Here is a 288,358-nt window from a genome sequence, read left to right on the forward strand (position 1 = left end):
AATTAAATTGTTTATAACAATTTTTTGACCACTCGGATCGAAATCCACCCTCGAAATTCGTAATCAGCAGCCAAAACCAAAAATCCATAAGAATCCCTTGAGTTTGTCCATCATAATTGAAAAGGACACGGTGACCTCTATTTGGCGCCTAGACTAAATATAGAGACATAAAAATAAAAGACTGTATTTACAGCCAGAATCGTAGTTTTCTTTAACAATGCGGTATGAATGGCCTTAACTTCACACTCATTGCCCATAGATGTCACTACCATGATTCTGTCAATCAATTCCCCAAAATAAATATTTTTTCAACAAAAAATGTCAATAAACGAGAAATAATCACAAATATCAAAATATGCTAACAAAATACAGAAATACTTAACAAATTTATCATGGATACCCCAAATGAACTCCTGATGCAAGCAGTATATAAAAATGACTTAGGTTTAATAAATCGCTGTTTATCAAAAGGTAAAATGTAGCTTATGAATAAATACTTTTTAAAAACAATTTGATCTTTTAGGCGTTAGCATTAATAGCATTAACAAAATATGCTCCAATGGAATGACACCTCTGGGAGCAGCTGCACAAACTGGAAACTTATCAATTTTAAAAGCTTTATTAGAACACCACAAGTCTTCATACAATTTAGATTTTAGGAATGAAAATTTTTGTAAGCCTCAATATCTGCAGCTAGACACTAGTGAACAAAAACGGTTCAAAAATATCGGATACTTTGTAGTATGTAAAGACATGGAAGAGAACGAATTTGGAGATGGACCTACACCAGATGGAATGGAGGCTCTTGAATGGGACATGGAAGTCAATGAAACAGATTTTTCTACTGGTAACTAGTTTTTTAATTTGCTGTTCCCTTCTTCATCGGCTTTTTCATATTATGAGTATGCAGTTTTCGTCCTCCATAGTATTCTCCCTGTCACCTTCTCTGCGGTCTACATCTTCATGGTATTTCCTATGTAAATTTTCCATCACAAAGCAGGTCTTCCTTTCTGTCTTCTTGGACCCAGCAGTGCTAGGGATGCACTGCAGGCGGGCGCCCGTGTTTGGGGGGTGCCAAAATGAGCTCTTTTCTGCTGGTGTTAAATAAAATAATAATTTAAAAACATCGAAGGGCGCCTATGCTAGTTTTGCAGGCGGACGCCTTATACCCTAGTACTGAGACTGCTTTGTACATGCCTGTACCACTGCAGGGCTCTGTTTTCCAAATTTTTTGTAATTGAGCATTCTACTTCCATACTGTTCCCTATTTCCTCTGTTCTTATTCTATGCTCTCTGGTGATTTGTAGGCATCTTTTCATAAAATCCAATTATACTGTTGTTGTCATTGGTCATATTTCCGCTCCATATAGTGTAACATTCAGCACTAAGCTCTGAAAGATCCTTTTTTTGTTTTCTTTGGTTAGAGAGTTGTTCTGTATCACTCCATGAAGTGCTATAGTGGCTTGTTTTCCCCATGTTATTTTTATTTCTATATCTTTCATATAGTACCATCTTGGCTTATCATTGACCCTACATATTTAAAAGTCTTACAACTTCTAGTAGTCTCTTCTAAACTTAAGTTCAAATCGGCAACCTCGGATTAAATACATAAGTATTCAGTCTTACACTTACTTATCTTGAGTCTCATTGCACTTCCTTTAATTTCCTTATCATATATTCCATGTCCTTCCTATCTTGTGAAAAAGAGGTGAATGTTATTTATTCTCTTATGGTACTGGTATGCCACTTGTTCCACATTTTGTATACCAGCTTTTCAAATCCTGATCAATGTATATGTTAAAAAGAATAGGTGATATGGGCCATTCCACGAACATACGCCTGTTTTGGATGGCTTCGACAACGAATATTTTACTGTGAAACATAAGAAGAACGAAAGTAAATGGCGCTAATAATTATTCCAATAAACAACAATGTAATTTGTAATTTACTTTCGTTCTTCTTATTTTGCACAGTAAAATATTCGTTGTCGAAGTAATCCAAAACAGGCGTATGTTCTTGGAATAGGGTATAGAGCACATCCGTGTTTGGGGTTTTTTTGTTATGATGATTGTTTTTGTTATTTCATTGCCTATATTTATTTGCACCTGTGTTTCTTTCTACAGTCTTTGTGTTATATTCACCCATTTTTCTCTAAGATGCATTATTCTCATTGCCTCCTATAATTGTTTTCTAGGCACGCTATCGTATGATTGCTGTTAGTCGATAAAGGTCATATGTTTTTGACGAACCTAGGACAAATAATCCCTGTACAAATGAGGCCATGAGAGCCAGAGTGGTCTAACTGATTTTAACATTACTTTACATAATAAAAAAAATGATCAAAAGCTAACAATGTCACACTGTTTTAGTAGTTTTATGTTGACCAAGATTCATTATTGGTCAACATACAATTACTTAAACAAGCGAACATTGATAGCTTCTCATTATTTTCTTTGATAATGTAAGGCAATTTTAAAATCAGTTAGGTCACTCTGGCTCTCATCGCCTCAAATAATAATCCTGGACAAAAAATCCTCACAAATAATCCCCAGACAAAAAATCCCCACAAAAAATTCCAGTCAAATAATCCACACAAATTTTTTTGGACAAACTATCCCCACAAAAAATTCCGGACAAAATATCCCCACAAAAAATTCTGGACAAAAAATATTTGCCAAGAAATATTTGCTGCTCAATAGTTCTTAAAAGTTTTCCTGTAAATACAATCGACACAAATGTTTTCAGCCCCAGTGCATGAGAGTATAGCAATCGCCATGAAACCACTTCATCACGAAAATAATGATTAGTGATTATTAAGATTAAACATGAATTGTAATGTTGATTACCAAATTTTTAATTCCAATTTCAACTGATCTTCCCCAGTACAGTGACATGCAGAAAACTTCAAATTTTGCATGACAAAAGAGTGTGAGTTATTTCAAAAATTGTAAAAAATATGGGGAATGTGCTAAGGCTGTGGGAATCATGTTATTATTCGATTAAATCTTTTTCTCACTATTCTTTGAATAACTCTGTTCAAAATCTTGCATATTCGTTATTATAACTGCTGGTCCTGAAAAGGATAATTTTGATTGTAATGCAAAAAAACATGTTCCTTTTTTGTAAATTTTATTTCAAAAATATTTAGTCATCTGTTTCAATTCCATGCAAGCAAAATTTCAATAACCTTCTTCAACAAAAGCTTTCATCAAAAGCTATGTCAAAAACCTATGGTCTGCGTTTTCATAACAAAGCTAAACATTCGTAATATCTCAAAAATTTTTCATGGATGCATGCAGATCCTCAATTAAGCTTTTCAAAACCCGGATATTGAATAGTAATGCCAATAAATTTGTTCCCAAAAACGTCAAAAAAGGTAAAAAAATCCAAAATAATATAATATAAGTATATAATTTTCCTCACAATGTGTGGTTCTGGCATTAAAATTGAAAATTGGGTTTTTTATCCAGAAAAATTTGTGGGGATTTTTTTTTTCCGGAATTTTTTGTGGGGATATTTTGTCCAAAAATATTTGTGGGGATTATTTGACGGGAATTTTTTGTGAAGATTTTTTGTCCAGGGATTATTTGTGGAGATTTTTTGTGGGGATTTTTTGTCCCCTATTATTCGTCCAGGGATGATTTGTCCATACACTTGTTTGACATAATATGGCTTATTTTATATAATTTGCTGTTGCCAAGATGTTAAATATAGTGCGATTTTAGATGACAACGGCCTAGAAGACAGTGACTTGAACATGTACAAATGGTATGCGAATATACTTACACGTACCTCTATTCTTTTGGAGTCTCCAGAGCGTGATATTTCTCGTTTAGATCGCCATGGACAAAGTGTTCTACATTATGCCATCAATACAGGAAGTGTGGAAATGGTAGAATATCTGATGACAGCAGTTGGCAAAGATTTGAGGTATAAACAGTTATTTACTTTATTACATTTATATCAAAGTTATAAAACAGTCTTCTTCCTCTTTATAAGCAATTTTGCTTGTTCATTGGCAGATTGATACCTCTGTGGAGGGTTGTCGTTGTCACTCCTTCTTAGATGTAGTCGTCCGATACTTCTTCTGGTGATTGGTGATTTATCTCCTTGTACTATAATTAGGACACCCTATATAAAATATGTTTTAAGTTTTAAATAACTTTATCAAAATATAATAATAGGGTATTAGTACGATACGAAGACACTGACATTTGACAGTGAATTAGAAACGTGATTTATTAATATTATGTCGGGTATAAATGCAGTGTAGGTGAATTTAGTATTAGAGTTATTATTAGATACTTGAGTTGTACAAATATATTGGTATAGGTAATGTGATGTTATTGTAGACAACTTATAGTTGAATCACCGTTTATTCGATTTAAATACAATGTTAGCTGAACAACAGAGTTTTAATTAATTGGGACCTAAAGGCATTATGGACAACTTATTTATGACATCATTCTATTTTCACAACACGGTTCTCCCTCATTCTGCCAAGTGGTTATTCCATTCTTTTTCTATTCAGTGTCCATTCATTTATACAATGTACGTTACATTTTCTTCTAATGGTTTCACTCGTTTCCTGATCTCTCAAGTATTTCCTGTAGTTCTTCTCAGTTCTCTCAATTCTGCCGTTTCCAGTAGTCTTTGTGTTGTGGCTGTGTTGGGTCTTGCTTATAATGCATATATCTTTATTGGTCTTACAGTGGCTTTATAAATTCTTGACTTCAGTCTTCCAGACATCTTCATCAGTTTTTATCATTCCAAATTCCAGACTTCATTAAGGCATCCTGCCAGTCTAATTGCTTTTTGTACTTGATCTCTCACTTCATTGTCAAAGTCTCCATAGCCCGACTGTCTAATTCCAAGTTATTTTATTTCCATTACTTGTGCAATACTGATGCCATCAATTTCTATTTTACATCTGATTGGTTCTTTGCTGATTACTACTGTTTTAGTTTTCTGATAAGATTTTCATATTAAATTCTTTTGCTCTTATGTTAAATCTGTGGACTAGTCTTTGCAGACTCTCTTGATCTTCGGCTATCAATATTGCATAATCTATGTAACAGAGTATTTTTACTGTTTACCATTCTGTATCGTCTTTCTTTGCTGTCACTTTTGATAATTTCATTCATGATTAAATTGAGCATAGTCAATGAGTTTTATTCTGCTGACTATGTCTATAGGTTTTGTAATTTTTAACTGCATCAAAGGGAGCATTTTGTTTATTTCTCTATTATACAAAAGATGCATTACATCTTTGAGTCTTAATCTGTCAAATGCGTTCTTCAAGTAAATCGCACACAGAAATACTGGTCTATTGTACATTTTGTCTTACAGTCCAAGTAATGAAGCTTAAAACAGGACAAAACCTCGCAATTTTTTACAGAATGGATCGAATTGCTTGAAAATTTGAGAATAAGTAATGGATAGTCCAAGGATCAAAATTTATATCATGTCAAAAGGCGCTTTTACTATGGGGGTGGTTGCCACCCCATGTCGGGGGTGGAAATTTTTATTATATTTTGACCGCAAAAGTTAGTAAAAACATTAATTATAAGCAAAAAACGTTCTATACATTTTTTTGATAAAATTAATAGTTTTCGATTTATTCGCTATCGAAAGTGTTAGTTTTATATCGAAAAAATCAATGTTTTTAATGAGTTTTCTGCTAATAACTCAAAAAGTTTTCGTTTTATCAAAACAACTTTACCTAACAAAAATTTACCTTTTGAAAAAATAAACAAAACCGTTTTTTTTAATTTTCTTTAAGACCAATAGTAATCGAGCTATACTTTATTAAATGTTGGCTCTTCTTCGTCAAATGCTAAATATTGTAGTTTCAAAGTCAAAGGACGGGAAAACTATGCATTTTTCGAGGATAACTTGTTGAAACTAATTTAAAGTATTTAAAAATATATATCTCCAGAAATAGAAAAAATCTCCAGCTAAAAAAATTAACTAACTTATAATGAAAAGAATGTCAGTCCCTATTTTTTTCAGCAAAAAAGTGATCATAAACAACCCCCTAATCACCACCCTAATTAAAATTTGTCATTTACCTGATTTGGTTTTCTTGATTTATGTATTGTTAATAGGTTCTATAAGTTCTAGAAAATGAAGTTAAAAGCGAATAACGAGTTTTTGAAGTTTGGTAAAAAATGCCATTTTCTTCAGAATAGAAAGATTAGCATCAGAGATAAGAACAAATATTTAAATATGAAATTGTAGCTTATTTAATTCCCAAGAACTTGGTTTGTAAAAATTTTTTTACGGCAAAAATGGAGTGAGCTATTGACAATTAAAACTTGTAATATCATGCAAAAACCACCTTTACCAACCCTTTCAATGCCACCTCTTTTTGTGACTGAGAATTTTAAAAAGATTTAACATTAATAGCCTTATAGATCTTGTAAAAACCTACAAAATTCCTTTTTAACGAACTTTCTCAGATAAAAAATAAAAAAGTTACCGTTAAAAAATCAATATTTTTTTTGAAAAAAAAAGCAGAAATCCAATTGGAAGCATAATAATGTAAGTTATCGGTGTTTTTAGTCATCGGCCTTATTTATTCTTCTTTATTTATGTATTATTAATAGATTCTAGAAGTTTGACTGGCTTTGAATGATTAGTTTTTAAAAAACTGAAGTTTAAAGCGAATAACGAATGTTTGCAATTTGGTAAAAAATGCCTTTTCTTCAGAATAGAAAGATTAGCATCAGAGATACGAACAAATGTTTAAATATGAAATTGTAGGTAATTTAATTCCCAAGAACTTGGTTTGATAAAATTTGTTCTACGGCAAAAATTGAGTGAATCGTAAATGAGTATATCATCGAAAAACATTGATTTTTTAGATATAAAGCTAACACTTTCGATAGCGAATAAATCAAAAACTATTAATTTTATCAAAAAAATGTATAGAACATTTTTTGCTTAGAATGAATGTTTTTCTTAACTTTTGCGGTCAAAATATAATAAAAAATTTACACCCCCGAGATGGGGTGGTAACCACCCCCATGGTAAAAAGCGCCTGTCGGCATTATATAGATTTTGATCCTTGGACTATCCACTACTTATTCTCAGATTTTCAAGCAAATCCATCCATTCTGTAAAAATTTCGAGGTGAAAAGCTTTGGTTCCTGGACTATTAGGTACGGCTAGTTCCTATTTTTGTAAATAGCTTTTTTGGTATCTTCTATGCTTTGGCCGCACTAGTTGATCACCCTGATGTTGCTATAACATAAGTGAATTCCATAGTCTGGTAGCATGTCAGCCAATTATTAAAATATCTTTTAAAATCTTGTTTTAGTGTTAATCAGAGTGATGCCTGCTACTTTAGCCCTCTTCACATGGCAGCTGCAAATGGGGACATAGAAATGGTAAAATGGTTGTTAAAAAGAGGGGCCAATGTTAATGCAGCTGGAGGAAGACATAGACAGAATGCCTTGTATGTTGCTGCTAGGGGATCATTCTTAGGTGTTATGAAAATTTTGGTGGAAGCAGGTAAAGTACATAACTATACGGGGTTTGAAAGTTCAAGACATGAATGGCCAAATACATCCGTTGTATATCTTTTTTTTCACTCTTTTGCTTCTAGCTCTAGCTTCAAATTACAATTTTTTTTTTTTGATTGCTCGATCTAGAATAAGATTTTCAGGTGCTGATGTGAATGCTGTAGACGTAGAGGAGCATTCTGTGTTGACATGTGCGGTCCGTCAAGGTTACGAAGAAAATGTAAGATTTCTTGTCAAAAAGGGTGCAAGGGTTAACCATGAAGAGCCTGGAGGAGTAACGGCTCTGCGTTTGGCTGTGTGGGCAAATAATTGTCCAGTGGTAAGAGTTTTGTTTAAATATATAATTTGCTTTATATACAGTATCAGTGACGGATCTAGAAATGTGCCTTGGGGAGAACTTCCTATGAAACACCAACCAAAATACATACAAAAGATAAACCCAAACTACATAAAAGAAATAAATAATAACCTAGAAGCATTAAATTCCCTTAATTTTCCTAACTAGCGGATTTATTGGGTTGATTGTCTGTGTAAACTGTAGATTTCATCAATTTTGGACCTTCTTAGGAGAGGGAAATTTTCCCTATTCCCTTCGCCCCTAGATCCGCCTCTGTACAATATCGGTAAGAATGTAGGTATGTGCTTTCAACACTAGGAACTGAGAGAAACATTTAAAACGGTATAGGTATTTAAAAAGACCGAGCCACCAAACCAATTCGTTTTATAAGTATATTTCTGTAAAAACATTAGAATGAGGTTCGACAAGATGAATGAGGTTCTTTAAAAAGGCTTCATTCAACAGAAAGTCATATTTTGTTATCAGAGAAAAATCATTATTTCTAGAAAGAATTAGGGTGCCTCCATGAGCTGAACTTGGGCGATCATACCTAGCAATTGTGGTATATTTTTCTACAAAAAAAGGCTCGTTGACTTCAAGCCAGTGCTCTGTAACCGCAACTATCGGGGGAAATCCTAATTCCTCTAGAAACAAAAATAATTCGTCAGTTTTATTTCTTATAGAACGAATATTAATCAGAACCATACTAAAGTTGTCATCACCAAATTCGAGGTTTCTAGTTCCTCAGAACACGTCGTATTGTTTAAAAATTTCGTCTTGGAGAGCTGGTGGAATAATAATTTCGGTGACATTCCCTTGATTTTTGTAGATGTATGATTCTTTCTGAACTTAGAAAAGACCTAAAAGCAGCAAGGGCTTCCACCTCAGCTGGACCAACTCCACAGGCATCATTAAATTCTAGAAGAATTTTTCGCAGTTCTTCAGTTTTGGTAGGTAGTCCTTCGGAAGCCAAAAATAGTTTTACACTGGTGTTGGTATATCCATCATAAAATACTGAGGTCATGTAGAAAAGCAAGATGTGCTTAATTGCTTTTAAGATATCCGGTTCCCTTAATCTTGCTAGAAGATATCGACTGTTTGAGTTATTGGTTAATGTAACTCTTGGTGGTGTGAAAGGATACAAATTTAAGGATGGTTCCAAAGTATCTTTCTTAATGAAAATTTGGGAACGAAACGGATCTTTAGATTTGCAAATTGTGATGGCCTGCTTGTCAGTAAGTATATTTGTATTTTCAACTTCATTTTTGTTTTTGCTTGGAATGGTAATTGGATTTTCCAAGCTAACTGGGCTTCTGATGTGCTTCGGTTAAATATTTGCCTCAGATCAAGTTGTTGGTTTGGAGCAAATTTCCTTATTAAATAATAAGTCATAATTAGATGTTTTAGACTTAATACCTATTTAATTATTATTCCACTAGCTCTCCAAGACGAAATTTTTAAACAATACGACGTGTTCTGAAGAACTAGAAACCTCGAATAATTTTAGTGATGACAACTTTAGTATGGTTCTGATTAATATTCGTTCTATAAGAAATAAAACTGACGAATTATTTTTGTTTCTAGAGAAATTGGGATTTCCCCAGATAGTTGCGGTTACAGAACACTGGCTTGAAGTCAACGAGCCTTTTTTTGTAGAAAAATATACTACAATTGCTAGGTACGATCGTCCAAGTTCAGCTCATGGAGGCAACCTAATTCTTTCTAGAAATAATGATTTTTCTCTGATAACAAAATATGACTTTCTGTTGAATGAAGCCTTTTTTACAGAACCTCATGCATCTTGTCGAACCTCATCCTAATTAGTTATCTGATCTTTTAAACTAAAGAGTTTCTTCATGACACTTTTTCGGGAATCTTCTTTAAGGATTTTTCCGAAATTTGGTGTTTTCGCTGAAACTATGCTGAAAAATACGGAAAGATATTCTAGTAATATTTCTTCGAACACCAACGACCTGTAATATTTCTTCTCTTTTAGGTAAAAATTTTGTTGGAAAGTGGTGCCAGAGTTATACATTCCCATCACTTGGTCCATGTCGGCGTTTCAAATAGCAATTTAGAAATAATAAAGCTGTTGGTAGAATCTGGTGCGATGGTGAACTCAAGAGATGACCAAGGATTGACGCCTCTCATGTTGGCTTGTTCGAGAAAAAATGTTGCGATTGCCAAGTAAGTTATAATAAAGGAAAGTCCCGTTAAAATAGACAAAATGGTCTCACTTCCAAAATTCTTTTTTTAAATTTCGTTACGTTCTATGTAATTAGAAAATAACACTCAGAGCAATTTTAGACCACATCAAATAAACAATTGAAAAAAATGTTTAAATACATTAGATGGTTTATTTAACAATTTATTTCTTTAAATAATGCATATTCGTAATGTACGCAAAAAGTACATGCAAATTAAAAAAGAAACGTCGAAATCCATAAAAAAGAACCAGAGATACAGTTAACGGCTCCTTCCCACTCTATTGCTCTTGCGAGTTTCAAAACCGGCCGATTTTGAGGACCATATTTTGAAGCTCTGTAGACGATTCCGTCGAAAGACAATCTTTTTCGAATTTGGCATACTGAAACTTCAGAGTATATTCTTTCAAACGACGCTAATTATATCTCTTAAGGGGAAAGGCGCAAAATGTCGCCTGTCAAAATTTTCAATGTGTTTTAAATGTATTAATTTTTTTCGAATCCTGAGAAAATTAATAAATATTTTTGAAAAGTTTAAACGCAGAATGAAAGATTATATTATTACTGAGGGCCGAAAGTCCCTGAAAACTTCTATAATGTTTATTTTAATAAGTTACAGTGGTGAAAATAAAAGAGAAAATTTAGTGTGATTTCTAATTGCAAATATTTCATTCAAAAGAAACTTCTCATTTAATCTTTTATTCTGCATTTAAATTTTTCAAAAATACTTATTACACTCACCGGCACAAAAAACGGGCACCCTAAAAAATGGGCCATTTTTAATGACTTGTATTTCCTAAACCTGATATCCGATTTAAGTAATTTTTGAAGTTATACTTCTTTACCGGCGATATGAGGGTGAATTTTTATATGTTAAAACCTATGATCCCGGCGCATGCGCATTATAACTTTGTTCTGATTGGATGTTCAAATGACATGTCAAAAATTATTCAATATGGCGGCTGTGGCACAGCTGTAGTTAGATTATTTATGGTTGTTGCGTTTTAAAATTTGTGTGAAAAGAAACAACAAACAAAGGTTAGTTAATAGTTATACTGCCTTTTTAAATAGTTTTCATATACCTATATTTTTGGACTTTTGGACTATTTTGGACAAGGAAAACTCATTCTAATTTGGTAAGTAGTTTTTATTATAATCATATTGTAATTATACATTTGGATTAGGTTGAAATACAGTAGAGCGTCGATTATCCGAACTAATTGGGGGACATAGGTGTTCGGAAAACCGATTTGTTCGGATAATCGAACTACAATATATTGATACATATTTATAGTCATACATATTTATCCACAAGTGAATAAAAGCCATATTTATATACCTACATATTTATTTATATCTTGATAATGACAACTGGCAACTAAACAAAAAAGTGCAGTCTTTGCAACAACAGAATTATTTTTGAATACAATATTGAAGAAAATTGAAGATATTTTAAGCGTCAATTACTAACGCTTGCTCGGATAATCGACGCTCTACTGTACATTTATTTTCTCAAGAATGGGGATTTTAGAGAGAAATCCCAAATTAGGTCCGATTTTTATTTTTAAATTATGATTTTTTTGGCGTAGATTTATTTATCTAGTAGGTATGTAATGCTTTGATTTACATACTTAATTTGATTACCAACAAAAGTTCTACCAATCTTCATCTAATATATTGTTTTCTTACTGTTTTGTTATATTTTAATATTTTCTTCCACAAAATTTAAACTACATAATTTAATTTTATTCAAAACAACTGTCAAACAGTAAAACGTTCAGTTACCCTATTTTTCCACATGACAAATAATGTGGAATTGGACGAGTGAGTCTAGGCTTCGATTACGAATCAAAGCGCACAGAAATTCACGGGTTCGATTCCCGATGCAAGTTTTTATTTTTTATTTTTTTATGCATTTTATGATTGTAAGTATATTTGTTATATAATTTTTTTTTCAGAAAATGCGTATTTAAAATTTTTGCCAACAATTATTATCGTTCAGAAATCATTTTTCTTTGTGGCATTTTTCAATGTGTTTGTGTGCGTTATATTCTTTTATTTTTTAAAATTTTTGGTATTGTCTTAAAAATCACATAATATGTAGTAGAAGTAGGTATAACTTCTTACGTGCGTACAAAGTACACACACATTCATTTTTTTTAATATGTTATAGCCTTATTCTTTAACAATATCGCTGTAGTAATATTGTTGCTAGACAGGTACATTGTCATTGTATACAGGGTGTACGAATCAAACTGTGTTTTTTTCTCAAACTTTGGAACACCCTGTGGAATGTTCCAGCTTCTATAAAATACTGAAATTAAAACCCAACTATAGCCACAGGTTTTCTTAACATTCTGATTTTTGATTCATTCACTTATGTTGGATAATAAAAAAGTTAGGCTCTTTAACAACTACCCATGTTTTTCGTCAATACAGGGTGTTTTTAAATAAGTACGGCAAACTTTAAGGGGTAATTCTGCATGATAAAATAATGACAGTCTGCTTTATAAACGTATGCCCGCAAATGCTTCGTTTCCGAGATAGGAGGTGTTGAAATTGTTCTTACAAACTGACGATTTATTTATTGCTCTAAAACGGTTTGTGATATGCAAATGAAATTTGGTAGATTTTAAGAGGTAGTTATTGCGCATTTTTTGGCATACAATTAAGAATTTTATATTCACCATTGACATGCATACGGGTATAAACATTTTAGATATATCCCGTATGCACGCCAATGGTGAATGTAAAATTCTTAATTGTATTCCAAAAAATGCGCAATAACTACCTCTTAAAATCTACCAAATTTCATTTGCATGTCACAAACCGTTTTAGAGCAATAAATAAATCGTTAGTTTGTAAGAACAATTTCAACACCCCCTATATCGGAAACGAAGCATTTGCGGGCATACGTTTATAAAGCAAACTGTCATTATTTTATCATGCAGAATTACCCATTAAAGTTTGCCGTACTTATTTAAAAACACCCTGTATTGACGAGAAACATGGGTAGTTGTTAAAGTGCCTAACTTTTTTATTATTTAACATAAGCGAATGAATCAAAAAACAGAATGTTAAAAAAACCTGAGACTATAGTCGGGTTTTAATTTCAGTATTTTATAAAAGCTAGAACATTCCACAGGGTGTTCCAAAATTTGAGAAAAAAAAAACACAGTTTGATTCGTACACCCTGTATCTGTATACAATGACAATGTACCTGTCTAGCAACAATATTATTACAGCGATATTGATAAAGAATAAGGCTATACCATATTAAAAAAATTACTTAAATGGGATATCAGGATTAGGAAATATAAGTCATTAAAAATGACCCATTTTTTGGGGTGCCCGTTTTTTGTGCAGGTGAGTGTAGTTTTCTCAGGATTCGAAAAAATGAATACATTTAAAACACATTGAACATTTTGACAGGCGACGTTTTGCGCCTTTCCCCTTAATTGTTATAAACAAAGCTGCTGTGAATTAAAAAATTAACTTCGTCCTAAATTGTCCTAGAACAACTTTTTTCTTTTAAAATTTGTGAAATAATTGAAGCTTTCCAAATATGAAAAAATAATTTTCCTGTAGGCAATGGTTAGAAAGTTATTTTAATTGTTTATAAGCAAAAATCTACATGTTTTTTCAAAATGATTTTGCAATATTTAAAATTGATTTTCTCTATTTTTGTTTAATAATATTGATAGAATAAATCTTTTTGTTACATAAGCTACCCATATAATTACTGTAGGGGAGACCGGGGCTGGTTGACGCATTTTTTACATTTTTGTACCTAGATGCTAAATTAAAAGTTTTAGTAAAACTTTTTGCTCAATGTATGAAAATTTAACTTTTGCGCAAGAGATGTTGTAAAAATAAACATCTTACAGACAATACTATATGTTCAATTTGAGAAAGAAAATTGTATGTCACTGTGCGCCAACCAGCCCTGTCACGGGGTTGGTTGACGCAACAAATGGGGTTGGTTGACGCCCATATTATAAAGAAACAAAACAACGAAATAATAAACACAAACCTTATTATTAATGAAAAACACTGGTGTATTTAAAGTTCTAGAATCTAAATTTAACTCAAATAATAAATTAGGTATAAAACCAAGAGCATAAAATATTTTCTTTTTTTTTTACTTTTAAGTGCAACCAAATTTTGAATAAAATAAAAGTGATAAATCGTTTTTTAGTTACTAAAAAAGATTTAAATAAAAAGTATATGACCAAATACATATTCTGTAAGTAAACTAAATTTCAGATAGGTAGTCGCTTTTACAATTTATGCAAATAAAAAAATTTCAGGATCACTAGCACAAGTTTCGTGTGTCCACTTTTTGCAACTACTACATTGTATCCACTTTTTTTATGAGGCGCTATTTTCATACGTGTCTAAACAAAAGAAACAGAAGCATTCTTCACCCTCCGAGTCGATGTCCTTAACAACTTTCCCTCTTTTTTCGTTTCTTTGATGCAGCTTTCTTATCTGGGGAAATGCTTCCTTTAAGATTTTTACTATTATTTTACACTTCTTCGAGCTTTTTTTATTGGAGTGTAGGTTAAAATTACTGCCTCACGCTTCCTTCTTTTATATTTTGTATCCTGATTTCTAGTCGCTGCTTTTGGTAGTGGTTTCAAAAGGAACGGACACTCTGCTCTTTTTGATTTTGCATTGATTTTTGTTGTAAGATTACTTTTAGAATCCTTTGAGCACAACTTCGATCCTTCATCAGGTTTGCTCAAAGATCTTTCAATATGTTTGTGATCATCAAGTGCCTTCAAACACTCTGGTTGCAGCTGTTCGTTGGATTGGTGTGACACTTTTGTGGGATCTTCAAAACTTGAAGGTTCGCTCTTTGGCAGTCCCTGTTATGGATTTTCCATATATTTTTATCTCACTAACTGCTCTTAACATAATATCTGGTGTAGTTTTACCTTTTTCGGACTTCCTTTTAAAAGAACGCATTTCCTAAAGCAAAATTTCAAATCAGTAAAACTATATTTATGCTCGGGGAAGGTTGACGCATGCGTCAACCAGCCCCTAATCGAATGCGTCAACCAGCCCCAGAGAACAATTTTGGATAATTATGGTAATCGACTCTATATTAATTAGTTTTTGGAAAATATAATGATTGTATCTTATAGTAGTACTTCCAAGCTTCAATAAAAACAAAGACCGAAGTATTATCTTTAAAAATGGGATTTCTAGAACAAAAAATGTATGATAATAAAAATTTACTCATCATTGTAAAAAAACTACAAAACGCTCTGTACACCCTATTAGTTTTCGCGCCAAACTGAAACTACCTTCCGAGAGTGCGCTGTGTGGGGAGCCTTGGAACTTGTGTAAACGCACGATTGCCAAGTTTCTTAGTTTTAAGAAAATTGCACTGCGTCAACCAACCCGGTGCGTCAACCAGCCCCGGTCTCCCCTAATCTTATTTTCTGACTTATTTTGTTGCAAAAAAATTAAATTAGGATAAACAAATAAAATAACTCAAAAATGAATAACCATTTTCAATTTTAGATTGAAAACTTAGTCTTTTAAATAAAATAACCTTTAAACCATTTTTGACCCATTGCTTTGAAATTTTTAGCACCAATACCCTCCGTTTTATATGAAGGTTCTAGATAGGTTCATTTTTAAAGTTAACATTTTTATAAAAACCAAAATTTTGATTTATTTTGCAATTTTTTAAGCAATAAATAAGGATATAAACATTTAAAGAAACGCTATTTTGAACGTTTTTTATGGCTTATAAGCTTCTTACTCCCAAATTTGTTTAAAATGTTTCGCTTTTTGCTGATAAACGGAAAAGGTGAAAATTGGCCATTTTTCGATTTTAATTTCTTAATAACGTCCAAAAAATCGACTGCAGGAATCATATGATAAGAATGTTTCATGTTATAGAGGTCCATACTACTCAAAACAACTGTCTTTTGCCTAAAGTGTCACAAACTGGGTACTTTTTTTTGCTAATTTCCTTGAAATATAAGAGGTTAAATAAAGCCTAAAACAAGGATCTCTCCTCCCCTCATTTTCAGTTTTTTATATCTCACATATCTTACCAAAGTAATTTAACTTTGTCATGAGTTAATCTCTCCTCATAGTGAAATGAAAGTCGACTCGATTCAAGTTCTCTGTTTAACCCAGAGATGACAATATCAAAATGCACCGCTAGGAAAATATTCCAATATGCGGTTCAGAGAACCTGTATGAAACGAGTCTTTGTACTTTAATACAGAGTATGGCATTAGTAAAATTAGAAAATCTACGGTTTCGTTTAGATTTAAATCTGTCTCCTGCCATCCCCCGATAGCGCTATTTCAAGGTCTACCTGTTGTCAAGGAGGCTCCTTGAGACAGATTTAAATCAAAACGAAACCGTAGATTTTCTAATTTTACTAATGCCATACCAAATAGACTTTGGGAATCTCTAATAGAGAACAATTTACACCCACAGTACATTAATGCGGTGAAAAGTTTTTACCAAGGAAACAGTAGTTATATAAAAACGAGATATGGACACTCAGAATACTTTCAGGTTAACAAGGGTCTAAGACAGGGATGCTGCCTGTCCCCTACCCTCTTCAAAATTTATATAAACACGGCTCTGAAGAAATGGTTCAGAAAATGTAAGAAAATGGGAGTACAAATACACTGCGCGTCATAGAAAACGGGCACCCTAAAAAATGGGTCTTTTTTGATGTCGCGTATCTCCTTAACCTGTTGTCCGATTTAAGTGATTTTTTGAATATGTTATAGCCTTATTCTTTGTCAATATCACTGTAATAATATTTTTGCTTAACAGGCAAATTTTCATTGTATACAGGGTGTACGAATCAAACTGTGTTTTTTTCTCAAAGTTCGCAACACCCTGTGGAATATTTTAGCCCTTATAAAATACTGAAATTAAATCCCGACTATAGCCTCAGGTTTTCTGAACATTCTCTTTTTTGATTCATTCTGTTATGTTGGATAATGCAAAAGTTATGTACTTTAACAACTAGTCATGTTCTTCATCAGTATAGGATGTTTGTAAATAAGTGCGACAAACTTTAAGGGGCAATTCTGCATGAAAAATAATGATCGTTTGCTTTATAAACTTATGTCCGCAAATGCTTCGATTACGGGATACGGGATGTTGAATTTTTTTTTTACAAACTGACGATTTATTTTATTGCCGTAAAACCGGTTGAGACATGCAAAGGAAATTTGGCAGGTTCTAAGAGATAGTTATTGCGAATTTTTTGACTTGCAATCAAGAATTTTATATTCACTATTGGCGTTGCATATCTCAACCGGTTTTAAAGCAATAAATAAATCGTCAGTTTGTAAGAAAAAATTCAACATCCCAAAGCAAACTGTCATTATTTTTTAATGCAGAATTACCCCTTAAAGTTTGTCGCACTTGTCTAGAAACACCCTGTACTGAAAAAGAACATGGCTAATTGTTAAAGTACCTAACTTTTGTATTATCCAACATAAGCGAATGAATCAAAAAACAGAACGTTGAGAAAACCTGAGGCTATTTATATATAGTTAGCTTATATATAGTTGGGTTTTAATTTCAGTATTTTATAAATGCTAGGATATTCCACAGGTTGTTGCGAACTTTGAGAAAAAAACACAGTTTGATTCGTACACCCGGTATACAATGAAAATTTACCTGTTTAGCAAAAATATTATTACAGTGATATTGACAAAGAATAAGGCTATAACATATTCAAAAAATCACTTAAATCGGACAACAGATTTAGGAGATACGCAACCTCAAAAATTACCCATTTTTTAGGGTGCCCGTTTTCTATGACGCGCAGTTTAGAAGAGGGTAATCTGACTACTTTGTTATTTGCTGACGATCAGGTGGTTCTAGCGGAGGATGCACAGGACGCTGCTTATATGGTTCGAAAACTGATAGAGGAGTAGGAAGATTGGGGTCTGGAAATAAATACAGACAAAACAGAATATATATGACAATAGGCTGCACAGGCGAAGACCTAGACTTAGAAGGAAAAATAATAAAAAACACTAAAGAATATAAATACCTGGGAGTTACATTGACGGAAGATGGAAACGACGAAACAGACATACAACAAAAATTAGGTAGGGGAAGAGCCATCACAAGTCAGACAAACTCATTACTATGGAGTAACGATATACGAGAAAGTACAAAAAAAAAACAACTGTATAAAACATTTATTGAAAGTACAGTTACATATGGCTCAGAAATCTGGACAATAAATAAGAAAATGCAGAACCGAATAAATGCAGTAAAGAACAATTTTTGGCGAAGATGCTGTAGATCAGTGGTGCTCAGACTTATACTGCGTGGGATCTACCACAGAAACTTCAACTGTCCAGCGATCGACTGCTAATAAAAAAATTTTAAAAATAAAAAACTTTATTGCACATTTCTATTTGATAAAAAGTTGTAACTACAGAAAGATGTTAAAGTCATGTTTTTCATCCATTTTTCATCATTTCATGTGCCAATTTAATTTGGATGTTGTTGCATGGCGCTGCATATCCTCCACAAGTTTTTCATTATGATGGTACCTAATTACCAAGGGCCAAAGAAAACCATGATGAGAGATGTTCGTCAGTTAGCCGATTATGATACTTTGATTTCACTACCTACATTTGGGAAAATTCAGACTCACACAAGTACGTTGATCCAAAGAATGCTGTGGCTACAGAGCTACTTGCCTCAAAGACGGATATTTGTCAGACAATATGAAAGACCAAAATGTCGTATCTGTCGCTTTGGATTTAATCCGAGATTATTTTCAGTACCTCATTTTGGACGGAAATGATCTCCATATTGAAAGTAATGGATATTTTAGTGGCCATTTTTCCACGTCTTCACAAGAAAATGGATTAGACATGAATGTAACAATATCTATCAGTTTTTTAAAATAAGCCAAGCGTCTTTCAAACTCGCTATGAACTGCTTGTAGCTCTGTCTCGTAATAAACATAATTCAAATGAGCGGTTACCCCTTTTTTTATGGAAAATCATTTCTGTTCATTTGATTAAATCAATAATTTCAAGTTGTTGACAAAAGAATTCACTGCGATAATTGTTTTATTTTTTCCCTGCAGTTCCAAATTAAGGAGGTTCAAATGATTTGCTAAATTTGATACGAAAGCCAGATCACTGAGCCATTTTTTCGTTTTGAGTAGATTAAGTAGATGAGTGTCGTCTCCTCGTTCTTCTAGAAAAGAAATTATTTTGGGAAGTAACTAATGGAACCTACCTAAAAATTTTGCACGGCTCAACTACCTCACATCTGTATGTCGAAATAAATCAGTGTGTTCCGCAGAGTCACTTTAAAAAGACGTCGTTGTAACCTTCGCACTCTGAGTAAATTCCCAATTTTTGTTGTCATATTTATTACTTATGACATCGTCGACCATATTTAAAATTTTGGAACAGAAAACTTACTGGTGAATTATGCAATGAAATGAAAAAAAACGACGAAAAGTCGTCGTTAGCTCGACATAATGCAACACATTCATTCTTAACGCCACTCATGGATGATGCACTATCTATTGTAATTGCATTATGTATTGTAATACACACTAGTTTGTAAATCGGTAGCTCGTATTGTTTTACAAAATTTATAAAAACGTATATATCTTCTCCGCGAGTTTTTTCTTTCACATGCATCATTGTTAACAATAATTCTTCTTTAACCAACATATCAGAAAATACCATCTGAATGAAAATACACAACTGGGCGGTATCAGTTATATCGGTTGACTCGTCAAAATGTAAAGGAAAGTCTATACACTTAATAATATCACTTTTAACTTTGCTTTCCAAATCTTGCCCACGATTTCGATACGTCTTTCGATAAATGTTTGGCGATTTCGATAACTGTTGGACGTGACAATCGGACTTCTTTGATAGCAGATATAATATCTGTTTTATTTTCGAAGTCTCCAAATAATACATTCGCAGCTTCAATGAATGTTTCTCTCATTACTTCTCCGCTTTTAAACGGTTTTTGTCCCCGTCTTTTCAATTTGTATTTTTTCCGTGAATCGCGATCGACTTCAAAAACTTTGGTGATCGACTGGTCGATCGCGATCGACCATTTGAGCACCGCTGCTGTAGATTAACATTACACGATCATGTAAGAACAGATAGAATAAAAGAAATGATGAAGGTGGAGACAACATTAATGGATACGATAGAGAGAAAAAAACTATCCTGGTACGGACACATGAGAAGAATGGGAGAAGAAGAAAAGGGATCAATATAGCCATGAACAGAAGAAATATAGAAATAGATTCGTGGCAAAACAGAAAACAATAGCGTTCGAATTGCGATAAACGGCCTATGATGCTGTAAAACAGTCGCTATATATATACTAATGCCATACTCTGTATTAGAGTACAAAGACTCGTTTCATACAGGTTCTCTGAACCGCAAATTTGAATATTTTCCTAGCGGTGCCTTTTGATATTGTCATATCTGGGTTAAACAGAGAACTTGAATCGAGTCGACTTTCATTTCACTTATTCCCCATTAGAGGGCGTTCTAACCATACTACGGTATAAACAGTTTTATTTTGTACCGAGAACTATGGATGTTTTGGTGTAAATTTGTCTTCTGCAGAGCGTCCTTGAAAACAGGTAGACCTAGAAATAATACTATCGGGGGATGGCAGGAGACAGATTTAAATCAAAACGAACCCGTAGATTTTCCTCTTATACCAATCACAGATGTCTGTAGATGAAATATACGCATTTTTAGGTATCTACTATCCCGTGGTGCGGACGTAAACGCCTCTAGTCACATAGACGGCAGAACAGCGCTACATGTATGCGTCCAGGACGTCCGAGAAGCCAAAAGTGTCTATCAACTGGTGGATCTGCTGGTGAGTCACGGGGCTGACATGAACGCGCCCAGTTATCAAGGCAACGTGCTGTTTTATTCCATCATTTTGGAAAATCGAATAGCCGCCGCCGCCTTGGTGCAACAGGGAGCAGATGTGAACCTCAGGGACGAACGAGCTTATGTTGATAATTTGAGTTTGGCGAAGAGACATGGAGATTTGGAACTAGTCAAATTATTGGTACGTATCTCTGGAATTTGAAATCAAACATTTTTTTAACATCCGATTTATTTTTTTTTGTTTTGTTTTCTGGCCTTGATTTAGAAACTTTAGCCACGTAATTACATATAAAATTAGTATTCATTCATACAAAATTGTACAGTATACCCTTATAAATAAAGAATAATAAAAAATCAAGCTTACAAATAAAAATTTCTACTTACTATGTTATTAAATAAAACTATGCTAATTATTTTTTTCCCATTTGTTTAGAATCTGTAATACTGATTACAATAAGTAAATTGTTTAATTTAAATTATAGGAGACTTGCAGGAGACTGTCCAGTGACAATAAGCTATTACATCATAATTTTAGTAACAAAATTATTTGTGACTCTCTAATAAATGTGTAAAATAAATTAAAATTTTTTTTTTAATTAAAATATTGTTGGTAGATCGCTAAGAGTGTGGCGATCTGTTTGCCTGCGGTCTCATAAGGTTCTTCGCTAGCCTGTTGGGGTGGTTTTACAGTCGTATATCGTATTTTTGGGAGTAAGTCAATTTCTTCTTTGACAGTCTTGATTAGAATATCACGATTAATGTACCTATTCATTTGGCATTTAACACGGTGCATTTGTGATAATGCGGAAGGTCTTCGATTTGAATCTCTCCAGGATGTCGATATTGGATCTCGATGCAGATCCCCACAGTTGGATCCCATAGCTCCATATCGGCTTTATCACTGACTTGTCTACTAGAAATTTATTGTACAATCACAGTTGTGATCTTTTTCCTATCAGCCAGTACATTTTACTGAGTTTCAGTCACCACTGTTTTCTTTTCGTGAATATGTGTTTTTTCCATATTAATCTGCGGTGCAATTGCATACCTAGGTATTTTACATCATCCATTTATTATAGTATGTACTTGATTTAATGAGACAATTGGGCATATACCTTTTCTATTAGTGAACGTTATATGTACTGACTTGCTTTCGTTTACTTTAATTCGCCATGTTTGTAACCAAATCTTTATTTTATCGAGGTTTGTCTGGAGCAGTTGCGAGGCGATGTACGGGTTTGAGTGAGCCGCAAGGATTGGCTGTGTCGTCTGCATATGTGGCTGTGATGATGTTTTGACTTGTAGGAAGATCTGCTGTAGAGAACTGGTTCAAGGACACTCCAGAGGTACCCTGAGGTACTCCATCTTTGATGGGATATAAGTTAGTGCACTGATCTTTTACTTTTATAAGGAAATGGCGGTCGGAAAGATAGGACTTGAGGATTAGAAAGTATGTATTTTTGTATTATATGGTATACAGCCAACTACAGGAAAACTTTTTCATTGTGGATTTTTTATTAGAAAGTAGTTGAGAGGAAGGACTTGTCTTATTTTGTATAGCAGGCTAGACTTTATCAAAAGGCTGCAGAACAGTATTTCTTCTCTTCTAAGGCTTTGCTTATAATAATAATAATAATATAATAATCTGAACATCGAGGCCATGGGCGACAACGATATGTATAAATATCTTGGAGTAAAACAGGCGCGGAAAATTGACCATAAGCAAATGAAAACTGAGATAACTACTGAGTTTATAAGAAGGGTAAAACAGCTGCTTCGTTCACAGCTTAACAGTAAAAATTTGTTTAAGGCACTAAACACCTACGCTTGTTCCGCGCTTAGCTATTCATTTGGTATTGTTAAGTGGACAAAAACGGATATAGAAAATCTTCAGCGAAAAGTACGAACACACCTCACAAAGGCACAAAAACACCACCCTAAAAGTGCAGTAGAACGAACAACATTACCCCGGTATTTAGGAGGAAGAGGACTTATGGATATAGGTGAGCAATTAGATAAACAAATTGCTAATTTAAGAACTTATTTTCAGATGCAGGCTGAGACATCTACTCTACACCGCGCAATTTGCGCAGTAGATGACACAACACCGATCAAACTGAGGGAACCAGAAATGCGCATAAACCACCTTACTAAGGACGAAAAACTGCGCACCTGGATGGGTAAACCTCTGCACGGGCGACATCCCAATGAGGTCAGCCAAGACTATGTCGACAATACAGCGTCGAACTATTGGTTGACATCAGGAAAGATGTTCCCTGAAACGGAGGGTTCATTACTGGCCATTCAGGATCAGGTTATACCAACCAGAAATTACCTGAAATATATCGTCAAAGACCCTCAGGTTCAAAACGACAGATGCCGATATGGATGTCAAGCCCAAGAAACCATCCAACATATTACAGGGGGCTGCCAGGCATTTGCTGCAACTGAATACAAGGAACGGCATGACGCAGTGGGAAAAATCCTTCATCAAGAGATAGCTAACAAGCTGGGACTTCTCCAAACGGACCATCTCCCATATTATCAATACGTTCCTGAGAGTATGCTTGAGGATGGCAACTACAAGCTATACTGGGACCGCAGTGTGCTCACAGACCAAACAGTGGCACATAATAGACCAGATCTCGTACTAGTTAATAAATTAACAAGACAAACAACACTAATTGATGTGGCGATACCTAACAACAATAATCTACGTAGTAAATTTACTGAAAAGATCGCCAAGTATAGAGATCTGGAAATTCAAATACGGAGACAATGGAGAATGCAAAGTACCCAGACGATACCTATTGTTATGTCTACTACTGGAGTCATTCCGAAGACCCTCCTCGAAAGCATAAAAAAGCTGGGTCTCAATGAACATATTTATAAGACCATGCAGAAAGCTGTACTACTTGCGACGGCCAGAAGTGTAAGAAAATTTTTGGGAGATACACCTGCATTCCAAGTCATCTAGGGCTCGATAACACGGAAAGAGCCCCACCAGAGCTCAATCCTTTTGATACCGTAGGTATCTGGGATGAGTCAATTTTCCCCTCAGCGGGAGTGTGAGCCGTATGGCTAAATAATAATAATAATAATAATAGAGTTTATTTGTGCAACCTAGTACATAATAAATAAACCCAGTTTCTCACTGAAGTTGTTAGTCACATGGACTACAACTTGTGCGTGAGGGTTAAATTTAGATTATAAAACAACATGAATTTATCTTAAAATTTACAAAAAGGATCGAATATAATCTTGTTCATTCTTGTTCATTCATCTGTCTTTAAATTTGGGTTCCTATTTTCACTAATTCAGTTAACGTTAAATTTAACTTATGGAATTGCAAACTCGATGAATTTGTTCAGTGGTAGTATGTTGTTGTGTAAATCCAAACTGGTGGTTGGGTATTAGCTGATGTTTCACGAGGATTGGATGTAATCTGTCTAGTAGTAGTTTTTCAAAAACCTTTAGCATCACTGAAAGTAGACTGATAGGTGTCTATAGGATTTAACTTCTTTTACAGGCTTGCCTGGTTTAGGTATTGAGATGATTTGTGCCACTTTCCACCAAAGGGGATACTAACCAGTTCTTAAGATTGCGTTAAAAATATGTGTCAAATATTGCACTCACAGAACTGCTGCCGGTCCCAAGCCCGGATAAAGGAGGAGGGGTCTACAGCCAGGTTAGCACCCTACTGATAGACGTTAAAACCATAGCTCATAGAAACAGGATTATGCCTCGGAACAGGAATGATTTCATTACGACGACCAACGCGAGAAAAAGGACAACGAATTTATGGAAAAAGAAAAATATACTTCGCATCGGTACTTGGAATGTAAAGTCTCTAAACACAAGAGAGCAGGAAATCACAAAAGAGCTTGTAGAAAAAAATATACACATATGTGCACTACAAGAGACAAAGAAAAAAGGAAAGGGTCAAATTATGCTGGATGACTATCTGATGATTTACAGTGGTGTTGCAAAGGATACAAGAGCCAAGGAAGGAGTCGCACTGCTAGTTCACAGAAAATTTGTACACCAAGTACAAGAGTGCCGATATATCTCCGAAAGAATAGTTAGTGTAAAAGTCAAACTGGATGTCAAGCCTCTGAACGTGATCTATGCACCTGATCTATGCACCTGAGAACAACAGGGATGCCACCATGGACGTATAAACACAGATGGACTCAGTTATTTACATAAAATTGTGAAGCCAAAATTATTTGAATAGGTCACAATCTAAGCACCTTCACATGTTGTCACGTATTTTTATTAAAATTTCTTATTCGCGTATCGCTGAAAATGTTACTCTTTTATGTCGTGTCTACATCTATCAGATGCTATCAAACTAAAATAATAATTTTTCAGTTAAACTAATTTACATATGAATTGTAATTAAAATATCAAGTGTTCATATCATTGAATAATAAATATCAACCAATTATTGTATTGTAATTATTGTATACGTAGAAGCACTGAAACTATTAATAAATGGCAACGGTGTTTACATTTCTGTCTACAAACGTCCATGTCAAATATTCCATGTTTGTTTACTTTTTAAGCTAATTGAGGAAGAGTTGTTTTTCGCTATTTTGGCTATATTTTGAGCGATATTTTGTGAAAAGTGAAATAAACATACATAATAATGGTGCTACAGTGTTGCATTTGCAAAAAAACTAAACATTTATATCCGGATCTTTCATTTCATTTTGTAAGTACTGGTTATTTACATTATAGAAGGATGAGGAAGTCTGTTTACATTTTGAAATATGTCTTTCATAGGCGTACCATTGGGTCCTTCATATTAATGTATTGAACAAGATATTAGTTCATTAAATTGTATAGATATTTTTAAATTGTAAGTAGACATCATCTGATTAAAAAAGATCTGTTTAGTAGCTTTTTAATTTGATATTTCTCATGAATTCAAATAAATTAGTGAAATTAATAAAAAATTATTTATTTTTCTATGTAGGTTTCCAAATAATATTGACGATCGAACTATTTGGGTAGCAAATTTAGGAGAAAACATAAAGATTTCAAAATATTCCCTAAATATTTATACAAAAAACCATTATCCCCTAAAACAAAAGAACAGTTTTTCAGCTATTTACATGTTCTTAAAGAATATATAATCAATCTATCCTATGGGTTAGTTAATATTTTAGAAACTAGAAGAAAAACTGGATTTCTAGGTTTTGTTGTCTGTAAAGAGAGTCTGAAAGGTCTATATGATACTTATTTGGTGAAAAATAATAATTTACAATATAATCTAACGTATAAAATTTCTCAGGACCATCAAGAATTATTTTTTGCTGCTGTGAGGAGTCGTGGAGGATTCAACAATAACCCTACCGCAAGACAATTCGAAGGAGCATATAAAAGATTAATAGTTCAGTCTGAAATAAATGCTGGGAATACAGGTAACATCATCAACTTTGATGCAACCTCAATACTGTTTTGTGGTAGTGGACAAAAATTGGAAGATGATATTAACAACCTAAATTTTCTAAATTCCTCAAATTGGTGTTTGTGGATGATATTGTCTCTTATATTTTAGGTTTTGTTTCAAGGGGTTTGAGTAATATCATAACATGTGCTAGATGTAAACAATTATTATTTGATGCAAATGATGAAACTTACTCTAAACTTCAACAGAGAAAACAGTATAAAAACCTTTCAAAAGCATCTTTTTTGGTTATTAAAGCTTGTAAGGAAGCTGAAAAATATTTCAGATTTTTCAATAAAACATTAAATATCTACAACAGACGAGCTAAAACCCTTATGAATATTTTGATTAAGAGGAAACAGTATAGACAAGGCGGAAACGGCGGGTTCGTTGGGAAAAATATTCCCATGAGATATTTTTGCATAATCACATTCGTGAGACATCCCAGAATAAGGTTCAAGAAGTCGCCCACGAGAAAAGTGGGCCAATTTTTTTTTAACAATTTTTTTTTAATCAAATTGCAAAAATCAGTATTTTTGGCGCGGACTATTTTTTTTTAGATTTTTTGGACCATTCTGGACAAAAAAGGTCTCTTACAATTTTTCTCTAAAGTTGATCTTTTTCGAGTTATAAGCAAGTTAAAATTTGAAAAACGCGAAAATGGCCATTTTTAAGACTTAATAACTCGGTCAAAAATTATTATTTTGAAAGTCAGAAAGTGACTAAATCAAAGCTTAAAGTCGCCGTTACATGATCCTGAAGAAATCTGTGTCATTAATTTACTACTAAGCTGTTATTTTTAATTAATAACAATAAGTGGTTATATCGTCTTGACGCTGCTGTAAATGTGAATGCGAGTAAGATGCACAATTGGACTGCTGGAATGGCTTCTCTCTCGCACTCAGCATTTACAGCCCCGCACACGTGCATTGCGCTTATTATTATTACTTAAAAATAACAGCTTAGTGATAAAATAATGACAAAAATTTCTTCAGGATCTTGTAGGGGGGGCTTTAAACTTTAATTTAGTTATATATTGACTTTCATAATAATAACTGTTAACCGAGTTATTAAGCCTTGAAAATCGCCATTTTTCGTTTTTTTTTTCAATTTTAAATTGTTTATAAGTCGAAAACGATCAACTTTAGAGAAAAATTATAAGAGACCTTTTTTGTCCAGGATGGTCCAAAAAATTAAAGAAAAAATTGTTCGGGCTAAAAATATTGATTCTTGCAATTTGATTAAAAAAAAATGTTAAAAAAAAATTGGCCCACTTTTCACGTGGGCGACTTCTTGAACCTTATTCTGGGATGTCTCACGAATGTGATTATGCAAAAAAATTTCATGGGAATATTTTTCCCTTCGAACCCGCCGTTTTCGCCTTGTCTAGTAGCGATCAACAGGTAGCAAAAACGCGTTCCAAGATTGCGGCTGTAATTTTAAATATTTTTTCGAGATATTTGGCACACGTATTCGTAATATAATAAATAATGGCGGTACAGAGCCCAATTTGAAAAATATATTAATATGTGGAAATTACTCTGTAATTAAACACAATATTAATAAAACGAGCCTGTACCGCCATTAAAAAGAACAAAAAAATACACTTTCTTCAAATAAACTTTTTTATCCGATGCCTAGATTTTGTGTCATTTTGGAACTACTAATGAAATAAAAAATTTTTTGTTATTTCTAGCGATATTTTGCATATAATTTAAAATAAGATATTATTTATTTAAACTTAAAGTATTTTACACATTTTCTTGTCATTGTTTTTTTTTGTATAATAAACGTTACTTACAAGGAATTACTTTTAATTTGATTTTGTAAAAGCTTCTAGTTAATATATTTTCCTGTTCGAGTCAAAAAATACGATAAATTTTACTTGAATTTGTAATTTAAAATCGCGGTTTCGAAAGCGGTAGTCCGAAAGTCAGACTACCGACGTCATCAATTGCGACGTTGCCTTTTTCTCTTCATGGCTTGTAAAGTAAAGGTGGCTATGGCTGTGCTAAAAGAGCCACTTTCACGCACGCATTTCGTTTCCGAAATATATATATTTTGAATAGATTATAATACATGCAATAAACTAATATTTAGATATTATTTACTAATTTATTTCAAATTTATCTTATTGTGTTCATGTTTTAATGAAATTAGCGCGATAATTCGATGAAATAAAATTATTTTGACATAATATTTAAAAGTCAGATCAGTAGACAATTACAATGGTTTTGAATCGTCGTCAGGGAAACCAATATCGTCGTCGTGGTAACCCATTATATCGAAAGGTTTGTTTTGACAACCTTGTCAAAGAATTAATTTGTGTATTTTCACTTCTAAATAAAAATTGATATAACTCTATTTTTTGTGGCTTTTTTCCAAACGTACGGCTCTAGAAAAAATATTGTTCCTAACTCATGCGGAAAGTGTCTTCCCCGCACTCGACTGCTTGCCCGAACTCCGCTATCGCGTCGTTCGGGTCAACGGCAGTCTCGTGCGTGAAAGTATCACTTTCCGCACTAGTTAGGAAAATAACTATTGTAGCAGAAATCCTTACTTTGTCAAAATTAAAAAAATATGTTTTAGTACATTATTAATAAATATAGGTATGTACTTTAATTTGACCAATGTATGTTTTTTAATTGATTTGTTTTATCGTAGTATTATTTGATACCTATTAAAAAATTAACTTGAGCTTGATTGACTATATTGACATTATATTAATTTTAATATCAAATAAAATTTTATTTTATTTTTTCTATAAAAACGTAATTGTTTTTATATATTTATATATTTATTTTATATATACGCTGTTTTTTTTTAATTAAATTCTTTGAACGTATTTTTATAAATTATTACTACTTCCAATTATTATAAACGCCTGAATTATTATCCCCACGAGTAAAAATTCAAGCACGCTTATGCTCATTGAGGAAGCGTCACATTCTATCGATACCCGTTTTACTCCCCTTTACCCTCTGGCCCAGGAGTAACGAAGCTTCAAAACAGTGTGTATTCAAGGTATGGTATTGCTGAGTCCATCTGTGTTTATACGTCCATGGATGCCACCATAAGAGAAAACTTCTATGAACACCTTCAGACTGTAATAAACGAGATCCCAAATGATGAATATATAATCATTATGGGTGACTTTAATGCCCGTGTTGGCAATGACACAGTTCCGGGAATAAAACAACGATATAATGAAAATATCAGAAATGAAAACGGAGACCTTCTGACGGACCTCTGCAGCATAAATGAAATACGAATTAACAATACATTTTTCCCTCACAAAGAACAATACAAATACACTTTTGAAAACACTAGAGGACAAAGATCTATGATAGACTATATTCTGTCGAATAGAGAGTTACACCCGTCTCTAATCTTGGATGTAAGAGCACTAACATCAGCAGAAATAGGAAGCGATCATAAATTGGTATTGTGCAAAATCATAATGAAAACACATCTATGTGATAACAAAACAGCAGAATACACCACCAAGATTAAAGTCGAAAGCTTACAGGACGACTCCACCAGATACCTATTCCAAAAAAGACTAACGGAAAAAAGCAGCAACATGTATATCACAGAAAGTGACGGAGTCGAAGAAAGCTGGGCAAAAATTAAGTCTAATATCTTAGCCTCAGCCAAGGAAGTTCTTGGTGAAAGAAACATTAATAAAAATAAATCGCTTCCAAGACGAAGAACTCCATGGTTTTGTACAGAAGTGAAGGAAAAATGTAAAGAGAAGAAAAAAGCGTACCTAAAATACATGTCAACTAAAACACAAGAGGCATACGATAATTATAAGACCATAAGAAACGAAACACATTCAGTAGTAAGAAGAATAAAAAACGATCACTGGGAACGTTTTTCGAAAGAAATGGAACATGATTTTTATGGTCTCCAAAAGGAAATATGGCGCTTTATAAGAGGTCAAAGAATGGAGGTAAAGGAACTAATAGAACCAAAACACATAGAAAAGGATACATGGATTGACTATCTAAAAAAGCTTTATGCAGAGGAAGAACAAATAATGCTAGAACCGGAAACACCAGAAATTACCACAGATGAAGATGTTAATATAAGTGCACAGGAAGTACGAAAAACACTCGAAAAGCTGAAGAACAGAAAAGCTGCAGGTAAGGATGGAATACCAAACGAACTACTGAAATATTGTGGAGCAGCAATGACAGAACAATTAACAACATTAATTAACAAAATCATAAAACACGGTAAAATACCGGAAGAATGGAGAACGAGCGAACTAATCCTACTATTCAGAAAAGGAGATAAAAAGCAGCCAGAGAACTACAGAGGTATCAACTTGTTAAATACTACCCTAAAACTTACAACTAAAATCTTACAAGACGTAATGAATCAGAGGATAAGTTTAGCAGATGAACAACAGGGTTTTTGTACTGGAAGATCGTGTACAGATGCAATATTCGTCATAAAGCAAATTACTGAGAAATCACTAGAGTATAATAGACCAGCATTTCTATGTCTGATTGACTTAAAGAAAGCATTTGACAGAGTAAGACTCAGGGATGTAATCCACCTTCTGTATAATAGAGAAATCCCTCTAGATATCATAAAAACTATTGAGAACATCTACCAAAATAACAAGATGGAAGTCAGAATAGATGGACAACTTACAGAACCTGTAGATATAGGCAGCGGAATAAGACAGGGAGACTCATTGAGTCCTCTGCTTTTCAATTTAATCATGGATGAAATCATCAAAAACGTCAACAAAGGAAGAGGATATAGAATGGGAAACAAAGAAGTAAAAATACTCTGCTACGCAGACGACGCAATATTGATAGCCCAAGATGAAGATAGTCTGCAAAGATTAGTCCACAGATTTAACATAAGAGCAAAAGAATTCAATATGACAATTTCATCTCAAAAAACTAAAACTTTAGTAATCAGTAAAGAACCAATCAGATGCAAAATAGAAATTGATGGTATCAGTATTGAACAAGTAATGGAAGTAAAATACCTTGGAATTACATTGTCAAGTTACGGAGACCTAGACAAAGAAGTGAGAAATCAAGTACAAAAAGCAAATAGATTGGCAGGATGCCTTAATAACACTATATGGCGAAACCGACATATTAACACTGAGATGAAGTCAAGAATTTATAAAGCCAGTGTAAGACCAATAATGACATATGCATCAGAAACAAGACCCGATACAGCCACAACACAAAGACTACTGGAAACGGCAGAGATGAGAGTACTGAGAAGAATTACATGAAATACACTGAGAGATCGAAAGAGGAACGAAGATATTAGAAGACAATGTAACGTACAGTGTATAAACGAATAGACACTAAATAGAAAAAAAGAATGGAACAACCATATAACCAGAATGGGGGAGACACGTGTGGTCAAAATAGCACGAGATAAATCACCAATCGGCAGAAGAAGTATCGGCCGACCGCGCAAAAGATGGAGCGACAACCTTCCATAGAGGTATCAATCCGCCAATGAACAAGCAGAATTGCTTATAAAGGGGAAGAAGAAGAAGAAATATTGCACTCCTTTCTTAGGACGTACTTTTAGCATTCTTGGGGACTTTTCTGATTCAAATCTGTTTTTGCATGCCGCAAAAGACGGACGTCTGACCTTAAGATGATTCGCCAACGCACTATAGGTGCACTATTACCCCAGGATGTGGGTGAAAAAACGTGATATAATTCAGGAATTTTTGAAACCTATCAGGTGTTGTAAAGGACGATGCCAGGAATAACTTCTACTAAAATGTGACCAAAAATATTGTGAGCTTTTTTTTAATTGCGATTTTCATTTGTTAAATTTGCAATTTTTAAAGATTTTTAATTTTGCAGCTTAGGATATTGATTTTAGAGAAAAACTTTTTGATAGAAAGTTGTAGTAAATTAAAAAACCTACAATTTGAGCTACGGTAAGTTTAATTTCGTTTATAGTGGAGTCAATGAAGGTTTTCACCTCCAATTTCGTTGAACCTCCATCGATTTTCATGAAAATTGGTAAGTATGTAGAGGATACCTCAAGAAACAAAGGTGACATGGTTCCAACTTGCGCTTTTATCCTGGGGGGAGATGCCACCCCTTCTCGGGGGTGGAAATTATTTTATTAAAAATAATACCACTAATCGATAGAGGGACAAATTATAAGTAAAATTTGTTATATAAAGTTATTCCAATAAATCAATAGTTTTTGAGTTATTAAAGATCAAAAGTTTTGATTTTTCCTGAAAAAAATCCATGTTTTAAAGCAGTTTTTCATAAATAACTCAAAAACCATAAGTTTCTTCAAAAAAGTTGTTATTACCAAACTCGAATATAATATAAAAATAAATAAGCTCCTTATTCGAAAAATCCTTTATTACATATACAAAGTGAGTTATATGCAATTGAATATATATATTTTTTCCGCGAGTACTCAAATCTTAGTATTCAAGCTTAAATAACAGGAAAACAATGCACTTTATTAAATATAGATACTGAACATTTTAATAAAGTACTTAAAGGAAACTATCAAAAAGCTATATAAGAAGTCGATAGCATCAAAATTAAGCAAGTTATGATGGAAATAAGAGGACCCTTTCAGATTTTTTAGGGAAGAATGAAAAATGAAACATACGTCATTTCCACAAAAATTAAAATTTATAGTAACCCATTTAAAACTTTATTTATTTTAGCATGAGTAATAACTTCAACAATTTTGACCGGTTTAGAATGCATATTTAAAAAAAAATACGATTAAAAAAAAGAATTTTTCAAATTTTCGTGAATTTCATTTTCTTTTGATAATAACTCCAAAAATACTCGATATACTTAAAAAATGGTTCAGAACAAAATTTTAGTTTTAACTTTATTTAAGCTTTTTATTTTTTTAATATTTTTTTACGACAAAAAATAACCGAGATAGAAACATTTAAACCTAAATTTTACTGCGAGAACCATGTAACCGGGGCCCTTTCACCTTGTATTTAAAAAAAAATAAAGGATTTAGAAAATTATGTTTAATACAGTGTTATAAACCTTTTACTTAGCTTTGTAATGGTTTTTGGATAAATCTCATATTTCAAAAATTAACTTAGTTATTTTAAAAAAACCAATAACATTTTCTTTGAAAAAATTTTATAGCGGAGATTTTGTATATATACAGGTTGTGGGAAGTCCAATTAGTCGTTTGTTGTAGGAGATACGAAAAAAGTTTATTTAGGTGAGATTGGTGCATAGATAATATCAGAATTTAAATACATTTCCAAATATACAGGGCCACCCATATTGACAGGGTGAAACAAAATTATCTTTTGTTTAATGGAACACCCTGTATATTTTTATATTTTTGGATTCTCCTCTATGTTTTATTTCTTAAAATATCAGGTTTTGTGATGTTATACGAAGTAGTTTAAAAGATAATTACGTTTTTTTTCAAATTTCATAGCAATATTCACCCCCTGTATAATTGTAGCGATTTGACATCAGAAAATCAATTTATGTTCAAGTGATTTGTAATATAGTCTATTATTGTTAAAAATTATTAATCTAGCAAAACGTTTAATTTTAGCTAATACAGGGTTGGTCGAAACTGAATGAGTGTTTTCTCAAAGTTTGAGAGTATGAGTTTTCTCAAACAGAGAAGCCTGTAATGCCTGTAATGAGCATTGTAATGAAATGCTATTGTATGGCACTTTATTATTTCCCACCCTGCCAGTGAGAACTGAATTTATTTTTGAAATCCCTAACTTTATGTCTTTAATTATTTTAAATATTGTAAACGATTAAAAAACAATCAAATTAAATTGAAATGAATAACCACTGTATATCTTCCTCATTTACTTCATATTTAACGTAGCCTGTACCATAACATTGCACAGATTATTATGCCTGTATAACAACGATATACCATGAATGTGAATTCATACTTGAGAAATGTCCTATATCCAGTCTCACACAAAAAGGGATTCCTCATACATAATATACATGCAGACAAAATCAGCCAAAGTGATCTGCGATATCTAATGAAAGGTATGTTCCGTTTGTTTATAGAATTATACTTAATTAGATTTGCTTTAATTACTAAAATAAATAAATTTTCAATTATATTTTATGTATTTGTGGAAAAGGAAACCTAGCATTAGCGGCCACATTTCTATAACGGCCAATTGTTTTCTATTTTTAGTGGCCGTTATTGACAGGTTTTACTGTACCAGTAATATTTTATTAAATTATGAAACATTATTTAAATAAAAAATTTATAAACTTGATAAAAGAAAGTTTGCTTAGAATTTACTCCTCTATCTAATTATGGGGTTATTTTTAATAAAATAGTGTTCACCCATGAGAAGGGATAACGTCCACCCCCAGGATAAAAGCGCAAGTTGGTACCACATCATTTTTGTTTCTTGAGGTATTCTCTAACTACTTACCAATTTTCATGAAAATTGATGGAGGTTCAACGAAATCAGGGGTGAAAACCTTCAGTGACTGCCTTTTTGGAAATATAAAAGAATATTTTTTTTCGTGATTGTCGATTTGCTAATTTTCTGATTTTTGGTTGCTATAAGGTTTGAAAAATTAATAAAAATTAAAAATCATGCATATAAATGTAAAAAAATATTTATTTTACTTAATTAAACGAGATTGCTTGAGCCAGAATGCTGAAATCTGCATTTTTATCATTAAAAAAAAGGTGGATTTCACCCCTAAAATGCAGAAAGCACAACTTGGTGCCATATCACTTTTGTTTTTTGAGGTATCCTCTAACTACTCAACAATTTTCATAAAAATCGATGAAGGTTCAAAGAAATCGTGGGTGAAAACATTCAGTGACTACACTTTCAGAAATATAGAAGAATAAGGTTTTCGTGATTTTCGACTTGTTAATTTTCGGATTTTTGGTTGCTATAATGTTTGAAAAATAAAAAAAAAATGTAATTCATGCACATAAATATAAAAAAAAATATTTATTTTTCTTAATTAAACGAGATTACTTGCGCCAAAATGCGGAAATCTGCATTTTTTACAATTTAAAAAGTAGGGGTGTATTGCACCCCCAAAATGCAAAAGCGCAAGTTTATGCTATATAACTTTTATTGCTTGAGGTATTCTCTAACTACTTACCGATTTTCATGAAAATCGATGAAGGTTCAACGAAATAGGAAGTGAAAACTTACAGTGACTGCACTTTCAGAAATCTAAAAAATAATTTTTAAAAAAGTGGTGTATTTCACCCCTAAAATGCAAAAAGCGCAAGTTGGCATTATGTCACCTTTGTTCCTTGAGGTATCCTTTAACCAGTTACCAATTTTTATGAAAATCGATGGAGGTTCAACGAAATCTGAGGTAATAACTCATATCCACCTTCATTGACTTCACTATTATTGGTTATTGCAAAACAGCATGCGAAAGGTCCAAAATGGCCGTTTTTTACAATTGTGTTATTTATTGTACAAATTTATTTTTTTTTATTTTTTTTTTAAGTTTTAAAATGAAGATCTTTCAATTCCAAACATAAAAAAAAATTGCAAGACCGAATTAACGAATTTGTTGCTTAGATATTATAAATTGTTTATCCCAAGAGGTCAAATGTCGAAGGCTATAACTTTTTGAAGAAAAATCGTAGAGAGTTGTTGTAACATCCAATCTCCTTCTAAAGAGTTATATTTTCATATTCTGACGTAAATAAATGCGTAAATCATTTTTAAACCTCTAATTTTTGGGTTTGAAAATAAGGGGTCAAATTTCGTTATAAACATTTAGAGCTGAAGCGGCCCAGTACATCCTATGAGTTTTTAACTTACAGATTATTGTTGCTGAAGAGGAAACGAAGATTTATAAAAAAATAAAAAAATTCTACCGATTTAGTACAGATTTAGTGTGCAAGTACAGATTGCCATGATGGTCGCCAACATCCAAAACGGATAGTCACTACAAGAAGAAAAAGTTTTATATTGTATAATAAGAAGTAACATTATTATTATTATATTTATATAACAATGAAAAAATTAAAAATATAGTTATATATTTCATATATTATGTATCATTTTTGTAATATTATTTCTTCAGAAATGAGATTTCACATATAAAAGTTTATCAAGAAAAACAAATACAGTGGTAAATAGACTGTACATTATAATGGTAATATTATTAAATTGTTTTCTGTCAAAATTTAATACAAGTTACGTAAAAATTTTCCGAGCGCGCGGATTTGAAGCGAGCCGGGCGATTTGCAAAATTCGGACGCTCGCAAAAGCACCGATTTTAAAAATAATTTTTAATAATTAAATGTAACTATATTTTATAATTATTTTTAATTTAAGATAATATAAGTCTTTCTTTAGTCAATGACTGTAAAATAATTTAATAATTGTTATAAATAAAGGCACTACGATTTAAGAAAAAAGAAACAATTATCTCGGCTTCAGTTGGTTGTAGAAAATTTTTATTTTTTTATAAATCTTCGTTTCGTCTTCAGCAACAATAATCTGTAAGTTAGAAACTCAGGATATACAGGGCCGCTTCAGCTCTAAATGTTTATAACGAATATTGCCCCCTTATTTTCAAGCCCAACATTTAGCTCGGCTTCAGTTGGTCGTAGAAATTTTTTATTTTTTTATAAATCTTCGTTTCGTTTTTAGCAACAATAATCTGTAAGTTAAAAACTTATAGGATGTACAGGGCCGCTTCAGCTCTAAATGTTTATAACGAAATTTGCCCCCTTATTTTCAAACCAAAAAATTAGAAGTTTAAAAATGTTTTACGCATTTATTTACATCAGAATATGAAAACATAACTCTTTAGAAGGAGATTGGATGTTTCACCAACTCTCTACGATTTTTTTTCAAAAAGTTATAGCCTTCGACATTTGACCTCTTGGGATAAACAATTTATAATATCTAAGCAACAAATTCGTTAATCCGGCCTTACAATTTTTTTTTATGTTTGGAATTGAAAGATCTTCATTTTAAAGCTTTAAAAAATAAAAAAAATTATTTGTACAATAAATAACGCAATTGTAAAAAACGGCCGTTTTGGACCTTTCGCAGGCTGTGTTGCAATAACCAATAACCGAAATTAAACTTACCATAGCTCAAATTGTAGGTTTTTTAATTTACTACAACTTTCTATTAAAAAGTTTTTCCCTAGAATCAATATTCTTAGCTGCGAAATTAAAAATCTTTAAAAATTGCTAATTTAACAAATGAAAATCGCAATAACAAAAAAAGCTCACAATATTTTTGGTCACATTTTAGTAGAACATTTTTGGTCACATTAGAAGTTATTCCTGGCATCGTCCTTTACAACACCTGATAGGTTTCAACAATTCCTGAATTATATCCTGAAATCGACCTATTTTTCACCCACAGCCTGGAGTATATATTTTATAGCTCTATCGATGCAATTTAAAAAAATACAGATTTTTTTTTAAAATCACTGAAAAGGGGGGGCCATGAGTTGCAATTGTGACGTCGACATAAGCAGTGGCGTACTGAGCATGGTTCCGCGGAACCAGAGCCCAGGCCCCGCAGGGGCTCCTCTAACGCGATTTTTGCTTCTTTTGTTTCTTATTTGTTCGGGCATTTTGAACTACACAAGTAGACCCTGCGAAATGTAATTGGTTAATAAATTTTAATTTTTGTGTAGGTAGTTATAAATAAAAACAAAAAATATCTATTCATAAAAAAATTTGAAAACCAAATTTATTAAGAAACACAGAGATTGTTAAGAAGAGAGAGAGTAGCACCCTCATAACACTGCATAAATGTAGACAATTATAGTGGTAAGCATAATAAGGATAAAATATAGACACTAATTTATTTTTAAGAAAATGTCGTTTAATTTTTAATTGATATCAACTTCACCGATCCAAGGTTTATTTTTATATTTTTTATTTAAGGGTTTTATCTCCCTAGAGATTTGTATGTAATTATCTAACTTATTAATATATGTATCATATCCAATTTGAGAATCTATTTTGTTAATATAAATTTCACTCCAATGTTCATTTTTTAAAAGCTGTAGTAGTTTTCCGATATTGGTTTTTAATTTATTATGACTGGAGATTTAGATGTCTCATGTCAGTATGAAAAACGATTGGATTAATATTAATTTACTGCTTTAATAGTCCATTAACTCACGGTAAAATATTGCAAAACCTTCAAATCAAAAAAAGTTAAAGAACTGCTTGAATAGACATGAAATTTGGCATACACATAAGTAGCTAATATGTCAAAGAAAAAAGTGATATTGTGCCGATGTGTGATTTTGCTCAGGGGGTGGCTTTCGCCCCTTCTCGGGGTGAAAAAATATACGTTCAAAATAAGTCCTGAATTGGATGAACTAACTAATTCTAATCAACTTTTTTTCTATACTGTTTTTTTAACTAATGCAATACTTTTCGAGTTATTTGCGAGTGAAAATGTTTTTTTTACAAAAAAACAACATTTTCAGGCGCTTTTTCGCAAATAACTAAAAAAGTAACTGCTTGATTAAAAAAATACTACTAGCAAAAATATAGCATATAGCTTATCAAAAAGTGAAAAAAATGGAGTATATAGGTACATATAAAGGCTGTAGAACCGTATATAGAAGCAGGGTTGTAGCTAATAAAAAGTAAGTTCTTACTCGTCAATTTCCAAATCGAATATTTCAACGAGAAATAACCAAAAAATCAAGCAATTTTCGCGGGAAGGCTGATTTCAACTTTTTTTAACTTATTTAAAAAAAAAGCTTTATTTTTCTTTTTTCAAAATTTCTAACATGAAAAGTAAGTAAGTTACGATCAAACTAATGTTGGTCCCTTTTTTTTAGTAACAAATATCGTGAAAATCACCCTCAATTTAGGATGCGAAATGAAATTAATCGTTACTGCTTCACAAATTACTTTACTTATGTATTTTTAAGATTTGTAAGATTCATTGGTTCATAGTGCTTATTATTGAAAAGGCTGTAGTTAAATGGGCTAAACGAATCTCTAATCAGGAGTGTACACAAATGTTGAATACCCATACCTTAACAAATTTTTGTGTTCAGGAAAACAAAAAGTCCAAAATATTTACAATAGCAAAACTCATATTTTTTACTACTTGAGATTTTTGATAGCTACCAATAATTTTTAAGTTATTTAAAAAAAATTCATAATTAAAAAAACAATTTTTACTCAACCAATTTTTTTCAAAAATGAGAACTTTGGACCAATACCTAAAACTTACAGATCATATAAATAATACATGGGTAAGACAAGTAACTTGTGAAGCGGTAACGATTAGTTTCATTTGAGATGCTAATTGTGTGGTGATTTTAAAAAAAAATTTACCAAGAAAAGGGACCAACTTTGTTTTGAGCGTACCTTGTTTACTTTTGATGCTAGAAACTTAAAAAAAAAAACAGAAATTCAGCTTTTTTACACACTAAAATGTGTGATAAGTTAAAATATTCGATTTGGAATTTGACGAATAAGAACCTACTTTTCATTACCTACGACTCTGCTCCTACTGGGTCTACAGAGGACTTTTTGAGATATTTCCGAAAAATCGTCTAGAAACGTAGTTTTTTTTGTTAAATAATGAACATATGTATTCACTCGCAAATAACTCAAAAAGTATTGACTTAGTGAAACCAGTCTATGGAACTAAATTTGCTTAGAATTAATTAGTTTATCCAATTCGGGACTTATCTTGAACGTGTGTTTTTTCATTCCTGAGAAGGGGTGAAACTCACTCCCTGACAAAATCACACATCAGCACCATATCACTTTTTTCTTTGACATGTTAGCTATGTTTATACCAAATTTCACATCAATCCAAACGGTTCTTTAAAATCTGGAGTAAAAACCCAGGCAACCAAATAACGTTTACAAAACGTTGAAAAGACGTCATAATTATCACCAAACCACCACGTTTTTTCGACGTCGAAAGTCACGTGAATCTGTCCCACCATAATTGACGTCATTTTTATCATGTTTTAAATACGTGATTTCTAAAACGTAGTTTTTATGTCGTTTTTTAGATTATTTTTCATTTTATGGTTTTAAAGATACACAATAATTATTCGTATGGGCATTGTTGGTACTGCAATTTTTCATTTAACCGTTTTAAATTTAGCTTATAGGCTAAAAGTAAAACCAAATGGAAGACTCTCTAAAATGTATAGAATTACAGTACCCTCAATGCAACATACCTATATAGAATTTTCACTTTTTATATATACCTACTTACTGTGTCAAAATTGAAACAACATATAAACTAATAAATAATTTATTAACAAATAAACACCAAAACAAATTAAAACATAACCTCAAACCGTTTTCAAGAAGAATTATTGCATTAAACCTTAGATTAATGAAAACACCGAGATGTAACATGGTTCATTGCGCAGTGTGCCAAATTCTTCTTTATCCCTACCTACGCTATTCCACCAATTGGAGTGGACATTAGCATCGTATCGTGACGAGAACCGCCGATAATGTTCGAAGCTCATATTTTGTTTCGTGCCGTTGAAGGTTAACGCAAGCAATTAAATTGTGAATATCAAAATAGTTTCTGTTTTTTTTGTGATTTTAGTGTCAAAATGAGTCGATGTATTGTAAAACAATGTGTATACAACAAAACTAAAGTATGCCGACGTGATAAAAGAAGTATTCATTTGTTTACGTAAGTATTGAACAGTATTTAAATTCAAATGCCGCGCCGGTTTGTTTACATTCGACACCAGGGCCAGGGTGGTATTAGGCCCGATTGTTTGTAATTGTAAAAAGTACCGAGTTACTTATTTTAGCATTGTATTGCTTTGTTTATTTTTTTATATATGTATATGCTCAAGATGTCGAAGTCTGTTAGTTGTTTATTCTAAATATATATTAATGCAATGTAATATAACTTAAAAAAATATTAAAAAAATTTAGACACCATATTTCATCAAACTTCTCACATAATCATTATACTGGGTGATAAAGTAAATAAAGCATGTAAACATAAGTTAGTCATTATTACTGATTAATACAGTTACTTTTGATACATTACTTTAATTTGATGGTGTATAATCAAGAGTGTGTGATATTATGGATATGTAGATTATGGAGTTGGATTGTCATTCAATTGCCAAGGAAGCAATAGTATTTATGTTAGTATGTATTAATAGCTCTTGGAAACTTCCCGTAGGGTATTTCTTAATTGATTCATTAACTGGCAAACAAAAACAAAATTTAATATTACAATGCTTAAATTTGGTAAATCAATCTGGTGTAGAAGTGATATCTGATATAAGTAACTTTTGATGGTGCATAAAATAATGTGACAATGGTAAAGGAGTTAGGGTGTAGTTTTCAATTAAATTCATTAAAATCTACATTTACTTTACAAAATTCAAATAAAGAAATTGCAGTTCTGTTCGACCCGTGTCATATGATAAAATTATTAAGAAACACACTAGGAGATAAACTAATTTTAGTTGATGATAATGGTGAAACTGTAGAGTGGAAATATATTAAGGGATTAAATAAACTCCAAGCGGAAGAGGGGGTTCATTTACGAAATAAACTTAAAAAATCTCATATTAATTATAAAAAACAAAAAATGAAAGTAAGGTTGGCAACACAATTATTTAGTAACTCTGTGGCACATGCTATTGAATATTCAACACAAGTTTTACAGTTACAACAATTTAGTAACTCTGCTGCTACGGTCAATTTTATTCGTATCTTAAATAATTTGTTTGATGTTTTTAATTCTAGAAATATGTCACAAAAAGATTATAAAAAGCCTTTAAATACAGAGAATTATATCAAAATAATGACTTTTTAACCGAAACTGCTGAATATTTAAAATCATTAACTTTAGTTAACGGGGTAAAGCTTTGCGAAAGCAAGAGAAAAATGGGAGTTTTGGGATTTCTATTTTGTATTAATAGTCTTCAACATTTGTACAAACAATTAGTGGAAACAAATTTATTAGTGTATATTCCAACCTATAAATTAAGTCAAGATCAGAACTTTTTTTTGGGTTAATTAGATCAATGGGGGGTTATAACAATAATCCAACTGCTAAACAGTTTAAGGCAGCTTATAAAAAAATGTTAAAACATTTAGAACTAAGGGATAGTTTTAGGGGAAATTGTATTCCTTTAGAACTGATTACAGTTATGGCTCCTGAAAAAATAATTAATAAGTCTTGTGGCAGAGAACGAATTGCTGAAGACGAATGTGTTGATGAAAACGATGACATATCCAATACGAATTTTATATCACTTCAATTAAGGAACTTATCATTTACACATTACAAGAGAGAAGTTATTATATACATTTCAGGATATGTCGTTTATAAAATATCGAAAATTTTGAAATGTGAAGACTGTGTAAACGCATTTATAGGAGACCGAGCAGACTTGTTGACATCATTCATCAACCAAAGAGATACATTAAATTTAACTTATCCATCCAACGATGTTATTATTATTTGCTCTACTGCCGAAAAAGTGCTACAGTCCCACATAAACATTAATAAAAATATTAATGTTAATATTGTTAATGTCCAAATATTAAAAGAATTAACAGAACAATTATTATTTAAGAACTTAAACAACCATTTCAAACATTATTCCTTTTTAGAGTCACATTATTCCAATTTATTAAAATTAATAATTTTCACCTACATTAACGTCCGAATTCATCATTATAATAAAACAATTATAGATACTAGTAAAAGTAAAAGAATTTTTCATAATAAAATGACATATTCTCTGGACAATGAAAATATTTTTTAGTTTTTGATCATTGATTATTTTTATTGTAAAACTTTATGTTGTTTTTTGTGATTAGTCAATACGATTAGTGTAATTAGTTAAGTAAGTGTATATTAATTTGTGTTATATTCGGAACTAATTCAATAAATATTATTAATTATTCTGAATCCAACTCTGTTTCGTTTATGTAGAAGCTCCCCACTCCTGCAATTCTGTTTAGAAACAAGGCAACATTCGCGCAGCTATCCAAATAGGTTCATGTTACATCTCGGGCTTCTTAAATCTATGCATTAAACTAACTCACTTGAGAAAAACGAATGAAAATCTCTTAATTAACACGTTTCTTCAACTAAATATCTAAATGAAAAGTCTTATTTTACCACACAAAGCACGTAAACAATAAATGAAAAACTTCTTATGGAAATTGTTTGGAGTCATAAGCATTAAGTCTTTAAGCTCCTCCCAATTTTGTGACGTCAGACTTAGGCTGTCTGAAATAAAAACGTGTTTTTAGACGTATTTTAACGCCATTAATCTTACGTATTTAAAACAGAGACATGTTAAGGGTAGACCTGGCTAGTCATATGCCACTCAATGCATCGAGGTGTAACGCCGACATAGGATTGAGTGGTCTAGCCATCTTTGTCTGTCACATGCGCGGGATCGCTTGGTTAAAAGAGATAGATAGACCACCGATCGACTGTTTCCATGCTGTTTTCGCGTTACGCTTTTTTGGTGAGTATGCCGTGTCTACGCTTACTATGTCAATGATTTAAAATCACCTACAAAAGACGTTTATACGACGTAATCTTCAAACACGTGTATATATTCAACCAAAAACTGACGTTTTCTCGACGTTCTTGACGTCACTTGGTTGACTGGGAACCGTGAGTAAAAGGAACTATAAATTAGCTTGAGTTTTTATAAAAAAAATGTATGATACGTTTTATGATATATGGTGATTTATATTCAATGTTTATTAAAAACTTTTGATATACAATGTGTGGTTTTATTGGGCAGGCGGGCTCGCATCCCAACTGGAACCAGGGTCCGCTGATCTATTAGTACGCCACTGGACATAAGGGCCTCGACTCTAAACGACGCTTTACTACGTAGGATAGGGAGGGTATTAAAAAACCCAAATTTCTTACGACGTATGTTGTTTATGGATGTTTCCTTGTTATTATGACAATATTAACAATTTCTTCTTTTTTTTTTAGGTGTACGGAGGATTTAAATTGTCCGATATGGCCTGGGATCCGCGTGCGTTGCGGACGAAATCCCCCGACTCTGCCTGTGATTTTCTTATTAGCGTTAAAACGAACCCTTTGAATTTAAGAGAGATGTGTCGAATAGCGATTAGAAAACAAATCGGGGCCAAAGGACTGAGATCTAAAATTTTAGCACTGCCTTTACCTACGATGTTACAGAGGTATCTAACGTTAGAAATATTATAAGATTATAACGATCTCATCAGTGTAATTTCGATGTAACTCTAGTCATTAATGTATTTATTGTTTGTTTACTTTTTACTTTCAGTATTTATTCTAATATAGACTGTATGAAACCAAAGATTGTTTTATTTTAGTTTTTTTCCAAGCTAGTTTTTACCTGTGGCGTACTCATGGACGATTCTATATAGGTACTCCATACTCCAAACAATTTAAAAATGAACTTTTCTCGCCTTTTGTTCGGCAAACTTATTTATTAAAGCATCTATAGCTGAAGATGATTTAAATTTCTCCAGATTTTCAGTTTTTATAGACTGTAATGACAAGTCTGGCAGTCGTTCCTATTCCATAGAAGTCCTGAGTTTTTAATCGATTTCTATTTTGAAAAACTTGTTTCAGCTCCGGCAGTAGGTGGTTACCGGAAGGGATAAAACAGAAAACATGCTGGTATTACCTCATTACTTTCGAAAAATTGGATGCAGGGTTATTATATTTATACAAACTGGAACATGAAGTAAAAACCACTTCTATGTAAAAGGTATATTTACTAAAAATTTTTAGAATCCCAATGGATTCAATAAAATGAGTTCATCAGAACGTTTTCAAACCTATCGGTCCATCATCAGTGATTTGAATACTTGCAAAATAGCCCCAGAACCAAACAATGGTTGTGATTATAAATAAATCTACATTATGTTGAAATAAATTTAAAATGGCTAAACGCCGATGTTAAAGGATTAAACCTCTGGGAACATGGTGAAACTCTACCCGAGGACCCAATCAACCATCTTCGGTCAACGATGACTACTAAGACTTAATGTAGATTATATATAATGTAGATACTACATAATGTAGATTTATTTATAATCACAACCATTGTTTGGTTCTGGGGCTATTTTGCAAGTATTCAAATCACTGATGATGGACCGATAGGTTTGAAAACGTTCTGATGAACTCATTTTATTGAATCCATTGGGATTCTAAAAATTTTTAGTAAATATACCTTTTACATAGAAGTGGTTTTTACTTCATGTTCCAGTTTGTTTAACTATAAGGTATACAGCCAATCCAGGGAACTACCCCTTTTTTAGTTTATTATATTTATATTATAGGTTGTTTATATTATACTAATAATTCTGTAAGTTCTTTAATATATTGAATTTTATGAACTTCAGTTTGCAAGCAGATTTTTAAAGCAAGTAACTCTTCATAAAGATCAAATGAAATGTCTTTATCGTATAATTTAGCAATCAGTCTTTGGACTTGCTTTTTTATAATTTCTTTTGGAAAAGATAAAAGTTTTTCGGGTTGTAATACTTCAAATGTATTACTTAAGAGAAAACAGTAGCGATCAACAGGTAGCGAAAACGCGTTCCAAGATTGCGGCTGTAATTTTTAATATTTTTTCGAGATATTTGGCACACATATTCGTAATATAATAGAGAATGGCGGTACAGAGCCCAATTTGAAAAATATATTAATATGTGGAAATTACTCTGTAATTAAATACAATATTAAAAAAACGAGCCTGTACCGCCATTAAGAAGAACAAAAAAATACACTTTCTTCAAATAAACTTTTTTATCCGATGCCTAGATTTTGTGTCATTTTGGAACTACTAAAATTTTTTATTTCATTAGTAGTTCCAAAATGACACAAAATCTAGGCATCGGATAAAAAAGTTTATTTGAAGAAAGTGTATTTTTTTGTTCTTCTTAATGGCGGTACAGGCTCGTTTTTTTAATATTATATTTAATTACAAAGTAATTTCCACATATTAATATATTTTTCAAATTGGGGTCTGTACCGCCATTCTTTATTATATTACGAATACGTGTGCCAAATATCTCGAAAAAATATTCAAAATTACAGCCGCAATCTTGGAACGCGTTTTGGCTACCTGTTGATCGCTACTGTATCACCTTAAGTCACAGAGATTAGATTTTGAAATCTTTGTTTGGTTAGAAGAAATCAATATATTTAAACAACAATAATATATTTAACCCTGAAGTACGTCTCCGGGTCTGAAATCCTGTCATCTTCTGATAACTCATCAAAAAAATCGCTTTGCTACTTTTCGTCTTTTATTTTTAAAAATAGTTGTTACCCTCCCCTTTTTTACTAGGTTTTTGAGACTCGTTTATCACATCATAAAATTAATTTTAATTTCTTCTTTCCTGCAGCCTATTTAAAAGATTACTTAGTAGCATACCAGCTTACTGTACAATATTATTTTCTTGCTATAGATGTAGAGCTTTAGAAACAGAGTTGATTATTTCAAAAAATGATGAAAAATAGACGACAATTTTCCAAAACTAATTATATTTCTATTTTTATCACGTTCGTCTTTTGTAGTAGAAATTAAATTTATTTTATACAAAGTTTTTATTTTAAATAAATATTTTTTTATAGCCGATAAAGCATCGTACATTCAACACCATCTAGTAGGACATACTTTCTTGAGAGCAACTTTATATATTTTATACATACACTACATTTAGATAAATCAATTCCAGTGTTTTCACAAATTTCAGTGTGATTCTAATTGAGACAGTCACCAGATGTCACCACTATTTCTATCAGAGTCGCAACGCCACGCGTAACTACGATAATTCCAAAATGCATAGACACCAAGAAAGATACGATCCTATTCATAACACCCCAACTCGCATAAAGAAAAATAAATGTATGTATGGAAGAATATATTTCTTCTCTTCTTTTAGTGCCTATTCGTTTCGAATATTGGCGATAATTCTGGCTATAATTATTTTATTAACTGATGCTTTAAATAGATTAGTTGTTGTTGTGGAGAACCATTTCATCACGTTCTTTAATCATGATATTCCTCTTCTCCCAATTCCTCGCTTTCCGAATACTTTACCTTGAAGGATTACCTTCAGTAATCTGTATTTAGTGCCGTTTCTCATTATGTGTCCGAGATATTCTAACTTTCTCCTTCTAATGGTATACATCACTTCTCTTTCTTTGCCCACTCTTCGTAATACGGTCTCGTTGGTTATCTTGTCCGTCCATGATATCCTTAGGATTCGCATGTATAGCCACATCTCGAAGGCTTTTCAAGTTTTTTCTCCATTGCTTCAGTGAGTGTCCAGGATTCAACTACGTTATACAATATTGGGAAGATATAACATCGTAGGAGCCTTATTTTTATCTCCAGATTAAGGTTGTGGCTTTTAAAGAGTTTGGCAATGTTATTGAATGCACTCCTAGCCTTCTCTATTCTACATTTTATTTCTTGTGAGTGATCCCATTGTTCGTTTACTATTGTTCCAAGATAGTTATACTGTTTTACTCGGACCACTGGTGTATTATTGATAAGTAGTTGGGCGTCTTTAATTTTATTTTTGCTGATGATCATAAATTTAGTTTTTGATATACCTATTTACTTGAAGTTCAAATCTTTCACTTACTTCATTTACTTTGTTTATTAGTTGCTGTAAACTGTTCAAAGTGTCTGCAAAAATAACGGTATCGTCTGCATAGCGGATGTTCTTTAGGCGTTCTCCATTTAGAAGTATTCCATGTTTGCAATTTTCCAAGGCTTCACTAAACATTTCCTCTGAATATAGGTTAAATAATATAGGTGAAAGTATACAACCTTGTCTAACGCCTCGTAGAATCTGGATCGCTTCCGTTGGTTCACCTCCAAGATTCGTTCTTATTGTGGCTGATTGGTTCCAGTATAAATTTTGTATTGTACGTCGGTCTTTATCATCCATTTGGGCTTTTATTAGAAAATCCATCATTTTTCGGTGTTGAACTGTATCAAATGCTTTTTGGTAGTTCACAAAGCAGGTGTAAATATCGCAAGTCATATCTCTGCATCTTCGAAATAAAACCTGTAGACTAAACAGTGCATCTCTTGTACCTACGCCTTTCATGAATCCAAACTGTGTCTTGTATTCTCTCTTCGCATAGCTTGTATATTCTACGATGTATAATTTAAAAAAAAATGTTTTAATGTATGGCTCGTTAGACTTATTAGCCTATATTCTCCGCACTTTTTCGCTCCCTGTTTCTTTGGTAAGGTAATAAATTCTGAAACTAGCCAATCTTTTGGGATATTGCCTGTGTCATAGATATTATTGAAGATTTTACATAGTATTCTTAAAGATTCATCATCAAAAAGTTTAAGAAATTCAGATTGTACTCCGTCTGGTCCTGGAGCTCTACCTTCTTTTAGTGATATTATGGCTGCTCTTATTTCTGCCACTATAGTTTATTTTTTAACCAAGAGGAGTAAACTAAAACGACAGATTCACACCCAAGAAAGTCACTAGAATAGTAACCAAATACATCTTCTTTTTTGGTTGATCTAGTCGGCCCTCAACGGTAATCCATAAATATTATATTAAATTAACACGTCGCTAAAGAGTTCCAATAACAACTGCTTTTTATATAAAATCAGACTAACAATCTAAACATTAAAGGAATAACACAGAAAACATAAAAATCACCTATATAACTTAATTAACCTATGAAATGTCACTAGTGTCAAAATTTGATAAATATCATTAGTGTCAAAATTTTATAAGAGTGGAGTAAACTTGCCTGCGGTTGGACCAATTACAAACAAGAAATATAGCGCGGTAAATTTGAATCACTCCTCTTGGTTAAAAAACAAACTATAGTATATGTGGTCCTGTTTCCGTAGGTATTGGGGACTGGTTCTCCCTCTCATCAAAAAATAAATTTCGTATGTAATTTTTCCAGGTATTATTGATACTCTTTGTCCACGATTATCTCTCCATTGTCATTAACAAGTTTACTTATTCTTCTGTTTTTACATTTGGCTGTAATTTCTCTTGCCTTCTTATGCATGTTGAAGTCGTCGTATTATTTTGCAGAATTTCGATTTCTTGGTATTTTTTCTCCAGTTCTTTCTGTTTGATTTCTCTGATCTTTCTCTGTATCTCTCGCTGTAATGTACATGGAGTTATCGTTCTTATTTTTCCTTCTTTCTTCCATTAGTTGCAGAGTCTCTGTCGTCATCCATGTCTTATTCTTACCTTCTTCGTTCTTCATAAAATTGTCTTTAATGTCGTCTATCGTTTTATTAAGGGATTCTATCTTATCTTCTGTGCTTTCCGTTGTATTATTGATTTCTTTGAATTTTCTATTTAATGTTTTGCTGACTATTTCTTTTACTTCGCTACATTTCAGTTTTCTCATGTCATGTTTTTTTACAGTTTTTCTCATGTCATGTCCACTAAAGGATTGTGGTCAGATTGAATATCAGCGCCTGGATAGGTTTTAACACTGTTGAAACTACTTCGATATCTTTTGTTAACAAGTATATAGTCTATTTGATTTCTTATAATAATAACGTCTTCTCCGTTGTCTCTAGGTGATTTCCACATATACAGGCATCTAGGTGGTAGTTGATAAAATGTGTTTAGCACGATTAAGTCATGCTCAGCTGCAAAGATACTCATTGTTTCTCCGCGTTGATTTCTCTCTCCTAATCCATGTGCACCAATACGTTGACCTTTTTTTCCGTTACCTATTTTCGCATTGAAATCTCCCATGACCATAAGGAGTTCGTGTCTCGGTATATCTCTTATAAGGTTGGCTTATTTGTTTGTAGAATTCTGATATTTCTCCATCACTGTGGTCTGCTGTGTCTGTGTGACGTATTTATTTATGTAACAGGAGGATTCTATCGTTCACTGGTATGAAGTTGTTGACATATTTGGCTATACTTTTATGTATGGTAATTCCAACTCCATTTTCAGATCCTGAATAGTATACTCTGTAGTCTTCTATGTCACAATAACTTGAGTCAGGCCACCTCATTTCGCTTGTGCCCATTATTTTCTTGCGTTCCATTTCTTTTGATTGCGCATTGGATTTTTCCCGATTGAGCCATTGTCCTAACGTTCCAAGTGGATATCTTCTTCAGACAATTCGTGTGAATTTTTTTTAAAGGTGTGTTATTGGGTATTTCACAGGGATTTTGCTATTAACGATCTGGGAGGCCCTGTGGTAATGGGAATGACCTCTCTTGCCGGATTTTGGTCTCCGATGTCCATGATCAGTAAGCGAATTTGTATTGAGTTGTACAGCCATTATGATTGTACTAGAGATATCCATATGGATCTTTAATATAGTGGTTTCTCGTTGCCTTCTATATTCTTATGCCGTTGACCAAACCATTGATTCTTCCGCCTTTGGGGCCGGTTTCTCAGCCCCAGGACAAAAGAGTGCCCTACCACCTAATGACCTTTCGGCATTTCCTAATCTCTCCAGAGCTTTTAATATATGTAGAAATTGAATTAATGATGTCATGCTACTATACATAGGTAATATAATTTCTATCTAAAATCTTTGTATCTAAAATACACACTGATTATATTGTAACATTTACTTAGAAAGTTGCAAATTTACAGTAGATACTTAAAATTACAAAACTAAATTTTTATCTTCTAAGATTATGTAATAACTTTATTTAATTGTAGTTTCTATTTACAAAAAATTAATCTATTGATATAATCATAATATAAAATATTTATCTACAATATGCTATCAAAAATAAAGCGTAACATAATTTGGAAATTATAGTTCCTTTTGCATTGTCCATGTAAATAAACCTTCTTCTTTAATAGTAGACGTAAGCCTATATCCCAGTTTACCCAATGCAGCTATGATTGGCAGGGGACCTCCTGGTATTTTGCTCCAACTTCCTCCTTGTCGAAAATAATAACCTTTATCTTCGTGTGTATAAAATTGATTCATCAAAACTGTTTTATCTTCCTCATTTAAGCATATAACATAACCATATGATCCATCTATTGTTCCTTCAACAACCGCAAATTCATAAGTTCTTGTAGCCATGACTACGTTAGTGTGTCAATTTATCTATATTAAAATCTCTTCAAAATTTAAGAGCTTAACTGATTTGCGCTGTGCCACGCTCTACACTAAAAATTGAATATCGTTGAATCGAATTTTAACGATTTGGATGCAAACTACTGCCACAGTATAAGCTAATATTGCTTTTATCGATTGCAATATTGCCGGAGTTTCAATATTTCAGGTAGACTAACAATTTTTATTGAGAATTTGAAATAAAAAATATGAAAAAAAAAAAATTTTTAAGAAACGCTTTTTGGTTACGTGACTAAAATTAAAAATATAAAAAAAGAATGTGTGTGTACTTTGTACGCACGTAAGAAGATATTCTTCTATTATATAATAGGTAATTTAAACGAAGTAAATATACTTAAAAGGTTATTTGTACTTATTTCGTTTAAAAATCAAACTAACTTTCTTATCTACCACTTTCAAAAAAGAAGAATATCTTCAAAAACTATATAATAATATACTTACAATCATAAAATCTATAAAAAAAAATAAAAAAAATAATAACTTGCTTGGGGCTTGAACCCACTTCACGTCTACCGCGCCGTACGAAAGTTGACGCCACTTCAAACTGCACCAAACTCTCGTATACGTCATGTGGGAATATACACAAACTAAACGTTTACACCATAAATTTATATGAATTTAATCAAATTATTAGTTTGATTTTTGTCGAAATAAAGTACAACAAAATATAGAGTAAGAAAACGATATATGAGATGAAGATTTGTAGAAAGTTTGTTCGTAATCAGATTATGTAAATTAAAGCATTGCCTACTAATAGGTAACTACATTATTTTGTTTACATTTTCCAAATAGATAGGTATTGAAACTATTAGATATTTCCAACTGAAACATTTAGAATTACGTACCTGCGGCTTTTCAAAACTATTTAAAAAGTCACTATAATTATAAATTTGATTTTATTTCTGTCCACACATCAATAAAAACTAATATTATACAATATTTTTGTTTACCGATAACCTCCATATTGAACAAAATTATTGACAGATCATTTCAAAATTTCAACACCCAATCAGAGCCCGTATAACAACTAATACCATACTGTCGGTGTGCGCATGCGCGCGGATCAATCAAATTTTACCCTCAATCGATTCGCCGCTAAAGAAGAATATCTTCAAAAAATCAACTAGAGCAAAAAATAAAAAAATTGAAAAAATTTAACACATTCGTCTAACATAATGTGTTTTGCTCTTATAGTTGATTTTTATATTTTTAATTTTAGTCACTCGTAACCAAAGAAAAGCGTTTCTTAAAAAAAATTTTTTCATATTCTTTTATCGCCAACCGTCACTAAAGTCATTCATTATTGTACTCATTTGCCCTCATTTGCGGCAGTAAAGTAGCACTTTATTGTACTGAAAGAAGAATTTTACTTTACCTGCCGCGATTAATCAAATTAAGAGAGATTGAATGTATAAGTGGTCGATGGCAGTAATCGAATGGCGAGTATTTGAGTGGAGTTAAAATTTAATTTAATTATTAAAAATATTGTACGCAATTTGCTATATTATCAATTAAATTTATGTCAAAAAGTGAAATTCTGTAGTATTTTGTAATTATATTCATATAAAATAAATTAAAACTTTACCGATTTAGTAATTATTCAATATTGATAACTATATCGATTAAAAATCGAAAGCGGCCATCTTGCAAGTTATCTGTCATCACTGCCATGAAATTATTTATTATGACGTCTAAAATTTTGAAAGTTCTTAAAATGTAAATTGCAAGTAAATGTTACAACCAATATCAAATTATGTTGGCAAATATTATTTTATATCAATAAAAAATATTTTAGCCGATTGTCAAATATACCAGCAAACGAGAAGTAAACTCAACCTTCCCAGGGACATATCAGAGCTTCTTTAGAGACAATACAAATATCAACAATATATCATAACACAGTTTTTAACGGAATTATGAATAAAAGAAATTTAATTGTATCACAAATTTTTCAGGTATACTTTTTGTTAGTACATTATGTATTTACTATTTATTATTATGTATTTATTATGTATTACTATTTATTATGTATTTATTATAATCTCTTTTTATTTTTAATATCTTTTTATATACTTGGTTGGTGTCACTGACTCCGCAAATTTTGTAATCCATTTTAAAAATAGTTCTAGGCTACCTAGACACCTGAAATTTTCAGGATAGCTTAGAAATAGCTAACAATGCAATATTTAACTGCTATTATACAGGGTAATTAATTATTAGTGGGGTGAAGCTCCGTAGATCCGTTATAGTAATAGATAGCGATAATACTTAATAACAAAAATTGTAGCGAACTTTGAGCTTCACATTACAAAATTAGCTAGAATGTTACTGATTAGAGTGTTCGATAAAATAGTGGCAGACCAAACTTATGTTTTTTTTTAAATAGAACACCCTGTATTTTATTTTATATTCGAAATCCTCATAACTTTTCGATTACAAAAATATAAAGGTTTGGTATGTTATACGGGGTATTTATAAAGTTATAACCAATTTTATATGAAAATCGTAACAAGTTTAACTACCTGTATAAATAAAAGCAAGCACAAGGTCAATGGTTTATTGACGTCATATTTTTTTATTTATTGTCAAAATTTTCGTAAATGTTTGTTTTGCTAATTTTGTTTATATTGAATACAGGGTGAGACAAAACGCAAGTACATTATTTTCTCAGTAATTTTAAATAGAATACCCTGTATTTTATATCATTATCGAAAAGTACCATTACCATACTATAATTTTTGTATAACATTCCCTATGTGTACATTTATTAGTTTTCGAGATATTTTCATTTTTCAGAGCAAAATTATTAATAATTACGGGTCTAAATCTTTCCAAATTTTAAGTAAGCCATGACTGAATAATTGTCTAAAACTTACAATTTACGATTATTGATTATCAATATGTAATCAAAGTTGGCTACAATTTTTGTTATTAACTTTTATTACTATCTATTACTTATAATGGATCTACAAAGCTTTACTGACCAATCACGCTGTATGGATAAATCATTTTTTTTTAATTTCAAACTATTTTAAAAATGTGACTACTGCAATGATATTTTAAAGTACGTTAATAAATCGATATCTACAAATTGATGGTGCTTAAGTGGCATTAGACTGCAGATCGAGAGGTCCCCAGTTGGAACCCGGCTGTTGCGTATCTTTTGTTACTTGTTTTAATAAATAATTAAAATTTTATATACCTACTTAAAATTATATATACCGTTTTAAACAACAGTGGTATTTGGTATTTTAAAAAATACTATTTTATACTAGTGTAATTTTTGGAATTATAATTAAAAATAACAGTTAATACATCTACTAAAAATTTATATTTTATATGTTAATCATTATTTTCAAATATGTTGTGCCCTACATAAATATGTACATGTACAATAACAAAACCGTGATATTATAAAAAGTACTTTTTCTACTCTATGTCATATTATGTATAAGTTTTTAGTTTGTGAAAATTGTCATTATAGATAGCAGTTTTTTAAATGGGATTTACTTTTTCGCACTGTTTTTAACTTTCGCGTTGTCATGGTCGCAATCCTTATCTTTCTCGTTGTCATGGTAATGACAGTATGACCAATGAATTACAACAAAAGTTTTGACAGTTTTGTGGTTTGAAAGTAGTTAGAATTTTTAAATGTCAAAGTTCTAAAAATTGTAGAATAGAAATGAATTCCAGTGACGAAGAGTTACAGTTTTTATATTTGTTTATCGTAGATAAAATATTGTATGAAACTGTACGTGAAGTACTTTTTGCGAACTTACGCGATTTATAGCACTCACTCCGTTGTCGCTCGTACTCTAAATATCGCGTGCGTTCGCAAAAAGCAAACTTAACGAACTGTTTCATAAAATAACTATTTTTATTAGAGTATAATTTTTGGAATTTTAAGCATTTTATCGTTAAATCGTTTATCGTTAAATAATTTTATATTCTTTCCTGTAAATAATAAAAAGGTTTTATTATAAAAAAGTTCTTTTTATAAAAGTGTAATTATTAATATGTATTTTCTATTGTTGTCGTTTATAATCCCAGTGGTTCGGACGACATTAAATTAAAAAAGTATATGTTGGCGATAAAATTTTGTATGCACCACGTCAGTAAAGACTCCTTATCGAACTCATCTGTTACTCGCCTCGCTTGCTACGCTCTCTCTTCTCGTAATATCAGACTCGTTCGATAAAGAGTCACTTTACTGGCTTGGTACATAAATAACTATTATTTTTTACTTTTTAGTCTTGCACTGTTCAAACATTAAAATATATCGTCACGTTTATTAAAATATGTATAAAACATATATTATGTACAAACATGAAAAGTAGTCGGAATCGGCAAAAAATTTGAAACTTTATTGTTTATTTATGAAGCATAACGTAAACAATTAACGTAAAAAGTGAAATTATGTATGGTTCATATAATTAGCTACAATCTGTAAAAGTTTCAAGTTTCTTCATTGTAAAAAACAAGAGAATTTAAGCATTTTCTATTAAAATCGTGTTTTTTTTTCATTTAAACAATTGAGGCTCTTAGAACACAAGGGGTGTAAGTGCAATTTTTAGGAAATTGGGTTAAATACAAAAATTGACTCCGAAACACATAGAAAACATGGTGACTTCAAACTTTCTACATAAACTAACAATAAAATGATCAAAAATGACATATTGAAAACATGCTAAGTAGTACCGTTGATTGATGTATGTATTGGAGGGTTGATACACCTCCAATACATCAACGGTAGTACCTACCTAATTTTTTTAAGTTTGTCTAGAACTTTGAACAAAGTTTTCTCAAAACTTGACACTTACACCCCTTGTGTTCTAGGGGCCTCAATTAATAAACAAAAAAAATTTATTGACTATTCGTTTTATGTTCCCGCGAATGCATATGTCTGCAAACTTTTAGTCATTTGCATTGAAGAAAAGGCAGTCAAATTAACGTCCAAAGATTTGACCCAAACGATTGAACTAAAGAAAAGCGTTTAATTAATTAATACGCCAAAACGAATTCTAATGTTAATTGTAGCACAAAACGTCTCTATCGGTGATTTTTCTAAGACCACGATAAAAACACGAATTTTTTGAATTCGAGTTTTGGTTGAAGTTTTGTTTCGTATCGTATAGAAATTTGACACGAATAAGCGCCGATTTTTATATAAACAAAAATAAAATGATATTTAAAATACCATTTTATATCCTACCAGATTAAAAACAATGGAAAACCTTCTCTGGTTACACCATCCGAGGCTTCTAAAAATTGAAGCCATGCGGATTCTGAGACTATAGAAAGATGAGGGAATTTTATTGTTTATAATCCACGTCCCGTCTGCTCAGGCGGTCAATTTCCAGCGAGAATGGTTCCCTTAGTACTCCAAATAGAGTAAAAATATAAATTAAAAATGAATAAACATTTTCAATTTCGTTGCAACCCGAAACCGCAGTCGCATTATATTTCTAGTTCAATCAGAGAGTACAGCAAGAATCTCCACCGGTTTCGGGACTTCTTAGCCCCTCATCAGGAGATACATATGCTCTTCTCTCTGAATGAACTAGAACTAGGATAATACTTCTCGCGACTGCGTTTTCGAGTTGCAACGAAATTGAAATTGTTTATTCATTTTCAATTTATATTTTTACTCTATTAAGGGCCGGTTGTTCGAACGCTAATCAACATTGATCACTATCAAATATTTAATTACTGTCACAACTGTCAATGTCAACTTTGGTTGGGTTGCTGAAAACATAGTTAATTATAATTATGAGATTAGTTAGTCAATTAACATAACAATTATTAACATAATTGATTAACTAATTTCATAATAGGGAACTTGCACTACAAAATTTTTTTGCATAAAATTGTTAATTTATGTTTAAAAATGTTATATTCAAAATATTACGTCTTAACAATGAATAGTGTACGTACAACATCTGATCAAAGTTCCGCGCCTAAAATTTCCGTTTCAAACAACTTCAAAAGCGCGAGCTTGGGTCTGACGTCACAGGCCACATTTTTCGTTTTCGCCCGTTTGCTTTGAATGCAGTTTGCCATTGCCAGTTGTGCGTGTCGAATAACTGTGACGTTTGCTCGGTATTTATGTTATTGTATTTAGTGTAGTTTAGTGTATTTAGTGTGTAATATACTTTATCAAAATGGAAAACAAATCTGCGCAATATAAGTACTGTATAGTACCTAGATGCACCTGGATGCATCAAAAAGTTCTTTTTTTATGAAATTACTTTTGTCGTTTCTTGTGTTGAAAAAAGAAACAAGTAACTTAAAAATAAACAAAACTTAGTAATAAAAGTAAGAGTAACTAAAAAGTATTGGTGCTACTATAGTATGCGGTCTACAGTCATGTTTCTACTATAGCTTGCGGTCTACCGAGGGATGCTGTGTGAGTACATATAAGCTGAGATGATAAAGATATTGTAAAATTACAATAATGATTCTTCTTATTTATGCGTATTATTAACTTTGTACAGAAGGGTTTTGTTGGCTATCGGTACGTCTGCTAATCACCATAATCTTTTCTCAGAAGGCTTTGAACACAATAATGAAAGGCTCCAGTAGGTACTAATAAACATTACAATCAAATATAATAAACTTCATAAAAATTTAGTTTCTTTATTATTATGCAAATTACACCGTAATCTTTTCCAGGATATACGAAATCCTTCGATTAGAGTTAGGTAGATGAAACCCACGGGGAAAACCGTTTACTATAATACATATAATGGTACCAATTTCAGTTTGAAACTAAGCTGATTGGGGAACTACTTACAATATATAAGATGAACATAAATAATACGTAGGAATTTTCAATTAAAGACGATTAAAATGAACTGTTGTACTTTCTAATCGCTTTCTTTTGAAAACCCCTCGTGAGTAATAATACTTATACGTTATAAACACATTAGAGTACATAAACTGATTGTAGAACTATGCAAGAATACAAATAATAGCTGGTAATATCCATTTAAATACGATTAAAATGTAATACACCCGTAATACCTAATCGTAGACGTAGATGACTGTGGCCTCTGACGTCAGACCAATAGAAGGACGTTCAAGAGCCTCCTAAGATATTTGAATTTTATAGCATTTTCAAAGCGCCGTAATTAGCGTACGGGTTAAAAATATTTGTTTTTTTCGCATGCAAGCGTTTTAAGATCATGTTACCTTATGTTTTTTAATATTATTTTAATATTTAAAAATTTATGAAAGTTCCCTATTGTCATCAATAATTATGTTTTCGGCAACCCAACCAAAGTTGACAATGACAGTTGTGACAGTAATTAAGTATTTGATAGTGATCAATGTTGATTAGCGTTCGAACAACCGGCCCTGAGTACTAAGGGAACCATTCTCGCTGGAAATTGACCGCCTGAGCAGATGGGACGTGAATTATAAATAGTAAAATTCCCTCATCTTCCTATAGTCTCAGAATCCGCATGGCTTGCATTTTTAGAAGCCTCGGATGGTGTTACCAGAGAAGGTTTTCCATTATTGTTTTTAATCTGGTAGGATATAAAATGGTATTTTAAATATCATTTTATGTGCTATTACATTAAAAAACTAAACTCTTGCTAGCGGATGTCGCTAGGACATTGGACATTCATGCCATTTTGTTCGTTTCAAACCTACTTTACGCCTTTCTAATGCCTTCAGTTGAAAGTGTTTTCAATTGGTTAGGTTAAGTTTCCAAATGTTCTTGGAACCTTTGGCCTAAGAGGCAGATGTCATCAGATGAGAGAACATAGTCTACAGCAGGGGTCACCAATTAGCGGACCGCGGTCCGCATCCGGACCGTGAGCTACTTTTGTGCGGACCGTCATTAAATTCAGAATATATCGTTTGGCAATTTTGAAAATGTTGGGCCATAAAATTGTATATTATGTTTGACTCAACTTATGTGTGCGAAGCCGCTTTATCAAGAATGAACTTTATTAAAAATCGGTACAGATCTCTGCTAACAGATAAATATCTCAACTTCCCAATGAGAATCAGTTGCACCAAACTCACTCCAAACTTCAGACAGGTTGTACATAATAAAAAATGTCATTTTTCTCACTGGTGATTTAATTTTATAAAGAATGATAAATTCTCTGATTCGGTTTTTTTGCGGATTCCTGTTCAAAAATGTCCCCTTAAACAAATCAGAAGGGGCCCGGGATGCCGGGCAAAACAATCTTTTTATACAAATTCAAAATTACCTTTTAGCCCCGAAAATTGTATTTAAAAAAAAAAAGGTCTCGTGTAATTTTTTTCAAAAGTTGATGGTTTTCGAGTTATAAGCGATTTAAAATCTGAAAAATGTGAAAATACCTACACATTGTTGAGGTTTGAAAACTCATATGTAAATTATTAGTTTTCAGGTTGCCAAGTGCCTAAATTTAAGTTTATAAATTCAATTTCAAGATTCTAACGAGTAATCGGGACTTACTTTAGTATAGACCGCTGTTTTTTAATTGTTAATTATGCGAGTCCACTCGACTTTTAAGTCGCCACCATCGCAATTTATGGTACGTCTCTGTCACACTTATTATACATATTATACGTACTTATGCAAAAAATGCCCAACAAATACAGTAGAACCCCGATTATCCGTGTGCGGATTATCCGGGCTGCGGATTATCCGTGCTATGATTTTCTATTACTCAAATTGCATTTTTGAGGTTTTGTCAAAGTAGCGTCACCGTAAATCACTCGACTTTAAACCCTATATGCCGAGAAGGAGACTCATAATGAAAGATTTATTTTTTCTGTTATCTTTTTATGGTAGGTACATATTATGTATGTATATACGTACATATGTATTATATATGAGAAATAAATGTTTGGATTATCCGTGCCAACGTCCGGTCCCGAGGAGCACGGATAATCGGGGTTCTACTGTTCTACGCTTCAATTACTATTTAATTGCTAATTTTTAATATTAACTTTCCTTTCTAAACGAAATAATATGGATCATTTAAAATTCACATGTGTTTCATTTATTAAAATTTTATAATTTATTATTAACATATTTTTTCTGAATGATTTATTTATTTATTTAATTAATTATTGCCAATGTGCTAATTAAATACGCCAATAAAAACAAACGATCGAAATTGAAATAAACCCCGATAACTCATCAGAATCTTGAAATTGAATGTTTAACCTTCAATTAAAGCACTTGACAACCGCAAAAATAATAATGTACACATGAATTTCCAAGCTTCGAAAATGCTTATTTTCGCATTTTTCAGTTTATAAATCGCTTAAAACTTGACATCTATCAAGTTTTGAGAAAAATTACAGAACATGTTTTTTGTTCAAGCTGACCCAAAAATGCCAAAAACATATTTTCGGGAGCAAAAAAGGTGATGTTTTGGATTTATTAAAAAACTAGGAATTTCTGCCTAAAAATTTCGCACTGCATCCTTCTGATTCGTTTACCGAATTGGAGCAACCAGACAGGTAGTGTTAACTCCGGACCCCGGAAGTGTCATAGGTTTTCGAAACGGACCCTCAGGAAATATAATTGGTGAACCCTGGTCTACAGCTATGTTAAAAAGAAACGGAGAAAGCACGCATCCCTGTCTGACTCCAGTAAGTACCTATTTTAAATTCGCCACTGTTGATTCCATTGGCTGTCACGCTACATTTCGCCCCAGTGTACAGCAACCTAATGGAAATTATATTTTGCGGGATGATTTTTGGCTCTAAAATTTTCCTTATAGCAGCACGAGATAAGCTGTCAAAGGCACGCTCGAAATCAACAAAAACCATGTATAAGCGTGCATACAGTGTTGATGTGGTCTATGCAGGTGAATTCTGGTCTAATGTAAAGCTTGCTTGATTAGCTGGAAATTAAAATTTTTACACTTTCAGTGGGATGGTCGTGAAAATTTTATTTATGTCGGTAAGCAAGGTTATTCCTCTTCAATTTTTGTAGTGTGAGGCTGCTCTTTTTTGGAAGCTTGATAATGTTACCTTGTTTCTATCCCGTTGGAATGTGGTTTGTTTCCTATACTTCTCGGATTATAGAGAGCAAAAGCTCAGCAGTTAGTATTTCAGCAGCAATTTTGTCAATTCCAGGGGACTTGATATTTCTCATAGCTATTATTATCCTCGTTCTGGAAGGCACCTCGCAAAAGATATATGGAAATCTATATTCTGCGGGTTTTCGACAATTTCATCTGCGTTATCCTTGGGCGTACCTAGCATCTCCTGAAAATGCTCTTTCCATCTCTCTACTTGGTCATCTGTTGTAATAAGTAATTCACCTATCTTGGATCTTACAATGTTCGAACTGTTGGGCCCATTTTTTGTTAGTCGTCTAACATTTATTGTCTCTTACCTTCGATTTCCTGATTCGACCAACTGCCACATATTTTGTGAACCGACTAAGTTATTTTTCTTCTTCTTATACTTGTTGAAGATCTGTCGATCTGTTAATTCCGACGTTGAAGTATTTCTTGGGAGGTAGAGACTGCCAGCTATCTCTCCATCTTTTTGGTAATCTCTGAGCTGAACTATTCTCTTCGTCTTTGCCTACCCCATCTTGCACGCCACATTGTTCTCTGATGATGTTGTTTCGTATTCTATCCCTTATTGTCTGCATTTCGGCTGTTCGTAGCAGGCTTTTGGTTTTATTGGTGTCTTCTCTTGATTTAATGCCATATGTCTGATGCAAGTTTTATAAATTCTAACTTTGCTGTCCATTCTCATATATGGGTTATTCCAGACCACATCTCTCAAACATCCGGACATGGCTGCGGCCTTGTTTATTTGTCCTCTTAGGTCTCTGGCTGGGTCATCATAACTTGATAAGTCTACACCTAAATATTTGAACTGTTTTAGCTGTTCTGAGTTTCCCCTCTACCACGAGTTTGCATCTAATTGGATCTTTCGCAATGGTAATGCATTTTGTTTTCTGCGTGGATATGTTCATGTGAGTCGTCGACATGCTTGGTAGAAACGATAAAGTTGTCTTTGTAGGTCATCCTCATCCTCTGCAATCAGGGCTGCATCATCCGCATAGCACACTATACTGATTCTACTGTGATCGAGTCTGTATCCTAGTCGTAGCGATTCCACATCTTCTATTATTTCATCCATTAGCATATTGAATAGAAATGGGCTGAGGCTGTCTCCCTGCCTGATTCTCCCTGGTGTTGGTATGTTGGCCGTAGTGGTGTCGTTTGTTTTAATTTTTGTCGTGTTGTTATTGTTTATTTGTTTTATGACTTCAGCAATGTTTGCCGGTATCCTTTTTTGTTTCATTTTCTGTAATATATCAAGTCTGACTCTGTCAAATTCTTTCGTAAAGTATAGTTTCCACCAGAGGAACATGAAGGAACTTTTGTGTTTCTGTTGCTTGTTGCTTAAAAATGTTTCGCAAAGTTCCTAAGTGTTTCTTCTTGTTTCGACAACAAATGTTGCATGTTTGCGATTGTTGGTGGTTTCCAGTTTTAGCGGTAAACTTCAAAAGAAATACGGCAACAACAGGCAACATAAACATATTGTTGTCTGAGTGGAAACTGTAGAATTATTGAGACAATCTTTATTTAGCACTTTATTACAATTATATTTCCAAGCGACAATCCATATTATTAACCTAACTTCTACTACCCTCTTGACATCCTGTCGTTCTCCCCCAAAGAGGTTCTGTCTCAAGTACCGACTACGTTTCTGAAGGAAACGTATAAGTGGTTGCATACTGAGCTGACTCTACATTCTCCTCTTTTTAAATGAGGTAAGCCACAGAGCTCTCTATGAGAATTCCAGGACCCCAGCAAATATAGAATGAATACATAACATAACATAATATACATAACTTAACAACTATAGTCGGACAAGTAAATTGGCTTTTTAATGTTCCTTTTAGGCCTCAATAACAGATCAGGTTCCTGTACAGGTAAGTGTTCACTTTGGACATCACTTTTATTTGGTGAAGCATCGACTCCACAACTCTGACTCCCATGTATAGTCTCTAAAGTATCAGAGGAATTATTTATATTCTCATTCTCCTTTTCTTTGTGGGAGAAGCCTGGAGTTGCTAAGTCGCTGCCGTCAACAAATTTCTTAGGAACTAACTGGTTACTGGTATCAGGAGTATAGTAAGGTGCCTGGACCAAATGCCATCTGTTACGTCTGAATTGACCACTATTAGTTTGAACAACATAAGAGCGTGGTTCTTCACAAATTTCAATTACCTTTCCATATTGCCTAATATCAATAATCCAGACAGAATCGCCCACATATAAAGGTTGCATATCCTTGGCTCGGTGTCTACTATTATAATTATCTGCTTGTTTTTCCTTATTTTCCCTTTCTCTTAATGACACTCCCCCCTTAACAACCGATTGTTCCAAATTTAATGACAACTGTGGTAGATTAGTTCTTAATTTTCTAGAGAAAAACAGCTCTGCTGGTGAAAGTCCACACCTTAAAGGTGTAGCCCTATAGGCTAAGAGCGCTAAAAATATATCTTCACTATTCTTTTTGATTAGTTCTTTAGCAGTCTTAACTGCCCGTTCAACTAATCCATTGCTCTGTGCAAAGTATGGGCTACTAGTTACATGAATAAAATTATAATTTGAAGCAAATTTCTTAAATAATGTTGAAAATTGTGGTCCATTGTCACTACGCACAATATTGGGAATACCATATCTAGAGAATAAACCTTTCAAGTGATTTATAATAACAATTTCAGTCATGGAACTGAGCTCAAATATTTCAAAATATCTGGAGTAGTAGTCCACGACAATCAAGAACCATTTATCCAGTTTAAAAAGATCTAGCGCTATCTTTTCCCAAGGTCGTGTACATGATTCTTCTTTGTAAAAAGTTTCTTTTATATTTTCACGATTTTCCACACAATTGGGACAATTTCTAATAATTTTTTCTATTTGAGAAGACAGCCCGATCCACCACACTGTAGATTTAGCCCTGTCCCTGCACTTGACTACCCCCAGATGACCTGTGTGAATATATTCTAGACATTTAAGTTGTAAAGCTGCTGGTATAATAATTCGAGAACTTTTTAATAACAAATTTTCACAAAATGATATATCATATCTGAATTGAAAATATGGCAAAACATGCACAGGAATTTTAGACTTTTCTGGCCATGAAGTCAACGTATACTGTTTTATTATTTGTAAAACAGGGTCATTGCTTTGTTCCTCGATTATTTGCTTTATAAACCGATCTTTTATGGGTAAATTACGGATTACCGATTTAACATACCCCTCGACTTCAATACCTGTCAACTCATCATTACTAGGTACAGAATTTTTTATGGGACTTCGACTTAGTGCGTCTGACACAACCAACTGTTTTCCTGGGATGTAAACTACTTTATAATTGTAACGCATTAATCTCATCCGAAACCGCTGCAACCTAGGAGATAATTCATCCACATTTTTCGTCTGTAAAATTTGAACAAGGGGTTTTGAGTCTGTTTCAAAAATCAAATCTTTGACCCCTGTTATATAATCAGCAAACTTTTCAGCTGCCCACGTAATTGCCAGGGCTTCTTTTTCTATCTGCGCGTATCTACCCTCTACTTGACTTAATAATCGAGATGAAAATGCCACTATTTCGCGAGATTTATCTAGATTTTCTTGCATCAGACAAGTTCCTATGCCAAAACAACTAGAGTCTGAATTTACAACAATAGTTTTGTTCGCATCAAAATATGATAAATTTGGGGAACTTTCTAAACATTTTTTTAGAGTATTTAGAGCTTGAATTTGAGCAGGTCCCCATAAGAATACTGAGTTCTTTTTTAGAAGAGATGTTAAAGGTTCTAAAATTTCAGATTTGTTTTTAATATATTTACCCGCAAAATTAATCATACCTAATAATCTTAAAAGTTCTGTTTTATTTTCTGGTTCTGGGAATTCTCTAATTGCTCTGACCCGTTCAGGATCTATTTTAACCCCAGAAGTAGTGATGATATGCCCCAAGTACTTGACTGACTTAGCAGCAATGACACATTTGTTTTTATTAAGGGTTACACCTTCACTGTGTAATTTTATTAGAACTTGGTTTAAAATTTCGTCATGTTCTTTGACTGAACTAGCATGGATTAAAATATCATCCATATAAAAGACTACCCCTTTCATACCTGAAAGAATCTTAGAAAACCTAAGTGCAAAATATTCTGGAGAACATGAAATTCCAAAGGGAAGACGTGTAAAAAAGTATCGACCAAATGGTGTGATGAATGTAGTTAGCAATTGGCTTTCTGGTTTCAGTTTAATTTGGAAGTAACCACTAGTTGTGTCGAGCTTAGAAAATATTATTGAATTTTTCAGTTGAGCCAAAGTATGCTCTATTTTTGGAAGTGGGAAATAAGCTCTTAATACACTTTGGTTAAGTTTTGTGTAATCTCCGCACAACCTAACAGAGTCACCCTTTGGTACACAAACAATAGGACTTACCCACCTGGTATGTTCTTCAATTGGTTTTATTATACCCAACTGAAGTAGAAGGTCTAACTCAACTTTTAACTTGGGCATGAGTGGTAATGGAACTACTCGTGGTATTGACTGAGCAAATGGCTGAACATTAGATTTTAGCTCAAGTTTCATTTCTGTTTTAAATTCCCCAATATCATCAAATATTCCTTGAAATGACTCAGCTATCGTTTCTAATGAGTACTTGCTAGCACTGTAGGTCTCTGATTCTGCCCCGAATGCATTTATATTTTTAGATACTAAGTTATTAATATAACGTGAACTATTTTTATTAATATTAAGCATTTTTAATTTTATAATTCCAGGCCGACCAAGGATAGGCACCTTTAGATTTTTTACAACATATAAAGATTCTGAACACATATTGTCATTATAAGTCAAATTAACATCAATTTTACCCTCAATTTCTAGTTTTTTATTATCAGGGCCCCCTATGGACTCCTGGCAAACATACATTTTATTTTTGTAGAAATCAGACAACATATTTCTAGAGACACAACTTACATCAGCACCTGTATCAACAAGAAAAGGCATAACATATTTATTGTCAACTAAAACTTTTGCAAACCACTGATCTTTATCATTAGTGTAAATGTGTCCTAGATGAAAATCAAAGTTATTTACCTGTAAGTTTTCCATTTCATTTTCTATTCCTACCTCACTTTCAGCACAGTTTTGACCTTCAACTACTCTTACATTCCTGCCGGATCTACATCTAGCTTGCCAATGTCCTTTCTTTCCACATAATCGACAACGACTATCTTTTGCTGGACATCTTTCTCGGCTGTTGCAGCTTGGTACACTACAGTATGTACATTTGTAGTTTTTGTTGGATTTCCCCCATGTGTTCTGTTGTCCATATTTATTTGGTTCTGCTTGTGATTGTGACCAGTAGTTACCTCCGTGTGCATTGACTGTAGCTACTTCTTGTACTCGTTCTTGCCTAAGAATCCTGTTTTGAGAATTCTGCAGCTCGGCTTGACGTACTGTTAATACAGCTTCCCCTAATGTTAGGTTCTTTTGGAGTTGTAACCTCTCACTTACTTTTACATCTAAAACTCCTACTATACTACATTCGCTCTCGCGAGATTTTTTTTGAGACATTCGGAATAGGAAACGTACAACACAAAAATTCCTACCTCACACTATTAACTGCTAAAATCAACTCAAATCAACTTAATCTTTCATTAAAAAAGAAGAATTATTAGAAATAGTGGGAGTGTCTACTAATCTCATAAAATTTTGTGAAGTTTATTTCTACAAAATATTTTTATTTTGTACAATAAATAATTTTCTCATTTGCTATCAATACATTATAATGGTTTAAATAAATAAATATTGATTGGCGTAAGGTTTATGTTATTTTTATGTCTGTTTACTATTAATAATATTGGATATGAGCAGGTGCGTTGGTTTTGTAGTAATTTCCAGTCACTTCTGACAACTGAATTTTTCAAAAAAGAAATTACTAACGTCAGTGTCAAACAAAATCTCGCGAGAGCGAATGTAGTATACTATGCGGTCTCTTATTAACTCATCTTTTAGAGCCCCATAACTACAATGCTCTGCCAGGCTATGAAGTGCAGTGATATATGCATCCACTGACTCCCCTGGCTGTTGACTACGTGTGTTGAACTTGAATCGTTCAAATATTACGTTCTTTTGGGGTATAAAATGAGCGTCAAACTTCTCGATAATAATACTATATACTTGCTGTGCGGGTGTTAGATTAAATTGAGTTATAATTTCCTCTGCTTCTGCCCCCATTAGATACACTAGCATATCAATTTTTTCAGCTTCTGGTTTGTTTATAAAACCACTAACCGACATATATCTTTCTAACCTCTTTTTCCACTGATTCCATGATCCTGGAAGGGAGAAATTAAACTCAGAAGGAGCTGATACTGTTGCCATGTTGGCAAGCACATGGCTTCCTGCTTGATTCTCTGCCATCCCTGGAATTATTTAACTCTATTTCTGCTCTTCGAAGAAGGTTCTACTTGCCAAATATTCCTCGGAGTATTTGCAAGTTCGCTGCCACCATGTAGAATTATTGAGACAATCTTTATTTAGCACTTTATTACAATTATATTTCCAAGCGACAATCCATATTATTAACCTACTGTTCTACTACCCTCTTGACATCCTGTCGTTCTCCCCCAAAGAGGTTCTGTCTCAAGTACCGACTACGTTTCTGAAGGAAACGTATAAGTGGTTGCATACTGAGCTGACTCTACAGAAACAGATACAGCAACTTGTATTAGCACCGAACAACCCGAAGGTGCACTTCAATAAATTTCATTGTTTAGCTGTCAGACAGATTCTGTGACCTTGCGCCATTTTATCGGTCCAAGTGGTCAGATCCGGCTTTGCTTAAATAGATGTTGCAGCACCGGTCTTGATTTTTCAAATAAGTGTAGCAAATAAAATTTATTTATTTTAAACTTATTTAACATAAATTTTAATAAAAAAATCTATTTTTAGTTGTTTATTTTTTTTATTGTTTGTTTTTAATTATTTATTTTAAACTTATTTAACATATAATTTTAATTAAAAAATCTATTTTTAATTGTGCTCTCTGATACCAGTACAAGTTTTCAATGCATCGTATGTCTTTTTGGCAGCGTTAAATAATTAAGATATTATGCTGGATAATTTGATAATAAATTATTTATTAGTTTATATGTTGTTTCATTAAATTTAAAACAGTTAAATGGAAAAATTGCAATACCAAAGATGCCCATACGAATAATTATTGTGTATTTTTAAAAGTATAAAATAAATCTAAAAAAACGACCCAAAAACTACGTTTTTGATATAACGTATTTAAAACGTGATAGACATCAATTATGGTGGAACAAATTCACATGACTTTCGACGTCGAAAAAACGTGATAGACTGACGGGGTTTGATGACAATGATGGCGTCTTTGCAACGTTTTGTAAATGTTATTTGGTTGCCTAGGAATGCTTACTTAATTCTTGAACAGCCGCTATAGGTAAATAGAGGGGTGGTCACTAAGGTTGACAGAACAGAAACACAGTATTTGAGTTTAAAACTTTTATTTTCGCACTTTTAAAAATCGTTAAAAATCTACAGCAAATAAATAAATTATGAATTGATAATTAAAAACGATTTAATAGTTTATATCGTAACGTATCAGAGGAGTATGTAGAGGTGTATTTCCTACTATAAATACGTTATACAAAGCGAACTATAATTTAGCGTATAGTTAGAATATGTTCTTTACCTGAATGTCACAACATCAAAATAGGTATAGTTTTCAAAATATATAAATATATTATACATAGCTCGATAATTTTCAATTTTATTTTTATTACCAGACTTGAAAATTGGTGTTAAATAACTAGTTTTCCAAAAATCAGGAAAGATTCCAGTACTCAATGAGGAATTAAATAAGTAGTGGATAGGTTTTATAAGAGAAAAATATGTGTAAATAACATAATTAAATTATTGCACAAATTATTATACAGATGTACATGGAAACTAATAAACATATTATATTGTTATAACCACAATTTACAATTCTAGTTGGAAAATAAGCCACAACTTAAGTCGAAAAATGATTATATTTTTCAACTATTTAACTGTATTTTTTACATGCCATGATTTTTATGAAGCATATTCTTAGGCCAAAGTTAATTTCATGTAATCTAATGAACAATCTTTCAATAAAGTCATCATAGGAACGCAACTCATAAATATTAGCAATATCATTTGAAAGTCTTCTACTTTAAAATATAGAATATATGCCTGAATTACCGATATGAATTAGTCAGATCAAATTAAATTATTAGAAGAATTTGTTTTTACTAAGCAGCAAAATTTGTTTACTTTATTAATATGTAGTATTTTGATAATGACCTCTGAAGTGAAAGTCGAAACGTCAATAAAATTATGTTTCAACTTAAATTGTGACTTGTTTTCCAATTAGAATAGTAAATTACATAAATGCCACAAAGAAATAGCTTCAGAACAATATTATAACCACAATTGACCGGTTTGAGGTTGTGAGCTCATATTTATATCTGGGATCATTGATCACAAATACAGGGTCACTACCGGAAGAAATAAAACGTAGATGTGATCTAGCAAAAGTTGTCACAGAAAAAATGACCACAATATGGAAGGATTGTCAAATTTTATGAGCGTTAAATATGAGATTGATCAACTATATTCCCAATATTAACCTACGAATGTGAATCTTGGACCCTGAGATGCTAACAGATCGAGGAAGATCCCAACAAGATGGATCGATCAAATTACAGCGATATGCAAAAGACATATGCATGAGTTAAAAGAAATGACCAGAGACAGAGATCTTTAGAGACGGATAATACACAACATCATGTCGACCACTACACTCCCTCCGTGGGTCGGAATTTGAGAGAAAGAGACTTTTTATTGGTGATTCCAAATAATTAATTTTGATTTTTTCTTATCTGTTGACACATTCTTAAAATTCCTATTTACATATTTTAAAGAATAATAAATTTTCAGTCTACCATATAAATTTAGTAAATACTCATACGGAAAATATGTACAGGGATGAACAAACTGAATTTCTTTAAAAAGAGCTACTAATTGTTCTAAAACACCTTGAGTACAGGAAAATTTTTCAAAATTGTTTTGAAAAATTGACTCTAAATTTGAAATGTAAAACACAAATGTGTTACTTGGCATAGTAAGGTTTCCAAAAGTGTTTAAACCTTTATTGTTAAATGCTTTAAAATAGCACAATAAGCTGGTATCATCAAGATCTTTATGATTATTGGCATAATCTAGGCATTCTTGACATGAATGAATGTTTAAACACTTTTGGATTAAGTACCCGCATACATATCTCACTGAACTTGCTTGTAATACACTATTCTTCTGATAATCAGTATCAATGAGAGTTGCAATAGGCATTTGTATTGCTTGAGAAGTTGGACAAACTATTGAATCTTCTTCTGATAAATCAGTAATTTTTAACATAACGGCATCTGTATCTCCCGCGCAATTTCCTGATCCTGAATTTAACATATTCAAACAAAATATTTTTCTGAAACTCCTCACAAATTGAATTGGCGTCGGGTTGAAGCAGTTACCGTTCTGTTGTCTAATTGCCCCAAAAAAGTTTTCTAAACAGTCCTGATTAATTCTCCTGGTATTCAAAGATGTGAATCCTTCCTTACGCAAAATATCCCATAAAAGTATTATTCCTCTAATAGTTATTTGCCAACCTCTGATACTAGGTAATTTTTTAGTAACATTATCCCCTTTTTTGTTAATTACCGTAACCGAATTAAAAAAATTTAAGCAATCATTCAGGAAATCGATTTGGTAGGCATTTCCTTCGAATGGCAAATTGTAACGTTTTGGTGATTTGGATGATGAAGAATTAAGAATATCAAATAGTTTATCCAACCTATTAATAAAATTTGATGTAAAACTAGCATTTGTTGAAAGAAGTCCTAAAGATATAAATAAATTCATTCCTGCACAAACAGTGGCACTTAACAGTTGTACAGCAAATTTAACTTTCATTTTTTGGAAATTTGATGGATATAAATGGGAATCGGTTAGTTTTGGTGCACTTCTCGTTGGATACTGCTTATCAGAATTATAATATTGAACGATATATTCAAAATTTGCACCTTCATTGTCTATTACAAAATAATTGTTCTTTAAATTATTTCTTGTGGCCTTTATTAAATGTGGGGTATCAAAACAATATATAATTTTGCGGTTATTAGCAAAAAAATAAGGTGTCATAGTAGTAACACCCAAAGCCTTACTAAGAGATACATAATTGGATCCCATATCACTTACACAAACTACCACATTTAATCCTATGTTATCAAGAGCAGTTATTATTTCTTGTACTATTATAATTAAGCTTGAAACTGAGCAGGTAGATTCGTGTAAGTAATAGGAGAGAGCCTGCTTCCATCTTGAATGTATGCCCCTGATCATAAATACAGAAGCATTTAATGCAGGTTTGAATGCCTTTTGCCCTAAATCCTCCAATCCAACAATGTTATCCTCGGATCTATTATAAAATAAATGAGATTTAATGTGCATCTCATCAAAACACAAGACACATTGCTTATCTTCAACTTTAAAATTTTGTATTTTTAATTTTAATGTATTAAACATATTGTCATTCAAACCTGCATGAAATTTAACATTTTTTATAAACCTAAATAATATGCTTGGAGATGGTAAGCAAAATAAATCCATAAATTTGGTTTTGTACAACTTAGGAGAGGTAAAATACATCACTAAACATTCTCTCTTAATGAGATCAGAAAATCTCCTACCGTTAGGTTTTTTGTTGACTTGGCTTACCTGAACGTTTATAAAATTAGCTAATTTGGGTTTCTGAGAGCAGAATTTGTTTGTCAAGAATTTATATTCTTCGAGTGACACACTATTCAGAAATTCTTCCCTTTGAGTTGTTAATTTTCGCTCACTAACTTCCAGGAGATTTTCTAAATGTGAAACTTTATTTCTCAAATATTTGACTTCTTCCCGAAGTTTCACTTTTCTTGGCGATTTTGTTGATAACTTAGAAGGAGTTTGCGAGGAGCTTTCTGATGAAAAAGTAGGTACAGTAGGCTCCATATTTTCAGCATTTGATGTTGAATCTAAAACAAAAGTGAAAAGTGTATATTTTACAAATACTTTTTGAAGAAATATATTTAGCTTTTGACAGTGCACAATGTTTTGTTCAATGAGCACTGATTTTTTGTACCTATATCCCAGTTTGGATATATTTATGCATTTACTTACGGGATGTCCCCATTTTAAAACTGTACAATATAAATCAGACTTTCATAACACCATAATAATAATACTATAACTATACAGATACATTAACAATAAAAACAAACAATTAGGTCTGGTTAAGTTAAACAAACAGAGCTGAGATCCAGCTTGCTACAAGTTAAAATGACTTAAGCAAGTGCCTGAGTTTTGTTTATAAATACCGACATAAAATAGCTATGATTATATTTACCTGAGGGTATCAAATAATTCTGAAGTATCCGTATTCTTGGTGTCTGGGTCACACTGGCTTCTGAAGTCACGCCTGAGGAAATTTGAAATTCAGCTGCAAAAATAAAAAATACTTGTATTGTAAATAGTAATTGTAAATAGTTATGCATAAATAATATTTATTTAACATTTAGTTTCTCATATTTCTATGTTAAAATTAATTCTGTACACATTTAGGCTTATTTATTATTATGGGTCGCCTGCAGTTTCTCAACTGTCATCAATACGCATTAACTTTGATACAAGAATTATAAAAAAAATATGCATTGAAATCCAGATCCAGTAATTTTTTGAGCATTATAAACTGAGTACAAAGACATACATATTTGTTTCTTTGTAATTACACCTTCAATTTACCGTGCACTTCTCGTAGACTCTACCGATAAGGTAGAGTCATGTTGAGAAACTGCTGCATGCCCTATTATTATATATTATCCTACAAAAAATTATCTACTTTGACTTACTACTAGCATGTGGGACATTTAGGAAACTAGCATAGCTATGTTCTGCTAACACACCACTTGTTGAACCTTCCAAGCATGGGAACAAAGTTGGAACTGCTTGAAACAACAATGTCTTCCTAGTCTCATTAACTATAAACATTTTCTTTTCAAAGTGAGCTCCACACAGACGATGGGTAATATGTAGTCTTCCTCTACTCTGAAGCAGGTCTTCCCTACCTGCTGCTAACGCCCATCTTTCAGCTCTACAATAACAAAGTAATGTATAAGTACGTTTTCAACAATATTTTATATACCTATATAGGTAAAGTTTCGTTCTGAAGCTATTTCCTTGTGGCATTTTTATAATCAACAATTTTCAATGATTGAATACAAGAATTATTTTGTATTTTGACAACGACACCCGACTTATTAAGCGTCGAAACGTTAATAAAATCATTTTTTTGGTAAAATTGTGGCTTATTTCCCATTGAAAATAGTTGATTAGGTAAAGTTTCATAGTTAACACCAAAGTTTCAAGTACCTACCCATTTAAGTACATACACATTTATAAAAACATTGTGAATTTAAAAATGCTTACCTCGATTCGTCTTTTGGAAAACGAAAAAAACTATAGCTGCAATTTGATACCGTGTTTTTACAGTTGATCGCTGCACAGATTGAATTCGAACTGCCTTTCTTTTTGTCCATATCCATAATTATTATTGCACAATGCACAAAAACAAAATCACTGAACAGAAGAACACTAAATCAAAGTAACCCCGAAACAAGCGTGATCTGACAACAACAATCACAAATTGATCGTGTCAGCAGCGGACCTGTAAACCGAAAAAATGGCCGCCGGCCGTGCGCACATCAGATGCGCGAACTCTTCCCGCCGAGTCGACTGTGCCTTCGGGTTGTTCGGTGCTTGTAGTGACTTGTTTTTGTCTAGTGCAGCTCGACGGCGAACGTGGAATAATTTATAGTCGGTCGGACGTGTGAAAAAATAGAAAAATGCCGTTCATGTGGACAAATGAGTTAGTACTCGAATTAATCGAAAACTATAAGCTTTGTGAGTGTTTATGGAATACAAAGCACGCCCAGTATAAATGTAGAAATGCGAAACACGATGCTTGGACAACATTGGCAGAAAAAACAGGCTCAAATATAGAAGAAGTGAAAAGAAAAATGAAAAATGTTATTGCACAATTCTATAGAGAAAGAAAAAAATATCGTACGTTAAAAAAGTCGGGAGCCGGCGCCGTATTTATTTCAAAGTGGTTTGCTTATGAAGTCTTGTTGTTTCTTGCGGGCAGGAACAAAGTTAGGAAATGTACTGAAAAAGGAATAACTACAAGTGAGGTACGTATTTTTTTTGTTTTATTTGTAATTTTTATACAAAGTTAAAAATTATTTTGCCATGGAACCATTCCTTCGGGTGACATAAAATATTGAGCAAATTCATCTCGAACTTGTTTAGCTTCCAACGTTGAATTACGTGCTTGTTTTTGCAGTGATGCAAACATATTGTTGTTTATTTCGTTTCTCCAAGAACCTGGGATCCTTTCGCCCGTATCTTTGTCTTCTGAATCAAAGGTGCCAGGAGGTGAGTATGACTTTCGGGAATGTAAACTGCTTCTCAGAAAATTATGGAGATATACACATGCAGCAACAACTAATCCCACTCTGTCGGGTTCAAGTAGCATGGGTTTTCTTAATACCCTGAACCTAGCAGACATGATTCCAAAAACGTTCTCAGAAATACGCCTAGCGCGTGACAAGCAGTAATTAAAAATTCGTTTTGAGGAACCTTTCTCTTGAGTGCCAGGGTAAGGTTTCAATAAGTTTTGTGATAGGGGAAAAGCGTCATCTCCTAGAAAAACAAACGGAACAGCTTTTGTTCTTCCTGGCAATGGTTCTAATTCAGGCAAATTGAGCGTGTTTTGATATAACATTTTTTTGAAATGAGTACTGTCAAACACTCCACCGTCGGATATACGACCTTGGCTGCCCACATTAAGATACATCACCTCATAATTTGCGTTGGCCACAATAAATAACACCACACTGAAGAAGGACTTATAATTATAAAATTCACTGCCACTATGTTTTGGTGCTTGTATCATAATGTGTTTGCCATCCATAACCCCGGCACATTTAGGAAAATTCCAAAGATTAGCGAATTGATGTCCCGTAATAAGCCACTCCTCTCTACTCTGAGGCATCTGAAAAATAAAAAACCGGTAAATTTGTTTAATCAAAACTTCTCTCGCTTTAAATATAATTTGTATTTCATATTAAAAGAGTAAGAAGTAAAAATATATTTTTAATTTTCAGGGTGAAGATGATGGGTCAGACAGCAGTGCAACGGACAGCGGGGAAGTTGAATCGCAAGATTCCAATATAGCAGACGAGGCAGATGCAGTAACTGATTCTTCTTTTATTGTTGGAGAGGCGAACAATGACGTCGACACTCTGAACAAAACTGTTGCTGCTATTACTGAAACACCTACAAAGCCTAATGAAAACAGAACCAGATCTCCAACGCCTTCCACAAGCAGCACTACAAAAAGTAAACAGGGACCTAGGCTCTTTAAAAGTCCAAAAACAATGAAGAAAAGACAAGCTGATGTGAAAACTGACGAACGACAGGAAGAGGCATATGTATTGCTGAAGCAGCTACAAAATAAAAAGCCACGTAATCGGTTCCAAATTTTCGGCGAACTAGTTGCCTGTAAAATCAAAAATCTTTGTAACGTCCCTGGTTTTACGGCCGTCAGCCTGGTGCCTGTATTGTTGGTCGCGGTAACAGATTCTTTCCGTGTAAAAGGAGGTGTTTTTCGTCAGCGGCTGAGAATGGAAATGTTTATGACACGCGATAGGAGCAGGTGCATTTTGGAGGATAGTAAAAGGGATTTATGATTTCGTTTGTTGGGTGTTGAAACTTCTAAGAGACGAGAGAAAAACAGATTCGAGGATTTTATGGCAGTGTTATTTTGTTCTTTGGGGAGTGCGCTGCGAAGAACGGTCAAAATAAAAGACGATTGGAATGTTTTGTTTTGCTCGGCGTGTGTGTAAGCGAACGAAGGGTAATTTTTTTTCTTGTTACGGATTAATTCCTTGAGGAAAGGGGTGCGATCGGAACTACTAGTGATCGGCGGAAAAAAATACGAATTCGCGTAATACCGTACTAACTATGTCCGAAGTTGTCGTCTAGAGTGTAGACTTGGAACACTAAATGGCGGATTAGCTGGGACCCGGGAGCAGTAAGACAGTGGCGGATACTAGAGGTGGTGTCCCATCGCCATCGCAGAGGACGTCAACCAGTTCGTGTGTTTGCTGAGACTTCGGAAGTCGTAGATTTAAGGTAATTGACTTTTCTTATTTCTTAGTAGGACCTTAGAACATTATAGACGGTTCGATACAATGGTGGCAGCGGTGGGATAGATTAGTTATTAGTTGTCGTGGACATTGGGCTGTCTACTCGGGGTATAGGTGTGACGAGAACCAAGCGAAAGGCACGGTGCCGACGGGTGTAAGACTGGGGTTTTGTTTTGCCTCTAAAAACCATGGCGGAAGTTGGTGACGAGGTAGATAGATTGAAACAAGAGTTAGAAAAGGCGAGAGAGGAAGTATGCAAGTTACAAGATGAGAGACAGAGAGTCGCCCAAAATGAACTAAACTATTTGAGAAAGGAGATGGAAGAACTGAGAATGGCCGGAAGTAGGAGGGCGGAAATGATAGGTGCTAGAGAGGTAAAAGAATGGTGTGGAAGCGAAGGAGAGATGGGTGTAGAGGAGTTTGTTGAGAGAGTAGAGATGTTGCAGCAAATTAATGGGTGGACTGAGCAGAACACAGCTGATTTGGTGAGACGAAGGATGATTGGCGAGGCGGCGGAATTTTTGCGAAATGCGACGAGTGAGAAGCAAGAGGGATGGACATGGAAGGAGATAAAAGGACTGCTATTGCAGCGGTTTGGGGTGAAGAAAGACAGAGTGGATGAAATGGTGAAACTAATGAACATCCGACGGAAGGAGGGGGAAAATTATCGGAGATTCGCTGATAGGTGTAGGACAGCGGCGCGCTATGTTGTGAAAGAATATGAGAAAGAAGCGGAAAAGAAAGTAGCGAATGAGATTCGAGAGGAAATGATCTTGGGAGTATTCATGGAGGGTTTAAATAGCGAGGTACGACGTGTGGTGAAGGCTAGGAAGGGAGTAAATACCCTGACGGCAGTATTAGATATGTTGAAGGACATAGGAGAGGAAGGTGACCGGAAAAGAGTAAGGAAGGTGAGGAAGGAACTAGAGGAAGAAGAAGCAAACAGCAGCGATTCTGAGAAGAGCTTTGCGACGGTAGCAAGCAATAGCAGCGAGCGAAGAGGAATTCGGCGGATAGAAGGTGAGAAGAAGGAAGGATTTGTAAAGATGGACCGTGCAGAGGTTATAGTAGCGGCCGGAAGTAAATGGCATGATAGGGCGAATCCGGCTGGAGAAGTGCAAGGAGAGCGGCAGAGATCACTGCGCAGGGTACCGTATACCCCATGTAGGAGGTGTGGACAGGTTGGTCACTGGACACGGGAGTGCACGATACATCTGGGCAACCAGAAGAGTGGGGATTCACGTTGGAAACCGGAAGAACGAACACGGTTGGGGAAAAGGGCGAGCAACGAAGAATGCTTTCAGTGTGGGCGACCGGGCCATTTTATAAACACATGTCCACAGACCATATGCGATAATTGTGGATATGGCGGTCACGTGTGGAGACAGTGCCAAAATACTGGAACATCCGCGAGGAGGGGTTCATTTTCGCGGCGACAACGGTCATGGGAATCAGATAAGTCAGACAGGGAGGTGGAAGATTATGCGAGCCTAGCCGGAAGACGGGCTGAAAGCCGTAGCGTTTCCCCAAACTAGGTGGCCCTCCAGGTTCCCCTAGCTTGGAGATGGCCCAGAAAACTGGAGGGGGATATATTGGGAAAGCGACCGTAACCGCAGGGGGAGTAACATCCTTGATAATTACGGCCGATTTTCAAGGGGCTAATAGAAAAGTTTTAGTGGATACGGGAGCCGATGTAACCTTACTGCGAGAAGCTGTGGAGGGTGTACCAGTCATCACCGGCCGAAGCGAGACCATTACGGGGGTGACGGGGGTATGTCAACGCATCCAGGGTAAGCAGAAGCTAAACGTAACCATCGGTGATACCGCAGCCATACATGAGGTATGGATAGTCGATGTGGACTGTGGAGCTGAAGGTATATTGGGACTCGATCTGATGAAACGACTTGGACTGGTAATCGACGTTAATAGAAATGAATTGCGGACGAAGCAGGCCATGATACCTGTTATAAGGAAAGTCACTCACGAGATACTGGGAGATAAAAGGAGAAAAGTAACATTTGATTTACAGCGAAACGAAATCAAGGAGTATCATGTGGAGACAACAATGAAAAAGCTAGGAAATAGCGGTAGTGGGGTTAACCGTAAGGAAACTTCTGCTCGGCGAACATTAGTGATCGCAGCGGATAGTCATGGACGCTTTCTGAAACCACTTCTTCAGCGATGGATTGGAGATGAATGGGAAATCGAGGAAATGGTTTGGCCAGGTCATGGCACTGTAGATATTATTAATGGGGTACAGCAACGGACGAGTACACTTGGAACTAATGATTGTCTCGTTTTGCTAACGGGCACCAACGATATTCGGCGGAAACAACAAGAGCAAGCAAATGATGCAAGAGCGAGGTTATTTGTGAAGACAGAAAAACCTAAGATTATTCTCTGCAATCTACCAAAACGATTCGACGTAGTATCAAGTTCTACTGTTGTTGAAGACGTCCGTCAACATAATTTGGACTTGTTAATGGTGATGCAGATACATATGAATGTAGATCTGGTCGATATATACAGCGGCACAAGGAGAAGCGATTATACCAAGCAGGGATTCCATTTTAACCTTAAGGGAAAGATTAAGTTAGCAGAAAGGATTCGAGAGGTCTTGCAACCCGACAAGAGATGCTGTGAGATGCAAGCATTGACAGAATATGTAATGCGGGATAAATATTGGGAAGTAATCAAAGAAGTGATGGAAGAAAATGCACAGCAGCGTACAGCGAGCAAAAGCAAAACGAATAGGGAGCGAAAGAAAACGATAAAGCGTACATCTGATGAAAGTGGGATACGTGGTGGAATAGAATTGAAGAATCGCTTTAAGTTATTTGAGGCAGAGGAGGAAAATATCCCCATTATTTCGCACCAAAGCGAAGAGCATAGAGAGAACCAGAAGAAACATGTCGAGTTTATACGGGATTATTTCAAAAAAATACGTTCTCACCTAAACAACGAGCATAGAAAGAACCAAAAGAAACATGTCGCGTTTGTACGGGAATATTTCAAAGAAACAAGGAAAAATGGAAGGAGCAAAGGAGACGAATTTGTGTGTTTGCAGAGGATTCAGATTCAGGGAGATCATATGGATGAAGGAGAGTATTTTAAAGTAATAGATGGCGAGATTCAGCGGGCACCAAAGGATCGGCGAATAAGAGCAATTTGCGGCGGAGTCTGTCAGAAAAATTGGGAGCCAGCTGAAGTGGTACTAAAAAGTAGGGCCCACCTGCCAGCCTGGAGCGAAACTATACTAAAAGCCAAAATTAGAGGAACGAACCAACCGGAGGAAATAATTGTCGAGCAGTTTGGACACCTACCATCAGGTGTTAGAGTGAACCGAGTGATGGCAACGCGAATGGGAGATAATGTATGGGTGAAGTTCATAAATTGTAACCAGGAACCCGTGGAGCTAAGTTCGGGAAGAGTCGTAGGAAAGACGGCAATAATCGCTCGAGATAATACGAAGATGGTGAGACAGGTGAGAGCTGAATCTCAAGGGTCCGACTTCACAGAGGAAATTCACAAGAAGTTGGCCCACTTGTCAGTGGGGCAGGAAAAAAATATAGGGGAGATATTGCTTGAATACCGCGATGTGATGGATGCAGAGACGGAGGGGGAATTCTCATGTACTAATCAGGTGCAACATAAGATCGTCACGGGGGATGCTGCCCCGATAGCTAAATCGGCTTATAGAGTACCTTTCCGTTTGCAGGACGAGATGAGACGGCAAATACAGGATCTTCTGGACAAGGGTATAATTGCACCGTCGACTTCACCGTGGGCAGCGCCAGTGGTGTTGGTAAAGAAAAAGGCTATGGAGGGGGAGGAGGCAAAGTACAGGTTTTGTACTGATTTTAGGGGGTTGAACGCGGTGACAAGGGCGGACACCTATCCCCTTCCCAACATAAATGAAACATTGGATCGGTTGGGAAAATGCAAGTGGTACACGACCATTGATTTAGCCAGCGGGTACCATCAAATTGAGATCAGACCAGAGGACCGAGAGAAGACTGGGTTCAATACGATTGATGGACACTATGAATATAACCGGATGGCGTTTGGACTGTCAGGAGCACCAGCAACGTTCCAGAGATTCATTGACGCGGTACTAATGGGAATAAAGGGGACGGAGTGCTATGTTTACTTGGACGACGTAGTGATCTTTGCAGCGGATGAGACGGAACACAATAGGCGGTTGCGAAATGTTTTACAGCGGCTACGTGAAGTAGGTGTTAAAGCGAACCTTAAGAAATGTCAGTTCATGATGAGTGAACTAATATATTTGGGTCATTTAGTCACCAGCGCAGGTGTAAAACCTGACCCACAGAAGGTTGTAGCAATACGCACATATCCGCGGCCGAAGACTGTGCGAGAAGTACGCGCCTTTCTGGGGTTGACGGGATATTATCGGCGATTCATAAAAGGGTATGCGGAAATAGCTAAGCCGCTAACAGAACTAATAAAAGTGGAAACTACGTTTGAGTGGACCCCAACTAGAGTGGAAGCGTTCGACCGACTAAGAGAGAGTTTGTCGAAACACCCCGTATTGCGCTATCCAGATTTTGAACTGCCATTCATTCTAGCGACTGATGCGTCGGGACTAGCTTTGGGTGCGGTTTTGTCACAGCGACTTGAAGGAGAAGAGCATCCGATAGCCTACGCTTCAAGGCAACTCAACACGGCGGAAAGAAACTACTCGGTAACGGAGAAGGAACTTTTAGCGATGGTTTGGGGAATCGGTCAGTTTAGGTGCTACTTATACGGGCGGAGGTTTAGCGTAATCACCGATCATGCGCCGTTACGTTGGACGTTGCAGGTGAAAGATCCGTCGTCTAGACTAGCGAGATGGCAAATGAAACTGGCCGAGTACGAGTATGAGGTAGTGTATAAGCCGGGAAAGAGACACGTAAACGCGGACGCTTTAAGTAGAGCCGTAGCAAATGTTAGGCGCGATGAAGATTACTCAATAGATCGGGAGTGGATCAAAAGAACTCAAGAGTCTGATAACGAGTGCCAGCGTTATGTCAACAGTGGGAGCGAGGAATATCGAAAGGATTTGGACGGCATACTATACAAAGTGACGGACGGTAGGTGGCGAGTCGTAGTACCCGTGAAAATTAGAAATCGGGTGTTGAAGCGGACACATGATGAACCGAGTGCGGGACATTGTGGGGTACAGCGGTCACTTCAGCGGGCGGAGTCACAGTTTTACTGGAAAACCATGCAAAAGGACGTAAGAAAGCATGTTGAGGACTGTAGAGAATGTGGACGGACGAAAAGTGTAAATAGGGTGCCCATTTGTGAACCATACCATACGTCTAGACCTCTCGAAATGGTAGGAATGGATATAGTGGGTCCTTTGCCACAAACGCAGAGAGGTAATAAATATCTCTTGACGTACGTAGACCACTTTACGCGATATGCTGAGGCGATACCCATAAAAGACTTATCGGCCGAAACTGTGGCGCGTGTTTTTGTGAACGAGGTCGTTCTTCGGCATGGAGCGCCGGAGCGGTTACTGACGGATCAAGGGACAAATTTTGTTTCGGAGCTAATGAAAGAAGTTTGTAGACTATTGGGAATCAAGAAGATTCAAACCACGGCGTATCGGCCCCAAGTAAATGGACGGGTGGAGCGATTGCACCGAACACTTATTGGAATGGTGAAGCATTATGTGAACAGTAAGGCACGGGACTGGGACGAACATATAGGACTGGCGCTAATGGCTTACCGGAGTGCGAAACATAATGCTACGGGGTTCACCCCAAATTGGTTAACCTTTGGGAGGGAAGTACATATTCCTTTTGACTGTGACGTGGGACCGAGAATAGATGACCGAGGAGAGTTAGGCTACCCAGCGGAACTGCGAAGGCGACTGGACGAGGCTCATATATTAGCAGCAGAACAAGCGCGGAAACTAGAACAAACTAATGCCGAGAGAATGAATCGGGGAAGGCACGAGAGAAATTTAAAGGAGGGTGATTATGTATATATTCAAAATCCGATCGTGCCCAGCGGAGTCAGTAAGAAGTTTTTCAAACCATGGAGTGGGCCATACAAAATCATAGAAAAACGCGGGGCTGTGAACTACGTGGTAGATAAGGGCGACGGTAAGACCCAAACTTACCACATAGATCGGCTAAAATATTATAAAGCCTGGGAAGATCCAGACGTATCGGAAGAACAAATCGGCAACCAAGCAAAACCTACGTTATCCCTTCCGCGAATAATAGAAGATGGAGTAGAGGAGAGACCCAGGATGACCGACGACGAGGGAAGCGACGAGGAAGGAGAGATTGTATGGGGTTATGCAAGAGAGCCAGAGGTTGACGACGATGACTTAGGGGGTACGGCAGATATTGGAGACGTTCCGGACGAATCGAGAGTGATAGCCCCAAGAACGAGAAGGCCTCCACAGCGATACACTCCAACCTCCGATGGAATTGGCGAGAGTGAGTTCTGGACAGATGACTCCGGTCTCAGTGAAGAACTGCGGGACTTGCAGCAGCTTGCGGACACCAGCAGTGAAGAAGAGCAGATGGTAGCGGCAGAAGTAGGGGAAAGTTCGGGTGACGAGGAAATCCTAGACATAATTAACGAAGCAACCGTGGAGGAACCTGGGTTATCAGGAGGAGGCCGGCCTCAGCGAGAGAGGCGAAAACCCCTTAGATATCGTATAGAGGATTGAAAAGGATTGCCCTTGGGGCAATCTTTTTATGTGGAGGGGAGTGATGTAACGTCCCTGGTTTTACGGCCGTCAGCCTGGTGCCTGTATTGTTGGTCGCGGTAACAGATTCTTTCCGTGTAAAAGGAGGTGTTTTTCGTCAGCGGCTGAGAATGGAAATGTTTATGACACGCGATAGGAGCAGGTGCATTTTGGAGGATAGTAAAAGGGATTTATGATTTCGTTTGTTGGGTGTTGAAACTTCTAAGAGACGAGAGAAAAACAGATTCGAGGATTTTATGGCAGTGTTATTTTGTTCTTTGGGGAGTGCGCTGCGAAGAACGGTCAAAATAAAAGACGATTGGAATGTTTTGTTTTGCTCGGCGTGTGTGTAAGCGAACGAAGGGTAATTTTTTTTCTTGTTACGGATTAATTCCTTGAGGAAAGGGGTGCGATCGGAACTACTAGTGATCGGCGGAAAAAAATACGAATTCGCGTAATACCGTACTAACTATGTCCGAAGTTGTCGTCTAGAGTGTAGACTTGGAACACTAAATGGCGGATTAGCTGGGACCCGGGAGCAGTAAGACAGTGGCGGATACTAGAGGTGGTGTCCCATCGCCATCGCAGAGGACGTCAACCAGTTCGTGTGTTTGCTGAGACTTCGGAAGTCGTAGATTTAAGGTAATTGACTTTTCTTATTTCTTAGTAGGACATTATAGACGGTTCGATACAATCTTCAAAATGAAAACGCTAAAAACACGGTAGAGCATTTGATCTCTAATATTTTGTATGACGCATCTATGGGTAAATACGATCGGCCATTTCCATGTTATCAAAGTTGGCATACACCTTCGGCCAATAACAACACAGCAAGATATTATTCAGATAACCAGAACTATTACTCATCCAGTACCAATGATTCTGTAACATCACCAGCCTCAACAACACACACACCTATGCCATCCCCAAATAGCTCTTGTTATGAAACTAACTATCTTCCCCAAACAGAGACAAACAATTCGACACTCTCAAAAGAAAAGCAGCCTTGTAGAAATCTTCAAGAATCATCTATATCTGATGCGATACGTCTGGCCATGTCAGATGCAGGACTTGATGTAAATTACTGATAAAATATTATTTGTTAAAAAGAATATCTCTTTAATTTTTTAATTAGATTTTTTAAATTTTTTATTTAGAATTTAAATAGAATATCTTGTTAATTTTTTTCTCACACTTCAAAAAATTGGTTTTTATTAAAATTTAATAAAATGTCTACTACTAATTACATTATGTCATTTGATTGAAAAGCTGTATATCTACCGAGGTATCTACTTACCTTAAGTTTATCCTTCAGAACTTCAGCGATTACTTTACATACTTCTGGTATAATTCTACTAATTGATGATACCGAAATTTTGAACAAGTACATCAAGGAATGGTAAGAATCGCCTGTTGCAAGGAATCGCAGTGTGAGCAGTAGTCGTTCCATTGGTGAAATGGCTTGTCTATAATTTGTATCTTCTTTCTGTATTTTGGGGGCAATTTGACATAATAACCATTCAAAATCGGTGCTGGACATTCGTAAAAAATTTTTGACACTACCATTATTTTTATTATTTCCTATGTATACATCGTCTTTTTTTAATACATTGAGTAGATGCATGCCACCATATTCACTTCTATCACAGAGACTTGGTTTCACCCAACATTTGTGCTTTCTTTTTTTCTTTTTTGCCGACAACACTATATAGGCCGCCGCTGCTGCAGCTATTTCATCATCTTGATCCATGTTTACCAACCGCGGTGGAAACACTAAGTTGCTCTCTCTCAGTTATCAGAAACGACCGGAAACAAAAAGTTCTGTCAGTGGAAATAAAAAGTTTACATTTGTTGCTAATAAGTTCCTAAATTTACAAACAAGAAGAAACACAGGCAACAAAAATGTTGCTACATGTTGCTATTTGTTCCTCCGGTGGAAACAATGCTTTAGGTCTACGAAGCAAATATATGCGGGTATGTTATATTCTATTGACTTCTCTTTCACTTGTTTCATAACAAATATTGCGTCCGTTGTTGACCTGTCTTTTCTGAATCCTTGCTGTTCTTTATATATGATTATATGTAATTTATCCTTGAGTATGCCTGTAAATAACTTCATTATCGTATTTAAGAGTTATTCCTCTGTAGTTGTCCCGACATGATCTTTGTCCTTTCTTAAAAATCGGTATTGTGATATTGGTGTGCCAATATTGTGGTATCTCTGCTCTGTGAGCAGAAAATATTGTGAGAATAAGTTATTAAAACACCAAATTACTGTCTAAATTTTTTAATAAATTTAGTGCACCGATACAATAATTATAAACGAATAAAACGATTTGAAAATAGATTTAATAAATATCTAGGCCGTATTTTTGATCAGTTCCTGACAGCTGCCTTATTCCCTCGATTATCTGCCACTTCGCAAAGCGAAGGTGCCACATTCAACAGTCTTTTGCAAATTTCAAAATGTTTGTTTTCCGTCGCTCGATGTAGGGCTGTCTTACCATCAGAATCTTGAATGAAGGGATCGGCTTTTTTTGACAGTAAGAGATCTACCACATCTTCTTTGCCTGGAATGTAAAAATTATAAAGCATTAATGACAGTCAAACAACAATTTATTAACTAAAAGGGAAGTTCCCTAGGTTGGCTGTATACCATATAGTTAAAAAACTCTAACAAGAAGTAAAACCACTTCTATGTAAATTGGTATATTTATTAAAACTTAAAAATCCCAATGGATTGAATAAAATATGTCCAATTCAGAACGTTTTCAGACCTATCGGTCCATCATCAGTGAATGTGCATACTTGCTAAATAGCCCCAGAACCAAACAATGGTTGAATTTAAAATTCGATTTACATTATTTAAAAATAATATTCAACAGGCTAAACGCCGATGTTACAGGATATTGCCTATGGGAACATGGTGAAACCCTACCAAAACCTCAATCAACTTGGTAGGGTTGATTGAGGTGATTTGACCAAAACCTCAATCAGGTTGATTGAGGTTTTGGTAGGGTTTCACCATGTTCCCATAGGCAATATCCTGTAACATCGGCGTTTAGCCTGTTGAATATTATTTTTAAATAATGTAAATCGAATTTTAAATTCAACCATTGTTTGGTTCTGGGGCTATTTAGCAAGTATGCACATTCACTGATGATGGACCGATAGGTCTGAAAACGTTCTGAATTGGACATATTTTATTCAATCCATTGGGATTTTTAAGTTTTAATAAATATACCAATTTACATAGAAGTGGTTTTACTTCTTGTTAGAGTTTTTTAACAATTTATTATGTTGAAAGAAACAGAGATATACATAGATCGAAAATAATCGACATAAGATGCCCCAACTTAACAGATATAGGTAGCGACCATAAGAATCGAAGAACTATATACTGAAACCAGGGAATACTTATACAGAACAAGAATATCAGAGAAGCTTGCTGCGAATGAAATATTAGAAAACGATAACATCGAGGAAAGCTGGGAAAAATCAAAGATAACATAATTAACGCAACAACAGAATCACTTGGTGAGAGGAAAGTAACGAGTACTAACATATCAAAAAAGAAACCCCCCCCCCCTGGTTTACAGAGGAAATGAAGATAGATTGTGAAGAAAACAATAAAGCCTTTTTACAATACAGAACAAAACAAACACAACAAGCACTATACATGAATCACAAACGAAACGAATACTTTAGTCAGACAAATAAAAATGGAAAACTATAAGAGGTTCTTAAAAAGATGGAACACGACTTCTACAGAACACAAAAAGAAATATGGAGAATGATCAGAGGACAAAAGACAAAGGAAAATGATGAACGAACTAATAAAAACAAAACACATTCAGAAGGAACATGAGCACACTACTTTCTATCTCTATTTGCTAAAGGTGACGATAATGAACAACCAACACCTGAAGTGACGACAAACGAAGAAATAAACATTAAGGAGGGAGATGTAAAGGAAGCTAACGAAACTAAAAAATAGAAAATCGCCAGGAGAGGACAGAATATAATGAACTCCTGAAGTGCAGAAGACAAGATCTAACCAAACAATTAATAAAACTAATCCAAAAGAGAACAAAAAAGAATACCACAAGAATGAAGATCAAGCATTCTAATACCTCTCCTACTTCAAAAAAGGAGACAAATCGGATCCGGAGAATTACAGAGGACTTATTAAACACAACATTAAAATTAACAACCAAAGATAAAACAAACAAAATGAATGAAATTATTTAACAGAAGAACAATATGGTTTTAGGTCGGAAAAATTATGCACCGACGCCACAGTATAAAGAGGGACAGTAGAACTACTCTCCGAAAAATTGGAAGTAAAATCTTTCAACGTGCATGGCGACCGCGCAAGGTTCCCAGTCGCTAGACCACCACTCTTGCATTGCCAGTCGCGTTGAAACGTACGGGTTTTAACAGGGAAAACCCACATCCACCACTGGTGAATTACCAATTGCGTACTGCCGGTATTAGTTCTTCAGATCAAGGTGCCGACATAGAAGAGGTTTTACTGAGCCTACGCTATATTTATAATGAGACAAGTTCAAGAGCAATCATTAGAATACAATAAACCGGCATACTTATGTTTCGTGGACCTTAAGAAGCCATTTGACAGACTCAAGTAAAGGACGTTATCCATTTATTGTACGCATGAGAGAAGAACAACACAAACTAAGAGTAGAAGAAGAACTAATTGAGCCAATTGAAGCCGGCAATGGGATACCACACACCACAGGGGAATTCCTTGAGTCATCTATTGTCCAAAAAATGATACTAAATGGGATAAAAACAACTTAAAACAATCTCCTTAAAATAATATGCAGACGATGCAATACTAATCTCTCAAAGTGAAGACGATTTACAACGTATATCAAATCTACTAAGATGTACCTAAATTAGAGCTGGAAGGTCAGATAATAGAACAAGTAATTGAGTTTAAATATCTAGGCATCACACTATCTAGCTATGGAATTATGGAAAGCTCGAAACAGAAGTGGAAGATCAAGTGAATAGAGCAAACAGAGCTGCAGGTTGCCTGAATGAAACAATATCGATACATAAAAATACTTATCGGAAAAGAAATGAAAGGTATAATTTACAAAACAGTCATCAGACTAATAATGGCATACGTGCAGAAACACGACATGACACAGAGAGGACAAAAAGAATGCTAGAAACAGCAAAGATGAAAACCCTTCGAAAAATAAATGGTAGGACAATGTGGGACAGAGCTATAAGTAGAGATATACAACGAAGATACAAGGTGGAGAACATTAACAACTGGGTAAGAGACAGAAGAGTAGAATGGAACGACCACATAAGTCGAAAGTCGACAAATAGAGTAGTAAGGACAGCGAGAGACGGTTCCCTCATAGGAAGAGGATCAATGGGAAGACTACGAAAACGATGGAACGACAACGTAACGTATGGTCCTAAAGTTTTGGGAAAAATTTCAAAAGCATATAACTCTGACCACAATAATCTTATATTTTTATTAAATTATTCAACAATTTAACTTAACTATCCTTATTATAAATCAAAATTCAAATGACAGACAAGGGACCATTATTTTCGATTTGCCTAATAATTCCCTGACACGTTGCATCATCCTTTGGACGACCTCGGCGTCAATTTCTCTAATTTTTGTATATATGCGGCGTCTTAACTGTTCCTGACTTTGTGCTTCCCATCCGTTATTATAGACTTTCCGACTTAATATTGCCCAGAACTCTTCAGTTGGACGAGCCTGAGGTAGGTTGGGGGGGATTGTCTGCTTTCGGTACAAAGGTAATGTTGTTAGTTTCGTACCAGTCCCTTGTGATCATTTGCATGATGTGTGTTCACAAACTGAAGCAATTTAGAGAGACATATTTGAATATAAATATTTGCGTTTAAGGCTTCGCCTCGAACAACACCAATGTAGGGCTGTGAGATAAAGCCAGCCTCAGAAATTGCACACCATACCAAAATTTTGTCCTCAAATTTTTTCTTACTTTTGAATTTTATTTCATCAGGTACATTTTCGTAATCGTTCGTGTAAAACCCATCGTTACCCTTCATCTCAGAGTTGGACAAAGTAAAATATTTTTTATCGTCCATCACGATCAACTTGTTGACGAAATGCACTCGCCTTTAACTACCCGCGCATTAAGTTATAACATAACTACACGCGTGGCGTACTTTGTACGCCACCAGAAAATATACTTAAAAACAGTGGATTTGTTTTTTTTTTTGAAAAAATACACTTAGTTGTTTGTTATAAACCTTATTCGCCATCAGCGAATACTTGGGGTTCCTTCGCAGTAAGCCAATTGGGATTTATAACTGGAATCTGATTCCATGATAAATAAAATAACTAATTTTTTTTTTGAAATGTGATTTTTTACATGAGAAAAAGTATTGTTTATAAAGAAAACTATATTTTGTGCCATAATCACTTAAAAACAAATGAAATATGTACTTATATTACCACTTATATTAATATAATTGTGGCGTATATTGTCCACCACCGGAAACAACAAATACTCAAATGTAAATTACGATCTTCCCAGAAAGCCGATTATAACGAAACTAAAACCAAATTGTAAAGCACATTCCAGTGATAGGTTAGGTAGATAAACAAGGTCAAAAATTAAATTTTTAAATATATTTGCAGTAGAATTCTTATATCTGGCGTACAAAATACGCCAGCGCGTGTAGTTAAAGGTTAACGCGCGGCAACATCTCGGAATTCTCTCTAATTGATCCTCTGTGTATTTTGGAGCTTTCCTTCTTTTCCGGTAGATAATATTGTTACTCGATAGGGTCCTGTATACTGTAGTCTTTCCAACATGAAATCTTCTGGCCAGTTTTCGCTGTGAGACCCCAATTTTGTTCTTAGCTGCTTCAATCAGTCTTGCCTCTCTTATATGGTTCAAAATCCGCGGTCGGCCACTTTTACGCAAGTTAACACATGGTATCCCTTCTTCACATTCTCTGATTGTGCGATAAATTGTCGATTTGCTTATGTTTTGATCTCGATAAATATTAACAATATCTCGTTTCGACATTCGCCCAACCATATTATAAACACCTCGACGAATATCAATTTTATAAGACTTTTGCAGAGCACAAACCAAAATATTCTGCTTTGTTTATTAAATGTCAATAACTGATGACATTTCAATTCCATGGCCTTCTTTGTTAAATGCATTTTGCTTCTCAATCAGACCAGGTGAAATTTTTCCCAAAACTTTAGGATCATACGTTACTGGAGAAACATTGAGAAAAACAGGCACATCCCCACACAAAAAGAAGAAAAAACTTATTCCATATTGTAAAATTGTAAAAATTATTGTAAAAATGTAATATGTGATAAAAACATTCAAAAAGTAATGATAATTCTCTTAGAAAACGAAGTCCCGCCAGAAGAGTCCCATAGGAAATGTTTTACCATACTTTCCTGAATTTTATGAGATATTTTCGTAGGTCCGATAAACAACATCTAAAAGTAACTAAATTAGTAAGAGGAGGAGCCCAAATTTGGAGACCAATGAACGAAAAGACTTTATTTATTTGATTCCTTTTTGTAAATTTTAAAATTAATTAGTGTTTAATATCATCAAAATTTAACTCTCATGCAAAAGTTGTACCTACAACTTCAGTGAGAAACTGAGTTTATTTTGTTATGTACAATTTTTTTGTTACGAATAAACTCCATTATTATTTATTATTATTATATAACCAGTTTTTAAACTTTACCTGCAGTTGCTGCTCGACATAATGCTGTAGCTCCTCCTTTGGTAACAGCATTAACATCTGCACCATTGTCCAACAAAAACAAACAAACTGTCAGATGGCCATTTCGTGCTGCGTAGTGAAGAGCAGTATAACCCGCTGAATCTTTCTCATCTGCACATCTCCTCTCGTTGGCTAGTTTCCTGACTCTCTCTAGGTCACCATACTGAGCTGCATACCAAATACCCCTTTCGAAATCCATTTCGTCTAAAGATTGAGACGCCACTGGATGGGCGGAACACTTACAGTTATGATCACACATTTTTTGGGTTTTAGATATCAGTCTTTTTATAATTATGTGTATCTACTGTGGAAAATGTAAAATAGATATAAATTAAAAATAGTGTTCGTTTAAAATGTACCTGAATGTTATTGTTTCGATTTTTGTTACAAATGGGCATGGAGGCCGTGCCACCCTCCCTACATTTTCGGGTGCTTCAAACTATATAGTAAGCACCACGCTACTAGATACATATGTAGGTACATAACTGCTATGCTTATCCGATGCTATCCGATCCGTTCTCAGATGTTACTCTTCTGAAGCTATTTTCTTGTGGCATTTTTGCAATAGGGCTTTTCATCGATTGTCATTTGTTTCGAGCTTCTGTCATATGTTGTATAATCTGTGTATAATATTAATATACACGGATTATACGACATGTGACAGAAGCTCGAAACAAATGACTGTGAATGAAAAGCCCTACTGACTAGTTTTGATGGGAAATAAGCCACAATTTTACTAAAAAAATGATTTTAGTAACGTTTCGACGCCTAAATCGGGTGTCGTTGTCAAGATACAAAAAATATTAATGAATTAAACAAAAATGTTGTTGCTTAGTAAAAAAAATACTTCTAATAATTTATTTAATCTGACTCATTTATAGCGGCAATTCAGACATATATTATACATTTTAAAGTAGAAGACTTTAAAATGATATTGCCAATATTTATGAATTGACAACGACACCCGATTTGGGCGTCGAAACGTTGATAAAATCATTTTTTTAGTAAAATTGTGGATCCCATCAAAACTAGTCAGATGTTACTGTTAAGAAACTATTCAAAATAATTGTTTTTGCATACAAAAAATACATTAATTATAGTATTGTTACTCTGTTTTAAAATAACTTTATGCAAACACCAAGAATATTACAATACTTTAAAACTTTTACAACTTTAACAAAATGACAACTAAGTATAAACGTCAAATACAGCTGATCTATTAATTGTCATCTTTCTATGTTAATATTCAGTTTCTATACATTTTCTGACGTTCTAGGCATAAAAATAAACATTGGAACAAGTGAAGGGTCCAGGACTGTAATAGCTCAATGTTCCTATGTGTCTAGTAGGGTGGCGGATATTGTATGTTGTCATCCAAAGTATACAAAATATAATGTACAACATCTTCACGTCTGCCCCCCTAAAAATTTGTATATGAGCGCCCATGGTCAAGGGTGTACATTTTGCAAATATAAATAATACATAAGATTTTGACAAATTTTTATCGTGCACATCTATTTTTATTACCACGTTTTTATATACTTCGCCTGCTCTTTTTGTCACTTTGTCCAGAAAAAATCGTGTACTCGATTTTAAACATACTTCCCGACTAGCTAGAGATCTGAAATTTTCCGAATACCTCAGAACTCGATGACAGTGCAATATTCAACACCTTTTACCTGGATGCGTTGAGTTTTATTTGGAATTTTAAGCCATTTTAAATTTTACATCGTAAAATTAGTTCTCACTTTTCTCAATAGATGACGTTACTTTATATGTCACGTAAAATTTTCTATTCATTTGTAATAGCTAATGAATATTTAAAATTGCCTCGCTGTTTGTTCACATAAAAATTCTCAAAAATAAAACTTACTTTATTTAATTAATATTTTATTAAAATTAAAAATTTTCAAGTTTTTGTGCGAAAAGGTGCAGTTTAAATATATAAAAGCGATTAGTGAACATATTTGGATGAATAAATCATTTCTAATATTTCCCTTAAAATTGTGTGTGAAACATTTTCTTTAATTTAGGACTTTAAAATCGATTACACAATTTTTTCACGACATACGAATCGAAACAATACAATAGATTATAACTTTATATTGTGTCCTATAAATAATAAAAACGTGGTATTGTAAAAAGTTTTTTTTTTTGATAAAAGTGTAATTATATTTTAATAAAACGTATTAAGGTGCTTACGATACCAATTGGAACATACTAATTTAGGGGAAAGAAACACAAAGTATAGTGTAATAAGAAATATAATAGAAATACTTTAAGAGAGGCACGTTTGAACCCTTCTCTGCTTACCAACCGATTTGAATTCGGTCTGTGCAAACTGCGAACCGTTTAATTTGGGAGCAGTTTCTTAGATTAAGCAATTAGAGTTCCTTAGGTTAATTAAGAGTGTAATGTGTATGGTTGTTTCGCTAAACTCAAACACAACTGGCTAGTGATTTTAGTAAGTAATTAGTAATTTTAGTAGTAAAAAAAATTACTAGATAGTTAATAATTACTAGTTAGTAATTTTGCCAATTTTGGCAAAATACAAAAAATTACCTACTAACATCACTAGCCAGTTGTGTCTGCGTTTAGCGAACCGGCTATATCAGTATTTTATTTTAATTGTTGTGTTGTGCAATTCAAATTCCAACCAATTACAAGCGTAATATTAAAATGACTTTCGTTTTAAAAAAATATTTTTAAATTTTGCATTTTTAAAATAAATAAAAAAAGAGCTGGGACATCCTTGTATGTATTGCTGAACTTTAAAAATGTTGAACTGTATACTTAAGTTAATTTTAAATTTAACTATGTTTTTATAAAGTCCTTTTGGGATCAATAAATCTAACAATAACAAGATTAATTACGAAAGCTATTCTACATCAGTTATCAATGCAAACATGTGGTAAAAGGGAAGGTCCCTGTCTGTAAGGTTAAATGTAAATAAAAATGGTCAAAATTAATTTTAGCACATACGATATGTCCTGCTTTAACGATATATACCTAAGTAAAAGAAATATTTTTATTTACGTATTTAATTACCAGAAAAAACTAGCCGCCGCACTATAGCTTAAAGCATAACTAATAAAACCTACAAATCTGACCGTTCTACTATATTTCCTTCCTATACCATCACCTCTACTTCTCAAACCGTGCTGGTATCCATTTGGCAACATTGTAGATGTAACAGTATTAATTTGATATGTATATTGAATTTTTTGATATCTATTAAGTATTTCGCAAACAAAAAAGATAAATATTGATTGGTTATTGCTGATAACGCTAACTTTGCAAATAGTGAGGCGTTGAATTACTGAGATACATGATAAGTTAGGTTTTTTTCATTTAACCATAACGGCCGGTTTTACAAAGTCAAGTTAAGAGATAACCAGAGGTCACCCCAATATATTATAATGGGGGAACCTCTGGTTATCTCTTAACCACAAGTTAACTTTACTTTGTGAAACCGGCCGTAAGTATGTAAGAATTGAAATGTATGTTTCAAATAGATATATGTGCATGATATAATATTCTTCTTTAGGTGCCGTGCATAGAGAAATAACAACAAATAACTTGTTGTTATTTCTCTATGGTGCCGTGTATGTATACAAATGTTTACAAATTCCTGAAACCCTTTTCTAGCGGCTGCTGCACGAATTAATTCTTCTACTATGGAGCCACACCACTGTCTAATCTTACGCAGATATATCTCTTTCCCTTGTATTATAAGACGAAGTAGATGGTATTTAGGTCCTCTAATTATATGACTGAACTATTCTGTTTTTCTCTTTTCTCCTCTTTATGATGTTTATCAGCAGATATCTGCATTCCTCATTTTAAGAACATATTCACTGGAAGTTTGTGAAGCCCACGATATTTTTAGGATCCGTCGGTAGCACCACAATTCGAATGGTTTTAATGTGTTAAGCATTGTGAGTTTTAATGTTCATGTCTTACAACCACATAATAGGATGGAATACACATAACATTTCAGGACTTTCTTACGAATATACATCAACATATTTCTGTTACATAAAACTAGTTTCAAGTCATAAAAGCCTTACGTGATAATTTCGACCTTGGTTATTACCTTATCATCAGTCACCATTTACATTTAACGAGCTGCCCATGTATTTAAAATGGTTTACATTACACCTTCTATATCCCAGGCGCGGATCCAAGGGGGGGGGTCAATGGAGTCAATTGCCCCCTCCTTGAGACCTCGCCTGGTGTCTACTGACACTGTTTTTAAGAAAGAGATTACGATTGAAGATAAACAGTGAATTTTGTGTCCTGTTTATAACTGAATAACTCAAACATAAATATGGCAGAATTCCTTGAAATCGAAAATTATTAAAAGTTTTGGAACATAATAAATGAAAAAGTCCCACAATAAATCTGTTTATTACCATCTATTCAATTCAATGCCAGAGACCAGATAAAAATAGTAATTGCTGGTGCTATATTATGGTAATTTGATCATTTAATTAAAACCCCCCGAATAAGAGCCGCTTTTAGAAGGATGTCCAAAGTATTATGTAACAGAGACCTAAAATTGGCATTAAGGAACCGACTACTTCGCTGCTACGTGTTCTCGGTCTTACTGTATGGTATCGAGTCTTGGACTGTGAATAAAATTGATCTAAATGGTCTTGAGCTTGAGGCTCTCGAAATGTGGTGCAATAGAAGAATTTTAAGAGTTTTTTGGATGGAGAAGATTCGAAACCACAATACTAGAATGTCTCAGCAAGAGCAAGACTACTGCGATTATAAGAAGCATCAAGAAGAGATAGCTGGATTATTTCTGACGTTTAATGAGAGGTCCCAAATATAGGTTGCTACAAAATATTATTCAAGTGAAAATAGCAGGCAAACGCAGTCCAGGACGAAGAAGAACGTTAATTTAGGTGGCAATAAATAAAATTAAGATACCTATGATGTTAACCAACGTTCTGAAAGGACACGGTACATGAAGAATAAGAAAATAACAGCCCATCCCGAAAAAAATCCTGCGTACGCCAGACACGAGAAAATTTGCATTTCATTACCCCCACCTTGCAAGGTTGGATCCGCCGTTCCATCTCCTCTCCATTAAGAGGAAACACATCTTGATCTATATTAATCTTTCCAACTGCCATCCCCTTTGTCTTTGAAATGTTAATTTAAGGTCTCTCCGATAACTAGCTTATCTCTCTCTTTCCTATGGCGCTACAGCCCAAGTCGGACCCTGGCCTCCCCCAGCATCTGCCTCCAAGAATCTCTGTCTCCTCCAGTTGTCCATTCTCAATATCTCTTTAGCATCGGTTCTCACTTCGTCTATTCACCTCTTCTTTGGCTTTCCTACTGGCCGACGTACCACCGTAGTTCCGCTAAGCGTTCTACTAGGTATTCTGTCGTTGTCCATTCTTATAAGGTGACCTGCAAAGCGCAATCTTTGTATTTTTACATAATGTGCTATAGAGGGTTCTCTGTAATATTGGTATAACTCGTGATTGAACCTTATTCTCCATATATCATTATAGCAAATGGGTCCCAGTATCCTCCTTAATATCTTTCTTTTAAAAGTATTGATAAGGTTTATTGTCTTTTCAGCCATGATCCTAGCTTCACTGACTAGATTTACTAATGTCTGGAGATCTTGTAAATTTTCTGCAAGAACGGCGGTATCGTCAGCTCATCTGATGTTGATTGCTTCTCCGCCTAGCCTTACTCCCTCTTGTCTGTCATCCAAAGCCTCCGTAAAGATTTCTTCAGAGTATAGATTAAAAAGACTGAACGACAAAACACAACTCTGTTCTACCCACGTTTGATGGGTAGTTTTTCAGTACGACTATCTTCAATTTGGATACTTGATTGTAATATAAGTATTTTAGCACTCTTATATCGTAGTGGTTAAGTCCTGCTGTCCGTAGGTAATCGAAAAATGTATCGTGTTGTAAGCACTCGGTCGAATACCTTCTCGAAGTCCATGAAACAAACATAAATGTTCTTTTGGAATCACAACTTTTTGTACGAAAATCGCCAGTAATTAAATCTATAAATGACAACGAATCTTGAATATTAAATTATAAAAACAACCTCTACTCTAGTTTATTTCGGTATAACAATCGGTCGATTTGATACTTGTCCAACTGATATCGCAAAAAATATCTTAAATGAACCATGTGCTTTTCAGGTACTAATTACTTAAAAGTTGTAAAAATGGAATTATGTATAAAAATAAAAGTAGTCAGCTTTTTTGACATTTAGCTTAAATGTCTCAACAACTTAGGCCATTGGCATGGTACGGTTGATTTCGCAATCAAATAGTGTAATGTGTAGTGTGTTGAGTAAATGTCTTGTTACTTGATAAAGTTGACTTCATTGCCTTTACAAACAGACGCTAATTGTATCCGAACGTCCCTCAGGTGAGTACCGATCCCACAAGGATAGAAATTATTTTTATGTATTAATTTTTAATAAAGGAAAATTTCCTACCAAGCTGGGATTCGAATTCACAACCCTTGGATCCAAAGGTAAGCTCTCCTACCACTGAGACATAGAGGGGGGTAAGCCAGCTTTTAAATTAGACAATCGTTTTGATTTTGTGAAATGTGTAAACAAGTCAACTATCTTATTAAACAAACTGATCAATACACAGCAGTATAGGGCAGTCAATGAGTGTATTTGGCTCCGAATTCCATCCTACTATATCGATTTACTTGATATTTTCACAGTAAGTAGGGAATAGCTTAAGAAATAAAGTCTACTTTATGACGATGTGCGATTTTATCTTAGAGGGTGGCTTCCACCCCCTCTTCGGGGGTGAAATTTTTTTTGGTTAAAATAGCCATAGAAGAGGCTAGAGAACCTCTAAGCAAAAACTGTTTTATAATTATTTTTTGAAAATTCAATATTTTATGAGTTATTCGTGGTTGAATATTGGCCATTTTCACTGAAAAATGACACCTTTTCGGACCGATTTTTGCGAATACCTTAAAAACTATGCATCTAACAAAAAAACTATACAAAATATTTTTATACCTTATAAAAAAACAAAGAGATTCGTTCCTTCATAAATCTTCTAGTTATAATACAAAAAAAGATATGGTACGTGAGAAGAGTTTGTTTTTTGGTGCATGCTCAAATCGGTGTATTCAACTTGAAATAACAGAGAAACGGTCGATTTTAGGTGTATAATGATACTAATAACTTTTGTTGTGCTAGAAAAGGCATTTAAAATGAGCAATATTAAATGTCGATTACATTCAAACTAAGCGAGATATGCTACAAAAAAATTGATAACTAATGTATTTTAAGAAAAAATGAGAAGTATACAGGGTGTTAGTAAATAAGTATGAAACATTTTAAGGGCTAATTCTACATGAAAAATTAATGCCGGTTTGCTCTATAAACATATGTCCGCAAATGCTTAGTTTCGGAGATACGGGGTGTTGCAATTTTTATTTCAAACTGCCAATTTATTTATTGCTCTAAGACCAGTTGAGCTATGAAAATAAAATTTGGTGAGTTTTAGGAGGTAGTTATTACGAATTTTATGACATACAATTAAGAATTTTGTATTCATCATAGGCGCGCCTACGGGCAATGGTCTGAATAATTTTAAAGAAAAAAATAGTACGCCACTGAGATATTTCGAATTAGAAATTATTTTTACATTCCACGTCTAATTTATGATAAAAAACCTTTCTTGCCTTTTTTTCATATGATGCACCGTTTTTATGCAGAAAAATAAAACATATTGGCGCATATTTTTCATTTCTTAATACATCATCAAGAACTATCCAATATAATAATACTAAACTAGAACAATAACAGAAAATATTACTAATACCATTTCAACTAGGTACAAAGCTGCAAGAAATGTTTAAAATGATCTCCTTTACAGGTAACAGAAGAATTTTATATTCATCATTGGCGCGCGTAAAGGTAATGGTCTGAATTTTTTGAAGAAAAAAATAGTAGGTACGCCTTTGAGATATGTTAAACTAAAAATCATTTTTGAATTCCTCGTTCAATTTACGACAAAAAATATTTCTTGCCTTTTATTCATATGCGGTGCCGTTTTTATGCAAAAACATTAAACATCTTAACGTTTACAAAGTATTTGAACTAAGTTTCTATGCATATGGAAACTACCATTGCTATGCATTAAGATGTTTTATTTTTTGTATAAAAACGGCGCCTCGTATGAAAAAAAGACAAGAGAGATTTTTTGGCGTAAATTTAACGAGGAATTCAAAAATGATTTCTTGTAGCTTTGCACCTAGTTGAAATCTTATTAGTAATATTTTCTGTTATTGTTCTAGTTTAGTATTATTATATTGGATAGTTCTTGATGATGTGCTAAGAAATGAAAAATACGCCCAAGATGTTTTATTTTTCTGCATAAAAACGGTGCAGCATATGAAAAAAAGGTAAGAAACGTTTTCTATCATAAATTAGACGTGGAATTTAAAAATAATTTTTAATTCGAAATATCTCAGTGGGGTACTAATATTTTCTTTAAAAAAATTCAGACCATTGCCCGTAGGTGCGCCAATGATGAATACAAAATTTTAAATTGTATGTCAAAAAATTCGTAATAACTACCTCCTAAAACTCACCAAATTTCATTTTCATAGCTCAACTGGTCTTAGAGCAATAAATAAATTGGCAGTTTGAAATAAAAATTTCAACACCCCGTATCTCCGAAACTAAGCATTTGCGGCTATATGTTTATAGAGCAAACTGGTATTAATTTTTCATGTAGAATTAGCCCTTAAAATCTTTCATACTTATTTACTAACACCCTGTATTTAACCCCTTATCCATCAGAATTAAAATACATCATTTTGTTTTTACAATACTTTTTATTATAGTGTTATTTCTATGCCCAAAAATTTGGACTGGTTTAAAATTAACGGATTTTGAAAAAAATAAGATCAAATTATACAGCGCGTTTTTAAATTTTCTTGAACATCTTCCCTTTTCTCCATGTAACTCGAAAATGATAAGAGATACGAAAAAAAGATACCACACAAAAATGTGGGGTTCTTTTAGATAAAAATTTCGTTTTTATTTTTCATTACAGTATCACTTATCATTTTCAAGTCACATGGAGAAAAAGGAATATTTTTAAGAAAATTAAAAAATGCGCTCTATAATTTGATCTTATTTTTTTCTAAAACCATTCATTTTAAACCAGTCCAACTTTTTGAACATAGAAGTAGCACTATAATAAAAGGTATTGTAGAAGGAAAACGATGCATTTACATTCTAGTGGATGGGGGTTAAAATTACTTCTCATTTTTTCTTAAAATACATTAGTTATCAATTTTGTTTGCAGCATATATCGCTTAGTTTGAATGAAATGGATCTTTAATATTGCTTATTTTAAAGGTTTTTTCAAGCACTACAAAAGGTATTCATAACATTATATATCTAAAATCGACCCTTTCTCTGTTATTTCAAGTTGAATACACCAATTTGGGCATGTACCAAAAAACAAACTCTTTTCACCTACCATATTATCTCTTTTTGTGTTATAAGTGGAAGATTTGTGAAGGCAAGAGTCTCTTTGATTTTATAAAACCTAAAAAAATGTTTTATATAGTTTTTTAGTTAGATGCATAGTGTTTAAAGTATTTGCGAAAAATCGTTCGTAAAGGTGTTATGTTTCAATGAAAATGGCCAATTTTCAACCAGGAATAACTCAAAAAGTATTGAGTTTTCAAAAAAAAAAAAATATAGAACAGTTTTTGCTTAGAATTAGGTTCTCTAGCGAATTCCGCAGTTATTTTAACCAAAAAAAAATTTTGACACCTGAGAAGGGGTGGGAACCACCCCAAGAAAAAAGCACACATCGGCATAGGGTAGACTTTGAATTAGGAGATAAGTAGAGGCTATTTCCAAAATTTCATTAAAATCCATGCAGTAGGATAGAATTCGGAGGTAATATCCTATTCTTGCTCCCATTGACTGGCGTAGTAGCAAGACTCAGTGATGTGTTGAAAAACAAAAAGATACCCATAAATCTAAAGAAACGAGTATTCAACAGTTGTATTCTACCAGGTATAACCTATGGAATGGAGACCATGACACTTACAGAGGTATCAGCCAATAGATTGAGAACGATACAGAGGGCGATCGAACGAGCTATGTTAGGAATATCTCTGAGGGAATATATACGAAATGAGGATGTGCGAAGCAGGACGAAGGTGGAAAATGTAATTGGAAGAATTGCGCAAATGAAGTGGACCTGGGTAGGACACGTGGCACGACAAAACATCGAAAGGTGGACGATAAACATTGTACATTGGAGACCACACGAGCACAGTCATAGTTGAGGAAGACCACAAAACGATGGCTAGACGACAGCAAAGCAAAAATGGGGATAAACTGGTACCAAATAGCACAGAACAGACAAGAATGGAGAACTCACGGGGAGGCCTTTGTCCAGGATTGGATGCAAACAGGCTGAAGAAGAAGAAGTTCAATACACAAACAAAAACATTAGTTCTATATTACTTACTCAGTTTTCCCTACAAACATAGTTGATTATGCAAATACTTGCTGCTTATCTTGATTAAAATAATGTTAGAACAACTCCAAGCCAACATTCGTTTTTCTCCCATTCGTTTTCTCCTTTGGGCTGATGGATTTTATATAATTCTTAAACATTAATTTTTTTTAAGTCACAAAGGAAATATTATAAACTCCAAATCAGCTGATGTTTTATCTTTTTGCATTTTTAATCACATGCTGTATGATTTCTACTCTTTAGATTCGCATTTTGGATTACAGAGCTACTTTTCTAATTGGTATTCTTCTTCTCATAGGCATCTTTCAGTGCGTCACAGTTTTTTTGTTCCTTTCTAACGCATTAAATTGGAAGTGACAGAAAAAAAGATACGTCTGTGATTAAAATCATTTATAATCTTAAATGTTATAATAAATTTTATTGTAGTTGTTAATAGATGGCGCTATAATCGAACAAAAAATTATTTATGTATTATCTATATGACTACAATCTGTACAATTTATAAAACTATACAAATCAAAGAACATACCTTCTTATAAATGAAATAAACACAATTGATTTGTTTGTATACCAAATTACGATTACGATTCTGACAACTGTCAGTTTTAATTAAAATGTCATGCTATGATATCATTCTCTACATTATTAAAATCATATATTACATCATTAATGACAATATTATATCATGTTCTATAGATATGTAATAGGTAAAGAATCAGTAAATCGGTAAACCTAAATCATTTCTTTTTCGATTATAGCGCCATCTATCAACAACTGGAATAACTGTTATGCATGTGTATGTATCAGGGACGTGCCTTTTTTTCTGTCACTTGCGTCACACTGAAAAAAGCCTCTGAGAAGAACCATATTATGCAGTTGCCATACAAGAAAATATTTAACATAATTCCATTTTTACATAACTTTTGTAAAAACCGTGATTTGTACATTTTGTAGAAATATCAATCATTATATTCCATAATTTTGGCATTTAAAATTGATTTAAAAGCAATTTCACTGTTTATATACAGGGTGTTTCATTAATAATTGGAAAAAGTTTAACTATAATATTCCTAGGTTCAAAATATTAAGATTTAACCCAAAATACTTAAATAAAATGTAACTCCTTAATGAGTAACAGACACAGGGTGTTTTATTCAAATAATTAAGAACTTTTTTTTGTATCCAGTAGGTACTTTAAAACTATTTGACATATTTTGTCTAGAATTTTAGGGGGTTCCATTTAAAATACCAAAGTTGTTGTTCATTTCCGGTGTAACTGGTATAAATGGTTTAAAATTTAAATTTCAGTTGACTATCTTAAAAAATGTGAACCATCAACCTGTATGACTGTGCAAAACTTCAAGTCTGTATTTATTTTGATATACTAAATATAGGGCTGTCTTCATCTTAAATGCGATACACTGTATATAAGTAGATAGTATAAGGTCATCGTGAAACATCCTGTATATAATATGTAATATATGCAATGGAATTAATATACAAAGACATTGACTATGTTATTGTCAACTTTAACTCACTAAGCTTTGCTTTTAAACCAAGAGGAGTAAACTAAAAAGACAGATTCACACCCAAGAAAGTCACTAGAAATATCACCAAATACGTCTTCTTTTTTGGTTGATCATATGGGCCTTTAATGGTAATCCATAAATATTATATTATACTAATACGTCAGTAAAGAGTTCTAAAAACAGACTAAAGATCTAAAAATTAAAGAAATAACGCAGAAAATACAAAAAATCGTTGATATAATTTAATATACCACTGAACTGCCAATAGTGTCAAATTTTATAAATGTCATTAGTGTCAAAATTTAATAACAGTGGAGTAAACTTGCCAGAGGTTAGACCAATTACAAACAATGGTGCAGGAAATTTGAATTACTCCTCTTGGTTTAAAAACAGACTATAGTACTATAGTAAAAATTGTATGTGACAAAATAGATTATGTTTAATTGAGTAAAAGAGTATTTTCTTACTAATCGGAAGTATTAGAAAAGTCCATTATTATTGAAAAGTGAGTTCTAGTTTAATCTTTTGCTAATGCTAATGTTTTTTCAAATACGAATATTAAAGGTATTAGTTAGTGGGTGCTGGTTTTTCAAAATAGCGTTTATTTTTTAACTGATTTATATAAGTATAAATAAACTATTTAAAAATTTTGAAATATCAGGCTAACTTTGTTCCATCCTATTACAGTCGCCTCAGGGGTTCTAGTAACACAATTTTACTACATAAACAAATTTTATTAACATTATAAGAACCTTAAGATTTGCTACGATGTATGGCACTGACTTTAGTGATTAAAAACAAAGAAAGACAATCAATGAAATCAAAAACTTTGATATGAGAGGGCTGTGTGTCACCAATTGATGCAAAATGAGACACATACATCATATTCGATGCCCATATGAAAATTATTCAATACGAAAAATATTTGAGTGCCCAGTACCAGGCTTAAGTACGAGAAATGGCAAAAAGGTATGTCAGAAAAAGACGAGATATAGCTGTGAAAAGGATTAATACAGTAGACTCCCTCAATAGCGAGAATTGAAATGGCAAACTAATTTCCTTGTTATAAGCCGACCTTGTTATATCAGACAACAATAATATTGTGCATACATATGAAAATGGAGTTTTATAAAACAAAAACTTCTTATAGCGAAGCCATTCCGAGCAATATAAGACGCTAAACATTGCTCGAATGGCACTTTTGAAAGAGTCAGACCTCGATAAGCACACAGATTTTAGGCATTTCTGTGTACAGGCAGCTGGAATATTTATTTATAGCCATCACCTCGCCAAAAATAGGTAAAGAAACATGTTCTTCGATCTCATTTTCCCTCGTTATAACCAAATATGCCTCGTTATAGAGGTGTTGTAGTTCAATAGGAATTGCATGGGACACCTAATGTACCTTGTTATAAGTGAAACCTCGTAATGAAAGCCGTGTTCGTTACAGAGAGAGTATACTGTATTAATATTAGTATGGTTAAGATAGAAATTTATAGAGAAATGCAATTAGGTAAACCACCTCTTAATAGGGCTATATACCAAAAAGTATCTTGGTCAAAATATATACATTTTGTATGAGTTTTGTAATTAGATATTAAAGCCTTATTTTTCTTTAAGGGTGAACTTTATGCCTTATTTCTCAACTAAATGTTCACCCTAACATATTAAACTCTAGTAAAGATGGAAAAATAGTGATTTCTACTAAAATTTGCTGTAGAATAAATATTAATAAAGCTATATAAGAGCAGGTGTAGAAAGACAGAAATAACAAAAAACTGAGTATGCTTAAAAGGGAGTTTTTGATCATAGATCACTTAAGAAAGGAATAATTCGTATATTAAATGTATTTTATAGATCACAGAGTTTTCGTAGTTGCGATATACCTGTCTTCGGGCTATTACATTTACCAGGCTTGTCCTTAGTTGACTAAAAGCTGTACTAAATAAAGAATTCATGATGTTTCACAGCTATTTGAAATGTTACAATGGATATAAGTTTTCACTGCAGAGTGGTTATGTTATTAATTTTTAAAGGAAATAAATATTTAAAAGCACAACATTAATATACAATAAAGATTTAGTATTTGATGTTAAAGATTATATTGCCTACTATATTATTATTTTGTTCCACTTTCTTATTAATAAATAGCACAATATGTTTATACCCTATCTATAATATAAAAAGCAGAGTAAAAATTACAGCATTATTGCAAAAAATATGTTTCTCGTTACATTACATCACATTACATTTTCAAGAATATAATATATAAAATATAAATTTTTCTGCACAATATGAAATCCATCTCCAAGCAGAAACTTTAAATTTTTTTCTGAATAATAGATACATGTCCATATAAACAACAAGAGTTTATAAAGTGGCATATATCAAGTAATTGGTGGTTTACATAAATCAACCAATACTAAAGCAAAATTTGATTGTAGAAATTACTTTTATAAAGCTGGCCAGCCACGGTACTCGTTCAACTTTGTAGAATTCAATGAATTGGCAAAAATTTTGATTGTGTGTGACTGTGTATCCAACGAAATCATACAATTTGACTGCAGACAGACTTGCATATGTGCAATTATGTGAATTGATCTTATTGAACGACACTACAGTACCGTACTTTCAAGACTGTACTATCTGTTGCCAGATAATTCGGATGGAATTCCCCAGATTATTTTTCGTTACATCGATACAATTTCGTTAATTTTTTTAATTACTTATTGACTTCAAAATCTATGTCCATATCAAATCTTCAAAATTTCTGCAATAACCTAAAAAAAACTATCTTTACATATTTTTAATTCTGAGCACATTTAGATCATTCCAGGTCACGTGACTTTGACAGCGTAGCTGAGGCACAAAAATTGTGCTTTCAGTGTTCGTTTTGCTATTAACTCGTTTTATTTTAAAAAATATATGGTTTTAACTACAAAAATGTCAAATATTGACTGTGCATTTAAAACTTCTCGATCTTTAAATAAAAAAACTCAGTTTATCCTTTTACCTTTACTGGAATACTTCACAACTGAACAAAACGCTGGTATTTTAATCGTATTCTTAAATTAAACAATGGTTTTCTGCAGTAAACGTACTTTGTTTACAAGTTGTTTGCCCCTCAGCCGCTGTCAAATGACGTCACCCTGGATAGACCATTCCAGGATGATGCCCTGAGGGGCAAACACCTTTGTGACCAAAGTACATTTAATGCAGAAAACTATTGTTTAATTTAAGATTATCGTTAAAGTGCCAGCGTTTTGTTCAGTTTTAAAGTGTTTTGGGACAGGTGAAAGAGATAAAGTGAGTTTTTTAGAATACCTACCACATTTAAAGATCGAGCTATTTTAAATGCACTGTCAAAAGAACGAGGAGAGTTGTGGGTTAATACAGTAGAAGCTCTTTATTCGCGAAGTATATGTTCCGTAAATATGCCGCGAATAAGGAAATCGTGAATATGGAATGGTAATTTATATGGGGTTATAGGGGATAGATACGTTCCTAGGCGAAGTTTTGACCATACAGATTGATTAATTACATATAATCTTCAGCTTTAAGCAATTGTTTAAAGAATTTCGTAAACTCTTACTTGGCAATTTTTAAAAATTGCTTCAATTCAGACTGATGTTCAGCCTTGGCATTAGCATTTTGCCTCTTAAAAATAGGGCCTCTTTCCATAAATGGATCAATTTTCATAAAGAAATCACAAAGCTCATTTTCCATTCATAAACATTCACTAAGATTTTTTAAATTAAATGTCACATTTTCAGTGCTTGTTGAACCTCTTCAACGGGTTGTGAATTTAACATTTCCTACAAGTCTGGTTCAAGCAACTCCTAGACGTCACTTGATTATAACTGTTCGAACCCATCTCGTCCTATCCCACCCGCAATTTCATCAATAATAAAAAAGTAAAACAATAAACACACAATACAGCTCTTGCCAAAGCATGGAACCTGCAATCGCGGCAGAACTGAATGCTCTATGTTTTGAGTAATAATTTATTTTATTTAAACATTCTCATTATTTACAGTCTCAAAAACACCGACAACGGCAACAGCGAGTTACCTTAAAGGAATTGCTGATGCCGATAGCTTTTGGAAACTTAATCTAGTAGAGGTGTAGTTGTAATAAGATCAATTTTATTTTTTTATTAGTGGATTTGCTGATTTATTGACAGATGGTACCAAATGCTTTTTATTTGCGTATAATATAAAATTCAATCCGCGAATAAAGAAATCTTGGGCTGCGAATATAGGAATTAGGTAGCATTTTTTTAATCCGCGAATAGTGAAAACAAATAAATAAATAAATAGTTTATTTACGGTTATACTAATTACAATAATTACAATCATTAAATAATTCATATATTAACAGTTTTAGAACTCAATAATAATTACATACAATTTACACAAAACAAATGAATAGAATAAATACCTAAATGACAGTTTACAGTGACAGCCTGCATTGTATTTTAAAAAGATTTTTTCAGCTTTTTTCGAAAACTATTCAGAGAGCTAGAAAAAACGCGAATAAAGGAAGCGCGAATAAGGAGCTTTTACTGTACCGATTTTCTAATTATACCGGGTTTTTACATCCCCTGTAAAAGTGTCATAATATCCAATATTCGACATTTTTGCAGTTAGAACCGCAGTTTTTTATTAATAAAACGGGAAAAAAGCAAAAAGTACACTGAAAACACAATGTTTGCCCCTCCGTGACGCTGTCAAAGATAGGTGACCTGGAATGGCCTATTATATTTTAGGTTAGAGTATGCAGAAATTCAGTTTTTCTACAGAAATTCCTCAGAATAGGAAGTTTTCATACTAAGCAATCAATACGTAAATATTTACATGAAACAAATTTTGTTAGGTAGCTCTGAGACAAGTTAAACTTCATTGTTGAGTTATCTTATCTATCTAATCAAATATTGACTTTTGCACTAAAAACAAAATAGTTTTGTAGAAACTTTAAATCCAAAAAGAAAAATGACAGAAAATCATTTGAAACGAAAAATAAACCTTTTTGACAACATCAAAATATTTACTAATACTCTACGAACCATTTAAATTAATTGAGAATTAATTATTATCTTATAATGTGTTATTATCTTTTACTGTTGTACTTACTATTGGAAAACTGTTCTACGAAAAAGAGATGGAAAGCATGTTGTTCTTTTTGATTTAATTTTAACTACTTATCTAGAATAGAACATTCTGGCACAAATCAAACTGAACACATTCGGAAATTACACTTCCCTCTGCATTGTCCATACTACTTCAGTTTCTCCTGTTGTACAGACAACCCTATAGCCTAATTGACCCAAAGCGTTAACTACCTGCATCGGCGACGCAGATAGTAATATTCCATTTATAACCTCTCTCTGGGAATTTGAAAATTTTTTCACCAACGCCTTAGTCTCTACCTCGTTAAGGCCAAAAACAGCACTGTCGTTAGCATATAAGGATCCCTTAATGGCCACATATGCGTAAGTTCCAGTAGACATGAGTACACCTGCTGGTATCTCCATTTTTTTTGTATCCATCAACCTCAAATTTCTTCGGAAGGTGAGAGCTTATTCTCTAACTTATGATCTATTTTAAATTCAGGTAATTTTTCTTCACTAATTGGTTCTGGCTCGGAAAAGTCTTTTCTCATAGTCCACATATACTCATTGTAGTCCTGTTTTACACTAGTAGAAGATGAAGCGACTACTCTATATCCTAAGACTTCAAGAGCTGTTAATATCACACAAGGATGTACCATATACACTATAGTGGAATCGTCACAGTATCCACCTGAGGCGAATCTTTTTAATTGTTCGATATCGTCTGTTTTCAAACCAGAAACCAAGACTCTCCACGGAAATCTTTGACCATAAGCCGCTAGATTACCTCGCACTAAAATGTATGGCATTGGTAGATCTATAATCTAATCGCTTATCGAGTTATCACTGTTTGCACTTTTTATCGAGTAAACACGACCGGTATAAATATGGAAAGTTTTAGAAAAACGTCGATATATTCACCGCCCACACATAAAGACGGATTTGTTTTTGTTGCAGTGTCCCTGCTACCTGTTGTTTAATTGGAGTTTACATTGTAAAATAAAACTAAATTTTACCTAGCACATTTTATCGAGTCAATGGAGATTTTAAAAATCAATTATAAAAATGAAATAATTTTTAAAAGTTAAAATAATTACTTTTGTAATAAAATAAAATCGGTGTGAAGGTAGCAGCTACAGGCATACAGGTAAGTCAAAGTCAAATTTGACTTTAATTTGACTTTAATTTGTGATTAATTTGACAGTAGAGTTCCAAACCCAAAAGCCTAAAAAAGGATAAAAACAATAAAGGATAAGAAGGATTTTAGGAATTGCATTAAGAAATGTCATAATGATATTTTTCGTAAAAAAAGGGTATGCATTTTAAAGGATTTTTTTATGACACACTATAAAATATCCATAAATAGGCCCTCTATTTGACAACTCGACAGTGTTGCCACATCTAATGCGAGTACTTCTTAAATGGCCGTCCTTTTTTGTGTTTGCTTTTGTGTGTTTGTTTTTGTGAGTAACCAGGATCGCCAACTTTCTTAACTTGTGATTTTGATCGAGAAAATTTATCAACACCGGCAAGTGTGAGGGGCCGTGAGGGACCTATTTATTTATTTGTCAAAAACCAGACTTGCAGGCTAGCCTTATTGGCGACAGGAAAATTGATTTTGTAGAAATTCTGAACTGAGAAAAATCATTTTGAATAAAGTAGAGTACTAGAAAACATGCAAAACGTAATAAACAGTGTTAAAGGTACAGCCCTTGCAGTTGGGGAATATTTGACACCAGTTTTAAAGGTAAAATATTTGTGTAAACTTATGGTTATAATACTGTTTATTTAGTTAAGTAACACATATGTAATAATTAATTATGTTGTTTACATACCATTAGCTTAATTTACATTACCAAGAATTTGTGCAAATATTTAAACAAATAATTGTTTTGTAAATACAGGAGTATTTTTGTTATCTAGGAGTCAAAGTTCAAAGAAACAGGAGTGCTGACTCCCGAAGAATTTATAGCTGCAGGGGATCATCTAGTGCACCATTGCCCCACTTGGCAGTGGGCTGGAGGGGACGAGTCAAAGACAAAACCATATTTACCAAAAGATAAACAATTTTTGATAACCAGAAATGTGCCATGTACCAGAAGGTGTGAACAGATGGAATATTCAAGAGAGATGGAAAAGATAATTGGTAAGTAGATTTTTTAGTATGAGCTTAATTCAATTAATTAGTCTCCCTTAAATGCTTCGTTACATATTCACCCTTAAATACGCTACGAACAATTAAATACATTTAAGCAGGGTTAGCAAAATATTACCTACCTCATTAACATACATTGATAGGAATCATACATGTAAGTCATAAGATAAATTACAGGGCAGAGTGACTCCTTGACTAAATATTCGTTTTCCACATGTAATCCCATGCTTTCATATTTTTTCTTTCATCATGTATTTATAGTGTTGTCCAAAAATATTTTTAATAGTACCCATCATTACCGTCTAATTATCACATTGAAATTTCAAAAATCTACGAAAAACTGTCTGAACTTAATATCAGCAAAGGTCCTGGTCCTGATGGAATTCCCACTACTTTCGTTAAAACATTCATCTTCATTCTATCGCGCCCACTTTTTTATATATTTAATAAGTCTCTATTAACAGGGGAATTTCCAGACCGCTGGAAAAACTTTTATGTCACTCCAATATATAAATCAGGTCGAAAATCGGATATAGGTATAGGTAACTCTTGTCCCATTTCTATTCTTAGTGCTATTCCTAAAGTTTTTGAGAGCATTATTTCCGATTATTTAAGTTATGACTGCTCGCCAATTATAGGGGCCCAGCAATTTGGATTTACATCCAAAAAATCAGCAGAATTGGGTCTCATAACATATGTTGACTTTTTGACAGATGCTCTTGAGAGGGGTTTACAAGTTGACTCTGTGTATACTGACTTTTACAAAGCTTTCGACAAAGTTAATTATGAGCTCTTGATTCATAAACTTTATTTATACGGAGTTGATGGCCTTATATTGAAGTGGCTCAAGAGCTATCTTACGCAAAGATCGCAAATTGTCAGGGTTAATCATTACTATTCTCATACCATCTCTGTTACCTCAGGTGTACCACAAGGATCACACTTGGGACCTCTGTTGTTTAATATATTTATCAATGATCTAATACCCTGTTTCCAAGTAAGTGAAACTTTGTTATTTGCTGATGATTTAAAATGTTTTAAAATAATCACATGTGAGGCCGATTCACTTAGTCTACAAGGTGATATTGATCGCCTATCTAACTGGTGTATGCAAAATGGTATGTGTTTGAATGCATCCAAATGCCATATTCTTCGTTTTCATCGAACTCATCATCTAATCATCTTCGAATATAGTATAAATAATCTGACCTTACATTCTGCCTCTGAAACTAGGGATCTAGGTGTGATCCTTGACTCTGCCCTTAGCTATAAATCACACATTTCCAGTACAAGACAGAAGTCTATGAAGATGCCTGGCTTTATAAAGAGAACCACCAGAGACTTTACTAACATCTCAGCTATTAAATCCCTTTATTTCTCCCTGGTTAGACCTCATTTTGATTACTGTTCCATAATTTGGTCCCCCTATTACTTTAACTCATAAACTGAAACTTGAGGCTGTCCAACACAATTTTCTGAGATATACTGCCACTAAGATGCATGTATACTACGACTATTCTGCATTAGAGCGCATACTGAACTTACCTTCTCTTGAGGTACGCAGAAAACAAAGAGACTTAATAATTTTATTTAAAATTATCAACGGGCTGTCTCCAAAATATCTCTATTTGTCCCCAGTCGTTCGACTAAGCAGGTGCAAACCTTTTATGTTTCTTTTCATAGATTCAATTATTCTTACAACACATTTATTCCTAGAACTCTTTGATTAGCTAACTCATTAAATAACCTCGAAATATTTAATATATCAGTTTCCCGCTTTAAAAATTTCTTCCCTAACTTTTTAATACTTTCAGCCAGAGTTTTGTATTGTGATTGGTGTTACATGACCTGTATGTATTAGATAACTCAAAACCGTTATACCTTGGAGCATTTCTGAATTGATTTATGTGTTATCTTTTGTTTATAATTGTACTGACCTATATGTAATCTTATTCTTTTTTTCTTTTTTGTAACTGTACTACTCATAGAATTATTTTTTCTCAAACCACTTTGTTACGTTATATTATGATAATTCATGTTATATTATGATAATTTAGAACACTGTAACATTTATATCTGAATAAAGCTTGCCGTGAATAAATAAATAAATAAATAAATCATTATCATTGGCATCACAGCTCATTATGAACCAAAGCCTACTTCAAAGCAACCTCTATTGTATTCTCAGTCATGGAAAAAGTACCATAAGAACAAACTGTAGTAGATGTAGATAACATATCCCATACAAATGTGAATTATTTTTTTAATTTCAGAATCTGATGATGCTGACAATGGTTGGATAGATACCCATCATTATGATAAAGAAATGTCATCAGTGGAAAATAAAGTTTCAGAAATGACTCTAGAAAACACTAAATCCGAAAGCATGGAGGAAGCTGCACTCAGGGACAATGATGATGATGATGATGAGGATGATGATGACGAAGAAGCAGCTGATATGGAAGAATTTGAAGAAAGTGGAATGTTAGAAGATGACCAGGTAATAATACTGTTTATAATATTAATATTAACTATTTATTTTAATAATATTAACTTCTGATTGTCATTACTATACAGCATTTCACGTCAAGAATGAAACATTGCTCAGATAAGCCAATATATTTCTTATGGACAATAGAAGTGCAGTGATGCCATGCTGTACTGAGTAGAATTAATCATATAATGGCAGTCAAGTAGCCACCAGTGCCCGAGAGATTTAGCAACACTGATCTCCATAGGCAATGTTCTGTTCTTAACGTGAAACAAAGTATAGTGGGTGTTTTGGTAAATTATTTCATTTTTTCACAGATAGCTAAAGTGATTGAACCAGTAGAAACCAAGAAGAATGTTGAAGAAGATGGTGAAATTATACATACTAGAACTTACGATTTACATATTACTTATGATAAATATTATCAGACACCAAGATTGTGGCTTACTGGATACAATGAGGTAAGAAACTAATCTCTTTATACAATATTGGGACCGTGCAAGTTCGGCAAAGCGACCTCTATTTCTACGCTCTGTACTTTTATTCGCACTTTTAATTATATTGGCCAATTATATTAGTCCTGGTTGCTGGATAATTGTCAAGGCCATAGTCCAAAAAAATAATAAGAAGAAAAAATAAGATGTACTTAGGTTATGTTACTCAAACGTAAACAATTGTATGTAGTAAATAAAATTAGTTATTAAAATGCAGTACTGCAAGCAAAATACAATTAATTAAATTTACCTTTATATAATAATTGCATATCATTTCAATATTGTGGAGCAATATATAATTTTTCTGCTTCAATGACAGAAGGTATGAAATATACGTCAATTTGACAATTTCAATTGACAATATGAATTATTTAAGATAGTTGCAATATTTCTCCGCAACTCGCGCACAGTCGTTTCTCGTTTCCCTTCCAAGTACTTGCACACCGCGAATACACATAAGATATATTATGAGGGTTATGTTAATTTATAGTAGGTGGTGTTACGTGAGAAATAATTTATTCTATATTTTTGACGCCTGTCATACAAGCATGAAGTCTGTCAATTTCAAACAAAATTGACAATTTGTAGAATTTTTTTTATTCCCTATGTATACATAGGGAATACTCAATACATTCATAGAAGCATTCACAATTTTAAACAAGAATAAAAAAGATCTGAATGTTTCTCTAAATAATGCCAGATGCCTCTATCAAAACGACAGCGTTTTAGACAATTTAATTTTACATTTTAGCTTGTATTCTGTTCATTTTTATTTTTTAAAATGGTTGTTTTAGAAACACGAACCACTGTCAGTTGACGAATTATATGAAGACGTTAGTAAAGATTATATTCAGAAAACGGTAACTATGGAAACCCATCCTCATCTCAGTGTACCCAAAATGGCATCTGTGCATCCATGTCGGTAAGTTTATATATTCATCTAGCTACATTAATTATTAAAATGATAATAAATTTATATGTAAACTAAATTTCAATAAGACATGCAATGCATGTAAACCACGATTTTAGTTGTGGTGTTCAAAATTTATCTACTCATTCCATACTATAGTTTATTTTTTAACCAGGAGGAGTAAACTAAAAAGACAGATTCACGCCCAAGAAAGTCACTAGAATAATAACCAAATACATCTTCTTTTTTGGTTGATCTAGTCGGCCCTCAACGGTAATCCATATATATTATATTAAATTAATACGTCACTAAAGAGTTCCAAAAACAACTGCTTTTTATATAAAAGTAGACTAACAATTAAAAATTAAACGAATAACACAGAAAACACAAAAATCGCCGATATAACTTAATTAACCTATGAAATGTCACTAGTGTCAAAATTTGATAAATGTCATTAGTGTCAAAATTTTATAACAGTGGAGTAAACTTGCCTGCGGTTGGACCAATTACAAACAAGCAATACAGCGCGGTAAATTTGAATCACTCCTCTTGGTTAAAAAACAAACATAACAGTATATTATTAACATCACTTTATCACTTTTTCTCTTTTCTCTATTTATTAGTTTTTATTGTATAGTATATAAATTATTGTAATTACTGAAACATAGATAGTGAAAAAATAATCCTATTAATTAAATGAATGAATAATTTACGCAATTATATAAGTAACTGTCATCCAAAAATACCTGAACGTTCATTCCTTGCTGATGACGACATCACTGTCAACTACTGTTTGCATCTAGTGTATAGCTTCGATAAGGATAGCTTACTTAATGGCTTTATTTTGAATATGGAAAATTTTAAATTGGTCATTAAAATAAGCTTATGATCTAGAAGATGAAGTGAGTACATAGAATCTGTTTTTCTATTATTAAAACCCTTTTATGTTCTGCTATATGTTTGTTAAAGGTTCTACCAGTTTAACTGATATCCTTTGGGCAGTCACCACTTGAAATTTTGTATATAAGATTTTTTAACAAGAGTTGCATCGACCGTTCAAGATATGAGGTAGCTGAACCTCTGAATGTGTTCGTGTTCAACTCAAGTGAGGGTCAAGTGGTGCCCGGGGGCCTAATTATGTAATATTTACAACATCCATGTTACTTATAAAAATTCTAGTCAATGTTTCCATGACTGTATAATTTTGAAGGGTTTTTACCCAAATATTTTCAATTTTGGTGGCTTAGCACGTGAGCATCCTGTTCAGGCCCCTGATTCTAATTCAAATTTCGACTCAAAACAAGTCACAATCAATATGGCGACGTTGAAATGCGACTGTGCGAGCCTTGTGGATTTTAGTTGAACTAACGAAATGATGTCACAAAATAGCGACTTATCGAAATTAATTGCGACTTCAAAAAAGTGGTTGATATTATAATTTTTAGTCGAAATTATTGTGACACGGACATGAATGAATGGCCGAAAACGAGGTTAGGTTTAGTTTAGGAGATGTGTTTTGTTTGTTTCTTGCAAGGAAAACATAAAGCAAAAAGTATTAATATGGCTGGGTTTTATGAAACTTTGCTGGTTTTGGAGGAATTAGATAGAATAGTATTAAATTAGAAATATAATAATTGAGAATTTCCACAACGTGAATTATCAACACAATGAAAGATGTAAGGTAATAATCTGGGAAAATTAGTATAAAACAAGGAAAATTATGTACCAGCTATTTTATTGCTGGACATGCTGGAATCAAATCTTAAGATTTCATATACATATTAGTAATATAGCTATGTAAAGTCCTCAGAAAGTGTGCTATTTGGTTTATAAACAAATTAGCTCTCCGAAATATTTTTTTCAATTATTGCTCTGTAGCTCAGAAAATTATAATGTTAAACCAAAAACACACATAAAAATTCACTGTAATTTAATTCGGCACATAGATATTTTTTCCGGGCGGAAATTTTCCTCGAAAAATTCGGGTTTTCCAAACAAAATCTTTAATCTTCAACTAAAATTTTAGGGAAGTAATTATTTATCAATAATTAAACAACTTGGTGACATAAATCTTTTTTGTTATGAGTGTCTTGAAGATATATTATGAAAAGTTGTATGTACAAAGAGGACCGGAATAAAAAGGTAATGGTTCAAAGATTGAAATCTTGTTGTTTATAACTATATATACCTGGAACAACTTCTCGCAATTCCATTTTTTTTTCTTCGAAAAGGGCACAGAAGCCGTGCCCTTTTTCAACAGCGTTAACTCAATTTAATATAATATAATATTTTCTGAGGGGTTCTATTTGATTATAAGCCAAAAAGTTGTCTCTATAACATTCCTGAGACCGCTCAAATAGTCCAATTTCAATTCTGTAAAGTATGTTGAATATGTATAGTGCTTTTTTATACTAAAATCATAGTTATTCTGGTGTATCATAATCTTTCTGGTTATTATTTTGACCGAAACTTTTTACTTGACATTTTAATTATTGCTAAACTATTGGTTAGTGGTTACCAACCTTTTATGTCTTGCGACCCACCTCCTGATGTTTTTTCATATTCGCGACCCATCCGTCACCCATGATGATATATATGTACGTTATTCAGCTACTGTAAGAGCCATGCCTCGGTTGAGGAGGATCAATCAACCGAGGAGTAAGACAGGGAGACACCATATCTCCAAAACTATTTACTGCCGCACTTGAAGACATCTTTAAATCATTAAATTGGGAAACAAAGGGACTCTCGATAAATGGAAAGTATTTAAACCACCTAAGATATGCAGATGACGTGGTACTAATAGCCGACAGCTGGAAAGAACTGAAGGTGATGATCGATGAGCTTCATAGAGAATCCTTAAAAAAAGGACTAAAAATGAACTTGAGCAAAACTAAGCTAATGTCGAACAAAGATGATTAACCAACGATAACCATCCAAGGAACAAAAGTGGAACATGTAAAAGAATATATATATCTAGGTCAGAATATCAAGGTAAACAAAGAAAACCAAACTACCGAAATAAGCAGACGAGTAAGAATGGGATGGGCTGCATTCGGAAAACTCTCATATATACTAAAAGACAAAAAGATACCACAATACCTTCGAACTAAAGTGTTCGATTCTTGTATCCTTCCCGTTCTCACTTACGGAGCTCAAACCTGGACATTCACAAAAATGAACATGGACAAGATTAGAAAAACTCAAAGAGCCATGGAACGACAGATGCTTGGTATCTCACTCATAGATCGGCAAACAAACGAAGCAACCCGAAACAAAACAAAAGTAAGGGATGCCGTGGAACAAGCGGCTAAATTAAAATGGAAATGGGCTGGACACAAGGAACGTCTCGAAAATGGTAGATGGAGCAAGGAAGTTGGAAACTGGCGACCGTACGAAGCGAAGAGACCAAGAGGAAGACCTCAAATGCGCTGGAGCGATGACATCAGAAGAGTCGCAGGACCAATGTGGAGACGCCTCACACACAACAGAGATGAATGGCGAGAAATGGGAGAGGCCTTTATTCGACATTTCGAATAGAAAAAAAGGCTATAAAAAAAAGAGCCATGCCGCGACTCACCTGAAATCCGTCCGCGACCTACTAGTGGGTCGCGACCCACCGGTTGGGAAACGCTGGGTTAGATAATAATCTTTCATGTCATCAATTTATTTAATTATTGATAAATAATTACTTCCTAAAATTTTAATTGAGAATTACATTTTGAGAAAACTCGGATTTTCCGAGTAAAATTTTTGTTGAAGGAAATCGGAAAAAAAAATAACTTTGTGCAGAACTAAGTAACGGTGAATTTTTATTTGAGTGTTTTTGGTTTAAAGGAAAAATCTTAGGAGCTACAGAGTACAGAGCACTATTTTAAAAAAAGAAGATTTAGGAGTGCTAATTTGTTTATAAATAAAATAACACACCTTCTGCGGACTTGTCATACCCCATATTACTAATATATGCAATCTTAAGATTCGATTTTAGCAATAATATTAGCTGGTAAATAACTTTTCCCAATGACATTTTTTCGATAATTTTCCCAGACTATCAACAAATGTTGCGGTGGTTGCGTAGCCAATAAATCCAATAAACCGGAGAGCCGACCCAAATTTTGAGCAGTGTCAAAATGATAACGTTAATATCCCCAGTTGTAACTAATATCGAAATGAATAAAAATCGCAATAAATTGCGACCATCATGGCGGAGTCGAAATTAAATTGCAACCTCGAAATTAATTAGGATCAGGCTCCAGCACTGATGATCAATCAATCAATCAATAACTTTATTTCATCAGACTTTTACAAGTATTGAAATGCGTCAAATACAATCTATCAGTAAAAACTATAAGTACGGTTTGGAACTGATGATGATCTGTAATCAGATAGAAAACGTTCTGGATGTGTGATGTAGCCCTTTTTAGGGAATTTTAATAAATTATATACCTTTTTTAAAGGATTTTACTTAAATTTTTTTAGAATAAAAAACGTTAGATCGACTATAGTCTAAAATGAATACCTATTTATTTTCGAAAAAAATCATATTATGCCATTTAAAATTAATTTCGTTTTTTATTCCAGACATGCTGAAGTGATGAAGAGTATCATCGAGACTGTGATGGAAGGTGGTGGAGAGTTAGGAGTGCATATGTATTTAATTATTTTCTTAAAATTCATGCAGTCGGTTATACCTACTATCGAATACGATTACACGCAAAATTTTACCATGTAAAGCTGATATTTTTATTTGACACCGTAGTCGAATGCTGTTGAACGATATAAAAGATCAAAATCAGTATTTTGCTCCAATTTGAAGTGTTTTGTTTTTAAAATACTTGTTTGAGTCTCATTTTTTATTATTATGGATTAATATTGTTATGTTACTCTGGTCCATGTGTTAAACAAAGGTGAATGCAGCTAAATAATTGCCAATTTAATTTTCTTTTAAATTTAGTGGTCCCTATAATCAACCCAACTAATAAGAACTCATAGAAAAAAAAAATCATATAAAAACGTAAAACTTTTTATAGTACTAGATCAGAGCCCTAAAAATCATAATGTTCCTAAAATCCCTAAAAATCATACCAAAAAGCTGAATTTTACGGAGAATGTTAATTTCGAAACACATGCATCGTTGAAGATGCAGAAAGTTTGCCACTCCTACCCCGAGATGCCCCCTAAAACCTCGCTCGCAGGAGGAAACGGAAAAATGGATTTACCAAGAATCTGAACGCTGTAGAAAAAAAAAAAAGAATGTGTGTGTACTTTGTACGCACGTAAGAAGTTATACTTCTAATATATGATTTCAACGAAATCAATATAACAGTTTATTTATATTTTATTTAAATATTAAACTAATTTTAATATGTACTTACTACTTGCCAACAATTTTTATTAAAACAATACGAAAAATTAAAAAAAATAAAAGAATAAAACACACGCAAACACATTGAAAAATGAAACCAAAGAAATTATTTCTGAACAATTGTTGAGAAAATTTGAACTAAATACGTATTTTCTGAAAAAAAAAATATAATAAATATACTTACAATCATAAAATGAATAAAAAAAAATAAAAAAATAAAAATTTGCATTTGGAATTGAACCTGCGTCTATAAGGTTTAGATTATTTTGAACTCACCCCACGCAGAATTTAACTACCGAGACATGTGAATGAAGTGGAAAGATATACCTAGCAACTAAACGTTTTAAAATTTTTTTGACAGTTGCTTATTCTGTTAGTTTAATCAAATAAGTTTGATTCTTGTGGAATTAAAATACGACAAAATATAATGTAGACTAAAAAAGGCAATATATTAGATGGAGATTTTTGTTGGTAATCAAATTATGTAAATCAAAGCATTACCTACTAGCTAGGTAGGTACATTTTCCAAATAGGTATTTACCTAATTTGTAATTTTTTATTACAATACTGAAACATTTACAATAAGGTACGTACCTGTTGCTTTTAAAAACTATTTAAAAAGTCACTACAATTATGAACTTGCTTTTTGTCACTGTCCTCACAACAATAAAAACTAATATACACAACATTTTGTTTATCCAGAATCTCCATTTGAACAATTATTGGCAGATGATTTTAACACCCAGTCAGATCCCTCATAACGTTTCATACCATACTGTCGGTGTGCGCATGCGCCCAGCAAAATAAAAATTTACCCTCGTGCCTAAAGAAGTGTAACTTCAAAAATGTTTCAAACAAGAAATGTAGCCGAGATAATTTTGAACAATGTGTAATATTTCTTATGTAGAATGAACTGTTCTCGCAGAAACAACGCTTGAAGCGACCGGAGATTTTGAATGCCATTTCAGTTACAAGTTCAGTGTTTTTAGGTATATTTAGTATTCAGCGTTTTTTAGGAATAATTCAAACGCCTCTTATTTGTTGCTAAAACTTAAAATCGACATTTCTTGTTATAGGTTTTTAAGATTAGGCTTTAACAATGGAAATTCCATAGCAACCGGTTAATGGACGTGATAAACTTCATTGGTCTCATAAGAATCATAAAAATTCATACGAAAATTGCTTCAATCTTCATCTGTAAAACGTATTTTGATTTTTGTTGATACGGGGTTGGTATAAGTCAGGCAACGCTCTCGAAAAATGTTTTGAGGGTAACGTAATGGGCCAAAGTTATCTGGAAATGTTCGAAGATTTACGTGGGCAAATGGACAACGATCCAACACTCACCAACATCCGTAATTTCATGTAGGATGGAGCTTCACCGCACTACGCGCAATGTATGCGGGAGTACCTTAATGTTCATTTTGGAGAATGGATAGGCAGACGAAGAATCGTTGAGTGGCCAGCACGGTCCTGTGGCCTAACGCCCTTGATTTCTTCCTGTGGGGCCTTCTCAAAGACCCCGTTTTTGCAAGAGGACCACGCACCCCTCCCGACCTCCAAAACTGCAATAGGGCTTTTCATTCACAGTCATTTGTTTCGAGCTTCTGTCATGTGTCACATAATATTATTATATCTACGTCGTACGTTATTGGTATATATCAATGATACAAACCAAAGACGTACGACGTAGATATATTATGTGACACATGACAGAAGCTCGAAACAAATGACAATCGATGAAAAGCCCTATTAAAGAAGAATTTGATAATCTTCGCTCCAGCTTGACGTGCTTCGCCGTATCTGACTCTCCGTTGCAGTAAATACATTGATCAAGATGGGCATCAATTTATACACTTCAGTAACCCTTTGTCGAATCCCTTTTGCAATTTTTTTGAATAAATTCATTTTGACCCTGCATTTTTTCTTATTGCAAACTAGCTGACCCGGCAGACTTCGTACTGCCTCAATAGATAAAAACAAACTTTTGTATACAATAAACTTAAAATAAACAAAAGGAATTCGTAATTAATAAACAAAAAATGCTCGATGTGAATGAGGTCTTATTATTATTTTTAATTAATTACACACGATGTTAGGAGTAATAAAGTTTTTTTAAAAGTAACAAAATAAAGTTTGTAGTGCAACAGCTTCAATCTTAAATTTGTTTATCTTATAATGAATATTATAACAGCTTTATTTTATCTACATTCAAAACAACCCTGTATTTATGATTGGGGTTCGGGGTGGTTCCAACTCTATAGGTGTTGATTAAATAAAACAAAATTAAATAAACAAGTGAACGAAGTAAATTAAAATTACATAAATGAAATTGAATAAAAGTAAATAAAAATCAGTAAAACTGAATAAAATTAAATACAAATAAATAAAACCATATTAATTTAAATACAATTAAATAAAACTAAAAAAATGAAATAAAAATAATAAATAAATTTAAAAAAAAATAATAAAATTAAATAAAAGTAAATAGAATCTAATAAAAATAAATAAAATTTAATAAAATGAAATAAAATAATATAAACGAAAATAAATAAAATACTTAAATTAAACAAAATTAATTAAAAATTAAATAAAATGTTATAAATTGCTTCTTGTTCTTTTTGTGTGCTCAGAATTTTTCTCCTGTTTACGCTTCGTCAGAAAAGTTCCGTTTAGAGATATTTTTTAAAAATTTCGCAAAATTAAACAATTTATATTTTGTCCAATCTGAGTCCCAAAGTTAAACTGTTCCACTTCTCTTCTATGAAATTTGTCGCTCGTTCTTCTGTCCTCAGAATATTTCTACGGCTTGAGATATTGTATTTCGGACACCGATTGCGCTAGAGAAAAAATTTTACTACGTTTCTGCTTAGAATTCAGCAAGGAGTCTACTTACCTAATTTCGTATTTTTCACGTCATTATAGTGAGAGCTACAGCGTCATGGGCAACTCCCTTATGACGTACGGGTATGAAATATAGATAACAACCTACTGCGAGTCCGGTCGAATACTGCCAAATTTCATAAAAATCGGTCAAGTCGTTTCGGAGGAGTATGGCAACAAACACTGCGACCGGAGAATTTTATATATTTATATATATGTTAAATATTTAAATGGATATTAAAAAATAACGGTTGGTGATAGAAAAGTGAAACTTTAGGACTGTATGTATCTTTTGGTTCTACATCACATAAAATTAAAAAAGAAAAGTTTGTCCAAAAAAATAAAAAAATAATTATGGGGGGCCTATGATTGTAATACAATTATATTTTACATTTGTTTTGATGGATGATCGTAGCCTGTAAATCTTTATATTGGCGGTAATACCAATTTGACAGTTGACTTACCTGGTCTCGATCTTATAGGCATTAGCCATGTTTCCTTTCTTGCTTATTGTGAACATTTCTGAATGGTTTTTAGTATGTCCGTTCTTTAATCTTGTGGAATTCTCGTGTTGTCTATATTGATGAATAAAAATATATGATCTGGATAGGATATGGTTGATGCATATGTGCGCACTGTAGGGTAAAGTAGAGAATTCTACAAACACTTAAAAAACCTTTTCTTCTTTATACACTTTTAAATAATTTTATTTTTATGTGTTAAAAATTTTGATGTTAATAAGAGAAATGATTAACAACAGAATAAACTTTATAAATGAGATTCTTGTTTACTTGGAGCAAAAAACTGGCAAGTTTAAAAGTGCAAAGATATAGACTTTTTGTTATACATATATTTTTACAATTAGAGGAAAGCGCCTACGCAATAAATACATACACTCATTTTGTTTTAAAATTCATTTGCTTTATTAAAATATTTATAATGTACAATAAAAATAAAATATTTTAAGTATACCATTTCACGACTTTTAATTACATACGCTCTATTCATACACTCACCGGCAGAGAAAACGGGCACCCCAAAAAATGGGTCCTTTTTAATGTCTTGTATTTCCTAAACCTGATGTCCGATTTAAGTAATTTTTTTAATATGTTATAGCCTTATTCTTTATCAATATCGCTGTAATAATATTGTTGCTAGACAGGTACATTGTCATTGTATACAGGGTGTACGAATCAAACTGTGTTTTTTTCTCAAACTTTGGAACACCCTGTGGAATGTTCTAGCTTTTATAAAATACTAAAATTAAAACCCAACTATAGCCACAGATTTTCTTAACATTCTGTTTTTTTATTCATTCGCTTATGTTGGATAATAAAAAAGTTAGGCACTTTAACAACTACCCCTGTTTTTCGTCAATACAGGGTGTTTTTCAATAAGTACGGCAAGCTTTAAGGGGTAATTCTGCATGATAAAATAATGACAGTTTGCTTTATAAACTTCTGCCCGCAAATACTTCGTTTCTGAGATAGGGGGTGTTGAAATTGTTCTTACAAACTGACGATTTATTTATTGCTCTAAAACGGTTTGTGATATGCAAATGAAATTTGGTAGATTTTAAGAGCTAGTTATTGTACATTTTTTGGCATACAACTGAGAATTTTATATTCACCATTGGCGTGCATACGTGCATATATCTAAAATATTTATACCCGTATGCACGCCAATGGTGAATATAAAATTCTTAATTGTATGCCAAAAAATGCGCAATAACTACCTCTTAAAATCTACCAAATTTCATTTGCATATCACAAACCGTTTTAGAGAAATAAATAAATCGTCAGTTTGTAAGAACAATTTCAACACCCCCTATCTCGGAAACGAAGCATTTGCGGGTATACGTTTATAAAGCAAACTGTCATTATTTTATCATGCAGAATTACCCCTTAAAGTTTGCCGTACTTATTTAAAAACACCCTGTATTAACGAAAAACAGGGGTAGTTGTTAAAGTGCTTAACTTTTTTATTATCCAACATAAGCGAATGAATCAAAAAACAGAATGTTAAGAAAATCTGAGGCTATAGTTTGGTTATAATTTTAGTATTTTATAAAAGCTAGAACATTTCACAGGGTGTTCCAAAGTTTGAGAAAAAAACACAGTTTGAATCGTACACCCTGTATACAATGACAATGTACCTGTCTAGCAACAATATTATTACAGCGATATTGATAAAGAATAAGGCTATAACATATTAAAAAAATTACTTAAATCGGACATCAGGTCTAGGAAATACAAGACATTAAAAATGACCCATTTTTGGGGTGCCCGTTTTCTCTGCCGGTGAGTGTATATAAAATCTTAGTTAACAGAAAACAACTGGATACATGGAGAGACTGTCCAAAAATGAAACATGATGCGGTGTTGTCAAGTTGCTCTGATTATATTTTCGACATCGGATGCATTTCATCGTTAATAATTTTAAAATGATCAATGACATCAATCAATGTACACATTGACAAAATCTTCCATATAGTACGTAAAATCTTAACAACAAATAACAGCTGGATACATGGAGAGACTGTCCAAAAATTACGGGAAAATGTAGTGCTGCCAAGTTGTAGACGGAGAGGCAGCGCTGAAAAATCTCTTTGAATTTACTAAAGCTAAATTTTTCACAGTTGATTACTTTGATTGTGTAGAGAAACATACTGCGGTCGGTCAAGCTAAACATAGAACAGGGGTTACTGAGAGGGTATCAAAGTTGCTTTCCTACAAAGGTAATTAAATCCATTTACTAAGGCTGAAAATCAGTACACACACTCTAAATTGAATATAAATAAAATTTATTATAGTCGGTCAGCTGTATGACGGGACAGAGCCGGTCAGTCGGCCCCAATGAATGTACAGGGTTATTCGCTATATTTTGACCCCTTGTAAACTGCTTTATTTACAGAATTAGAAAAAATGTAAAATATAAAAGGTATTCGATTTTTTAATTATGATTTTTTGAACATATATATCGTACTAGTGACGTCATCCATCTGGGCGTGATGACGTAATCTACTATTTTTTTAAATGAGAATAGGGGTCGTGTGGTAGCTCATTTTAAAGGTTATTCAATTCTCTGTAATACAGTACTATAAACATTAAGATCATTATTTATACAGGGTGTCCAACATTTTTTTTTAATTATTAATTAAACAATTAATTTAATTAAATAATTTTTTTGGACACCCTGTATAATTAATCATGTTATTGTTTATATTACTGAATAGGGAATTGAATAACCTTTCAAATGAGCTAGCACACGACCCCTATTCTGATTTAAAAAATAGTCGATTACGTCATCACGCCCAGACGGATGACGTCACTAGTACGATATATATGTAAAAAATCGAATAACTTTTGTATTTTACATTTTTTTCTTATTCTGTAAATAATAAGCAGTTTACAAGAGGGTCAAAATATAGTGAATAACCCTGTATATTCATTGGGGCCGACCGACCGGCTCTGTCCCGTCACACAGCTGACCGACTATAATAACTTTTATTTATATTCAATTTAGAATGTATGTACTGATTTTCAGCCTTAGCAAATGGATTTAATTACCTTCGTAGGAAATCAACTTTGATACCCTCTCAGTAACCCCTGTTCTACGTTTCGCTTGGCCGACCGCAGTATGTTTTTCTACACAATCACAGTAATCAACTGTGAAAAATGTAGCTTTAGTAAATTCAAAGAGATTTTTCAGCGCTGCCTCTTGGACTATTGCTCTGATTATATTTTCAACATCAGGTGTATTTCATTGTTAAAGATTTTAGGGAAGGGTACGGTTTAAAATCAACATTTCAAGCAAATTTTTGTGATTTTTGAATTAAATAAGCCTATTAAGTACAATTCACAGAACATTTAAACAACGGTGGCAAATTTTTACAGACACCTCAAAAAAATGGATTTTACTGTGGACATCAGAACTCATCAATGGATTAAACAAAACATCCAAAAAATATTTTATTAGCTTATGAGTTTCTCGAGGTAACACTGTCGAGATTTTTTATTTTTAACGATTTTTAAGTTCTTGGTATCACTCGTAAGTAAAAAAAAAAATGAAATTGTAACAACAAAAAATGAAATTATAAATAATATTAATAATACATAGATATACAATAGGTAATAATAAAATATGTACTAACTCGATATGTTATTGACTTACTAATCGTGGTATTTTCTTATTGACTTCCTCTTTCAGTATGGGTAACCACATCCTACTGCATTCTACCGAGGAATTTGCGACACAATTGGTTTCATTTAGCATAATTTCCTCGTGATTTACTATGGAATCTCTAACGCGAAAATTTTACTGCTATAGTTGCATTTGGTTGTCTTTTTAAAGACAGATCACATGCTATGATTTTTTGTGACGGATATTCTTGAGTTGGGGTTGATTTCATGTAATCGAATGAACTATCTTTCAGTAAAGTCGTCCCAGGAAGGCAACTCATAAATATTGGCAATATCATTTTAAAGTCTTCTACTTTAAAATGTATAATATATGTATGTCTGAATTACCAATATAAATGAGTCAGATTAAATAAATTATTAGAAGAATATTTTACTTTGCAACAACATTTTTGTTTATTTTAGTAGTATTTTGTATTGTGACAACGACACCCAATTTGGCCGTCGAAACGTTAATAAAATTATTTTTTTCAATTTAATTGTGGCTTATTTCCCATAAACATAGTTACTCATCTTCTTATTTGTCTGTCAAATCGGACAGTGATGCAGATTGGAATATGTTTTTTGAATCGCGGAGGAATCTACAAAAGAGATGGCGGACAGTTGTTGAACATTTCTCACTACGCTCAAGCGTGCTGGCGCGAGGCCGCGGCAAAGCGAGTCGAGGGTAGGGATATTCAACACGCTGTATCTCTTGTAATTTTGCTCCGATCAATCTGACATTTTCAGAGAGTATTCTTCATGTTCTATGCAAGTTATGCACTTTCATTTAAAATAATAAAAAAAATAAATATTTCAAACCATACCTCCCTTAAGATGAACAATAGCTTCAATCAATGTACGCATTGACAAAATATTCGAATATACTACCAAACTACAAACATAAACTGTAGCAAGGAATGGAACGAAAAAAAACGACCTTCGCTTAAAAAAATGACCACATTATGTAATGTGTTACTCTACTTGGAGCTCATTAGATATTGGTAGGTAAAAGACCCCCTTTTTGAGTATAAATAAACTTTTTAAGGAGATTTTTACTTTCTAAATTAAAAAATTTACTTTTTGAGTTAAAACCTTTCTTAGTGTCACGTCATAGGAACACTGTTCTATAATTATATCAAGAAATTCGAAATAGAAACGAAGTTATAGCTGTATTTATAACGGTACCTACAACATATGAATACAACAACGCGTGCGAAGCCTGACCTGTGCAGCTGCAACTCGACAGATGGATTCTAAAAATTATAAAGCAAGCACGTGTTTTATATTATTGCAATTTACCGAAAGTATTGTTTTGAAAATCAGAAAAATGTCTGGATCTGGTAGTTATTTAAAACAGTCGAAGTAAGGGACCGCATCGAAACAAGCATATTATTAAAAGATAATTTAAAAGTAGTCAATTTACTGCTGAGTTACTCAGTTCCCCAGCAAAAATTAAAATCTAGTGATGCATTGCATGCACCTTATGGAAATAAAAATTGAAGAAATAGCAACGAATAGGTCGGAAAATATCGACGAAGCTCATATTGCTCAAGCCAATACCAATAGAAGGAGCAGAGAGGCATCGAAAGAGGGTAAAATTATGAAAAAAATCTTTGATCTATCACTTACAGTTTTTACTAGAAAAGTGAATGCACCCTATATGCACCAGCAATTGCTGATTAGAGGAAAAAATAAATATGACCATTTTATTCGATAAAATTTCTGGAATTCACATTTTTCAAAACTGGTAGACGTTTTTCTCAAAATCTACTAGATAAATCCTAGTAAACTAAATTTTTTTTTAAAACTTTATAATAAATAAAAAACTAAATAAACTTACTAAAAAATTCCAAAAAGCCCCACCTTTTTCGTACAGGGGTAAATTCACCCCCCAAAACATGTTTTTTCGAACTATTGATAAAATCGCGTATAAATACCATAAAAATATACAACAATTAAATTTTTAAAGGCTTACTTATCAGTTTTAGGTCTCACGAAATGAAACACGTTGGAATTAAAAAAAAGTTGTTACGGGAAGGCAGAAAAATGTCCCCCAAATTAAAATGCGTCTTTCGGAAGACGCCTTCTGCGGTAATGAAAAACAACTAAAAGTTAGAAACATTTTTTTGTATACCTCGAAACCTTAAAGAAATTATAATCCTAAATATAATAGTTTTTTCTTTAAAAATATTTAAAAATTGTTTTTTTTTCAATTTAGAAAGTAAACGTCTCCTTACATTGAAGTTCATTTAATTGACATACATTTTAGGCCTGGATCCCGCGTACCAAAAGAAGTTTATTAATAGCAAGCTGAAAATTTGTTAATAGCTTAACGGTGTCTAGTCGAACAAACTTTGATGTACGGGAACACTGGAACAGGGGAAGTTTTCCATACAAGGAAACATAATTCCTGTCATTTGACATGTTCTACGTGTCGGACTTATTAAAATGCCCAACGTATCTGTCGAACAAACATTTTTTTCATATATTATATAAAGTTTGCTATTGAATAAACTTAAAAACAACCTGCTAGTTTTCACAATCATAAACTTGTCAAGATGACAAGTTCCACAATTATAATCACGTTCCACAATAAAAACTTCCCTGTTCCAGTGTTCCCATATATCAAAGTTTGTCCGTCTAGACACCGTTAAGCTATTAACAAATTTTCAGCTTGCTTAATGTTGTTCTGAAGCTATTTTCTTGTGGCATTTTTATAATCAAGTATATTCAAATGGGAAATAAGCCACAATTTTACCTAAAAATGATTTTATTAACGTTTCGACGCCCAAGTCGGGTGTCGTTGTCAAAATACAAAATAATACTAAATAAATAAAATGTTGTTGCTTAGTAAAAAATTCTTCTAATAATTTATTTAATCTGACTCATTTATATCGGTAATTCAGATTTATAATTTATTAATCTTTTACTATGGAATCTCTAACGCGAGAATTTCAGTGCCACCGTTGCATTTGGTTGTCTTTTTAAAGACAGATCACATGCTATGATTTTTTGTGGCGGATATTCTTGAGTTGGGATTGATTTCATGTAATCGAATGAACTATATTTTAGTAAAGTCGTCCCAGGAACGCAACTCATCAATATTGGCAATATCATTTTAAAGTCGTCTACTTTAAAATGTATAATACGTGTCTGAATTACCGATATAAATGAGTCAGATTAAATAAATTATTAGAAGAATTTTTTACTAAGCAACAACATTTTATTTAAAAGACTAAGTTTTCACTCTAATGGCATATAACATATCCCACCAGAATGAAAACAATGGGAACCTTCTCTGGTTACACCTCCGAGACTTCTACAATTTGCAAGCCATACGGATGCTGAGACTAAGGAAGATGAGGGAATTCTACAATTTACAATTCACGTCACATCTGCTCAGCGCGGTAAAGTTCCAACGAGACTGGTTCCCTTCATACTCCACACAGAGTAAATGTAAATCAAAAATGAATAACCATTTTCAATTTTGATTTACATTTACTCTGTGTGGAGTATGAAGGGAACCAGTCTCGTTGGAACTTTACCGCGCTGAGCAGATGTGACGTGAATTGTAAATTGTAGAATTCCCTCATCTTCCTTAGTCTCAGCATCCGTATGGCTTGCAAATTGTAGAAGCCTCGGAGGTGTAACCAGAGAAGGTTCCCATTGTTTTCATTCTGGTGGGATATGTTATATGCCATTAGAGTGAAAACTTAGTCTTTTGCTAGCAGTTGCCGCTAGGGCATCTATGCCATTTCGTTCGTTGCAATTCGGGACTGCACGCTGGGGTTTGTTTTGGTTGGATCAGGGAGAGCAGCATATGTGCCTCCTGATGAGAGACTAATAAGTTTCGAAACCGGTAGAGGTGCTTGCAGCACTCTCTGATTGGACTGGAATATGGTTCGGCTGTATTTTCGTTTTGCAACGAAATTGAAAATGGTTATTCATTTTTGATTTTTAACATTTTATTTATTTAGTATTATTTTGTATTTTGACAACGACACCCGACTTGGGCGTCGAAACGTTAATAAAATCAATTTTAGGTAAAATTGTGGCTTATTTCCCATTTGAATATACTTGATTATAAAAATGCCACAAGAAAATAGCTTCAGAACAACATTAAGAAACCGGTATGGGCCTAGCGTTTGTCAAAATTTTAGGAGATTGGAAACTTTGTACGAGAACTTGGCACACTGTCAAAATTCAATTAAATTTTTAAGACGATGTAGAGACAACAATTTAATACCAAAAGGCTTGAGGTTACGGCCAGCATACTCAAGCAGAAGACTCCAAAATATTTTACATAGAGCCAGTGTGTCAATGATCCGGGAAAGGTTACAATTTCATAGATCAAATTTATATTTTATTGAACAAGACATCGTAAGTATTGAAGATTTGCTTTACGGAATGATATCAAATTCTGATTTTGATCGAATTATTTTTAGTTTACACATAATTTATCAAAATTCATATCAGAAACAAAGAAATATACATTTAAATAAATTTAATATTCTTTTAGAACAAAATAGTATACATACTTTTGATAACCTAAATAGAAATAATGACATATTAGCGACAGTTGTCAATCTATCAAATAGACATTTAAATGCAACGGAAAATTTGGTATTGTCAAAAGGTTTAAACTATGCTGTCACTCATCCATCTATTCCAAAATTAGACATAATTAGCGCAGTGGAAAAAATATCCCAGTGTTTACCAGCTCATGAAAAAGAACAATATAGGGTACTATGCAAACTTGAATTGGAAAAATCTAATAAAATTGAACAGAACATCAGCAAAGAGGAAATAAAAGCTTTAAAAACTTTAAAAAATGATGACTCCATAACAATCCTACCAGCGGATAAAGGAAATGCAACTGTAATAATGGATAAAGTACAATATGAGGACAAAATTACAGATCTAATTACAAATGGACCTTATACCAAATTAACGAAGAATCCAACGAAGACACTGGAAAACAAAATCTATAGAACTTTATTCAAATTTAAAAATGACCTAACGTACTATCAAAGAAAATTAATGACACCTCATTACAGTAAGACACCACATTTTTATGGAGTACCGAAAATTCACAAAGCAAATATTCCACTTAGACCTATTTGTAGTACCATCAATTCTCCTTGTAGTGAACTATCAAAATTTTTATTAAATATTATAAAACCATTTGCAAATAATAATGACACATTTATAAAAAATACACAACATTTTTTAAACAAATTATCAAATATTGAATTTAATTAAAATAATATTTTAGTAAGTTTTGACATAAACAGTTTATTTACAAATGTGCCATTAGATAAAACTTTAAACAGAATCAAAACGAAATTAGAAAATGATAATACATTAACAACTAGGACAAGACTAAATGTATCAGCTATAATGGAGTTATTGACATTATGTACTAATAATACCTATTTTCAACTAAATAATGAATTCTATAAACAAAATTTTGATCTCGCAATGCGCTCTTCTTTATCTCCATTATTGGCTAATATATTTATGGAGGATTTCGAAACTAATATCATTTCTAAACAAAATTTAAAACCCACAGTATGGTGGAGATATGTAGATGATGTGTTTTCCATATGGCCTCATAGATCGGAATTGTTGGATACGTTCCTGAATATTATAAACGATCAAGAAGAGACAATTAAGTTTACAATGGAAAAGGAATACAATAACACCCTACCTTTCCTAGATGTTTTGGTCTCAAAGAAGGATACTGGATATGAGACTCAAGTGTATAGAAAACCAACACACACCAACAGATATCTCAATTACAAATCAAATCATAACATCAACGTTAAAAAGGGAATCATTATATCCTTATATGATAGAGCCAAAATTACTTGTTCTAACGAAAATTCATTTTTAGAAGAAAAACAATTGTTAACATCTGTTTTATTAAAAAAATGATTATCCCATATCGTTTATAAATAAGGAATTGTCAAGATTGGATCGAATGGAACAGAACAACTTAGAACGGGATCCTACAACATTCACAAGAAATAATACGAGGAAAATATCAATACCATATGTAAAAGGACTATCCGAGAAACTTAAAACAATAGGAAATAAATTCAACATATCAACAACATTCAAAACAACAAACACATTGAGATCTATTCTATATAAAACTAAACCTAACAGTGAACAAGCAAGAACAAAGAATTGTATTTATAAAATACCTTGTGAATACGAACAATTTTATATAGGTGAAACGTCAAGACCATTAGACGTTAGAGTAAATGAACATCAGTCTTATATAAAAAATAGAGAATTTGATAGATCTCAAATATGTCAACACGCTTGGGATAATGAACATAGAGTTCAGTGGAGAGATTCAAATATAGTCCTAAAAGAAGCAGATAGTAAAAAGAGAAAAATCAAAGAAGCGGCTCTAATTATGCTAAATGAAACCAATTGTGTCGCAAATTCCTCGGTAGAATGCAGTAGGATGTGGTTACCCATATTAAAGGAGGAAGTCAATAGAAAGAAAATACCACAATTAGTAAATCAGTAACAATCGAGTTAGTACATATTTAGTATTTTAGTATTATTTAAAATTTAAAATATCAAGTCAGAATTTGGTATTAGTTTTGAGAGTAAACTAAATGTAAACCCAAATACTTACGATGTCGGGATAGTATCACGAGGTTTTTCCTGGTTTTCCCTCGTGATTTACTATGGAATCTCTAACGCGAGAATTTCAGTGCCACCGTTGCATTTGGTTGTCTTTTTAAAGACAGATCACATGCTATGATTTTTTGTGGCGGATATTCTTGAGTTGGGATTGATTTCATGTAATCGAATGAACTATATTTTAGTAAAGTCGTCCCAGGAACGCAACTCATCAATATTGGCAATATAATTTTAAAGTCGTCTACTTTAAAATGTATAATACGTGTCTGAATTACCGATATAAATGAGTCAGATTAAATAAATTATTAGAAGAATTTTTTACTAAGCAACAACATTTTATTTATTTAGTATTATTTTGTATTTTGACAACGACACCCGACTTGGGCGTCGAAACGTTAATAAAATCATTTTTAGGTAAAATTGTGGCTTATTTCCCATTTGAATATACTTGATTCAGCTTGCTTATTAATAAACTTTTTTTGGTACGCGGGATCCAGACCTATTTACAAATTTGCACTTCTTCATTGCGATACCTACTATAAAAACTAAACACAAGTTTCTAATAACAATGTCTGATTTTAGTTTGGAATTCCCTCTACCTCTCCCTCATTCTTTCTCTAAAAGCTTAACATTCTAAAAGTTAGCTTGAAAGGTTAACATTCATAAGTTTCCTAAAAGAAACAAGACTGGAACAGGAATTTTATAAAATGAATTCAAGAGCAAACCTGTAACAATGAGACTTCTTTCATATGACACAAACACGTTCTGTATATAACTTAGTACGTAGTATTTAAAAAAAAACGTATAGGAAATCTTCATCTGCATCAATTATTGACTAGAACCCAGTCTTGCACCAATTCTTCTACTCACTTTCTTCTTTAATTGAATATGTTATCACGCATACTTGTTGTCCTTGGGAATCTGTCAATACCTGTAAACTTGGAACGATATCTTCGTCCAACACGTCTTGCAGGATCATTGCATCGGAAGAATTGGGTTCCAAAAGACCCTCTGTAGGACTTTGGTCCATTTCCTAAAAAAAAGAGTTTGGATATATACAGTATGTCCCTGTAAATTGAAACCATATGGAAAATTTTTTAATTATTAATTTTGCGAAAAAAGTTATTCTTCATAAAAAGTTATGTATGGTCTAAAACCCAAGATTCCATCATCAGATATCAAATTTTATGAATATTATACCAGGTATGTCAAAAAATAGGAATTTCGCTCAATAGTAAAGTAGCTTTATTTTTCACAATATTGAAAATTGTTATTATGACAAGTTGTTTGGAATTAAGACCTATATTCCAATATGCAATTATATCCTTCTAATTGAAAATATCTTGGACAGATTACACGTGGAGAGAGATACAACTTACTCCAACTCATTATGGAAAGATTCAAGCAAAAAAAAGCAAAGGGAGACGCAGGATATCGTGGCTGCGCAACCTGAGATAATGGTACGGATTTACAGCAAATGAAATTTTCAGGGCAGCCGTCTCCAAAGTCCGAATAGCTATGATGATTGCCGACCTCCGTCGCGGAGATGGCACTTGAAGAAGAAGAATTGAAAACAAATTTCTTAAATTATGGATAACCAACATTATTATTAAATTACATTATAAACGTCATTTTTTTTTTGTTCAAATAATTATTTTATTCCAATTTCCTTATTGTTCATTTTTTAACTTTGCGTTTTGTTTTTTATCCTAAAAACAGTTGGCGTGTAACTTTTCTATCAACTAAGAATTCTATTTAAGGTAGTGTTCTCATCAGTGTTACTAAAAGCCAAAAAATAGCATGCTTGAGCCACCAAAATGTTTTGGGTAAAAACCCTTTAAATGTTGATAGTTGTTATGTTATACTACATATTAATAAAAATATTTAATGATGTTGCAAATATACCTTGATATTACCCAAGGTAACACTGGACTCTTCCCACGTGGTTGGAATTTGAGGATTAAAACCTCATATATTGAAGTTCAATGGCCAACTGAGTTGGCTTGAGGAAGAGTCATGTGTTGCCCTGGGAAATATCCAGGTATATTTGCAACATCATTAAATATTTTTATTAATATGTAGTATAATATAACAAACTGTCATCATGATTAACTATTTAGATGGAAAATAAGCCATAATTAAATTGAAAAAAAAATTTATTAACGTTTCGAAGCCCAAATCGGGTTTCGTTGTCAAAATACAAAATACTACTAAAATAAACAAAAATGTTGTTGCTAAGTAAAAAAATTCTTCTAATAATTTATTTAATCTGACTCATTTATATTGGCAATTCAGACGTATATTATACATTTTAAAGTAGAAGACTTTAAAATGATATCGCCAATATTTATGAGTTGCGTTGCTGGGACGACTTTACTAAAAGATAGTTCATTCGATTACATGAAATCAATCCCAACTCAAGAATATCCGTCACAAAAAAATCATAGCATGTGATCTGTCTTTAAAAAGACAACCAAATGCAACGACGACAGTAAAATTCTCGCGTTAGAGATTCCATATTTTGTATTTTGACAACGAAACCTGATTTGGGCTTCGAAACGTTAATAAAATTATTTTTTCAATTTAATTGTGGCTTATTTCCCATCTAAATGGTTAAATCATAAAAATGCCACAAGGAAATAGCTTCAGAACTGTCATCATTTAAAGGGTTTTTACCCAAAACATTTTGGTGGCTCAGGCATGTTATTTTTTGGCTTTTAGAAACACTGATGATGTATTTTTAATCCGAAAACGTTCCGTGATTTAATGTAACCCTTATTTAGGGAATTACAAAGGATCTCGTATTTTTTATTTTTTTCATTTCAATTATTGTAACGATGACTTCAACATTCTACAACAAATCATACTCACCAGGTCAAAGTCTTTCTCCGGAGCCGATGTAATTTCTATCGGTATCAATCTACCATCGGGTAGCATCCCATGCAAGTTGCTATCATCTCCTCCGGAAGTAACAATAGATACAGTGTGTCCATCCTGCGTGATCTTCAATGGATTTCCCTGTTCATCGAGCAACTGAGACAACTGCAGAGTATTCACCAGACCTTGTTGGTCTTTATTGTGAATTTTAAAATGCCTATCTTTATTCGATCTATCTAAAAATTACAATCATAGATTATATTAAAGACTCTGTATCCGGTTATCCGTTGGGAGCGTTAACTATGATTATAGGTCACGTGGTATACTCTGACATCGCGGGGGACAATCTTATCTGGATGCTTTATGTGTGATTTACTATTAATTTTGTGCTAATGTATCAATAGATAAAAATAGAAAGGCTATAGCGGGATAAGATGGTAAAATCTGCACTCGGCTGGATTCTTACTTGGGATTTGGCAATCAAAAGTACATATTTAAAAACCCCCTAACCAAATTTTTAGCTCCCTATGTGGACCCAGGTGTCCCCTATCGTAAAAAATGTGTTCAAAAAAAATCTTTTTGAGCGATCCGTTGCTTTAACAAATATAAAAAAAATTGTGAATGTATACTGTTATGCCCAAAAACATACTGATTTTTTTCAGATTTTTTGGATCAACAAATTCAGGAAAAATTATTTAATTTAAAAAAAAAATTTAGGTTATGTAGGTAACTTTAGGCTAGCTGCGACATAATTATTTTTAGTGTATTTTTTTTCCATTTTTTTTTTGAATGACTGGGACAGATTTCTCAGGAAATTTCTGGGAAATTCCTCAAAATTCGAAAAAAAAACCCATTTTTTGTGTTCCCCCCGTCATATTTTTAGCGTTTACTAAGTGATATAATATGAAACCAGTGAAACTAGTGAAAATAACCATATACAATACCCTTATAACGATTATGTGGATGCTTTATGTGTGATTTACTATTAATTTTGTGGTAATGTATCAATAGATAAATAGAAATTTGCTATAGTACTCTACAGGGTGTCCAGAAACTCTACCGACAAATGAAGACAGGAGATTCTTCAGGTAATTTTAAGACAATTTATCCCAATTCACCTAGTCCGAAAATGCTTCCTAAGAGAGCTAGAGCTCTTTGAAGATGACGGCTTGTAATTATTTTTTCTTAAATACCTCCAGAACGCTTCTATTTAGAAAAAACGAAAATTTTTACGTATATTTTTCTTCCAGAGATAAATCAATTCCATCCATTGCGAATTTCTAGTACCGGTCATAGGCGTCCGTTTTTGGTAGGGCAACGGGTATTTCATCGCACAACTTTTTTGTCTTTAACTTTTAAGCATTTTTGACACTGGATTATTAAATTGTGAGGTATTCTAGTACTAAAAGGTACTCTTGCTTCTTGTCCACCACTTTGAAGTGGTGGACAAATTCACATACTTAGGCTCCCTGATCACCAAGGAGAACGTCATGAAGTATAATCATAGCAAACAAATGCTATTTTGGACTGATAGTAGTGGATCCGATATAAGGTCGATTTGCACCGATCTGTTTAATGGATAAAAATTATTGGATATGTAATTTAGCATGTTAACAATTACAAAAAACAAGGGTTACCCGATCTAATCTTGTTCTAACTATAATTAATTAATAATAATTAAAAAACGACATTTTTTTATGAATTAAAAAAAAGTTTTCGACCCGGTCAGATATTATTTCAGATTTTTTGGATCATTCTAAACAAAAACGGTCTGTTGTAATTGTTCTCTAAAGTTGGTGGTTTTCGAGTTATAAACAATTTAAAACTGAAAAAAGAACGAAAGATCACAATTTTCAAGGTTTAAAAACACAAGTAAAATATATCATTTTTGTATTCATCGAACAAATATAATAAAATATTTTGAAATAACTATGGCATGTAATGTAATACGCATAAACATAAAGACAAGAAAAAGAAGAAGTATTTTGATAACGATTTCCGAAGAGGAAATCGAAACGTCAAATAAACTTAATCATAAAATAACATTGTGGCTCATTCCCAACTAAAATAGTAAATTGCATAAGAGACCACAAGAAAATAGCTTCAGAACAATTATTATTTTTTATGTTATTTAATTACAAAAGATTATAATTAGCAACAACGAAGGAATCCGCTCTGCAAAACTATCAACTTCCTATGGGAGACATAATCTCTATTATCAGATCTATCAAACGGGCGAAATGGCAGGAACAATACAATAATTCAGACAAAGGAAATTATTACAAAAAAATCCAGCCTACGCTTCCCATCTGGACATGGTTTAATCAAGTTTAAAACAGAGGCTTTATCAAAACTATTTGTCGAATAAGAAGTAATCACTGTCTGACTCCAGTCTACAAAAGAGAAATAGGACTTGTAGATAATGATGAATGTTTATGTGGAGAGCTAGCTGATCTACAACATATGTTAGAATGTCCTTTACATTTTATTGAAATATCAAATTTCTATACCAATCTAATTCAAGTTAATGTAAAATTTCCTTTTAATCTTATATACCTTTTACAATCAAACAATCTAAATGTTTATAAAATTTTATACAACCATGTTAATTGTTTAAAATTAAAGCTCTGAAAAAAAAAGAATAAAAAAAAAATTATAAAAAAATAATAATTAAAAAAAATAAAAAGTTACTAAGAAGATCTAAACCTCCGCGAGGTTGAATCGGGTTTAGGTTTTAGCGTAGTAAAAAAAATATACAAAAAAATCCAAAAAAAAAACAAAAAAAAAACTAAATAAAAAAAATAAAAAAAAACTAAATAAAAAAAAATATAATAAAAAATATAATAAAAAAAATTGTTAAAAAATATATTAAAAAAATTAAAAAAAAAACAGAGTAAAAAAAACTTAGTAGTAGTAATAGTTTTAAATTTAGATACTAAGCTTATATTTTGTAAAAGAGAATTCAAAATACATTGACTGGCCAGTTGGTTGCTTAAACCAGTGCCAATAAAACGTAAACACACACACACACATAATTAGGATTTTTAGTAAAAATGCTTATTTTAAAGATATGTTGCTTATCTTTGTTTATTTTACTTCTTATGATAAACTATAGTGAAATTTCATATTACTTTCTGTCTTAAGCAAAATTCTATGAAGTATACAGAGCTATAATAAAACTCTAATATTTCAATAAAGAATAAGAATTTTTATCCCTTAGGTTTAGTAGATAAGCGGGAAAACCCATCGTTATACCTGCCATGTAATAAATTAATGTTTGTCTGCAGAAAGTCCAAATTTATTATATTGTTGTAAAATAGTACCGGCACATTTGTCTAAATTTAAATACTCACCAATCACATATGCAGATGTTCAAAGAACTTTTTCTACGTATAAATAATATATTATGTATAAATAACAAATTTTTGCCCGATTCATTCTACGCCCTGTGCTCTCTACGACAATAAGATGAATACTGTCGTAAAGTGTGAAAGTCAGATGAGCACGACCAAAGTCGTAAAGTATGAAATAGGCCTAAGGAGACAGTTATGACAGATGGAAATTAAAGCAAACTTAACAAACAAGTAAGACAAAGATCTATTTTAACAGCATTATTACTCACCTGCAAACGTTTTATGACAAAATTCACATTTATACGGCTTTTCACCGGTATGAGAGCGCATATGCTTTTTGGCAGCCCAGGGTGTAATAAAGGTTCGACTACACACTTCGCACTTATGCGGTTCTTCGTTATGATGACGACGAACGTGAAATGTGTATGAGTCTTTATGTAAGAAACGCTTTCCACACGTCGCACATACCCAAGGCTTTTCTCCTAAAAATGAAATGTTCTTTAAATGTACAATGGCTCTCTCGCAAACTAAATGAGGTTATACAGTGCCTCCATAAAGTAACGCATAAATTCATTATTTCGTAAACTAGTGACATATACAAACACATACTAGTGACGTCATCCATCTGGGCGTGATGACGTAATCGATGATTTTTTTAAATGAGAAGAGGGGTAATGTGATAGCTCATTTAAAAGGGTATTTACTTCTCTATTCAATAATATAAACATTAACATAATTATTTATACAGGGTGTCCAAAAAAAGTTTTTTTAAATTAAATTAATTGACACAAAAAGATGAATGTATGTAATTTGTTCAATTGTTAAACATTTTACTGCTGCCAGAAAACAGAAAAATGTTTTACATATATGAAAATAAACATTGATTTTCGCTTAAACGAAATGTTCAAACTGCCACTGTGTGGCAGTATCGAAGTTTTCGATACTTTTTATATTCTTTGGGCAATTTATAGAAATTTTCTTTAACAAGATTGGGTTTTGTAAATAAAATTTGCTATTTCAGTGGCCGATGGTATGTTAGTGATAAGCCCTTGAAGATACGTCAACCTCACCACCCAAAATCATCATTAATTGCCCAAATAATATAGAAAGTATCGAAAACCTCCACTTTTCACCCTCCGTAACTCTGGAACCGTTGATTTTATAACAATTATGTATACGACCTTTTTTGTTTTAAATTTTATGTAGAACATTTTTGTATAGAACATTGTTTACGCTTAAGCATAGTTTTAGAAATATTGACGAAAAACGTAAAAAAACTACTAATTTACCGACTTCTACCCCATCTCCCCCCCCCCAAACCGGACGTTCAAAATGGTGTAACTTTTTACTAAACAATATGTGGACTATATAGAACAATTTGGTGTTGAAGGAAAACTTTTACTTTGGATGTCTGGGTTAGGCCTTTTTTGGACCAATTATACTATACTACCTCCGTAACTTTAAAACCGTTCATTTTAGAAGGATTATGCATAGGACCTTTTTTATTACAAATTTAATGTAGACCATTTTTATAGAACCTAAAAAACTACGAATTTACCGATTTCTCCCCCCCCCCCCCCAAACCCGGCGCTCAAAATGGTGTGACTTTTTTCTGAACATTATGTGGACCATATAGAACAATTTGGTGTTGGAGGATAACTTTCACTTTGGATGTCTGGGTTATGCCATTATTTGGATCAATTTTATCATACTGAATAAATCATATCATAAATAAACTGAAATAAATATCTAGTATCTCGATTAATTCTCCAGATAGGCCTATTAAATTCAATATGGAAATGTCCGTTGCAGAACGTTCTACTCAAATGTATAACAATATACAGGATGCTCCATTTAAATTAACAAAGTTAAAACCTGCGGCCATTTTGTTTGCACTTTCTTTGTTTTTCTACTACCATTTTCGAAAACTACATAAAAAATCGTGTAACGTTTGTATTTTACATTTTTTTTTCTATTTCTGTAAATAAAGCAGTTTACAGAGTGGTCAAAATATAGTGAATAACCCTGTACGTACATAGGTAGGGAGTGGGATGGAGTCAGTAGTAGGATATTAATAAGGGTTAGATTAAGGAATAGTTTAAAATTAAGGATGAAAATTATTGAAATCATATAACGAAAAATATAAGATTATTTTTTGAATGTGAAAAATTGAATCTACTAATTGACTATAATCATAGTTAACGCTCCCAGCGAATAGTAGACTACTTAGAAAAGAATAAAGCATGATGGAAAATAATTATTTTTACCTGTATGGATTTTCATATGCATCCTCATCTGCGACGACGTAGTAAAATTTTTTCCACACACCTCGCAACAGTATGGTTTTTCTCCAGTATGTATCCTTTTGTGTTCCAACAAATTCCCGCTTTGTGAGAAGGTTTTATGGCAAAATTCACATTCGTAGGGTTTGATTCCTTCGTGCCCGCGCTGGTGCACCGCCAATGAGGTTTTGTGGGCGAACTTTTGGCCGCATTCAGTACACTCGTACTTCTTTTCGCCGGAGTGAATCTTTTGGTGGTTCACCAGGTAACTTACTGATTTAAAGGCGGAGTTGCATATTTGGCAAATGTACGGTCTCTTGTCGCTGTGAACCACCTAAAAGAAAAAATATTAAATTAAAATTAAAAATGTGTAACATTTTAAATTTCGTTGCAACTCGAAAATGCAGCAGCACTATATTCTAGTTCAATCAGAGAGTGCAGCAAGAGTCTATACCCGTTTCGGGGCTTTTTTGCCCTTCATCAGTAGACGACTATGCTCTTCTCTCTAACTGAACTAGGATACTTCGACGTGTGCCGCCCCGTATTGCAACGAACGAAATGGCTGGGGTGTCGTAGCGACATCTGCTAAGAAACAAACTAAGTTTTCAATCTAATAATACATAAAACGACAATAAATATCATTCTACATACCACCAGATTGAAAACAGTGGGAACCTTCTTTGGTAACAAACTCCGAGGCTTTTACAAATTATAAGCCATGCGTGTGCCAAAACTATCAGAAGATGAGGAAATTTTAAAATTTGTAATTCATGTCCCATCTGCTCAGCGTGGTGAAAGCTCCAACGAGAAAGTTTTCTACGTACTCCAAAAAGAGTAAATAAATTAAAATCAATGGAAAAATTCCAACAGTTGGCTGTATACCATAGTTTAAAAACTCATACAGAAGTAAAAACTTCAAGTTGTATACTGGTATAAAATCGTTTATTAAAAAACCTCATAAAATGTCGTGCAAAACGTTTTCGTTCTAATTTAGAACATCTTCAGTGCATTCTGCTAAGTAGTTGTAACTAGTACACTAATTAAAGTGGTAACTTCATAATAATATATGGTTTACATGTTAAATTTTATGAAAATATGGTGACTACCAATCGATGTTATACGATTAAGTACATGCTTAAAGGGCAACATGCTTCTCTGCTCGAAAAAAACACTAGGTACTTGCCAGTTCAATGGGCACAGACCAACTGGTCTTCATTCGGTCTGTGTCCATTGAACTGGCCAGTACCTAGTGTTTTTTTCGAGCAGGGAAGCATGTTGCCCTTTAAGCATGTACTTACACCATATTTTCATAAAATTTAACATGTAAACCATATATTATTATGAAGTTACCACTTTAATTAGTGTACTAGTTACAACTACTTAGCAGAATGCACTGAAGATGTTCTGAATTAGAACGAAAACGTTTTGCACGACATTTTATGAGGTTTTTTAATAAACGATTTTATACCAGTATACAACTTGAAGTTTTTACTTCTGTATGAGTTTTTAAAACTATGGTATACAGCCAATTATTGGAATTTTTCTATTGATTTTAATTTATTTACTCTTTTTGGAGTACGTAGAAAACTTTCTCGTTGGTCATAATGGTCCAAACACTAAAAATAGCATTATGGAATGCAAACGACTTAAACCAGCATACTCATGAACTCAAAAGTTTCATAACCAACAATGAAATAGATGTCATGCTAGTTACTGAAACAAACTTCACAAATAAAAGTCACCTAGCCCTAGTTAACTACAAAATTTACTTTACCAACCATCCAGATGGGACTGCACATGGAGGCACAGCAATACTAATAAGAAACTCAATCAAACATCACGAACTGGAAAGATTTACAGAAAATCACCTACAAGCCACTACCATTGCAATAGAAGGAGTTACTGGAATCACCAAAATATCTGCTGTATACTGCCCTCCCAAGCACAACAATAAAAGAGACAACTATGAGATTTTCTTCAAAACGCTTGGAAACAGATTTATAGCGGGTGGAGATTACAACGCTAAAAACACAATATGGGGTGCGAGAGTTACAACTACTAAGGGTCGTGAACTACTAACTGCAATGCAGTGCAATAATCTAAACTACCTGTCAACAGGAGAACCCACATATTGGCCTTCGGACCCTTATAAAATACCAGACCTTCTTGATTTCTATATCACAAAAGGAATTGACAGTAAACTAGTCACAGCAACATCCAGCTTAGACATGTCTTCGGATCACACTCCAGTCCTTATGAACATGTACTCCGATATAACTCAGAATCCAAATCCATCCGCTCTGTGCAATAAAAAGACCAATTGGGATACTTTTCAAGAAGTATTAGATGAAGCAATAAATTTAAAAATACCATTAAAAACACCTGCAGATATTGAATGGGCGATAACTAACCTCATAAAAAACATACAGAAAGCTTCATGGGCAGCAACTCCAAACTACAAACAATCAACAAGAAAAGAATCCTGCCCTCCAACTATAAAAGAAAAAATTTCAGAGAAAAGAAGGCTAAGAAGAAATTGGCAACAAAACAGAACAGTGAGCAATAAAAATAAATTTAATAAAGCAGCAAGGGAACTAAAAAAAATATTACTTGAAGTAAAAAATGATTCTATACAAAGATACTTAGAAGAGCTTACACCAACAGAAGCCACCGACTACTCACTATCGAAAGCCACAAGGAAACTAAAAAGTCCTCAGACACCAATACCACCAATAAGAAAAAACAATGGCAAATGGGCAAGAAATAACATGGAGAAGGCAGATGCCTTTGGTGGCTATCTTTCACAAGTCTTTCAACCAAACAGCTTGGAATCAACACCTGAAGAATTGGAGGAAATAAATAGAGTATTAAATGAACCTTACCAAATGGAGCTGCCCATACCGAAATTTAAGTACAATGAAGTTAAGGATGTAATAATGAAAGAAATTAATCCTAAAAAAGCTCCTGGTTATGATCTGATAACGGGTAGGATACTACAAAAATTAACAAAGAAAGGAATAACGGCAATATTACAAATTTTTAATGCAATAATAAGATTAAATTATTTTCCGCAACAACTGAAAATGGCAGTTATAATTATGATCCCAAAACCAGGAAAAAAACTAGAGGAATTAACATCATATAGGCCAATAAGTTTACTGCCTGTGCTTTCCAAAGTGCTGGAAAAATTAATAATGAAAAGCATCAAGCCAATACTAGATAGCAAAAATCTCATACCAGAACATCAGTTTGGGTTTAGACAAAAACATGGAACCATAGAGCAGGTCCATAGATTAGTAAAGCATATCAGCAACGACTTTGAAAATAAGCGATATTGCTCAGCAGCGTTTCTTGACATAAGCCGAGCGTTCGATAAAGTCTGGCACAAAGGTCTACTCTATAAACTAAAAAACCTATTGCCTCATCCGTATTATGAACTTCTAAAGTCTTACTTATCTGACAGATTCTTTTCAGTTAAATACCATTCAGAATATTCAGAATTATACCAAATAAAATCAGGAGTACCGCAAGGCAGCGTGTTAGGACCAATGCTGTACCAGCTTTTTACTGCAGATCTAATAACTTCAAGAACTACAATAACAGCAACCTTCGCAGATGACACTGCAATACTCGCCTCACATCATGATCCAGTAACTGCCTCAAGAAACTTACAAGCCAGCCTTAATAATATCCAAGAATGGTTAAAAAAAAATGGAAAATTCGAGTTAATGAGACCAAATCAATCCATGTTACCTTTACACTAAGAAGAGGTATATGTCCAGCAGTGTTATTAAATAATCAAATGATTACTCAGAGAAATGAAGTCAAATATTTAGGTTTACATCTTGACAGAAGATTAACATGGAAAACACATATATTTACAAAACGAAAACAATTGGGTCTCAAACTAAGACAACTTTACTGGCTTATTGGCAGAAAATCACAATTAAATCTCACAAATAAGCTCTTAATATATAAAGCAGTACTGAAGCCAATATGGACGTATGGAATTCAATTATGGGGTTCTGCTAGCAATTCAAACCTAGAAATCCTACAAAGATTCCAGAACAAAGTTCTTCGAATTATAGCCAATGCTCCGTGGTATGTTTCGAACAACATAATAGAAAAAGACCTCCAAGTTCAATCCATAAAAACTGAAGTCACAAAGTACAGTGAAAAATACAAAAACAAAACTAGTGCACACTCTAATCACTTAGTGCGCGATCTGTTTAATGTCAACGATGAAGTGCGACGACTAAAGCGTTTTAAGCCTATAGACTTATTAAACAGATTTAAATAAAATTAATTAACATTTACCACTACATTATTAACTTTGTTTGTTAATTATATGTTAAAGGAAGCCTCTCACTGGAGAGAATTCCTACATGTCATTTGTTCTTCTAATAATTGTCATAAAATTTACTTATTGTTACGAGTGATAACAGATTGTAAATTAAATGGAGCTTAAAATAAATGTCGTGCAAAACGTTTTCGTTCTAATTCAGAACATCTTCAGTGCATTCTGCTAAGTAGTTATAACTAGCACACTAATTAAAGTGGTAACTTCATAATAATATATGTTTTACATGTTAAATTTTATGAAAATATGTTGACTACCAGTCGATGTTATACGATTAAATTAAGTACATGCTTAAAGGGCAACATGCTTCCCTGCTCGAAAAAACCCTAGGTACTTGCCAGTTCAATGGGCACAGACCAACTGGTCTTCATGGTAACTTAATTAGTCACCATATATTCATAAAATTTAACATGTAAACCATATTATATTATTATGAAGTTACCACTTTAATTAGTGTGCTAGTTACAACTACTTAGCAGAATGCACTGAAGATGTTCTGAATTAGAACTAAAACGTTTTGCACGACATTTTATGAGGTTTTTAATAAACGATTTTATACCAGTATACAACTTGAAATTTTTACTTCTGTATGAGTAAATAAATTAAACATTAAAAATGTATAAAAATTTTCAATTTCTTTGGAACCCGAAAATGAAGCAGCATTCAATTCTAGTTCAATCAGAGAGTCCCGAAACCGGTATATACTCTTGCTGCACTCTCTGTTTGAACTAGAATATAATGCTGCTGCATTTTCGGGTTCCAAAGAAATTGAAAATTTTTATAAATTTTTAATGTTTAATTTATTGATTCTTTTTAGAGTACGTAGGAAACCTTCTCGTTGGAGCTTTTACCACGCTGAGCAGATGGGACGTGAATTACAAATTTTAAAATTCCCTCATCTTCTGACATTCTTGGCACCCGCATAGCTTATAATTTTTAAAAACCTCGGAGGTGGTTACCAAAGAAGGTTCAGACTATTTTCAATCTGGTGGTAGAATGATATTTATTGTCGTTTTATGTATTATAAGATTGAAAACTTAGTTTGAAAAATTATTAACTATTTATAAAGAGACACAACCCTTGTTCTTATTTGTGTTGAGTTCCACAAAGCATTTGACACAGTGGAAACAGTCGCTATCTTACAAGCACTATCAGAATCCAAAATTCAGCATACTGAATTCAACCTTTTACTAAGTTGCTGTATGTGGTTTTCCCATGCCAAAGTTGCATCAATTGCCATGTCTAAAAACGTAGTTTTAGTCCCAATCTCAATCTTTGTATCATCTGACACATCATTTGGATATTCCATGTTTGATCTGGTTGTTCTAAACATTAAACAGAAGACATTATCGAACGTATATGGTCGATTCGCATTTTACGAAATGTTGCCCGTTGCCCGTCACGGACCGGCAACGTCCCGTCAAAATATTAGTGTATTTTAAGACAGGATGTTCTCATATGTCGGCACATACATTCTTTAAATACGTACCTACTCCCCTACTAGTCCAGGGCGCATCTGTTTTGAGATGGGCGTTGAGAGGTGATTCATATTTTTTTGCAGAAATTTCTTGGAATTAACTCCTTTAATAATAATCGAGTTATCCTGCCACTCAAAAATGTCCGGAACATTGTTTAAATAATCAAAATGTCAAAAAATGAAGGAAAATTATTTATAAGGGGATAAGGGGATAATTATTTATAATTAATTATTTATATGGGAAATAAGCCACAATTAAAACGAAAAAATAATTTTATTAACGTTTCGACGCCCAAATCGGGTGCCGTTGTCAAAATACAAAATATTACTAAAATAAATAAAAGTGTTGTTGCTAAGCAAAAAAATTCTTCTAATAATTTATTTAATCTTACTCATTTATATTGGCAATTCAGACATATATTATACATTTTAAAGTAGAAGACTTTAAAATGATATTGCCAATATTTATGAGTTGCGTTCCTGGGACGACTTACTGAAAGATAGTTCATTCGATTACATGAAATCAACCTCAACTCAAGAATATCCGTCATAAAAAATTATAGCATGTGATCTGTCTTTAAAAAGACAACCAAATGCAACGACAGTAAAATTCTCGCGTTAGAGACTTCATAGTAAATCACAAGGGAAAACCAGGAAAAACCTTGTGATACTATCCCGACATCGTAAGTATTTGGTCTTACATTAATTTACTCTCAAAAAATAATACCAAATTCTGACTTGTAACATGTTTAAATTATAAATAATATTAATAATACTAGATATATAAGTAATACTAAAATATAAAATATGTACTAGCTATAGGAGAAAATATCCCAGTGTCTACCAACTCATGAAAAAGAACAATATAGGGTACTATGTAAACTTGAATTGGAAAAGTCTAATCAAATTGAACAGAACATCAGCAAAGAAGAAATGAAAGCTTTAAAAACTTTAAGAAATGATGACTCCATAACAATCCTACCAGCGGATAAAGGCAATGCAACTGTAATAATGAATAAAATACAATATGAGGACAAAATTACAGATCTAATTACAAATGGACCTTATAGCAAATTAACGAAGGATCCAACGAAGACACTGGAAAACAAAATATATAGAACTTTATTCAAATTTAAAAATGATCTAACATACTATCAAAGAAAATTAATGACACCTCACTACAGTAAGACACCACATTTTTATGGAGTGCCGAAAATTCATAAAGCGAACATACCACTTAGACCCATTTGTAGTACCATCAATTCTCCTTGTAGTGAACTATCAAAATTCTTATTAAACATTCTAAAACCATTTGCTAATAATGATGACACTTTTATAAAAAATACAAAACATTTTTTAAACAAATTATCAACTATTGAATTTAATCCAAATAATATTTTAGTAAGTTTTGACATAAACAGTTTATTTACAAATGTACCATTAGATAAAACTTTAAACATAATCAAAACGAAATTAGAGAATGATAATACATTGGCAACTAGGACAAGACTAAATGTATCAGCTATAATGGAGTTATTGACATTATGTACCAATAATACCTATTTTCAACTAAACAATGAATTCTATAAACAAAATTTTGGTCTAGCAATGGGCTCTTCTTTATCTCCATTATTGGCTAATATATTTATGGAGGATTTCGAAACTAATATTATTTCTAAACAAAATTTAAAACCCACAGTATGGTGGAGATATGTAGATGATGTGTTTTCAATATGGCCTCATAGATCAGAATTGTTGGATACGTTCCTGAATATTATAAACGATCAAGAAGAGACAATAAAATTTACAATGGAAAAGGAATACAATAACAGCCTACCTTTCCTCGATGTTTTGATCTCAAAGAAGGATATTGGATATGAGACTCAAGTGTATAGAAAACCAACACACACCAACAGATATCTCAATTACAAGTCAAATCACAACATCAACGTTAAAAAAGGAATCATTTAATCGTTATATGATAGAGCCAAAATTACTTGTTCTAACGAAAATTCCTTTTTAGCAGAAAAACAATTGTTAACATCTGTTTTATTAAAAAATGATTATCCTTTATCGTTTATAAATAAGGAATTGTCAAGATTGGATCGAATGGAACAGAACAACTTAGAACGGGATCCTACAACATTCACCAGAAATAATACGAGGAAAATATCAATACCATATATAAAAGGACTATCCGAGAAACTTAAAACAATAGGAAATAAATTCAACATTTCAACAACATTCAAAACAACAAACACATTGAGATCTATTCTATCTAAAACTAAACCTAACAATGATCAAGAAAGAACAAAGAATTGCATTTATAAAATACCTTGTGAATGCGAACAATTTTATTTAGGTGAGACATCAAGACCATTAGACGTTAGAATAAGTGAACATCAATCTTATATTAAAAATAGAGAATTTGAGAGATCTCAAATATGTCAACACGCATGGGATAATGAACATAGAGTTCAGTGGAGAGATTCAAGTATAGTCCTGAAAGAATCAGATAGTAAAAAGAGAAAAATCAAAGAAGCGGCTCTAATTATGCTAAATGAAACCAATTGTGTCGCAAATTCCTCGGTAGAATGCAGTAGGATGTGGTTACCCATACTGAAAGAGGAAGTCAATAGAAAGAAAATACCAAGATTAATAAGTCAATAATATCGAGCTAGTACATATTTTATATTTTAGTATTACTTATATATCTAGTATTATTAATATTATTTATAATTTAAACATGTTACAAGTCAGAATTTGGTATTATTTTTTGAGAGTAAATTAATGTAAGACCAAATACTTACGATGTCGGGATAGTATCACAAGGTTTTTCCTGGTTTTCCCTTGTGATTTACTATGAAGTCTCTAACGCGAGAATTTTACTGTCGTTGCATTTGGTTGTCTTTTTAAAGACAGATCACATGCTATAATTTTTTATGACGGATATTCTTGAGTTGAGGTTGATTTCATGTAATCGAATGAACTATCTTTCAGTAAAGTCGTCCCAGGAACGCAACTCATAAATATTGGCAATATCATTTTAAAGTCTGCTACTTTAAAATGTATAATATATGTCTGAATTGCCAATATAAATGAGTAAGATTAAATAAATTATTAGAAGAATTTTTTTGCTTAGCAACAACACTTTTATTTATTTTAGTAATATTTTGTATTTTGACAACGGCACCCGATTTGGGCGTCGAAACGTTAATAAAATTATTTTTTCGTTTTAATTGTGGCTTATTTCCCATATAAATAATTAATCATAAAAATGCCACAAGGAAATAGCTTCAGAACAAATTATTTATAAATTATTTATTTATAAATGAAGGGATTATTTTCTTCGTTTTTTGATTATAACTTTCAAAGTATTCACTTCCGAGAAAAGTTGTAGCAAAATAACAATAATTGCGAAAAAACCATAAAAAAACAAGTATTTGTATTTTATATTTTGCCCAGAGAAACTTTATGAAATAATAAAACAATATGTACTGCAAATTTCATTAAGATGGTTCAATAGATTTTGCAAAATAAATTTTGCAAACAGCTTTCGCAAAAAAAATTCATTTTTTTCAAAATGTTGCCGGCCTGAAAATAAAGCAGATAGCAAGTTGAATTTTTTTTACGTATAGAAGAACACAGTACCTTTCATTTGCCATTTTTTCCACGGCGTCAGGAATGTTTTTAAATAAACATTAATTTTTGGTGCTACGCGCAGGACAGCGGTGTTCGATTCACGCAAGTTGATTTCCACCAAAATTTTTTCCAATCTTTATCTAATACAGTGGAACCTCGATAACTCGGATTAATCGGGACCGCGGCCGATCCGGGTTATCGAAAATCCGGGTTAGCCGAAGAGCATGGTAAAAATTAATAAAATACGGTATACATAGATAAAGTCCCTTATACGCAAAATAATATGAAATATATATGCACAGTTACCTATGGTTGTATAGAGTTTAGTATAGACAATATAGAGTATGTATTATTAATTTATAGGTAAAAAAATTCAGTCAGTTTGGTTGTGTCAATAATTTCGTCTGGTCTGCTTATGTAATTTAAGAACAGTGACTCTTTGATTGTTTAAAAGACCATTGTTTAAAAAACAATTTTTTAAAAGACAGTTGAAAATAAATTAAGGAATAACAGGTGCCTGTTGTTTGCGATAATGAATGTCGCTCTGCCGCCGCCGTGTGCGTGAGTCATTTTTACTATCATATAGTTCAAATTACACAGATACCCATTATCTCTCAAATATTATATTATGATTGAAGGGAAGTTTTATCAATGAAATTCGATATTTTTGAAATATTCCAGAAGCGGCTGCAGATAAAATGTTTTAACATAATAGATACATTTTTATTGTTGAAATGTTTGTCCGATGAAAATCGGTCCGGGTTAGCCGGACTTCCGGGTTATCGGGGGCCGACTTATCGAGGTTCCACTGTATATTATTTTCTTACTCTATGTTTTGCTGTATTTTAATATTTTAATTCCACAAAAATCAAACTGATTGATTATTGTTTGTGGAATATTGTTTAAACAATTGCATTTGTTTAAAAATAATAAACTTTTATTTTCAAACTTAAAATATATGAACAAAGAAAGTTTTTGCCAAAAAAGTGTTATTTCAAAGGACAGAGTATGTGTTTTTATTTTACAATAAACAAATTTATTTATTTATATCGTAATGTACTAAAAATTAAAATTTATCAATCATTATCAAAGGTCTTGGGAATGCCCAATCAGAGCAAACTATCCGCTGTCCTGCGCGTAAAAAATAATGTTTATTTAAAAAAATTCCTGACACCGATAGTGGTTAACCGATTTTAATTTTGCAAATTGAAAATGAAAGGTACAGTATTCTTCTATACGTAAAAAAATTCAACTTGCTGTCTGCTTTATTTTCAGTCCTGCAACATTTTGAAAAAATGAATTTTTTTTGCGAAAGCTGGATTTCAAAATTTATTTTGCAAAATCTATTGAACCAATCTTAATGAAATTCACAGTATTGTTTTCTTATATCATAAAGTTTTTCTGGGTAAAATATGAAGGTCCTAAGTGTAGAATAAATGGTTGAAAAACGTAAAATGTGAATACTTGTTTTTTTATCGTTTTTTCGCAATTATTGCTATTTTGCAACAAGGGTGACAATTTTTAAAATTTTTATCGAATCCTATATTATAGGAAATTTAATTACTCAACTTTTAGGTCAGTACAACTTTTCTCGGAAATGAATACTTTTAAAGTTATAATCAAAAAACGAAGAAAAAAAATACACTTTTTCCTTCATTTTTTGACTTTTTTATTATTTAAACAATGTTCCGGACCTTTTTGAGTGGGAGGATAACTCAAATAATATTATATGAGCTATTTTCAAGCACTTTCTGCAAAAAAATATGAGTCACCTCTCAACGTCCAAATGTACTAATATTTTTACAGATGCGCCTGGTCTATACGTATTTTCTATTAAGAAACGTCCACAACTTTTGTTGCTGGCCTGCTCCTCTTCATCCAACATTAATTATTGCTAATTTTCTTTTGCTTAATTTGCTCATCGCTTAACTTTTTGTTGTAATTGAACGATGTAACAAATCTTGGTGAACGGTACTGCACCACTGCACGACGTACATATAGTAGAATAAGCGATAGTTTTAACGTTCGTGACGAGATGTTGACGTTCCATAAAATGCGAATCGACCTTTGCAAGGCAAAAATGGAGACGGTCGGAACATGTTGCAAGAATGAAAGACCACAAATGGACAAAAAATTGTTTAAATGAAGACCATGGGCAGACAAGCGAGGCCGGGGAAGGCTCTCCAACGCAATGGACCGATGGCCTGAAAAGAATTGTGACGAACTGGATAACAGGGGTGCAGGTCAGAAATATATTGAAATATCTGGAGGTCTACGTTCAACAATAGACCAACCAGTGCTGACTGATGATGATCAATTAGTGAGATAGTTTAGTAGTTTTCACCGGGTCCGCTGGTTACATAACAATAATATAAAATAAAATTATTTTCTAACATATACAACTCACCTGGTGTTTTTGCAACAGCGTCCGATGTCTAAACCGTTTATCACATATAATACAAACGAACCTCTTATTGTTGTGTTCGGTCTCTTTGTGATACAACAAGCTGCTAGGATGGTGTAGGACTTTAGCACAAATATTACAAGTATAATTTTTCGTTTTATTACATTCGGTTAAGTGTAGCTCTAGTATGTCTTTATTACAAACGGGCTTATTTTCATCTGGGACCTGAAGATTGTTATTATCCAATGAAAATTCTTCGATTTGTTTTCCGGCAGTTTCAATCGCGTTAAACTCTAAAGTAACCTAAAATGTAATAATTTTATTTAAAAAAGGTTGCTGTATCATAACAAATTTTAATATAGATTTATTTAACCCTCCTGTAGTCGCGTAAGGTATATTTCAATGATTATCAAACTGCGCTTGCGTCTCTTCTGTGCAGAGACATATTAACAATAGACCAGGCTAGGGATATGCCAGTCAATGTATCGGCACGTATCGGTGTGTAACAGTGTAACGTCAATATCAAGTACGGTGGTCTGTCGTACGAGTGTGAGCGTATCTACCAAGAGGTGGGAGTAATGGAACGACACAGAGGCAGCGGCCATCATATATGCTAGAGAGAGAAAGCTAAGCGCCGGTAGAGAGAGATAGATAGACCACCGACCCGAACTGCTCCGCGTTACGCTATTTTTCGGACCTGGCCTAATCTACGTGTTATTATATCTATGCTTCTGTGCCTGGTTATATAATAGTTGCGTTCGCGGGTACCTGTCGGCAACTACTCGTTGATAATTCCTAACCTCACGTAATATAAATAATACCGTTAATAGATAAATATACAAGGTATATTTATTATTAATTAATATTAATAATTAAATCGACGGTTGAAAGGTAAAAGGTTATAACCCACAAATAAACTTTTTTCAGGAAGTAGAAAAAACTCTCAATTTAAGTAAATTATTAGGTTAATTTCTCATAAAATTACTCAAATGGAACATTTTTGTACTTCCTGAAAAAAGTTGATTTGTGGGTTACAACCCTTTACCTTTCAACCGTCGAATTATTTACCGTTAATACCGTTAATAGATAAATATACCTTGTATATCTATCTATTGTATATCTATTAACGGTATTATTTATATTATTTTAAAGTGTGCATGGGATTTTCTGACAATTTATCACTGACTAGTTTCCGACAGTCTCTGCGAAGGCAACTAATGAATTCAGCTACTCCTCGTTGGCAGTTCCACAGCACACACCTAACAGCAATGTATATTTTAGCAAAAATAGGGGAGTGTATTATGCAAGGCCCAATGTAATGCCAGTTCTACCCTCTACCAGCAAGCTTTTGGATCTTTCTGAAAATCTATCCTGAGAGAAATCTACTGGCTCTAGCAGACAGTAATTTCTCTGTAAATTCCGGCAAGAAAACTGGCTTCTCCACATTTAACGCTTGTCCACGCAATTAATAAAACTATCCTGTCCTATATAAAGGGTCTTCTTCTTCAAGTGCCATCTCTGCGACGGAGGTCGGCAATCATCATAGCTATTCGGACTTTGGAGACGGCTGCTCTGAAAAGTTCTGAAAAGATATAAAGGGTACAAAAGGTAAAAGCAGCTAAATTCTAAAGAAAAACAAATAGACCAGGGCGCATCTGTAAAAATATTAGTACATTTGGACGTTGAAAGGTGACTCAAATTTTTTTGCAGAAATTGCTTGAAAATAAATCAAATAATAATATTTGAGTTATCCTCCCTCTCAAAAAGGTCCGGAACATTGTTTAAATAATCAAAATGTCAAAAAATTAAGGAAAAATTCGATTTTTTTCATCGTTTTTTGATTATAACTTTAAAAGTATTCATTTCCGAGAAAAGTTGTACTAACATAAAAGTTGCGTAATTAAATTTCCTACAATATAGAATAGTTAAAAATTCAAAAATAGTCACCCTTGTTGAAAAATAGCAATAATTGCGAAAAAACCATACAAAAACAAGTATTCGCATTTTACGTTTTTCAACCATTTATGCTACACTTAGGACCTTCATATTGCACCCAGAAAAACTTTATGATACATTAAAACAATACTGTAAATTTCATTAAGATCGGTTTAATAGATTTTGCAAAATAAATTTTGCAATCCAGCTTTCGTAAAAAAAATCATTTTTTCAAAATGTTACAGGATTGAAAATAAAGCAGATAGTAAGTTGAAATTTTTTTTGCGTATAGAAGTGTACTGTACCTTTCATTTGCAATTCTGCAAAATTAAAATCGATTAACACCACGTCGTCAGGAATTTTTTTAAATAAGCATTAATTATTGGTGCTACGCGCAGGACAGCGGATAGTTTGCTCTGATTGGGCATTCCAATGACCTTTGATAATGATTGATACATTTTAATTTTTATTAAATTTCGATATAAATAAATAAATTTGTTTATTGCAAAATAAAAACACATACTATATCCTTTGAAATAACACTTTTTTTAGCAAAAACTTTCTTTGTTCATATATTTTATCTTGGAGAATAAAAGTTTATTATTTTTAAACATATGCAATGTTTAAACAATATTTCACAAGCAATAATAAAATTTGTTTGATTTTTGTGGAATTAAAATATTAAAATACAACAAAATATAGAGTAAGAAAATAATATATTAGATAAAGATTGGAAGAAATTTTGGTGGAAATCAACTTGTGTGAATCGAACACCGCTGTCCTGCGCGTAGCACCAAAAATTATTGTTTATTTAAAAAATTTCCTGACCTCGTGGGAATTAATCGATTTTCATTTTGCAAATGGCAAATGAAAGGTACAGTACACTTCTATAAGCAAAAAAAATTTCAACTTGCTATCTGCTTTATTTTCAGTACTGTAACATTTTGAAAAAATGAATTTTTTTTGCGAAAGCTGGATTGCAAAGTTTATTTTGCAATATCTATTGAACCGATTTTAATGAAATTTACAGTATTGTTTTACTGTATCATAAAGTTTTTTTGGGTGAAATATGAAGGTCCTAAGTGTAGCATAAATGGTTGAAAAACGTAAAATGCGAATACTTGTTTTTGTATGATTTTTTCGCAATTATTGCTATTTTGTAACTAGGGTGACTATTCTATATTGTAGGAAATTTAATTATGCAACTTTTATGTCAGTACAAATTTTCTCGGAAATGAATAGTTTTAAAGTTATAATCAAAAAACGAAGAAAAAAATCGAATTTTTCCTTCATTTTTTGATATTTTGATTATTTAAACAATGTTCCGGACCTTTTTGAGAGGGAGGATAACTCAAATATTAATATTTGATTTATTTTCAAGCAATTTCTGCAAAAAAATTTGAGTCACCTCTCAACGTCCATCTCAAAACAGATGCGCCCTGGACTAAAAAGACAGGCTAATATTTGACACAGACAAAAAAATTTCAGCTGTATTACCGTCCGCAAAAACACAAATTACATTAGAAAATCAAGAAGTATACAAGATTACCTGTGAGGACTGCGACAAATCGTACATCGGACAGACCAATATAAAATACAGTTTAGACAAGAACATCGAAATGCCATAGAAAGAAAAGACGTCATTCCTAGCATAACATGTTATAAGCACAGGTCATAAAATAAGCTTCAATAAAACAACGATGCTAATATTGTAATAATACAATAAAAATTAAAAAATATCAAAAAATTTAAATATAAGAGATGATGCCCAAAGACTTATAGCTGCCTAGAAACCAACTCTACAAAATAAGTAGAAATCAAAAACGCAACTAAACTGGCGAATGAGAACCCCTCACTTGGATGCACATAGGACCCATCATAAGAAGCGCAGCAAAGTATTTAAGCGAAGCAAACAGTGGCCTATATAAATCTTCTTCTATAAATGCTTTTTCATTTGTAGTGGTTGATGATAAAAAATCGCTTGATGATTGTGAAGAGACCTTAGCTTCTTGCCAAAGAATTCCGCAGGTTTTTCTTTTTTGTCTTGATGTTTGCTAATTAAATGCCAAAGTAGTTTCGAGAGCTTCACACTTTCTTTTGACAAAACTTCTCAACAAATAGCACACTGTGGTTTATCCAAAATAACTCTAAAGCCATATTTTCAGATACTCATCACTGTACAATCTGTGTTGCCTTTTATTATTTTCATTTATAGACGTAGACGGTTCTAACTAGTCCATGTGGTGAGACCGCTCCCGTCTGAAAAAATTTCTGATTCGGTTTCTTTGTGGATTCCTATTCAAAAATGTCCCCTTTAAATAAATCTGAAGGGTGCCGGGCGGAATTTTCGGGCAGAAATTGTTTAAATTTTTTTTTAACAAATACAAATGATCACGTTTTTTTGCTCCGGAACGTATATAAGTTTTGTGTGCCATTCTAAACAAGAAAGGTATCTTGTAATTTTTCTTAAAAATTGATAGTTTTCGAGTTATAGGCGATTTAAAATCTGAAAAATGCGAAAATACACATTTTCGAGGCTTAAAACTCATATTTAGATAAGTATTTTTGAGGTTGCCAGATACTTAAACTGATGATTAAACATTCAGCTTCAAGATTCTGAAGAATGATCGCGTCTAACCTTAATTTATACCGCTGTTTTTTAATTGTTAAATATGCGTGTTTATCCGATTTTTTGCCGGTGCGGCGCGCTCTATTTCAATAATCTCCTATTTTACTCCGAAAAATATTTTTTCTACATTCTTTGGGATATTCTAAATAAAATAAGTTTCTTGGCATTTTTCTCAAAAGTTAATAGTTTTAAAGTTATAAGCGATTTAAAATCCGAAAAAAGCCAAAAAGCGCATTTTTGGATTTTGAAAAATTTGGAGGAAAATATGAGAATTTTGAAATAGAGCGCGCCGCACCGGCAAAAAAATCGGATGGACATGCATATTTAACAATTAAAAAACAACGGTTTAAATTAAGGTTAGACGCAATCACTCTTCAGAATCTTGAAGCTGAATGTTTAAACTTTAAAATGGTTGCCTGATACTTAAATTTAAGTATCAGGCAACCTCAAAAATACTAATTTAAATATGAGTTTTTAGCCCTCGAAAATGCGTATTTTCGCATTTTTCAGATTTTAAATCGCTTATAACTCGAAAACTATCAATTTTTGAGAAAATTTACAAGATACCTTTCTTGTTTAGAATGACCCACAAAACTTAAAAATATATGTTCCGGAGCAAAACACGTGATTTTTTGTATTTGTTTAAAAACATTGTTTAAACAATTTCTGCCCAAAAATTCCGCCCGGCACTTTTCAGATTGTTTAAAGGGGACATTTTTGAATAGGAATCTACAAAGAAACCGAATCAGAAATTTTTCCAGAAGGGAGCCTCTCAGACGGGATGTCTAATAAAATAGTAAACATAAAAAATCGAACTTATGCATCATTTTACTACAGCAAGACAACGCAACTGTTTGCTGTTTAATAACTTCTTCCCGCTTATAAAACTAAAGGTGAACATTCACGGTCATGCCATCGCCTCAAATGGCGTGATATATAGCCACATTTGGATCGTGAGTGTTGAAGCATGATTGCTTTTTTGTCGTCCTCAAAATCCGGATTTCCATTCGCTCCGTAATCCTGCGCATCATGCCGTTGCTTGACGCCAAGCCATGGTGCCGTCTGCTCGTGAGAGGTGAAACACCGCGTCATGCCATCGCGCCACCCTCCCGTCAATGTCCAAACCCACGTCCAGTGTTGCCAGATGAAAATTTTTCGTAACAGTAGAATAGGACATAAAAAACAGGAGAAAACAGGAGATTTTAATAATTTTAAATAAAACAATAAAATGTAGTTAAATTGAACAAAATAACTATCTTATGGCTATTTTTCAAGGCCATTAATCAACTAATTAATTAGTTAATTAATTAAGCAGTAATTAATAGAAGTGAAGCAAGACAGTCCATGCTTAGTTTCTGACTGATTCGCATGCGCAGTTCCGTTTTCAACCGCTTGAAAACGGAGCTGCGCATGCGAATCAGTCAGAAACTAGTCATGGACTGTCTTGCTTCACTTCTATTAATTACTGCTCAATTAATTAAATAATTAATTATTTAATTAATGGCCTTGAATGTGATGGACTGTCACCATGAACAAAGTTTAAATTCAGGTTTCACAAATGTTTAAACTTATTGTCTGATAACGCTAGATAATCTCTCAAATTTAATACAAACATACCATATTCTAGTGGAAAATATAACAGAAGATTTGAGATTGAAAACAGAAGAACAGGAGAAGAAGTATGAAAACAGTAGATCTCCTGCTAAAACAGGAGATCTGGTAACACTGCCCACGTCCATTTTTCGTTCGTTCTACACCGAATTCTTCGTCGGCAATCTTCGGAATCCGACATTGTGCTTCTTCACTTAACCACGTCAAATACGAAATGATAACCAATTTGGAGTGATTCTGAATGGGCTATGATTTTGGCGTCAATCCATTTGACTGAAGCCATTTGGCGTGGCTCCAAATGGACTGACTGTGAATGCCCAGCTTAACTTTCAATTCCAGAAAAATCTAGGCACTAATGTAGCGCATTTTCTAACGATAAAATAGGGAAGGAAAAAGTAAGAAGAGAGAAATGTGTAAATGACGAATTAACTGGGTATGATAAGACGAGTGGGTTGCCAATTAATTTTTTTAAAGCGTCCCTAATGTAAGAAAGTTTAGGAAACACTGTTGCAGCGGAACTAATTTGACTTTACAATAGCAAATGTGGCCTTACCGAGCTGCATATTTACGTAATTGCATGGCCAACCTCAACTATAATTTTTTATGGCTCTGTATTGATTACATTCGTTAAATCTGTATAAATCTCATATATAGGAGAAGAGAATCTCAGAGTTCATATTAACATGTTTTATTTACCTGTTCTATTGACTCTACTATGGTATTGCACGGATCTTCTAGAATAGTCTCTGGTTGTACAGCGTTCAGATCCTCATTTTCATGGGTTTCTACATGAAGGTCAAGATACATTTTATTTATGAATCTTTTTGAACAAATATCGCACTTATACACGCCCATTTCAAGTTCCTTATAAGTAACTGTAAGACAAAGGTTACATTAAGGAAAAGTGTAGTAAAGTGATTTTATAGAATTTTTTTATTTGATAAAAGTGAACGCAATTTATGTTTCCTTTCGATTCAGAGGATATTCACCATCTCTAGACAGCTGCTTATGTCTCATAGACCTCTTCAGTAGGGCTATGTTAGTGATGAGCAAAACAAGAACAAGACCAAGACCAGGCTAGTCTTGGTCTTGGTCTTGTTCTTGCAAGCTTGGTCTTGGTCTTGGTCTTGCAGCTAAAAGGCAGTCTTGGTCTTGGTCTTGCACTAGCCGGTCTTGGTCTTGGTCTTGCTGCAAGAGTCTTGCTGGTCTTGCTTTTTTGGTAGTAATAATTTGAACCAAACAATTTCGAATAAAATGTACATTGAAATAAATAAAGATGTGAAGAATGAAACTATATTTTTTGCTTTAAAATTTTAACAGAATGTAGAATGTAGTTTCAAACGGATACCAATTTTAACATTATACATTCACCTAATGACCTAATTATTTCTCTCTATATAAAGAGATTAGAGTATATTTTTATAATGGTAATGTTTATCAGTAGGAAAAACCTGCATTTACAACCCTTGTTGCAATTGCCGGCCTTCGGTTGTGTCATGTTGTGTTTTGCATGCTGTCGATACCTGCCGCCTGCCTTCAGACCACGTCTTGAGTCTGGATTATTGTTTATTGCCCCTGTATTTTAATAAAATGTTAAAGAAAAAGAGCTTCTTAAAGGTGCCACAAATGGTCGGGGACCTTCAATTCACGGATTTTACGAAAAGGGATAAACGGTTTATAGTTGTTAACAGATAATGATCTGCTCCTTTCACTCGAACACTGTAGTATTTATCCTACGAGGGTCAAATTTAAGAACATAAATTAAATTTTTTTAAGAGAACACAAAAATCAAATATTTTTTACTCTATTTAATCATTATTTAATATAATTAACTTTTTTTATAAACTAACTAAAACATACTTTTTAGTAAATACGTACATATTTACCATACCTATTTATAGACCTAATACTATAATATAATAACTGAACCTAATGGGAAGTTATAAACGCTTAATTCTGTAATTTGTTATCTTGCAGTTCTTTAATTTTATTTAAACTACATTGCTCTCGTAACACGAGTTATTCGCACTTTTTATTTTCACATATTTTTGGATTGAATACCCATTATGACATTTAAAAACTTGAAAATATTCGGATGTGGGTAGTAAAAACTAGAATTTAAAACACACTGAAATGATGCGCATGCATTTCAAGTGCGGCACATACTATTTGTACTACTGGCCCTTTCTGGGGAAAACCTAGATTCTTCCAAATAGTTTTCAACTATGAAATCAGTAAAATTCTTTACACTTTTGTCATCCAGGATTTTCACAAATAATTCAACTTCCAACTTTCGTTGATTGTAAAAAATGAATCCAAAAAATAATTTTAAAAATTTCCCAGTATCGGAATTTTTGTCATTATATTCAGAAACTGAACCTAAGCTTTGGATTTTGCGATACCAAGCTTGACACATTACAATCGACAACCAGTTATTTTTTATTCAGGCCACAATGCTTTCACAGCATTGTGAATCCCTTTTCAAAATCTATTATGATATTTTGTGTATTCATTTTAAATTTAACGACCTACATTTTTCCTCGATTATGCGAAAAGAATTGAAATAAGTGTCAGTATTTTTATTAGACAAAAAAGCGAAAACTACTGGTACATAAAAACCGTTTTTAATTGCATTTTTTTTTAAATGGGTTACCCTATCTATAATTACATTTTTTTATCTTACAAGTAATTTCAATTGTCCTTGAACTGTCGCCGTTTGAAAACGGCTTCTTTGAAAACTTCTGGACACTTTGAAGGTTGAGAAAATGCAAACCGTTTGACTTAATCAAAACGACTTAAAAATATAACCAAAATATTATGTATTTTAAAAATTCGATATTGTTTAAGGTCTCTTACAATGTCAGTACAGTCGAACCCGCTTATTGGAATAGCCTTCGTGCCAATCAGAAGTATTCCTATAACCGGGATATTCTAATAACCGATCATTAGTCGGTAGTAGAAACGTTTCGGGACCTCAAATTTCTATTCCTTTAACCGGGATATTCCTTTAAGAGGTATTCTAATAAGCGGGTTTGACTGTATATATTATTGAACTAAAAAAATAAAGTTAAATGATAAAAACCAATTTTTCTCAAAAAAGTGCAAGGAGTCTTGCAGGTTGGTCTTGGTCTTGCAAGGTTCGGTCTTGGTCTTGTTCTTGCAAGCTTGGTCTTGGTCTTGCAACCAAAAGGCGGTCTTGGTCTTGCTGCAAGACCAAGACCAAGACCGCAAGACCAAGACCAGTCTCGCTCATCACTAGGCTATGTGAACACCTCTGAACCAAGACGAAAATAAACTGCGCATTTAAGTGGAATTTGCAATCAAAAATAATTAAAAATCCATTAAATCAATCTGAAACCTTTCTTGGAACCACTTTCTGGTAACATCATTTATCTCATCCTTTTTTATTTGAATTTGTATGTCTTGACTACTCTGGTCATTGAGACCATTACAATTCCTGTTGAAATTTTTGTAATCGACTATTTATTAGTTATTTAATTATTTGTTTTTTTATTTCAATTTGTGTGTCCCAAATACTGTGCTCATTGAGACTGGTACAATTCCTGTTAAACAATTGCTTCTTAAACATTTCTCATTTTAACATTTCTCCTAAAACACTACTGCAGAAAAACACTGAATAGTAATAACAAAAGGTAATGACCACTTACTTGCTTTTCGTTTAGATCTTGATTTATTGAGAAAAACTGGTGTGTCTAAATCTTCTCCACATTCTCCTTCCGTTCTGCCAATAATCAAATCGTTTATATTAAATTTTGGTTGATCTACTTTTAATATTGTTTCTACAGAAGTATTTCCCTCATCAATAACACCTTCTTTTTTAAGTATATCATCTAATTCTTTACCCTAAAATGTTTATTTTAAGGAAATTCCAAAAAATTAAAATAAAATAACAATTGAATGCTATGCTAGAACAACGTTGTAATCACCAATAGTTTCATATGTGGGTTTTCCATGGAACAATGTTCTATATGCGCAAGATAATGTACTGCCGACTGGGAATATTACAAGATTTTACTTTGTCCATCCTATCATATTACGCTCATAGAGATTCCTTTTCTCAAAATTATCAATTAATAACATGTTTTTTTTTGTCCACAAAATCTGATTTGAAATTTACAACGTTGTTCCGCATAGCGTTCAATTGTTTGAAAAAGCCACAAACAGAAAGCAAAAGACTGTAAAGAAATGATATCTACTATTAATACTATTCTTTAGGGAAAAGGCGCAAAATATCGCCTGTCAAAATTTTCAATGTGTTTTAAATGTACCTGCAGCTGGTTCATAAAAAAACTGATACGACTCTTAAAATGTATTTTGTAGAAAATTGAGCAGTGTATTTTGAAGGATAAATACTTATTATTTACGTACTGACACTGCCAAATCTTAAAATTTGTCAGATAACTTATTCAGTAAAATTAGAAGATGGTTGGTCACTATCTGCCGTAGCGAACCATTTTAACGTAAGCAGAGCAGAACAACTGTTTTTATAGTAATAAAAGATGGTTACAATTCTTGCTTTAATATATTGTTGAGTTAAGTCGTTTGTTTTATTCTTTAATAATAATAAAAATAATAACAACAACCCTAATTTACGTAAAAACTATCATTTATATACTCTTTATAAAATGCAGGAATTCAAAAAAATATCAAACTTTAGACCTTAATAATTATTACAATTTATGAATTAACAACAGTTGTTTATTTTATTGTTTGTCTGTCATAATAGATATAATATACAGTCAGACCACTCAAATGCACTGCTCAAAATGATCAAATCTTACTAAGAGTCGTATCAATTTTTTTAGGAACCAGCTGTACATATTCATTTTTTTTTTCGAATCTTGAGAAAATTAATAAGTATTTTTGAAAAATTTAAATGCAGAATGAAAGATTACGTTATTACCGAGGGCTGAAGGTTCCTTAGAATAAATAAAAAGTTTCTTTTGAATGAAATAATTGAAAATCACACTTAATTTTCTTTTTTATTTTCACCCCTGTAACTTATTAAAAAACCTTTTTAGAAGTTTTCAGGGACTTTCGGCCCTCAGTAATAATGTAATCTTTAATTCTGCGTTTATATTTTTCAAAAACATTTATTACTTTTCTCAGGATTTGAAAAAAAAATACATTTAAAACACATTGAACATTTTGAAGGAGACATTTTGCGCCTATGCCCTTAAGTAATATCTCTTACTATTAATATAAATTATATTATTAATACAATTCTAAATAATCTTACCTAAAAATAGGACTAAAAATACGTCCTAAAAATAGGACCTAAAAATACTTCTAAATAATCTTACCTAAAAGTTTTCAGGGACTTTCGGCCCCCAGTAATAATGTAATCTTTAATTCTGCGTTTAAATTTTTCAAAAACATTTATTACTTTTCTCAGGATTTGAAAAAAAAATACATTTAAAACACATTGAACATTTTGAAGGAGACATTTTGCCTATGCCCTTAAGTAATATCTCTTACTATTAATATAAATTATATTATTAATACAATTCTAAATAATCTTACCTAAAAATAGGTTAGGTGAGGTTACATTAGGTTAGATTCAGAAACATATAATACCTAGACTGCATACTGCAATCTAAAACTGGTCCCCCAGTACGACAGAGAAAACCATGAGAAAACTGACTTTAAACAGGGTATGCATCACTCGACATCAAATCGACAGGGTTTAGCGACAGCGTGACTTTCCTACTGCCGCCGATTAGAGAGTGATGCACTGATGCATGATGCATACTCTGTTTATAGTTAGTTTTCTCTGTCACAATGGGATATGTCTATGGTTAGATTATAAGAATATTTTTGAAGAATCATATTAACCTTAATGTGGATATTTCAGAGAGGAATAAATAAAAATTGTCAGGTGGATATTCAAATTATTAACACAACTACTAAATAAAACATTGTTGCTATATTTAATACAATAGATAGAAATTTATAATTAGCAATAAAAAACACTAATATTGTGTTCCAGATATCATTCGAAAGCAGAAAAATGCTATTCTATAAACTAGTTTTGCTATTATGGAAACAATCTATTCCATATAATATCTAATAATTTTAAAAAAATCCATACCTGTACAACTCCTTGATATCTAGCAGGTGCTCTAATTTTCCTTTTTCGCCTTCCATCTGGTCCAACTTCTTCAACTTCCTCTTCTTTTTCTTCATTTCTAATCTCTATTTCCTGATTGCTAAGTTCTTCCTCAGGAATACTTTTTTTAGCTGGTCTACCTCGTTTCCTTTTCGGCCTTTCCAGTCCTTCAGCCTGTAACCTTAGGGCATTATCAACTGCATAAAGAGGATAACTGATAGAGGCTAAAAGACAGAATGGAATAATCATAAAATAATATATTTACTGACTTCCAGTTTGATAACAATTTTTTTAAACGTAATATATATGAAGACGAAGGTGACACTTATAAAGCAGTGAAAAAATTAGATAAGGAAGCAAAGAGAACAGCAGAAAACGAAATGCACGACTATAGGGACTGACAACACAACAACACAGAAATATCTAATATTGTTCGTCCACAATAACTTTTCCCATGTGTCACGATTAATTTTCAAACAAATTAAGTCAAAACAAAAAGTGAAACGTACGCCGATGTGTGTAGTATATAGTATACAGCAGTGCTGTTTTTGTGACGGTACGCGCCGGTACGCCGTACCGGCACCTCTTGGGACAAAAAATTAAAAAATCAACAAAATTATAGACAAATGCCTGAATTTTTCCCTTGCTCCCAAATAGCTTTAAAACGCCATTATTGAGAATAAATTTAAAAAGTTTTCCCGGGGGCGGACCCCCCTTATGAACAATCCCCAGACCCCCAGGAACATTGCGTACCGGAACCATTGCGTACCGGAACCTTATATTGTTACAAAAACAGCACTGGTATACAGTATACAAAATGTATATACACATCGACATTCGTTTCACTTACGTAAAGTTTGAAACACTTACGTGTTTCAAAACGTATGTTTTGACTTAATTTGTTTGAAAATTAATCATGACGCATGAGAAAAGTTATAGCGGACGAACAATAACACAGAACCATAAAATTGAGACTGTATCCACTTTTAGCTACTTGCCAGTAAAAATAAGGAAAAGAGAGAACAGAGGAAAGAATTCTGAAAGGAAAAAACATGGAATGAAGAGAAATCCATTGAGAAGCAAAACTCTAAGTAAGAGAACAAAGATGAACCTGTATACAACCTGTTGTTACATATAGGATGGAAAAAACAATTAACAAGAAAGAGGAAGTTAGCCTTCTGAAATTTGAAAAAAAAAACTAATGAGAACAATACTGGGCCACAATGTAACAAGAGAGGGAGAAAGAAGAATGAAAACAAATGCTGAAATTGAAGAAGAATTAAAGGGAGAAAATATAGTTTTCAACACATAAAAATCTCTTGGCTTAGAATGGATAGGACTAGAGATCGGAAAAAAACGAGAAAAATTGGGAAAAAACAGGTTTTTTTCCCGACCATTGGAAAAATTGGAAAAAATGGGAAAATTTAAATATTTTTTCATAGAGACTTGAAACATGGAAAGTATCAATTTTAAACTCATTTAAATATATTTTGTAATAATGATATCTAGAAGTACAAACATGTATGTGGGGTCAAAAATTATAATTATCTAATAATTCAAAGTATGAAAACCGAAACTTCAAATGTAGAACATTATTTAACACATTCGCGGTCATGACTGCATATGAAGTCATTTACTCCATAAGAATACGTGTATAAAATGACAGCATGTCCGCGAATGTGTTAACCAAAGCGCTCAGTAGCATATTTTCATCTGAGTCTGAATCTTCAGACCTAGCATCTGATTCAGACTCGATCTCCGCCTCATCATCCTGGACGGATAAAAGAACATGATTTTTGTCAGTCTCTTCTAAAAGTGGATCTGGTCTCGCATCATAAATGAATACAGTGGAACCTCGATTATCCGTCAGGGCACCGGACTAAGGGTATGACGGATAATCAAAAAGACGGATAACAGAACATTAAAAAAATAAAAATACATAGTATGTACAACAGTCAAATTTTATTTGCATGTTTTGTTTGACAATATAAGAGGTATCTGTGTTCGTACTTATGAATCAATTTGGTTAAAAATATTCTGAAATTATTATTTGCTTTACTGTTGCTTTACATTTTGCAACGGCTGAATTTCTTAATTGGCGAAAGATCATGCAATCTACTTTATTGGCTTCTTCTTGTCGAGAGTACCACTTGATGAATTCTTGCATGTGCAATGAAGTTTCTCCAGCTTCTTTACGCAAATCTTTGTCAGTTGCAATAGCATCATCAACATCGCCACTGTCAAATTCCAAGTATGTGTCAGCCTGTCAGCTTCTTAATCTGTTTCGTCCACATTTGTTGCCACTTGAATAAAAACAAAAATTGTTTACATAAACAAATGCTGTGGTAGCATACTGTACATTTCAGAGAATTTCGTTTGGCTTACTGCAATGCTCAAAAACAAAATGACTTGTTGACTCAATTTTTGCTTATGTACTCAATACAACTTACGGACCCTGACAGTTAACAGAGGTGACAGTTAATGGAGAGACGGATAATCGAGGTTCCACTGTATCTGTTTTTCATTTATAACCAAATTTAAATGAATAGCAACAACTTCTGAATTTTATTCTGTGATAATTATATTTATTTTGCTTGTATATATTAGGCAGTGTAAAGACGTTTCCTTCTGAAGAGGCGGAAGATGGAGATCCATTTAAAATTCGGGAGGCAATTGGCATAAGTGGGTGCGATGTACACAAACCTTGCCACCATGAGTACTATTCGCACTATCCCATAAAGAATTTCGACCAAAAGAATCCAGTTTTTGTTATAAATTGGGCCAGATTTGCCACCACCTTCCCTACATTGGGTTTAATGAATGAGCTATTTCAGAAATATATGCCTATAGCTTCCATTAGTTGGTCTTCATTCAATTGTTCTTCTTTAAAGCGAGCACTAAGAAGATTGGCTGCAAAGTGAATCAGCTTAGAACTAGATTCGTAGCGTTCTACAACATATTTTAGCAAGCTTTCGATAAGAGAACTAGTCTGGTCAATTTGTTGGGGAATATTTAATATTGTCTTTTATATACTTAGAGACAAAAGGCACTTCTGATAATATAGATATATCCGATTCTACTAAATTTATCGATATTGATACGTTATGCAGAATTTGTTTAGTAGGTATGTATATTGTAACAAATTTCAATTTTTCCATATTTTTCCTGTTTTTTTCCGGAAAAAAACAGGTTTTTTTCCTACACCCAATTTTTCTGGAAATTTTAAATCTCTAGATAGGACATATACAGAGACGCACACACTCAGATATTCTGAGAAGGATAACTAACTGGACACCACGATGGCCCAGGTGTAGAGGAAGGTGTAGAAGAAGATGGCTGGATGATGTAGAAGAACATAATAAGAAAAATTATTGTTTAAGACTGGAAAATTCAGTGTAAAGGACAGGAAGAAATGGAAAAGAATCACAATACACAGAAAACTATAAATGACAGAAGATCCAGCTCACCCAAGAATAGGATTTTGAACACCATGACATTAGCTACAATCCTAGGGATTGTAATGTATAATGAATGAATTAATATATACGAATACACTGTGTTATATTCCCTTACAGAAAATATCAAGTGGTTGTTTTTGTAATATTTCTTGCTGTTTCTTGTACATTTCCCTTAACTTTGCTTGTCCTTCCACTATTAAGTCTAAAAACAATTTTGTGGATTCCAGCTGAATGTGACATCCTGGACAAATATATTTTGGAAATTTATTGTCAATTTCAACCTGAAAAAAGAAATTTGTATTTAAACTTCCCCAACTACATAAAGGGTCAAGTTGAATTCTAAACTTGACAGGTTTACTTACTTCTATAGGTAAATATTTATTTATTAATTGTTGTAAATTTGAATTACTTTCGTCTGGTGTAAATAAGTGTATGCCATGCTCGTTATTTTCAGCACAAAGCCTGCAAAAATTTGAATCAGATAACAAAGTCAAAACCTCCATTTTTGTTTAAAAAAATTCATTCCAAAATAGACAGCTTTTCATCCCGTAGAATATGACTAAAATTCCCCATTCCGTCAAACAATCCCTAATTTTTATGTTTTTTCAAACATATAATTATAATATATTTTTAATCTGTTAATCAACATTACATTACAATATATCAATACACTTCTTTAGAAATCACTTTTTACTAAATAAGTAATAAATAACTTAAATAAAAATTAACAATAGTTATAAATCCGGCGTTTGGAAGTGTACGAATAAATGGTCTCTTGGTCTCTACTATAGTTGCAAAACAGCCACCATGATCCTTGAATTATGTCGTAGTCGTAGGTAAGGGGTGGATATAGGTTCAAAATAATTTTATGTTTAGTATTTTTTCCGTTGCCACAGATTGATGAATACTTTTAATGATATTAATTTATTTCTTTTAAGGATGATCATTGGTTCTAAATCACACGTAACATTTTGGGTCATATAATCAATTAGGATAAAAAGTGGCAAGAAACCAGATCGAACATAGTTCTTCAAAACTATATGGTCGCCAAAAAGGAAGCGAAAGTAGCAATAGCAAAAGCTAAAGCAGAAGCGTATTCAAACCTATACGATCAACTTGATACCAGGGAAGGCGAAGCAAAGATATATAAAATAGCCAAACAGAGAGCAAAGAAAGCAAGAGATTTTAATCAGATTAAATGTATCCGAGATGAAAATAACAAAATACTAATTCACGAAAAGGATGTCAAAAAGAGATGGAGAAAGTATTTTGACAGTTTATTAAATGAAGAATTTGGCAGACAGCCTGTGGAATTAACTGAGACAGTAACAGCAATGTTTACCAGAATAACAAACGAGGAAGTGCAAGAGCTTCAAAAAATTAAGAAAGGAAAATCAGTCGGACCAGATGATATTCCTGGGGAAGTATGGAGAGCATTGGGAGAGACAGGAATAAGTTGGCTAGCAGGTCTATTTAATAGAATTATGGAAGTTGGACAAATGCCAGACGAATGGAGAAGCAGTATATTAGTAGGCTGTCTACAAAAACAAGAGAGATATACAACAATGTACAAACTACAGGGCTATAAAACTACTTAGCCACACCATGAAAATATGGAAGAGAATAATTGATAGACGGATACGTGAAGAAACCGAAATATCCGATAATCAATTTGGCTTTATGCAGAGCAGATCAACAACAGATGCAATTTTCATTGTAAGGCAACTGATGGAAAAATACAGGAATAAAGAGACCAACGCTCATATGATATTCCTTGATCTTAAGAAAGCATATGATAGAGTTCCTCGAGAGATTCTGTGGTGGGTACCCAATAAGAAAGGAGTCCCTGGCGAATATGTAAAGATTGTTAGAGATATAGTCCGTCCGCTATAACTTTTCCCATGCGGTACGATTCATTTTCAATCAAATTAAGTCAAAACAGAAAGTGAAACGTACGCCGATGCGTATAGTATATAGTATACAGTATACAAAATGTATATACACATCGACGTTCGTTTCAATTTATGTTTTGACTTAATTTTAATATTCTCTGACAGAATTACTGTTTTGTCCGCTTATAAAACTACATTAAGTACATAGTTCCCGGTTGATTTTTATTCCGTATGGCTGTCTCTCAAGTGCCTGTTTAAATAACTGGTCCGAGTAAACATTGAACAATTTTGGGGACAAAATTCAAGATTGTCTGACACCTTGTTATGTGGAGATTTCGTCGGTATAGTCGTATCCAATTTTTACGATAGCAATTTGATTCCAGTACCTACAAATTTTTGGTGACGCGAATATTTTTGTCATCTATTCCTATAATTTTCAGCATCTGCATTAATTTTACAAGTTGTACTTTATCGAATGCCTTTTCGAAATCCACGAAGCAATCAAATATATATTTTTTTATCACGACATTTTTGTAGTACGATATTTAGCGCAAAAAGTGCCTCCCTGCTTCCCATATATAGCATTTCTAAAATCAATTTGCCTATCTTTGAGATCTTCTTCGCATTTGCGTCTAATTCTGTTGTGAAGTATTCTAAGGAAAAATCTTGTGACTCATTAGGTTCATTAATCGATATTCTGAGCATTTTCTAGCATTGCGTTTTTTAGGTAATGCGACAATGGTAGAGTTGACTATAATCAATTATTATTATTAATTTCTGACGTTGATCTATTATGACATATTTGTTATATCGTATATTAATCATATTATATCAATTACTTTTGTAAACTTTTAATAAAGTTTTTATCCTTAACATGGCCCAACCTTTTGGTGCAAGGAAAAATAAACAAAAAAAAGTTGAACCATTTGAAAATGAAGCTAAGGAGCTATTTCCCCCAGAAGAAATTGAAAAGTATAAACTCTTCTTCGACGAAAACTTCAACCTTGCAACTAAAAAAGAACCAGCAGATAGAATGAAAATTAGAGAACTTGGAATTGTTCTTCGCAGTTTAAAATTATATCCTACAGAAGCGGAGTTAATGGATATGATGGAGGAAATGGATCCAGAAAATACAGGTTTTCTAGCGTTCTTTCCCCTGCTTATACTTATTCATCGTAAGATGGAAACCACTAACGAAGACGAGATTTTTCAGGCATTTAAAGTATTCGATGAAGATCAAGATGGAACCATACTGTTAGAAGAGTTGAGACAGGGACTGTGTAAGGTGGGAGAAAAATTAAGTTATTTAGAATGGAAGGAATTGGAGAAACAAACATTGAAACATGCTAAAGCTGAGGAAATAGAGGAAGCCTTTCAATATCAACAGTTTGTTGATAAAATGACCGCTGAAAAGAAGAAGAAAAAAGGGAAAAAGGGGAAGAAAAAATAATATACAAACTGTATTATATTTTATTCCAATAAATTTCAACAATATTAAGGGTTGTCTTGGTATATTTAGTGAAAACTTCAGCAAACTTATTCTTCTTCTTCTTATTAGTGTGTCGTCTTCTAACAAAGGTTGGCGATCACTTTTTTAACACGGGAACAGTCGCGCCGTGAGAAAAAATCTCACATTTTATCCTTGATATCCGTGATAACTTGATGAAAAATTTTGCAACATTGCGATCCACTCGTAAGTGCCTCTAGGCTAGGAGCAGGGCCCCCGTAAGAACTACTGGCGCCTGTGTGCAAAAAAGGATTTTGGCGCCCCTTGTCATTTTATAGGCATAGGTATTTTGATGTTTTTTTATTTTTTTTGGGGTCCTGACAAATAATCTCCGGACCAATAATCCCGGACAAAAAATCCCCACAAATTATCCCTGGACAAAAAATCCCCGGACAAAAAATCCCGGACAAAAAATCCCCACGAATTATTTGTTGCCGGATAATTCTCTAAAAGTTTTCCCGAAATTTTACCAAATTTCGAATTCCAATTCCATGCCAAAATCTTGAAATTTTACATTAATCGTCGCAACACTACATGGAATACAATTTTTACGTACACCCAGCTCGACCAAAATGGCCGAGTTGGGCGCACAGAAGAAACTAACTGCGGTAACGCAAATGCATCTAAGTAACTCCTTTGTACAAGTTAGAATAGTGGAAAAAATATCAAACGGTTTCTGCGTGTAAATTTTGGACTGAGACAGGGAGATCCGTTGTCAACATTGTTGTTTAATCTGGCCTTAGAATATGTCATGCCAAAAATTTATCCAAAAATCAAACCAGACAAAGCTACTCGGGGAGAGGCCAGTGGGAGAAGGTCTGTAGGACGGCCTAGAAAAAGGTGGAAAGATGCAGTCAGAGGAGATTTAGAGAAAATGGGAAATAGTGGCACAGGACCAACAAACATGGAAGGCAATAATAAACGCGGCAAAGACTCTCGAAGAGTTATAACGACATTAATGATGATGATGACTAAATATTTTTGACGCTAAATGTACAAAAAGGAACAGGTTTTTCGGATTACAATCCAGATTATCGTTGTCAAGACCAGCAGTTATCATCACAAATACGCAATGTACTGGCCATACTTATTCAAAACAGAGTGAGCAAAAGATTTAAGCAAATAATTACAACATGATTCCCACAGTCTTAGCTCATTCCCCATATTATTCTCTCCCACGATTTTTGAAAAAACTCACACTTTTTTGTCACGTAAAATTTAAAGTTTTCGACATGGAATTGGAATTCGAAATTTGGTTCTTAATCGAAATTACAATTCATGCTTAATATTAATTGCTAATCATTATTTTCGTACCGAAAAGCAGTTTCATGGTGATTGCTATCTACCTATACCGATTGCATTCACGGGAAAACTTTTAGAGAACTATTCGGCAGCAAATATTTCTTGGGGATATTTTATCCGGGATTTTTTGTGGGGATATTTTGTCCAAAAATATTTGTAAGGATTATTTGTCCAGGATTTTTTGTAGGGATTTTTTGTCCGGGGATTATTTGTCCGGGGATTTTTTTGTCTGGGATTTTTTGTCCAGGGATAATTTTTGGGGATTTTTTTCCGGGATTATTTGTCCGAGGATTATTTTTGTCCTAGCTTCAATCCACAGGGTGCCAGGGGGTGTCGTGGTTGAAAAATTATTTAAACATTTTTTAAACAAATTCACAAAAAAAATTATTTCGAACAAATTTTTTTTAGATAACTTGGGTCATTCTGAATAAAAAAGGTCCCTTGTCATTTTTCTCTAAAATGGATTGTTGTCGAGTTCTACGCGATTTAAGATTTGAAAAATGCGAAAATTATTATAACTCGATAACAATCAATTCTAGAGAAAAATCACAAGATACCTTTTGTGTTCAAAATGATCCACATTATCTAAATAAAATTGTTCGAAGTATAAAAATTATTTTTGTGAATTTGTTTAAAAAAATTGTTTAAACAATTTTTCGACCAAAGTACCGCCTGGAACCCTGTGGATTTGTTATAGGACCTTTTTTGAGTAAGTTTTTGCAAAGAAATATAATCGAAATAATTTTGCTAATGTGGGCTACGATACAGCGCTAATTGGTAATAATTAAAAACAACAGCTTTGTAATAAAATAATGACAAAAATTTCTTCAGAATGTTGAAGAAGGGGTTTTAAACTTTGATTTGGTCGCGTTTTGACTTTCATAATAATAATTTTTAATCGAGTTATTAGCCTTAAAAATGGTTGACAACAATCAATTTGAGTGAAAAATGACAAGAGGCCTTTTTTACTCAGAATGATCCAACTAAAAAAATTGTTCGAAATGAAAAAATTATTTTGTGAATTTGTTTTAAAAAAAATGTTTTACCAATTTTTCGTCCACGGCACCGCTTTACACCCTGTGTATTTGTTATAAGGACCTCTTTTTGAGTTAGTTTGTGCAAAAAAATCGAAGCGGAATAATTTCGCAAAGGGGGCGACAATACAGTCCGGTCTAATTAGTTATTTGATAGGTATGCGATTCTCAAATATGTATTGTCGATTCATCATTTGAGCGCCGCAGAATCGTCCGCTAATCGCTGAGATAGAATTACCGCCCACATACTATTGCTCAACCAATGTGTTCGGAATTTTTCCACGAAATCGCATAGTTAGGTATTTCTTATCTACAGTTGAGTGTTTGTTATTTTTATAGCGGAATTTTTTATTTTATGTTTATAGAAAGACTAAAAATGTTATCCAAGATCCAAACAAAATAAAACTGAACTATTTAATTTCTCAACTTTTATTTTAAAATTAATTTTTGCTTTTTTATTTTTTTTTGTAAATATTTTTGCACTTTTTAACCCTCGGTTGTGGCTCCCCTAAAGGACGGCGCCCGTGTGCATTTCACATTTTGCACATATGGTAGCGGGGGCCCTGTCTAGGAGGATCGTAATAATGCGTGGAAATTTTTTTTTAAAGTTTTTTTTTCATTTTTTTTGAAATTTTTTTTTTTCAAATTGTTAGAAATAGGTATTTTTAACATAAGAAGTAAATAAAAATCCACAAGGAAAAAGTTTTCCTGTAGTTGGCTGTGTACCATATGTAATACAAAAAACAATAAAATCCTTTATAAAAGGTATATATTTAAAATTCCTAAAAAGGGCTACATCACATAACTAGTTTTCGATTGGTTTACCAATCATTATCAGTGCTTGCGTGAAATTTACATGCTAACCACTTTTATATATAATTTTACAAAAATACTCACTTGCTGCCATACTTTCACCATATGTGAACAAGTCAAACCACAGCTCAGATGTTACCTGGAGCATATTAATGAAAAATACTTTAAACATCCATGCTTAAGTTCAAATTTTTAACCGATATTTCCTTGACGGATTACTTGTACAGGGCTTTGGCCCACATATTTTTTAATAAAAAAATTATGAATATTTTTTTCATAGTAACAAATTATTTTCGTATTATATCTACGTTATACTTAGGATAACTATTCTAGATATAAATACGGAATAACCTTAGAATACGAGTGTTTTATTAGTAAGGCAGTTATTGTTTTACCAGATATTCTTTTCTCCTAAGATTATTATCATAGATAATTTTTTGTACGTTATATTTTCTTTTTCTAATTTAACGAAAGATCAATCACTTTTTTATCAGAAGTCATTTCATATTATTACAAACTTTTTTATCAGAAGTCATTTCATATTATTACAAAATAACACTGTGTAATTAATTTTTGAAGCTTTATATCTATATTTCATCTTTCGTTTCAAAATACATCTTTAAAATCATATTTGGTCTGCCACTGGTCAGATAAAAAATAAAACGCACTCAAACTGTGCCTAACTTCATTCAAAAGAAAATCCTCAACCCGTCAAAAGTCAAAAGTGACATTTCGTAATTATTGTAATTGACATTTCTGATGTGTTTTCAATATAAATTTTGCAATATTTGGACAATATGATATAATTTGTGTTTCATATATTTCATTTACTAACCAATTGTCACGGATTGTCTCTAAATCACTTGTTATGAAAATATAGCATTATGGACTCTGTTACTGATGAACAAGCTCCAAGTAATTCCCAAGAAGATAGAGGTAGCAATACAGAGACAGGGGTTCAAGTACACACTAAAGACTCCGCCAGATACTGTTGGGTATGTTTTGCAACAGACGAGGAAGACAGAACCGCTGCATGGGTTCAACCCTGTAATTGTAGGGGCACTACAAAATGGGTAAGTTTTTTTTTACATATTTACAAGTTATTGCAAAAAGTTCATAGGTATTTTTTTTTGAAAATTAAGTACTGTAGATGACCTTTGGATACGCAGTTAGTACTATTAAGTACAGGAATATCATTCAATCGTTTTATTATTTTTTGTTTTTAAACAATGTTATTTTTCTATAATTTTTTACAGTTAATTACTGTGTTTTTATTATGGTTACTTTAATTTTTAAATTTGAGCACAAGGGTATAATATATACAGTGGAACCTCGATTATCCGTCTCTCCATTAACCGTCACCTCTGTTAACCGTCAGGGTCCATACATAAGTTGTTATATTGACTACATAAGTAAAAATTGAGTCATCAATTCATTTTGTTTGAGCATTGCGATAAGCCAAACGAAATTCGTTGAAATGTACACGTGCAGTAATGCCACCACCGCATTTTTTATGTAAATAAGTTTTTTCCTTATTCAGGGCTCTGGATTAAATTTCAATTTAAATAGGTAATGATAAATGATACCATGCTTTTAGAGTTCTATTTTTAGAATCGCAAGCCGAAAATAAAAACGCACGGCACAATAATGATTAGATTTGATGATTTTACGTCGATTAAGAAATTCAGCCGTTGCAAAATGTGAAGTAACAATAAAACAAACAAAGATTTCGGAATATTTTAAATTAAACTGATTCGACTGTACTAACATAAATACCTCTTTCATTGTCAAATAAAACATACAAATACAATTTGAGAGCTATATGTACTATGAACTTTTATTTTTTTTTAATGTTCTGTTAACCGTCTTTTCGAATATCCGTCATACCCTTGGTCCGGTGCCCTGAAGGATAATCGAGGTTCCACTGTATATAAGTACACTTGTGATCAAATTGTTAGGTATTATTATTTCTTTCTACATACATTTATTGATTCATATTTAATGTCTAATAATTATGTAGTGCCCAAAAAAATTGTGGGCATAAATCTTTTACACATATTTACACTAAATATGTATAATACATAATAATATACTGAATAAAAGGTTTTATTAATTTTTATTTATCTTCAATCCAGGTCATTTGGGTGTGTATTTGGGTTATTTAAAAAATAGTTACATAATTATTTTTATTGTTAATTACATTTACAATTGGTTAATATAAATATAGCCTACCTGCTAAGTTGTGAAATTAATGGGTGGTATCATGCAATAAATTTACAATTAAATTACGTAAATTTTATACAACAATGAATGTTTTGAATTGTCATTCAATCAACAAACAAATACATAACATTTTATTTAAATAATTTAATTTAATTACTTGCTTTATTGAATATACCTGAAGATAAATACAGTTGTTTCAACAGATCTTTGCACACGCATGAAATTATTCACGAATTATTTTTTCTACTACAGTAGACATTATCATTACATTATATCAGACAACAATAATATTGAAATGTTTTGATGCCTCTTACGTAGTTTATTAGGTGTTGATGGTTGACCTGAACAATGGGCACCATCATAAATGATAAATTTCATAAGTACACTTGTGATCAAATTGTTAGGTATTATTATTTCTTTCTACATACATTTATTGATTCATATTTAATGTCTAATAATTATGTAGTGCCCAAAAAAATTGTGGGCATAAATCTTTTACACATATTTACACTAAATATGTATAATACATAATAATATACTGAATAAAAGGTTTTATTAATTTTTATTTATCTTCAATCCAGGTCATTTGGGTGTGTATTTGGGTTATTTAAAAAATAGTTACATAATTATTTTTATTGTTAATTACATTTACAATTGGTTAATATAAATATAGCCTACCTGCTAAGTTGTGAAATTAATGGGTGGTATCATGCAATAAATTTACAATTAAATTACGTAAATTTTATACAACAATGACTGAATGTTTTGAATTGTCATTCAATCAACAAACAAATACATAACATTTTATTTAAATAATTTAATTTAATTACTTGCTTTATTGAATATACCTGAAGATAAATACAGTTGTTTCAACAGATCTTTGCACACGCATGAAATTATTCACGAATTATTTTTTCTACTACAGTAGACATTTTCATTACATTATATCAGACAACAATAATATTGAAATGTTTTGATGCCTCTTACGTAGTTTATTAGGTGTTGATGGTTGACCTGAACAATGGGCACCATCATAAATGGTAAATTTCCTAAAAACAGGTAAAGAAACATATTCTTCGATTTCATTTTTCCTCGTTATAACCAAATATGCTTCGTTATAGAGGGTTATAGTTCAATAGGAATTTCATGGGACACCTAATGTACTTTGTTATAAGCGAAACCTTTTATATATAAGTTTTATTATTTCTTTTTGTATTTGTGTAAAACTCACTTATAACGAATTCAGTGATGTTTTTATTATCACTCTTGAAAATGCCACTGCTACTAGTTGGAAAAATTATATCATCATTCAAAGAATATAAATACCTAATTTAGAGCATACCAAATAAAAGTACAGTGGAACCTCGATAACTCGGATTAATCGGGACCGCGGCCGATCCGGGTTATCGAAAATCCGGGTTAGCCGGAGAATATAGTAAAAATTAATAAATAACCTCCATTACAATTACAAAAACATGAAACACATATGCACAGTACACATCTAAATTACGTATAGTTGTATAGAGTGTAGAGTTTTGTTCATTTCTTGGTAAAAAACTCAGTCATACTGTAGAGATGTACCGACACCATAATATGGTAGGTCTGGATCCTGCGTACAAAAAAAAATTGATAAATAGCAAGCTGAAAATTTGTTATTAGCTTAAGGGTGTCTAGTCGGACAAACATTAATATATGGGAACACTGGAACAGGGGAAGTTTTAACTGTGGAACAGGTTAAAAATTTGGAACGGTCAGACCACGAAAACGGCACATGTATTTTTTCCGACAGAACAGACTTAAACTCTCCGAACAGAGATTAAACTCTCATGCAAAAATCAGACTGCTATTTATCACCAAATTGGCGTTTTAATGAGTGGAACATGTAGAATATGTCAAATGACAGGAATTATGACAGGTGATAAATAGCAGTCTGATTTTTGCATGAGAGTTTAATCTCTGTTCGGAGAGTTTATGTCTGTTCTGTCGGACAAAACAAATGTGCCATTTTCGTGTTCTGACCGTTCCAAATTTTTGACCTGTTCCACAATTAAAACTGCCCCTGTTCCAGTGTTCTCATATATCAAAGTTTATCCGACTAGACACCCTTAAGCTATTAATAAATTTTTAGCTTGCTATTAATCAACTTTTTTTTCATACGCGGGATCCAGACCTATGGTAGCATAATATCATATTATGATGCTGCAATAAATTTATTTTAAAGATTCGTCTTTATCAATCCTACCTAATGTTTCTAGTTTCTTTTCCATTGTCACTGCAACATTTTTACGTTTTGTTACCATTACGTAGACAAAGCAAACACAATCTGAAGCACGATTACATTACAGAACGGAAGTGATTAATAGGCTGTACTACACACAATACAAGAATTTTTAAATAGTCACGTCTTTTTTAAACAATGCTAAGACAGTTTGACATAAATAAAGAAAAAGGAATACAGACAGGTGTCTGTTCTTTCCGATAAGCTGAGACGGTCGCTCTGGCTGCCGCCGTGTGCATGAATCATTTTTACTATTGTACTTATGTGTTCAAATTACACAAATACACATTATCTCTGAAATATTATTTGGCCTACATACATTTTTATTTGATAAAATTGTTAAATTGTTTATTTGTTAAATTTTTGTCTGATGAAAATCGGTCCGGGTTAGCCGGACTTCCGGGTTATCGGGGGCCGACTTATCGGGGTTCCACTGTAAAAGGAAAAAAAAACAAGAAAATAAGATATGCAAAAATAGCAACTTGGGATGTGAAAACCATTCTAGTAGTGGGGAAAAATGCAGGAATTAGCCCAACAGATGAAAAAGTAGGAGCGAAATATCTTAGCACTTCAGGAACCAAGATGGAAGTGGGAAAAATAGAAAAAAAATTCACTCTGTATTATTCGGGAGAAAATAAGCAGGGATAAAATGAGACACTAGAACTAGAAAAGAAACTACAAATGATCGAAACTGAATATATTTATAGAAACTAACTGAAAATGTTAAAGTGGAAACCTACAAATACAAGACCTAGATGCAGATCAAAGTACAGATGAGAAGATTAGGTCAGAGAAGTTATTAACAGAATCAGTGGCGTAGCGTGAGTCATGCCCCGGAATCTCATATGGAAAAATTGGGGAATTTCCCCCACCACTTCCACACCGGTCAGCTAAATAAAGAGAAATGGCAGCCTTTCTCGCTCACAAAGACTTTAACCAATCATTTATGTTAAAACACCATACCTGAATGTCACAAATAAAATAATCAAACGAGGCTTAACTCGACGATGCCAGTTATTGTCAATTCTTCAAAAGTAATGACAGTTAGAGTTAGTGCAAATTGCAAATACAAATAATTTTCTATTAGTTTACAGTTTTTATTGTATTATCTGTAACGATTTATTCTTAGTAATTTCAATTTCAGTTGGTTCCTTATCCTTCGTTATAAAGTGTAGTGTGTAGTTTTGTTTTAGTTGCGAAAGAACTTTGGTGTTGTGTTAATAAAAAAAATAAACATGGTTTATTATTGTTGTGTACAAATCATAGAAAAGTTAGAAAATGCATAGGTAAATAGTAATTAGTTTATAACTGTTTTATCTGAAACAACGAATAAATACACGTACCTATATTTAGAAAAAAATTGTCTAACTTTTTTATATCCCTTTTCCTTACTAAATTTGACAGCAAAAATAACATATTTTGCAACTTGAGAATTCCGAATAATTTATGAGTATTACTTAGATATTATTTAAATAAAATACTTTAACAAGCTTAGTAAGTTTTGGTATTTTATTTTAATAATATAGGTGAGATTATTTCTTGTAAAATAACACGATATTTTAATTAGTAACGAAATTGCCCTCAAGAGGCGCTAAACGGATAAAATTAATGCTTGTCCATTTGAATTTCCCGCCAAATGGTGATTAGTTAACACATCACTCGCAAATGGCGTAAGGAACCAAATTTTTACAGTGAGTTGCCTATCTATCTGGTAATACTATATATTATTTATCTATGGCGTGAGTGTCGGCTGCCCTGGGCGGAAGACAATTTTGCCACCCTTTATTTAGGTATTTTAATTTAATGTATACTATACATTAGAGATAGTTCAAACACTCCTGACTATGGAGCTGCGCGAAGGCGGGTCAAAATTCATGTAAAGGCAGAAAGGTGATATTGGAAGTGGAATTATATACTAACCGAACTGAAACGTTCTACCTTCGACTGCAACCTCGAAATTGTCGAAATTGTTACAGTGTTGGACTGAGTGATAAATAAAAAATTGCACGGTGCATAACAAAAATGATTTTTATGTGTATTTCGTTTATATTTTCAATGATTTTTGTTCAAGTTTTTTTAAAAACTAGCTTTAATTTGTTATTTTGAACTTAACTTTCGGTATTAAACGTAAAAAAGCCCTATTATTCATTGCAAAATTATTGTTTATAAGTTTATATTTTTAATTTGTTATTTTGAGTTGAGACATACAACTAATATTATGAGATGTATAACTAATACTCATTTAATTTAATAATTTATTTTTAAGATTTCTAAACAATTGTATCTACATTAAAAATTTTTTACAAATTAATTAATTTTTTATTGATTTATAATGGTATTTAGGACGATAAATAAAATAATATTCAAAAATGAGTACAACAGATAATTTGATTTAGTGATAATGATAATTTGTTTACTGATTTGTTGAATGCTAATGATTGATCGATAATTTGTTTGGAATTCTCCATACGTCATAACATAACTACCAGAAATCAGAGATTACTAGGAACTGCAATGAGGTTAGATAAGAACAATTAGAAACAATAGAACAATAATTAGATTCTACCTGCCTATACGGCTACATGGATTTCCTTTTAGTAATTAGTTGGATTTAGTTATGATCTATACCTGGTTTTATTTAGTTTTGATATATACTCTATTAAACAAGAACTCGGGCGTCTTGAATTTTGAATTCAAAAAATTAATTAGATTTAACTGTTATAATGTTGTTTTCATCATTTAACAATATTTTATATTCTTTTATTTTTTATGTTTGTGTTTTATACTTAGTTGTAGTTTTACATGTATCTAAATTTTATATTTTCATTATTACGACGAAAGCTCTGCTTTATTGTATTTTGTATGTATTGGGTTTATCCCGTTAATAAATAAATAAATAAAATGAATTCCTTCAAAGGTTTTTAAGAATTTTAGGTGATCATTGCAATGATATTTCAACAAAGTACGTGTCTTTGATTAGGTGCATATAAATGGTAACTAATGAGTAAATATCAAAATAAAGAGATTATTATTAGTTTTTTTTATTGAATTTACTTAAAACGTGTGAAAGATTCAAATAAAAACTGCAATATTGCTGTGGTATAGCTTTAATAGAGCACAAAGCATCCAGATCTGTATGTTTTTTAAGTTTTGATGGGAAGTAATCCATTCTATGCTAAAGAAATTTGAAGTTCCCATAAATCTTGTATATTTTTATTCCCGGATTTGGTAGCCCTTTTGCTCAATTTTGGTTTGTATTCTGGGATTCTAAATGATAATTGCTCAGAAATAAAATTGTACTAAAAATTGAGAATACATATGTGGTTGTTCTTTACATATTTTTAAATATTGAAAACATGGAAAAGATAAAGGCAGTTTTGTTTTAATTTGATTCAGAGTTGGACCACCATCTCCAGATAGCTATTTCTGCATCCCATGCGTCCTCGGTGGAGCTATGCAGTCACAACTCATTCACTCGCGTTATAGTCACGCAAGAGTATATAGTTCTCGTAAGAGTTTTAATTGTCTATAGCAGATTCTTCTAATAGTTCACATCCTAGGTCACCATCATCGTCAGTGTCTGACCAGAAACTGTCAGAATCACCTTCGCCAACATGTATACAGTTGAGTCCGCGAGTCTTTACCCGTGCGTCATTAATACCTGGCGAGATAAAACACATACTTTTTATCTAGCATCATTCTCTTCCACGCATGAAACTCATGACAAACCAGCTGCCGTTTGTTATTAAGTAAAAACACATGTTATTTTTATGAACCATCTAGACTCAGTACATTGAAAAGAGAGAGGTATAAAAAAAGATAAATAATTATATTTTGGCAATTAATATTTAAAACATACAAAGCTAACGTCATTCACACAGTAAAGAAATGATTGCGTTTAGATTTCCGTCAAAGTAAATAAAATAACAAAAATAAAATATGTTATTGAATTTTTTTATAAATTGTTTATTTATTTATTAATCAATAATAATAAAAGAATTTATTAAGCTACTTCAAATATAGCTGTAATTCTGCACAAAAATTTTGAAGCAAAACTTACATTTGGCATTCTATATATTTGATAACGTCAAAGTTTATAATAAAACCCGTAATCGGAACAGTAGCCACTTTCTGTCAGTTGTTGTTGCGTGAAATAGATTTCCGACTTATTTCGTATGCTTTAAATGATGACGCACGTGTAAAGACTCGCGGACTCAACTGTAATTAGTTCAGCCACGTCATCTATTAAGTGTCCTTTCTTAAGGTACTCCTGTTCTACTTCAATAACATGTTCACATGTTTTCTTCCACACATCTACTCCGAGATTGTTGAATTTTTCTTCGGCTATCTGCCTAACGTCGGATATTTTAAACGACATATTGTTTGAAGCGGCATGATTTTTAACTACTCCCCAAATTTTTTCAATAGGATTTAGTTCAGGATGGTATGAAGGAAGATGTAATACAATGTGTCCTTGTTTCACCATTATAGTGTCTACTACATATTGTTTATGTGTTGGCTTATTCAATTTAATTTTTTCATAAAGTTCCGGTTTTGTATCAGTCACTGCAAAATAAATGCATCTGTCTGTTAGCCATCGCTGCATGTCCATTTTTTCCATGACAATGTAGGGGCCGCTTCACAGGCTACGTTATGATAGATGCGTTGTCCAATACAAGCACGGTTTTATCTTGCAAGTTGGGAATTAACTTTTCTTGAAGCCATCTTATGAAGTTTTCGTGGTTCATATCATTATGATAATCTCCAGTAGGCTGACCAGATTTGAAAATTAGTAGGTCATTTGGAACGAAACCGTTTTCCCCTCCTGCATGTACGATAATTAACCGCTAACCTGTGGCAACAGGAGACTTTAAACATTTGCTTGTTCCATCATCCCATGATTTAGATGTTGTATGGCTGCTGTGGTAGAATTGGAAGAATTTGGCATACCATCAAAATTAATACGACTAGTGCAAATGACAATGACAGAAACAGAAGCACAAGTATGTATTCAAGGACAGATCACTGATGCGTTTACGATAACGCAAGGACTGAAACAAGGCGACGGACTGGCTCCAACGCTTTTTAATCTTGTTCTTGAATATGTAATTAGACGGTTGACGGTAAGCGGAAATAACATACTTACAAACAAATCTACCCAATTAGCAGCATACGCGGATGATATAAACATAATGAGCAGAACAATGAATGCAGCGGAAGAAACCTACGTTGAGTTGAAACAGAGTGCAGAAGCAGTAGGGCTAGCAATAAATACAAATAAAACAAAACTACTCATACAAACCAGATCAAATAGACCGGCGCAACAACACTTTATTGACGATATAGAACATGTGAATAGATTCACGTACCTAGGAATGGATCTGGTTGCAAGCAGTGAAGAAGAACCGGAAATAAATAGAAGGCTTGTGCTGGAAAATAAAGCATATTTCGCGATGGGCCACATATTCAAATCGCGAGACGTACACCGGAAAACAAAACTCCGGGTATATAAAACAATAATCAGGCCCATAGTAAGTTATGGCTGCGAAACATGGGTGGTGACACAGAAATCTGCCAATGCATTAGATGTGTTTGAAAGAAAAGTATTACGTAGGATACTGGGCCCAATAAGGGAAAATAACAACTGGCGAATTAGGTATAATAGAGAAATATACGAGCAATATAGCGAACCAACTCTAGCACAACACACTAAACTACAGAGATTACGGTGGGCAGGGCACGTGGTCCGCATGCATGAGAATAGAATCCCCAGAAAATTGCTGAATGCAAGAATGCAGGGAAGAAGACCGGTTGGAAGACCTAAAAAGAGATGGGAAGACGAAGTCGATGAGGATGCCAGGAACTTCCTGGGAACGCGTTCATGGAAAAGAACAGCGGTAAATCGAAATGATTGGAGAAGCTTATTGAAGGAGGCCAAGGCTCGATTTGGGCTGTAGTGCCATTGGATGGATTGGATGGATGGCTGCTGTGGAGATACGTTTCATCAGTGTAGATAACATCATAACCCTCAGCTCTATATTTTTTTATCTTTTTTAGGTATTCGGTTCGTTTGGCTCGAATATGAGATTTTTCCATGAGTATTTTTCGGTTGTCATTTGTTTTTTGCCATTTAAAACCTAATTTTTTCACCACTTTTCTGAACGACTATAGTTTACCTTGGAAATTAAGTTCATTCTTAACAGCGTTGTAAACAGCTGACATTGTAGGTTTGCTGCCATGAATCATTGCAAAGGTATACACTGTGTTTCTTAAAAATTCTCCCTCATAACCATCGACATTGGTTTTCGGCTTTGGCTGATTAATCTTTTTTCTGGGAGATTTAAAGATGTTTCCCGAGCTGCCTGAAGGAGATGAAAAATCGGAAACTGGCTCTCCTTCTTTAATAATTCTTTGGACGCTACTTTTAGAAATTCCAGTGGCTTCAACAACCATCTTTAAAACAGAAGATATCGTATTGTTTTTTTCTTGCTCCTTTTTAAAAAACTTATATACGTTGTAAATAAAGTGTCGGTCCTGACTGTGAATAACACGGCTGTTATTCATTGTAATGGCACTGTGAACGAAATGAAAATATAAAAATATTTTGATTAAACAATTAGGATTGATCTAAACATAAATTAAAAAAACATATCACTTGTATGTTCGGTAGGTGTTATAAAAAATGTTTTCATTTTTCTATAAAAAAATCACCAAAAAAATATAATTTAATTATAATTCGACAACGAATTTAAAAAAAATGTTAAGATTTCATAACTACGTATATAAAATAAGTATTGAAATTTTTATTTTTATCAACAAAAATTTATTTTTTATGTTAAAAAAAGTTATCAAAATTGTAAAATTTTATGTTAAAAAAAACACGATGTATAAAACAAAGATTTCAAAAAATATAGGCTCAAATCAACATAAATCGTAACATATGAAGTAGTTTTAGAAAAAAAAAAAAGATTTTTCAATATCAAATATTAACCAATTCATTGAAACAGACTGCAAGTAATTTTTGTTTTGCACCAGTCTCAAAAAAAAAGAAATGAAAAAATTTTATTTAAATTTCCTTAATGCGCCTATATGTATTTTAATCTATGATAAAGTACCTACCTTTTGACCGCTTTTAATAAATTTGAATACGCAATAGGTAAACGGGAGAAAACACACAAACTTATTGAAAGTCTTAGATTAATGAAAACACCTTCTTAAATCTATGTTGAAAGTTAACACCTCAAAGTCAACAAAACAACTAATAATTTTCAAGTCGATATTTTCACGTTGCATAGTAAGTACAGTGCGTTTTGCATGGAGGAGGGACTAAACCAAATTTCGTCTACTGCGCCGTGGTCATGAGTGTTTGCACTCTACATACATACATTAATTATTATAGAGACCTTTTCGGCAAGAACAGTCATCATTATTTTGCATTATATATAGGTTAGATTTTAAATAAAAAGTGTATCTAAGTTTTACAGTCACGTTTATTAATACAAATATTCTTTTACTTTAACCAGTTAGATACATTGATATAACTTAGGTACCTATGGAGTATCAATTTTAATTAGAACTAGAACGGTACTATGTATAATGTTATATTTTTATTTTTATTGACAAGTAATATGAGTATTTGTTAAAATTAAAAACAAAACTTCCGCCTTCAATTAAAAATTTATACGTCCACTTTTTTTAAGAGCAAAGTCTTTTATTGCACCGTCAATGTCTATCGCATCACACACCTCTTGCTCAATAGACAAAATAGCCAAATTAGGTAGAGTACTCATTGTCGATCTTAAATAATTTTTAATCAATTTCAATTTTGAAAAATTCTCTCACAGCTGGCATTGCTTATAGCAACTGTAAAAAATATTCGGAACAATATTAAAATATTGGATATACTATCTTCCAGTTTGGATTTAACAATAAATTTAAATAATTTAAGTAAGTCTGCATTAATCAAATTATTTTCGGAGTCTTTCCAGCTTGAAATCCTGCTGGTCAATTCGTCAGATGCGTAGTCTAGATTACATTCACATTCAGTGTTGTTTGGATCTAATAATATAGCTGGCGTTAGATAAGCAAACTTATCCGTTAATTTCTGTAGCTGTTGAAAACGCTCACGAATTTCTACAATAACTCTATCTAACGAACAAAACAGCTTTTGTCTCAACTCATTTTCACAAGAAAAATTAGCATCTCTAGTTCCGTTATCAAAATATGCTTTCTGGCTATGCGCCTCAGAGGTTTTATGAAAATTCCAAGCTCTTCACACATATTTTTTGCATAACTTACCATTTGCCCATTCCTCTATTTTCTCTGTTAATATCATCTGCAAAGCATTTACTTTCTGAGCGCACAATCTTATGTCAAGTCCCCTTGTTTGTAAATATTTTCCTCGAATTCGTCACAAAATAAGTAATGAAAAATTCCGTGCTCCTTTCAATCGGTCCTAATTTGTAGTTGCGATAAAAATATAAAATGGTTCAAATATTTACAAAATATATTTATTATTTATTGTTAAATTTTGCCGCCCCCTAAAAAGTGCCGCTCGGGGCGGGCCGTGCCCACTACGCTACGCCACTGAACAGAATCACACAACAATGTGTGAATGATGACAACTGAGAGCAAAAAAACAAAGAAAAAGTGGAGTGATCCCCTGTGAAAAATGGATCAGAATATTATTATTGTAATAATTGTCCTATTAAACATCCTACTATTAAATTGAATTATCTAAGTTTTTAAACACATAGCTAATACTGTAACATTTAATCCTATATTTTGTAGGTACACCAAGCTTGTTTACAAAGGTGGGTAGACGAAAAACAAAAAGGTGGCAATCTTGGAAAAGTTACATGTCCACAATGCCAAACAGAATATATAATAGTTTTTCCGAACATGGGTGTTTTAGTTTTGGTGTTGGACACAGTAGATAGTTTTATTTACAAAGGATGCCCCTTCTTAGCAGCAGGGATAGTTGTAGGAGCTATATATTGGTGTGCTGTCACTTATGGCGCTATAACAATTATGCAGGTAAGATTTTGCTATACGGATAGAACATGATACTTCGAACTTATTATAAATACATGTGCTTTACGAAGTGTAAGCAGTTAATAAGATGATCATTGGCAATATGGGTATATTTGGGTATGATATTCTTTAATAAAACATTATTGTTATTACAAATATTTGCTCAATATCATTTAGACAACCCTATTAAGCTTACCAAAAACCACCAAAACTTAACAGGTTTCTTCTTCTTCTTTAAGTGCCATCTTTGCGACGAAGGTTTGCAATCATCATGGCTATTCTCACTGAGGCAGCTGCTCTGAACAATTGCATTGAGTTGCAACCAAACCATTCTCTCAGGTTCTTTAACCAGGAAACGCATCTCCTTCCTATGCTTCTCCTACCCTCTATTTTTCCTTGAATTCTTTCGCCTCTCGTCACATGTCCGAGATATTGCAATTTCCTTTCTTTTATAGTGTTTTCGATTTTCCTCTCACTGCGTATTCGCCTTCTTCTTCTTCTTTCTCGAAACTCCTTATGCCTCTCAGGGGCGTCGGAGGTTTTATTCATCTTCTATCCATCTCTTCCATTTCTTGCGGTCCTTTGCTAACTCTTTCATTTGTTGATGTGTTTTTCCTTTTTCCTGTCCAATTTCTATAATCTGATCGATCCATCTCTTCCCTTTCCTTCTTTTACCATATCTTTTCGATTCCATCACCTGCTTTGGTAGTCTTCCCTGGTCCATTCTGTTAATGTGTCCATACCATTTTAATTTTCTTTTTTGTATCTTGGTTATTATCGATTCCTGTTTCAGTCTTTGTCTAATATCTTCATTTCTTATTCTGTCCAATTTTGTTTTTCCTGCCATTTTTCTTAGCTGCTTCATCTCCGCTGCGTTCATTATACTGTCTATTTTTGCATTGTTTACCCATGTCTCACTTGCATATATTAAAGTTGGTACAGAGATTGCGTTGTATACCTTCAGTTTTATTTCTTTATCTATTTCTTCCTTTCCAAATATTGTTTTATTTAGTGCATAGTAGATCTTATTTGCTTTTTTCGCTCTGTATGAGATTTCTTGATCTATCTTTGCATCCTCTGATATTATTACTCCAAGGTATTCAAACGTCGAGACTCTTTCTATTATTTCGTTTTTGCACCTAAATATCGTTTGGTTTATTTCTTCCCTTTTCTTTTGGGTTACTATCATGGTCTTCGTTTTCTTTACATTTACCTCCATTTCCCTATTTCCTCCACCCAGATATCGATTAATTTTTGCATTTTCTCTTTATTGTCTGCTATTATTACTAAGTCACCTGCATATAGTAATCCCTCCATTCTCACTGGTACTAAATTCCTGTACCCTATTATTGACTGTAATTGTCTTGACCTTCTTTTAGCGCTTTTCATTACTCTATCCATTACTAATATAAACAAAACTGGGCTGAGACTGTCCCCTTGTTTTATTCCTCTCCTTAGGTTTATTATTGGCGATCTGTTTCCGTTTATTTGTACTTTAGCAAGTATGTTTCTATATATACTTTTTACCACGCTTACTATCTTTTGGGGGATTTGCAGATCTTTCATTACTGACCATATTACTTCTCTCAGTAGATAACCTATGTATGTTCTGGCACATCCCCTAAATCGCAACCCTTAAATATTAATAAATGCCAAACGGCTTAACGTAGGATGCCGTGTGACGTATCGTTGGAAAGGGGATGAAAAAGGGGGTTGAACGCAGTATGTGGCGTGCGCATCGGAATATGCCAAAAGGGCATTACGTCATATCTTCGTTTCTATTGGTCCGATTTTGACGTAAGAGGGCTCGTCAGAACGTGGAGGGGGTAACGAATAAGTTGAGACTAAAACAAAGATGGCGGCAGTGCCAAAACGGCATTACAGCATATCTTTGTTGCTATTGGTCCGATTTTGACGTATGGGGTGTCAAATGAAAGCGGTAACGACACAGAAGCCAACTGTCAATTCTTCTTCTGTCAACGTTCAATATTAACTGTCAATTCTTCTTCTTTTCCGTATAGTGCCTAACAGAACGTGACATTTGACGTATGACGTGACATTTGTGTGTGACGTGGCAAAGCGCTGACATTCGACGCAGAACGTGACATTTGACGTAGATATGTGACATTGTTCAGTTTTCCGTCCGACATTTGACGCAGAACGTGGCATTTATGAGACATTGTGACACTGAACATGTTCAGTATTGATATGAATCCCACCGAGTACATACATAGGGTTATGGAATTTCAAACTAAACTTAATCAGTTAAATAAAGATATTAAATCATATGAGGATATAAAACAAATTAAAAGACATTTCGATAGTCTGCATATTGAGGACAAAACGTGGAAGCCTGAAGAGTTGAATTTACAGCAGCAGCAGCAAGGTCTTTACGCTTTTAGAAAACTACCACAAGCTACATATCCATTGAGACGTATTCAGCCTACACCATGGGTGCCAGCAACAACACCAGCGAGTATGTGAAAAGTGAAATAGACAATGTCTTGTGTAATGCACCCATGGTGTAGGCTGAATACGTCTCAATGGATGTCAAAAAGACGAATTCTATGATGAATTAGAAAGAGCATATGACAGTTGTCCCAGAAGTGACATTAAAATAGTAATCGGTGATCTGAATGCAAAAATCGGAAGGGAAGATATATATCTACCGCACATCGGTAAATATAGTCTCCATAATAATACCAATTCGAATGGACACCGAGCAGTCACCTTCGCAGCCGCAAAGAACATGATCGTAGGAAGCACATGTTTTTTACACAAAAAAATACATATGGGAACTTGGACCTCGCCCGATGGATTAACGAACAACCAAATTGATCATATGCTCATAGATGCTAGACATTTCTCAAACTTGATGGATGTCCGGACCTATCGAGGCGCCAATATTGATTCAGATCACTTTCTAGTTGGCACAAGAATTCGAGCTAGAATCTCAAACGCGAAGAAGGAGAGAAGTACCAAAACAACGCGCCTTAATATTGAACTCCTCAAAAATCCGCAAACGGTAGAAAGGTTTCAAAACTATATCGAAACTAACTGCATAATTAATGAGAATCTAACAATCAGCGAACAATGGGAAATGTGTAAAAATAATATTAAAGACGCAGCAAATAATATTCTAGGGCCAGAGAAACCACCATCACGCAATGACTGGTTCGATGCTGAGTGTGAGGACATTACAAAAAGAAAGAACGATGCATATAAACAGATGCAGCACAGGAAAACCCGAGAAAAACAACAAAAATATAAAGACCTTAGAAGAGAAGAGAAGTGCATTCATAGAAGAAAAAAGAGAACTTATGAAAATAGAATACTAGAAGAACTTGAGGCATTAAAACAGGAAAATCAAACAAGAAAATTCTATAAAACTCTAAATAATGCAAGAAAGGAATTCAAACCAAAGCTAAGACTATGTAAGGATAAGGAGGGGCACATACTCAATACAAAAGAAGAAATATTGAAAAGGTGGGTGGAACACTATAAAGAACTACTTACCATCGAAGTAGAAGATCCAAATCAACCGAACCCAAGAGCAACCAACAATACACCATTAGAGCCTCCATCAATTCAAGAAGTACGGGATGTAATAAAACACCTAAGAAATAATAAATCTCCAGGAAGTGATGGTATATCCGCGGAACTTATTAAATATGGAGGTGCTACCCTGACTAATCAAATATATAAAATAATACTAAGAGCCTGGAATGAGGAACAAATCCCGGAAGAGTGGTGTCTTGGAATCGTTTGCCCGCTACACAAAAAGGGTGATCAATTGGAATGTAGAAACTATAGGGGAATAACCCTCCTTAATACAGCTTACAAAATATTTTCGAGCATCTTATATGGTCGCCTAAGGCTACGGCTCCACGGGCGAGAAATTGACGCTAGCAGTAGCAGTAAAATGAACTTAAGGTTCCGCAAAACGGAATAGGAATAGCCGAACTGTACCGACTACAGGACTTGTGCGTAGTCGGTTCAGTTCGGCTATTCCCATTCCGTTCCGCGGAACCTTAAGTTCGTTTTACGGCTACTGCTAGCGTGAATTTCTCGCCCGTGGAGCCTTAGCCTAAGTGCATATTCAGAGGAGCTTCTTGGAGAATATCAAAGTGGTTTTAGGTCTGGTCGATCAACAACAGACCAGATCTTTGTGCTAAGACAAATACTGGAAAAAACCAATGAATTCAATATCGACACATACCATCTTTTCGTAGATTTTAAATCGGCCTATGATAGTGTCCTAAGAAATAAATTGTATGAAGCCATGGATGAATTCCACATCCCTGACAAACTGATAAGATTGGTTAAGGCTACAATGCGTAAAGTCGTTTGCAAAGTCGAAATACAGGGCGAACAATCACAGGCGTTTGAAACGAATATTGGGCTGCGACAGGGAGATGCGCTGGCGTGTCTCCTCTTCAACATAGCTCTGGAAAAGGCGGTCAGAGATGCCCGAATAGACAACAGAGGAAATATTTTTAATAAATCATCCCAAATTTTGGCATATGCCGATGACGTGGACCTAGTTGCCCGCACAACACGCAAACTAGAAGAAATGTATACCACCTTCTCAAATGCCTCAAAAAATATGGGCCTGACAGTAAACGAGGAGAAAACTAAGATGGTGGCATCAACACCCAACAATAGAGCCAGAAACATCGGTCACCAATTCTCTGTTGATAACTCTACCTTTGAAGTGGTGGACAAATTCACATACTTAGGCTCCCTGATCACCAAGGAAAACGTCATGACAGAAGAAATCAAGCGAAGGATAATCCTAGCGAACAAATGCTATTTTGGACTGAGTAGACATATGAGAAGCAGAAACTTAAGCCAAAAAACAAAAATAACCATATACAAAACCCTTATACAACCAGTGTTGACATATGGATCGGAGACATGGACCATCTCCAAGGCAGATGAAAACCTTCTGCTTATATTTGAACGAAGGATCCTGAGAGGCATATTCGGTGGCATCTGTGAAAATGGTATTTGGAGGAGGAGGTACAACTACGAGGTATACCACAGATATAAACATATATTTGGTGGAAAAGACGTAGTATCTCTTATAAGAATAGGACGACTAAGATATGCAGGACATCTAGCAAGATCACAGCATAACAACCCTCCTAGAAGAATCCTTATGTCACAACCTGTGGGAAGTAGAAATAGGGGTAGGCCAAAACTTAGATGGAAAGATGGTGTAGATGAGGATGGGAGAAAAATAGGCGCAGCAAACTGGCAACGGTTGGCAATGGATAGGACTGACTGGCGTAATAGACTTGGGAAGGTCGAGGCTCTTTCATAGGGCTGTAGCACCATTGATGATGATGATATCCTCATATGATTTAATATCTTTATTTAACTGATTAAGTTTAGTTTGAAATTCCATAACCCTATGTATGTACTCGGTGGGATTCATATCAATACTGAACATGTTCAGTGTCACAATGTCTCATAAATGCCACGTTCTGCGTCAAATGTCGGACGGAAAACTGAACAATGTCACATATCTACGTCAAATGTCACGTTCTGCGTCGCATGTCAGCGCTTTGCCACGTCACACATAAATGTCACGTCATACGTCAAATGTCACGTTCTGTTAGGCACTATACGGAAAAGAAGAAGAATTGACAGTTAATATTGAACGTTGACAGAAGAAGAATTGACAGTTGGCTTCTGTGTCGTTACCGCTTTCATTTGACACCCCATACGTCAAAATCGGACCAATAGCAACAAAGATATGCTGTAATGCCGTTTTGGCACTGCCGCCATCTTTGTTTTTTGTCTCAACTTATTCGTTACCCCCTCCACGTTCTGACGAGCCCTCTTACGTCAAAATCGGACCAATAGAAACGAAGATATGACGTAATGCCCTTTTGGCATATTCCGATGCGCACGCCACATACTGCGTTCAACCCCCTTTTTCATCCCCTTTCCAACGATACGTCACACGTCATCCTACGTTAAGCCGTTTGGCATTTATTAATATTTAAGGGTTGCGATTTAGGGGATGTGCCAGAACATACATAGGTTATCTACTTCTCTCTTTATAGAATCAAAAGCAGCTTTAATATCTATAAACGTATTATATAAATCTTCTCCTATTTCGTTTTTCCTTTCAACTATATTTCTCAGTATGTATATATTATCTGTTGTTCCTCTTTCCTTCCTAAAAGCCGCTTGTTCTTCTTCTAGTTTTCCTTCCAGTTCTTTCCTGAGCTGCGTATTCTCCTTAACACTTCTATATTCGTGATTCTAACTACCCATGAAATCCTTAACACTCAGATGCTAAGTCGATTTATTGCATTTCGGTTTAATGTCCATGATTCAGCTCCATAGTAAAGCACACTGTGTACATAACATTTAATTAGTCTTAGTCTGAGGGCCTGTGTCAGATCTTTGCTGCATAAAATATTTTCCGTTTTCACGAAGTTGGCATATGCTTTTTCAATTCTCACTCTTATTTCTGCAGTATAATGATTATTTTCTGTGATATCGTTCCCAAGTAATAGGTCTGGATCCCGCGTATGAAAAAAAAGTTGATTAATAGCAAGCTGAAAATTTTTTAATAGCTTAAGGGTGTCTAGTCGGATAAACTTTGATATATGGGAACACTGGAACAGGGGCAGTTTTAATTGTGGAACAGGTTAAAAATTTTGAACGGTCACACCACGAAAACGGCACATTTATTTTGTCCGACAGAACAGACTTAAACTCTCCGAACAGAGATTAAACTCTCATGCAAAAATCAGACTGATATTTATCACCAAATGGGCGTTTTAATGAGTGGAACATGTGGAATATGCCAAATGACAGGAATTATGACAGGTGATAAATAGCAGTCTGACTTTTGCATGAGAGTTTAATCTCTGGTCGGAGAGTTTAAGTCTGTTCTGTCGGACAAAATAAATGTGCCGTTTTCGTGGTGTGACCATTCCAAATTTTTAACCTGTTCCACAATTAAAACTGCCCCTGTTCCAGTGTTCCCATATATCAAAGTTTATCCGACTAGACACCCTTAAGCTATTAACAAATTTTCAGCTTGCTATTAATCAACTTTTTTTCATACGCAGGATCCAGACCTATAAGTATAAAACTCTCTCAATCTGCTGGCCGCCAACCGTTAATATTTTGTTTGTATTCTTGCTAATTTTCATAAATTTGGTTTTTTTGATGTTAAGAGAGACAGAGAGAGTCTGTATTTTCCACTATATCTTATTTTGTTCATTATTCTTTTTAAGTCTTCCAAGTTGTCGGCTATTTATAACAGATTACTTAGTAAACATGAACTGTGGATTATAACATTTGCAAATCAAATCAGTTACTCTGCTGATACGACTTATTGTTTTGACATGTGTTGTTTATATTTAGTAGCCTGTGTAGGTTTATAATTTTATCATTGGTAGGCACTGCGTTAGAAACCTAGGACATATTTATACCAACCATCAATAAAACATTATGGTTATTTAGAAACATTTTAGGTAATTGGACAAAAAGAAGGTTTGGCAATAATGGAACAAGCTGATCCTCTAGTTTTATTGATAGGTTTGCCAGCTATACCAGTAGCTTTAGTACTGGGCAAAATGATTAGATGGGAAGATGCTGTGCTCACCTTTATGAGGAAGAACCTATCAAAAATTCCAATTATAAGAAATGTTTTTCCATTTAGGTAAGAATTTTTTTGTAATTTTAAAACAATGAGCATACATTTTTATCATAAAATATAGATCAGAGAAATTAGGAAAATTAAAGCCTTTTTCGTGACATTTCTTGATAAGAGGTATTTAACAACTACTTTCCATAACAATTGAAAGTTTTACTTTAATAAAATTAAAAATAACCTCCTCGAAAACATAAAAAACCAAACGAATGCCGGAAACAAAAAAGGCCAGGGGAAATCTATAAATTGCATCTCACTTCCTGCCTGTCTAGCGTGGCAAAATTCCAACGAAAACTTGGTCCTGCATACTCAGTTAGGAGTAAAACTAATCTTATATATAAAAATCAATTGCTGTTCGTTAGTCTCGCTAAAACTCGAGAACGGCTGGACCGATTTGGTTAATTTTGATGTTGAATTATTTGTGGAAGTTCAGGGAAGGTTTATCCGGTTTTATATAGTCATTTTAGTAGCCACCAAAAATTTACATCTATATGTATAACATGTTCTTTGTACAGTGTTTGTTGCCATACTCCTCCGAAACCACTTGACCAATTTTTATGAAATTTGGCAGGTATATTCGACCGGACTGGGAGTAGGTTGTTATCTATATTTCATACCCGTAGGTCATAAGGCTGGTTACCCCCCTGATATTTTTTTCTATTTTTTCAAACTTTTTTTTAATTTTGTATGACATCTTATATTATATAAAAATCAATTGCTATTCGTGTGTCTCGCTAAAACTCGAGAATGGCTGGACCGATTTGTCTAATTTTGATGTTGAATTATTTGTAGAAGTTCAGAGAAAGTTTATACGGTTTTATATAGTCATTTTAGAAGCCACCAAAATTTTTACATCTATATGTATACAATGCTCTTTTTACAGTGTTTGTTGTCATACTCCTCCGAAACGAGTTTACCGATTTTTATGAAATTTGGCAAGTATATTTGACCGGACTGGGAGTAGGTTGTTATCTATATTTCATACCGGTACGGCATAAGGGCCTGATATTTTTTTCTATCTTTTCGAACAAACCCTTTTTTTAAATTTTGTATGATGTGGAACGTAAAGATACATACAACCCTAAATATTTACTTTTCTATCACTAACCGTTATTTTTTAATAGCCATTTAAATATTTTACATCTATGTATATAAACAAAAGAAAGTCGTGTTAGTTACCAACACACAACTCGAGAACAGCTGAATAGATTTTTATGAAATTTTCCACGTATATTCGACCGGACTGAGAATGTTATTTATTTTTCATATCCGTACGTCATAACGGGGGCTGCCACCCTAATATATTTTTTTATTTTTTTGGTCAAACTGTTTTTTCTTTATTTTGTGTTATGTGGAAGCGAAAGGTAAATACAACCCTAAATTTTCGCTTTTCTATCTTCAACCGTTATTTTTTAATAACCATCTAAATTTTTACATCTTATATATAAAAATTAATTGCTGTTCATGTGTCTCGCTAAAACTCGAGAATGGCTGGGCCGATTTGGCTAATTTTGACGTTGAATTATTTATAGAAGTTCAGAGAAGGTTTATACGGTTTTATATAGTCATTTTAGTAGCCACCAAAAATTTTACATCTATATGTAAAAAGGCTCTTTTTACAGTGTTTGTTGCCATACTCCTCCGAAACGACTTGACCGATTTTTATGAAATTTGGCAGGTATATTTGACCGGACTGGGAGTAGGTTGTTATCTATATTTTTTACCCGTACCTCATAAGGTACCCATGACGCCCTAACTCTCACAATAATCACGTGAAAAATACGAAATTAAATAGGCAGACTCCTTGCTGAATTCCGAGCAGAACCGTACTAAAAATTTTTCTCTAGCGCAATCCGTGTCCGAATTACAATATCTTAAGCCGTAGAAGTATTCTGAGGACAGAAGAAGAATGAGCAACAAATTTCATCGAAGAAAAGTGCAACTGTTTTTTGGAATTGGGCAAAATATGAATTTTTTAATTTTTCGAAATTTTCAGAAAATATCTCTAAACCGAACTTTTTTGACGAACGGCAAGCAGGAGAAAAGTTCTGAGCACACGATAAGAACAAGCAGCAAATTATAAAATTTTATTTAATTTTAATTAATTTTGTTTAATTTTATTTAATTTGATTTAATTTAAGTATTTTATATATTTTCCTTTATTTTATTTTGTTTAATTTTATTTAATATTATTATTTTTATTTAATTTTATTCAGTTTTATTTATTTTTATTTACTTTTATTCAATTTTATGAAATTTTATTTCATTTTATTTAATATTTAATTTTAATTTTATTTTATTTGATTAATCAACACCTATATATGTAGTTGGACAACCCCGAACCCAATTATAAATACAGGGTTGTTTTGAATGTAGATAAAATACATAAAGCTGTTATATTCATAATAAACAAATTTAAGATTGTAACTGTTGCACTACAATCTTTATTTTGTTACTTCTAACTAAACTTTATTACTTCAAACATCATGTGTAATTAATTAAAAATAATAATAAATCCTCATTAACATCGAGCATTTTTGGTTTATTAATTACGAATTCCTTTTGTTTATTTTAAGTTTATTGTATCAAAAGTTTGTTTTTATCTATTGAGGCAGTACGAAGTCTGCCGGGTCAGCTAGTAAAAAATAATAATTTCGTTGTAAAACATCGTGTATTAGGCTGAACCAAGTATCTTTTTCCAATAATAGATTTTTTTTATTTAGCGAATGTACCAGACTAGAAATGAATGCCAGCTCTTCAGAAACATCGAATAACGAAGACATCCCGCCACTATCAAATCCTGTATCTGCCACGAGAGTTCTCTGCGGTGCCCTGTTGATGCCGACCATCGCTAACATGTTCGGAAAATTCTTCTTCGATTCCATTAGGTCGAATTTCCACAAGACAGTTCTGGGTGGGTTTACGTTCATCGCCATCAAAGGCTGCTTGAAGATCTACCACAAGCAACAGCAGTACATCAGACAGTGCCAAAGGAAAATCTTGGATTATACGGAATCTAACATTTCAACTTATCTCCATAGGAGAGAAGAATAGGATAATGCTTTTAAATTTTACTACGGAGTATGTTTACACCTCTGGCTCGGAATAATAACTGTTTTAATAAACTATTCAGAACATAACGTCTTGAAATGTTTAATTATTTTTAATATACACTCTGGGCAAAAATTAACCGCTCCCTTAAAAATGGGTCATTTTTGATGTTTCGTATTTCCTAAACCTGTTGTCCGATTAAGTGATTTTTTTAATATGTTATAGCCTTTTTCTTTACCAATGTCGCTCTAATAATAATGTTGCTAAATAAGTAAATTTTCATTGTATATAGGGTGTGCGAATCAAACTGTGTTTTTTTCTCAAAGTTCGCATCATCCTGTAGAATATTCTAGCATTTATAAAATTCTGAAATTAAAACCAAACTATATCCTCATGTTTTCTCACCACTCTATTTTTTGATTCATTTGCTTATGTTGGACCATACAAAAGTTAGGTACTTTAACAACTAGCCATGCTTTTCATCAATACAGGGTGTTTTTAAATAAGTATGGCAAACTTTAAGGGATAATTCTGCATGAAAACATAATGACAGTTTGCTTTATAAAGGTATGTCCGCAAATGCTTCGTTTCAGAGATAGGGGATGTTGAAATTTTACTTACAAACTGACGAATTATTTATTGCTTTAAAACCGGTTGAGATATGCAAATGAAATCTGGTGGCTTTTAAAAAGTAGTTACTACACATTTTGTGGCATACAATTAAGAATTTAATATTCACCATTAGCGCGCATACGGGTAATATGATGGGTAATATTACCCGTATGCGCGCCAATACTGAATATTAAATTCTTAATTGTATGTCAAAAAATGTGCAATAACTTCATCTTAAAACCCACCAAATTTCACTTGCATATCTCAACCGGTTTTAAAGCAATAAATAAATCGTCAGTTTGTAGAAAAATTTCAACACCCCCTATCTCGGAAACGAAGTATTTGAGGACATACGTTTATAAAGCAAACGGTCATTATTTTTTCATGCAGAATTACCCCTTAAAGTTTGCCATACTTATTTAAATACATCCTGTATTGATGAAAAACATAGCTAGTTGTAAAAGTACTTAATTTTTTTTATGGTTCAACATACGCGAATGAATAAAAAAACAGAATGTTGAGAAAACAGGAGGTTATAGTTGAGTTTTAATTTCAGTATTTTATAATCATCATTCTCTTTGCCTTATCCCTATGCGGGGTCGGCTTCCCTAATTGCATTTCTCCACACAATTCTATCTTGGGCCATATCAATGTTAATCCCCTTTACCAACATGTCCTGCCCTATCGTCTCCCCCCAGGTCTTCTTTGGTCTTCCTCTCCTACTCCTTCCAGGAATCTGCACTTCAGCTATTCTCCGTATTGGGTGATTAACGTCTCGACGTTGAACATGACCAAACCATCTTAACCTATGCTCTCTCATTTTGGCATCAATTGGTGCCACACCTAGACTTACCCTAATATACTCATTTCTAATTTTATCCTTCTTTGTCACTCCACTCATCCATCTAAGCATTCTCATTTCCGCCACATGCATTCGCTGTTCCTCTTTCTTTTTCACTGCCCAACATTCAGATCCGTACATCATAGCTGGTCTTATGGCTGTTTTATAGAATTTTCCCTTCAGCTTCATTGGAATTTTTCTGTCACACAACACACCACTCGCTTCTTTCCACTTCATCCATCCAGCCCTAATTCTACTGCATGCATCTCCATCTATTTCTCCATTACTCTGTAATACCGATCCTAGGTACTTAAAACTATTGCTTTTTACAATCATTTCACCATCCAAAGATACCATTTTATTTGTAGTAGCTCCATCTTTAAATGGACATTCCAAATACTCTGTTTTTGTCCTACTAAGTTTTAAACCTTTTTCCTCTAGAGCTTGTCTCCACTGTTCCAGTTTGTGTTCTAAGTCTCTTTCACTATTTCCTACTAACACGACATCATCAGCATACATTAAGCACCATGGAATGTTACCCTGTATTTTCGCTGTTATCTGGTCCAAAACTAATGAGAATAAATACGGACTAAGCACAAAACCTTGATGCAATCCTACTTTCACATGAAATTTATCAGTCTCTCCCACACCTGTCCTAACACTAGTCGTTACTCCCTCATACATATCCCCCACAATCTTTACATATTCACCAGGGACTCCTTTCTTATTGAGTGCCCACCACAGAATCTCTCGAGGAACTCTATCATATGCTTTCTCAAGATCAATGAATACCATATGAGCGTTTGTTTCTTTACTCCTGTATTTTTCCATCAACTGCCTTATAATGAAAATTGCATCTGTTGTTGATCTACCCTGCCTAAAGCCAAATTGATTCTCGGATATTTCGGCCTCTTCACGTATCCGTCTATCAATTACTCTTTCCCATATTTTCATGGTGTGGCTAAGCAGTTTTATAGCCCTGTAGTTTGTACATTGTTGTATATCTCCCTTGTTTTTGTAAACAGGTACCAGTATACTGCTTCTCCATTTGTCTGGCATTTGTCCAACTACCATAATTCTATTAAATAGACCTGCTAGCCACCTTGTTCCTGTCTCTCCCAATGCTCTCCATACTTCCCCAGGAATATCATCTGGTCCTACCGCTTTTCCTTTCTTTATTTTTTGAAGCGCTTGAGCCACTTCCTCGTTGGTTATTTGGGTGACCATTGCTGCTACTGTCTCCGTTGACTCTACAGGCTGTCTGTCAAAATTCTTCATTTAATAAGCTGTCAAAGTACTTTCTCCATCTCTTTTTGACATCCCTTTCGTGATGCCATCATTTCAGGAGATGCCATCATTTCAGTATAAGTTTTTATTTCGTTTGGAGAAGGTCTTTTCATTATTATGGCCTGAAAAGATTTTTGGATATTTGATGCCTGAATGCCTTTTCTATCAGCACCATACCCTGCCCTGTCCTGCACGTTTAGCCAATACACCACCAATGCAACCAAAGTGCAGTATTACCCCACACCCGCCTGCATTTTTCTGTATAGACCAGGATCCCTACTGTAAGGACTGCCCTATAAGCCAATGTATTGTTGCCCGTATCCCGCCACTAGGAGGCACGTACTTCATTCGGGATACAATTTCAGTATTTTATAAATGCTAGAATATTCCACACGGTGATGTGAGCTTTGAGAAAAAAAAAACACTTTTTAATTCGTACATCCGGTATACAATGAAAATGTACCTATTTAGCAACAATATTATTACAGCGATATTGTTAAAGAATAAGGCTACAACATATTATTAATAAAATTACTTAAATGCGACAACAGGTTTAGGAAATACGAGACATTAAAAATTACCCATTTTTAAGGGGGGCGGTTAATTTTGGCCCAGAGTGTATTAATGTATTTTTAAGATAATACATCATCTCGGTGGTGTTATAAAATAATTTACAGACTCTCTGATAACTGTAGGAAATGTATTTGCACGCCTTCTACTTGGTTTTATATAATTGTCTCCAAATTAACTTTATAGGATTGAACACACAACAACAGGGGTTGAAGTCGCAATATACCGTGTCCATGCTTTTCTGAAATATACCCTAGTGCGTGTTAAATTGCTTCGTGTGTAGAACTTCAATAGGTTGTTTTTTTTAGATCATTTTCCATTAAAAAGCTTTGGAGTTCAGCTTTCTTTGAAGATGTATTTGTATCTTAGTGAGCTGTCAGGAATAATGGGAAGCGTTATCTAGCAGTATTACACTAGTTGGCTCCAAGTTTGGAATCAATGAGTTTTCAAATCAATCTTCAAAAATGTCGGCTTCCATACTCTCTTAGTCAACGTTACAATCCTCCATTTTCTTCCCACATAATTTTAAAGCATTCGGAACCCAACCCTCACTTCCTCCGCAGTGTACAATAATTAGCCGCGATGCTGTATTTGCAAGCATTTTTGATATTTATATGTTTGAACCATCTGTACATCTTTTCTTAACTATATCGTGGTTAGCATATCAAGTTTGGCCTAAATAGTAAATTCGCCTACTTTCTTGTCTATATTTAGTAATTTGTTCTATAGTCCGTCCCACCTTAACTTTAGAGTATAAGGAACATAGGCAATACAATCCTTATGAGAGTTAGCGCGGTGATGCCGATTTTATCAACAATAATTTGTAATCGAACATTAGAGACATTCAATTAAAACTGTCTTAGAAAGTCAATCTACAATATTAGGATTCATATGCGTAATAACTATAGTATATCAAATAAACTTAAACGCACATGAATCCTAAAATTGTAGATTGCCTTTCTAAAACAGTTTTAATTTAATCTTTTTAATGTTCGATTACAAATTCTTTTTAATAAAATCGGCATCACCGCGCTAAAAACTCTCATAAGGACTGCATTGCCTATGTTACTTATACTGTAAAGTCAAGGTGATACGGACTATAGATATATGCATATTACGTCTGTCAAATATTCTTTGACTTTCCATAACTGATTGACGTTTATTTATTGTTTTAAATTTAAAGCTTTATTCAATTTTGAAGATTCATGCTCTGAACGGTTGTTTCCAATTTCTTTCTTAATATTTCTATTGTAGGTATTTCATTGCTTCTGTAGCAATCGTATATTGAGATTTTCAATAGTTTTATAAGTGAAGCATCTATAGGTCTTGAAAATTTGTAGTCAAATTGCTTCTTGCAATGATAGGGTACTTTTTTAACTGTTTTCTACATGGATGAAAGTATAATTTCTGTTAAATCAGAAGTTGCTTGTACCAACAAGTTTTCATCGAAGCCGAATTTCTTATGTAGATTTTTGTACACATTGAAACATACTTTCATTGTTATCGTACACAATATTTTGAACCATATTGTCCTACGGACGTTTCTACTAACAAATTGCTTTACTAAAACGCTTATCTTACTAAAACATCGTCCGGTCTATTGTCTAGGTATCAAACGTTGCCACATTTAAAGCCTCCTACAATACATATTACCGCAACTATACCTACTATACCTTCACTTTATCATGGCGCCTCAGAAGAACGGTCGTGTTTACGACTCGGAAGTTAAGTGTTGTAAAAAGTGTTATAAAGTTGCACAAAGTGGTCTATTATGTGCGAATTGTGGAACGTTATCCCATAGTGGCTGCCTGAAGCAACTAAAATCAATCAAATATATCGATGATGAGACAGTTATATGCTGTGAGGAGAGTGTGAGGTTAAGTGATCCACCAAACAAAACCTTGGATAGTGAGGCTGACGATGAGGATCCGCGACAAACTGAAATCAGGTACTTAAAGAAAATTATTAATCAGAATGAAACAATAATATCAAATCAACAAATTACGATAAATTTATTAAAGGAACAACTAGATTTATTTAAATATATGCAAATAACTGATCAGTCGCCATCTACAAAACAAAATACGAATTCAATCAACCATTCAAACAGAGACCCAAATTTTGAACGACCGAAACAGTCTAGCAGTAAAATATATCCAAAAGACGAAAACACTACACCCGCAAAAAATGTTGCTGTAAATGAAAGTCTAGTTGTTGATAAAGAAAGGAGTTCCCCAACAAAAACTCTCTTTAAAAATAGTACCAATAAAAATAAACAAGTTGTTTCCTTAATCGAAAATAATAAACAATTATCAGCTGATATTTTAAGAATACAAACGGAGGAAAAATGTTCAGATATCATTAATTTAATAAACGACGAGAATTTGATAAATACTGAGAGTAAAAATTCGGTTCCAGTTCCAAATAATAATGGACAAGAATGGAAAACTGTTAGGTATAAAAGAAGGAATGGACCTATGGTTATTGGCAATAATGAAAACTCTGAAATCAGTGGTGTTCCAAAATTTAGTCATCTTCATGTTACTAGGGTAAACCAGCATACAACGGCAGATAATCTTAAGAAGATGTTAGAAAAACACTTTCCAGAAGTGATATGTACGTCCTTAACGGCTAAGCATCCCAACATATATTCATCCTTTAAAGTCTCAATTTTTGAACAACATTTTGGTTTAGCGATGGACCCAAAACTATGGCCCGTAGGCTCTTATGTAAGCAGGTTTTTTACGAAGCGTCCAACACATACTCAAATAAAATGAAGGATGTAGAAACGACCATTAACTCTCCATCAAATTTTCAAAATAACCTAATTCAACAAGGCACGGTAAGCATGTTTCATGTCAATTTACAGTGCATATCAAATAAAGTCGATATGATCAATTCTTTTCTTGCGGATAAAAAGTTCTATGACGTCATATGTTTTTCAGAGCACTGGCAAACTGAAGAAAATCTAAAATTAATTAACATCTCCGGCTTTTCACTAGCTAACTTTTTCTGTAGGGTTGAAAAGAAGCAAGGTGGAGTTGCTATTTATGTAAAAGAAAATCTTATGTATTCTTCTCTTAATCTAAATGAATATAACGTAGAGCAAACTTCAGAGTTTTGTGCAATTTATATACCTTCAATGAGAACCAATGTTTTAACTGTATACAGATCAGGTAATGGTGACTGTGCCTTGTTCTTGATGAATTTTGAGAATGTTATAGCATTCTTACTTAACTAAGCAGACAAACTGATTATACTTGGAGATTTTAATATAAATTTTAAAATTAAATCTGACTCTTCTTATGATATTCAAAATCTGTTAATGTCTTTTGGTCTAGAAATAACGATAAACGATTATACTAGAATCACATCTCAGTCCAGTAGTTGCATCGATAACATTATGACAAACTTTTCTGAAAATATCTACAGGGCGGGCGTATTTGAACCTTGTTTCTCTGACCATCGAGCACAATTTATATCTATTGATTCTGATCTTAAAGTTGTTGACACTAATCAATCACTTCAACGGTCTATTACTTCTTCTGGTTTGCAGAAGCTTAAATATGCACTAGCTAGTACAAAGATGGACTTTTTCTATGACACCAATAACGATCCCGATGTCTTGATGTTCTTTTTAACTGAAACTTATAACAACTTAATATTAAAGTTTTTTCCATTAAAAAAAGTACGACAAACTGCTAAAATAACACCCGTGCAATGGTTTAATGACGAATTAAGGTCTTACAGATCTAATCTTTCTCTCATTAAACACATTGCAGATGTCACTAAGGATCCCGATATTTTCAAACTATATAAACAACAAAAATATGAGTATACTCGGCAGTTACAAAATGCCAAAAAGTCGGCTTACTCTAGTTTTATTACTAACTCCGATAATAAACCTAGAGACTGCTGGAAAATATTAAACTTCGAAAGAGGCAATACAAGATCCAGTTCGGTACAACCAGATCTATCTCCAGATGAAATAAATCAATTTTTTATTACAATCGCAGAGAATATAATTACATCCCTTCCCACTATTAATAACGATATCCTCTTCAGTTACAGAAATTATCCTTCCCCGAGTAAGTCCTTTTGTTTCCGACCCGTTGTGGAAGATGAGATCTCTCAAATAATTAAATCTCTTAATAATTCCAATTGTAAGGACGTTCACGAAATTAATAGCAAGATTTTAAAAGAAACTTACCAAATAGTTTTAACACCTTTCACTCATCTTATTAACTTAATTTTATCAACTGGAGTATTTCCAGGAGCACTAAAGTACTCAAAGGTATTACCTATCTATAAAAAAGGTGATTCCTCGAAAGCTGACAATTACAGACCCATAAGCATTGTTTCTACATTCGGGAAAGTGATTGAAAAGGTGATCAAACAACAATTATATTCTTATTTTGAGTCTAAAAGTTATTTTAGCAACTCGCAATATGGATTCAGAAGTGCTCGTTCTACTACAAACGCGGTATATAATATTGTGAGCGAGGTGATTAAGGGGCTTGAACGTGGCAATCGCATAGCAATTTCTCTCTGCGATTTGTCGAAGGCTTTTGACTGCGTTTCACATGACATTTTGCTCCACAAATTAAACTATTATGGAATCAGAGGTATCCCTCTTAAGCTTATCTCTTCGTACCTATGTGGTAGACACCAGGCTGTAGTGTCTAAAGGTTATCTCTCCGATTTTCGACCCGTAAAACATGGAGTCCCACAAGGTTCGGTCTTGGGACCTCTTTTATTCATTATATATGTCAACGATTTTCCTCATTTCATATCTCCGTACAAATCAGTACAATTTGCGGATGATACGACATACATAATATCAGGTAATAAAAATGAGGATTTAAAAATAGCTTACGAGGAAGTCTCTGATAAATCTAGCACATGGTTTGCTGCGAACAAACTAAAACTCAATACTGAAAAAACGCAGGACTTGATTATATCTGCAAGTGGTTTACATGGCGATCCAGATGACAAAGAGACTGCTAAACTATTAGGAATAACCATAGACAATCGATTGAACTGGTCGGCTCATATTTCACAAGTAAAGGGGAAGCTGTCTAGTTCATTGTTTCTTATTCGTCAACTAGCAAGGGTTGTCAACTTTGAGACATTGAAGGTGACATATTTTTCTTTATTTCACTCACACCTAAGCTATGGATTAATCTTATGGGGCAATTCAACAAATGCTCTTCAAATTTTCAGGATGCAAAAGAAAGCTATCCGGATTTTAGCAGGAGTTAGTTATCTGGAACATTGCCGACCTCTCTTCATCAAATTAAAAATTATGCCGCTACCTACTCTGTTGATATATCAAGTTCTGACTGAAATTCACAGAAAAAGGTCCCATTTAACAAAGCAGTCTGATGTTCACGTTCACAATACGCGAAACTCTCACTATTTACGAACAAATCGCTCTAGATTGCGTCTTTCAGATAAAAATTCTCTTAATTATAACTACTACAATATTTTACCAAAAGATATTAAACAGCTAAGCTGTAACAGTTTCAAAAAAGTCATAAAAAGGTATCTGTTGAAACATTGCTTTTATTGCTCGGAAGAATATATGACTCATTGCAGAACATCTACTGAAATGCTTACCGTGACACAAAATATTTTTTGTTAATCTATATTCTTGTTTGTGATACATATTTATAAGTTGTGTTTTATATTTCTGTTTTATATACCTTGTGATTTTATATACCGTGTAATTTTTATATTCCTTGTAATTTTTATATTCCTTGTAATTTTGACTTGCTACAAACAATTTTTTTTTGTAAAGTAGTTAAATAAATCTATCTATCTATCTATCTATCTATCTACAAAGTTGTTATTAAGAAGAAGCCAAAAACAATTTAGAAACTCTTTCTGAACCATAATTAATTGCAGCCACTACTTGTTTGAATTCATCAGAATGAACAGATTTCTTAGCAAAATTGGGCTGATTACAGGAGACAAAATTAGCAGGAAAGTTTGAAGTGTAAATACTGAATGATTTGGGTCCCAATATAGAGCCTTGTAGTACCTCTTTGTTTCTTTTAAGTACGAAGTCTTACCATTGTAATGGATAGCTTGACTTCTAGACTAACTAGATAGCATATTAGATGCAAGCTTGAATATACCTATACACTTAAACATTGATATCAATAGAGAGCGGTTAAGCTTATCAAAAGCTTTTAGAAGCTTTAGTCCAAAAGAATCAGGATTGCAATTGCAATCAGGAAGCCTTTATCGCGGGTACTAAATACGGCATCAGTTATTTTTAGAGGGCACTAGTACAATTATTGTGATCTTTTTTTGAATTCATGCTGATTTTCTGGCAGACTTTTAAGTTTAGTAAGTGAATTTGTATAAAGGAAGACAAAACTATGAATTTTTCAAAAAATATGTTGGAATCGATTGTTTTTACTGGCGCCCTCTATACAATGACAAATTCAGTAAAATGTTTGACTATATTCCGAGACCAGATGTCTAAAATATAAATAATATAGTTTTTATACACCTTCATCTGTTATGTGACGGTTAAAATGTTAAAACGATATTTTGAGGATAAGAATAAAAATATGTTGTTTTGTACAGTTTTCGATTAAAATCAAAAGTAGATATGGCGTTGTTACTAAATTTTTGGCATACATTCGTTTTATTTTTGTGAATAAATTTTTGGAGAAAATTTTTTGTATTTTTTGTATTTTTTACCACCTTTGCAGATATCTTCAAAATCCAATCAGCAAGGTCTGGAAGAAGGTACATCGCTATAAAAACTAAGAGCAGAAATAAATGAAGTTTCAGTCACTGTATCTAGAGAAAACTTCTAGAAAAACCATTTGAATTGTGAAATTAAATATTAAATCATCAACTCAACAAAATAATAGTTCATCTCCAGGAATGGACTGTATGATACTCCATGCTATATTTCCTGCCTTCTTCTTCTTTCTGTTTCGAATTTTATTGTTTTTGTTATTTGTGTACTCTATAATGGAATAAGCACTATAAAGAAAAATTCGAGTCAAGTAACCAACAAAATGAGGAGAGAGGACAGCAGGAAAGAGAAGAGGATAGGAACAATTGAGTAGACGAAATTCATATCAAAGATATTGAAGAAGGATTGACAAAAATAAAGATTGGAAAAGCGGGAGGTGCCGACGACATAGATCCGGAGTATGGAAGCATGGAGAACAGAAACACTACCGAAAGACTGGGAAGAAAATTTATTGAAACCAATACACAAGAAAGGAGATGAAGCGGAATGTGATAACTGATAACTATAGGGCTATCGGCTATATGCTTATCATCAGTGGCATATAAAGTCTACACCGGGATAATCGAACGGAAGCTCAGGAATGAACTGGAAGGAAAACTAGAAGAAGAACAAGCGGCTATTAGGAAGAAAAGAGGAACAACAGATAATACAGTATAGCCCGAAATAAACAGTACTGAAACTGAAACATGGGTTTCAGTTTCTGCACGCTGTGCAGATACCCAAATTAACTTGTATAGACCTGCCAAGTAATTCTTAACAATTATTAATTATTAATAATTGTTAAGAATTACTTGGCAGGTCTGTACAAGTTAATTTGGGTATGACAGCGTGCAGAAACTGAAACCCATGTTTCAGTTCTGTTTATTTCGGGCTATACTGTATATACATATTGAGAAATATAATTAAAATGAAAAACGAAATAGGAGAAGACTTACATATAATATTACGTTTATAGATATTAAAGCTGCTTTTGATTCTATAAATAGAGAAGTAATATGGTCAGTTTCACTTTAATTTTTTTTAAGATGTTCCTGTCACAAGAATGCCACATGTCCATTTTCAATAAAAAACCTCTAAGAGTTTTCGATGTATGAAAAAAAATCGATTTTCATTTTGTAACTTTTTTGTGTGCACTATTGTGTGTGCATAGGGAAGTGAGGTTCAATCAATCTATTTTTGACCCCAGAATCTGTGGTATAATTTATGACCAATCTTTTCGGGACACCCTGTATATATCTGAATTTCAACTCCAGTGTAACCCCATTTGATTTGTATCTGAAATGGCGGGAAACAGTTCAAAGAACAAAATCTGTGCACCAGAACATATGCAACACGAAATACACGTTAGTATTAATTGTGGCGGTCATTCGGGACAATATATACAAAAAAAATTATAGGCTTTTTCAACTTTTATTCATCTGGGACAAAGTATCCCCATCAGTCAAGGTTACCTATTTCAAAAATAATTTTAACTCATCTTAAAATTCTAGAACTTATTCAATATTACAGTTAACTACAATGTAAATGGAAATATTTCTTCTCACTTGTAATAGATGGCACTATATTTAGCATATAAATATACCATTGTAAAAACGTAGCGACATTTAAAATTTACACTGACAAAAATCGTGCCTTAAACTAATGAGTAAGGAAAATAAACAAGCCCTGGTAACGCTTGGCTTACATACTAGATTTACTAGTCTGTAAATTTTTGCAGGGGTACAGGTCGTCCCGTGGAGGAATGCATACTCTAGCAATCTTCCTGGTGACAGCGATCTGCCCCATAAAATAATTAAAGTTAAAAATCAAAAGGAAAGTGAAGTGTAAAAGATAAAGATATAATAATAGTTTGCTGTAATAAAAATATATTATCTGAACTGGAGGTGATTAAATTATTAAATCAAAATCTCTTAAATTTGCTACAAATAAATACTTTGTATGCACATAAGAAGTTATACTTTTATTACATAATTTATTTTCAACGAAATAAATATACTAAACAGTTTATTTGTATTTTATTTAAATATTAAACTAATTTTATACTTACCAATTAAAATTTTTTTTATTAAAACAATACCAAAAATTAAAAAAAAGAATATGAATTGTCCGGATTCGAACCCGGAACCTCTCGATCTGTGGTAAAATGTAGAATGCTCTACCAACGAAGCCATCATCGCTATGTTTACGTGACATCTCGGACATAATTACAAATCACGGTGACAGCTAGATCAAGTGAAGTATAAAGATGTATATGTTACGGTTGATGTGATAAATCTGGTCTGAATTAATAATTACCGGTAAATATTAATAATAACCGTAGCAGCTGGTCAATGTGATTAATAATGCCTTTATAATTAGATTTACCGGTTATTATTAATACTTTCCTAACAATTCTGGTTAATGTAATAAAAACGAATTTTGGTCTTCACTATTGTTTATTTATGAAATTTGATAATAAAGTTACATAAATACTTAAACAGAATTTATCAATAAGTATTTTCTATGGGAAATTAGCCACAATTTTACTAAAAAATGAATTTATTAACGTTTCGAAGCCCAAATCGGGTTTCGTTGTCAAAACACAAAACACCACTAAAATAAACAAAAATTTTGTTGCTAAGCAAAAAAAATTCTTCTAATATAAGTCTGTTCGCTTAACTCAGACTCAACTTCCTAGATATTTTAGTCGGTAATTTTGCCAATTTTAGGAAAATTGGCAAAAAATAATTACTAAATAGTTAATAATCACTAAATAGTTAGTAATTTTGCCAATTTTTGCAAAATTGACAAAAAACAAAAAAATTATCGACTAAAATAACTAGCCAGTTGCGTCCGAGTTTAGCGAACCGACAATTTATTTATTTAAAATACTATCGCAACTCATAAATATTGGCGATATCATTTTAAAGTCTTCTACTTTAAAATGTATAATATACGTCTGAATTGCCAATATAAATGAGTCAGATTAAATAAATTATTAGAAGAATTTGAATAAGAATTAGTGGTGCTTTGTGTTTTGACAACGAAACCCGATTTGGGCTTCGAAACGTTAATAAATTCATTTTTTTAGTAAAATTGTGGCTAATTTCCCATAGAAAATATTTATTTATAAAAATGCCACAAGGAAATAGCTTCAGAACAACATTAAGAATTTATCAATAAAAAACTCAACTAGACACCTTATAAGTAAAAACAAACTCATACACACGCATTATGCTTAAAGTTACTAGACTATAATTACTTGTTTTTATAGGAAAGGCTGTTGTGGCACTTAGAATTACAAAAAATGCTTAATATTTTGCGTTTGCAGCATTGCAATGGTGGAATCCTTGACTGCCTAAATTCGAATCTTTACGAACGCATTCACTGAGACTTATTTCAGTATCAGGCGCTTCATTGACTGAAATAAGTGTTTCCTTGCAGATGGTAAATTTACTTATTGCAGGAAGTTGGTTTAAAGTACCATGCTTATTGCCTAGCTTGTACCTAGCTTTTCATCTATAACAGAAATAATAATGCCAATAATGTTTCGGCTATCGTAGACTAAGAGCCGCTATAGGTGAAAATTATAACTTAAATAGTAGAACCTAAAAGAAAACGTTTGAGCACTGTGCCGTCACTTTTCAGTGGCACATGCGTCTACAGTGGCGCATCAAACTTTCCACTTATGGACGGGATACATAAATTAAAAAATACCCTCCCTCATAACCAGAATTTACTTTTTTTTCATTTTTTCAAGTTTTATGTGATTAAGACATAAGATTCATCGTAATTTTAACCCACCGCCCCCTTCTCCCTGCCCCCACCATCAAAAAATTTATTTTTCGATTTTATTTTTTTGGGGGGATGCAATCAATTTTAAAATTTCAAAAAATTTACACGCATAGTTAAGGCTTTTATAAAACACGTCTATTTTTTATAGACCTGTAGGTTGAGTGTACATAACCTCAAAAAAATTAAAAAATTTTTTTTTTTTGAGAAAAAGTATATAACTTTTTTTTGGGAATAGATGCAGATCTAATTTTTTCTTAGTCTTGTGTATTTTATTAAACAGTATATTTCTAATTTTTTTCAGATTTTTCTGTAAGGTTAGTCACCTTCAAAAATCCAAAAAATTGTTTTTTAAGGGGGTTTTGGGGGGTTTGAACGTGTTTTTCTGATTTTTAAATATTCTAAAGAACTCAGTTACTTCAAGTTACATATAACCTATAAAAACAAAATTGATTTGATATATTATGAAGTCTATAAAATAGGGAAAATCCCCCAAAACCCCCCAAAAAACAGTTTTTCGGATTTTTGAAGGTGGGGAGACTTACGGAAAAATCTGAAAAAAATTAAAAATATAGTGTTTGATAAAACACACAAGATTAAGAAAAAAATTGACCTGCAGCTATTTCTCAAAAAAAGTTATATGCTTTTTTGAAAAAAAAAATTCTTTTAATTTTTTGAGGTTATGTACACTCTACCTATGGGTCTATAAAAAATAGGCATGTTTTATAAAAGCCTCAACTATGCGTGTGAATTTTTTGAAATTTTAAAATTGATTGAAAAAAATAAAAAAAAATTAATTCTGTTAGTAAGTTCTGTTAACTTTTAAGTTATTTATCCCGTCCATAAGTAGAAAGTTTGATGCGCCACTGTCGACGCATGTGCCACTGAAAAGTGACGGCACAGTGTTCAAACGTTGTCTTTTAGGTTCTACTATTTAAGTTATAGGGTCCCATCGTACCTAAAATGATTAAGAAATTTCACCTATAGCGGCTCTTAGTCTATCGGCTTTAGCTCTATCAACTTCTGAAATTCGCACTCTCAACACTTTGATCTACTTTTTCAACAGGGAATCTATTCTTAGAATGCTTTAACATTCTCTCAGATTCTTTTACCAGTGACTGTAGCAAGATGCCAAGTCTTCTGAATTTCTTTTGAAGTTTTGTCAATTGCAGTGCCATCTTCTTCGTCTCCCTCATTTTCTTTAACGCCAATACTGGCATTGCCTTCCTCGTTGACAGCAATTGTCGCACACGCATTATGTTCGATTGGACTGTTAGTGTTACCTGTATCTTCAATATTCGCTAACTGAGAATCCTCGGTTGAACTGTTGAGTTTCATATCACCAGGGTGCTTTGCTCCATCATCAGAGTCATCAGAATGATCTGCTATTGTCGCTTCTAAATCTTCTTCTGATTTCGGATAAAGTACCAGAAGGTAAGTATGTTTTTAATCCTACTTTAGCCTTATGTATTTAATACATTAGATAGTGCATTACACAGTGGCCGCTTCCGACTACAGATTGACTAACACTGTGGTATGCCCTATGCGCCGTATTTAACTTGGGTATGTCACAGTGACTAATAAACCTCCCTACACTCCGCAAGCTTCTACGCACTTAACGGTATTGCAATTTATCACATTTACCGTTCTAATCCGGGATTTATTAATAATTACCGGTCGATGTGATTAATTCTGGCATATTTATTACTTTTACCTAGCTATTCGGTTTGTATTAATAGTAACCGGTAATTATTAATAATTTCCAATTAATCATACTTACCGTAACCAGGCCCGACCAGAGGGGGGGGCAAAGGGGCCCGGGCCCGGCCGTTAGCAAATTTAAAAAAATTCCTTTTATTAAAATATTTTACAACAGATTGAATTTGCTTGCGGTTTTAATTATGAAATTATTATAAGGAATATTATGCATTTGGAAAAGGCAATATGCAAGAAATTATTTCTTTGCATAAGTTACAATTAATAAAAATATATCGGGAATACATTGCGCGTGGGAGCCCCTGATCGGAAGCTCGCTCTATCGGCCACTGCCACACGATTCGCAGAAGCGCTGACCTTGGCGCGATCGACGTCTGTTTGTTTACGAGTTTACGTCCTGACTCACTACCATTCCCATATACCCCCTTCGTCACAGGTTTCAATTGCAATTTTCGGCAGTTCAAAACAGAAGTTTTTTACAGAATAATTGATGTTTTGGTGGCCAACCTGAAAACGAGGTTCACAGCACTGAGAGAAATCGAAATGAAATTTTCATTTTTATGGAAGTATAACGAAATGGACGAGAATACGATCTCAGAAAGCTGTGTAAGATTCGCCGAAGAGTACAATTCAGATGTAAGCAGGGATCTAGTTGATGAAATGATTTACTTGAAAACTGTTAGTAAATCAAACATCTCAAGGCCGCGTCCCACCATCAAATAATTTGATCAAACTGGTTTGAGCAAACTGAAAGTGACAGTTAGTGACGTCACATCCTGAGTGTTTATTGTGGATAATAATGAAAAATTTTAATTTTAAATAAAGTACAAACAAGTTAGACAACTCAATACAAAAAATTTGATCAAACTAGACTGATAGTGAGAGCACAGATTTTTAGAATTTCAAAAAAACTGCAATTGTGACGTCACTTTGACGTACTTCCTTAAGTACGTCAAGTTTGCTCAAACTGTTTGATCAAATTATTTGATGGTGAGAAGCGGCCTTCAGATACGTCGCTGAAACCAGCAAAACTTTTGAACAAGCTCGTGTCCCTTAATGTGACAAATCTTTTCCCCAATGTGTGCATTGCTCTTCGCATATTCTGTTGCCTACCAGTATCCGTTGCTCAGGCCGAGAGATCATTTAGTGTTTTGAGCCGAATTAAGAATTGTTTAAGATCTACTATGGGTCAACAACGATTATCTGATTTGGGACTGTTAAGCATAGAGTCGAAACTTGCAAAAACTCTTGATTTCGACCACGTGATCCAAAACTTTGCGGATATGAAAGCAAGAAAAGTTATGTTGTAACTAACAGTTCTATTGTAAATAATTAAAAACAAAGTTTAATTGTTAAAACTGTTTTAATTTTCTTCCTTCCTGTGTCAATAGCATGAGTGTTCACTATTACATATCCCAGTTTATGAGTATCAGATTTTTGGGAATTTTCTTTCAACTGGGCTTGGGGGGGGGGGGCGGCTGGGTCTCATCCCCGGGGCCCGGCCTGGCTCTGGGCGGCCCTGGCGATAGAAAGTATTTTGATTTAAATAAATTGCATGCATTCTTCTTTTTTCGTCAATTAATATAATTCAAAAATTATTTTTTTGGCCACCCTGTATAAATAATGATATTTAAACACAAATTTTGTGTTTATATTACTGAATAGCGCAGAGGTCGGCAACGCGGCGCCCGCGGGTGCCACTGCGCCCTTCAATAAATTTTAATGCGCCCTTAAACTATTGTTAATTTAGACAAGAAATTCAAAACGTATATTTTTTATATTTTTTGCATTATATATTTTTTAGGTCAAAAAATAGTTGGCCCCCGCCATGAATTTTTAATTTAGTATTTCACTCTTTACATTAAAAACGTTGCCGACCTCTGGAATAGCGAATTGAACACCCTTTCAAATGAGGTGCCACACGACCCATATTCACTATTATAATTTAAAAATAAAAATCGACCTGTTTCAGTATTTTTCTCCCAAGTCGTCCATTTTAGAGAAAATGAATTTATTCCATAATTCAGCCCCCCTCTGTATAAAGATACGTTACTCTTGAAAGAAATTCATATTTTTTGACATCTCTCATATACTATTAATAAAACTTAATTGATCAATCGATGCAATCAGATGATTGCATCTTCGGTTTTAGACCATGTAGAACTTTTTATGAAGAATATCTTTTTTTCGTAAAGTCAATAATAAAAAAGTTTTCCATATGGTTCCAACTTACAGGGACATCCTGTATATATTCGTACATTAGTAATTATTTATTATAATTATAATTATGAAATTATTATGAAATGATTTACTTGAAAACTGTTAGTAAATCAAACATCTCAGATATGTCGCTGAAACCAGCAAAACTTTTGAACAAGCTCGTGTCCCTTAATGTGACAAATCTTTTCCCCAATGTGTGCATTGCTCTTCGCATATTCTGTTGCCTACCAGTATCCGTTGCTCAGGCCGAGAGATCATTTAGTGTTTTGAGCCGAATTAAGAATTGTTTAAGATCTACTATGGGTCAACAACGATTATCTGATTTGGGACTGTTAAGCATAGAGTCGAAACTTGCAAAAACTCTTGATTTCGACCACGTGATCCAAAACTTTGCGGATATGAAAGCAAGAAAAGTTATGTTGTAACTAACAGTTCTATTGTAAATAATTAAAAACAAAGTTTAATTGTTAAAACTGTTTTAATTTTCTTCCTTCCTGTGTCAATAGCATGAGTGTTCACTATTACATATCCCAGTTTATGAGTATCAGATTTTTGGGAATTTTCGTTCAACTGGGTTTGGGGGGGGGGGCCGGCCGGGTCTCATCCCCGGGGCCCGGCCTGGCTCTGGGCGGCCCTGACCGTAACATATTGATACAGTAATCCCTCATTATCCGCGGACTCATCAACCGCGGTTTCACTTATCCGCGGTTGCGATATCTGTTGAATCTTTAATGAGAATGTTTTATTATTTTTATATATTTTTTATAATTTGACCAGTCGCGTTAAATTACTCATGATACACCACTGGCGCTTGTTCTTAGTAGTAATACTACGGCAATTAGTTTATAGTTCAGAAGGTTTAAAATACCCGCGAATGTAGACGCTGATCTCAGCGTCTTTATTTTTGTTGATATGATAATACATATTTCACAGATAGGCAATTTCACCATATTTATTTCTATGTACTAATATACGTATCCAAATTGGGATTATGTCATATTCTTCTTTGGATCGTGGATCCCTCGCCAACCACGGTTTCACCAACCGCACCTCTCTCTTCGGAACGTAACCCCCGCGGTTGAAGAGGGATTACTGTACTTATTATCTTACTCCCGAGGAAGACAAATCCAAAGACACAAAAATTATAATAAATAATATATTTACTAAAAACACTACTATATTATTTTCATACCTTATTTGCGCTGATACATACATGACTTGAAAAATTAGCAACGAACTCCATACTGTCTGTATGCGCATGCGCCCAGAATAATAAAAATTCACTCTCAATGGCGCCTGAAGAAGTATAACTTCAAAAATCTTTCTTCTGTTGTTTTCAGGTTTCACCAATTTTACAAGGTTTCACAAATTTGAAATCCTTGAATTGCATAAATATCTGTCTGTCCATCCGTAAACACAATTCCTACGTATACCATATAGAATTGTAACGAAAAAGCGATAGCCTACCCAGCTAATTGAAATAATATTCGAAAATATTACCTCAACTAACCAAGATAGCCATCGTTACACCCTTAGCTTAGCTCAGTCACTCAGGTGTGTGTTCGTCTTGTCCTAACCTTAGAATGAACTCTGAAAATTGGAATGGAAGCAAACAAAACATAGTTTTTAACTAATCATGTTTATTGTTCATAAAGATATAATAAATAAAATGACTTAGTAAATTGCATTAACAAATGTATTTAAATTCTTGCCAAAAACTAACAATTCTGGATTATACTTATGGCTTTTGGTAGCTGATGGTATCTTCTTGATGTCGTATGGTACTGCTGCTGATTCTGCAACAGGCTCTGGGGTTGTAGGTGTTGTACAGGGTTACCAGGTCTACTGATTTTTCAGTAGAACTACTGATTTGAACTCCAATCTACTGATCTACTGATCACTGTATAAAACCTACTGATTTGAACTCAAATTTACCGAGCTACTGAAAACTTCTACTAACAAATCTAAAAAATTTAAAACCCAACATCCAACAACGTGTTAATCTTCTTTGGTTTCACTTTACCTAAATTTCTAAAAATAGTCGGTATATGGGATGTTTAGAATTTGTCATGGTCATCAATAATGATGTCAAGTGGCTACTGTGGCTAGCCTTAAGATAACAAAGGGACTCTTGCGTTGAGAGAGAAAAATGTGTCACGTGTTTCCAATTTAGGACTACTCATACAACCAAACCCATCCGGTATTGCGACGCCTCGATATAATTTATGAGGTGATTTATGAGTATCTGATGAATAGATAGGTGCTTTATTTTTTGGTAAAAAAAATGGGCAATTTTTGTCTTTAGTACTTTGTACTTATTCTGTTTCCAATTTCCAAAAAGTTCAGAGCGTGCAGAAAAACTATTTATTCAGCAAATACAGTCCCGGCGCTAGGGTATGAGACGCCCGCCTGCAAAACTAGTTTAGGCGCCCTTTTAGGTTTTTTTTAATTAGTATTTTGTATAACACCAGCACAAAAAAACTCATTTTGGCGCCCCCCACAAAGGGGCGCCCGCCTGCAGTGCATCCCTTGCAGGCCCGTTATCGCCGGCCCTGAGCAAATAAATATTTTTTGATGTTTTCTGGCAATAGTAAAAATGTATTTTGAATTAAGTAAATGACATACGACATACCTACATTCTCCTTTTTGTGTCAATTAATTTAATTCAATAATTTTTTTGTACCCTGTATAAATAATTATCTTAATGTTTGAAGCAATAAATGTTATTAGCAATAAATGTTCAAAATTATTTTATTCTAACTTTTACGCGCTCACTCTAATATAAAAGACCAAATAAATAAATATACATAGTATGTAAATGTCTGTGAAGGCTTTAAAAATACGAGATTACTTGGCTGCGTCCGTAATATAAAGGTGACCGTAGATACCTGGTCTGGATCCCGCGTATGAAAAAAACGTTGATTAATAGCAAGCTGAAAATTTGTTAATAGCTTAAGGGTGTCTAGTCGGATAAACTTTGATATATGGGAACACTGGAACAGGGGCAGTTTTAACTGTGGAACAGGTTAAAAATTTGAAACGGTCAGACCACGAAAACGGCACATTTATTTTGTCCGACAGAATAGACAAACTCTCCGAACAGAGATTAAACTTTCATGCAAAAATCAGACTGCTATTTATCACCTGTCATAATTCCTGTCATATGACATATTCTACATGTTCCACTCATTAAAACGCCCGTTTGGTGATAAATAGCAGTCTGATTTTTGCATGAGCGTTTCAAATTTTTAACCTGTTCCACAATTAAAACTGCCTCTGTTCCAGTGTTTCCCATATATCAAAGTTTATCCGACTAGACACCCTTAAGCTATTAACAAATTTTCAACTTGCTATTAATCAACTTTTTTTTTCATACGCGGGATCCAGACCTATAAACAGAATAGATTGGAAGCATTTGAGATGTGGAACGTATCGAAGAATGCTGAGAATCTCCTGGACAGACAGAATAACCAATGAGGAAGTACTAAGGAGAATACAGAACAGCAGGGAGATACTGGATTCCATCAAAATAAGAAAACTTCAATACTTGGGTCATATAACACGTGGTGACAGATATGAACTCCTAAAATTAATTATGCAGGGAAAGATTCAAGGAAGGCTCAGCATAGGTAGGAGAAAAATGTCCTGGCTGAGAAATCTCAGAGAATGGTTTGAATGCAGCTCAACTGAACTCTTTCGGGCTGTAGTGTCGAAAGTGAGAATAACAATGATGATTGCCAACCTTCGTCGCGGAGATGGCACGTAAAGAAGAAGTAGATAGTAGATACCAGTTCATAAATAAGCGAATCTACATAATATAATTAGTTTGGAGAATTTTAAACTGGCCGTTATTTAAAAACTGTCCGTTAGTAGAAGTGGCCGATTTTAAGAGGTGGCCATTAACACAGGTTTTACTGTATTATAAATGGCTTAAAAAATCTACTGATGGCTACTGATTTTTTGAAAGCAAAACTACTGAAGACATCAAAACTGACCTGGCAACCCTGGTGTTGTATTCCACCAGGCCTACGGATGTTGGTCGTTGTCGTTGCAGTCAGAGTTCCCAGATTGGGGTATTTTCCCCCATTTTTGGGGTAATTTGAAAGCGTCTGGGGGAATTTTTATAAGCAGAAATGGTTGGGGGATTTTTTGGGGGAAGAATTAATGGTTGGGGGATTTTTGGGGGAAGAATTATGGATAATTTTAACGCTCATGGTAAATTAAATTTGTGAAAGTACATAGAAAGAACTGTATATTCTACTCTCATATAATCGAAGATGATAGAACATATGAATTATTTCAGCGCCCTCTGTTGATAAGTAGTATAATTTTGGTTTACTGTTCTCTACATTTGAGTACTACCGTGTATTAGTCGTACTACTACTGCTCCTAATTCATTAGCTTTGTTTGCGGAGACAGTCCATGACTGGTTTCTGACTGATTCGCATGCGCAGTTCCGTTTTTAAGGGCTTGAAAACGGAACTGCGCATGCGTATGAGTCAGAAACTAGTCATAGACTGTCTCCGCGAACAAAGCTATTAAAATGCGTCAAAAATTTAAATTTGGGGGATTTGAGCTTCAATTTGGGGGAATTTTAGTTTAAAAGTGGGGGATTTATAAAATCGCATCTGGCAACTCTGGTTGCAGTCTTGGTAATGCGGTTGCAGCCCTGATGACATGGTCCTCGTTGTTCTATCGCCGGCGATTTGAGGATGCTTGCAGCTCCCGGAGGGAGGAAAGTGCTTTTATTCCCAAAAACCCAAGAGGAAGATGATTTGTTGAAATAAAATGATTTATTTTTGAAGCTGCTTTGCTTTTTAAAACATTTCCACCTCCATTTTGAGAATGAGATATGGGGGTTGTCATTGTCATTAAAATGACATGACAACGAACCTTGGACGAAATTTGAAATCACGAACATGGAACACAAGAGATGATACAATGTAAATAGGGTTGCCTATTACAGAACGAGCGCCAACCGATTTTTATTAAAGGGGAAAATGGGTAAACCAAATAGAAGAAGATAATGATTAATGAAATATTAAAGAAAATAAGATAAAATAATTATTTAAAAATAAAATATCAAAGATGTGACGTTTGTAACGTTACAGAATGACAAATGAGGTGTTGAATGAGAGCTTACAACCCAAAGGTGGTAAAATGTGGAAACTCTGACCTCGGACTTCCTATTCCAGAGTTGCAAACGGAAGTACTGTTTTATTAAAGCCGCCGAAATAGTTCAAGCGATATATTATTCGACGCGCCTTAGACAGACGAGAACAGATATATTTAGTATACAGTAAAACTTACGTTAACCGAAACCTTTTTAAACGAAACATCGTTTAACCGAAATGGCCCACAGTTTCAATAATTTCGTTAATAAAAAGTGAATTTTGAAAAAAAGCAATAAAATTAAGAAAAATGAACATGTTTAGAGTGTTTTTTTAAAGAAATCTTCTATTTTCTTTTGTGTTTTCCATTAACAACGATGTTTTGCAGCTACATAATATCTCCAATACTATGTAATTTGATACAAGAAGAATACAAAAAACAATGTTATTTTTAACCGAAATTCTTGTTATCCGAAACGCCCCCCCACTTATTTCGGTTAACGGAGGTTTTACTGTATATAGGTACTTCCAGTTTCATGCATGTCTGTCAGCGAATATAATTCCACCGATATTAGAACAGAGAATGAAAGCTTATAATCCAAATGGAAAATTATAATATTAAAGGTAAGAAATTTGACCTCGGACTTCTGGTTTCAGAGTTGCAACCTGAAGTACTGTTTTAAAGTCAGCGAAATAGTAGCTACCAGCGATATAGTATTCGACGCACCTCAGCAAGACGAGAATGAATATATATTTACGCTTTCATGCCTGTCTGTCCGTGAATACAACTTCTCCGTTTTTAGGACAAATAAGGTATCGAACGAAAGCTTAAATAAGCCAAAGATGCTATTAAAGGTGAGAAATTTGACCTCGAATTTCTGCTTCCAGAGTTGCAATAGGAAGTACTGCTTCAAAGTCGCCGAAATAGTATAAGCGATATATTATTCGGCGCGCCTTAGCAAGGCGACAAATACACTTCTGGCTTTTATATCACTTTCGGCTAAAAAGTTGTAACCGGAAGAGTCGCATTATAGTCGCAGAAATAGTACATGTGGTATATCCATAGACGTGTATTGAAAAGTCGAGCTTGAATATTTAGCTCGAGTATTAGTTTTGATGTAATATTTCTGGTTATAAACTTATAAAGTCAAAACACAATAAGAGTTCAAGAAACAAATTCTATTTCAAATAAAACATTATCACTTTTTAACATAAATACCTACAAATATTTAACTTTGGAAATAAATAATTAGTTTAAAAATTAAGAATTTCGCTTATACACAAAAAAAGAGTTAAAAAATCAAAATGTATTAAATCTTAATAAAAAGTCATCAATAACAATATCCTTCTTTTATAAAGTATAAATTATACAAGAGTCTATACTTGAAAAACCTTTCCTCGTTATCTTAACTCTATACCTTTTATTTCTCTGACTTCTTTCATTAATCTACAACTGTCATCTGCTCAGTTTCCTCCTGTTCTAGTTTTATATCATTTCTACCTTCAACTCTACTTTCTCCATTCTCTACCTTCAATTTGAGACATATAGAGTGCCAAAAAGAAACATGGAGAAAGGAAGAAAGATGGAATACTTACAGGGAAGTATTAAAGAAAACAGCCTGAAGTATGTGGAATCAAAAAATGTAATTAAAAATTGAAAAGGACAAGGTGTTGAAATGAAAAAGTGAAGACAGAAATAAAAAAGAAGAAGAAGAAACTGTTTACAGTTTCAATACACCTTAATTTATCAACGTTATATTTCCGTGATTATTTTTTAGTTTTATCGTTCCTGGCGTTCCCAATTCGAAAATCGAAGTCGAAATAAAGTGGTAATTGTAGTCCTGATAGTGATTAGAGATCTGACGGGTAGACCGGTCAATAGTAGAAGAGCTATAGAACCGTGATCTTCTGTCTTGAAGGTTTAGCACAAAGAAAAAAATGGGTGACAGTGAATATGATACGGATACCAGTCAAACCAAAAGACGGAGGGGTGAAGGGGGAGAAAAATCGAAGGAAGATAAAATGGATCGAGTACTAGAAATGTTAGCAAAACTAACCACTGATATTCAGGAAAGATAAATGAAAAGAAAACGAAATACATGATAATGGGGGGGATACACAGCAAGACAATGAAGAGTTTATAAAAATACCAGGGGAGAAAGATTACATATACATTTTTGACAGAGTGGAAGAGATTACCTACCTTGGTGTGAAAAAAAAAGAAAAATGGACATGAAGATAAAGAAATAGAATCCAGAATTACAACGGGCAACAAGAAATACGGAATGCTGAGATCCCTAATGAAGTCTGTCTGTTTCAAGAAAAACAAAAGAAAGAATTTACAAGACAGTGATTAGAGCCACGGTTGTATATGGACCTGAATGATGGGTTTTGAGAAAGGCAGATGAAGAAAGATTAGAAAGATGGGAGAGGAAAATTCTCCGATCAATTTACGGAGGCACAAATACACAAATGGGATGGAGAAGAAGGACAAACAAAGAGTTGGAAGAGCTGTATACGGAACCAAAAATTACCGCAATAATGAAAGCGCATGAAATAAGATGGCTGGGACATGTGAAATGATTGGAAAATTATAGATTGACCAGGATGATATTGAACAGGAAAGATGGTTTGACAGCGTCCAAGCAGATTTACGTGAGTTAAAAATAGATAACTGAAGAAACAAGGTATTAGACAGAAGAGAATGGAGAGGAGTGATAAGAAGAGCGCAAGAGAAATTGTAACACAAGGATGTGCCATGAACTGTAATGTATGTATTTTTAATAGACAAATATTGTATATTGTATGTATAGTAAAAAAATGTAATTGCGTAGTCACGCCCAGGGGCTACAGGGCCTGTTGAGCAAAATAAATAATATAACACATTTTAATTAATTGTTAAAAAATTAGGTCATAGACCAGTTTCTATCACACATTTAACTGCCTTGTATATTTTGTTCTACATTTTCTTTCTTCAGTCGATGACAGTGAACTTTCATCATGTGAGTGGTTAAGGGACCTGTTTGAGAAAAGGAAATATTACATATTTTGCAGTCGTAGGGTTTTTCGCCAGTATGTATTCTCATGTGCACTTTCAGAGTCGATGCCTGGAAGAAACCTTTATTGCAGTAGCTGCACACATGGCTTCTATCACCTAGAAAAAACAAGAATGAGAACCAGTAAGATGAACACATTTTTTAGAGAAATAAAACCAAGCAAAAATACCGCACTAATTTCAAACCGGGTGGTGAGTCGTGAAATGGGCCATAGGAAAATCAACGGAAAATTCTAAACCGTCAAATTCCTGCTTCCGTATATTTTTTATTATACAGGGTGATCGATTAGTGGGGTAAAGCTCCGTAGATCCGTTATAGTAACAGATAGCAATAAAAGTTAATAACAAAAATTGTAGCTAACTTTGAGCTTCACGTTCAATGTTACAGGGTGTTGGATAACATAGTTGGACAACAAACTTGTTTTTTTTAATGGAACACCCTGTATTTTATTTATTTATTTATTTATTTATATACAGTTACAACCATTTACAAAAAAAAACAATAGGTTAAAATATAAATTACATACAATAAAGAGAACAAAAAATACAAATTATCAATATAAATAAGTTACTAATACAAATTAGACAAACAATCATACCTAAGGACATTAATTAGTGTGTCACTTTTGAGTTTATTATTATTATTATTTTTACAGAACGATAAGTTTCAGTCAATGTTTACTAAAACCTGACTCAGGAACTTGCTATAAGTTTGGAAAAGGTCAATGTTAAGGTGCTGGTTTGCTAGTCTGGCAGTTCTAGAGAGGAAGTTGTTAAGACCATAGTTAGTACGGTGGATTGGGTAACGGAAACTAACTGTAGCCCTGGTTGTTCTTAGTGGGACATGAATATTAATTTTTTGAAGAAGCTCTGGAGTCCCAGTTTTTCCATGTTGGTTGTTGTAGAAAGTGATGAGATTCCTTCTCTTATGACGAGCAGTGATAGGTGCCATATTTAGGATATTAAGAATATCTGCATCACTGTAATTGCCCAAGATACCAAGTCTATATGCAATTTGCTTTAAAAATTTATGTTCAACTAACTGAAGAGCATTAGTATGCACTCCATAAAAAGGAGACCATACACAGGAGGCATACTCAAGATGGGGACGGACCAAGGCACAGTAGAGGGTTTTTAAAGCTGTAATATTTGTGAAGTCCTGGGTGCATCTTCTAATAAAACCAAGCATCTGAAAAAGCTGTAAGCTGAGAAAGCTGTAAGTTTGTATCAAGGGTGACCCCAAATCCTTAAAAAGGGAAGTTCTTTCGATACTATAGTGACCAATATTGTAGTCAAAGACAATAGCATTTCTGGAACGGGAAAAAGTCATAGTTTTACATTTAGTTGAATTAAGTTCCATGCCATTTCTTTTACACCACTCTAGCAAGTTATTTAAATTTTATTTTATATTCGAAATCTTCCTAACTTCTCCATTACAAATATATAAAGGTTTGTTATGTTTTACATGGTATGTATTTACAAAGTTATAACCAATTTTATATGAAAATCGTAACAAGGTCAACTCACTGTATAAATAAAAATAAACACAAAAGCAATGTATTTATTTATTGTTAAAATTTTCATAAATGATTGATATTGCTAATTTTCTTAATATTGAATACAGGGTGAGTCAAAACGCAAGTAAATTATCTTCTCAGTAATTTTAAATGGAACACCCTGTATTTTATATCGGAAGACGCATTTCCTGGCTTCAAAAATTACTAAAGTGGTATAACACGACTACCAATGAACTGTTCCGCGCTGCGGTAAACAAAGTCAAGATAGCCATGATGATCGCCAACATCCAGAACGGATAGGCACTTTAAGAAGAAGAAGTCAAATAAAATACACACGTATGATTAATCTTCTACCTAGATAATGAAAATATGTATTAAGACTGAAAGAACGTATACCGAAAAATCAAATTGATTCCTGTTTGATGCGCTCTCAGATATCTATGTATTTCTTTTTCTTTCAATAATTCGTTATACTTATGTGTTATGTGTATCTATACTAACCTGTATGAGTCTTTAAATGTGTTTTTAAATCGTCGCTCCTTATGAACGCTCTTGGACATAGTTGACAGAGATACGGCTTTTCTCCAGAATGTATTCGCATATGTTTCTTCAGTTGAGAGGAAGTTATGCAACCCCTACCGCACGTTGAGCAAACGTAAGGTTTTTCTCCTGTGTGTAATCTAGAATGGACGGTAAGGCGAGATAGGTCGGGGAATCCCTTGCCACATACGTTGCAAACGTAAGGCCTTTCACCTAAAATTGTTCAATAACATTTTTAACATACACCAACGGACATATTAAATTATTCAGAGAAGTATATTTTGATACGTAAATGTACGTAATATACGTATTGTTCGTCTGGCCTATTAGAAATATCTCGAGAACTAAAGGTAACAGAATCATGAAAATTGGAATGTAGGGGTTTTGAAGCATGATCTATTAAATGAAAATATTTTCATCTCTTTGCAACTTCCCGTTATACCGGAAGTTGCTTATAACTTCGTTTTTTTTAAATGGGACACTCTGTATATTTTTACATTTATGGATTCTCCTCAATATCTTCTTTCTTAAAATATGAAGTTTTGTAATATTATACAGGGTATTTTAAAAGATATTTACGTTTTTTTATTAATTTCGTAGCAACATTCACACCCTGTAGAATTGTAACAGTTTGACATTAAAAACTCTGCTTACGTTCAAGTGATTTTTAATATAGTCTACTATTGTTAAGAATCATTAGTATAGCTAATTTTGAAATTTTAGTATACAGGGTTGGTCGAAATTCGGAATGAATATTTTCTGAGTTTTCTTAAATGGAACACACTGTATTTTAGTATTGTAATGAAATGATATTTCATGATACTTTTTATTTTATAAGTATTAATTGCTTTAATTTGTGAGTTATTGGTGATTCAAGCTAAACATTAATTGCAACAAAAAATACGTAAAATTTTATTAAGTTGGCCGTGAAAAAATTCAATCACAAATAATTTTTCAGAAATTAATACATATTAATCCAGACTGATCCTTAAAATTACCAATAATGGTTTAGTTATCAAAATACCTACGTAGTTAAGATTGTTGGTGCGATTAACAATTAAGCACAAATTAAAGCAGTTAGGTATAGGGAATGCTTAAGAAATAAAAAAGTACCATAAAATATCATTTCATTACAATACTAAAATACAGGGTGTTCCATTTCAGAAAACTCAGAAAATACTCATTCCGAGTTTCGACCAACCCTGTATACTAAAATTAAAAATTTAGCTATACTAATGATTCTTAACAATAGTAGACTATATTAAAATCATTTGAACGTAAGTAGAGTTTTATATGTCAAACTACTACAATTCTACAGGGTGTGAATGTTGCTACGAAATTAATACAAAAACGTAATTATCTTTTAAAATACCCTGTATAACATTACAAAACCTCATATTTTAAGAAAGAAGACATCGAAGAGAATCCAAAAATGTAAAAATATACAGGGTGTCCCATTAAAAAAAAACGAAGTTATAAGCAACTTCCGGTATAACCGGAAGTAGCAAATAGATGAAAATATTTTCATTAAATAGATGACTCTTAAAAACCCCTTAATTCAAATTTTCATGATTCTGTTGCCTTTAGTTTTCGAGATATTTCTAATAGGCCCTTTATTTGCCTCACCCTGTATACACATCGACGTTCGTTTCACTTTATGTTTTGACTTAATTTGTCTGAAAATGAATCGTGACGCATGGGAAAAGTTATAGCGGACAAAGCTGGTTAAAGTCGACCTTCGTAACTATACCAAAAAAAGTAAATGCCAAAACATGCGAAGACTACAGAACAATTAGGCCAATGAGCCACTTACTTAAAACGTTTTTAAAAGTGATACACGGCGGAATATATATAAAAAAATGGCAAGAACAGGCATTTGATAGAGAAAAACTCATAACCATCATGAAAAAAAGCGGGATTAGATAATAGAGACTTGAGAATCATATATAATTTATATTACAACCAAGTTGCCAATATTAAAGTGGATGACGAATTGACAGAGGCAGTCTCCATAAATAGAGGAGTGAGACAAGGATGCAGTCTGTCCCCGGTGTTGTTTAATATTATATACTCTGAATATATCTTCGAGCAAGCGCTGAGAGAACTACAGAAAGGCGTATTAGTCAACGGAGTGCGTCTTAACAACATTAGATATGCCGATGACGCAGTAGTTTTTGCAGATATTCTAGATGGTTTGCAAAGAATGATGTCGCGCATATCAGCTATAAGCAGAGAACACGGACTTGATCTCAATACGAAAAAAAAACAAAGTACATGATAGTTATCAAGCGCGAAATATTAAATACACAGCTCTTGGTTAACCAACAAAAAATTATTGACAGGGTGGACAGCTGCACATACCTTGGTACCAACATAAACAGCCAATGGGACCACTCAAGTGAAATAAAACAACGCATAGGAAAAGCGAGATCAGCGTTCATAATCATGAAATCTCTTTTGGTACCACTTGGTACCAATATCTCTATCATCAGATGCTATATATTTTCTACGTTATTATACGGAGTAGAGGCCTGGACACTTTCCAAAGTTTCTTTAAGAAAACTCGAGGCATTCGAGATGTGGTGTTACAGACGCATTTTAAGAATTTCGTGGGTGGATCGTGTGACTAACGTTGAGGTCCCACGTAGAATAGGCAAGGAATGCGAGATTATTAACACCATCAAAGAGCGGGAAGTAGAGTATCTTGGCCATGTTATGAGGAATGAACAGCGATATGGCTTGTTGCAACTCGTTCTTCAGGGCCAGGTACTTGAAAAGAGAGGATCCGGGAGAAAAAGATTATCTTGGCTTCAAAACCTGAGAAAGTGGTTCAATACATCCACAACCGGAATATTCCGAACATAAGCAAGCAAAGTTAGGATGGCCATGCTCATCGCCAACATCTGACACGGATAGGCACCGTAAGAAGAAGAAGATTTTTTATAAAATTTCTGCAATAAACTTAAGTTATTATCAAATATCTTAATGAACACATTACCTGTGTGTATCCGTTTATGGATATTTAAATTACTAGGTGTAGTAAATCCTTTTCCACAGAATGGACATATATGATCTTTAATTCCAGTATGAGTTTTCATGTGTATCGCTAAAGACCCTGTTCCACATAACCTAAAAAAAGTTTAAGGATAAGTAGTTCGCACAACATAGAAGGTCAGTTCCTTTGCTTTCTGGTGTAGCACTAGTTCCAAAAAAGTGTAGAAGTGCTACACTAAGTCGTTCCTTTGCAAGGTGTAGTGGTACACCACTATGTTCCATTGAGAAGTGTAGCAAAGAAGTGTAACACCAGTGTAGATAAATCTACACCTGCTTCTGAGAGGGTGAATATCTACACTCGTATATCCTCGTCTTGCGCAGTATCATCCAACCGAGTTTCACAAGTGTTTGGCTGTCAGATGTATTCGTTTACAATAAAATATCTTTTTCTTTTAGAACTGTTCATAAATTTAATTTTATATAAAAATAAAAACGAAAAATAACGCTGCGGACATAATTTGAAGGTATGCAAGCAGAGAGGGAAGGGAATACACAATGTCAGTTTTTCTGTATCTGTTTCGAGTTTAGAGTTTTTCTGTATGAGTAAACTGTAGTGTATGTATATTATACATACACTACAGTCTCGAGTCCAATAATCCACAGAAAAAAGAACCAAAGCTTAAGAATAGCCGCCAAAAATTCAAAATTATTGCATTTAAATTTTTCATTGAAACTGTATCCACCTTTAGGTATTTGGAAGTAAAACTAGGGAAAACCGGAAAAAAAAGAACAGATGAAATAATTCTCAAAGGCAAAAAAACATATAGAATGAATAAAAATCTACTGAGAAGCAAGAGTCTAAATAAGAAACAAAGATGAACCTGTATAAGACCTGTTGTTACGTAAGGGATGAAAACAACGGCACTTAAGAAAGAGGAAGAGAGATAAGAATGAAGACAAATGTCGAAATTGAACAAGAATTAAAGGGAGAAAATATAGTCGGATACATAAAATATATTCCCTTAGCATGGATAGGACATAAACAGAGACGACCACACTCAGATATATGGAGAAGGATAATTAACTGGGCACCGTTATGGCCAAGGTGTCAAAGAAGATGGCTGGATGATGTAGGATGTTAAAGACTGGAAAGAACAGTGCAAGGACTCAAGAAATGAAAAGAGTCACGACAGCAGCAAGTTATAAATGACATAGAGGAGTAGTTCACCTCACCCAAGAATAGTACTTTGAACGCCATGACGTTATTGCCCTTTTCATGATCATTTTTCAGTGCGTAACAAATGATAGGAAAAAGGGTGAGTCCGTGATAATACACATTTATGACATTTATTCTAACATGACATTTTAGTTAAATCTGATAGTTGTCACATTTTATTTTCAATTTGGAATAAAAACCAATCAAATGTGTTTCTTGCATTTATAAAATGGTATTTTCTTTGATTTGTATAGTCTTATAAATTATACAGATTATATTTGTAATGTTGTTCTGAAGCTATTTTCTTGTGGCATTTTTATAATCAAGTATATTCAAATGGGAAATAAGCCACAATTTTACCTAAAAATGATTTTATTAACTTGGGCGTCGAAACGTTAATAAAATCATTTTTAGGTAAAATTGTGGCTTATTTCCCATTTGAATATATTTGTAATATTATTATCTAATTAAAAAAAAATATTTTTTTATTATGGCGCCATCTATCGACAACTAGAATAACTAGAATAAATGTTATAAAAATGTCACCGACGAAATGTAATCACCGACGTGCCTTTTTTTCTGTCACATACAATTTAATGCGTTAGAAAGAAATCGAAAAACTGTGACGCACTGAAAGATGATCATGAGAAATACTATAGTTATAATCCATAGGAATTGTAATGCTTAATGAATGAAAACTTTCTTAAAATTTCATTACATTAAGAGAAGCTTCAAGTCAATGAAACCTTCTCAACTAAAGTATTTAAACCGAAGTACTTACCCTTTGCCACAAACAGAACAAATAACATTCTTTATACCACTATGGGTTTTACTATGAGCCGCAAAACTGGTATACCTCGAAAATGCTTTCCCACAAACTGAACATATAAAAGTCTTTTTATCCGCATGTGCTCTCGTGTGTTCTAATAATCTAAATGATTGCGCAAAAGATTTTCCACATTCTTCACATTTAAATGGTTTTTCACCTAAAAAATTGTTAAAATAAAAAATCATACTGTATACATGACAAAAGAGACAAACTGATAAGTGATATGAATTATAGCAGCAATAGCTCAGCAAATAGTCTTAAAGCGAATGGTAACAAGTGAAAATTATGTTGCATTCCAAGGTCTTTCAGTGACAGAACGAGAAAAATATGATTTAGAAATGAGTTTTAAAGTTAAATACAAAATATATTATCTGAAAGTTAAAGTTTTCAATCCTAATAGCAACATTAATAATATTGAAAAATATTAAAAATATTACTAAAAGATTTTTAAATTGAAAACTTATTGGTTAATTTCCCTGGTAACACCTCCATGGCTTCTAAAATTTGCAAGCTAGATGGATGCTGAAGCGAAGAAGACAAGAGGGAATTCAAAAACTTGCAATTCACGACGCCGTCTGTTCAGCTGGTAAACTCCAACGGAAAATGGACCTAGTTACTCAAAGGAGTAAAGACCAATATAAAAATAAATAAAAATTCCATTTTTTATTCAGTTGCAATGCGAAGGCAAAACAATCTTATTTTTCACTTAGAACAGGGAGCGCAGTCCAGCACTCTTAGTTAGTTAGTTATCTTTATTCCAAAAAATCACAAATTTACAATAAATATAATTTTAACAAAAATATTTGTACAAGAACAATATGTGATTTTAGCCTAAGCGTTGGAACCGTCTAGATCATTAAAATTTATTAAAAAGAATTCATCCAGACTATAAAAAACATATTGACCTAACAATTTTTTAATTTTTTTTTAAACTTAAATATTGAAAGTGCTTTAATCCCAGTGGGCAAATGGTTGTATACTTTAATACCGGAGTACAATGGACCATTTCGAGTACGTCTATAATTATAATTGGGAAGAATTATATCTTGCCTGCGTGTATTGTGACTGTGTATATCAGAAGGTTTTAACAATTCATGTCGTTTTCTATGTATAAGTAGAGACATCTTATAAATATAAATATTAATGAGCGTCATTATTCCATGATCTTTGAAGAGAGGTCTACATGAAGTTCTATTTGTTAAGTTGAATAGTGCTCGAATTGCTCGTTTTTGAGCCACAAATGTGGATTCTGCTGTGCTAGCCGCGCCCCAAAATTCCACACCATATTGCATAATACTGAAATTGAGCAAAATAAACTATTTTTGCCACACAAAAATTTGTATTTTGTCTAATTGCTCTTATGGCATATGTAGCGCTGCTGAGGGTTTTATTGAGCAAAATAAACTATTTTTGCCACACAAAAATTTGTATTTTGTCTAATTGCTCTTATGGCATATGTAGCTCTGCTGAGAGTTTTATTACGGTCAGTTATGTGGTAACTCCAATCAAGTTTGCTGTCTATGTTTATGCCTAAAAATTTAATTGTATGACAAGAAGTAATGCTTTCTTGATCTACTTTAATAACAACATCTTCCACATTTTGATACAAATTAAAACGGATACTTTGTGTTTTACTAATATTCAGAACCAATTTATTGGCGAGAAACCAGTCTGATATCTCTTCAACTGTAGTCGCGGCACAGGATGTTAATGTATCAGAACTATCGCCTTTAATTACTATACTCGTATCATCTGCAAAAAGTGAAAATGTGGTATTCGGGAAACTAGCTACCAAGTCATTGATATAGATAAGAAACAGTGTTGGTCCTAAAACAGACCCTTGTGGAACTTCACACTGAACTTCTGCGAAATTTGAACAGGATGCTTCACAGCTACTATCAGAATTATTTATTCTAACACACATTTTTCTGTGTGATAGGTATGTCTGAAACCATTTATGTGGTGTACCTCTAATGCCGTAGTAGTAGATCTTGTCCAGTAGTATTTGATGGTCTACGCAATCGAATGCTTTCGATAAATCACAGAAAATACCAAGAGGATGGTGTTTTGCTTCCAAGATTTTATGCACATTTTCGATTAGAGAAAATGCTGCATCTGTAGTACTCATATAAGATCTAAAGCCATATTGAGAAGTTGTTAGAATTTTATGTTTATTTAAAAAAAGAAGTAATTGTTTATTTACGCACCATTCTAATAGTTTTGAAAGGGACGGTAATAGAGACACTCCGCGATAGTTCTCTATATTAAAATAAGAAAATCTACGGTATCGTTTTGATTAAAATCTGTCTTCCTCCATCCCCCGATAGCACTATTTCTAGGTCTACCTGTTGTCAAGGAGGCTCTAAGGAAGACAGATTTTTACCATTCCGACCGTAGATTGTCGATATAAATTAAAATAATTTATATCGCAGTATGGATAGAACGCCCTCTAACGGGGAATAAGCGAAATGAATTTCGACTCAATTCAAGCTTTCTGCTTAACCCAGGTATAACATACCAAAAGGCACCGCCAGGAAAACATTCCACTTTGCGGTTCATAGAGCCCATATGAAACGGGTCTTTGTACTCTATGCAGAGTATGGCATTAACAAAATAAGAAAATCTACGGTATCGTTTTGATTAAAATCTGTCTTCCTCCATCCCCCGATAGCACTATTTCTAGGTCTACCTGTTGTCAAGGAGGCTCTAAGGAAGACAGATTTTTACCATTCCGACCGTAGATTGTCGATATAAATTAAAATAATTTATATCGCAGTATGGATAGAACGCCCTCTAACGGGGAATAAGCGAAATGAATTTCGACTCAATTCAAGCTTTCTGCTTAACCCAGGTATAACATACCAAAAGGCACCGCCAGGAAAACATACCATCTTATTTTGTTAATGCCATACTCTGCATAGAGTACAAAGACCCGTTTCATATGGGCTCTCTGAACCGCAAAGTGGAATGTTTTCCTGGCGGTGCCTTTTGGTATGTTATACCTGGGTTAAGCAGAAAGCTTGAATTGAGTCGAAATTCATTTCTCTATATTACACCTATCACCTTTTTTATGTACAGGAATAACTACCGATTTTTTAAAACATTTAGGAAATATTCCGTTTTCAAGAGACAAATTAAAAAGAAATCGTCTTAATCGACGATTTTCGACTCTTATTGGAGTCATCATCGGAGAGGCGTAGGCCTGCTGCTCTCTGCTCGAAGTGATCAAACCATGAAAGTTTATCCCCACATTGCAACTGACGTGTATGGAGTAGGTGACTAGCGTCATCTGGCAACTGAAAGGTAAAGTTTTCAATCCTAATAGCAACATTAATAATATTGAAAAATATTAAAAATGACGGGGTCGTGAATTGCAAGTTTTTGAAATCCCCCTTGTCTTCTTCGCTTCAGCATCCATCTGGCTTGCAAATTTTAGAAGCCATGGAGGTGTTACCAGGGAAATGGACCAATAAGTTTTCAATTTAAAAATCTTTTAGTAATATTTTTAATATTTTTCAATATTATTAATGTTTATTTTATTTTTATATTATAACACTTTAATCAATTTAAGCCTAGACACTAGATGTAAATACTATCAATTTAAGCCTAGAAGTCAAAATTAATAAATTGTCCGACTAATATATCTCTTTGATGTTTTTCATTAGAAATAAAACGGTGAGAATAAACTCAATGCACAGATAGTGAATTCCAGAAAGCTAAAGGATATTTTAACAATTGCCTTAGAAATGGCCGAAGTTTAAACAGAAACTGAATGTTCTATATAAAATTGATTTTTGGGGAAGAATCTGAAGAAAATAAAAATACTTTTCCATAATAATGATAAGATAATAAATTCCATATAAAATAACTGCCTCCTATGGGCGGGATAAAGGCAACAATATATTGACTTAGAGGGTAGTCCTTACATTAAGCGGGATCCTGGCCTGCACAGAAAAATGTAGGCAGGTGCGAGACAATACTGTATTTTTTTGGATTGTTAGTGTGTTAGCCAAATCTTGCAGGCTATGATGCTGATAAATAGAAGCATTCAAGTATCAAATGTTTAAAAACCTTTTCAGGCCATAATAATAAAAATACCTCCAATATAACAACAATTATTTTAATGATATGACGACATCTCCTGAGGTAAAGCCCGAGCATCTCCTGAGCCTTCATTCAGATATCCGGATGAAGACTATTTCAGGAAGAACACTATTATAGGTTAAAAAAATCACACTAGAATACTAGGAATGGAGTTGGTATACTTGTGGATAAAGAAATGAGAGATAATGTAGGATAAGTTAAAAGAACCAGTGAAATTTGTACTCAAATAACCAAGATGAAGATAACAATACGTACTGTGTTAAATAAACATATTAAAAACATTATAACAATATACAAACCTGTGTGAGTCCTCAAATGTCTTGTAAGATCATCTGATCTGGTGAATCCTTTACCACATTCGTTACAAACATGCTTCCTCGCTCCATTGTGTGTTTTCATATGTCTACATAATGTGCTTTGACTGGAAAATACTTGTTTACAAATTTTGCAGACAATTTGGCCTGACTTATAGTGGATTTTACTATGTGCCTGTTAAAGAAAATATCCATAATTAACAAACATTTATCTAACAATAAAACACTGAAAACGTTTGTTTTCTATACTTCCACAAAATTTATTATAACTAAGTGACTACAGCTGTTTCGGCAGAGTGCCTTTCTCAAGTGATATAGTTTACAATGTGTTTGCCTTTTTAAGTCTTCAACTGAAGAGGTTGAGGAGTGGGGAGCTGTTTGTCTCGAGTTGGTCATTCAGAATTATATCTGTATTTTTCAGTTTATTAATTTCCATAGATTCTAAAAAAGATAGCTTAAGGCCTTTATTTTGAATATGCAGAATTTGAAACTCTTCATTGAAAGAATGATTATGATCTAGAAGGTGAAGTGCGTATGTAGAAGTGTCTGTTTTTCTATTGTTGAATGCCCTTTTGTGTTCTGCTATCCGTTTGTCAAAAGTTCTGCCAGCTTGACCGATGTACGTTTTCGGACAGTCACCACAAGTTAGTTTGTACACACCACTCTGTAGTTGCATTCTCTTTCGGCTTTTATTGTTCTTAATATATTTGCTTAAGTTGTTGTTAGTTCTGAAAGCTGGTGTTATTCCTTTCTTTTTTATGTATCTGGCTATTTTTGTTGTTATCTTGCCAGTATATGTGAGAGAGCAGAAGGTACTGGGTTCTTTCTGTGGTGGTGGATACACTAATTTCAGGGCTTTCTTATGGAGTTTTTGGTTTAAAATGTTGTTAACTGTTTGTTCGTTATAGCCGTTGTTTACTGCTATTTGTTTAATGATGTTTAGTTCTACCTCGAAGTTATTTTTTGTCATGGGAATTTCTGTCAGTCTATGTATCATGCTATGGTAGGCTGCTAATTTGTGTTGTGTAGGATGGGATGATGAATTGTGTATAGTTGTTTACATTGTAAACTATATCACTTGAGAAAGGCACTCTGCCGAAACAGCTGTAGTCACTTAGTTATAATAAATTTTGTGGAAGTATAGAAAACAAACGTTTTCAGTGTTTTATTGTTAGATAAAATGAACTTCCATCAAGTAACGGTCGAATCCATCAATTAACAAACATTTAATACAGTTCTTTTATTATAGACTATAAATGTGTATTACAATATTATATTTGTATATTATATGATTGCTAAGCATGAATTTGACAATTTTAACTATTTATAATGGGAAATAAGCCACAATATTATTAAAAAATGATTTTTATTAACGTTTCGACGCCCAAATCGGGTGCCGTTGTCAAAATACAAAATACCACTATTTTATATTTTGACAACGGCACCCGATTTGGGCGTCGAAACGTTAATAAAAATCATTTTTTAATAATATTGTGGCTTACTTCCCATTATAAATAGTTAAAATTGTAAAAATGCCACAAGAAAATAGCTTCAGAACAACATGAATTTGACAAAAAATCATTTTTAATATATTTCACTAATTCTCACAAATAATAGTGAAATCAAAAAAAATATGGAAAAATATAACTACATTATTTTTCTAGGATCGTTGAGCTACCTCAGTTTAAAAAATGAGGGTTCTATGAGTTATAGAAGCTGAGATATAGCAAATTTTGCCAGCGAGCTTCAATAAGAAGTTCTATTAAAAAAAAAATAGAGCTTGGATGGTTCTCCCATTAACTTTTCCTTTTCCGTTGCAGTATTTTATGAGTATTCTCCTTTTCATGACCATTTTTCAGAAACACAAATATACAAATTATAGAAAAAAAGGTAAGTCCGTGATAATACACATTTATGACATTTATTCTAACATGACATTTTAGTTAAATCTGACAGTTGTCAAATTTTATTTTCAATTTGGAATAAAAACAAATTTATAAAATGGTATTTTCTTTGATTTGTATAGTCTTATAAATTGTACAGATTATATTGATAATATTATTATTTTATTTAATAAATAATTATTTTTTGATTATGGCGCCATCTATCGACAACTAGAATAATCACCGAGCTAGAATAATTACCAAAGTAATCACCGACGTGCCTTTTTTTCTGTCACATACAATTTAATGCGTTAGAGAGAAATCGAAAAACTGTTACGCACTGAAAAATGGTCATGAAAAGGACTATACTTATATAAATATACAGGCTATACACTCCGTGCGGAGTTGGAGCCACTCTTATTGAGCTCATCGACTCATTTATTGTGGTGAGTCACTCCACATTCTTTCTTCTCTCCAGTTAACTAGTCTAATCTAGGGTTCCTCTTAGCGTTCTCTGTTATTTTCCTCGTCCTGTTATATCCCGGTCCTGTATTTTATGTCTCCATCTTGGCACTTTCAATCTTTTTATGTCCTCTAATACCTGGTCTTCCCACCTGCTTTTTGGTCTTCCTTTCGCCCTTGTTATATTTGGGTTCCACATTGTAACTTTCCTTACATGTTTTTCTTCGCCCATTCTTTTTAAGTGTCCATACCACCGTAGTCGCTGGGTTTTTATAGCTTTCACTATATCCTCGCCTCCTAGTATGTCTCTTATTTCTAAATTCAAGAGCCTTTCATAATCTCCGTGCACTGTTTTCTTTGGTCCATAAATTCTTCTTACCATTGTTCTTTCAAATATTTTTAACATTTCTTCTTCTCTCTTTGTTAGGCTCATGGTTTCTGCCCCATATATCACCACTGTTCGAATTGCTGGTCTGTATACTCGGATTTTCGTAACTCTGCTGATTTTTTTGTTTTTTAAAATACTTTTGTATTTATAATATGCTCTATGACCCGCTTGTATTCTGTTGGTAATTTCTATATTTCTTTCATTTTTGTTGTTAATTATGACTGCTAGGTATTGAAAATTACTGACTATTTCAAAATTATAATTCCCGATTTTTATATTTCTTTCCTCTGTGTCTTTATTTTTCCTCTCTATTTTCATGTATTTAGTTTTCTCTTCATTTATTGTTAAGCCTCTTTTCATCGCTTCCTTTTCAATTTGTCTGGTTATATCTTCTAAGGTTCTTTTGTCTCTCGCCAGCACCGCTAGGTCATCAGCATATGCTACTATCTGGACTGAATTGTTGGTGATCGTCCCATTGAGTTTGCACGTCTTAATTATGGCGTCTAAAGTTACGTTAAAGAGCGTAGTTGACAGCCCATCTCCTTGTCTTACTCCTGCATTGTATTCAAATTCTTCTGTTATTCCTTCGTGCGTTAATACGGATGCCTTTGATTCTTTCATCGTCATTTCCACGAGTCTTATTATCTTTCCAGGTACTTCTATATTCCTCATATCGTTTACTACTTCTGGTCTCTTGATACTGTCAAATGCTTGCTTGAAGTCAATAAAAAGAATATGTAGCCACATGTCATATTCATAGAATTTCTCGACTGTCTGAGTCACTATGTGTATGGCATCTACGGTAGATCTTCCTTTCCTAAAACCATTTTGATAATCCCCTATTTTTATATCTGCATGCTCCATCAATCTTTTATTTATCATTGTGGTCAAGATCTCATTTAGAAGAGTAATACCTCTGTAGTTTTCACAAACTTTTGGGTTTCCTTTTTTAAATATCGGAACAATTAACCCTTTTTCCCATTCTTTAGGCATTGATTCTTTTATCCAAATCTGTTTAGTCAGGTTATACAATCTTTGCTGTATGGCTGTCCCTCCATGTTTAATCAACTCATTAACTAAACAGTCTGTTCCCCCTGCTTTATTTTGTTTTAGTTGGCTTATCACTTCGTCAAATTCCTCTGCCGTTGGTATGTTTTGTTCAAGCCGTTCTTCTTCTGTTATTTCCAAAACTTCATCTTCTTTTGCTTCATTTGCTTGTATGTTTTCTTGCGTTAAGAGATTTTTGAAATAATTTTGCCAATCTTTCTTTTCTATTGTTGCCATATTTAATTTTTTATTTTGCTTGTTAATATATTTATACAGCTTGCTGTTGTTTTTTGTATCTTTTTCCAATGCATCCATGGTTTCTTCAATCCACCTCACCTTTTTATGTTTTATTAGTTTTTTGGTATCTCCTCTGATTTTTTGGTATATTCTGTAATCATCTGTGACTCCCGTTCTTAACCATTTGAGCCTTGCTGATTTTTTCTTCTTTAATATTTCTTCACACTCATTGTCGAACCAGTCATTCCTTTTCTCTACATATTTTCTTCCTAGCACTGTATTTGCTGTGTTTTCTATACTTCTTCGTATATTTTCCCAGTCTGTTTCAATGTTTTCAATTTTCTATATTTTCCAATAGTTGTTTTTCCATTTCTTGTTGATATTGCCGTTTCTTTGTTTTTAACTCTTCTATTCTCCGTCTTTTGCTTTTGTTTTCTTTTTTCTCAATATCTATCATTCTTAGCTTAAGCTTTGCTATTACAAGGAAGTGATCAGATCCCACATCCGCGCCTCGATATGACCTTACACCTTGGATCATTCTTATTCTCTTTTTATTTATTAGGACATGGTCAATTTGGTTTCCTGTATTTCTTCCTGGAATAAGTCATGTTATTTTATGCTCTAGCTTGTGCCGATTTAGTACTTGCTACAAATATTCATATCTGTAGCTAGATTGCCCATTTTTGTCCCATTTCCATTTGTTGTGTCATGTGCTGTTTCTTTCCCTGCTACCGATCTCCAATGTTCCTCTTTACCCATCTTTGCATTGAGGTCTCCTAGAATTATAAGTGTGTCATGATTTTTAATTTCCTCACCGAGACTTTCTAGAGCTTCATAAAAATCATCCTTCTCTTGATCATCGGCTTGTTCTGTGGGTGCATAGATATTTATTATTGAGATATTAGCAGCTCTATTCTTTATCCTTAACTAAGATATTCTTCCATTTACTTTTTAAATTCTAATACACATTTTCTATATCTTTTACTTATCATGAAGCCTGTTCCATTTCTACCTTGTGTATTTTCTCCTCCGTAGTACATTGTGAAATTTTGCTTGTCGATTCTGCCTTCTCCCTTCCATCGCAATTCTTGCAATGCTATTAAGTCTATGTTATAATCTCTCATTTCTTTTGCTACTTCTTCCATTTTGCCCATGGCTAGCATAGTTTTTATATTCCACGTTCCTATATTTATTTATTATACCTCTCAATTTTCTATTTCTTTTACTTTTCGGTGCTCTCTTAATCGTTTTCCGTATCCACGCCTGGTCATTATCCTGTACATCCACCCTTTGACCATAGTGGCCAAGTACTCTTTATGAGTACTTGGATAATTCAAATCTCAGGGGACCGTTAAAAAAATTCGAATTGTCCAAAAATTCGAATTAAAAAATAAATCTACAAAAACAAGGATTAGCTACAAAAACATCTGCAAATGACAAATATCAGCAGTTGAACAGCAAAAAAAAACAGTAGTTGATCATTTTTATTGCTTGGAGATGTTTTTGTTCCTATTCTTGCCCGAGCTTTGTCAACCCAAAAAAATGGGCTAACAAAATTCGGCCAAAAATACCAATGGAAACATTTGCAAGCTATAAAAAAGATTGACTTTATTATTTCCAAAGAGATCCCAAATTTTTAGCTGCTTTTTAGAATTCAGCTTCTCAGTAATGACAAAAGATTCTAAGATATTCAGAAAAGATAGCAGAAAAGTTCGAATTATCCAAAATAGAATTCGAATTATTCACGACTTTTTACCATTACTTATATAGGAAATGCTAGGGACCAAAATAAAAATTTGAGTTAAGGAAGATTTCGAATTATGGAAGTTCGAATTAAGCAGGTTCCACTGTATTAGAAATATATTTTGTTCCAGTGATTAGAATTATTTGTTGCGTGAATAACATTTGGCATTTTCTTTATATTCATAAATTTTCAGATAAATACCAAAAAATATATTTTTTCTACGAGCGTGCAAAAATGTGCTTTTACTCCCTAGGGAGTACAAGTAAAAGTGACGTCATGGTATATCATTGATGAAATAACTTATTAATGCCATATACAATATTTTTTCTATTACGTGAGGAAGCGTTCAAGTATTACGTAACACGGTTTTAGAAGATCTTTGACCCCCCTCCTCCCTACGTAACGCACCTTAATGGGGCGTTCACGTATTACGTAACGCAATTTTTGAAGATTCTTAACCCCCCCCCCCAAAACCTGCGTTACGTAATACTTGAACGCTCCCTAAGTATCTATATGGTCAAAAACAGTAAATAGTCCAGGAACCGAAGCTTTTCACCCCGCAATTTTTACAGAATGGATCGATTTGCTTGAAAATTTGAGAATAAGTAGTGGATGGTCCAAGGATCAAAATCTATATGATGCCGAAAGGCGCTTTTATTATGGGGGTGATTGCCACCCCATCTCGGGGGTAGAAATTTTTTATTATATTTTGACAGCAAAAGTTGATAAAAACATTCATTCTAAGCAAAAAATGTTGTATACATTTTTTTGATAAAACTAATGGTTTTCGATTTATTCGCTATCGAAAGTGTTCGTTTTATATGGAAAAAATCAATGTTCTTCTATAGTATACTCATTTACTATTCACTCAATTTTTGTCGTAGGAAAAAAATTTTTACACCAAGTTCTTAAGAATAACCTACAATTTCATATTTGAACATTTTTTCTTATCTTTGATGCTAATCTGTCTATTCTGAAGAAAATGGCATTTTTTACAAAACTACAAAAATTCTTTATTCGTTTTTAACTTCAGTTTTTTTAAAAACTAATCATTTTAAGCCAGTCAAACTTCTAGAATCTATTAATAATACACAAATAAAAAAGAATGAATAAGGCCAATGACTAAAAACACCGCTAACTTACATTATTATGCTTACAATTGGATTTCTCCTTTTTCTTTTTCTAAAAAAAATATATTGATTTTTTAACCGTAACTTTTTTATTTTGTATCTTAGAAAGTTTGTTATAAAAGAATTTTGTAGGTTTTTACAAGATCTACATGCTTATTAATATTAAATCTTATTAAAATTCTTAGTCACAAAATGAGGTGACTTTGAAAGGGTTGGTAAAGGTGGTTTTTGCATGCTATTACAAGTTTTAATTGTCAATAGCTCACTTAATTTTTGTCATAGAAAAATTCTTTCCATACCAAATTCTTGGAAATTAAATTACCTACAATTTAATCTTTAAACATTTTTTCAAATCTCTGATGCTAATCTTTCTATTCAGAAGAAAAGGCCATTTTTTCCAAACTACAAAAATTCGTTAATCGCTGTTAACTTCATTTTTTTAAAAACGAATCATTCTAAGTCAGTCCAACTTCTCGAACCTATTAATAATACATAAATAAATAAGACCAAATAAGGTCAATGACTAGTTTTAATTAGGGTGGTGATTACGGGGTTGCTTCCGACCACTCTTGCGCTGAAAAAATAGGGACTGACATTCTTTTCATTATAAGTCACTTAATTTTAGAGCTAGAGCCTTCTTTTTTATTTTTAGAGATAGATATTTTTAAATTCTTTAAATTAGTTTTAAAAAGTTATTCTCTAAAAATGCATATTTTTCCCGTCTTTTGACTTTGAAACTACAATATTTAGCATTTGACAAAGTATATATCTTGATTACTGTTGGTCTTAAAGAAAATTAAAAAACAAGGTTTTGTTTATTTTTTCAAATAGTACATTTTTGTTAAGTAAGGTTGTTTTGATAAAACAAAAACTTTTGGAGTTATTAGCAGAAAACTGATTAAAAACTATAATAATAACACTTTCGATAGCGAATAAATCGAAAACTATTAATTTGATCAAAAAAATGTATAGAACATTTTTTGCTTAGAATGAACGTTTTTATCAACTTTTGCGGTCAAAATATAATAAAAAGTTTCCAACCCCAACAGGGGGTGGCAACCAGCCCCATGGTAAAAGCGCCTTTCGGCATCATATAGATTTTGATCCTTGGACTATCCACTACTTATTCTCAAATTTTCAAGCAAATCGATCCATTCTGTAAAAATTGCGAGGTTTTGGCCTATTTCAAGCTTCATTACTTGGACTAAAATTGTTATTTTGATTTAACAATGTTTACATTAATAATTTGAGTTATATTTGACAGTTATACTGTACTTACTTGTTAGTTTTAGGTCTCTAATAAATTTTGTTAGTTAGTTACATAAATAATAATAATAGTCTCCCGTTTTATACCGACGCAGCTTTGGGAGTATAGCAGGGTAGTCTGCTATATCTAGGGCCTACAGGTATACAAAGGAAGGTAACAGAGCCAGTGCTACGCTTCAACCGCCTACTATTACCCAAGGTACTCATTTTATTCAGGCTGAGTCGACCTGGGGCCTATAGACATTTAAAAATGTCTAGTTGTTCTTGCCGGCGGTAGGATTTGAACTCCGGACCACCGGCATGCGAGGCAAGTACACTACCACCTGCGCTACGCCGGCCCCTAGTTACATAAATAAATTATTTAAAAATGAAAAAATTACTTGTTATTTGAGGGAGGTGGAAAAATGATATGTAGGTACAACATGGGAGTACAGTGCCTTTTCCTCCCTTGAATGATTACTGCCCTTCGCTACATGTCAGGCAGTAAGCTTCATTCTCGGGAGGAAAAGTAGCACTTTGCTCCCTTTTTATACAAATAGCTATTGTAGTGCTCATTGTTACACTGTGGAAATGTATTTTTTACCTTCAAGTCAGTCTGTGTAGTAAAACAAAGAGTACATTCTTCACAAGGAAATATAGGTTCATCAGTTTCATCAGTTCTAGTTCCATTATTTTGTGGTTGGTTTGTATCTTTATTATTTTCAATGTTTTGACTTATTTTATCTTGACCTGTATCTATGAGTGCTTCATTGCTATTAGAAACTGAAATAGAAAAAGCTGTTAGTCTGTATAGCAAAATATTGTATCATATTACACATCCAGTTCAAAAGAGTAATAATTCAAAAAAAAATTTATTTTTGTGTTTATCTCACCAATAAAATACATTTTGCATAATATTGTTCCTAAAAAAGTGCAATATCCCAACCTTAAAAATATTTCAGTTAATGGAGCGTACCTGTATGTCGCAATTAAAAATTAAAGCTCATTCAGTCCGGGAAAACAGTATCACTTGGACTTGGCAAAAAGTACCCTTAAATCAAATTTTTGGAGGAAAAGTTTTATTTCAAATCAAAATGTTGTGTTTTAGTTCCTTTCTTTTAACAATTTTTTTCCTATCTTACTCTAGCCCAGTTGTAACAGGTACAATATTAATACAAAAATTTAATGAATACTAATTAAAATAAGAAATATATTATGAAATAATGAAAGTATAAATATAAATATTTTGTTTCCAATATTTCGAATTGTTACAGTTTGTAATAAATATGTGTGTTATTACTGCCTTCTAGTCCCAATTAATTAAAACTCTTATTTCTATTCAAATACATATATTTTTGGTTTACCATATCGATGACTAAATCATAATAACTTGTTTATAATCACGACCTATCTTAAACGTGGTTACTGCTAACTACTACAATAATCATAACAATAATAATAATGGTATCATATCATCGGGCGTTTACTTATATATTAGAATGAACTTTGCAACCTCACGCGTCGGCCTTGGTCAAGGGCGGACAATTTACTTTCAATAAAACATCTTTTGTACAGGGTGATATTATAATACCACAAGTTGGTAATGGCACATAATAACTAACCAAACAGAAGCGAATCTTACTGTCGTTTCCATTGATTTTGTTGGGACCGAAATATTTGACCTTGTGCACCACTTATAGAATAGAACTTGATGTTCTAAAGAATAGACCATTCCAAATTATGTAATATTTTTGACAAATAGTTATTAATTAAATATGAAATATAAAATTTAACTAGAAAAATAAATAAAATATAAAATATTTATTTATTTATTTATTAATGGGATAAACCCAATACAGTAGAGCGTCGATAATCCGAACCCTAGTAATCCGAACGATCGCTAATCCGAACACAAAAAAAAATTATAAAATTAAACAATATGATCGCGGACTGAATTTTTGGATTTAATTAATATGACAATATGGGCAAAATATGACCGCGGATTTTTGTTTTGTTTATGCAGAAATACAGGTGTGTTTATTATGCAGGTGTTTTATTCCTTGTACCTAAAACGTATGTACATGTAATATGTTTATGAGCTTTGTATGTAATTTGAACATATGTTCGATAATCCGAACAATTTGATAATCCGAACTACCCCTGTACCAATTAGTTCGGATTATCGACGCTCTACTGTACATACAAAATACAATAAAGCAGAGCTTTCGTCATAATAATGAAAATATAAAATTTAGATACACGTAAAACTACAACTATAAAACTTCTTCTTCTTTCTCATAATCCTTAGTGCCCTTCAGGGCGTCGGATCAACTATAAAACACAATCATAAAAATAAATAGAACATAAATTATTTCCAAATGATGAAAACAACTGAATCAAGTATAACAGTTAAATCTATTTAATTTTTTTTTAATTCAAAATTCAAGATGCCTGAGTTCTTGTTTAATAGAGGAAACTGAAGAACCAAACAGATCTATTAGATGACTAAACTTGTTTCCATACAGGGTCAATCTACTAATTGGTGCATATTGACCATAATTTGTAGCATGTCGTTGTTCCTTGCATATTTGTGGATTTCGTGTAAATCTAGCAGGTATATTAAAGTATACAAGGCTTAACAATTCTTCAGAGTTAATAACACCAGTGATAATTTTGCGAAGATAACAAATATCCAACATGACTCTTCTGTGTTCAAGAGTTTGTAAATTTAATATCATTAACACAGATTAACCCAACATTAATATATTGTCATTAATATATTGTCATAAGTATAATTTCTAACTGTTAAACCCATCTTAAAAGCTGTAAAAACGTAAAAATTTGTCTTGAACCTTTTCAATATTTAGAATTTGACATGCATAACTAGGTGACCAGACAATAGAACCATATTCAATAATTGATCTCACGATACTGCAATATAAGATTTTTATTGTGTGAGTTGACAAATCTTTTGATGAACGTAATACAAAACCCAACATCTTAAATGCCTTCGAAACAGCATGGTCAATGTGAGAGTAAAATGTTAATTTACAATCAAATATTATACCTAAATCCTGAATTTCGTTCACACGTGTGACAGGAGTATTATTAATAAAATATTGATGGTGAATAGGCGAATGGGATCTAGAAAAAGTTATTAAAAAGCATTTGTTAATATTAAGTTCCATATCATTTCTACCACACCACTCATAAAAATCATTTACTTGTGACTGAAGCTGAAAAATGTTATCCTCATCGTCTTATATATTTTAACATCATCAGCAAACATTAAAAAGTTAACTTCCCTAAAAATAGAGTGAACATCATTCAAGAACAAATTAAATAGAAGTGGGCCACAGTGGGAACCTTGTGGTACTCCAGATGTAGCTGCAAAAGCATTAGAAAGAAAACATCCTATTTTTACACTTAAACTTCAATTAGTCAGGTAACTTTGCATCCAATCAAAGAGACTTCCAGAAATACCATATGCTGTAAATTTCGCAAGTAGGATATTAAGATTGACCTTATCGAATGCTTTAGAAAAGTCAGTATAGATGGAATCTACTTGTTTTCCAAAGCAATAACAATGTCATTCTGATAAAGAAGTAAATTAGTTACTGTAGATTCACCCTGTACAAAACCATGTTGTTCGTTTACCAGAATACTACTGAATTCACAAGTAAGCTGTTTAGTAACTAAATAATCTAATAATTTTGGAAACATAAACATTTCAGAAAATAAAACATATATAAATAAAAAATATAATTATAAAAAACCATCACTGTCAGTCACAAAAGTGAGGTTGCACCACTTACGTGACGCATGAGCATGAAAATTATGTTACTGTTTTCGACCTGAGTTTCGCTTCTGTGTGGTTAGCTATTCTGTGGTAACAGTATCACATACAGAATGGTATGTGATATTATCTTTTAATGTATTAAGAGTGCCCTAATAACATTATAGATTATGTCAGAACTGATAAGTTACATACTCAAAATATATACTTACAATGCACAGCAGTAAATTCAGCATACTTTAAATCTAAACCGCAATTCTTAATGTCTTCGTTATCAGACAAATGATCACCAACAGTTTCTAAATAAGATTGAATTGATTCTACACTTTTAAGTGCTTCATTACTAGATGAGATAACTTCGCTAACTATGTTTTCTGAAACAGAATTCGATAATGTCAGATCCGACTTTAATTCACTAACAGTTGGATTCTGGCTTTCCAGTAAAGTATCCGTACAAGCAGGTGATACAGAGTTAGCAGTTAATAAAGGTTTCAGTTCCAAGAAATCTCTTTGTATTTGACTGTTAATCATGCCTCTAAGTACAGTTTCAGACCTTTCGCACATTTGCTTGAAGGAAAAAACCCTCTGAATGTAGTAGGCACATTGAATACAGACTTGGTGGGGTAAGTTGTCGTCCATTATTACCTAGAACACATGAAATACGTTTCAAACTAAATTTGTGCCTTTAATAATCTTATTTACCTGCAATGAAGTAAAAGACATCAACATCTCCACTAATGGTAGATTTTCAGCAATAGATTCATCAAGAGTGAATAGAGATCGCGACAGATTCTCTTCTGATAAACAAGTTCTACAAATTTTATCAATCTGAAGTTGTGGAAATGCCATTTTATTGTTTTTTAAATGTTTTCAACTTTCAACTAACAAAACCAAAATTTTTAATTGTCAAAAGTTTAAGGTTAAAATCTTCTCTTTCAGTTTGGCAATGGCTTTACTATAGTGTGTATACATCCAAAAGGGATATGATCTGATTCGCAAGCAACATGTATTACATTATTACCCTGAGTGGGAACCGCCCCCCAAGATAAAAGCACCATAGTATATAGGGTAGACTTTGAATTCGGAGATAAGTGATAAGTACAGGCTATTCCCAAAATTTCATTAAAATCCATGCAGTAGGATAGAATTCGGAGGTAATATCCTATTCTCTGTTCTTGCTCTCATTGACTGGCAATTATTTTTTCATAAATTACATAATTATTATTAATAATATAATCATATTATTACATAATGTTAATATGTACCTACAAATAAAATATTTGTATCATGAATACAATACATACATACAATAAGTAGCTGGGATCGGTATTACAGAGTAATGGAGAAATAGATGGAGATGCATGCAGTAGAATTAGGGCTGGATGGATGAAGTGGAAAGAAGCGAGTGGTGTGTTGTGTGACAGAAAAATTCCAATGAAGCTGAAGGGAAAATTCTATAAAACAGCCATGAGACCGGCTATGATGTACGGAACTGAACGTTGGGCAGTGAAAAAGAAAGAGGAACAACGAATGCATGTGGCGGAAATCAGAATACTTAGATGGATGAGTGGAGTGACAAAGAAGGATAAAATTAGAAATGAGTATATTAGGGGGAGTCTAGGTATGGCACCAATTGATGCCAAAATGAGAGAGCATAAGTTAGATTAAGATGGACCATAAGGTTAAGCATGGTTTGATCATGTTCAAAGTCGAGACGTTAATCACCCAATACGAAGAAGTCGGTGCGCTAAACTCAGACACAACTGGCTAGTGATTTTAGTAGTTAATTTTTTTGTTTTTGGCTAATTTTGCCAAATTTGACAAAATTACTAACTATGTAGTAATTATTAACTATTTAGTAATTATTTTTTTGCCAATTTTATGTAATTGGCAAAATAACGGAAGAGTTATATTCGCGGGCAGACATGTAACTGGAAGTAAATATATTTGTTCTCGTTTTGCTAAGGCGCGTCAAATAATATATCGCTTGTACTATTTTGGCGATCTTAAAACTACTTACAGTTGAAACTCTAAAAACCGGAAGTCCGGTATAAATTTTTCACCTTTAATACCAGCCATGGGTTATAAGCTTCCATTTGTCATTCTATCTGGTATAATTTTGTTTTGCCTATCGGTCTGTACCCTGGGACAGACGTACATGGATAATTCAACGTTGTGTAGTATATAAATTACTTTATAAACAATGTTATTATCAATGAAAAAATTTGTTTTTTACATTTCACAAAATAATATGTAAAACACTGGTGGATATATTTTATTAGAGCAAGAAAATCATAGCATCTTTATTGCCAACAAGGTAGTCTCTTGTTTGTTTATTTATAAAGAGAGAAACTAATCTCCTATAGGAAACGATGATCGACAGCACATAAACATAGGATGATATTTTACAATATATTGATGTTCCAAATTATACTTGTATTTGCTTAAATTCTTTTGATGTTATGTCTTTTTCCCTTTCATTATTTTAAATATATCACGTATCACGTTTTGTGCTGAATTTTAAACATAGAAATAAAACAACATTTTCTTAAAACTATTTATTCTTTAACATATAAATTCTGATATCTCATTTTGGAAACTAATTCATCATCCTCAGAAACCCTAAATGTTTTAGGTGGTATCATAGCACCCACTACATTTCTTCCTTCAGAATTCAAAAAGTTAAATGTGGAACATGCCGATTCTGTGGGAAGAATCTCCAATGCAATTTTTTGCTTTCTCATGAAAGGTAATAGATTTTTGTAAAAATCAAAGTTGTCTAATCTATCACCCACTCCTATCACTAAAATGTCTATTTTTGGTTCTAAAATGGTAAACAGGCTAAGGGTGTCTTCTGTTATCTCTGAAACGTCATGTACATTCCATGATAGAACTGACCTAAAAAACAATCATATCATTTACATACAGCTTGTCTACTTAAGTTGGAAACATATGGGAAACTTTTTTATTATTAATTTTACGAAAAAAAGTTATTCTTCATAAAAAGTTCTGCATGCTCTAAAACCTAAGATTCAATCATCAGATATCAAATTTTATCAACATTATACGAGGTATGTCAAAAAATATGAATTTTGTTCAAGGGTAAAGCATCTTTATTTCTCTGAATATCGAAAATTCTGATTATGAAAAGTTGTTTGGAATTAAAAACTTAGATCAAATATGCAATTACATGCCTCTAATTGAAAAAAAAATATTTTACAAATTTTTCTCAATATTATGAATACCCAATATCGTTTTTATTTATTACAAATATGATAACTCTTTTATTATTCATTTTACGAAAAAAAGTTATTCTTTATAAAAAGCTCAGCAAGGTCTAAAATCTAAGATACAACCATGATATATCAACTTTTATTAATTTTATACGAGGTGTGTCAAAAAATACGAATTTCGCTCATGAGTATAATAATAGTACCTTTATATTTCACAATATTTCAATTAGAAGGATGCAATTCCATATTGAAACATAGTTTTTAATTCTAAACAACTTTTTGTAATAACAATTTTCAATATTGTGAAACATAAAGGTACTTTACTCCTGAGTGAAATTCATATTATTTTACATACCTCGTATAAAATTAATAAAATGTGATATCTGATGGCTGCATCTTGGGGCTTAGGACATACAGAGCTTTTTACAAAGAATACCTTTTTTTCGTAAAATTAATAATAAAAGAGTTATCATATGTGAAATAAATAAAAACGAAGTTAAAGTACCTATCCATAAATCTAAGAAAAATTTGAATCTTTTTTCAATTATAAGCATGTAATTGCATATTTGATCTTAGTTTTTAATTCAAAACAACTTTTCATAATAAGAATTTTCGATATTGAGAGAAATAAAGGTATGTACTTTATTTTACTATTGAACGAAATTCACATTTTTTGACATACCTCGTATAATATTGATAAAATTTGATATCTGATGATTGAATCAAAGGTTTTAGAGTATGCAGAACTTTTTATGAAAAATAACTTTTTTTCGTAAAATTAATAATAAAAAAGTTTCTCATATGTTTCCAACTTAAGTAGACACACTGTATATCATTTGTATCATATTAGGTATAACACGAGTCATGCAATTGTGGAGATTAATTGATTTTGTCAAATTACAAAATAATTACACTGTAAATAATAAAAAAACACTGAAATGTTTTACAAATTTAGATTAAATAATGCTATTGATTAAAATAAAGTCACATTTATTTTTTTTAATAGAAAAATCATTTTGCCGAAAATTCAAAGTATACCACTAAATTTAGTTTTTCTTTCTCTTTTCAAATGCAAAATCCATTTTAGAAAAATTTAATGTACAGGGTGTTTTTTTGGGTTGGAACATTTTTTCCAATATTTTTTTAATCCGGCCCTGGATTTTTTATAATTGTAAATAAATTAATTGATTGGGCACCTTAAAGAATATTTGATGTTAAATATAAAATAAATAGGTTCAACAAGTTGTAAGTCATATTTCAATTTTTTTTCTACTTCGAGCTCTCGCAATTCGCATAATTTCAGAATTCAAATTAAAAATTTTACCAGAAAAATCATTTTGCCGAAAATTCAAAGTATACCACTAAATTTAGTTTTTCATCCTATTTTTACATACCAAATCTGTTTTAAAATATGTAATGTACAGGGTGTTGTTTTTGGGTCTGAATATGTTTCCATTATTTTTTAATCCGGATCTGGATTTTTTGCAATTATAAATAAATTAATTGATTATACTCCTTAAAGAATATTTGCGTGCCAAATATCAAATAAATATACAGTGTGGTTAAAAAGTTATGAACCAAATAAGAAAATGGCAAAATAGATATAACACCCAGTATCTTTGTTATTAATGAAGTAAGACCCATTAAGTATGATATATTTGAGACCGCCTAAGTGTCCTCTTTCTACAGTTAATGTATCTTACTTTCCCAATGAAACACCCTGTATAGGTAGAGAAATATCGGAGTCTCTTCTTTATTGCATCTGTGCATCTTTGTTAAATGAAATTGTTATCTATACCTTGTAAAAGCACAAAACTCACACAGCACAAGTCAAAACAAAATAATAGTTAAATTTGAATCGAACACAATCGACAAGTTTGTATAGACGTGTCAATGTGGATAAATCATCCCAGTTGTACAATAAAGTTGAACAAAAGTAGAAATTGTCCCAACTTGTTTCAACGTTCAATATTGATGAATGCATTTATTGAATCGCAAAATAAATGCTTCATTTTGGTTGAATTATCCACATTGTTCAACAGAATTGAATGGTGTATTTCCTCCTTAACCCATTCACTGCGGTAATCATATAGGAATGCAGACCTGTGTGGAACATAATATATTCAACAGCGTAACCAGGATGATCTTAAGGGGGGTTACAACTACTGGGGGATATGGAATTAGGGGGGGTGTTAAGCATATAGAGCTCGAACAAAGTACATCCCAACGGGGGACTTTATAACCCCCAAACCCCCCTGGTTACACCATTGCATGTAGTTTATATTAGAAGTCACATCTACATAGGCCACTATATCGCGCTATCCCCATTTTATGAAATACTCTGAGGATGCGATATCGCGCTTTCCGCAGTGAAAAGGTTAACAAGAATATGTACAACCTTATAAGAAATGTACAAAATAAAATGACATACCTCGGAAATATGACCATAGATCCTAACACAGTGAAGTCATTATTCAGCCTAAATCCAACCTAAAAAAGACAATTATGTAATAATACTATTTAATATCCACCTGGAACATCTACCTGACTGAACCCGTTTATCATTATTCCTAACTCTGTATCTTTATTCAAAATTTGTACATTCGTTTGACCTGAAGCTTCATAAGCACCTGGAATAAATAACTTTGTGGTTGAGCTGATATTTCTCCTGAAAGAAACGACATAATTAACTTAAATTAAAAACAAAACTGTAGTTTAATTTACCTCACATTACTGTTAGGTGAAAATTTGTTGAGATATTGTGTTAGTTTTGTTATATTTCTGAGGTACATCTTGCCCTTGCCTTTTATTTTTGAAATTTAACCTACAAAATATGTCATTATTTGACACTTACTCTAGAGACATCTAATGGATAGAATAATAAATTTTAGTAGCTTTCTGTATACTTCGACAGTCGTTCTATTATTAGGTAAATAGTAGATGCCAGTACACGGGCCATGTGTATTAAAAGTAAAAAAAAACCGTTTGCTCGGAAAAAATTGGTCATAACCAATCTATGGTCATAACCGAATCGAAATATTTTAACAAAACCGGAACCGGACCGGACCTAAAATTTTGAATTTTACTAGAACCGGAACCGGACCGGAACCTTTTATTATTTCATTTAGGTCCGGGACCCTGATTAAAACACAAAATTTTGAAGATTCAAAATTCTTTTTTTTACGGGAATATAAAACTGAAGTACCAATAATATGTTTACGAAATGTATGTTTATTAAACGGAGATGGTTACTTACATTTGTATAATAGTTATGTATATGTATATGAATATTTATACATTTTTTGAAAGATATTTTGTTTTAGTGTCTTCTATCGGGATTAAAATTTTTCTATCAGTAAAGAATAAAATTATATCTAGATAACGTTAAAAATTTATATTTCTCTGTCTAAAAGTTCTTGTACCTAATGCCTTTCACCTTGACAAATCTCATATTATTAGCTTGAATTTTAGATTAAATTTATTAGTTTATATGGAATCCACTGGAGCTAGCCGGATTTAGGGGTGGCTTTGGAATGAATGACCACCTACAAGTAATAAAATCCTTAATAGAGAAGGTTACAGAATACCTACAACAAGCCATTGATAATAATATTTGTAGACTTTAAGAAGGCGTTTGACTTAGTCCAGCATATATAGCCCCATTTTAAGAGCTCTTAACATGTACAGAGTTGCAGTATTGAACATAGGTACAGAAACTCTTCTTCGGAATATATAAATAGATAATAGCGCAACAGCTGTAGTGGGAGGTACCTATTAGGTAAGAAGACACCATCTCTCCTAAACTATTCACCGCTTTGTTCCAGAGTGCCATATGCCATGAGAAACAATAATTGGGAAAATATTGAAGTCAAATAAGTAGGGAGTTTCTGAACAACCTGAGGTTTTTTGCAGACCGGGTAGATCATGCCTGCCCAGGGCCGCCGAGAGGGATGAGCGGGCCCGGTAAGAAGTGAAGAGCGGGTCCCGGCAAAAAGTGAAGAGCAAAAAAAATTGTTTAATTTTTATAGAAATACAGTTATAAATAATAAGAAACATTTCAAATATAGCTTTTATTAAATGTTTTTAATTGGCACAGTTGTCTACAATTTTCGAAAAATGGCAATATTTTACCAAATCATTCTCAATACACAAAGTAGCTAGGTCAGTTAACCCATCCTGTTTCATTGTAGATCTCATAGCATTGTTATGCGAGAAAGAAAACTAAAAGATCTTTTCCTTTGTGCGACTAACACCGGTAATGTGCAAAATATTCTTGACGCTATAACGACGTCAGAAAATAATGATTCCAATTTGGGATATTTAATTTTATTAAGTAAATCTATTGGAGAAAGTTGAGATTCACAAATATTATATTTGTATATCGCTCTATCGTCTCTTTTATAAAACTCACGCAATATATCAATTTTTTTCTTAATATTGTCGTTATCTTCATCTCGGACTATCCATAAAATGTTAAATAGTGAATGAATGTAAATTGCCGCATTAATCTTCTGGGTCGCTTTTAATACAATCTATGACAATATTAAATATTTCACTGCGAAGTATTGCGTCGGGCTCAAAATATTATCAGTCGCACTACGCCCTATATTTCAAAATAGAGGTAAAGGTCATATTAAATATAGGCGAGTATTAGCTAAACGCATTATGCACATAAAGTGAGGAGCAAAAAACGGGAAAAATTACGTCTTTGGTCTGGTCGACGCCGGGCCCCATACATCGCCGGGCCCCGGTAAAATGTACCGGCTTTACCCCCCACTCGGCTGGCCTGTGCCTGCCAGCTTCTTCAAGACCTTCAGAACTCCTGTACACGGCTTAAAATTTACAATACATGACCAATGTTGTACATACTGGCCAAAAACATCTCAACTAATGGCACGCAAATTGAACAAGTACATATATATACCTATAAATATTTGGGCCACGAGATTAATAGGCGAGCGGGAGATACTTACCCCTCAAATGACCAGATACTGACCACGGAGAGGTGAATGGCTAATTTTATTCATACTGTATATTTTTGAAGATGCTGAAAACGAAAATGAGGTTTATTTTGAATTTTATGTGGGGGAACATTGTCAAAATCACAATTTTAACCTAAAAATAAAAAAAAAGATATCACATTTTTTTGCGTTTAGCTCGCTACAACTCTGTTCAATTTTAATATTTTTTTCTGAAATTTTTACAGTATATAGCTCTAACATTTTTGAAGACAACGGTACCTGCCTTAAGCTTTAATTCTTATTCTGATAAAGGTTATGAATTTTTCAAATTAAAAGGTGCGGATTTGTGCATTGCAAAGTTTATTCGCAATCACGTTTATGTTAAATCACGTTTATGTTATTTTAATCACGTTTATGTTAAAATAGAGAGTACAAAGAAGCTTTCTGGAAAATTTTAGATCAAAATGTTTTATAGAAAAAAAAATAGTGCAACTTTTATTATCGACATTAGAAATCCCCAATATAACGGTTATTTTTTGAGATACTGACCATGGGCGGTGAATGGCTAATTTTGGTCTTAGATTATGTTATTGACGGTGCTAAAAACGAAAATGAAATTTATTTTAAATTTTAGGTGGAAGAATATTGTCAAAATCGCAATTATACCATACAAATTAAAAAAAAGTGAAATCACGCTTTTTTGCGTTTAACTCGCTACACCTACAACTCTGGTCGATTTTAATATTTTGTCTAAGGTTTGTACACTATAATATTTTGCTCACTTTTTTAAAGACAACGGTATCTGTTTTAAGATTTTAGTCTTATTCTAGTAAAAGTTATGAATTTTTTAAAGTACAAGGTGCAGATTCGTGAATTGCAAAGTTTAATCGCAAAAGTTAAGAGGCAAAATTTAAAATTTATCTTATTAATCACATTTATGTTAAAACATAGAGAACAAAGAAGTTTTCTGTAAAATTTTAGTTACAAATGTTTAATAGAAAAAAAATGGCGCAACTTTTAATATAGACGTTATACATCCCCAAAATAACGCTTATTTTTCGAGATACTGACCATGGGAGGTGAATGGCTAATTTTGGTCTTATTTTATGTTTTCGATGGTGCTGACAATGAAAAAGAGGTTTATTTTGAATTTTATGTGACGGAACATTGTCAAAATCGCAATTTTAACCTAAAAATGAAAAAAAAAAGAGTGAAGTCACGAATTTTTACGTTTAACTCGCTACAACTGTGTTCCATTTTAATATTTTTTTTCTAAAATTTTTTCTAAAATATATTTATAAAAATATAAAAAGCAATCAAAAGCTTTTGATTGCCACTGCATATGAATGCGTACATGTATGTGAGTGTGAGGATTGTACACCATGCGTACATACATGTGGGTATTCATGTACATGCATAAACATATGTACTTTGATATTGGCTGTATCATTAAATTTTATTTAAACCAGACCACCTAACTAACTCTGGTTTTTTGTTATTAGTAGCATTTAATTTTACTTTAACCGGACCTGAGGATGCTGTGAATATTGTAGACAGCGAAACCGGTCGTCAGTTGTAAAATAAATTGTTTGTGAGAACGTCTCTCTTTTTATTTACTACAATCCAAATGTTCAGACTTATTGTTACTTCCAAGGGTATTTTGAATTTTCGTTTTATTACTCGTCGCGCTATCACTTTTAGTTGTGTAAATTGGATCAGGTTTGCTTCATTTCTGATTCTATGATTTAGTGTCTTTTACTTTATCAGAAAATTTTTTAAATTTGATGATCTTTAATGAGTTTCAAGAAGGAAACACAAATTTTAGGGTTTTATTTAGATAATGTTCTCCTTAAAGTTCTTCTTCTTCTTCTTCTTTTTGTGTAGACATGACTCTGTCGGCTTTTTAAACGTGCCTCTAGAAAGTTATCGTCCCATCGTTTTCGTGGTCTTTACTAATTTATTTGTAGTCATTCGGCTTATGTGGTCATTCCATTCTACCCTTCTCTTTCTTACCTAGTTCTTAATGTTTTCCACCTTGCATCTCCGTCGTATATCTGTACTTCTAACCTAGCTCTGTCCCATACAGATCCTATTTTACTTCAAATCATACCCGAGGCACTACACAATTTTTGGGCCCCTAAAAAAATTTAATAGTAATAATAATAATAACTTTTTTAAATGTATTAATTTATTGACTAGAAATATGTCTAGTTGCACCAGAAATTTAAAGTTTTATTAGCAATACATAAAATTAATATAAAGTGCAAAAACTACCGTGGAATTTCTCTACTATGTACAACATATAAAGTCCTCACGTAAGTATATTATAAACATAAACCATCGGCTCCAACCACTAGCAGAAAATATTATTAGAGAGTATCAGACGGGCTTCAGACGGGAAATATCAACAATGGATCAAATATTTACAATCAAGCAGGTCTTAAGCAAATCATAGGAACACGACATTGATGTTCACAAGGTGTTTGTAGACTTCAAACAGGCATACGACTCAGTCAAAAGGAAGAGGCTATACTCTATATTGGCTGAATTGGCAATACCACACAAGCTAATCAGACTCAATAAAGTTACAATGGATAAAACTCAGGCACATGTAAGGAGTACAAAAACACCGGACAGACTTTTTCAAAATCTCGCAGAGATTAAAGCAGGGAGATGGGCTGGCCACTGGAGTATGCGGTTAGGCAAATTCAAACTGGACGAGTAAACCTACTGACCAATAGAACCGTTCAACTGGCCGCTTATGCCGATGATATTAATATTATAAGTAGAACATCAACAGGAGCACAGGAGCACAGGAAACACATGCAGAGTGAAAAACGCAAACGAAAAGGCTAAGTCTGGAAATTAACACAGAAAAAACAAAAATGATTATACAGACAGAAGAAATATAGTCCCACAAAACATTATACATGAAAACGACATTGGAACGGTTGGAAAGTTTACATACCTGGGAGTAGAAATATATGCCAACAGATCAGAAGATGGAGAAATTCGGAAAAGAATAACGCTGGCAAACAGAGCTTATTTTGCCCTCTCCCATATTTCGGCGTAAAAGTGTCCACCGAAATACAAAGATGAGAATCTATAAAACCTTAATTCGACCAATAGCATGTTGTGGCAGTGAAGCATGGGTCCTGAAAAAAAAACATACAAAAACAAACTCGACACATTCGAAAGGAAAGTAATGAGAAGAATACTAGGACCTGTGAGAAAAAACGGAATATTCAGAATTCGATACACAACGAGCTTTATCAACTTTATAAGGAAACACCCCTGTCAGGCTTCATTAGACAGCGTTTAGACGCCGCGATAAATCCGAGCAATTTATCGATATCCATCGAGTTGTTTCAATTTATCGTTGTGTGTAAACGGTACATCGCAGCGATTTAACGAAATTGGAGTTGGATTGCATGTATTGCATCAATTTATTGTGAAGATCGGGTAGTTTCAGTTTATAATCAATCGCGACAACGTATCGCAGGGTCTAAAAAAGCTTTAAAAAAATCAATAAATCATAGCAATTTATCGTCATAATAAATTGCTCGCATTTATCGATATCGATCGAGTTGTTTCAATTTATCGTCGAGTGTAGCGGTACTTACTTACTTTCCGTGTCCGGAACACCAACAACTTTAAATTCTGTATTTCCAATGGTTGGCCACATAGATGGCCCTGTCATTTGCTATAATTAAGTCTTGTTCTGTGCAGGTCTCTCTCATCTCTGTGCATGATAGTAGATGCCGGCTGGTCTGAACCGCGCCACAGTCGCAGGTATCGTCCTCCTGGTATCCCCATTTTTTCAGGTTACTAGCACAACGTGAAACGCCGGTTCTTAGTCTGTTTAGCGCTTTCCAAGTCGGATACGGTAAATTGTGTCCAGAAGCCATTTCCTCCGAGGGAGGAAAATGTGTCGCGGTAGCTGACGCTTGCCATAGGTGTATTCGGCGCGTCTCTGGCGCTTCGGGGATGGATCTTGATGTTTTCAGGAAGCTTTTCCGAGATCTTAGTCTGCTTGGCTGAGTTTGGTGGTCATATAAGGGGTGTCTTCGGTCCGTCTCCTGCTTTTTCCGTTCTACCTCTGACGTGACCTTCCTCCTGATAGGTGGTGGAGCAATTCCAGCAATGGGGTATACCTCTTCGATAGGTGTCGGTTTCAGGCAACCCGATATTATACGGACTGTTTCATTTAGAGCCACGTCGACGTTCTTTGCGTGAGCAGAGTTTGCCCATACTGGTGCTCCAAACTCCGCGGCCGAAAAACATAATGCCAAGGCAGAAGTGCGGAGAGTGTGTGGTTGTGCTCCCCATTTTGTATTAGTTAGCTTGCGGATGATATTATTTCTGGCACTTACTTTCTTCTTGACATCATGACAGTGGTATCGGTAAGACAGAGTTCTATCCAGACGGACGCCAAGGTATTTTGGCGTCTTGTTGTGTTCCAGCATCTGACCACGCCATTCCACCTCCAGCGACCTTCGGGCATGCTTGTTTCTCAGGTGGAAAGCACATACCTGGGTTTTTGTGGGATTGGGTTTCAGATGGTTTTTATCATAGTATAGAGCTAAGTCTCCCAGGGCATCTGTCAGTTTCACTTCGACTTCATTGAAGGTTCTTCCCTGAGCTGCCACCGCTGTATCATCAGCGTAAATAAATTGCCTTGTTTGTTGGTGTATGGGTTGGTCGTTGGTGTATATGTTGTATAGAATCGGCGCGAGGACACTTCCCTGTGGTAGCCCATTTTTTTGGTCCCTCCACCGACTGTTCTTGGACTGGAGCGTTACGTAGAAGCGTCTATTCTGGAGGAGACATTTCACTAACCTTGTTAGTCGGAAATCCTTTGTAGTTTCGTAGAGTTTTGCGAGTAGCCGTTGATGGTTAACTGTATCATAGGCGGCAGTTAGGTCTATGAACGCTACTCCTGTTATTTCCTTCCGTTCAAAACCATCTTCAATATGTTGGGTGAGATTAAGAATTTGACTGCAGCAGCACTTTCCGGGCCTGAATCCTGCTTGTTCTGGAATAATTTTAGTCTCCACATATTCTGCGATCCGGTTCAGTATCATTCTTTCAAAGGCCTTGAAAAGGTGGCACAAGAGAGATACAGGTCTAAAACTCTTTGTATCCGCCGGATCCTTCCCTGGTTTTAAGAGGGCTACCACTCTAGCTTTTCTCCAGATTTTGGGGATTTGTAATGTACGGATGCAGCAAGTCATCATTTTTACGAGCCACTCTACGGTTTTTAGTCCAAAGTTCTTTATTTGCTCTGTTCGTATGTCGTCCAGGCCAGCCGCTTTATTATCTTTCATTTGATGGATCGCGCCTCTCATCTCCTCTAGACAAAAAGAGGTACCTAGAACATCTCTTTCTTCGTCGATATTCCGTTGAGCTCTCACCTTGTTCTTTCTTGATGTCGTCTTACCGTTCATTAGAAGATGATGGGCTATCTGATCGGGTGTGACTTCTGTCATGTTGACTGCCGGAGCAGCGGGATCGTTGCCAAGATTCCGAATCAGCTTCCAGGCACGTCTGCTGTTTTGTTTCATGTCCAGACTCGTGACCAGCTTGCACCACCTTTCCGTTCTGTTGGCGGATATCGCATGTAACATTTCCTCCCCAGTCTGTATTGTCGCTTCCGAGAAAGGGTCTTCTTCATATAGCTGTTCGTATCTTTTAAGTAGGGGTTTAGATTCTTCATTGAGTGCCGCTATGTACTCAGTTCGACAACCTCTAGGGATAAATTTCCGTGATACTTGCTTTACGATTTCTACAAATTTATCGTATGAATCAGGGCAAGGTTCTAGCTGGGAAACTTCTTGATCCAATGTTTCAGAGAATTTTTCCGAGAATTTTTCAGAGAAAAATGTGTAGCGGTGCATCGCATCGATTAATCTGAATTGGAGTTGGATTGCATGGATTGCATCAATTTATGGTATCTAACGATCGAGTTGTTTCAGTTTATAATCAATCTCAACAATATATCGTAGCGTCTAAACAAGTTTAAAAAATCAATAAATCGTAGCAATTTATGGTCACAATACATTGCTCGCATTTATCGCGGCGTCTAAACGCTGCTTTAGAATACAAAGATTGCAGTGAGCCGGACATCTGATAATAATGGGAGAGGATAGGCTTCCAAGAAGAGAGAGCACTGAACTGTAAGTGGAGTCAAAAAATAAAGGAGCCCGAGGCTCAATTTGGGATATGAAAAAGAAAGAACATAATGGGAGGACGAACTTCCTTTTTGTACACTGTTGTGGGGTGTAAAATATGATAATATTGCATCTTTTTGTGTCTGCCGTTCCTGTTCTCTTAATTTTTGCTTTTTTCGTTTTTCACTGCCACTTAAATGTTTGCAACTCATGATAATAACGAAACGATTACTTAGAAAAATAAGTGTTTAAAGAAATTTAATAAAACAACTAATAATTAATGAATATGTAGATTAGTTGAACTAACTTAAAAAGCACTGGACTGAAAACTAACACGAGCAAGCAAGACCTTATCTTTGCAGAAAACGGCATCAAACATCAAACTTAATATTAAATTTAAAAGTGCATTTTGAATAAATATTATGACAATACGTGACAATACCTCTTGTTTATCCTACCTCTTGTTAATCCTTCGGAGTGGTGTCTAAATTTTGTTATTGTTATTGATGCCGACAAGGCAATCTACCTACTCGTATTGCAGTTTTATGATAAGAACGGTTTATGGTTTATGAACATAACTCCAACCTAATTTGTTATCATTTATGATTTCCTGTTAGTAAAATGAAATAATTTTGATTATTTCATTCATAGGAGATTCTGACCAATAGAAAGCTACAGAAATCTAAATTAGACTGATAATTTTTGATAATTTCCCGTCGTCAAGTATATTATGTCAGATGCCCTTCGTTGCTATGAAAAAATACATTCAGTGACATTAATGACAATTAATGTTTTAGAAATTATAAAAGTGATGACTTTCAACCGTAAAATATTTATAACAACTGTGTGTTTAATTGTACTAATTTGTACTTACATAAATAAATTAGAATAAAATTTTGGTTTTGAACAGTTTTATTCATAAAATAATCGCAACAAATTGCACTCGATCTCTTCTAACTTAAAAAGCACTGGACTGAAAACTAACACGAGCAAGCAAGACCTTATCTTTGCAGAAAACGGCATCAAACATCAAACTTAATATTAAATTTAAAAGTGCATTTTGAATAAATATTATGACAATACGTGACAATACCTCTTGTTTATCCTACCTCTTGTTAATCCTTCGGAGTGGTGTCTAAATTTTGTTATTGTTATTGATGCCGACAAGGCAATCTACCTACTCGTATTGCAGTTTTATGATAAGAACGGTTTATGGTTTATGAACATAACTCCAACCTAATTTGTTATCATTTATGATTTCCTGTTAGTAAAATGAAATAATTTTGATTATTTCATTCATAGGAGATTCTGACCAATAGAAAGCTACAGAAATCTAAATTAGACTGATAATTTTTGATAATTTCCCGTCGTCAAGTATATTATGTCATATGCCCTTCGTTGCTATGAAAAAATACATTCAGTGACATTAATGACAATTAATGTTTTAAAAATTATAAAAGTGATGACTTTCAACCGTAAAATATTTATAACAACTGTGTGTTTAATTGTACTAATTTGTACTTACAAAAATAAATTAGAATAAAATTTTGGTTTTGAACAGTTTTATTCATAAAATAATCGCAACAAATTGCACTCGATCTCTAAAATTAATATAGAATTTTAGCGCTCTTGTGCAATTACTACTGAAAATTTATTTTGATTTTTCAATAAAAATTTTCGTTTAGCGATCTTCTCGGGCCCCATTAAAATGCGGACCCGAGGCAGGGGTCTCATGGGCCTAGTGGTAAAATAGGCCCTGGTCCCATAGTGTCTTATCATCGATTTTTTGAAGGGTTTTTATTTCTGCCGTTTCCAGCATTGTTTTTGTCCTATCTGTGTCAGGTCGTGTTTCTGTCGCATGTACCATAATTGCTCTGATGATTCTTTTGTAAATTATGCTTTTCATTCATTTCCCGATACTTTTATTTATCCATATTGTTTCATTCAGGATTCAGGCAACCTGAGGTACTGTTTACTCTATTCGCTTGATGTTCTACTTCCGTTTCGAGCTTTCCTTAGCTAGATAATGTGATGTGTGATGCCCAGATAATAATATTTAAACTGCATCACTTGTTCTATTATCTGACCCTCCAGATTTTGTCTTTTATGGGGAAATAATTAACGTGTTAAATTTTCTGGCGCTTATATTAAATTGGTGCAGCATGCGTTGTAAATCATTTTCACTTTAAGAGATTAGTATTCTATCGTTTGCATAGCAGATTATTTTTAATTTCTCTTCTTTAAAAAAGTCATCCTTAAAGTTACACATATAAATGTATTCAGTTTGTTTTGTCCAGTCGTGTATTCAAAAATATAACACAAACTATAATAAAGTTACAAGAACGTTCTCTATAGGTTCACCTGATCCGTAAGTCAAAGTAAATACTCTAAAATACCTGCAGATAATCCCGTGTAACACCTTTTGTAGTCACAAAACATTAACCTCTTATTCAAGAGCGATTTTCACAACACGCCCCCAAATAATCCTTAACAATAATCCCATTCACCGAGGTAGTTGCACCTGTATTCGACCTACTGGTCCAAAAAAGATGCTGCAAAAAGATCTCATTCATTGCCGTGAGAACGTTGCGCAATCGATCTTTTTCTTTCTTCAAATGAAACGATTTTTGCTCATTCGTTAAATTTTTTTAAAAGACGTTGAGCCTGTTTGACACTTTCAATGCGGGAGTTGGCGATTAGCCTTAAGGACCTTTAAGATTCGGCTGCAATTGATTTTCTTATTAAAAAGGCGCACGGCCTCGAAATTCATCGGGGCATTTTTTGTACCCTTTGTAAGAGGGAAATATTAGCGAGGGTGGTCTCTGACATGATTGATTACGATTTGCTTTTTTTAATCCTCCAGTTTAAAAACATTCGACTATATAGGTCGACTATACAGAAATAAGGTTTTTGAAGAGTATATCGATACCTCAGTTTCATGAAAAACAACTTCAAAATTTCGTGTCTGGAGTTAATTATAAGGACATGTTCACTAAGTATTGTTTTATCGATATCATATAGGAAAAAGTCAAAAATATTTTAATATATAAAAATCCAAGAGGAAAATAAAATTCCTGTAGCTGGCTATATACCATAAATCACAAAAATACTAGATCCTTTGTAAAAGGTATATTTAAAATTTCCTAAATAAGGGTTACATTGAACCACAGAACGTTTTTGGAATAAAAAATCCATCATCAGTGTGACTAAAAGCCAAAAAATAGCATGCCTGAGCCACCAAAATGTTTTGGGTAAAAACAGTTTAAATGTTGAAAGTTGTTGTGTTATACTACATATTAATAAAAATACCTACTTAATGATGTTGCAAATATTCCTGGATATTACCCAGGGCAACACAGGACTCTTCTCATGTGGTTGGAATTTGAGGATTAAAACCTCACATCCCAGATAGCGCAAGTACGTTTTATGGACATCCAATGGACGTACATCTGTGTACATTGGAACGTCCAATGGACGTCCCGCTAAGGTACAATGGACACCCGATGGACGTCCAACGAACGTCCAGAGTTCACAAAATTGGACGTCCATAGAACGTCCGCTACAAACGTAGAGTGTATGTTGTTGAAGCTTTCAATGTACATTATATGTACATTCAATGTACGTCTTATGAACATTTTTGTAGGGCACTTTTCAGAAAGCAATCTAGTGTCCATAATTTTTTGAATACATACATAGCAAGAAGCCTTTAGGTATAGGAAATAGTTCCTATAATACTATACTTATACTTTAAAATATTACACAAAATACCGTTTTTATTTCTCTTTATTATAACTTTATTATGTATACTTTATTATAGGAACTTCATTAATGCACGACTGCAGTTGCACGATAAACAATAAACACAAAGATATTACAGGATGTATTATATTGTATGTAATAACTTAATAAAGACAAAATTCAGACAATGGCGCCCTATGATGCATCCACATTAAAAGAGGTTTATTTCTGTTTTGTTCCTTCCAAACATTTCTTAAAAAGTACGGTTGTATATTGCAAGCGGGTTTGCCATTCTGTGAATTATCATAAATAAATTCCACAACAGCGATAATCCCCTAAAAGTACCTGCCTAGTACTACCTTTTACGACCGATAGCGTGAAGAGCGACAACGTTGTCAAGAAGATTCTCATTTAGTTTGGCGGGAAATTTAACAATTTAACAAGTTACAAAATGCACATTCAAGATTTAAATTGGTAGTGTCTAATTATTGTAAGTTCTATAATTTCCGATGCGCGATGTAGCTCCGTTATTCTGAAAAAGTTTACCATCGTTTTATTATCATCTAATATTATATAGGTTTAATTAAAATAATTTTAGTGGTTCAGTGTTTTAATTCGATGATGAACAAATATGTGACTACATTTATTAGAAGCTTCTTGTATTCTACTAATAATATTGCTTTGATTAAAACAAGAAGCTATATATAATTACTCATAATAATAGTCGCATTTTGTGTAAAATCTCCATGGACCACAAATGGATGTCCACTGTAACATGGACGTTCGGACTTTAAATGTACGTTATATGGACGTCCATCGGACGTTGTGTGCTATATGGGATATTGAAGTTCAATGGCCAACTGAATACAAAAGGACATTAGAAGGATGTCAAAGACAAACTCTAATTTTGTTTGAAACCTACTAAATAGGTTTGAAAATTCTGGGAACATTCTCATAACTTGACCTTTTTAGATACAGTCGTCGGAAAAATGAAAGAATACCCATGAACGATCACATCAATCACATATTATTCAGATTATTAATAATCTATCTCTCTCGTTTGTTATTTATGGAAAAAAAACATAACATGGATATAACATTTTACCATCTAATATAGGATTTGCAGATATTGCAGTCTTTGGTTAATCAAAAATTTCCTCATTTTCAAAAAGGCTGCCGTTGATTGCTCTATTCTTGATCGAATTTCTAATTTCGGATATAGGTATTCCGTAATTCAGACTCCTAAATATTTCATTTTGTCCACTTATTCAATATCTTCATTTTTCATCTGGATTCTTGTTATGACTTTATGATCTTACTGATAACCATGGTTTTTGTTTTTTTATGTTTATTGTTAAACCAAATTGTTCCCCAGTATTACAAATTGTGTGTAGTAGCGTCTGCAGGTTTTTCTCACTTTCAGCGATAATGACTGTATCGTCAGCATAACGAATACTATTTATATTTTCAAAATTTATCTTGATCGCTTCTGTACAGTTTTCAACAACTTGTGTAAATAACTCTTCGGAGTTTACTGTAAAGAGACCGAAATCATTAGACCGAAAGCAGTAGACCGAACTCATTAGACCGAAAAGCACTTTACCGAAACCTCACTAGACCGAACAGTAGGAGACCGAAAAGCAGGAGACCGAAAAGAATTAGGTATATAATACAGGGTGCTCAAACAGGATTGTAATCTGAGCAAGGGTAACACCAACCTCCCTTCATCCTTTATCCATAATGGTTATTCTCATAATCATTAAATTCAAATAAGAAGCAAAAAGAATTACCTTTAATTTCTTTTTACTTGTCGCAGTAAAAGAGATAAGACAAATGTAATTACAACTAAATGTTATTTGGATGGTTATTAGAAATAATTAAAATGGTGTTAACGTCACTCTACCCTTAATTTATTTTTACCTTCACTAATTTGTTTAACGCATGAAAATTATTTCATATCAGACTGTAAAATACAGTACTGTACTGTACACAGCCTGTATATAAAATAATACAAAAAACACAATAAACAAAAAGACAGATATACAAAATCTTAACAATCTTTACAAAAGCATAATTTACTGCAATCTTTTTAATTTATGTACCATTTCGGTCTAATGCTGTTCGGTCTAGTGAGGTTTCGGTAAAGTGCTTTTCGGTCCAATGAGTTCGGTCTACTGCTTTCGGTCTAATGATTTCGGTCTCATTGTCGTGTACTATAATAAACAGTAGTGGTGAATGTTACCACAGCCTATGAGCCTATTAGTTCCAATAGAGATTTCTCACTATGTTAATATCATTTTTGTCGAGTTCTTTTCGCTTAGACATTAATTATAATTTTATAACTCTTTTTAAACAACTGTTTTTCATCGTATTCTCTTGTGCAAAGCCGTTGGATGTATTTTCATAATCCGTTGTATTCTATCTTCATATTATAAGTATTCCATTTTATCTCTAAATTTAACTCTGGTTAAATTTTATAACCCAGTTATTTAGTCAACTCTCCGCAGAACATAGTCTCTCACCTTTAAAACCCCTTATGCATTATTCAACGAGAGTTTTAGAATTTGTAATTAACCAGTTTTCTGCCATACCTCCTTAAAAAGTTGTAAAATATTTTTATTGTAACTCCTTTAAGAAACCGTCGAAAAATTTCGACCTAAGAAAAGCGTTATAGCTCAGTACATGACAGTTTTGGAGTGCAATTTTCCTAGTCACGACGGATTTACTTGAAAATTTGGATTTAGGTTCTTAAGCTCTTTAGGCTCTTAAGCCTCGGACCAACAACGCGTTGAAGAACGTCATGTTGAAGCGGTTTTCCAATTTAATCCTCGGCAAAGAGAGATAGATCAGCGATGGAACTCCATAAAAACAACTATTACAGAAGCAGCAGAGAAATCTATCGGCAGAACGAAAAAAAAAACAAAAAAGAAAAAATGGTTCGACGAGGAATGTGAAAGAACACTCAAAGAAACAAACAAAAGAAAAATTGATTATTTGTCGAACCCACCAGAAGAAAAACGTACACGATTCCACAGAGAGAGAGAGAGAGAGAGAGAGAGAGAGAGAGAGAGAGAGAGAGAGAGAGAGAGAGAGAGAGAGAGCCGCAGCTAGAAGAACACTTAGGCAAAAAAAGAGACAATATATACAACAACAAATTGAAAAAGTAGAAGGAGAACACAGACGCAATCAAAGTAAAAATTTCTACAGAGAGGTAAGACAACATAAGAGAGGCTCGTATATAAGGACAACCAACTTCGTGAGAGATAAAAATGGAGAAATGCTGGCTGCCGAAAACAAAATAATAGAAAGATGGGCTGAATATTTTGAAGACCTCCTGAATATCCAAAATTTCACTGATGAAAACAATGAAAATGGTGGAAACAACGGAGAACATGGCGGAATTAGAAACGGCGGAATTAGAAATACCCCCACCAAGCATGGAAGAAATTACGCATGCCATAAAAACGCTTAAAAACGATAAATCCCCTGGTCTGGACAATATTGATGCCGAGCTAATTAAAACAGGCGGTCATGAACTCATAAGTAGAATCCATCAATTAATAGAAAAGGCCTGGCAACAAGAAATAATGCCGAAAGAATGGTGTGGTAGTATTATTGTACCAATACACAAGAAAGGAAAAAAAGAATCATGCATGAATTACAGAGGATTTACAGAATTACACTAATCAACACTACGTATAAAATATTGGCCTTGATATTATTAAAAAGATTAGTACCATACGCCGAAGAAATAGTTGGTGACTACCAGTGTGGCTTCAGGCCTGACAGATCGACTATTGATCAAATATTTACAATAAGACAAATGCTTGAAAAGTATTGGGAATATACTCAGGACGTGCATCAGATCTTTATAGACTTCAAACAGGCTTATGATTCAATTAATCGTGCAACATTATGGAAGGCAATGATCGAGCTCGGCGTACCCAAGAAACTAGCTGCGGTAACACAAATGTGTGTAAGTAACTCCTTTACACAAGTTAGAATAGGGGGAAAAATATTATATGCTTTCTGCGTAAATTCTGGACTGAGACAGGGAGATCCGTTGTCCCCATTGTTGTTTAACCTGGGCTTAGAATATGTCATGCGAAAAATTTATCCAAAAATCAAACCAGACATAACTGCTCGGGGAGCAAAAATCATACTCGCCTTTGCCGATGACGTAAACGCAGTAGCGTAGCACAATCAACATTAGAAATTAAGGATATTTTCTCGAGCTGTGAAGAAGCTGCATTAAACATCGGTCTAAAAATAAATGAAGGCAAACAAAATACATGGTCGTCTCAAAACAAGAACGACGGCGAATAAGGCAAAATATTACTATAAACGATCATAACTTCGAAGTGGTTAAAGAATTTAAATATCTAGGAGCAACAATCACAAATGACAACAAATTAGAGCGAGAAGTTGAAACGCGAATAATGACAGGAAACAGATCTTTCTTTGCAATGAAACATCTAATGAAGTCAAAACTTCTTTCACGAGATGCAAAAATCCATATAAAACTATAATACGACCAGCAGTCGCGTATGGAAGCAAAACATGGACGCTAACAAAAAGAGAAGAAGTAAAATCCTTCGAATGATATATGGCCCTTGCAGAGACAGCGTGACAAACGAATGGAGGCGCAGATACAACAACGAGCTAGAGTCTCTATTCGGAAAAGAAAATCTAGTCAGATATATAAAGGCTAATAGACTCAGATGGGCAGGGCATGTGATACGCAGTAACGACAATCGCCTTATAAACAATGTGTTCTGGGAAAGGCCAGATGGAAGAAGGTCTGTAGAGCGGCCTAGAAAAAGGTGGAAAGATGCAGTCAAAGAAGATCTAGAGAAAATGGGAGTGCGACAATGGGAATTAGTGGCACAGGACCGACAAACATGGAAGGCAATAGTAAACGCGGCAAAGACTCACGAAGAGTTGTAGCGCCATTGATGATGATGATGATGGTGATGATGATGAAAGAGAGATAGAAAATATATAATAGTGCAAAGGAAAGAGCACACAGTTAGCACCTCTTATTACCGTGCACTCAAGAAATATTTATTTTTTTGATAAAATCAGTTGGACCCAGAGTAAGGACCATACAATACTAGTGTGGGCGGTAGAATTTTTATTAATTTGATTAACTCATAAAATGATAAAAATTTTAACACAACGTAGTTAGACCACTACATAGAAAAATTACAGCTCCCTAGCTCAATTGAAAGGGGGGCGTTTTAGCACTTGCATGTTAAATCTCTTTGAACTGTGTCATTTTATTGCCAACCACTCTCCTCGGGGCAATAAAAATAAAGGAAAGATGCAATAACTTAGGGTTTGGTATTAGCTTAAGGATCATAAATAACCAATTTTGAAAAAAATTTCGCTATTTCACGTTGCTTTGAATCTATTTCACGTTACATTGAATCCCGTATTCAGTTTTTATCTTTTTCTGTTACATTTTTCTATCTCACTCGGCCTGCCGTTCCAACGTTCCATGGGAGTTCTTTTTAACTCTCCACTTCATTAACTTTACTTTAGCCCAGGGCTGCTTTTACTTGGGAGGTGAAAGCTACCTCTTTTCGGGGGTGAAAAACATACGTTAAATATAAGTCCCGAAATGGATAAATTGACTACTTCCGAGCAACTTTTGTTATATAAAATTTTTTCCTCGTCAATACTTTTCGGGCTATTTGCGAGTGAAAATGTTTATTTTTCACCTAAAAAACTACCTTTTCAGACGGGTTTTCACAAATAACCCAAAAATAAGTATTGTATCGAAAAAAATATTCTTAGTAAAAATATAGCCTATAAAAAAAACGAAAAAAATGGTGTATTTGTTGAGTATATGGACCCAGAAGAAGCAAAGTTGTAGCTCAAGAAAAGTAGGTTTTTATTCGTCAAATTCCAAATAGAATATTTCAACGAGAAATAAACAAAAAATGTAGTACTATTCATGAAAAACTCATTAAAACTTTTTAAAGTCTTTAAAAAAGCTTTACTTTTATTTTTCAAAAAGTTTGTAGCATCAAAACTAAACGAGTTACGCCCACAATTAAGTTAGTCGCTTTTTTTCGCAAAAAAATCGTAAAAATCTTTCCTTAATTTAACACCTCAACTAAAATTACTCGTTACTGCTTTACAATTTACTTTATAGATGTATTTTTTATATGATATGTAGGTTTGATCGGTTCAAAGTGCATATTTTTGAAAAAATCTGCTTTTATTGTATTTTTTTTTAATTTTGAAAAAATGCTTTTTTCAAAATAACTCAAAAAATATTAGTGATTCAAAAAATCTCGAAGAGAAAGAAAATATAGTCTTTGCTTTTTTGAATATTTTCGATGTTTCAATTTTTCTGTAAGATAAAATTTGGTTAGCTGAGATATAGCTACTCAAAGTTTGCATACACTCACATTAGTGACTCGTTCAAGCCCGTTTAGCTACAACCATTTCAAGAATAAGGGTTGTATAAAAATAATTTAGATGATCTTATTGCCCTTAAGCTTTTTATAGCTTAAAAACTAACCCAGTTATGAGTAAAATACCAATAACATATTTTAGGAGATATCAGATTACTAGAGCATTGTAAAATATACATAATCGGCTCCATAACCTACTTTTGATCACCTCCACAAATACAACATTTAAAAAAAAATTTATAAGCTACATTTTTGTTAAAAATTTATGTTTTTCGTATATAATATCACAAGGGAGAAAATTTTGCCGGCAATATTTTCGACTGGTATGAAAGTTTGTTGCCTGGCAATTTTCGCGAATTAAATTTTGACTTAAAGCACGAGACGTCAGTCGAGTGATTTTGTCAAAATTTCATAAGCAAAAATTACCAAGAAGCAACGAACTTAAATGAAACCAGGAGAAAATTTTGCCGGTGAATAATTTTCTCTCGAATGATATTCGACAAGACTATTTCACGAGACAATTATTGCACCATATCAACGAAATATAATCTGTATTTATTTGTTATTACTAGACACTTTCGTGACGGATCTGTCTTGTCGCTGAGAAATCACGTCGCTAAGGAGTTTTGTCAGTAGAAAATGATGCGTTGCTATGCCGTTTTATCAGTTAAAAACAGTCTAGTGAAATAGTCGATAAAATACTTACTTTATGAGTTATTTGCGAAAAACCGTGTACAAAACGTGTTTTTTTGTTGAAAATAAACATTTTCACTCACAAATAATTTGAAAAGTATTGTCTTAGTGAAAAAACTCGAACGAAAGTTGCTTAGGATTAGCCAATTTATCCATTTCAGGAGTTATCTTGAACGTATGTTTTTTCATCTCCGTCAAAAAGTGGGTTTTACCCATGAGGTAGATGCTAAGGGAAAGATCAGAACAAGTGGGTCGAGGTGGAGGTGTAGGTCGCGGTGGATGCTACTAGTTAAGTCCCGGTCGATGTCGACAGCACATAGCAAGGAGGTCACCTGCGCTGTCAGTCGAGCTAGAACCACTGTCAAGTGAAGTAGTTTAATGAAATTTGAATGACAAAAAGACTGTGCTTTTGCGATGTTGTGTCAGTCAAGTGATGATAGTGATGGAATGGCAGCTCTAAATAATCAGATCCTCCTTCATATTTAAAAAATTTACTGAATTTAATTACATTAGGAATTCAAAAATAAACTGAATACAAAAAAGTGATTATGTTATAAAAAGTATCAACTCAGATAGCGCAGGTAATGACAACTTGGCTTCGAACGGACCAATCACAGGGAAGCATCCTTGTAGGCCGCGCAGTAGACATCCATGTAAAACAAACTCATTTTATTTTCAAAAGCATCGTTGTAAACCTCCTGGATGGCATCGCGCTAAACCTCCACCGCGACTTACCTGCTCTGTTCTCTTCCATTCACTACAATGTATTTGTTTCACATGGATATCGACATCGACCGCGACCTTCACCTCCACCTCCACCTCCTCCGCGACCCACTTGTTCTGTTCTTACCCTAAGAGGAACCCAAATCTAAATTTTCATTCAATTCGAAAATTACACGGTATCGCGGTATTTCGCGTTCAATTACTGGCCTATTAAGAAACCGCCGAAAAATTTCGACATAAGAAAAGCGGTTAACTTTTTGATAAACGAAACGGTCTGATTATGCTTTGGCAGAGGCTTTTCCCTTGATACCCAAATTAGGCGGAAAGAAGTGACAAAGTTAGATGGGATTTATTCGTACCCGAAGATTATTCTTTTAAAGAATTATGACAGAGATAGCGGTCTGTGATTAATTTCAATTAAAAATTATTTGGTTATGTTTGTTGCAATATTAAACGAAATGTCGATTTTAAGTTTTGTTTAACCCTATACAGGGCAAATAAATTTTTGTTATATACAGGGTGTTTAATTGGAAAGTAACATACGTTAACGGTAGAAAAAGGACACCTAGGCGGTCTCAAAAATACCATATTTAATAGTAGGGGAGCAAAGTATGCTAATAGTGCAGTCACTCGAGCGTGATGGGGACCTATTGGGTTGTGAAAAGTAGGTCCTAAAACCAAAAAAAGTTAAGTAAAGTTTTCCATCTTAGTGGGCTTGCCATTTTTAATTTAATTTTCCATTTCCAACAATCGTTTTTTCCGATTATAACGCGATCTATCAATAATTCGAAAAAATGTTTCGAATAAAAGTTACTTATTTTTACGTAAGGAATCCAAATCTGCAATAAAAAATGGGGACTCTTATTTAAGATTTTAAAGTAACCCCCACCCCATCTCTGTGGGGGTCGTGTTTGATGACATTCGATAGATTTTTTAAAAATATTGAATAAGTGTATTTTACAGTTTTTCGATTTGATGTTCATTTCGCGAAATATCGCGGGATTCGTATATAAAATATTAAATTTACCCTCAGCCCTCTCCGTGGGAAGTCGTGTTTGGTATCATTCGATAGATTTTTAAAAAATATTGAACACATATTTTTTAGTTTTTTCGATCTGTCATTCATTTCGCGAAATATTCGCTTTTTTCTTGTGAAATTTTGGGACTCACCTATTTCTTTACGCCCGGCCCAAAATGTCAGATTTTTGAAATATACACTCTCTTGCATGTACTTAACTTACCTTATCTTAATCTGACAATTTCGAGTTTTTTTAAGGATATATTTTTTTTTTCGGGCCCCCCTTAACGAACTCCCCTGTGTTAGGAGCCAATATATGGCAGAGGTACATCTGCAGGGTGGGTACCAGGTTTCTCCCCATATGATAATCTAACGTGCTCGAGTAATTGCACAAATCCCCGCTAGGGCTCCCCTACCATAATGGGCCTTACTTCATTAATAACAAAGATACTGGGTGTTTTATGAATTTGGCCATTTTTTTATTTGGTTCATAACTTTTTAACCACACTGTATATTTACTTTATATCTGGCACGGAAATATCATTTAATGTATACAATAAACTAATTTATTTACAATTATAAACAATCCAGGTCCGGATTCAAAAATATTGGAAAAATATTCCGATCGAAAAACAACACCCTGTACATTAAATTTTTTTAAAATGGATTTTTCACTTGCAAAAAGGGGATAAAAAACTAAATTTAGTGGTATACTTTGAATTTTCGGCAAAATGATTTTTCTGGTCAAATTTTGAATTTGAATTCTGAAATTATGTGGATTGCGAGAGCTCTAAGTAGAAAAAAATTGAAATACAGCTTACTATACAACTTGTCAACCGCATTGTATATTGATGTTATATTTAATACGCGAATATTTTTTTAGGTGTCCAATCAATTAATTTATTTACAATTATAAAAAATCCAGGTCCGGATTAAAAAACATTGTATAAATGTTCCGACCTAAAAAACACCCTGTATATTAAATTTTTTTAAAATAGATTTTGCATTTGAAAAGAGGATGAAAAAATTTTAGTGGTATACTTTGAATTTTCGGCAAACTGATTTTTCTGGTAATATTTTGAATTTTAATTCTGAAATTATGAGAATTGTGAAGCTCAAAGTAAAATAAATTAAAATATGACTTAATTTTAATTAATACCATGGTATTTAATCTAATTAGCCAATGTAAAACACGACCTAGCGCTGACTGCGGCTCTGACCACCAACTTCTTTTTGCAACGCTAAAGCAAAAATTCAAGGCATGTGCGAGGATCCGCAACAAGAGGATATCAAAAATAAAAGATACACAACAATTTAAAAGCCAATGTAATGAAAGATTCGAAAATATTTTACCAACTATCGCCACTCATGATTCCGAAAAGATTTGGTTATCTTTTAAAAATACCTTGATACAGACCTTGGCTGACTGCGAGGCACAGTCTAATGCCGTCTCAACCGGACCAAAAAAAGTGTGGATGTCTGCAGATACTTTTGACCTCGTTGAAGAACGTAGAAAACTTAAAATTGCTGGAATCGAGAACCCTCTCAGGAATTCCCAGTACCGACAGCTATCTAGAGCTATTCAGGCTGCTTGTAGACGAGACAAAAACAAGCATATAGAGAAAATCTGCAGAGAAATTCAACTACATGCCGACACAAATAACACCAAAGATCTCTTTGATAAAGTCAGACTACTCACACGTAAATTCAAACAGAAATCTTGGTCTATCAAAGATGATGAAGGTAATGTACAGACGGATTTGGACAAGGTTATTGATGTTTGGAGGGCGTATTGTAAGTCTTTATACGCCAATACGGACCAGATGCCGGCGGACACCCCGTTTGTACTTGACTGCCAGACCTCCACTTTCCATTCTCCTTCAACAGAGACACACCACACTAGTTTTGAATCTGAACCTGACATACTTTTTTCCGAGGTGGAATTCGCTTTAAAAAGACTTAAGTTAAACAAAGCAGCAGGATATGATCTCATTACTGCAGACGTCTTGAAGCATCTTCCGGAATGTGGAGTGAAAATATTACATCGATTGTGTAATGAAATATGGCACACAGGCGTTTGGCCTGAGGATTGGAGAAAGACCATAATCATACCTCTTCATAAGAAAGGTTCAACAAATAATTGTAACAACTACAGGCTATTAGCTCTAATATCACACGCCAGTAAGGTGATCCTCTACATACTGCAACGGCGTCTAGAAAACTTCATAAGTTGGCAAATAGCACCTGAGCAGGCTGGATTTGTAAAGGGCAGAGGTACTAGAGAACAAATCCTTAATGTAAGAAACATCATAGAAAAAGCCAGAGAATACCAGATCCCGATATTTATATGTTTCGTCGATTATACAAAGGCCTTTGATAATGTTAGATGGGACAAACTATGGAACATATTGACGACAATGGGTGTACCTAAACACTTGACTCACCTTATTAGCAAACTGTACCAAGATAACCTGGCATATATTCGAATGGACGAATACCTGTCTGACAAATGCACTTTGGAGAAGGGAGTACGCCAAGGATGCGTTTTATCTCCCTTATTATTTAACATCTATTCGGAGTTCATAATGCGCAGAGTCTTGGATGGTTGGGAGGGAGGAGTAAACCTAGGTGGTGTTAAGATATCTAACTTGCGTTTCGCAGACGACACTACACTTCTAGCCTCTACTCCAGAAGAAATTATTGAATTATTAAAAAAACTCGAGGAAGAAAGTGCTAAATTTGGACTCATGGTTAACTACAACAAAACCAAAATCATGGTTATTGATCGCCAACAACAGTTTCCTGAAACCCAAACTATTGCGGGATGCGAGGTAGTCTCATCTATGATATATCTTGGAGCTCTAGTTAACAACACAGGCAGTTGTGAACCCGAAATTAGAAGACGCATTCAACTAGCAAGAGCAGCAATGAGTGAACTAAACGGGGTCTGGCGTGATCGTCACATTACTATGACAAACAAAAAGAGACTCGTTTCAACTCTGGTCTTTTCCATATTTTACTATGCATGCGAGACATGGACAGTCAAAGAATCAGATAGACGACGTATAGACGCCTTTGAAATGTGGACATGGAGACGCCTGCTTCGAATTCCATGGACGGCTCGCCGTACAAATGTCTCGGTTCTGGATGAAATTAAACCGGATCAGCGTCTCTCCAGTACCGTTTACTCTAGAATTTTAAAGTTCTTTGGTCATATCCATCGGAGTGATCACAAAATGGAGCGGTTGGTGGTTCAAGGAAGGCCTCAGACTCAACGCCAACGCGGAAGATCTCCACAGCGATGGGCGGACATTACTAAAAAGCTTCTCAACAAACAGTATACTGAGGCAATACATGTAACTGATGACCGCGACCAGTGGAGAAATATTATCAATCAAACTGTCCGAGCTGCTGAAGCCCAATTATGAACCACAACACATCTACTAAGATGTTAATGACTATGATGATGATTTAATCTAAATTGGTAAAATATTAACATTTGCACACATAACAATAATTTTTGATGGTGGTAATTTTGAATAAGTAGGTTTAGTTTTAAATAGCTATTATGTTGAAAATTTTCGTTGTTTTGCTATAATTTTTAGATACTTTGTTGATTAAAGTGATGTATTCTTTATTGACCATGACCCTTTATTATTTATTCATTATTTAAAGATAACTATTCGTCATAAACTATTTGTCACACCACACATAATAAAAAAAACACTGAAATGTTAACATTTTACCAATTTAGATTAAGTAAATAATGGTATTAATTAAAATTAAGTCGCATTTTTATTTTTTCTACTTAGAGCTCTCGCAATTGACATAATTTCAGAATTCAAATTCAATATTTTACCAGAAAAATCATTTTGCCGAAAATTCAAAGTATACCAATAAATTTAGTTTTTCATCCTCTTTTCAACTGCAAAATCCATTTTAAAAAAAATTAATGTACAGGGTGTTGTTTTGGGTCGGAACATTTTTCCAATATTTTTTAATCCGGACCTGGATTTTTTATAATTGTAAATAAATTAATCGATTGAACACCTAAAAGAATAGCCGCATGTTAAATATAAAATAAATATACAGTGCGGTTAACAAGTTGTAAGTTGTATTTAAATTTTTTTCTACTTAGAGCTCTCGCAATTCACATAATTTCAGAATTCAATTTCAAAATTTTACCAGAAAAATCATTTTGCCTTTAAATCAAAGTATACCACTAAATTTAGTTTTTCATTCTCTTTTCAAGTGAAAAATCAATTTTAAAAAAATTTAATGTACCGGGTGTTGTTTTTGGGTCGGAAAATATTTACAATATTACTTAATCAGGACCTGGATTTTTTACAATTGTAAATAAATTAATTTATTGTACACCTTAGAGGATATTTTTGCCTGCCAAATATAAAATAAATATACAGTGTGGTTAAAAAGTTATGAACCAAATAAGAAAATGGTAAAACACAAATGGATGAAACACCCATTATCTTTGTTATTAATGGAGTGACCCATTAAGTATGGTATTTTTGAGACTGCCTAAGTATCCTCTTTCTACAGTTAACGTATGTTACTTTCCCAATGAAACACCCTGCATATGCTTAAGTTAGTTAATACTAGTGGCAGATCTATGGGGAGAAAAAAAGATAAAATTCCACTCTTCCAACAAGGTCCAAGATGTATAAGCGCAAAAACAAATGAACCACTCTACAGCGCTACTCTGTGGATCCACAAAGTAGCTGAAACAGGCGATTTTGTAGCCCCAATGATTTTGTAATGAACGCCACAGTGACGAGGATCAGCGACAGTGGCTGACGATAGTAGCTGGTCTTCTCAGACATTCTTCAGACGGGAAATGTTCCTCATCAACTAAAAAGAGCAAAAATCGTCGCTATTTTAAAACCAGGGAAACCTAACGATTTACCAAAAAATTATCGTCCAATTGCACTTCTAAGTATGGTCTACAAACTTTTTGAAAGAATGCTATATAATAGAGTTAGCCAAACAATACTTTAACATATACCTGTGGAACAAGCAGGATTTCGACCAAACCGCAGCTGCACAGACCAAGTCCTAGCGCTGATTAACTATATAGAAACAGGCTTTCAAAAATAACTAAAAATATTTACTGTTTGCATTGATTTATCAGCAGCGTACGATACCGTGTAGAGACAAGGTGTAATATAAAAATTAATGCGAGTGATTCCATGCAGAAAGATTACTGATGTCATTAATACAATGCTATGGAATAGAAGTTTTCAAGTAATCATGGGCGATAAGACCAGTACCCAAATGAAACTGAACAATGGTCTCCCGCAAGGATCGGTGCTGGCCCCTCTACTCTTTAGCCTTTATATAGCAGACATCCCTGAAACCATATCAAAGAAGTTCGGGTATGCAGATGACTGGGCACTTGTTACGAGCCATGAAGAATTGGAAACTACTGGGAGATATTTCCGTCACTGGAGATTACAGCCCAATACCTCCAAGCAGGGACGGATTTATTCATTAGTGGGCCCGGTGCTAATTCTTGTAGAGGGCCCTATCCAACTCTTTTTCTCCTTGGTTCTTAAAAAACATGGTCAATTTAGGTAACTTTTGAACTCTGTTAAGTTTTTCTTCTTTTGCCTGAAAAAATTAAAATTGCATAGACAGATTCGAACCCCGATGCAAATTTACTGCCTTTTGATCGATTGTTTTGAAGCATATATTTTTATTAAATCATACAATGTTACAATGAGTCACAACAAAAACATTAAATTTACTTAATCCTTTTATTCTTTAAATATACCAATCAAATAAAATTTCAATACATGTAAAACATAAGACAACTTTTCGTGCTTATTGCAACTTGCAAGGCTGTAAAAGCTTTTTTCTGTGTGTATTACGGACTATTACCCTATTTTTAAAAACCAATTATTCAGTGTTTATTGTTAATTATTTAAATAAATTACGCATGAAAACGAACTTACAAAGTCTCAAATTAAAGGTTGTCCCATTAGGTTTTTAAAGAAAAATTGTAAAAACCTCTATGTAATCATTAATTTAGGCTAAAGTTTAAAAAACCAATTTATAAGAAAAAGTTACCTGCGTTTCCTTGTTGAAATAATTGTGCCGTCATCTGAAGCGTATCCTTTTTCAAAAATATCTTTTTATTTTGCCCAAACTTTGTTTTAAAAAAGGACAAAAACTGTTCGGAATTAAATTATGTTTTTTTATTTGATTAGGCTAAAAGTTGCGCTAATATAAATTAAGTAAATAAACTCACCTTTCGCTTAGCGGCTCCGCTTTTATGCTGCTTTGCTTAAGTGACATTATAGGTAGTTACAAGCGTATAAACGTAATGTATTTAAACAATATTAATTAGCACTCACAAACACTTCTTCTTCTTCACGTGCCATCTCCGCGACGGAGGTTGGCAATCATCATGGCTATTCTGATCTTAGATGCTGCTGTTCTAAACAGCTCGGTTGATGTGCATCCGTACCATTCCCTCAAGTTACGCAACCACGAAATTCGTCTCCTTCCTACACTTCTCTTGCCCTGGATTTTCCCCTGTATAATCAACTGAAGTATGTTGTATCTCTCATTACGCATAACATGCCCCAGGTACTGCAGCTTTCGTGTCTTGATGGTTTCCAATATTTCCAGTCTTTTGTTGACTCTTCTCATGACTACTTTGTTTGTTGTATGCTCGGTCCATGATATCTTCAGGATTCTTCTATACACCCACAGTTCAAATGCTTCCAACTTTTTAGTAGTCGATGCGTTAAGAGTCCATGCTTCTATCCCGTAAAGAGTCGAGAAAATGTAACACCTTGCCAGCCTAACTCTCATGTCTAATTTCAGTTCTCTTGCACAAAGTACCTTTCTCATTTTATTGAAGTTTATTCTTGCTTTCTTTATTCGAACTTTAATTTCTTTGGAGTAATCGTTTTTGTGATTAATTATTGTGCCAAAATAGTTATAGTTTTCTACTTGTTCTAAAGTTTTACCTTTAATTGTCAGGATTTCATCATTATTTTGGGTTTTTGATATCCTCATGAATTTAGTTTTCTTGATGTTTATTGATAATCCATATTCTTCTCCATACTCAACTATCTTGTTCATTAGGTTTTGGAGGTCTTTAAGGTTGTCTGCTCACAAACATTAGAACTAAAAATTAATCCGAACCGAATAAATAAAATTCACCAGCATCAACTCACGATTAACAATCTAATGATAAATGACTAAAAGCTAACGCCAACACAAGTAGGTATGAATTACTATTTGTCGTCGTCTTTGACGTTCTTCAGGTACTTTACTTGGTTGTAAACAAAAGCTTTACTTGTTGTTAAGCTTAAAGGGTAAAGTAGGTATATTTTATATTTCATTTCTTAACTTTATGGCACCCATTGAAAGACATCTATTTTTGTGAAACACCTTTAACTTTCAGATCGATTTAAAAGCATTGTATTGTAAGATTTCCGAAAAGGAGATGTAAAAGTATACCTGCTAATCTGTTGCCATTTATGTCATGTCATATAAGGGTGGTTATCGCGTGTTCCTTTCCTTTTCTCTCAGAAAAAAATTATATGAAATTGTCAATACAACAATAATTTCAAAGTAATGTTTACAATAAATAAGAGGAGTTTGGTAGGGTAAGTACGACGGAGCGTCAGAATGTCAAATACGTAATTTTAGACAAATGTGTAGGTCTTCTGGGGGCCCCTTCAACCTGGGGGCCCCGTGCTACAGCACCTCTAGCCCCCCCCTAAATCCACCACTGCCTCCAAGACGGAAGTATCTTTCATATAAACAACAGATTGGCTAATTATCAATTAAAAATCTACTTTGAAGACAGACTCTCCAATCATACTAAATACCCAAAATATCTAGGTGTGACAATCGATAGAACGCTAATCTTTAAAGAACATCTTACAAAGACGACTGCAAAACTTAGAACACGAAACAATATTCTACAAAAGTTATGCGGTACCACATGGGGTTCCTCAGCGACTACACTTAAGGTAGAATTCCGCACCAAGTGACCGAGACAGGAGACCGCGACAGGCGACAGATAGGTCGCGATAGGCGACAGTTGGTCGCTGGTCTCGGTCGCGGGCTGCAGAACTACCCTGATATAATTGCATTTAGAGCAGTCGTGGGGAGACCTCGCCTATCTGTCGCCTGTCGCGGTCTCCTGTCTCGGTCGCTTGGTGCGGAATTCTACCTTTAGGTCGACAGCGCTGGGACTCGTGTATCCCGTTGCAGAGTACTGTGCACCGGTATGACTCAACAGCCCATATACCAAATGTGTTGATGCCCAACTAAACCAGGCTTTGCGTATTATATCAGGTACAATCAAGGCCAGGCCAACGTATTGGCTACCAGCACTAAGCCACATAGCCCCCTCACACATCCGTCGAGAACATGCCCTTGTCAGGGAGTATAGAAAAATTAACGCCGATCCTGTGCTCCGCTCTCACGTTGGTATTAACGACAGAGACATAAGTAGGCTTCGCTCAAGAAAAAACCCTCTGGATTTTGCAAGGATACTAATTGAAAGGAATTTCGAAATAACCGACCGTTGGCAAGAAGATTGGGAGACGAATGCACCACCTGACATCCGGAATATGCCATGTATTACGAGCAAGCCAGAGGGTTTCAATCAATCAAGACGATCTGGGCGACACTTAACAGAATTAGAACCAACTGTGGTAGGTGCTCTGATTCACTTTTTAGATGGGGAAAAATACCTTCTCCAAATTGCGATTGCGGTGCTGAGAGACAAACGATTAAGTATTTGGTGGAGGAATGCCCCATCAGATCGTACAGTGGCAATCGGTCAGATTTTTTAGTGGCGACCAATGAGTCAATTGAATATATTTCCCAACTAAATTTTCGTTTATAACAAATTTATTATTATTTATAATGTATTGTTATCTTTATTTGTATACAAAAACTGTGATATAGCCATACCCTAAATAAATAAATTTTGCGCTAAAAGATCACGTAGTTTATAAAATTTATTTATTGCAAAATATTGCAAAACATTGAATACCCAAACTACTTGCCAACTGTAACTTCTCCTTCTTCTTGTTCTTCAGCTTCTCCCTTTTCAGAGAAAGCTGTTCATTAATCTTCTTCGCCACTCATTTCTTTCCATCGTGTCTTCTTCATCTGAACCTTTCTCTCCCAAGTCTTCTTAATATTGTTCTGAACCTATTTTCTTGTGTCACCTTAGGGGGATAGGCGCAAGATTTCGGCACCAATGCTTTTTAAATGCATTAATTTTTTTCGAATCCTGAGAAAACTAATAAGTATTTTTGAAAAATTTAAACGCAGAATGAAAGATTACGTTATTACCGAGGGCTGAAAATCCCTAAAAACTTCTATAACGTTTATTTTAATAAGTTTCAGGGATAAAAAAAAGAAAAAAATTTATGTGAAATTCAAATATATCATTCAAAAGAAACTTTTTGTTTATTCTAAGGGACTGCATGTAAGGATAAAAATGTTCGCACTCACAAGGTTATTAATAAATACAATTGTTTGTCCTTTCTTGTTTATTGTTAGGTTTAGTTTTAGACTAAATAGATAATGACGTTCTCCTTGGTGATCAGGGAGCCTAAGTATGTGAATTTGTCCCCTACTTCAAAGGAAGTTATCAACCGTGAATTGGTTACCGATGTTTCTGGCACTATTGTTGGGTGTTGATGCCATCTCATTCATACATTTCAAACTTCATGTATTTGGATACATGGAAGTATTCATGTGATTTTTGGTTGAATTTTCTATATTTTTTCACCAACTTTCTTATTATTAATACCAGTACATTTTTCTGAATACTGATTACATTTTTCTTTTCTTTTTAATTCAAATATATCATCTTTTTCATTTAATAATACGTACCTACTATTGTTAGAAAAACGGTATTCCCTTCTGCATATTTTCTTAGAAATATAAATTTCGATATTTACATAATCTGTAAACAAATTCCTACCATCAATACACAAAAAAGCCTTCTGATGTGACAAATTTCCAAATACGACTACAATACGGTTTCATTCAAAAAAGTGCTTATGTTTACAATAAAAAAGCGAATTTTATATCGCCACTATTAATTACACAATTTTTACAATAAAAGTAATAACTTTTCATAATTTTATTATACCTCTCACCTTTTTAACCCCCGACATTCACACCGCCCACCCTTTATAATTTAAAATTCACGCTGGCCAAAAATTCGTCGCAAAACTGTCCCACACACAAAACAAAAATCTTTTGACTTCGATTCTTTGGCAAAGTCCAGCGTAGATAATTTATATCGTTTTCATTCACTGTCGTTATATTATATGAAACCACTTCATTGATGCATTGATGCCATGCTGAAAACACGATTCTTTCAGTCTTCTTGCCTGGTCATAACCAGCAAATTGCCAGGATAACTGATATCTTCCAAGATTAGTTCCACAAAAAGTTTCTGAAGTAAAGTCTTATTTGAAGCAAGAAATGTTGCCACAAAATGCGATAATGCTGATGCTTATCTTAATGATACAGTCCTAAGATCTGACGATGGAAATTTCTTTCTTCTTTTTTTCAGTCAATATTACCAACCGATTGATCCAACCAATGGATCTGGGTGTTATTAAAGCAATGAAACATTTCTACCGAAGAGAATGAACTTGTTGGGTGAAATTAATCTGATGAAATTTTGGAAATCGTTTACCATCAAAGATGCAATTTTTACAATGGAAAATGTGAGTGAAAGAGAAGAATTTTAAAAGAGATTTTTACAAAATAATGACGCTAGAAAAAGATAAAAGCATGATCGAAAAATGATGATAAATAAACTACCATAGTTGAACTAACTGCATTAGTGCGCAACGCCGACAAGTTTTAAAACATTGATGAAACCGAGTTTGAGACGTAGACACAATGTGATAAAGATGAGGTTTATCAGTTCCTCAACAGCGGTGATATTGTCGAACTAGTTTTGAATCATGTCCGTACGTCAAAACCTGATTCATGCGAAAATGAGAGTCAAGACGAAGAAAATGATAGGACGGTATCAATCACAAGACTACTAGACTATTTTAAGCAACGAAAACCATAGGACCTTATGGACATTTTGAACTTGCGAAGAATATGTCAGAAGATTATGGCTTAAAATATATAGCCGCATAATATAAATGCAAGTTAATCTACAGACTTGATCTTGATCTTATATGCAGTTTATCTTATCTGCGACGGCGCGGAAAAGCTGCACATATGTTGTGTTGAACTAGATTCCGAGGTTCTTTAACCAG

At 33.4% G+C, this 288,358-nt stretch overlaps 10 protein-coding genes and 1 non-coding gene across 15 annotated transcripts; 5 read left to right on the forward strand and 6 right to left on the reverse strand.

The window, feature by feature from the left end:
* Positions 1-269: 269 nt before the first annotated feature.
* LOC114329661 (putative ankyrin repeat protein RF_0381) lies at positions 270-44,749 on the forward strand. Of its 2 annotated transcripts, none has more exons than XM_028278842.2 (8): positions 270-471; positions 524-847; positions 3,726-3,930; positions 7,322-7,515; positions 7,670-7,845; positions 9,860-10,050; positions 20,837-21,158; positions 21,460-21,564. In XM_028278842.2, the coding sequence occupies exons 1-8, from the start codon at positions 393-395 to the stop codon at positions 21,547-21,549; spliced, it is 1,581 nt and encodes a 526-aa protein (XP_028134643.1). In that variant the 5' UTR covers positions 270-392; the 3' UTR covers positions 21,550-21,564. The 2 variants fall into 2 exon arrangements, with proteins under 2 accessions (XP_028134643.1, XP_028134642.1); XM_028278841.2 differs by lacking the exon at positions 21,460-21,564 and adding an exon at positions 44,398-44,749 and having other exon boundaries at positions 274-471.
* A 41,140-nt stretch (positions 44,750-85,889) lies between these two features.
* Positions 85,890-109,733, reverse strand: LOC114339947 (ankyrin repeat domain-containing protein 39). Of its 3 annotated transcripts, none has more exons than XM_028290635.2 (3): positions 109,605-109,733; positions 91,383-91,725; positions 85,890-86,188 (listed from the first exon to the last, which is right to left on the reverse strand). In XM_028290635.2, exons 2-3 carry the CDS (start codon positions 91,678-91,680, stop codon positions 85,995-85,997), a joined length of 492 nt encoding a protein of 163 aa, XP_028146436.1. In that variant the 5' UTR covers positions 91,681-91,725; positions 109,605-109,733; the 3' UTR covers positions 85,890-85,994. The 3 variants fall into 3 exon arrangements, with proteins under 3 accessions (XP_028146436.1, XP_050503307.1, XP_028146435.1); XM_050647350.1 differs by having other exon boundaries at positions 109,686-109,702; XM_028290634.2 differs by lacking the exon at positions 109,605-109,733 and adding an exon at positions 94,470-95,778.
* Positions 105,557-109,034, reverse strand: LOC114339950 (uncharacterized). The gene is made up of 2 exons (XM_028290637.2): positions 108,611-109,034; positions 105,557-106,258 (listed from the first exon to the last, which is right to left on the reverse strand). The coding sequence occupies exon 1, from the start codon at positions 109,024-109,026 to the stop codon at positions 108,730-108,732; it is 297 nt and encodes a 98-aa protein (XP_028146438.1). The 5' UTR covers positions 109,027-109,034; the 3' UTR covers positions 105,557-106,258; positions 108,611-108,729.
* LOC114339949 (uncharacterized) lies at positions 105,557-109,610 on the reverse strand. The gene is made up of 2 exons (XM_050647351.1): positions 108,611-109,610; positions 105,557-106,258 (listed from the first exon to the last, which is right to left on the reverse strand). The coding sequence occupies exon 1, from the start codon at positions 109,395-109,397 to the stop codon at positions 109,032-109,034; it is 366 nt and encodes a 121-aa protein (XP_050503308.1). The 5' UTR covers positions 109,398-109,610; the 3' UTR covers positions 105,557-106,258; positions 108,611-109,031.
* A 309-nt stretch (positions 109,734-110,042) lies between the features above and the next one.
* LOC114339946 (ubiquitin-like-conjugating enzyme ATG3) lies at positions 110,043-123,860 on the forward strand. The gene is made up of 6 exons (XM_028290633.2): positions 110,043-110,335; positions 110,512-110,734; positions 113,017-113,243; positions 113,552-113,695; positions 114,523-114,650; positions 119,220-123,860. The coding sequence occupies exons 1-6, from the start codon at positions 110,264-110,266 to the stop codon at positions 119,368-119,370; spliced, it is 945 nt and encodes a 314-aa protein (XP_028146434.1). The 5' UTR covers positions 110,043-110,263; the 3' UTR covers positions 119,371-123,860.
* Positions 123,786-170,572, reverse strand: LOC114339945 (zinc finger protein 345-like). 2 transcript variants are annotated; one of them, XM_028290631.2, is made up of 10 exons: positions 170,251-170,572; positions 170,004-170,169; positions 166,413-166,654; positions 163,969-164,164; positions 160,997-161,175; positions 154,129-154,428; positions 142,228-142,576; positions 140,230-140,442; positions 136,602-136,843; positions 123,786-134,763 (listed from the first exon to the last, which is right to left on the reverse strand). In XM_028290631.2, the coding sequence occupies exons 1-10, from the start codon at positions 170,389-170,391 to the stop codon at positions 134,593-134,595; spliced, it is 2,199 nt and encodes a 732-aa protein (XP_028146432.1). In that variant the 5' UTR covers positions 170,392-170,572; the 3' UTR covers positions 123,786-134,592. The 2 variants fall into 2 exon arrangements, with proteins under 2 accessions (XP_028146432.1, XP_028146433.1); XM_028290632.2 differs by lacking the exon at positions 140,230-140,442 and having other exon boundaries at positions 170,251-170,571.
* A 2,082-nt stretch (positions 170,573-172,654) lies between these two features.
* Positions 172,655-173,230, forward strand: LOC114339954 (uncharacterized). The gene has a single exon (XM_050647716.1). It carries the CDS (start codon positions 172,655-172,657, stop codon positions 173,228-173,230), a length of 576 nt encoding a protein of 191 aa, XP_050503673.1.
* Positions 173,231-177,171: 3,941 nt separating this feature from the next.
* Positions 177,172-200,791, forward strand: LOC114339943 (E3 ubiquitin-protein ligase MARCHF5). Its single transcript, XM_028290629.2, has 4 exons — positions 177,172-177,509; positions 189,728-189,973; positions 197,473-197,660; positions 200,375-200,791. Exons 1-4 carry the CDS (start codon positions 177,321-177,323, stop codon positions 200,703-200,705), a joined length of 954 nt encoding a protein of 317 aa, XP_028146430.1. The 5' UTR covers positions 177,172-177,320; the 3' UTR covers positions 200,706-200,791.
* An 11,627-nt stretch (positions 200,792-212,418) lies between these two features.
* Positions 212,419-212,573, forward strand: LOC114339957 (U12 minor spliceosomal RNA). Its single transcript, XR_003654007.1, has one exon. It is a non-coding gene; the product is annotated as a U12 minor spliceosomal RNA (small nuclear RNA).
* Positions 212,574-224,772: 12,199 nt separating this feature from the next.
* LOC114339942 (gastrula zinc finger protein XlCGF57.1-like) lies at positions 224,773-251,058 on the reverse strand. Its single transcript, XM_050647352.1, has 8 exons — positions 250,812-251,058; positions 250,322-250,754; positions 246,918-247,096; positions 238,163-238,352; positions 233,712-233,916; positions 231,719-231,849; positions 228,682-228,933; positions 224,773-226,762 (listed from the first exon to the last, which is right to left on the reverse strand). Exons 1-8 carry the CDS (start codon positions 250,956-250,958, stop codon positions 226,545-226,547), a joined length of 1,755 nt encoding a protein of 584 aa, XP_050503309.1. The 5' UTR covers positions 250,959-251,058; the 3' UTR covers positions 224,773-226,544.
* Positions 251,059-252,652: 1,594 nt separating this feature from the next.
* LOC114339955 (NADH dehydrogenase [ubiquinone] 1 alpha subcomplex assembly factor 3) lies at positions 252,653-256,266 on the reverse strand. The gene is made up of 4 exons (XM_028290643.2): positions 256,067-256,266; positions 255,887-256,010; positions 255,774-255,832; positions 252,653-253,007 (listed from the first exon to the last, which is right to left on the reverse strand). The coding sequence occupies exons 1-4, from the start codon at positions 256,132-256,134 to the stop codon at positions 252,668-252,670; spliced, it is 591 nt and encodes a 196-aa protein (XP_028146444.2). The 5' UTR covers positions 256,135-256,266; the 3' UTR covers positions 252,653-252,667.
* Between the last annotated feature and the right edge of the window lie 32,092 nt (positions 256,267-288,358).

This window comes from Diabrotica virgifera, chromosome 3 (assembly GCF_917563875.1).
Source record: "Diabrotica virgifera virgifera chromosome 3, PGI_DIABVI_V3a".
Lineage (NCBI taxonomy): Eukaryota > Metazoa > Arthropoda > Insecta > Coleoptera > Chrysomelidae > Diabrotica > Diabrotica virgifera.

Excerpts from the sequence above, each read along its gene's own strand:
- LOC114339947 (XM_028290635.2), bottom strand. The coding sequence starts at position 91,680 with ATGTGTGATCATAACTGTAAGTGTTCCGCCCATCCAGTGGCGTCTCAA. Across the intron at positions 86,189-91,382 it reads ATGTCGAGCAGCAACTGCAG|GCAAAGAAGATGTGGTAGAT; the intron begins GTAAAGTTTAAA and ends TTTACATTCCAG.
- LOC114339954 (XM_050647716.1), top strand. The coding sequence starts at position 172,655 with ATGGCCCAACCTTTTGGTGCAAGGAAAAATAAACAAAAAAAAGTTGAA.
- LOC114339942 (XM_050647352.1), bottom strand. The coding sequence starts at position 250,958 with ATGGCATTTCCACAACTTCAGATTGATAAAATTTGTAGAACTTGTTTA. Across the intron at positions 238,353-246,917 it reads CTACACAGACTGACTTGAAG|GCACATAGTAAAATCCACTA; the intron begins GTAAAAAATACA and ends TTTCTTTAACAG. Across the intron at positions 226,763-228,681 it reads ACATTTAAAGACTCATACAG|GTGATAGAAGCCATGTGTGC; the intron begins GTTAGTATAGAT and ends TGTTTTTTCTAG.
- LOC114339955 (XM_028290643.2), bottom strand. The coding sequence starts at position 256,134 with ATGTACCTCAGAAATATAACAAAACTAACACAATATCTCAACAAATTT. Across the intron at positions 255,833-255,886 it reads TGATAAACGGGTTCAGTCAG|GTTGGATTTAGGCTGAATAA; the intron begins GTAGATGTTCCA and ends TGTCTTTTTTAG. Across the intron at positions 253,008-255,773 it reads TCTATGGTCATATTTCCGAG|GTCAGTTCTATCATGGAATG; the intron begins GTATGTCATTTT and ends ATTGTTTTTTAG.
- LOC114339945 (XM_028290631.2), bottom strand. The coding sequence starts at position 170,391 with ATGGAGGTTTTGACTTTGTTATCTGATTCAAATTTTTGCAGGCTTTGT. Across the intron at positions 164,165-166,412 it reads GATATCAAGGAGTTGTACAG|GGTAAAGAATTAGATGATAT; the intron begins GTATGGATTTTT and ends TAAACATTTTAG. Across the intron at positions 140,443-142,227 it reads GCATATGAAAATCCATACAG|GAGAAAAGCCTTGGGTATGT; the intron begins GTAAAAATAATT and ends TTTCATTTTTAG.
- LOC114329661 (XM_028278841.2), top strand. The coding sequence starts at position 393 with ATGGATACCCCAAATGAACTCCTGATGCAAGCAGTATATAAAAATGAC. Across the intron at positions 848-3,725 it reads TGAAACAGATTTTTCTACTG|ATGACAACGGCCTAGAAGAC; the intron begins GTAACTAGTTTT and ends GTGCGATTTTAG. Across the intron at positions 7,516-7,669 it reads GAAAATTTTGGTGGAAGCAG|GTGCTGATGTGAATGCTGTA; the intron begins GTAAAGTACATA and ends TAAGATTTTCAG.
- LOC114339943 (XM_028290629.2), top strand. The coding sequence starts at position 177,321 with ATGGACTCTGTTACTGATGAACAAGCTCCAAGTAATTCCCAAGAAGAT. Across the intron at positions 177,510-189,727 it reads GTAGGGGCACTACAAAATGG|GTACACCAAGCTTGTTTACA; the intron begins GTAAGTTTTTTT and ends TATATTTTGTAG. Across the intron at positions 189,974-197,472 it reads GCGCTATAACAATTATGCAG|GTAATTGGACAAAAAGAAGG; the intron begins GTAAGATTTTGC and ends GAAACATTTTAG.
- LOC114339949 (XM_050647351.1), bottom strand. The coding sequence starts at position 109,397 with ATGCCATACATTTTAGTGCGAGGTAATCTAGCGGCTTATGGTCAAAGA.
- LOC114339946 (XM_028290633.2), top strand. The coding sequence starts at position 110,264 with ATGCAAAACGTAATAAACAGTGTTAAAGGTACAGCCCTTGCAGTTGGG. Across the intron at positions 110,336-110,511 it reads ATTTGACACCAGTTTTAAAG|GAGTCAAAGTTCAAAGAAAC; the intron begins GTAAAATATTTG and ends TTTGTTATCTAG. Across the intron at positions 110,735-113,016 it reads AGAGATGGAAAAGATAATTG|AATCTGATGATGCTGACAAT; the intron begins GTAAGTAGATTT and ends TTTTAATTTCAG.
- LOC114339950 (XM_028290637.2), bottom strand. The coding sequence starts at position 109,026 with ATGGATACAAAAAAAATGGAGATACCAGCAGGTGTACTCATGTCTACT.